At 49.4% G+C, this 288,358-nt stretch overlaps 1 protein-coding gene across 8 annotated transcripts; it reads right to left on the bottom strand.

Annotated features, from left to right (window-relative positions):
• Positions 1–87,952: 87,952 nt before the first annotated feature.
• LOC140411110 (uncharacterized) lies at positions 87,953–242,848 on the bottom strand. Of its 8 annotated transcripts, none has more exons than XM_072500159.1 (5): positions 242,754–242,848; positions 212,061–212,139; positions 207,308–207,774; positions 144,758–144,811; positions 87,953–88,603 (listed from the first exon to the last, which is right to left on the bottom strand). In XM_072500159.1, exons 1-5 carry the CDS (start codon positions 242,820–242,822, stop codon positions 88,562–88,564), a joined length of 711 nt encoding a protein of 236 aa, XP_072356260.1. In that variant the 5' UTR covers positions 242,823–242,848; the 3' UTR covers positions 87,953–88,561. The 8 variants fall into 8 exon arrangements, with proteins under 8 accessions (XP_072356260.1, XP_072356261.1, XP_072356262.1 ...); XM_072500160.1 differs by having other exon boundaries at positions 144,758–144,808; XM_072500156.1 differs by lacking the exon at positions 87,953–88,603 and adding an exon at positions 108,361–108,808.
• Positions 242,849–288,358: the final 45,510 nt, after the last annotated feature.

The following is a 288,358-nucleotide window of genomic DNA, read 5'->3' as shown; positions in this document are numbered from 1 at the left end:
AGCCCACACACCCAAATGGCATATTCAGAAGCCCGAAGACCTGCTCGACAGTTGCTCGACAGGTGGCCTGTGTTATGCCTCTCCTCTGCATTCATGCATGCATGAATCGCCATGTATTTGGGGGATGGGGGGGGAGAGAAGCCATTTTCTCCATGAATCTATCCCTGAAGGAATGCAGAAGAGAGGTACAGCTATGGAATCACCGGAGTATGTACGTTTCATAGCTGCTTCTCAGCAACCATGCACACACCGGAAGGATCTGCTTTCGCTGGTCGTAGACCAGTTGCACTTTGATGAAATGGAAGCCCTTCTTATGAATGAAGGTTGTTCGCTGATCCATGGAAGCCTTGGTGGCCACATGCGGGCAATCCTTCAAAACAGCTTGCAAACCCACAAGCTCTAACGCTTCAAAAGACAAGGACACGCAGATGCCCGGGTATTTTCCTTCCAAGCCACACACCAGCCTGACCTGGAACTACATCATCATTCCTTCACTGTTGCTGAATAAAAAACTGGGAACTTCCTTCTCAGAGTACTATAGGCATAGCCACGCCACAAGGACTGCAGCTCGCCACCACCTTCTCAAGGGCAATTAGGGGTGGCCAATAAATGTTGGCCTTGCCAGCAATGGTCCCATCTCATGAAAGAATTTTTTCTTTAAGAATTGGAAACCAGAACTTATATTTACATAGCACGGCTAATGATAATGATAAACCACTGTTGTGCTTTCTTTCACTCTGTCTTTTCTGTGGCTCAGTTCCAATTATGGCAATCAGTGAGTTTGCCCTCTTTCTGTGATATCTATGCCCGAATGCTTAGAGTCGCCAGGTATCAAATGATACCGCCACAAGTTTCAACCGGCTAGCGATCAAAGAGCCAAACACCAGTTAGTTAGTTCAAGGTCAAGGGTACTTTATTTACACACAATTAGTCATGCAACATACACACTACTAGTTAACTACACCTATCGACTAAGACAACCTGTACTTAACTTCGGGCACCCGACTTAGGTCAGAGTAACAGTGGCCGTTGTTCGATTCTGGATCTATCGAGTCTGTAGAAGTAACTGCTGCTCAGCTGGGCTCATCCGTCTGGTAGCGAGCGTTGAACTCAAACTTGCTTCTGGTGTTGCTGCAATTGCCGATGGCTGTGACCAGGGTACCAAGGCCAAGAGAGAGCGAACATATGGCAAACTCTTCTTCTTATACTCGGGGTGGGGGGGGGGTTCGCGCTCTTTTGGGCGGTCCTTCGATTTGGGCCTTACTAATTGGGTGGTCCCTGATCACTCCGTTCGATTCCCTAACCAATAAGTGGGCGGGGATCTGGATGGCTGGGCGTGTCCCAAGCTGTCACTGACCCCGTTGTTTGCGTTTCCCTTGAACAGGGAGTGGCGCCGAAATGTCTGGGACTGTCCCGGTTGCTTGAGTACCAGTCCTTTGTTTTGGTGAAGATGGGCCATGAAATGTTAATCGGCTCCATTAAAATGCTAATTGGACGGAGTTTCGATACCGTCTGGACTTTTTGCTGACAAATATGCATTTCAGGCTCTGAGCCTGCCTGATTCTTGACTTGTCCATTTTACCCGCCAGACTTTGCGAGTTTCTCTGTACCTAGTTGGAAGTGGCCATCCCAGATGGCTGCACTCCGTCCTATTGATCCTCAATGCGAAGCGTGAAGGATCACAATACTGGGTCTTCTTTGTTCTCTGAAATGCCGGGTACCCTTAACCGAGGACAGGTTCTACTCTACTCTGTCCTATGGGTCAAAATTTCTAGGGGGCTGTTTAATATTCAGTAAAAAGGGGAACCTCTAACTGTCTCTAACTAGACTACACTTATGCTGCTATTTAACAATCAAAGAACTTATCTTACAATACAAAAAAAATCCGATAGCAGCATCACATTTCTTCCTGTCACTAACATTCACATACAGAGAAGTAACTTTATTAACAAAAACAACAACCGCGGAATTTATTAAAGAGAAAGGTTCATAAAGAGTGTGGGGTTTGCTGGAGTCCGAGGAGGGCGGGAGGCTCACCTTCTCCATTTTCGCAATCTAATTGTCTGAATGACATTGTACAATATGGCTATCACTAGTAAGGCTTCCACTGTGTAGGACAGGGAATACCACTTGACGAGGTTCTCACACCATTTGGGGGTATCAGTGGCTGGGTGTGTGGTGTAGTGTCCGGGCTGGGGGTGTTGTGTTGGGTGGTCATGTTAGGGGCCTGTGTGGTGAGGTGGGTAGAGGTGGGTAACGCGCGCAACTGGACTGTTCCAGCAACGATCATGATGCCGATCATCAGAGTCGTCTTCATCTTATTCGGGCTTTCCTTCGCCGTCGAGTATCTTCATATCTTCCTAAGGGAACAAGCGTAGTATATGTTATAATCGTGTTGTTTAACATCTCGTATGTCTGTCTGTTTCTCCTTAACGTCAATTTCCCATTATAATTGTCATCATATGTGGCTCCCTCATTTTCTTTTTTAAACAACCATTTGCGGAGACAAGACATCCAAAAAAAATTCTGTGTCACAGTGCGAGCACTTTCGCAGCCTGTGGTCGATGGGCTGAGTGGGCGGACAATTTCTCCGTTCTCTGCAAACTTGTTTAACCAACCAAGTGTTTCTGACATGTAAATAGTATGTGGGGGAATAGCAACCGAAGGGTTGCCGGAAAGGGCAAAAGCTGTGGCAAAAAGCATTCTTTAAACCACAGGACTAGAAAAGAATAGCAAAAGAGTTTCGAAAACAAGTGTCCGAATGGGGTGGTGCGTATGATCCGCGCAGGGCAAGAATGGGTAGGATCCCCAGATAGGGCGGTGACCAGTGCTGTTGCTCCACTACCTGAGCTTGGCTGACCAAATGTATAGAGGGTCCCCAGGCAGGGCGGGGATCAGTGCCGTTACTCCACTGCCTGAGTGACCGTCCAAGAGCGGTAAGAATTTGTAAATATATGGGCTCCAGACAAACTTGTTTCACTAAATGCCATGTGGCATCGGAAGAGTAATTATGAGTGCATCAAGAAATTCGGTGTGAGACCGAAAGAAGAAATTGTATCAAAAATTTTAGTAGATCGACACACATAGTCGCACAAATAACAAACATTCAACATTTTAAAATAACAAATTAAAGAAAGAAAAGTGGACAGGCTCCATCAGAGTACAGGACACCATAAATCTCAATTGGTTCCTGACTCTCATCCTCGGGACACCTCAAGATTCCATTTAAAAAAGATTTGCAAAGGGGTTACCATGGTGGGAGTCAGACCTGAAGTAGTCACCATCTCTCGGGTGCCAAACTCGTTCATGGAGTTTGCGTGCTAACGCGGCGTGTGCCGATGTGGGGTCCATTTCATCATTCCTCGTCAGGCAACAGGAATTGTCACGCTGCCAGTGCTTCATGGTCCGTAGGGAGGGTGCCAGGGGACCGTCGCTATCGGCGGGTGGCGGGCCAGGTTCCGGTGTGGGCAAATAAATTGTTTCGAAGAGGCTGAGCGAATCATGGTCGGGGTCACTGGGCCTGTAGTGACTGGGGCCTCGTTCGTGGGATCTTTGTCCGGGTCTCTCAGGGGCTTCAGTAGTGCTGTCGCTGGCGCTAGCAGCCGAATCAAGCATCAGGGTGAAATTTGATTCTGGGGGCATGGTCAAGGTCATGTCTGTGGACGTGCTGCTGCTGCTGGGGTAGGGGGAACTCGGATTGTCAGTGGGCGGGTCCTCATTGTCTGCCATCGCCAATGAGAGGTGGTGCGAGTGTCTGCACTGCGTCCCATAAACCTTAAGCTGATTTACATGGAACCATCCTGATTTTCCGTTTGGATACGTGATTTTATAAACTGAGGGGCTTACTTTGTCCGAGATTGAATAGGGTCCTGCAAATTTAGGGGAGAGTAATGAGCTAGGGTTGTACAAGGTGATCATTACCTGCTGTCCAACTGTATACTCTGTCGGGTATACTGCCTTATCAAAGCAGGCCTTACTCTGCTTTCGTTTAGCGCCTAGTCTAACAGCTGCAGCGAGCTGTGCTGCTTTAATATACTCTACCATGTGCTGGGCTGCTTTGTCATGGGTCAGGGCGGTGACTGCGGGGCTGGCCAAATCAAGTCCGAATAAGTATTCGGTACCCTTCATGGATCGTCCGGTCATGAGGGTATGGGGGTATATCTGTTGAGCTCGACACCGTGTTTCTAATAAACATCAGTGTGAATGGGAGCACTGTGTGCCATGTTGTGTCGTGCTGCAGCACCATTTTCCTACGTGTGGCCTTTAGTGTCCGATTCATGCGCTCCACAATGCCGCTGGACTGCGGGTGATAGGCAATGTGGAACTTTTGTTTAATCCCAAATATCATCATCACATTTTTCATGACCCTTCCCTTAAAGTCCGACTCAATACTACGGGGGAGTCCCCATCTCGTAAAAATTTGTTCTGTTAAGATCTTCGCCGTGGACTTGGCTGTGTTCGTAAGTGTGTCTATCACCACTAACACATACTTGTATCCATTTTTGCAGGGGGGGGGACCAATATAATCCAATTGAAAGTCTGTCCACGGGCCATTTACAGGGCGGGAGTGTCGTAGCTGGGCTTTTTTCGCATACCTATCGGGGTTGTTTTGAGCAGAAATTAAACAGTTTTCGACGTAATGGGACACGTCGGTTTTCAAATCAGGCCACCAGCAGAGGGGTCTGAGGTGGGCAAGGGTGGATTCAATCCCTTGGTGTCCATGTCCATCATGGAACTTACAAATTATCTCATTCCTGTCCTGGGTGGGGACTACATAAATTCCATCTTTTAAAACGATTCCCTCATGGACCGTCAAAGAATTCCTAAACTTTTCATCGGGAGCTGGGAAGTTCCCTTTTAAAATGTCTTTTAACGCTTCGTCTTCTTTTTGTGCCTGGGCGAGGTCTTGAATGTTGGTCTGTGAGACCTGAACTGCGTGTACTGGGGTACTTTCGGGGGGGGTTGCCAAAAGTGGCCATGTCGTGAGCCTGCCTTCGCTAGGGCGTCAGCTTTCACATTACCGGGTGGGGAGGAACGATGGTGACTTCTTACTTTGACGATGCCATATTTCCTGCCTTTAGCTGTCTGAAGGATATGTTTGAGCTGTGGGGCTGAGGGGAGAGGTTTTCCGTCGGCAGAAATAAATCCTCTCGATTCCCACAGGGGTAGAAATTCCATTAGGCTGTTGCAGACGTACAAACTGTCCGAATATATGTCTGCAGGGGTCGGGAATGAATCGGGGTGCTGGACAATGTAAGCAATGACCGCTAACTCAGCTGCCTGTGAACCTAAGTGTCCAGGAAACTTTAAAGATATCTCTTGTAAAGCGCGTCTCTGCGCGTCCTCTACATAAATACCACAGCCTGTTATCCTTTTTCCCTCAAGGACTGTGGAGGAGTCATCTATGTAAATTTTCAGTGTGGCTGGGGTCCGATACCTGTCTTTCTTGGTACCGACTTGGGAACAAAGAGGCCTGTGCTGTGCTTTGGGGCTATGATCTCTCACTCATGTGGAGTTCCTGCATAATGCAAATTACCGGCCAGAAATGTGTGCATTTTTGTCCGTTTTACAGTGATGTCGCGTCCCTGTAGGAGTAGGGTCCAGCGCGCTGCTCGAATTTGGCTTACTGTGCCGTCTTTTAGTCTGCCTTCATATAAAAGCTGTGTCGGGGTGTGCTCGGTCAAAATGGTTACTGGGTTGTATCTGGTTATGTATGAGAAGGACGGTACCGCCCAGAAAACTGCTAACAGGTGCCTCTCGCAGGCTGAAAATCCTTGTTCCACCGGATCGAAGACTCGTGAAGCATAGGCTATGGGTCCTAGACGATCGTGTCTTTCCTGCAGGAGTACGGCCGAAAAGGTTCGGTCTGTGGTCGCCACCTATAGCGCGTATGGGGAGTGGGGATCTGGAGCTTGCAAAGCAGGGGCTGTGCTCAGGGCATGTTTCAATGCATCCACGGCATCAATGTGCTGTGGAGGCCAGTTCCATGGGGCCTGTTTCTTTAGTAGCGCGGAAAGTGGGGCTGTTTTTGTGGCGAAATCGTCTATGTGGTTCCGACAATATCCAACCAGTCCTAAAACTGACCGTAGTGCTGTAACGTTTTGGGGCAAGGGCAAATTTACAATGTAATCAATGCGTTTGAGTTCTATTTCACGCTTCCCATGCGTGATGACTGTACCTATATATGTGACTTTTTCCTGAAGGATTTGGGCTTCCTTGGGCTAATTTTACACCCAATCGTTGTAAGGAGTTCTAATAATTCAGAAAGAAGCGAGATGTGCTCTTCCTTGGTGTCAGTCTGTAGGAGCAAGTCGTCCACATACTGAACAAGGAATTCAGGGCGGGAAAATTTAGATAATCCATTTGCCAATTGTCTGTGAAAAATGGAGGGGGAGTTGTGGAAGCCTCGTGGAAGGCCATGTCCACGTGTACTGCTGTCCCTGGAAGGTAAACGCAAATTTATACTGGCATGCTTTGTCCAGTGGTATGGACCAAAAGCTATTACTGATATCTAATACCAAAAAAATCTTTGACTGGAGTCCCTGTCTAAACATGGTCTTGGGACCCGTGGTAATGGTGAGGGCTGCTACGGGAGTCACTTTGTTCAATTTTCTAGTCGATGGTCAGTCACCATGATTCATTGGGTTTTCTTATTGGCCAAATCGGGGCATTATTTGTCGATGCAACGGATCGAATCACGCCTTGATTCAATAAACTTTGAATTACCTTAGCTATCTCTCCCTCGGCTTGCTGGGGGAAGCCGTTCTGTTTCTGGGGCTTGGGATCGGGATCTGTAATGTTTACTACACCTGGGATTTTGCCGCAGTCGTGCTTGTGCTGGGCAAATGCTGTTTTATGTATTTTCAAGACCTCTCTAACCGCTTTGTCTGTGGTAATGGTTTGTGGGTCAAACCAGGACTCTCCTACTGAGCTGATTCTATGGGCACAATCTCCTACTGTGAGCGTGGCAGGGGCTCGTGCTGCTCTAGCCATTTTCCATATGCATCGGTTAACTGGGTCGAATGAAAGGTTGTGTGCGCTCTTGAAATCGATGCCGAGGATGTGTTCTGCTGCCTGGGGCAAGTCTACTAAAACAACCAAATGTTTTGTCCTAATATTACCGAGCTGCACGTCCAGAGGGGCTGTGATTTGTCCCTGCTGGAGGTGACCTGTAAAGCCACTAAGGGTAATGGTATCCGTAGTGGACCATATCTCTTTCTGATACATGGTGGAGGAGCTTAACGTGGTTCGGGACCCTCCTGTGTCCCAAAGGAACTCTACAGGGTGTCCCCGGACTGTGCCTGCACCTACCGGTCTTCTGGACTTATCCCAAAGGGTATCGCAGGCCCAAGTTGGGGAGCCCGAACACCGTCAATCGGTGCCACTCACGACCGAATTATCTGGTCGGGCGCTAACGCTGTGAATGGGTCGGGTATTGTTTCTGGGGGGGGGGGTTTGGGTGCTGATTCCTTTGCTGCTTCGGGGGGGGGGGGTGGCATTGCATTCTCAGGCATAATGTCCTTCGTGTCCGCAATTATAGCATTCCTGTGTCTTGGGGTGTTGCGCTGTACCTCTGCCTTCATTTACCCATGCGGGGTCTTGGTGTGCCCTTACTGGATTCATTGTGTCGCCTACTCTCTCATGCTCCGTCTTTTTCTGTACAGACTGTTCCCAAGCTCTGGACAATCGTTTCAGAACTCACACTTCATTGTGTGCTGGGTCTGAGGGGCCGCAACTGGCGCATGCCTTCTGTCCTGCCTCTATGGCATGGGATACTAACATACGGTTCCATTTGGCCGTATTGTGTGGTGATAAATGTGCGTGTGCTAACTCACCAAATACAACAGTAAAATGGATCCAAAGGCGTTGGATGCTCTCCCTTTTTCTGCCTGCACCGGTTGAGTCCGTCTACCGGATCTCCTCTATTGTAGCCAATGGCATCTAAAATGGCCGTTTTCATTTCGTGGAGGCTACCTCCTCCTACATTTTGTGGCTCAGGAAGGGCTGCACTAACTGAGGGGTCTAAGCACATAACTATGAGTTTACCCTGTTCCGGCTCATCTAAACTGTACATGAGGGTTTGTTGTTTCACTAACTTGAAAAAGTGATGTGGGTCCGATGTGGGGTGGAAAGTATCTATCTTCTCACGGGCATCTCGTAGCTGGGTGATAGATAATGGGGTGGTGTACACATAGGGTTGGCCTTCCGTGGTAACCCTGCGCTGTGTGGTAATGGGGTTCATTGGGATGGGTGCTGCCTGTGCAGTCGGTGGTGCGGGTGCTTTTCTTTTCGGGGCCTGGGGGGCTCTATTTTGATTCTCGGTCTCGCTTACGTACCGTTGGGCCGTTTCACTGAGCTCCTGCCAATCGGGGCCGTCTTCCTGGTCTAGCTGTGGGCCAAAGATGTCTCTAAACCCAATTTGAACTGATAGCAGGGATTGCAACCTTGCAATTTGCTGCCTGCATTGGGCATGGTCCACCGAACTCAGGCTCAGTTCCTTGGTGGAACTGTGGAGTGCTCGGAGGGCTGCCTTTAGATCATCGCACTGTTTCTTTAACTGCTGTACCTGATTCTCTGTCTCTTATCTTACCATTACAGCACGTTGTGTGTCCTGGTAGGCCTTATCGTACTGGATTTGGAAGCTGCTAATGTGGGCGAGACAGGATTGATGTGCCCTCTTGACATCATCCATTTCCTTGTCCTTCGCTGCTACCTGCTCCCGGAGCTGTACATTTAATCTCTCGCTTTCACTTAAATCTCCCTCTCTACTTTTCTTCTTAGACATTGAACATAGAACGATACAGCGCAGTACAGGCCCTTCGGCCCACGATGTTACACCGAAACAGCTGCTTGCGGAGTATCCTCCTGACCTCCTCTGTGCCTCGCAATTGTGCCAGACAGGACACGATTGCCATTGGCTTACAAACCTTAGTCAAACTCTTTTTGTGGATCTTGATCAGGCTGTCCCACCAAGTCTGTCCTATGCTGTCAGAACCTGTCTCTTCATTCGCTCAAAATTCCGACCATAGGGGCCATCCTTTCCCCTTTAGGTATCTCCTAATCTCTTCTTCACATACGGGACACGGTTCTGATCTGTTGGTCGCTGTGACCTCTGGCTCTTGTGGATGCATAAGGCGTTCCATTGCCTTCATGGCCATCCCTACAAATACTTCTGACTCACGGAAATTTGGAACAAGGGGGAATAAAGCGGTGGTGCAAACACGGGTAAAGCTTAAGCTATTTCCAGTTTACGCAACTCCCAAAAGTTTCAGGCAACAAAATCTATCAAGGTTACCATATATCCCTTTGTTAGTACGCATGCAAATTACACACTTCCGAATTCTGGAGGTTTGATCGATACTGGTTTCGCTTGTGGTTTCTTTTACTTTGCTAATTTGGATTCTAATTCAATTGCTTTTGTGGGTTCTCGCGGACTGACGCGGTCACTTCTCGGTCGAGTCCCACCAGAGTCGCCAATAACTGTTGTGCTTTCTTTTACTCTGTCTTTTCTGTGGCTCTGTTCCAATTATGGCAATCAGTGAATTTGTTCTCTTTCTGTGTTATCAATGTCCTAATGCTTAGAGTCGCCAGGTATCAAATGATACCGCCACAAGTTTCAACCGGCTATCGATCAAAGAGCCAAACACCAGTTAGTTAGTTCAAGGTCAAGGGTACTTTATTTACACACTCAATTATTCATGCAACATAAACACCACTAGTTAACTACACCTATCAGCTAAGACAACCTCTACTTAACTTCGGGCACCCGACTTAGGTCAGAAAAACAGTGCCCGCTGTTCAATTCTGGATCTCTCAGGTTCGAAGGAGTAACTGCTGCTCAGCTGGGCTCATCCGTCTGGTAGTGGGCGTTGAACTTGGACTCGATTCTGGTGTTGCTGCAATTGGCGATGGCCGTGACCGGGGTACCAGGGCCAAGAGAGAGCGAACATATGGCGAACTCTTCTTCTTATACTCAGGGGGTTTCCGTGCTCTTTTGGGCGGTCCTTCGATTTGGGCCTTACTAATTGGGTGATCCCTGATCACTCCGTTCGATTCCTTAGCCAATAAGTGGGCAGGGATCTGGATGGCTGGGCGTGTCCCAAGTGGCCACTGACCCCGTTGTTTGCGTTTCCCTTGAACAGGGAGTGGCGCCGAAATGTCTGGGACTGTCCCGGTTGCTTGAGTACCAGTCCTTTGTTTTGGTGAAGATGGGCCATCAAATGTTAATCGGCCCCATTAAAATACTAATTGGACGGAGTTTCGATACCATCTGGACTTTTGCTGACAAATATGCATTTCAGGCTCTGAGCCTGCCTGAGTCTTGGCTTGTCCATTTTACCCGCCAGGCTTTTAGAGTTTCTCTGTACTTAGTTGGAAGTGGCCATCCCAGATGGCTACACCACAAGGCACTTTACAGGAGCATCATAAAACAAAGTACGACACTGAGGAGATATTAGGTCAGATTACCAAATGCTTGATCAAAGAGGTAGGATTTAAGTGACGTTTTGATTACCTCAATTTGTGTCACACTGCCTGCCCTGAATGGGTCCTGCCAGTGGTAAAAGGCAGCATCAAGACTGCTGGTCAAATACGGTCCACTCCCATTTTCTGCCCCCACCTCGCCTCCAAGCTCGTTCTTAATAGCCCAGTAAAGTTCCAGCCATTGTTACTTTTTCCCTGAGTGAAGTTGCTGGTTTGATAATGAAGTGGGATGTGGCACAATGATTTGTTTCATTTTTGTCTCAACTTATACAAATCCTTTCATTCGTTGGCAAATTGCCTACGTCTTTACCAGCATTCACTGGCTCCAGTGCCTGGAACTCTTCATGGAAAGAATGCTCCTTTAATCATATTGTTATTGCTTGCCATGCCATAATATTCCCACTCAAATGAGATGTTGATATTTATCAAGATGGTATTCGACTGAGACATTCCATATGCTGGAGTCAGATATAATCTAATGAATGATCAGAGCCATGAATGTCGATGGTTCTGAAATTCCAAGTATGGTCCCGCGTCGTTAATGCCCTGTTTGGGTCTGAGTCATCCAGACTAGTGAAGTCCACAGGCTTTTCACAGTAACTTCATTGAAGCCTACTCGTGACAATAAGCCATTTTCATTTTTTCATTTCTCCCAGCATCAATCCCAATCTACACTGAGCTTTTCCTGAATTAATTCATGGGCTCGGCCATTATTTATTTTCCATTTCGAATTGCCCTCGAGAAGGTGGTGGTGAGCTGCTTTCTTGAACCGTTGCAGTCCACGTGGTGTAGGTGTACCCACTGTGCTGTTAGGGAGGGAGTTCCAGGGTTTTTGATCCAACAACAGACACATATAAACATAGAAAATCGGGGCAGTAGGAGGCCTTCAAGCCTGCTCTGCCATCTATTATAATAATCGCTGATCAACCAACTCAATAGTATATTTTCTACTAAATTTAGAGTACCCAATTCTTTTTTCCAATTAAGGGCAATTTAGCGTGGTCAAATCACTGCACATCTTCAGGTTGTGGGGGTGAGACCCACGCAGACACGGGGAGAATGTGCAAACTCCACATGGACAGTGGACCGGGGCCTGGATCGAACCCGGGTCCTCGGCGCCATGAGGCAGCAGTGCAAAAAAACTCAATAGCCTGATCCCGCTTTCCCCCCATATCCTTTGATTCTCTTTGCCCTAAGTGCTATATCTAACTGCTTTGTGAAAACATACAGAGTGGAATTCTCCATCGGAGGGATCCCTCAAGGACCCCTGTAATAGAAATGATTGACCTCCAAACACCACAACCATTTTCCTTTGTGCCAGGTATGACTCCAACCAGCGGAGAGTTTTCACCCTGATTACCATTGTAGCCATCTGAGATGGCCACCTGCAAAGGGCCATGGGAATTATGGCCAACCCAGGACTCAGGCAGATACAGAGCTTCTGTGTATTTGAAACGCAGGTAGCTAGACCTGATTGAAACCCCCGCTCGTTTGCTTTCTAATGGCCCATTTCCCCAGAACAATAGGACTGCACTCAAGAAACCGATACAGCCACAGACTGATTGGCGCCACTCCCATTACTCAGAAAGCCCAACTGCCAAGGTCAATGGCCGCTAAGGACCTGCCCAGCCACCAAGGCACCCGCCCCTTTGTTGGCCGAAATCGAAGGCAGTGATCGAAACCTTGTCGAATTATTGGGTCCGAGATTAAGGACCGCCCCAAAGAGCACAAAATCCTAGAGGGATAAAAGGGGACACAGCCATGTGTTCAGTCTCTTTTGGACCCGGCTTGTGCCAGCCTCCTTTGAATCCGGCCTGTGCCAGCCCAACTGTAGCATAACGACCAGACAGCCAAGTTCAAGACCAACGATCGCTACCTGACGGATGAGCCCAGCAGAGACAGAGCCACTTCTTCAAACCAGCCACGTGAGATCAAGATAAAGGCCTTATCCACTTGCACAGTGCCGGTCGCCGGAAGTTAAGTATAGGTTATTGTAGTTGATAGGTGTAGTTTAACTTGTAGTATATTGTGCTAGCATGTCGAAGTAATCCTTGTGTGTAAATAAACCATATTTGAACTTGAACTGACTAACGGGTTGTGTGGCCATTTGACCGATTTATGGGAAGCCTTGTGGTTCAGTAAGAGAAATAGAAACACCCACAGTATTGGTGATGCTGTTGGGACATAACATCATAGCATAAAAAGAGCCTCAGTATCATATTGGCTACTCTAAATAGCAACAATATTGGTGACGCTCGTGGGATAGTATTCCCTTAAATTGGTAACACCATTGACTCCAGTTTTAGCTAGGGCTCCTTAATGCCATTCTCGGTCAAATGCTGCATTGATGTCAAGAGCAGTCACTCTCACCTCACCTCTGGCATTCAGCTATTTTGTTTCAATCAAGGCTGGAGCTGAGTGACCCTGGCAGAATCCAAACTGAGCGTCCGTGAGCATGTTATTGCTGAGTAAGTGCCGTTTGATAGCGCTGTTGATGACCCCTTCCATCACTTTGCTGTTGATGGAGAGTAGGCTGATCGTGAGGTAATTGGCTGGGTTGGATTTGTCCTGCTTCTTGTGTACAGAACACCTCGGCAATTTTCCACATTGCCCGGTAGATGCCAGTGTTGTAGCTGCACTGGAATAGTTTGGCTAGGAGCGTGGCAGGTTCTGGAGCATAAGTCTTCAGAACTATTGCCTGGATATTGTCAGGGCCCATAGCCTTCGCAGTATCCAATGCCTTCAGCCATTTCTCGATGTCATGTAGAGTGAATCAAATTGGCTGAAGACTGACATCTGATGATGCTGGAGAGTCCAGAGGAGACCAAAATGGATCACCCACTCGGCACTTGTGGCTGAAGATTATTATGAATGCTTCACCCTTGTCTTTTGCGCTGATGTGCTGGGCTCCTCCATCATTGAGGATGAGGATATTTGTGGAGCCTCCTCGTCCAGTGAGTTGTTTAATTGTCCACCACCTTTCATGACTGGATGTGGCAGGACTGCAAAGCTTAGATCTGATCTGTACAATTTTGTTGCTACTAATGGCCCACAGCGCCCCATGGATGCCTAATCTTGAGTTGCTACATCTGTTCGAAGTCTATCCCATTTAGCATGGTGGTAGGTCACACAACACGATGTGAAGGCGGAACTTTGTCCCCACAAGGACAGTGGGGTGGGGACTCCTACCGATACTGTTATGGACAGGTGCATCTACAGCAGTGAGGATGAGGTCAAGTATGCGTTTCCCTCCTGTTGGTTCCCTCGCCACCTGCTGCAGTTCCAGTCGGGCAGCTATGTCCTTTAGGACCTGGCCAGCTCAGTCTGTAGTGGTAGTACCGAGCCACTCTTGGTGATGGATGTTGACGTCTTCCATCTAGAGTACACTCTGTGTCCTTACCACCCTCAGTGCTTCCTGCAAGTGTTGTTCAACATGGAGGAGTACTTTATTCAGCTGACGGTGGCCGGTACGTGGCGATCAGCAGGAGGTCTGTTTGCCCATGGTTGACCTGAAGTCATGAGACATCATGAGGTGCAGAGTCAATACGACAGTGCCAGCCTCTGCTGCGTCTGTCCTTCTGGCGGAATAATACATGCCCAGGGATGGTGATGGTGGTGACTGGGACATTGGGCGGGATTCTCCGTCCCACCGCACCCGGTTCGGGTGCAGTGCCCCCCCCCCCCCAGGATTCCCCGTCTCACCAGCCGGCCAATGGAGTTTCCCATTGTGGGGCAGCCCCATGCCGTCGGGAAATCCCCCGGGCTGCAGGCGCAACGGAGAATCCCGACAGCGGAGAATCCAGCCCATTATCTGTAAAGTATGTTTTTTTAAGTATGACTGTCGGAAAGTTGTATGATTGGTCTGTGAGACAGCTGTCCCAATTTTAAAACAAGCCCCCACATGTTAGTAAGGAGGACTTTGCAGGGTCGACAGGCCTTGGTTTGCTATTGTCGTTGCCAGAGCCTAGGTCGATACCGGGTACTCCGTCTGGTTTCTTTCCTTTTTTTTGACCTTGTAACGGTTTTATACAACTGAGTGGCTTGCCAGGCGATTTCAGGGGTCAGTTAAAAGTCATCCACATTGTGTCATCCACATTGTAGTGGATCTGGAGTCATTTGTAGGCCAGACCAGGTAAGGACGGCAGATTTCCTTCTCTAAAGTAATGGGGCTTTTCTAGGACAATTGACAATAGTTTCATGGTCATTTTTAGACTTTTAAATCCAGATATTTTTATGGCTTCTATTTCAACCACTGCCGTGGCGGGATTCGAATCCGGGTCCCCAGAGTATTAGCCTGGGTCTCTGGATCACCAGTCCAGTGACAATTCTATTACGCTACTGCCATTCCTATACTACGCCACTGTCTCCCATTGTAAATATCAAAATGTGCGTTCTCCTATCATTGTGGAAGTGGCTACCGTATCAACTTCCAACTTTACCATTTACCAAAAGCATCACAGTGATGGAGGCTAATTTGCCCCTTTTCAAGCTCAATGATGAGCGAACATCTAAATCTGAGGCACTGGACTCTTCCATATTATGCACTCGAGATGTATTACTAACTTTGTTACTGTGTAGACTTGACTTTCTTTTACATCAGTGCCATAAGTAACCATTCCTGTGACAGATGAAAACACAGCCTTTTACACCGGCCAACTTCAGGGGACTAATTACCCCTGGACCAGTAATGCTCTACATGGGCAGTACAGTAGCACAGTTTAGCACCAGGGTCCCAGGTTCGATTCCTGGCTTGGGTCACTGTCTGTGCGGAGTCTGCACGTTCTCCCCGTGTCTGCGTGGATTTCCTCCGGGTGCTCCGGTTTCCTCCCACAAGTCCCGAAAGACGTGCTGTTAGGTGAGTTGGACATTCTCAGTTCTCCCTCCGTGTACCCGCTTTAAGATTACAACTCAATTTTTGGCACCACTGCTGACGACAGCTTCCCATCCTAACAGGTGAACCGCACCATTTTGCACACTCTGAAGCTCTTGTATACCTTTCTCAGTGTTTTCCATTTCCAGCGCTATCTCTGGCACCTTCTTAAAATTTATAACTGCCTCTGCTAATATCTGCCTTATTATTTACCCCGCAGACTAAACAGTCCCCCAACATATCTTTGAGAGTGGCTCCAATGTTGCAATAGTTTCTCCAGCGGCTCTCCCGGTTAACTTAAACTAAAATCACTGCAATATTGCTGATGGTTTTGGGTGGTAGTGTGTTTTCCCCAATTCAACTGTCTCAGTGAATGACTTGGAGTTGGCCACACTTGGGGATGTGAGGCCTAGATTCCACAAACACTCAGAAGGATTTCCTTTCTCTTCCCTTCCTCCTCTATTTAGTTGCCCTGAAGAAAAGTAACATAAACATTCAATGTATTGTGTCCAGTCCTCCACGGTGACATCAAAAGGATCTATCTGTCCGAATTAGGGAATATCTGCAAACACTCTTCCATTTCTCAACTTTAACTAAATTCCAATCTGACTTAACACTCACAATCTTGTGACTGCTTTATTTTCCTTTTATCCCAGTCGCCATTGTAATATTTCCTGTTTCCCAGTTAAGAACTACCTATAGAAGCCAGCATTTGCTAGGGAGATACCTAACAGCACGTCTTTCGGGACTTGTGGGAGGAAACCGGAGCACCTAAAGGAAACCCACACAGAGAGAACATATGGACTCCGCCCAGACAGTGACCAAAGCTGGGAATCGAACCTGGGACCCTGACGCTGTGAAGCCATAATGCTAACCACTATGCTACCGTGTTGCCCACAATAGCATGATGCTACAATCAGGAGCTTGCTCATCAAGCCAGATAGCAGGATGCGCGTTCTGTCACAACTGACCACATGATGCTGTGATACATCTCCTCTGTGAGGCTCAGGAAGCGCAGGCATCCTTGCCAGCGACAACCACATCCTGTGAATGAATAAAAAAATTAAAACTCTCACAACTGACAAAGGGAGGAGACTTTCTTCCCAGCTAAGGAAACCCAAGGGGAAAGCAACCGTGGGCCAGCTAGTCCCTAATGGATGTACAACATTCGGACAGCCAGATCTATCTGAGTTAGCAGAGCCATAAAGGAGGGGGGTGTGAACCGCTAGGCAGCTGATGAGGAATCTCCCTGTTTGCCTCCCCCCTGCCCATGTTGGACAAGCTACTCCTGGGTAAGAATCTGGCAATGGTTCCTTTTTTAATAATATCGCAGTGACTTCCTCCAGCACATCTAGAAAACATTCAAAACTTCCAGTGATTGTTTGAGATAGATTCCTGACAGTTGTTATCAGGAATGAATACTGGAAGGTTGCTCTTTGCTTCGGAAGAGATTCCCATTGTTCGCCTGTGCGTATGCATTCCTAGACAATGAACAATCAAGGTCCATCTAGTTCAACTTCTACCATCTTGGTGATCATTTAAAAAAGTTAATTCATGGACATGGCAGGCTGTGCCATCATTTATTGCCCATCCCTAATTGCCCTTGAGGGGGCAGTTAAGAGTGAAACCACATAAGGACAGCAGATTTCCTTCCCTAAAGGACATTAGTGAACCATGTGGGCTTTTACAACAATAGTTTCATGGTCATTATGAGATTTTTCATTCCAGATTTCGATTGAATGTATTTAAATTCCACCATCTGCTATAGTGGGATTCAAACCTAGGTCCCCAGGGCTAGCCAGGGGTAATACCCCTCAGAGCATTACTGGTCCAATATGACTATGCTACAGCCTCCCCACATAATACTATGATAATGGAATTGTCGACAAATCATTGGAATCAGTCTGTCAAATAGTCTACAACAGAACCAGACATGACACAAGGATATCTCAATTGGGGAGAACTTTGAGTATATAGGCCCAAAATCGCCTTTTTCCTCTCGAGGATGATGTACATGTTGCGAATTACTTATTCTCTATATCAAGACTGTATGTACATTCTTACAGGAACCGACTTTTACATAAATGATTTCTCCATTGCCCCCAACAATCTGAAATAACTTATCCAGTAAAATTAAGGTAGTAAAACCGTCCAGAATGTTTCACGTGGGTTGATAGAAGAGGAAGGGACACTGAGTCGCTATTAGAAGATTTGGGGAAAGTGAACACAAAGAGGTAAGGTTCTTTTTCCCATTCACAGGATGTGAGGTTCGCTGGCAAGGCCAGATTTATTGCCCATCTCTAATTGACCTTTGGACGGTGATGGTGAGCGGCAATATATTTCCAAATCATGCATGGCATGTATCTTGGGAGGGTAACTTGCAGGTGGTGGTGTTCCCTTGCATCTGCTTCTGGGTGTCAGGGGGTCATGGTTTTGAAAGATGCTGTCAAAAGCCTTTGTGAGTTGTTACAGTGCATCTTGGAGGTGATGCACACTGATGCTACTGTGTGCCAGTGGCGAAGGCTGTGAATGTTTAAGGTGATGAATGGGATGTCAATTAAGTGGGCTGCCTTGTCCTAGATGGTGCCGAGCTTCTTGTGTGTTGTTTGAGCTGCACTCATCCAGGTAGCCATCAGTCTACTCTCCATCATCAGGCACTGGCCGGAATTCTCCGTCTGTTGGAATTCTCTTTTCCTGCTGGCAGCGCACCCCCGAATGCGGGTTTCCCGGTGGTGTAAGGTGGCCACAATGGGAATTCCCCTGGAAAAGCAATGGGAAGAGAGAGTTCCGCCACCAGCGAACGGCGTAGAGAAACACATGCTGGGGGAATGAAGAATCCCGCCCATTATTGACAGCGCCATCAAGCAGCATTTATTCAGCAATACCATCCCCCTGCCCTCCCCCCATTACTGCTCATTACTGCCCTGGATTCCACCAGGGCCACTCAGCTCCAAATCTAATTAAAGTCTCAGTCCAAACTTGGAGAAAAGCCCAGGAAAGCACCAATGTCAAAAAAAAAGCAACCTCCGAATGATTTCCGCCCCGCCAGCTGGCGGGAAAGGCCTTTGGTGCCCCGCCAGCTGGCGCGGAGATGACTTTGCTGTGCGACGCATGCGCGGGAGCGTCAGCGGCCGCTCACGGCATCCCAGCGCATGCGCAGTGGAGGGGGTCTCTTCCGCCTCCACCATAGTGGAGACCATGGCGAAGGCGGAAGGAAAAGAGTGCCCCCACGGCACAGGTCCGCCCGCAGATCGGTGGGCCCCGGTCACGGGCCAGGCCACCGTGGGGGGCACCCCCCAGGGCCAGATCGCCCCCCCCCCACCAAGGACCCTGGAGCCGGTAAGATAGGTAAGATAGGTGGTTTAATCCACGCCGGCGGAGAGGGTTGACAGCGGCGGGACTTCGGCCCATCGCAGGCTGGAGAATCGCCGGGGGGGCCCGCCAACTAGCGCGGCCGAATTCCCACCCCCGCCGAATATCCGGTGCCGGAGAATTCGGCAACCGGCGGGGGCGGGATTCACGCCAGCCCCCGGCGATTCTCCCACCCGGCGGGGGGTGGGAGAATCCCTCCCCAGGTCTCCAACATGGGGAATATGAGGGATGTGAGCACGTAGGGTGCTCTAAAGGTCTGGATCAAAGATCTTGATCAGTCTGTTGAGTTGGCGGGTGTGTTCCTTGCTCGGATCTGCGGGTAACTGTCTGCAGTGTTCCTGGTTATTGTACTGTTGGTACACTTCTTTGCAGTAATCTGTTCTGTTCAGTATGATGGTGGCCTCTCCTTTGTCTGCTGGTTTGCTGACAATGTTGCGGTTGGTCTTGAGAGTCCGCTGTTCCGGTTCATTGGTTGATTCATTGGGTTCGCTGGTGGCCTCTTGTGGTCTGTGGAAAAATTCCCGGAGCCTCATTCGCCTGATGAATTCCTGCCGCGAGACTGATGGGGTCCATTTTGGTGGTGGTGCAGAAATTGAGCCCGCTGCTGAGGACTTCGACTTCATCTGGTTGAAGGGTGTAGGCGACAAGTTGACAATAGATTTCCCTGTATTGTTTTTTACTGTGGCACCGGGGGTGGTTTGGTTGCTGCCGGTGGTGATGCCGAGTTTCTCAAGCTTCTTGTTCTTGATGTGCACTTAGGTGGCGTAGTATTGTTGTCTCATCTGTTTGGCGGTGTCCCGCAGCTGGTCTGCTGCGTCCTGAGCGCAAGTGGAGAATATGGACTCTATCTTGGTTTCCAGGTTACGGCTTCTGCTGTAGCGCTGGTGTACGAGGTGGTTGAGGAGTGTGAGAGAGGTGCGACGGCAGAGTCTCTCAGCGTAGTCTGTGTTGTAGGTCGACTTGAGTGGGTTTGTGATCTGTAGCCCTTTCGGGATCTTGTCTGCTTTCTTGCATCTTTGTAGAAACTTAATGTCAGTGTCTATATGCGCAATCTTCCTGGAGTTCCTCTCCACTTTGAGCCGGCAGTTTGCGGTGTCGATGGTAGCCATGATGTGGCGATGCCGGCGTTGGACTGGGGTGAGCACAGTACGAAGTCTTACAACACGAGGTTAAAGTCCAACAGGTTTATTTGGAATCACTAGCTTTTGGAATGAAGCTCATTCATCATAGTGAAGAGGTAGGTTACATAAACACAGCATATATAGACAAAGCCAATTATGCAAGATGATACTTTGAATGTGAGTCTTTACAGGTAATTAAGTCTTTACAGGTCCAGACGGAGCGACTGGAGAGGGTAACCCCAGGTTAAAGAGGTGTGAATTGTCTCAAGCCAGGACAGTTGGTAGGATTTTGCAAGCCCAGACCAGATGGTGTGGGGTGAATGTAATGCGACATGAATCCAAGTTCCCAGTTGAGGCCATACTCCTGCGTGCGGAACTTGGCTATCAGTTTCTGCTCGAATATATTGCGCTATCAAGCATCCTGAAGGACGCCTTGGAGAACGTTTACCCGGAGATCAGAGGCTGAATGCCCTTGACTGCTGAAGTGTTTCCCGATTGGAAGGGAACATTCCCTGCCGGCGGCAGGGACCGAGCCAGTGGCAGGGACCGAGCCAGCGGCAGGGACCGAGCCAGCGGCAGGGACCGAGCCAGCGGCGGGAACCGAGCCAGCGGCAGGGACCGAGCCAGTGGCAGGGATTGAGCCAGCGGCGGGAACCGAGCCAGCGGCAGGGACCGAGCCAGCGGCAGGGACCGAGCCAGTGGCGGGGATCGAGCCAGCGGCAGGGACCGAGCCAGTGGCAGGGACCGAGCCAGAGGTAGGGACCGAGCCAGCGGCAGGGACCGAGCCAGCGGCAGGGACCGAGCCAGCGGCGGGAACCGAGCCAGCGGCGGGAACCGAGCCAGTGGCAGGGATCGAGCCAGCGGCGGGAACCGAGCCAGCGGCAGGGACCGAGCCAGTGGCAGGGATCGAGCCAGCGGCGGGAACCGAGCCAGCGGCAGGGACCGAGCCAGTGGCAGGGATCGAGCCAGCGGCGGGAACCGAGCCAGCGGCAGGGACCGAGCCAGCGGCAGGGACCGAGCCAGTGGCGGGGATCGAGCCAGCGGCAGGGACCGAGCCAGTGGCAGGGACCGAGCCAGCGGCAGGGTCCGAGCCAGTGGCAGGGACCGAGCCAGTGGCAGGAACCGAGCCAGTGGCAGGGACCGAGCCAGCGGCGGGAACCGAGCCAGTGGCAGGGATCGAGCCAGCGGCGGGAACCGAGCCAGCGGCAGGGACCGAGCCAGCGGCAGGGACCGAGCCAGTGGCAGGGATCGAGCCAGCGGCGGGAACCGAGCCAGCGGCAGGGACCGAGCCAGCGGCAGGGACCGAGCCAGTGGCGGGGATCGAGCCAGCGGCAGGGACCGAGCCAGTGGCAGGGACCGAGCCAGAGGTAGGGACCGAGCCAGCGGCAGGGACCGAGCCAGCGGCAGGGACCGAGCCAGCGGCGGGAACCGAGCCAGCGGCGGGAACCGAGCCAGTGGCAGGGATCGAGCCAGCGGCGGGAACCGAGCCAGCGGCAGGGACCGAGCCAGTGGCAGGGATCGAGCCAGCGGCGGGAACCGAGCCAGCGGCAGGGACCGAGCCAGTGGCAGGGATCGAGCCAGCGGCGGGAACCGAGCCAGCGGCAGGGACCGAGCCAGTGGCAGGGATCGAGCCAGTGGCGGGGATCGAGCCAGCGGCAGGGACCGAGCCAGTGGCAGGGACCGAGCCAGAGGTAGGGACCGAGCCAGCGGCAGGGACCGAGCCAGCGGCAGGGACCGAGCCAGCGGCGGGAACCGAGCCAGCGGCGGGAACCGAGCCAGTGGCAGGGATCGAGCCAGCGGCGGGAACCGAGCCAGCGGCAGGGACCGAGCCAGTGGCAGGGATCGAGCCAGCGGCGGGAACCGAGCCAGCGGCAGGGACCGAGCCAGTGGCAGGGATCGAGCCAGCGGCGGGAACCGAGCCAGCGGCAGGGACCGAGCCAGCGGCAGGGACCGAGCCAGTGGCGGGGATCGAGCCAGCGGCAGGGACCGAGCCAGTGGCAGGGACCGAGCCAGCGGCAGGGTCCGAGCCAGTGGCAGGGACCGAGCCAGTGGCAGGAACCGAGCCAGTGGCAGGGACCGAGCCAGCGGCGGGAACCGAGCCAGTGGCAGGGATCGAGCCAGCGGCGGGAACCGAGCCAGCGGCAGGGACCGAGCCAGCGGCAGGGACCGAGCCAGTGGCAGGGATCGAGCCAGCGGCGGGAACCGAGCCAGCGGCAGGGACCGAGCCAGCGGCAGGGACCGAGCCAGTGGCGGGGATCGAGCCAGCGGCAGGGACCGAGCCAGTGGCAGGGACCGAGCCAGCGGCAGGGACCGAGCCAGTGGCAGGGACCGAGCCAGCGGCAGGGACCGAGCCAGCGGCGGGAACCGAGCCAGTGGCAGGGACCGAGCCAGCGGCAGGGACCCAGCCAGTGGCAGGGACCGAGCCAGCGGCAGGGACCCAGCCAGTGGCAGGGACCGAGCCAGCGGCAGGGACCAAGCCAGTGGCGGGGATCGAACCAGCGGCAGTGACCGAGCCAGCGGCAGGGACCCAGCCAGTGGCAGGGACCGAGCCAGCAGCAGGAACCAAGCCAGTGGCAGGGATCGAGCCAGCGGCAGGGATCGAGCCAGCGGCTGGGATCGAGCCAGCGGCAGGGACCGAGCCAGTGGCAGGGACCGAGCCAGAGGTAGGGACCGAGCCAGCGGCAGGGACCGAGCCAGCGGCAGGGACCGAGCCAGCGGCGGGAACCGAGCCAGCGGCGGGAACCGAGCCAGTGGCAGGGATCGAGCCAGCGGCGGGAACCGAGCCAGCGGCGGGAACCGAGCCAGTGGCAGGGATCGAGCCAGCGGCGGGAACCGAGCCAGCGGCAGGGACCGAGCCAGTGGCAGGGATCGAGCCAGCGGCGGGAACCGAGCCAGCGGCAGGGACCGAGCCAGTGGCAGGGATCGAGCCAGCGGCGGGAACCGAGCCAGCGGCAGGGACCGAGCCAGCGGCAGGGACCGAGCCAGTGGCGGGGATCGAGCCAGCGGCAGGGACCGAGCCAGTGGCAGGGACCGAGCCAGCGGCAGGGACCGAGCCAGTGGCAGGGACCGAGCCAGTGGCAGGAACCGAGCCAGTGGCAGGGACCGAGCCAGCGGCGGGAACCGAGCCAGTGGCAGGGATCGAGCCAGCGGCGGGAACCGAGCCAGCGGCAGGGACCGAGCCAGTGGCAGGGATCGAGCCAGCGGCGGGAACCGAGCCAGCGGCAGGGACCGAGCCAGTGGCAGGGATCGAGCCAGCGGCGGGAACCGAGCCAGCGGCAGGGACCGAGCCAGCGGCAGGGACCGAGCCAGTGGCGGGGATCGAGCCAGCGGCAGGGACCGAGCCAATGGCAGGGACCGAGCCAGCGGCAGGGACCAAGCCAGTGGCGGGGATCGAACCAGCGGCAGTGACCGAGCCAGCGGCAGGGACCCAGCCAGTGGCAGGGACCGAGCCAGCAGCAAGAACCAAGCCAGTGGCAGGGATCGAGCCAGCGGCAGGGATCGAGCCAGCGGCTGGGATCGAGCCAGCGGCAGGGACCAAGCCAGTGGCAGGGACCGAGCCAGCGGCAGGGACCGAGCCAGCGGCAGGGATCGAGCCAGCAGCAGGAACCGAGCCAGTGGCAGGGATCGAGCCAGCGGCAGGGACCGAGCCAGCGGCAGGGATCGAGCCAGCGGCAGGAACCGAGCCAGCGGCAGGGATCGAGCCAGCGGCAGGGATCGAGCCAGCGGCAGGGACCCAGCCAGTGGCAGGGACCGAGCCAGCGGCAGGGACCAAGCCAGTGGCGGGGATCGAACCAGCGGCAGGGACCGAGCCAGCGGCGGGGATCGAGCCAGCGGCAGGGACCAAGCCAGTGGCGGGGATCGAGCCAGCAGCAGGAACCAAGCCAGTGGCGGGGATCGAGCCAGCGGCAGGGACCGAGCCAGCAGCAGGGACCAAGCCAGTGGCGGGGATCGAGCCAGCGGCAGGGACCGAGCCAGCAGCAGGGACCAAGCCAGCGGCAGGGATCGAGCCAGCGGCAGGGATCGAGCCAGCGGCTGGGATCGAGCCAGCGGCAGGGATCGAGCCAGCGGCAGGGATCGAGCCAGCGGCTGGGATCGAGCCAGCGGCTGGGATCGAGCCAGCGGCAGGGATCGAGCCAGCGGCGGGGATCGAGCCAGCGGCAGGGACCGAGCCAGCGGCAGTGACCGAGCCAGCGGCAGGGACCGAGCCAGCGGCAGGGACCGAGCCAGCGGCAGGGACCGAGCCAGCGGCAGGGATCGAGCCAGCGGCAGGGACCGAGCCAGCGGCAGGGATCGAGCCAGCGGCAGGGATCGAGCCAGCGGCAGGGATCGAGCCAGCGGCAGGGATCGAGCCAGCGGCAGGGATCGAGCCAGCGGCAGGGATCGAGACAGCGGCAGGGATCGAGCCAGCGGCAGGGACCGAGCCAGCGGCAGGGACCGAGCCAGCGGCAGGGACCGAGCCAGCGGCAGGGACCGAGCCAGAGGTAGGGACCGAGCCAGCGGCGGGGACCGAGCCAGCGGCGGGGATCGAGCCAGCGGCGGGGACCGAGCCAGCGGCAGGGACCGAGCCAGCGGCAGGGACCGAGCCAGCGGCAGGGACCGAGCCAGCGGCAGGGACCGAGCCAGTGGCAGGGATCGAGCCAGCGGCAGAGATCGAGCCAGCGGCGGGGATCGAGCCAGTGGCAGGGACCGAGCCAGCGGCAGGGACCGAGCCAGTGGCAGGGATCGAGCCAGCGGCAGAGATCGAGCCAGCGGCGGGGATCGAGCCAGTGGCGGGGATCGAGCCAGCGGCAGGGATCGAGCCAGCGGCAGGGATCGAGCCAGCGGCAGGGATCGAGCCAGCGGCAGGGACCGAGCCAGTGGCGGGGATCGAGCCAGCGGCAGGGACCGAGCCAGCGGCAGGGACCGAGCCAGCGGCAGGGACCGAGCCAGTGGCTGGATTCGAGCCAGCGGCAGGGATCGAGCCAGCGGCAGGGATCGAGCCAGCGGCGGGAACCGAGCCAGCGGCAGGGACCGAGCCAGCGGCAGGGATCGAGCCAGCGCCGGGAACCGAGCCAGCGGCAGGGATCGAGCCAGTGGCAGGGATCGAGCCAGCGGCAGGGACCGAGCCAGCGGCGGGGATCGAGCCAGCGGCGGGGATCGAGCCAGTGGCAGGGACCGAGCCAGCGGCAGGGATCGAGCCAGCGGCAGAGATCGAGCCAGCGGCAGGGATCGAGCCAGTGGCAGGGACCGAGCCAGCGGCAGGGATCGAGCCAGCGGCAGAGATCGAGCCAGCGGCAGGGATCGAGCCAGCGGCAGAGATCGAGCCAGCGGCAGGGATCGAGCCAGCGGCAGGGACCGAGCCAGTGGCGGGGATCGAGCCAGCGGCAGGGACCGAGCCAGTGGCTGGATTCGAGCCAGCGGCAGGGACCGAGCCAGTGGCAGGGACCGAGCCAGTGGCAGGGACCGAGCCAGTGGCAGGGACCGAGCCAGTGGCAGGGACCGAGCCAGTGGCTGGATTCGAGCCAGCGGCAGGGACCGAGCCAGTGGCAGGGACCGAGCCAGTGGCAGGGACCGAGCCAGCGGCAGGGATCGAGCCAGCGGCTGGATTCGAGCCAGCGGCAGGGACCGAGCCAGCGGCAGGGATCGAGCCAGCGGCAGGGATCGAGCCAGCGGCTGGATTCGAGCCAGCGGCAGGGACCGAGCCAGCGGCAGGGACCGAGCCAGCGGCAGGGACCGAGCCAGCGGCAGGGATCGAGCCAGCGGCAGGGACCGAGCCAGCGGCAGGGACCGAGCCAGCGGCAGGGACCGAGCCAGCGGCAGGGACCAAGCCAGCGGCAGGGATCGAGCCAGCGGCAGGGACCGAGCCAGCGGCAGGGATCGAGCCAGCGGCAGGGACCGAGCCAGCGGCAGGGACCGAGCCAGCGGCAGGGATCGAGCCAGCGGCAGGTATGGAGCCAGCGGCAGTGACCGAGCCAGCAGCAGGGTCCGAGCCAGCGGCAGGAACCGAGCCAGCAGCAGGGTCCGAGCCACCCCCCCCTCCCGGCGGCGACCACGAGGTAGGCGGCGGAACAAAGGAGGACACCCGGCCCAGCCAGAAGCCTCTGTCTCCCTCGATCCTCCTGACCCGGCGTGTGGGTGAGTGAGAGGGCAAAAAAAAGAACTTCCCCAAAAACCTTTTGATGAGGAAACTTGTTATGAGAAGGAGAAACATTTTTCTTTCCCATTTTTTTTAACAAGGAGAAAAAAAAAATTATTTCAATACTTTTTGAAAAAGTGGTTTAAGAGGGGGGAGAAAAAGTGTTAAAGGAGAGAAGGGAAGGGAAAATGAAAAGGGGGTGAAAAGAAAAGGGAAAGGGGGGGAGAAAAAAAAGGGGAAAAAAAATACCAGAAGGCAACCAAAACAGAGGGAGAAAGGGCACTAGAAGCAGAAGGGGCCGTGGGCACGCCCGTTCAGACGAGCTAACCAGCAAACGAAGCGGCAGAACGGAAGGTTCGCCGCAACAAAAAGAACTGGGCAGACGGAGCTTTTCCCCCTTGGTTCAGCGGGGAGCTGGAACTGGAAGGCAGCCTTTGCCGAGGCGCTGAGGGAACATCAGCAGGAAAACAAGGCAGAGGCTAGGGCAGACATAAAGGCCGCAGTGCAGGCAGCAATGGCCAAGGCCCTGGCAGAGGTGCAGCAGGCCCTGGGCAGAGCAGAGGAGAGACTAGATGCCCAAGGGGAGAAACTGGAAGCCCAAGAGGCGACCATTAAGGAGCTGGAAAAAGCCGCGACTGACAAGAGCGACCGGATCACGGCCCTGGAGAAGGAGTTGGCGAGACTGGGCACAATGCAGGGGAGCTTGAAGGGCAGAGTGGACAATCAGGAAAACCGCTCGAGAAGGCAAAATGTCAGGATAGTGGTCCTGCCAGAGGGGATCGAGGGTAGAAACTCCAAGACATACGTGGTGAGATGCTGGGTAACTTAGTGGGAGGTAAACTTTCCCCAACCCACCAGAAATGGACAGAGCACACCGGTCGCTGCGCCCGAAGCCCAAGGCAGGGGAGCATCCGAGGGCAGTCACAGCCAAACTGCACCGGTACCAAGACAGGGAAACAATCCTGCGCTGGGCCAGGTAAAACAGAACCTGCAAATGGGAAGGACACTCCATTAGAATTTACGAGGACATTGGGGCAGACCTAGCCAGGAGACGGGCCGAGTTTAATAGAGCAAAAGCAGCTCTTCACAAGGGCGAAGTGCGTTTTGGTATGCTGTACCCAGCAAAACTCTGGGTCACAGACCAAGAAAGAGAGTATTTCTTTACAGCCCCCGCCAAAGCAAACAAGTTCGTCGAGGAACAGGGGCTGGAAAACCACCAGCGAAGGTAGAAATAATGGGCCCCTGGCAAGGGGCAACAACACGCCGACGGGGGGGGGGGGGGGGGGGAAGGGGGGGTGAGGCAACGCCAGGCTCCCCCCACCCCCGCCACGGCAAGCGCACCCTGAACAAAAAACAAACCACTACCCGAGGGACCGCTTCAGGTGGGAGACCAGGCCCCAGCACGAGAGAACGAGAGTAGCGGAGAAGGGAGAGCAAGCAAGAGGAGTGTAGGATAGGATAGGGGAAGAGCGGGCAGAAAACCGCAGAGGCCGGGCAGGGGAGAAGCGAGACAGTAACTCCCGAGAGAGGGGACACCGTACTAGCGGGAAAGCCGGGAACATGCAACAAAGCAGGGCCGCAGCGCGCCCCTAACAGGGGGGATGGCATCAGGCGGGGAGAAGGGAGGGGGGTACTACTCAGCAGAGACAGGAGAGCAAACGGGGATAGGAACAGGGGAAAGAGGGACAAAAGAGAGGCATACGGGAAAGGGGAGAAAAACGGGGGGGGGGGGGGGGGAGGGAGGGACCGGGGGCCATAGGGAAGGAGGGACAAACAAGGCTAGAAAAGGAATAACAATAGAGCTACAAAGTGCCACATCCAAGGGCTCGGAACAAGGAATCGCTGCAAGCACTCACCCAGTATGGTCTCTGGGTGAAGGGAGACCCCAGAGTGCAGGGGACTACCCGCATGGCGGACGCACAGTGGGCGGCCATGTCGGGTGCCCCCTGGACAAAGGGAAACCCCGGAGCGCAGGGGCCCGACCGCATGGAGAGAGCAGTGACAGCGGCCATCCTGGATGGCCCCCTAACAAGGGGGAACCCCGGAGGGCAGGGGCGCGTCCACCAGGTAAGTATGGTTAATCCCACAGGAGCGGGGGGACAGAAGCTCCCCCACCAGGATAGTCACCTGGAACGTAAGGGGACTCAACGGCCCAGTGAAGAGATCCTCAGCCACCTAAGAAATATGAGAGCCGACATGGTCATCCTCCAAGAGACACACCTGAGAGAGCAGGACCGACTGCGGGTAAGAAAGGGCTGGGTGGGACAAACCTACCATTCCTGCTATGGGATGAGGGCCAGGGGGGTGGCGATACTGATCGGCAAGAGGACGATGTTTAGGGCGACAAAGACGGTTACGGACCCAGGGGAACGGTATGTCATGGTCAATGGGGCCCTGGATGGGGCACCGGTAGTACTAGTTAACGTGTACGCGCCCAACTGGGACGACGCGAGCTTCATCAAGAAGACCATGGCAGAAATCCCAGACATAGCGACGCACTTCTAATCATGGGGGGGACTTCAACTGTGTACAGTACCCAAGGACTGACAGATCAAACCCCAAAATGGGGAAAACCTCAAGCATGGCAAGGGAACTCGGTCACTTTATGGAACAGATGTGAGCAGTGGACCCCTGGAGGTTCACCCACCCAGGGGAGGAGGAGTTTCCCTTCTTCTCCCCAGTGCACAACTTATATACAAGAATTGACTTATTTGTGGTGGTGAAAACGGAGCTTCCAGGGATAGACAAAGTGGAAGATTCTGCAATTGTGATATCAGACCACGCTCCACACTACATGGGCGTGAGGCTGGAGACGGGCAGGGCCCAACGCCCCAGATGGAGGTTGGACATTGGCCTACTAGCTGACAAGGCCTTCAACAAAAAGATATCTCAGGCCATAGCAGAGTACACGGAGAACAACCAAAATGGGGAGGTCTCACCCTTCACATTCTGGGAAGCGCTAAAGGCCATAGTAAGAGGGTAAATTATCACTTTCAAAACGTGAAGAGATAGGGCGGAACGGGCGGCTAGGCAGCAGCTGGTCGACTCCATACTGGAGGTAGACCGTAAATACTCCGAGGCCCCGTCCGTAGAGCTCCTGGCGGAGAGGAAAGAGCTACAAAGGGACTTTGATCTGCTCTCCACCAGGAAAGCAGTGCACCAACTCCGCCAGGCATGTGGGACCCTATACGAACACGGAGACAAAGCCAGCCGCCTGGTGGCACACCAGCTGAGAACGCAGGTAGCCACTAGAGAAATTGCACAAATCAGGGATACCAGAGGCACGTTAGAAACAGAACCAGAAAAGATCAACAAAACTTTCAAGGCCGTCTACCAAGAGCTGTACACCTCAGAGCCCCCAATGGGGGAGTCCGGGATGAAACGGTTCCTTGATGGACTGGACATTCCACTCGTGGGGGAGGGCAGAAAACGGGGCCTGGAAGCACCACTAGCACTGGGAGAGATCATGGACAGCATTAGCTCCATGTAGGTGGGGAAGGCGCCGGGACCGGGCGGGTTCCCGGTGGACTTCTACAAAACATTTGCGACAGCACTGGCCCCGCACCTGCGGGAGGTATTCACAGGCTCGCTAGCGAGGGGCACACTGCCACCCACGCTAGCACAGGCCTCAATCTCGCTGATACCTAAGAAAGTTAAAGATCCAACGGAATGTGGGTCATACAGACCCATCTCACTGCTGAAAGCAGATGCCAAAATACTGGCCAAAATACTAGCCAAAAGTCGAGAAGACTGCATCCCAGAAGCGGTCGCAGAGGACCAGACGAGTTTTGTCAAACTCCGATACAACGCTCCCATGGCGAGCGTACGGACCAACAACACCAACTCCCGATACTTCCAGCTGCACAGGGGCACCAGACAAGGATGCCCACTGTCCCCGCTGCTGTTCGCTCTAGCGATCGAACCACTAGCAATCGCGCTCAGAGCAGCAAAAAGCTGGAGGGGGATCCGAAGGGGACGCAGAGAGCACCGAGTCTCACTCTATGCAGATGACCTGCTCCTCTACATTTCGGATCCACAAAGCAGCATGGACGGAATCATCGCGCTCCTGAAAGAGTTTGGCGCCTTCTCGGGCTGCAAACTCAACATGAGCAAAGGCGAGATCTTCCTGGTACACCCACAAGGAGGGGAGGGCAGCACTAACGGGACTGCCCTTTAAACAAGCCCGACTCAAATTCCGCTACCTGGGGATCCAAATAGCCCATGACTGGAAAGGGATCCACAAATGGAACCTCACCAGTCTGACAGAGGAAGTAAAAAAGGACCTGCAAAGATGGAACACACTCCCACTCTCCCTTGCGGCGAGAGTCCAGACGATCAAAATGAACGTACTGCCCAGGTACCTCTTCCTTCTTAGATCCATCCCGATCTACACCCCAAAGCCTTTTTCAAAGCACGAGACAAACTAATCACGGCGTTCGTATGGGAGGGGGAAGAATGCTAGGACCCCAAAGAAGGTCCGACAAAAACAAAATCCAGGGGGGGCTAGCCCTCCCAAACCTACAATTCTACCACTGGGCGGCGACGGCAGAGCGAATAAGAGGATGGATCAAGGAGCCAGAAGCCGAGTGGGTGCGCGCGGAAGAGACCTCCTGCATGGGGACCTCCCTCCGGGCCCTCGTCACAGCTGCACTCCCATCCCCACCCAAAAAACACTCCAGCAGCCCGGTGGTGATAGCCACCCTCCAGTCCTGGGAAGACAGCAATAGCGGACATTTAAGGATGATTAACAATGTTTCTTCGTTCTCTGGACTGAGTACTTGCACAACCTGGTTGGGGGGTGGTGGGGAGATACGCCTATGCAAGAAGGGAGGGGTGGGGGAACAACAGAATGGGCAGAGGGTAGGGGGAACTGCTCCCAGCAGGGAGTCACCACACTGGTGTTATGGGTCCGGGTTTACAGAACCCCAAAGTGTTTCATGGAGTTCAACCGAGCCACAACTTTTAATAGATTGTGGTGTGGGAAGCACACGGCGTGCTCTCCAGGTGTGATACAGCAGAAATGGACACATGGGGCGAAATTCTCCTACCCGCCTCGCCACATTTCTGCGTCGACCGGCCGGCGGGAGTCTCCGTAACACCGGCCGGTCAATGGGGTTTCCCATTGTGGGGCAGCCCCACGCCGTCGGGAAACCCCCCGGTGCCGGCAGAACGGAGACTCCCGCCGGTGGAGAATGACGCCCGTGGTTTTTAAAACAAAACAATGTTTATTCTATGAACTCAAGTTAACCTTTTTAAAACAAACATTGAATATCTTAACACCCATTACTTCAAAGATAACCCCAAAAGACTACAACACTAAATAATCCTTCAAACTGTTCCTTTCAACATCCAAAATACTTCAAACCTTCAAAAATAGGAGCACATTAGGTTACATTCAATATATTTATAGTCTTTGGATTGCAGAAATCAACAGACCAGCTCTGTGTTACTTCCTGCAGCTCACAGCAAAACACAGAGACACACCCAGCTGCGTTCTCAAACTGAAACTCAAAAAGCACAAGTGAGCCCAGCTCTCCCCACCCTCTGACATCACTTCAGTAATATGATCAGCTCCACTTCTTAAAGGTACATTGCTTAAGCATCCATTTCTTAAAGACACTCTCACATGACACTGGCGAACATGCTAGTGCACGTAAACAAGATGGCGGGGGGACCAGCTTCCAAAAGGGAGGGAACGTGTCACAGAAGGGGAGGACAAAACAACAAATTGGGGGGGAAGGGGGCGGGAAGGGTATGGGGGGGGGCAACAGGGGTATGGGGAAGGGGGGACGGCAAGGGCAGGTGGGCTCAGGGGAGGATCGGGGATTTGGGAGGAGGGAAGGGAGGGGAGGGTAGAATGCTGGTTACAACAGGTCGCACATGGAAGCAACCAGAACAAAAAAGACAATGGCGGCCAAACAAAGCGAAAGCCCCAGCATACAGGGGCACGGCCACGTGGTAAGTGTGGCGGTGGGGGGAAGGGGGGGGGAATACAGAAACTCCCCATCAAAATAGTCACCTGGAACGACAGGGGACTTAACGACTCGGTGAAAAGATCCAGAGTCTTTGTCATCTAAAAAGCCTGAGGGCTGACATAGTCTTCCTCTAAGAGACACACCTGAGGAAGAGGGTCTGACTTGAGGGTAAGAAAGAGCTGGATGGGAACTATCTACCAAGCGTGCTTCAATACGAGGACGATAGGTGTAACCATACTGTTAGTAAAAGGGCCACCTTTACCGCGACAAACATGGTGACGGACCTGGGGGAACGGTATGTAATGGTCAGGAATATCCTCTGAGGGGCGCCAGTGGTGCTTGGGAATATATGTTGCCCCAACTGGGATGATAGAGACTTCATCAAAAAGACCACAGCAGAAATCCCCACCTAGGTCTCCCACCAATTCATCATGGGGGGAGACTTCAACTGTGTACAGGCCTCAAGGATGGGCAAGTCCAGCCCCAAATCAGAGAACAATGGGTGATGACAAGGGAACGGGACACCTTTAAGGAGCAGATTGGAGGGGGGGGGGCATCCGTGGAGGTTCAACCACCCAAGGAGAGGGAGTTCTTCTTCTCCCAAGTCCACAAAATATACTCCCGTATCCACTGCTTTGTAGTAAATCGGTGTTTCCAGGGTGGTAGTGGCGGAATACTACATTGATGTGAGGTTGGAAATGGGCTGGGACTAAACCCCCCCCTCCCCCCCACCCCCACTCCATGGAGGTTGGACACAGCCCCCCTCACCAGCAAGATGTTACATGAGAAACTATCACAAGCCATCGACAGGTAGGTCTCCTGCAACCAGAACGGGGAGGTCTCACCCTCCACATTCTGGGAGGCACTGAAGATGGTGATAAAGGGGGAAATAATAGCACACGGGGCACTCAGGGACAGGAAGGAGAGGGTGGCTAGGACTCCATATTGGAGGTGGATCAGCGACACTCCGTGGCCCCAACTGTGGGACTACTTGCAGAGAGGAAAAAGCGACAACAGGAATTTGACCTGCTCTCCACCAGGAAAACAGTGCACCAACTCTGCCAGGCATGGGCGATCTTTTATAAACACGGAGACAAGGCCAGCTGCCTGCTGGCTCACCAGTTGAGAAAGCTAGCAGCCACGAGGGAGATAGCGCAGGTGAAGGACAGAAACGGTAAGCTCGTCCCAGCACGATGATAATAAAAGCAAATTACTGTGGGTGATGGAATCTGAAACAAAAACAGAACATACTGGGCAATCTGAGCAAGTCTGACAGCATCTTTGCAGCGAGAAGGGAGCTAACTTTTCGAGCCTGGAACACTCTTTGTCAAAACGCCAGATATAATCATTAATCTTTTATCGGGAGCAGTGCACCTCCGAACATTAAAGATGAGGCGGTTTCTCGACGGGCTGGACATACCAGAAGTGCGGGAGGAAAAGAGGCAGGAAGTGGAAGCGCCAGTGGAACTGGGGGAAGTCATGGAGAGCATTAACTCAGTGGAGTCGGGGAAGACAACGGGTCCAGACAGATTTCTGGTAGAGTTCTATGAAACATTTGCGGCAGCACTGGCCCTGCTCCTGTGGGAGATGTTCTCAATGACTCACTATCGAGAGGGACACTGCCGCCCACGTTCAGGCCTCAATGTTGCTGATGCTTGAAAAAGACAAAGAACGGACGGAGTGCAGGTCATACACTCCGAAGCACTGACCTCAAAGTCCTGGCCAAGGCCCTAGCGGCTGGTTTAGCACAGTGGATTAAACAGCTGGCTTGTAATGCAGAACAAGGCCAGCAGCGTGGGTTCAATTCCTGTACCAGCCTCCCTGAACAGGTGCCGGAATGTGGCGACTAGGGGCTTTTCACAGTAACTTCATTGAAGCCTACTTGTGACAATACTCAATTATTATCTTATTCTTATGAAGCAACTGGAGAATTGCGTGCCAGATGTAGTCGCAGAAGATCAGATGGGTTTTGTCAAGGGCAGACAGCTAACGGCGAACATTGTATGCCTCCTGAATGTGATCATGACCCCACCTGAGGAGGAGACACCAGAGGTCATCATCTCCCTAGAAGCAGAGAAGGCCTTCGACAAAGCCGAATGGAGGCGCCTCATGGAGGTACTGGGACAGTTTGGGATTGGGCCAGGATTCAGCTCATGGGTGAAACTACAGAACAGCACTCCCATGGCGAGCACACGGATGAACACCACCAGCTCTCAATAATTTTTGGCTGCGCAGAGGCACGAGACAGGGTTGCCCATTATCTCTGCTGCTATTTGCTCTGGCAGCTGAGCCACTGGCCATTGTTCTCAGGCCAGTGAATGGGTGGAGAGGCATCCACAGGGGCGATAGGGAGCACAGAGTCTCACTCTATGCGCATAACCTGCTCTTCTACATCTCAAACCCCCTGGCCAGCATGGGAGGTGTGACATTATGGGAAATGTTCAGAATACAAAGGGTTAATGTCATATCATAATTAACCACTAGATGGAGCTAGATGCAGAACTATATAAAGCACTGACACACAGGCTTCTGGGAGCAAGCTAGAGAGGAGAACATGGGAGTAGTGAGAGAGATCAGAGTACAGTTATAGATACTAGTGTAGAGACTAGTGTTAGTTGAGTGTAAATTGTAGATTACTAGATTATTGTTTACTATCGGAGTAAGTGGTGGAGCTTTAATAATAATAATCTTTAATGTCACAAGTGTGCTTACATTAACACTGGAATGAAGTTACCACATTCTGGCGCCTGCTCGGGTCACAGAGGGAGAATTCAGAGTGTCCGATTTACCTTTCGGGACTTGTTGGAGGAAACCGGAGCACCCGGAGGAAACCCCCGCAGATACAGGAGAACGTGCAGACTCCGCACAGACAGTGACCCAAGCTGGGAACGAACCCGGGACCCTGGTACTTTGAAGGACAGTGCTAACCACTGTGCGACCGTTCCACCCAGTAAGTAGCGTAATTAAATGTTAGCTTTGGTAATGAATTTAGCCTCTGTGGTCTTTGTGAACACAACCACATCCATCCTGAGAACCAGAATCACAAAGAACAACGCAGGAGGAATAATGGAATTCTTAAGGGAGTTTGGAGCCATCTCAGGTTACAAAGTCAACCTGAGCCAGAGCTAAATCTTCCCCGTGAACCCACGGGGAGGGACGGGAAACAGAGCTGGGAATTTGCCGTTCAAGTTGGTCCAAACCAAATTCCGATACCTGGGGATTCAAATAGTCCATGACTGGACGCGGATTCATAAATGGATGTCCTAGCAGCGAGAGTGCAGATATTTAGGTTGAACGTACTGCCTAGATTCAGCTTCTTGTTCAGATCCCACCCGATCTTCATCCCCAAGTAGGCAAATTAATCATGGTGTTTGTGTGGGGGGGGGGGGGGGAAGAACCCTGGGATCGGCAAGAGCGTCCAAAAGAGATGGAGGAATATGGGAGGTCTGGCCCTTCCAAACCTTCTATTCTACCACTGGACAGCTACCGCAGAAAGAGTACGGGGATGGGTCAAAGAGCCGGGGGAGGAATGGGTAAGAAGAGGGCAGCACGGTAGCATTGTGGTTAGCACAACTGCTTCACAGCTCCAGGGTCCCAGGTTCGATTCCCGGCTTGGGTCACTGTCTGTGCGGAGTATGCACGTTCTGCCCGTGTGTGCGTGGGTTTCCTCCGGGTGCTCCGGTTTCCTCCCACACTCCAAAGATGTGCGGGTTAGGTGGATTGGCTATGCTAAATTGCCCTTAGTGTCCAAAATTGCCCTTAGTGTTGGGTGGGGTTACTGGATTATGGGGATAGGGTGGAGGTGTGGGCTTGGGTAGGGTGCTCTTTCTAAGAGCCGGTGCAGACTCGATGGGCCGAATGGCCTCCGTCTGCACTGTAAATTCTATGAATTCTGTGAAGAGAAAATTCCTCTACGAGGACAACCCTCCCAAGTATTCGAGAAGCCCAGTGGTGGAAGCCATATTGAGAATGTGGAATCAGCTCAGGCACCACTTTGGTCTGGTCGCAATGTCCACCATGGCCCCCACCTGCAAGAACCATAGTTTTACCCCTGCGACAATAGACGTCCTCTTTAAACGTTGCATACAGGACGAAGGAATACTGACGGGGGGAGTGGGCAGGAGAAGGGAACGGGGGAGACACCAACCAGGATATAGGGAAAGCAAGGCAGAGGAGCCAGAGGGGACAAAGGGCAAGGAAGCACATCGGTGTGACCACATCAACAGCACCGGTGGTGCCAAACATGTCCTTGATATGCTTTAATACCAGGAGGCAACATGTATAAAATTAACACAGCACGGTTGTGTTAACCTATCATTGAGGGCTCAAAGTTAGGGGCCCCGTATCTATGCAGATGTTATCCTTGGATACATACTTGTTTCTGTTCTTATTTTGCTTATCGTATACCAATTCTGTAGATACCTCTTTATTATTGTGTGATGTTCTTTGCAATGTTATTATAAATGCAAAACCAATTTTTGAAAAATTTAAAAGGTAGTGCAGTGGGATGAAGGAGGACTTTAAATGAAGACTCAAACTGCTAAAGGTTTGCTACTAATGATTCCGCCCCCTGGAGCAGCAAACCTGATGCACGATCAATTGCACAAAGACTAAAGTTGGGTACAATTGTGGCTTTATTACAGTCAGATGTGTGGCCTCCTGCTGCAACTGGCGAAATGGCAGGACACAGGAGGTCATACATATTTATACAGTTCTCTGTGGGCTGAGCTAGCCGGCAGGAGCTACCGGCGAACCTGTAGTGCAGGTCCTACCTTACATCTCCTATTACCACATTCACCCCCTGTTAAAAATGAGTCTGGCGGGGTGACGTGAAACTATATACAATTAGTGCAATATGTACAGTGGTAGGGAAAGAAAGTCCATGTTGACGGTCTGGAGTCCGTCAAAGGTTCAGCCGGTCCGGTGCTTTGGTGCTTCGTTGGGAGCGGCGTAACGGTGGCGGCGAAGTCGGTGCTGGCGGTGGTGGAGGTGGCACCGATGGCGGTGGTGCTGATACTGGCCAGTCATCAGGGAACTCCAGGAGCTTGCAGAAGTCCCCTTCGTCCTCTTGTGTGGAAAAGGGGAGGGGGGGTGCTCTGGTGGGGTCAATATTGGTGGCGTGGTGGGAGGTGGGGAGGGGCGCATAGGTGGGTGCGTGTGTTGGGGTGGAACCTGACGGTGCCAGGTCCCTGAGTGAGACAGTATCTTGGCGGCCATCGGGGAACTCAGCGTAGGCATATTGAGGGTTGGCATGGAGTAGGTGAACCCTGTCCACCAAGGGGTCCGCCTTGTGGAGTCGGACGTGCCTGCAGAGAAGGACTGGTCCTGGAGCAGCGAGCCAAGTCGGGAGCGACACCCCGGATGTGGACTTCCTGGGGAAGGTAAAATCTCGTTCATGGGGTGTGGTATTAGTGGCGGTGCACAATAGTGACCGGATGGAGTGTAGAGCGTAGAGTGTAGACCTCCTGCCAGTGAGAGGCTGGGAGGTTCCTGGACTGTAGGGCCTCCAAACCATCCCATTCTCCCGTTCTACTTGCCCGTTTCCCCGTGGGTTGTAGCTGGTCGTCCTGCTGGAGGCGATACCCCTGCTGAACAGGAACTGACGCAGCTCATCACTCATGAATGAGGATCCCCTGTCACTGTGGATGTAGGCGGGGAAACCGAACAGAGCGAAGATGGTGCTGAGGGCCTTGATGACGGTGGCAGATGTCATATCGGGGCATGGGACGGCGAAGGGGAATTTGGAGTACTCATCGACCACACTGAGAATGTACGTGTTTCGGTCGGTGGAGGGGAGGGGCCCTTTGAAATCCACACTGAGGCGCTCAAAGGGGCGGGAAGACTTCACCAGTCTGGTCGGTAGAAGTGCGGTTTGCACTCCGCACAGACCTGGCAGTCCCTGGTGACTGTCCTTACTCCCTCGACGGAGTAGGGCAGATTGCGAGCTTTGACCAGATGGTACAATCGAGTGACCCCCGGGTGACAAAGGCTGTCGTGTAGGGCCCGGAGTTGGTCCACTTGTGCGCTGGCACATGTACCTCGGGAGAGGGCGTCTGGGGGCTCGTTGAGTTTACTGGGGCGATACAAGATCTCTTAATTATAGGTGGAGAGCTCGATTCTCCACTGCAAGACTTTATCATTTTTGATCTTGCCCCGCTGTGTGTTATTGAACATGAAGGCTACCGACCGTTGGTCCGTAAGGAGAGTGAATCTCTTACAGATTCACTGGTAATGTTTCCAATTCCGCACAGCTTCAACGAGAGCTTGGGCCTCCTTTTCGACGGATGAGTGTCAAATTTCAGAGGCATGAAGGGTGCGGGAAAAGAATGCCACAGGTCTGCCTGCCTGGTTTAGAGTGGCGGCAAGGGCGACGTCTGAAGCATCGCTTTCTACTTGAAAAGGCAGTGACTCGTCCACTGCGCGTATCCCGGCCTTGGCGATGTCTGCTCTGATGCGGGCGAAAGCATGTTGTGCCTCGGCCACAAGAGGTAATTGGGTGGACTGTATGAGTGGGCGGGCCTTGTCCGCATACTTTGGGACCCACTGAGCGTAGTAGGAAAAGAACCCCAGGCAGCGTTTGAGGGCCTTGGGACAGTGGGGGAGGGGAAGTTCCATGAGGGGGCGAATGCGGTCGGGGTCGGACCCGAGAAGTCCGTTTTGGACTACATAGCCAAGAATGTTGGGGAGAGTTTAAACTAATGTGGCAGGGGGGATGGGAACCGATGCAGGAAGTTGGAAGGTAGTAAAACAGGGACAGAAACAAAAGGCAGTAAGGGGGAAAGTGTAAGGCAGAGAAGCCATAGTCAAAAATCAAAAAGGCCGACAGTACAAGGTACAGTGACTGAGGAGAGTTCAGTGAATAGGACCAGGAATACTAAAAGGAATAAAACGGGAAGTGAAAACATTAATGGTAAGCGACGTGGCAGGTTGTTACAGGAAAATATGGGTTCGACGACAAGGAAAATTAGGAGAAAGGTTAAGAGGAAATATAACTTAGGAGAGGTTACTGATCGAGGTGTTAAGATTCAGAACAGAGGTAAAAACGCCAACATAAGTGTACTTTACCTGAATGCTCGTAGTATTCGTAATAAGGTAAATGAGTTGATGGCGCAAATCATCGTGAATGATTATGATTTAATGGCCATTACTGAAACATGGTTAAAGGATGGTCACGACTGGGAGTTAAATATCCGAGGGTATCAAACTATTCGTAAGGACAGAGTGGATAGTAAGGGAGGTGGTGTAGCTCTGTTATTTAAGAATGACATCCGGACAACAGTAAGGGATGACATCGGTGCTATGGAGGATAAGGTTGAATCCATTTGGGTGGAAATCAGGAATAGTAAGGCGAAAAAGTCACTGATAGGAGTAGTCGAGAGGCCACCAAATAGTAACATTATGGTGGGCCAGGCAATAAACAAAGAAATAACTGATGCATGTAGAAATGGTACAGCAGTTATCATGGGGGATTTTAATCTACATGTCGATTGGTTTAACCAGGTCGGTCAAGGCAGCCTTGAGGAGGAGTTTATAGAATGTATCCAGAATAGTTTCCTAGAACAGTATGTAATGGAACCTACGAGGGAACAAGCAGTCCTAGATCTGGTCCTGTGTAATGAGACAGGATTGATTCAGGATCTCATAGTTAGGGATCCTCTCGGAAGGAGCGATCACAATATGGTGGAATTTAAAAAACAGATGGAGGGTGAGAAGGTAAAATCAAGCACCAGTATTTTGTGCTTAAACAAAGGAGATTACAATGGGATGAGAGAAGAACTAGCTACGGTAGACTGGGAGCAAAGACTTTATGGTGAAACAGTTGGGACCAGTAGAGAACCTTCCAAGTGATTTTTCACAGTGCTCAGCAAAAGTTTATACCAACAAAAAGGAAGGAGGGTAAAAAGAGGGAAAATCGACCGTGGATATCTAAGGAAATAAGGGAGAGTATCAAATTGAAGGAAAAAACATACAAAGTAGGAAAGATCAGTGGGAGACTAGAGGACTGGGAAATCTTTAGGGGGCAACAGAAAGCTACTAAAAAAGCTATAAAGAAGAGTAAGATAGATTATGAGAGTAAACTTGCTCAGAATATAAAAACAGATAGTAAAAGTTTCTACAAATATATAAAACAAAAAAGAGTGGCTAAGGTAAATATTGGTCCTTTAGAGGATGAGAAGGGAGATTTAATAATGGGAGATGAGGAAATGGCTGAGGAACTGAACAGGTTTTTTGGGTCGGTCTTCACAGTGGAAGACACAAATAACATGCCAGTGACTGATGGAAATGAGGCTATGACAGGCGAGGACCTTGAGAGGATTGTTATCACCAAGGAGGTAGTGATGGGCAAGCTAATGGGGCTAAAGGTAGACAAGTCTCCTGGACCTGATGGAATGCATCCCAGAGTGCTAAAAGAGATGGCTAGGGAAATTGCAAATACACTAGTGATAATTTACCAAAATTTACTAGACTCTGGGGTGGTCCCGGCGGATTGGAAATTAGCAAACGTGACACCACTGTTTAAAAAAGGAGGTAGGCAGAAAGCGGGTAATTATAGGCCAGTGAGCTTAACTTCGGTAGTAGGGAAGATGCTGGAATCTATCATCAAAGAAGGAATAGCGAGGCATCTGGATGGAAATTTGGATTTCCAGAAAGCCTTTGACAAGGTGCCACACAAAAGGTTACTGCATAAGATAAAGATGCATGGCATTAAGGGGAAAGTAGTAACATTGATAGAGGATTGGTTAATTAATAGAAAGCAAAGAGTGGGGATTAATGGTGTTTCTCTGGTTGGCAATCAGTAGCTAGTGGTGTCCCTCAGGGATCAGTGTGGGGCCCACAACTGTTCACAATTTACATAGACGATTTGGAGTTGGGGACCAAGGGCAATGTGTCCAAGTTTGCAGACGACACTAAGATAAGTGGTAAAGCAAAAAGTGCAGAGGGTACTGGAAGTCTGCAGAGGGATTTGGATAGGCTAAGTGAATGGGCTAGGGTCTGGCAGATGGAATACAATGTTGACAAATGTGAGATTATCCATTTTGGTAGGAATAACAGCAAAAGGGATTATTATTTAAATGATAAATGATTAAAACATGCTGCTGTGCAGAGAGACCTGGGTGTGCTAGTGCATGAGTCGCAAAAAGTTGGTTTACAGGTGCAACATGTGATTAAGAAGGCAAATGGAAGTTTGTCCTTCATTGCTAGAGGGATGGAGTTTAAGACTAGGGAGGTTCTGCTGCAATTGTATAAGGTGTTAGTGAGGCCACACCTGGAGTATTGTGTTCAGTTTTGGTCTCCTTACTTGAGAAAGGACGTACTGGCACTGGAGGGTGTGCAGAGGAAATTCACTAGGTTAATCCCAGAGCTGAAGGGGTTGGATTATGAGGAGAGGTTGAGTAGACTGGGACTGTACTCGTTGGAATTTAGAAGGATGAGGAGGGATATTATAGAAACATATAAGATTATGACGGGAATAGATAGGATAGATGCGGGCAGGTTGTTTCCACTGGCGGGTGAAAGCAGAACTAGGGGGCATAGCCTCCAAATAAGGGGAAGGAGATTTAGGACTGAGTTTAGGAGGAACTTCTTCACCCAAAGGGTTGTGAATCTATGGAATTCCTTGCCCAGTGAAGCGGTAGAGGCTCCTTCATTAAATGTTTTTAAGATAAAGATAGATAGTTTTTTGAAGAATAAAGGGATTAAGGGTTATGGTGTTTGGGCCGGAAAGTGGAGCTGAGTCCACAAAAGATCAGCCATGATCTCATTGAATGGTGGAGCAGGCTCAAGGGGCCAGATGGCCTACTCCTGCTCCTAGTTCTTATGTTCTTATGTAATGGCTAACCGGGTCGTGCTGAACACACACTTCTCGTTGTTGTAGGTCAGGTTGAGAAGAGTGGCAGTGCGGAGGAATTTATCGAGGTTGGCATCATGGTCCTGCTGGTCATGGCCGCAGATGGTGACATTATCTAAGTACGGAAAGGTGGCCCGCAAACCATACTGGTCGACCATTCGGTCCATCTCTCTTTGGAAGACCGAGATCCCATTTGTGACACCGAAAGGGACCCTAAGGAAGTGGTAGAGGCGACCGTCCGCCTCGAAGGCAGTGTATGGCCGGTCCGACTTCCGGATGGGGAGCTGGTGGTAGGCGGATTTCAGGTCAATTGTTGAGAAGACACGGTACTGCGCTATCTGATTGACCATATCAGATATGCGTGGGCGGGGATACGAGTCGAGCTGAGTGTACCAATTGATGGTCTGGCTGTAGTCCACGACCATCCTGTGTTTCTCCCCAGTTTTAACCACTACCACTTGGGCTCTCCAGGGGTTGTTGCTGGCCTCGATAATACCCTCCTTAAGCAGCCGCTGGACATCGGACCTGATGAAGGTCTTGTCCTGGGTGCTGTACCGTCTGCTCCTAGTGGCAACGGGCTTGCAATCTGCAGTTAGATTGGCAAAAAGGGAGGGGGGATCGACCTTGAGGATCGCGAGGCCGCAAACGGTAAGGGGGGGTAAGGGCCCGCCGAATTTGAGGGTGAGGCTCTGGAGGTTGCACTGGAAGTCCAGGCCCAACAGGAGTGCAGCGTAGAGATTAGGAAGGACATAGAGGCGGAAGTTACTAAATTCTACGCCCTGGACCGTGAAGGTGACTGTACAAAAGCCTCGGATCAGGACGGAGTGGGATCCGGATGCTCGGGAGATCCTTTGATTGGCCGGGTGGACCGTGAGGGAGTAGCGCCTTACCGTATCTGGGTGAATGAAGCTTTTGGTGCTCCCGGAGTCCAGCAGGCACGAGGTCGCGTGGCCGTTGATTTTAACCCTCGTCGACGCGGTGGTCGGGTTGTGCAGGCGAGATTGGTCCAGCGTCATCGAAGCGATGCTTCGGGTGGCGAGCGTGTGCGGTTCCGATGTCGGGATGTCCGGAGACCCTGTGGGGGACAAGATGGTGGCGCCCATGGTGCGCACATTGTAGGGTCGGGACAAGATGGCGGCGCCCATGGGGCGCACATGGCCGAAGGGGGACCAGATGGCGGCGCCCATTGGTCGCACATGGACCCGGGAAGAGAAGATGGCGGCTCCCATTGTGCGTCTGCCGTGGGGGAGGGGGCGATAGCGGGCGCGATCGCAGCGGTAGGAAGGAATAGAAGGGTGGGCAGCGCGGCGGGAGGGGTACGATTGTACTTTACGGGATGCGACCGTCATGGAGAGCGCCAAGGTTTTCACCTCTGCCAGTTCGAGCGTGGCTCCTTCCAGTAATCATTCTCGGGTGCGGTCCAACGCAATCCCCGTCACGAAGGCATCGCGCATGAGGAGATTCACGTGTTCGGCTGCCATAACGGCCTGACAGTCACAGTCCTGGACAAGTGGAATTAAGGCCCGCCAGAAGTCTTTGATGGACCCACCAGGTAGTTGCGAGCGGGTGGCGAGTACATGCCTGGCGAAGAGCGTGTTCGCCTTCTGCGCGTAGTGTTCCTTAAGGAGTTCCATTGCTTTTGTGTAATTCGTGGCATCTTGGATCAACAGGAACACGCTGGAGCTCAGTCTGGAGCACAGTACATTTATCTTCTGAGCCTCCGTTGGCACGGGGTCTGCAGCCTTGATGTAGGCCTCAAAACAGGCTAGCCAGTGAGTAAAGTCTTTTCTGGCGTCGGGCGAGTGCGGATCCAGCTGCAGGCGATCGGGCTTAATTCTGATATCTATTCTGTGGAAAATCTGACTGTAATAAATTGATGCACGATCAATTGCACAAAGACTAAAGTTGGGTACAACTGTGGCTTTATTACAGTCAGATGCCTGGCCTCCTGCTGCAGCTGGCGAAATGGCAGGGCACTGGAGGTCATGCATATTTATACAGTTCTGGGGGGTCGAGGAGGTGGTATGCCGCTGTGGGGAACGGGCCGGGTGTGGGGTGCAGGCGCGTGGCTGGCCGAGGAGGGGTCATGGCTAGTCAGTGGGGGAGGGGGGCGGGTAGCCCCCTGATCCGGCTGATAACCTGGAATGTAAGGGGACTGAATGGGCCGGTTAAGTGGGCCCGTGTGTTCGCGCACCTGAAGGGGCTCAAGGCGGATGTGGTTATGCTCCAGGAGACACACCTGAAGGTGGCAGACCAGGTAAGACTGAGGAAAGGGTGGGTAGGTCAGGTGTTTCACCCGGGGCCTAAATGCCAAAAATCAAGGGGTGGCGACCTTGGTGGGAAAGAAGGTGTCATTCGAGGCGTCGAGCATTGTGGCAGACAATGGCGGTAGGTACATAATGATAAGTGGTAAGTTGCAGGGAGAGAGTGTGGTACTGATCAATGTGTATGCTTCAACTGGGACGATGCAGGTTTTATGCGGCGTATGTTGGGCCGGATCCCAGACTTGGAAGTGGGGGGGCCTGATAGTGGGGGGGAGACTTTAACACGGTGTTGGATCCGGCACTGGATCGCTCCAGGTCTAGGATGGGTGGGAAACCGGCGGCGGCTAGAGTGTTGAGTAGATTTAAAGACCAAATGGGAGGGGTAGACCCTTGGAGATTTGCAAGGCCGGGAGCTAGTGTAGCCATGTAAAATGGCTGCGTTCTGATTAATCTGGCCAAAACCCAGTTTAAAATGGCTAACCCGAAAGACTGCTGGGAAAAGCAGCCAAAAAGACACAAGCAGGCAGCTGCAGACAGGTTTGCAGCTTCAGTTCGGGGAACGTAGCCCAGATCGTACTCAGGGCTATCAACAGCCCATCAACCCAAGTATCCGCAGTTTCATTCAGGACTGTTTACACCTAATCTACTCAGACATCCACAGTTAAATCGGCTATCCCCGGGAACAATTGCAACATATTAGCAATTGAATACCGGGCCAGACCTGTCGGCGCCTGCAGTGGCCGAAACAAAGACAGGTGAGCGACCACCCCCAATCGAGGAATCGCCTCACCATTGGACACATCGACCCCAGAGACTGGGGACAGAATCCAATCACTTGGGACTCAGGGTCAAGGGCCGCCCCGGGAGGCGGGAAGCCCCTGGACCCTATAAAAGTGAAGGTCCAAGTTCAGATCGCTCTCTCTCTCATCTTCGCCTGCTCGAGACCTTCGCAAGACCAGCCACCGGCCACTGTAAGTGTGAATCCAACGATCGCTATCTGGTAGAGACACCTAGCCACCGACCTGTAGCAGCCTTTTGAATCCCGCGGGCCAGATTTGATTGGACAAGCCATTCGTTTCCCTGACCTGGTGGGCTCTTCCTAAGTTAAGTATTGGCCAGTAGTGATAGGTTTATTATATAAATAGTAGTATTAGGGTATTAATATTGCTTGTTGTATATAATAAATGACCGTTGTTTTAATTCTTACTAAGCGGTGTGCTGTGTTATTAATCATAACCTGAACTTGAACCACGTGGTGGTATCATAAAGATACCTGGCGACTCATGAGCAAAGGTGACCTAAACAGAGCAAATAGACTAAAGCTAGAAAGAGCAACACCAGGGAATTTTGATTCTTCTCACATGTCCATAAGGCTTATTCTCGAATCGAATTTTTCATTTTGAGTAGGGCGCTGATAGCGAGAGTAGAGGATACCGAGTATTCGGCAATAGGCATTTCGGACCACGCCCCGCATTGGGTGGATTTGGAGATGGGGGAGGAGAGGGACCAGCGCCCACTGTGGCACTTGGAGGTTGGGCTGTTGGTGGAACAGGAGGTGAGCGAGCGGGTCCGAGGAAGTATAGAGAGGTACTTGGAGACCAACGACAACGGGGAGGTTCGAGTGGGGATGGTATGGGAGGCACTGAAGGCGGTGGTGAGGGGAGAGCTGATCTCCATTAGGGCCCACAAGGAGCGGAGGGAGCGGGGGGAGAGGGAGAGGCTGATGGGGGAGATGGTGAGGGTAGACAGGAGGTATGCAGAAGAGCCTGAGGAAGGATTGTTGAGGAAGAGGAGCAGCCTCCAGGCCGAATTCGACCTGGTGACCACCAGAAAGGCGGAGGTGCAGTGGAGGAAGGCCCAGGGGGCGCTCTACGAGTATGGCGAAAAGGCAAGCCGGATGCTGGCGCATCAGCTTCGGAAGCGGGACGCAGCTAGGGAGATCGGGGGAGTTAAGGACAGGGGAGGGAGCGTGGTGCGGAGGGGGTTGGCATCAATGGGGTCTTCAGGGACTTCTACGAGGAATTGTACCGATCCAAGCCCACACAGGAGGAGGGAGGGATAGGCCGTTTCCTGGACCAATTGAGGTTTCCAAAGGTGGAAGAGGGACTGGTGGCGGGACTGGGAGTCCCGATTGGGCTGGAGGAGCTGATCAAAGGGATAGGAAGCATGCAGGCGGGGAAGTCACCGGGGCCGGATGGTTTCCCGGTCGAGTTCTATAAAAAATATATGGACCTGTTGGGCCCGTTGCTAGTCAGGACCTTTAATGAGGCAAGGGAGGGGGGGCTTTACCCCCGATGATGTCCCGGGCACTGATCCCCTTAATCCTGAAGCGGGACAAGGATCCCCTGCAATGTGGGTCTTACAGGCCGATTTCGTTGCTAAATGTAGATGCCAAGGTGCTGGCGAAGGTCTTAGCCACGAGGATTGAGGATTGTGTGCCGCAGATCATCCTTGAAGACCAGACGGGGTTTGTGAAGGGGAGACAGTTGAACGCGAATGTGCGGAGGCTTTTGAACGTTATCGTGATGCCAGCGAGGGAGGGGGAGGCGAAGATAGTGGTGACGATGGACACTGAGAAAGCCTTTGATAGGGTAGAGTGGAGGTACCTGTGGGAGGTGCTGGAGAAGTTCGGGTTTGGGGAGGGGTTTGTCAGGTGGGTTAGGCTGTTGTATGAGGTCCCCTGTCCCCCCTGCTCTTTGCACTGGCGATTGAACCCCTGGCTATGGCACTGAGAGAGTCGAGGAACTGGAGGGGGTTGGTGCGGGGTGGGGAGGAGCATAGGGTGCCGCTTTATGCGGACGACCTGCTGCTGTATGTGGCAGACCCGGTGGGAGGAATGCCAGAGGTAATGAGGATCCTTAGGTAATTCGGGGACTTTTTGGGGTACAAGCTCAATATGGGGAAGAGCGAGCTGTTCGTAGTTCAGCTAGGCGACCAGGAGAGGGGGATTGGCGAGCTCCCACTAAAAAGGGCGGAGAGGAGCTTCAGATATTTGGGGGTCCATGTGGCCAGGAGCTAGAGGGCCCTGCATAGGCTTAACTTTACAATGCTGGTGGAGCAAATGGAGGAGGAGTTCAAGAGGTGGGACGCGTTGCCGCTGTCCTTGGCGGGTAGGGTGCAGTCAATCAAAATGACGGTGCTCCCAAGGTTTTTGTTCCTGTTCCAGTGCCTCCCTGTGTTTATCCCAAAGGCTTTTTTCAGGCGGGTTAACAGGAGTATAATGGGGTTTGTGTGGGAGCGAGGAACTCCGAGGGTGAGAAGGGTGTTCCTGGAGCGGAATAGAGATAGGGGGGGGCTGGCGCTTCCCAACCTCTATGGGTACTACTGGGCCACCAATGCGATGATGGTGCGCAGGTGGGTGTTGGAGGGGGAGGGGGCTGCATGGAAGAGGCTGGAGACGGCGTCCTGTGGGGGTACGAATCTGGGGGCGCTGGCAACGGCGCCGCTGCCGCTCCCTCCAAGGAGGTATACCACGAGCCCGGTGGTGGTGGCGGCCCTCAAAATTTGGGGGCAGTGGAGGTGGCATAGGGGGGAAGTTGGGGCCTCGGCCTGGACCCTATTACTGGGGAACCATCGGTTCGCCCCAGGAAGAACAGGTTAAGGGTTTTCGGGGTGGCACAGGGCAGAGATACGAAAGTTGGGGGACCTGTTTGTGGACGGGAAGTTGGCGAGCTTGGGTGAGCTGGAGGAGAAGTACGGGCTCCCCCGGGGAACACCTTCAGGTACTTACAGGTAAGGGCGTTTGCCAGACGGCAGGTGGTGGAATTCCCGCGGCTACTGCCACACACAGTACAGGACAGGGTGCTCTCGGGGGGGTGGGGGAGTGGGGAAGATCTCGGAAACTTACCAGGTGATGCAGGAGGAGGAGGAGGCCTCGGTGGTGGAGTTGAAAAGTAAGTGGGAGGGGGAGTTGGGAGAGGAGATCGAAGAGGGGACGTGGGCAGATGCCATAGGGAGGGTGAATTCTTCCTCTTCGTGCGCGAGGCTCAGCCTCATACAGTTTAAGGTGCTGCACAGGGCACACATGACCGGAACAAGGATGAGCCGGTTCTTTGGGGGTGAGGACAGTTGTGTTAGGTGCTCAGGGAGCCCAGCAAATCACACCCATATGTTCTGGGCATGCCCAGCGCTGGAGGAATTTTGGAAGGGCGTAGCGAGGACGGTGTCGAGGGTGGTAGGATCCAGGGTCAAACCGGGCTGGGGGCTCGCAATATTTGGGGTGGCAGAGGAGCCGGGAGTGCAGGAGGAGAAAGAGGCCGGAATTCTGGCCTTTGCGTCCCTGGTAGCTCGGCGAAGGATTCTCCTTCAGTGGAAAGATGCGAGGCCCCCAAGCGTGGAATCCTGGATCAGCGATATGGCGGGGTTCATTAAATTGGAGAGGGTGAAATTCGCCTTGAGAGGGTCGGTACAAGGGTTCTTTAGGCGGTGGCAACCGTTCTTAGACTTTCTGGCAGAACGATAGACATTGGTCAATGGCAGCAGCAGCTCTGGGGGGGTTACTTTATTTTTGTTTATGTTATTTACACTGGAGGGTCTGAGGGGGTGTATACACCTGTTGTGTTAAGTCGTGGTGTTAATGTTAATTTATTATTTATGTACAGGGGGGAGGGGTTTGGGGGGGTTGCTATTTTAGATTGTGTTTTGTACTTAACCCTGTTGGGTTCTTTTTTCTTTCTCATTTTGTTATTGATATTTTATGAAAACCTTTAATAAAAATTATTTTAAAATATATATATATATTTATACAGTTCTCCTTGGGCGGAGCCAGCCGGCAGGATCTACCGGCGAACCTGTAGTGTAGGTCCTACCTTACATCTCCTATTACAGTGGTTCACCACAAAACCTTAGTTGAGGGGTGGGGTGGGTGGGGGTTGGTGCTGGAGCTGTAGCTGTCGTGAGGAACATAAATGGGCACGTGACAGAACTCACCCCAGACCCACCTCACAGCCCTGCAGGATTCTCCAGCCCTACAACTAAAGTTGCAGGTCCCATCACTCTCTCTCTCCTCGGCCCTGGCCTTCTTCCAGCCTCGGCAGATCAATCTGTTCTGGTTCCTCTCCTGCCTTTTTCCAAAATACCAAATCTTCACATATTGTTTTTTTTTAAATTAACTCTCAGTCTCAGTGGTTTCAAGCTGAAATATGTCAACGCTGGATGCCATGTGTTGCTCCGCATTAAAACAAGAAACTCGTACTAACACCAGGCCGGCCTGAACGGGACAAGAACCATTAAGAACGCCAACAGTGTGTGGGCAGCTCTTAAATGTCACAGCAGAGGCAGCGGGACATGTTGCTCTCAGTGACTCGACTGTTTTGAACTTGTGTAGTGGGGCTGGTCGCTGCAATGTTCTGTTGTAATTATTTTCTCTGTTGCTACTCTACGTGCCATGACAAAATGGGGACGCTCACGCAACTAACTGAGGCAGGATGGAGTACGGCCTTTTATTTTTGTTTCTGTTTCACCGCATTGTCAAAAGAAATGTCAAGGGCAGCACAGTAGCACTAGTGGCTAGCACTGTGGCTTCACAGCACCCGGGTCCCAGGTTCGATTCCCCGCTGGGTCACTGTCTGTGCGGAGTCTGCACGTTCTCCCTGTGTCTGCTTGGGTTTCCACCGGGTGCTCCGGTTTCCTCCCACAGTCCAAAGACGTGCAAATTTGGTAGATTGGCCATGATAAATTGCTCTTAGTGACCAAAAAGCTTAGGAGGGTTACAGGGATAGGGTGGAAGTGAGGGCTTAAGTGGGTTGGTGCAGACCCGATGGGCCGAATGGCCTCCTTCTGCACTGTATGTTCTATGTCAGATGAATGAGAATGGATGCCCATTGATCTTCCGCTGAAGCATGATGACTTCTCATTCAAATTAGACGGGCTGAATTTCAAAGTGACAACAGACTAAGCAGGGGCATGTCGTCAACACACTACTGCTTTAAGACAATAAGGACACTGAACTTGAACACGTCACACAGCGATGAAGCCATTTTGTGGTCTCCTTTAAAAATGCAGCAAGAAACTGCTTCGACAGGAATCCCTCAGGCAGGCAGCAGACTCACTCCAAGTCAATTAGACAGCCAAGGTGATAAACCGCCATATCTTTTAATCAGGTGGAGGACCCTGCTCAACTTCTTTCATCATCAAGTTCACCTGAGAGCCACCCTCCTGGAAAGTCAGCTACAAGTGGCTTCACAGCTTTCTGAAATTTCTCTGCTTTACAAGACCTTCGCTTCAACCAAGGCATCAACTCATCTAAGAAAGTACAGGCCAACTACAAAAGAGATTAAGACAATCACAAATTGTAATTGTGTTGTTTTACCCTCATCTGTATCTAATCATTGTATGAGAAATAGCCTGGGTGAGTTGAGTGAGCACGATGTCATAGTGTATGATCATGAAGCGGCACGTTGGTGCAGTGGTTAGCACTGCTGCCTCACGGCACAGAGGACCTGAGTTCGATCCCAGCCCCGGTTCACTGTCCGTGTGGGGTTTGCACATTTTCCTTGTGTCTGCATGGGTCTCACCCCCACAACCCAAAGATGTGCAGGGTAGGTGGATTGGCCATGCTAATTTGCCCCTTACTTGGAAAAGGAAAGAATTGGGTATTCTAAATTTATTTTTAATAAGTGTGATCAGAAATAGCCTTCCTCATTTTTAAATTCACAAAAAGCTTGCTGCTGGAATTGTTGAATTTAGGACAGCACATATCCCTCATGTACAAAATACTGATCATGGGCCATAGAAGGAAACACAAATTCTGCCCATGGCATTTGAAAATGGAAAACATTGCCGGGGTTATTGGGGAACTGAACTAATTGAAGAAGCACTTTCAAAGAACTGAGATGTTCAGAATGGGCCAATTTTCTTGCTTCACGCTGTATCATTTGATGATTAATTTTCTCCTAAATGGATTACTTCAGAAAGGCTCATTTCTGCCAATTGATGCAATGTGTTAAAGGTCTGACGTTGAACATTAAGACATGCATTTCACAGCAGTGTCATCCTCAAGATCTGAAATATGAACTATGCAGCCAACCCGAGGTTTTTCAGATTAGATATCCCCCTCTGTTCGTAATGGCTGTAAAAAACAATAATTTTTAAAAAATCATTTACAGGATGAGGGCATCGTTGGCTACACCAGCATTTATTGCCCATCCCTAGTTGCCCTTGAGAATATGGTGGTGAACTGCCTGCTTGATCCACGACAGTCAATTTGGTGTAGGCACACTCACAGTGCTGTCTGGGAGGAATCTCGACTAGTTTGACCAGGACATTGAAGGAACAATCCTTCCAGCACGCCGCCCCGCTGCTGTGCCAGGTTGTGGACGGCACAGCAGATCACCACAAAGCGGGCGGCCCTCTGAGGGTGTTCTGCAGGGCACCACCAGAGCAGACCAGGCATCGGAACCGCATTTTAAGCAGTCCGATGCACCGCTCAATGACAGTGAAGGTGGCCACATGGACCTCATTATATCGGGTCTCCACCTCAGCCTTCGGCCTCTGTACTGGCATCATCAACCAGGACCTCAGCGGGTACCCCTCAACTCCAAGAGCCAAGCCATCATCCTGGGAAGATCCTCAAAGATGCTGGAGATCTTCGAGTGTCCCAGGATGTAGCTGTCATGCACACTCCCTGGGTAACGTGCACACGTGCATGATCCAGAGGCGGTAGTCACAGTTGAGTTGAACATTCAGGGAGTGGAACCCCTTCCTGTTAATGAAAGGCAATCCCTGATGCAATGGCGCCCATGAGGCACTATGCGTGCCATCTATGGCCCCCTGGACCTGGGGCATCTCAGTGATGGTGGGAAATCCTGCAGCCCGAGAATCTTGGTGGGACTGGTCCAGCTCAATGTGGATGAAGTCTGATGCCCGAGCATACAGGGCATCCGTGACCTCACGGATTCACTTGTGAGCTGTAGTTTGTCATATGCCACTCAAATCCCCTCTTCAGCCCTGGAATGAACCGGTTGCAGAATGGTTCAGGGGTGTGGTGACCTTCACAGCCATCAGGAGCAGGTGAGCCCCTCCTCCACGGGATGCCAGGTCCATGAGGACATGAGACAGGTGCCGCACTGTCTCTTTGTTGAGACGGAGTCTCCTGTGTCAAACGCTGTCATCATCATCTCAAAAGACCAGAGATGTCTGTCACACTTTGGACCGTGACTCGGGTCCCCTCTGGATTCCACCCCGGCCTGATCTCCAGGTTGGGAAGTGGCTCCCTGCACATGGAGTGCTGCCTGCAGCCTGTGTTGATGCTGCTGCTGCCATTTCTGGAGTCTGGCCGTCTGGGCTGCCGCCAGCACTGTGAGAGCAGCCTCTGAGGGAGCGACATTACAGCCATAGTTTGCATATCTGTAGGAATTGGAGAAGGAGATAGACCGACAATCAGTTAGGGAAATCAGTGGGACCCACAAATCCACCAAGCCTCGCCCACCCTTATGTGTCCAGCCTTCCCCCAGAGGGCCATCCACTGAGCCAGTTGTGCTGGAAAACCTCGCTCTGCACAGTCACCCTGGCCACAGCACAAGCCCCGATACCCCAGACCCTGCTGGGAACATTAGGGAGACCAAGCTCAGGTGCCCTCCCCTGATCCACACACTCACCCTTTGGTCACGAGGATATCCCCAGTGCTGAAGTCCAGCTCTTGAACATTTGATTGTTGGCTGCTGTCTCTATGGTGCTGACTCTTCGAGAGTTCAGGAAAACTGTTCAGGATTCAAAGTTTGACTGAAATGCGATGCAATAATCATCCTCTGAGACATGGCAGGTGTATCCACGAGAGCAGCACGGTAGCATGGTGGTCAGCACAATGCTTGGGTCACGGTCTGTGCGGAGTCTGCACATCCTCCCCGTGTGTGCGTGGGTTTCCTCCGGGTGCTCCGGTTTCCTCCCACAGTCCAAAGGTGTGCAGGTTAGGTGGATTGGCCATGATAAATTTCCTTTAGTGTCCAAAATTGCCCTTAGTGTTGGATGGGGTTACTGGGTTATGGGGATAGGGTGGAGGTGTGGGCTTGGGTAGGGTGCTCTTTCCAAGAGCTGGTGCAGACTCGATGGGCCAAATGGCCTCCTTCTGCACTGTAAATTCTATGTAAGCCACTTGAGAATATTTTGTTTGTTAAACAGTCCAGAATACCTTTATACAAAATTATGAAAACAAACTACTTAATGGTCCCTATATCACACTAACATTAACTAACAAGGGAAAGGAACCATGCCATACATACACAAGCACCATGTCACTACAGAATATTAATATAAACACAAAACTGCAACTTTTAATTTATATAAAGAAAACCAAATAAACAGTCAACAGTACAATAAAGTCATCAGCATTCTGCAAAAGCATTTCTTCAACACCTTCAGCAAGTTGCTCATTAGGATCAAGCCATCTCTCTCTCTCTCTCTCCCTTCCTGCAGTAGACTCAACAGTGAAACGTTACACACGGCAATCAGTCATTTGCAGCTACCAGCAGGAACAATCAGCAAGCACAATCTGAGAACTGTGAAGTGCTGTCACAACTAACAGGGCCAATTCCTCATTTGCAATATCCTTCAGCTGTGAAGTTGGAGGCTGCTCACAGTCAAAGGGAGTTAAAGTGACCTTCAGCATAGGACCAAGAGCAGACTCTGTCCTGGAAGTGTTTGGTAGGCAGCAGTCGCCTCTGCCATGGGTCTCCACAATATTTAAAGATGGCTTGAAGGCCTCATAGACAAAAATCCCTTCACCCCCCCCCCCCAAATCCCCTCCACAACGTCCTTAGCCCTGGGGCGACACCATCCAGGAATGCTTCAGACCCCGGACCAAGCCCAACCCCCCCCCTGAGGGGTCCCTAACCCCCGCTGAGCACTGGGGGTACCAGTGCCCTTGAGCTGCATGTTAGAAAATGGAAATGGCTACTCACCTCCTCAGTTCCCTCAACAGCCATTGCACCAACTTCACCTTTTAAAAAGGAGTTTTAAACACGTGATTTCTCGCTGGGAAGCCAAATAATTCCTGGGAGGCCGTTGCATTTGACTTCAAACTTGCAAATCAGATGGAAATTCATGCAAATTGAGGTTAACGATATGCTCGTCATATTTGGGTGCGATCCGGAACTTGCCATCGGGAGCGGGCTGGTTAGATCGCAACCTGATTCGCGACCGGCGTGAATCTCGATTTGGCCTTTCCCGCGTCCAAGAGCAACTTAGTGGTTAAATTGCCCCGATATATGTAGATATGTAGGGCAGGATTCTCCCAGCCTGGGGCTGGGCCGGAGAATCCCCGCAACCGTACCACGCCGCCCCGACGCCGGCAGGCGATTCTCCACGGAGCCATTGACGACGGCGCGTTTGGCACGGCGCCAGTCGCGGGCTGCTGTACGTGGCCGGCCCGCCGATTCTACGGCCCGAATGCGAGCGGCCGCTGTAAAAAGGCAGACTCCCGCCGGCGCCATCCACACCTGGTCGCATCCGGCGGGAACTCTGCGCGCAGGGTCGGGCGGCTCCGACTTTGGGGGGGGCCTCCGATGGGGCCTGGCCCGCGATCGGGGCCCACCGATCAGCGGGCCGGCCTCTCGCTCCCCGGGCCTATTTTCTTCCATGCCGGCCTCTGAACTCCCGCGCCATGTTGCGTCGAGGCCGGTGTGTTGCGGGAGGCCACCGTGCACGCGCATGTTGGGCCCGGTGCCACTGCGCATGCGCGGATCCCGCACGCAGTTCACGCCGGGATGGGAGGCTGGAGCGGTGTGAACCGCTCTAGCGCCGTGCTGGCCCCCTGTAGGGGCCAGAATCAGAACTCCCAGCGGCCCGTTCCAACAGCGTGGACACTCTGCCGCCGAATGGGAGAATCCCGCACGTATTTTTAAAAATCCTCATTAGTCTGCAGTCTATATTAACATTGTTCCCATTGATAGGGAGTCAAAGGTTGCTGCACCTAAATATTTTGAAGCTGCTCGGCGAGATAGAAATTAAGACTAATGTTTACATTCGCTATTGTCCTCAATCCCTCACCAGAGTCACTCAACAGTCTGTGGGGTATGAACTGGAGTGCTAGGAGTGCACCTCAGTCCTGGAAACTTGGCAGGGTAACACAGTGTCCGGTTGTATTCAGGGCTTAAGCAAATGGCATGAAACTAACAATGCGAGAAGAGAGCAAGAGAGCATATATCTTGGCTCGATTTATAGAGGGTTAAAAATTTGCTGCAATTTATTGAAACTTTATACGTCATTCAGGTTTGTGGCTGTGGTTATGGGCACTTAAATGGGCAATTGAGCCATCGACTGTTCTTGCTCATACGGTGGCACAGTTGTTAGCACTGTTGCCTCACAGCGTCAGGGTCCCGGGTTCAATTCCGGCCTCGGGTCACTGTCTGTGTGGAGTTTACATGTTCTCCCAGTGTCTGCGTGGGTTTCCTCCGGGTGTTCTGGTTTCCTCCCACAGTTCAAAGATGTGCAGCTTAGGTGTATTGGCCATGATAAATTGCCCCTTAGTATTCATAAAGGTTAGGTGGAGACAGGGTGGAGACTTGGGCCTAAGCAGGATGGATCAGTGGAAACAGGGGTTGGTTTAGCACAGTGGGCTAAACAGCTGGCTTGTAATGCAGAACAAGGCGCGGGTTCAATTCCCGTACCGGCCTTCCCGAACAGGCGCCGGAATGTGGCAACTAGGGGCTTTTCACAGTAACTTTATTGAAGCCTACTTGTGACAATAAGTGACTATTATTATTATTATTAACTGAATGGGCTAAATGGCCTCCACCTGCACTGTAGGGATTCTATAATCGTAGTAAAGTCACCATAGTCCCAGGTAACCATTGGCTACTTTCCCCTAAGAGGGGGAGAGCTGATTGGTGGTGGTTTAACCTGAGGGTCACCACACCTCAGGTGAGGGGCAAGGTTGAGAAGGCGGGACTACATGAATAACCTTGTGTGGTATTATAGGTATTACGGTACCTGAGAGGCTAAAGTACCATTGGTAGAACCTGCTTGCTATTGGCTAGAGTATACAATAGCTCTGCCCTGATAGGCAGGTATAAGAACCCGTGCCACCCCAGCAGCCTTCATTCTGTACCTGAGCTGCGAGGGGAAACATCTAGCTTATTAAAGCCTTCAGTTGGACTACACTCTCGCTTTAGTGGTCATTGATCGTGTATCAATTTAATAAGCCAGATTTTTAAGAAGAAAGGATGGAGCTCCGAATCAAGCCGGAGTGTCTGCAACTCAGCCCCCACGCGGCGAACTCAGTGGCGTTCTTTAAGCACTGGCTGGCGTGCTTTAAAGGGTATCTCGAGACGGCCGAAACGCACCCACAGGAGAGCAGAAACTGCATGTCCTGCACTCAAGGGTGAGCCCGGAGATCTACACCCTCATCGAGGAAGCGGAAGACTTTGATGCAGCAATCGAGCTGCTAAAAGGACACTATATTCGCCCGGTAAACCAGGTCTATGCCCGGCACCTGCTTGCAACAAGGCGACAAACCCCTGGGGAATCGTTGGAGGAATTCTACTGCGCATTCCTGGTGCTGGGAAGAAGCTGCGGCTGCCCGCAAGTTTTGGCGAGTGAACACACGGAACTCTTAGTCCGGGACGCTTTCGTGGCAGGTATACTTTCGTCACAAATCCGTCAGCACCATTTAGAGAAGGACACCCTGGGTCTCAGGGAGGCACGGGCCCTTGCAGGCTCCCTGGACATGGCCTCCAGGAACGCCCGCGCCTACGTTCCCGACCGCGCGGCAGCCCCCTGGGCAGTGTGGAATCCCGCAGCAGCCGACCCCAAGACTTCCGCCGCTCCGCCACAGGCCTGCGCTGCAAGGCAGCCTGGCAACCCCGAGGGGCCCCGCTGCTACTTTTGCGGGCAGGCCAAGCACCCCCGCCAGCGGTGCCCGGCCCGCGCATCCACCTGCAGGGGATGTGGCAAAAAGGGCCATTTCGTAGGGGTATGTCAGGCCCGAGCGGTGGCCGCGGTCTCCAGCGGCAAATACGGACCACCACCACATACTTCTCCACGGGCCCCGTTAGGGCAGCGGTCGCCGCTACCCCCATATCCCAGGGCCACGTGCGGACCCTGGGTGCCGCCATCTTGTTCCGCGGACGCCACGCTTAAGAGATGGGCGCCGCCATTTTGTGCACCCCCCCGGCCATGTATGATCTATGGGAGACGCCATCTTGGATGAACCCCCAGGACCCCAGCTCGGCCGACCACACACTGCCTGAACAGAATTCCCAACTACTGCGATTGGCCTCGGTGACCCTGGATCAGTCCCAGCCTCGAACACTCTCAACTGCTACGACGACCGTTTTCATCAACGGGCACGAGACGTCCTGCCTAATTGACTCTGGGAGCACAGAGAGCTTCATACACCCCAACACAGTAAGGCGCGTTCCCTCCTCATCCACCCTGTTAATCAAAAAATCTCACTGGCCTCCGGTTCCCACTCAGTGGAGATAAAGGGGTTTTGTGTAGCAAACCTCACTGTCCAGGGAAGGGAGTTCAAAAATTTCCATCTCTACGTCCTTCCCCACATCTGCGTGGCTACACTCCTGGGTTTAGACTTCCAGTGTAACCTTCAAAGTCTGACTTTCCAATTGGGCGGCCCTATACCCCCCCCTTTGCTCTCTGCGGCCTCGCGACCCTTAAGGTCGACCCGCCTTCCCTGTTTGCGAACCTCACCCCGGATTGCAAACTCGTCGCCACCAGGAGCAGACGCTACGGTGCCCAGGACCGGATCTTTATTAGGTCAGAGATCCAAAGGCTACTGAGGGAAGGGGTCATTGAAGCCAGTAACAGCCTCTGGAGAGCTCAAGTAGTGGTGGTAATGACTGGGGAGAAACATAGGATGGTCATTGACTACAGTCAGACCATCAACAGGTTTACGCAGCTGGGCGCGTACCCTCTCCCCCGCATATCCGACCTGGTAAACAGGATCGCGCATTATAAGGTCTTCTCCACGGTGGATCTCAAGTCCGCCTACCATCAGCTCCCCATCCGCACCAGTGACTGCAAATACACTGCCTTCGAGGCAGACGGGCGGCTCTATCTCTTCTTAACGGTTCCCTTTGGTGTCACTAACGGGGTCTCGGTCTTCCAGCACGAGATGGACCGAATGGTTGACCGGTACGGTTTACGGGCAACATTCCCATCCCTCGATAATGTTACCATCTGCGGCCATGATCAGCAGGACCACGACACCAACCTCCGAAAATTTCTCCAGACCGCTAAAATCCTTAACCTAACATTGAGTACTTTAGATGGGTCTGTTTTTGTCCAATGTGCGCAGAAGGGTTTCCTGACACAGTCTGTAGATAGGCCAACGAGAGGTGAGGCCATATTGGATTTGGTTCTGGGTAATGAACCAGGACAGGTGTTAGATTTGGAGGTAGGTGAGCACTTTGGTGATAGTGACCACAATTCGATTACGTTTACTTTAGTGATGGAAAGGGATAGGTACATACTGTAGGGCAAGAGTTATATCTGGGGGAAAGGCAATTATGATGCGATGAGGCAAGACTTAGGATGCATCGGATGGAGAGGAAAACTGCAGGGGATGGGCACAATGGAAATGAGGAGCTTGTTCAAGGAACAGCTACTGCGTGTCCTTGATAAGTATGTACCTGTCAGGCAGGGAGGAAGTGGTCGAGCAAGGGAACCGTGGTTTACTAAAGCAGTCGAAACACTTGTCAAGAGGAAGAAGGAGGCTTTTGTGAAGATGAGACATGAAGGTTCAGTTAGGGCGCTCGAGAGTTACAAGTTAGCTAGGAAGGACCTAAAGAGAGAGCTAAGAAGAGCCAGGAGGGGACATAAGAAGTCTTTGGCAGGTAGGATCAAGGATAACCCTAAAGCTTTCTATAGATATGTCAGGAATAAACGAATGACTAGGGTAAGAGTAGGGCCAGTCAAGGACAATAGTAGGAAGTTGTGCTTGGAGTCCGAGGAGATAGGAGAGGTGCTAAATGATTATTTTTCGTCAGTATTCACACAGGAAAAAGACAATCTTGTTGAGGAGAATACTGAGATTCAGCCTACTAGACTAGAAGGGTTTGAGGTTCAGAAGGAGGAGGTGTTAGCTATTCTGGAAAGTGTGAAAATAGATAGGTCCCCTGGGCCAGATGGGATTTATCCTAGGATTCTCTGGGAAGCTAGGGAGGAGATTGCTGAGCCTTTGGCTTTGATCTTGAAGTCATCTTTGTCTACAGGAATACTGCCAGAAGACTGGAGGATAGCAAATATTGTCCCCTTGTTCAAGAAGGGGAGTAGAGACAACCCCGGTAACTATAGACCAGTGAGCCTTACTTCTGTTGTGGGCAAAATCTTGGAAAGGTTTATAAGAGATAGGATGTATAATCATCTGGAAAGGAATAATTTGATTAGAGATAGTCAACACGGTTTTGTGAAGGGTAGGTCGCGCCTCACAAACCTTATTGAGTTCTTTGAGAATGTGACCAAACAGGTGGATGAGGGTAAAGCAGTTGATGTGGTGTATATGGATTTCAGTAAAGCGTTTCATAAGGTTCCCCACGGTCGGCTACTGCAGAAAATACGGAGGCATGGGATTCAGGGTGATTTAGCAGTTTGGATCAGAAATTGTCTGGCTGGAAGAAGACAAAGGGTTGTGGTTGATGGGAAATGTTCAGACTGGAGTCCAGCTACTAGTGGTGTAACACAAGGATCTGTTTGGGGGCCACTGCTGTTTGCCATTTTTATAAATGACATGGAGGAGGGCGTAGAAGGATGGTTGAGTAAATTTGCAGATGACACTAAAGTCGGTGGAGTTGTGGACAGTGCGGAAGGATGTTACAAGTTACAGAGGGACATAGATAAGCTGCAGCGCTGGGCTGAGAGGTGGCAAATGGAGTTTAATACAGAAAAGTGTGATTCATTTTGGAAGGAATAACAGGAAGACAGAGTACTGGGCTAATGGTAAGATTCTTGGCAGTGTGGATGAGCAGAGAGATCTCGGTGTCCATGTACATAGATCCCTGAAAGTTGCCACCCAGGTTGAGAGGGTTGTTAAGAAGGCGTACGGTGTGTTAGCTTTTATTGGTAGAGGGATTGAGTTTCGGAGCCATGAGGTCATGTTGCAGCTGTACAAAACTCTGCTGCGCCTGCATTTGGAGTATTGCGTGCAATTCTGGTTGCCGCATTATAGGAAGGATGTGGAAGCATTGGAAAGGGTGCAGAGGAGATTTACCAGAATGTTGCCTGGTATCTTAGGAGGAAAGGCTGAGGGACTTGAGGCTGTTTTCATTAGAGAGAAGAAGGTTAAGAGGCGACTTAATTGAGGCATACAAGATGATCAGAGGATTGGATAGGGTGGACAGTGAGAGCCTTTTTCCTCGGATGGTGATGTCTAGCATGAGGGGAAATAGCTTTAAATTGAGGGGAGATAGATATAGGACAGATGTCAGAGGTAGGTTCTTTACTCAGAGAGTAGTAAGGGCGTGGAATACCCTGCCTGCAACAGTAGTGGACTCGCCAACACTAAGGGCATTCAAATGGTCATTGGATAGACATATGGCCGATAAGGGAATAGTGTAGATGGGCTTTAGAGTGGTTTCATTGGTCGGCGCAACATAGAGGGCCGAAGGGCCTATACTGTGCTGTGCTGTTCTATGTTCTCCGTTCTATGTTAACATACAATAAGGATAGATGCGTGTTTAGCACCGACCGTCTAGCTATTCTCGGCTACGTAGTGCGAAATGGAGTTATAGGCCCCGACCCTGAACGAATGCGCCCCCTTATGGAGTTCCCCCTCCCTCACTGCTCTACACCCTGTGGGTCCCCAACTATGCGGACTAGGCCCATCCCCTGATCCTATCCACAGCTTTTCCCCTGTCGATAGAGGCCCGCCAGACCTTCAGCCGCATCAAAGCAGACATTGCAAAGGCCACGATGCACGCCATCAACAAGTCCCTCCCCTTCCAGGTCGAGAGCGATGCCTCCGACGTTGCTCTGGCGGCCACCCTCACCCAAGCGGGCAGACCCGTGGCCTTCTTCTCCCGTACCCTCCATGCTTCCGAAAGCCGCCACTCCTCAGTCGAAAAGGAGGCCCAGGCAATAGTAGAAGCTGTGCGACATTGGAGGCATTACCTGGCCGGCAGGAGATTTACTCTCCTCACTGACCAACGGTCGATTGCGTTCATGTTCGATAATGCACAGCGGGGCAAAATAAAAAACGACAAGGTCTTGCGGTGGAGGATCGAACTCTCCACCTACAACTACGAGATCTTGTATCGTCCCGGGAAGCTAAATGAGCCTCCTGATGCCCTGTCCCATGGCACATGTGCCAACGCACAAGTGGATCGCCTCCGAGTCCTCCACGAGGACTTCTGCCACCCGGGGGTCACTCGCTTTTTTCATTTCGCCAAGACCTGCAACCTGCCCTACTCCATCGAGGAGGTCAGGACTGTCACCAGGGACTGCCAAATCTGCGCGGAGTGCAAACCGCACTTCTACCGGCCAGAGAGAGCGCACCTGATAAAGGCTTCCCATCCCTTTGAATGCCTCAGCATGGACTTCAAAGGCCCCCTCCCCTCCACTGACCGCAACACGTACTTCCTGAACGTGGCTGACGAGTAATCCCGGTTCCCATTCGCCATCCCCTGCCCCGACATGCCCGCAACCACCGTCATCAAGGCCCTCCATAGCATCTTTACACTGTTCGGGTTCCCCGCTTACATACACAGTGATAGGGGGTCCTCCTTTATGAGCGACGAACTACGTCAATTCCTGCTCAGCAAGGGCATCGCCTCGAGCAGGACGACCAGTTACAACCCCCGGGGTAACGGACAGGTAGAGAGGGAGAACGGAACGGTCTGGAAGACCGTCCTACTGGCCCTACGGTCAAGGAACCTCCCAGTCTCCTGCTGGCAAGAAGTCCTCTCGGATGCCCTCCACTCCATCCGGTCACTACTTTGTACAACCACCAATCAGACACCTCACGAACGTCTCCTTGTCTTCCCTAGGAAGTCATCCTCTGGGACCTCGCTCCCGACTTGGCTGGCAGCACCCGGACCCATCCTGCTCCGAAAACACGTGCGGGCGCACAAGTCGGATCCGTTGGTCGAGAGGGTCCATCTGCTCCATGCTAACCCCCAGTATACCTACATGGCGTACCCCGACGGCCAACAATATACGGTCTCCCTACGGGACCTGGCGCCCGCCGGAACTCCACGCACATTCCAGCCACCAGTCCCACCCTCCCCTCCACCGCAGCACCTTACAGGAGGATCGGTCCTTCCACCGCCCCTGCCTAGGCCCCCCCACCCACCGACGCCCCCCGCAGGCGCTCCCTCTCCAGGTCAGCCATTTTCCCCACCAGCGCCGTCTAGGGGTGACTTAGCTGCCATAGAGATCGAAGCCAGCTCCCGGAGTCACAGCCGCCCGAGCCTCCACCGGAGTCACCACCAAGGCTCCGACGATCACAGAGGACGACCAGGGCCCCCGATCGACTGATTGCTTCATTTTAGCTGTAATCTGTAAATATAAAACACCAAATGTACATAGCTACCAGACTTGTAAATAGTTACTAAACACTGTACGGAGGTATTACGGTACCTCCATAACTAATTATACCATGTTGTTATGTTTTGTAGTTTCTGGCCACCACCCCCGCCGGACTTTTTTTTTAATAGGGGGTGAATGTGGTATTATTGGTATTACGGTGCCTGAGAGGCTAAAGTACCATTGGTAGAACCTGTATGCTTGCTATTGACGAGAGTGTATAATAGCTCCGCCCTGATAGGCGGGGTATAAGAACCCGTGCCGCCCCAGCAGCCCTCATTCTGTACCTGAGCTGCTGGGGGAAACATCTAGCTTATTAATAAAGCCTTCAGTTGGACTACACCCTCGCTTTAGTGGTCATTGATCGTGCATCATCCTGATGATAATAGATTTTTATATATACGGGGGGAAATATTGGATTTATCCATATACCTTGCGCCAATTTAATGAACATTTCCCCAAATGTTACTTGTCTGCCCTTCAACCTCCCCTTATCCCCTCACCCCTTCACCCATCCCTCACCTCTTCACCCATCCCTCACCCCTTCACGCATCCCTCACCCCTTCACCCATCCCTCACCCCTTCACCCATCCCTCACCTCTTCACCCATCCCTCACCCCTTCACCCATCCCTCACCCCTTCACCCATCCCTCACCCCTTCACCCATCCCTCACCTCTTCACCCATCCCTCACCCCTTCACGCATCCCTCACCCCTTCACCCATCCCTCACCCCTTCACCCATCCCTCATCCCTTCATCCATCGCTCACCCATTCTTCCTCACCCACTCACCCATCCCTCACCCACTCACCCATCCCTCACCCACTCACCCATCCCCCACCCCATCAACCATCCCTCACCTCTTACCCATCTCTCACCCCTTCACCCATCCCTCACCCATTCACCCATCCCTCACCCCTTCACCCATCCCTCACCCCATCCTCCAACCCTCACCCCTTCACCCATCCCTCACCCCTTCACCCATCCTTCACCCCTTCACCCATCCCTCATCCCTTTATCCATCCCTCACCCATTCGTCCTCACCCACTCACCCATCCCTCACCCCTTCACCCATCCCTCACCTCTTTACCCATCTCTCACCCCTTCACCCATCCCTCACCCCTTCACCCATCCCTCACCCCTTCACCCATCCCTCACCCCTTCACCCATCCCTCACCCCTTCACCCATCCCTCACCCCTTCACCCATCCCTCACCCCTTCAGCTATCCCACACCCATTCTTCCTCACCCACTTGCACATGCCACCCCTCAAACAACCATCACCCACCCCTCACCCTCTCACCCACCCCTCACCCTCTCATCCAGCCCCCACCTTCTCATCCATCCCTCACCCCCTCACTCAGCTCTCACCACTCACCCATTCCTCCCCCTCACACAGCCGTCACCCATCCCCCACCCCCTCACAGTCCCCACCCTTTCACCCATCCCTCACATCCCTTACCCCTCTTGCTTCCCCCACTCAGCCCTCACCGCCTTGCTCCCCCCAACCAGTCCTTACCCTCCCTGAGCTCCCATACATCCCACACACCGTCACTCAGCCCTCACCCATCCCTCACCCCCTCCCCGTCCCTCACCACCCCACTTAGCCCTCACCCTCTCACACCCCCAACCAGCCCTTACCCTCTCTGAGCTCTCATCAATCCCTCACCCTCTCAGCCCTCCCACATCTCACCCTTCCCTCTTCGTTTCACTCAGCCCTCACCCCCTCACTCCCTCCACTCAGTCCCTACCGCCAACATATGGCTCTTGCCCCCGCATTCCCCCTGCCTGGCCCTTACCTCCCGCCCCAGCTCTCGCTCTCTTGCTCAACACTTACACGCCCTAACGTCTGCCTTTGTGGGGTGAACAAGTTCAGGAACAAAGAAATGAGCCAGATCCAAGGTCTGTGAATCCATTCCACTCCCTGCTGTGAGCTCAGGCTGAACCAGGGCCTATTCGAGCCTGAGCAGACACTGTGATCATTCTTCCCATCATAAAAATTTGCCAGTATTCAGCTCCATATCATCACTCAGTTTGACCCTTACACGACCTCCAACCCGTCACCTCCCATCCCTCTGACTCTCAAGCTGAGTCTGGTGTACGGTTACCTGAGATTTCTAGTTTCTCCCGTGCTCTTTTGGAAATCTCTGGCATTAATTTTCAATTCAGGGACCCCGGGGAAGGAAGGGTGGAGTGACACACACATGAGGTGTGCGGATCAGGTATTCAGGAGTTCCACACTGGGAATATCGGATTATCTCAACGTGGTAAAGTAAAGTCGCCATAGTCCCAGGTGACTCTTGGCTCCTTTCCTCTGTGAGGGGGAGAGCTGACTGGTGGTAATTTAACCTGAGGATCACAAACCTAAGGTGAGGGGCCAGGTTGAGAAGACGGGGCCTTCATGAATAACCCCAACTGGTACGGGGATTGAACTCACGCTGGTGGCCTGGCTCTGCATCATGAACCAGCCATTCAACTAACTAAGCTAAACCGGCCCCCATCAACGTGGTAATGCTTAGGTAAATCCCGTGGGCACTAGCTGCTCCTTCACACCTGGCTCTGTAATGTGCCTTTAAGGGATATCAGTATGCCATCACTGGAGGGGAAGTGAGTCATGTGATCCAGTCTCAGTTTCACTTTGGCCTGTGAGCAGAACACAGCACACACTGGGGCTGGGAGGAAGCAGTCAGTACAGGGATTCCCTGTGGTCGTTCCCCTTAGTAACAAGTATACTGCTTTGGATACTGTTGGGGGAGGGGGGGGGACTTACCAGGGGTAATCTATGGGGTACAGGTCTCTGGCACAGAGTCTGTCTCTGTTGCTCAGAAGGGAAGGTGGAGAGGAGTAGCGCATTAGTCATTGGAGACTCCATAGTTAGGGGGATAGATAGGAGATACTGTGGGAACGAGAGAGGTGCCAGGGTCCGTGATCCTCGGATTGTGTTTTCGGGATCATTAAGGGGGAGGGGGAGCAGCCCCATGTTGTGGTCCACATAGGTACCAACGACATAGGTAGGAAAAGGGATAGGGATGTAAGGCAGGAATTCAGGGAGCTAGGGTGGAAACTTAGATCTAGGACAAACAGAGTTATTATCTCTGGGTTGTTACCCGTGCCATGTGCTAGCGAGACGAGGAATAGGGAGAGAGAGGAGTTGAACACGTGGCTACAGGGATGGTGCAGGAGGGAGGGTTTCAGATTTCTGGATAATTGGGGCTCATTTTGGGGTCGGTGGGACCTCTACAAACAGGATGGTCTACACCTGGACCAGAGGGGTACCAATATCCTGGGGGGGAAATTTGCTAATGCTCTTCGGGAGGGTTTAAACTAGTTCAGCAGGGGATTGGGAACCCGAATTGTAGCTCCAGTATACAGGAGGTTGAGAGTAGTGAGGTCATGAGTAAGGTTTCAAAGTTGCAGGAATGTACCGGCAGGCAGGAAGGTGGTTTAAAGTGTGTCTTCTTCAATGCTAGGAGCATCCGGAATAAGGTGGGTGAATTTGCAGCATGGGTTGGTATCTGGGACTTCGATGTTGTGGCCATCTCGGAGACATGGATAGAGCAGGGACAGGAATGGTTGTTGCAGGTGCCGGGGTTTAGATATTTCAGTAAGCTCAGGGAAGGTGGTAAAAGAGGGGGAGGGGTGGCATTGTTAGTCAAGGACAGTATTACGGTGGCAGAAAGGACGTTTGATGAGGACTCGTCTACTGAAGTAGTATGGGCTGAGGTTAGAAGCAGGAAAGGAGAGGTCACCCTGTTAGGGGTTTTCTATAGGCCTCCGAAACGTTCCAGAGATGTAGAGGAAAGGATTGCAAAGATGATTTTGGATAAGAGCGAAAGCAACAGGGGAATTGTCATGGGGGACTTTAACTTTCCAAATATTGACTGGAAACGCTATAGTTCAAGTACGTTAGATGGGTCCGTTTTTGTCCAGTGTGTGCAGGAGGGTTTCCTGACACAGTATGTAGATAGCCAACGCGAGGCGAGGCCATATTGGATTTGGTACTGGGTAATTATCATAGATTATCATAGAATTTACAGTGCAGAAGGAGGCCATTTGGCCCATCGAGTCTGCACCGACTCTTGGAAAGAGCATCCTACCCGAGGTCAACACCTCCACCCTATCCCCATAACCCAGTATCCCCAGCCAACACTAAGGGCAATTTTGGACACTAAGGGCAATTTATCATGGCCAATCCACCTAACCTGCACATCTTTGGACTGTGGGAGGAAACCAGAGCACCCGGAGGAAACCCACGCACACACGGGGAGGATGTGCAGACTCCGCACAGACAGTGAGCCAAGCCGGAATCGAACCTGAGACCCTGGAGCTGTGAAGCAATTGTGCGATCCACACTGCTACCATGCTACCCCAAATGAACCAGGACAGGTGTTAGATTTGGAGGTAGGTGAGCACTTTGGTGATAGTGACCACAATACGATTATGTTTACTTTAGTGATGGAAAGGGATAGGTATATACCACAGGGCAAGAGTTATATCTGGGGGAAAGGCAATTATAATGCGATGAGGCAAGACTTAGGATGCATCGGATGGAGAGGAAAACTGCAGGGGTGGGCACAATGGAAATGAGGAGCTTGTTCAAGGAACAGCTACTGCGTGTCCTTGATAAGTATGTACCTGTCAGGCAGGGAGGAAGTGGTCGAGCGAGGGAACCGTGGTTTACTAAAGCAGTCGAAACACTTGTCAAGAGGAAGAAGGAGGCTTATGTAAAGATGAGACATGAAGGAAGGTTCAGTTATGGCGCTCGAGAGTTACAAGTTAGCTAGGAAGGACCTAAAGAGAGAGCTAAGAAGAGCCAGGAGGGGACATGAGAAGTCATTGGCAGGTAGGATCAAGGATAACCCTAAAGCTTTCTATAGATATGTCAGGAATAAAAGAATGATTAGGGTAAGAGTAAGGCCAGTCAAGGACAGTAGTTGGAATTTGTGTGTGGAGTCCGAGGAGATAGGAGAGGTGCAAAATGAATATTTTTCGTCAGTATTCACACAGGAAAAGGACAATGTTGTCGAGGAGAATACTGAGATTCAGGCTATTAGACTAGAAGGGCTTGAGGTTCAGAAGGAGGAAGTGTTAGCAATTTTTTTTTTTAACAATACAGCGCAGTACAGGCCCTTCGGCCCACAATGTTGCACCAAAACAAAAGCCATCTAACCTACACTATGCCATTATCATCCATATGTTTATCCAATAAACTTTTAAATGCCCTCAATGTTGGCGAGTTCACTACTGTAGCAGGTAGGGCATTCCACGGCCTCACTACTCTTTGCGTAAAGAACCTACCTCTGACCTCTGTCCTATATCTATTACCCCTCAGTTTAAAGTTATGTCCCCTCGTGCCAGCCATTTCCATCCGCGGGAGAAGGCTCTCACTGTCCACCCTATCCAACCCCCTGATCATTTTGTATGCCTCTATTAAGTCTCCTCTTAACCTTCTTCTCTCCAACGAAAACAACCTCAAGTCCATCAGCCTTTCCTCATAAGATTTTCCCTCCATACCAGGCAACATCCTGGTAAACCTCCTCTGCACCCGCTCCAAAGCCTCCACATCCTTCCTGTAATGCGGTGACCAGAACTGTACGCAATACTCCAAATGCGGCCGTACCAGAGTTCTGTACAGCTGCAACATGACCTCCCGACTCCGGAACTCAATCCCTCTACCAATAAAGGCCAATACTCCATAGGCCTTCTTCACAACCCTATCAACCTGGGTGGCAATTTTCAGGGATCTATGTACATGGAAACCTAGATCCCTCTGCTCATCCACACTTTCAAGAACTTTGCCATTAGCCAAATATTCCGCATTCCTGTTATTCCTTCCAAAGTGAATCACCTCACACTTCTCTACATTAAACTCCATTTGCCACCTCTCAGCCCAGCTCTGCAGCTTATCTATATCCCTCTGTAACCTGCTACATCCTTCCACACTATCGACAACACCACCGACTTTAGTATCGTCTGCAAATTTACTCACCCACCCTTCTGCACCTTCCTCTAGGTCATTGATAAAAATGACAAACAGCAACGGCCCCAGAACAGATCCTTGTGGTACTCCACTTGTGACTGTACTCCATTCTGAACATTTCCCATCAACCACCACCCTCTGTCTTCTTTCAGCTAGCCAATTTCTGATCCACATCTCTAAATCACCCTCAATCCCCAGCCTCCGTATTTTCTGCAATAGCCTACCGTGGGAAACCTTATCAAACGCTTTGCTGAAATCCATATACACCACATCAACTGCTCTACCCTCATCTACCTGTTCAGTCACCTTCTCAAAGAACTCAATAAGGTTTGTGAGGCATGACCTACCCTTCACAAAGCCATGCTGACTATCCCTGATCATATTATTCCTATCTAGATGATTATAAATCTTGTCTCTTATAATCCCCTCCAAGACTTTACCCACTACAGACGTGAGGCTAACCGGTCTATAGTTGCCGGGGTTGTCTCTGCTCCCCTTTTTGAACAAAGGGACCACATTTGCTGTCCTCCAGTCCTCTGGCACTATTCCTGTAGCCAATGATGACATAAAAATCAAAGCCAAAGGTCCAGCAATCTCCTCCCTGGCCTCCCAGAGAATCCTAGGATAAATCCCATCAGGCCCCGGGGACTTAACTATTTTCAGCCTGTCCAGAATTGCCAACACCTCTTCCCTACGTACCTCAATGCCATCTATTCTATTAGCCTGGGGCTCAGCATTCTCCTCCACAACATTATCTTTTTCCTGAGTGAATACTGACGAAAAATATTCATTTAGTATCTCGCCTATCTCTTCAGACTCCACACACAATTTCCCATCCCTGTCCTTGACTGGTCCTACTCTTTCCCTAGTCATTCGCTTATTCCTGACATACCTATAGAAAGCTTTTAGGTTTTCCTTGATCCTTCCTGCCAAATACTTCTCATGTCCCCTCCTTGCTCGTCTTAGCTCTCTCTTTAGATCCTTCCTCGCTACCTTGTAACTCTCCATCGCCCCAACCGAAACTTTACACCTCATCTTCACATAGGCCTCCTTCTTCCTCTTAACAAGAGATTCCACTTCCTTGGTAAACCACGGTTCCCTCGCTCGACGCCTTCCTCCCTGCCTGACCGGTACATACTTATCAAGAACACGCAGTAGCCGATCCTTGAACAAGCCCCACTTGTCCAGTGTGCCCAACACTTGCAGCCTACTTCTCCACCTTATCCCCCCCAAGTCACGTCTAATGGCATCATAATTGCCCTTCCCCCAGCTATAACTCTTGCCCTCCGGTGTATACTTATCCCTTTCCATCATTAACGTAAACGTCACTGAATTGTGGTCACTGTCCCCAAAGTGCTCTCCTACCTCCAAATCCAACACCTGGCCTGGTTCATTACCCAAAACCAAATCCAACGTGGCCTCGCCTCTTGTTGGCCTGTCAACATATTGTTTCAGGAAACCCTCCTGCACACCCTGTACAAAAAACGACCCATCTATTGTAATTCTGGAAAGTGTGAAAATAGATAAGTCCCCTGGGCCGGATGGGATTTACCCTAGGATTCTCTGGGAAGCTAGGAAGGAGATTGCTGAGCCTTTGGCTTTGATCTTTAAGTCATCTTTGTCTACAGGAATACTGCCAGAAGACTGGAGGATAGCAAATGTTGTCCCCTTGTTCAAGAAGGGGAGTAGAGACAACCCCGGTAACTATAGACCAGTGAGCCTTACTTCTGTTGTGGGCAAAGTCTTGGAAAGGTTCATAAGAGATAGGATGTATAATCATCTGGAAAGGAATAATTTGATTCAAGATAGTCAACACGGTTTTGTGAAGGGTAGGTCGTGCCTCACAAACCTTACTGAGTTCTTTGAGAAGGTGACCAAACAGGTGGATGAGGGTAAAGCAGTTGATGTGGTGTACATGGATTTCAGTAAAGCGTTTCATAAGGTTCCCCACAGTAGGCTCCTGCAGAAAATACGGAGGCATGGGATTCAGGGTGATTTAGCAGTTTGGATCAGAAATTGGCTAGCTGGAAGAGGACAAAGGGTGGTGGTTAATGGGAAATGTTCAGACTGGAGTCCAGCTACTAGTGGTGTAGCACAAGGATCTGTTTGGGGGCCACTGCTGTTTGCCATTTTTATAAATGACCTGGAGGAGGGCGTAGAAGGATGGGTGAGTAAATTTGCAGATGACACTAAAGTCGGTGGAGTTGTGGACAGTGCGGAAGGATGTTACAAGTTACAGAGGGACATAGATAAGCTGCAGTGCTGCTCTGAGAGGTGGCAAATGGAGTTTAATGCAGAAAACTGTGAGGTGATTCATTTTGGAAGGAATAACAGGAAGACAGAGTATTGGGCTAATGGTAAGATTCTTGGTAGTGTGGATGAGCAGAGAGATCTCGGTGTCCATGTTTATAGATCCCTGAAAGTTGCCACCCAGGTTGAGAGGGTTGTTAAGAAGGCGTACGGTGTGTTAGCTTCGATTGGTAGAGGGATTGAGTTTCGGAGCCATGAGGTCATGTTGCAGCTGTACAAAACTCTGGTGCGGCCGCATTTGGAGTATTGCGTGCAATTCTGGTCACCGCATTATAGGAAGGATGTGGAAGCATTGGAAAGGGTGCAGAGGAGATTTACCAGAATGTTGCCTGGTATGGAGGGAAGATCTTATGAGGGAAGGCTGAGGGACTTGAGGCTGTTTTCATTAGAGAGAAGAAGGTTAAGAGGCGACTTAATTGAGACATACAAGATGATCAGAGGATTAGATAGGGTGAATAATGAGAGCCTTTTTCCTCGGATGGTGATGTCTAGCACGAGGGGACACAGCTTTAAATTGAGGGGAGATAGATATTGGACAGATGTCAGGGGTAGGTTCTTTACTCAGAGAGTAGTAAGGGCGTGGAATGCCCTACCTGCAACAGTAGTGGACTCGCCAACACTAAGGACGTTCAAATGGTCATTGGATAGACATATAGACGATAAGGGAATAGTGTAGATGGGCTTTAGAGTGGTTTCACAGGTCGGCGCAACATTGAGGGTCGAAGGGTCTGTACTGCGCTGTAATGTTCTATGTTCTATGTTCACAGCTCTGCTGCTGATCTCGTCAAGTTTTCTCCCTTTGTATACATGCTCTCATGTGCTTAGTCTTAATAAATGAATCCACAATGTGTTTATCTAATCCCCTTGTGAGTGCCTTTATATCATTCTAAAAGCACAACACTGCTAAGGGGCAATAAATCATGCCTGTGAGCGTCAACAGGGTTAACTTGACATGCGTGCTTCCAAACAACAGGCCATTCAGCTCTGCTATTGCAATGAGGATTGATTTTCTTTGTGCCTTGGGCCTCCAGGTCGAGGTTAGTGCCCCAACACCAGGCCACGGATTGGGGGCCTGAAAGTAGGCCTTAACCAGGCCACCTGACCACATCTGTTCTACTCAAAGATCCGCGCCCATGTGGAAATGCTGCAAATAGCCACAGAGGCTCTCTGATGGAAATACCATGGAGATTGTATTAATGCTGGCAAGAGTACGAGAAATAACTTAAGACCTTGAGCACGGAGGCCTTGGTGCCATTCAGTGGGATGGATACACAACGAGTTCCAGCCCTCCCTCAGACTTGCTGCAGCTGCAGAAGCTTATCTAGTGCACTGTAATGAAAGAGTTAGTCTAGCCTTTAATCATTCATTTCAACATGGCTTCCTTCCAGTCAGCACTGCATGTTTTATTAAATTAAAGTCAGACTGTGAGCTGATGCTACCCAGAGTTCAGACCATTAAAGCTGCACCCAAAGATATGTCATAAAAGTTTTACTGAGTTGGCAGTGAGTGTGAGAAGCTGGCAAAATCTCGATCGGTCTTAAAATGAATTAACAGCGATGGCGATTTTCTTAAAGCTGCGACGGTCTGACTCGCAACTTTGGCTGTCATTCAAAATCATCTCCCCCTGTGCTGGACAGATGTTGCTAGCTATCAGACAAGCTCAGACAAACTTATCAACTTTCCTATTACCGTTTTGAGCGGCGACTTGTTTCTGGGCCGTACTTGTAGCTTTACTGGTTTCAACGTTTCCACCCCTCACCCTCTGTGTAACATTTAAGAGCTGGTTAAAGCCAACCGGTAAAGGAGCCCAGAGGTGAGGGGAAAGCAATCTGTGAGTCAGGCTGATGCGTTAATGTGGCGATGATCTGGTGACATTCACTGAGAGAGTCGAATTTGCTGTGGTATGTTCAGCAAAAGAGGTTCTGAGTCTTATATGGTTTAACATTAACTGTTTAAGGATAACACATGATATTCTACATGGGTATAGCCCAGGCTATGAGCTAAACCCCATGCTTGCTTCTACACAGGTCTCGGTCCAGTCCATAACTAGTCTCAGGTCATGTGTCTCTTTACACCACATTGTGGGTGGTACTGCATCTCAGTCCCACTGTTATAACCTGCCTGCTTACCATTGGCTGGGGACTAATGACAATCCCACAATCCTGTGGGAGTATGAGCTTCCCCAATGAGGGGGGCGGAGAAACGATTAGTAAACTCCAAGTATAAATAAAGCTGGCCAGTTTGGAACCAGCAGGAAGGAGTGTGCAGCAAGGGAAGTTGCTGCTGCTGTTATATATATATATATGTTATTGTAAATAAATGTTATTACTTTGTATCCTTAAAACTCGTGCTGGATTCTTCGTGGCCCTCACAAAACTGGCGACGAGGGTTAAAGTGAATAGCTGTCTACACTGCTGAAGCCACCTCCCTGGATTTTTGTTGGATACAGGTTGGAAGTTGTTTTCTATTATACCTTGCCTCTGTACGGACGTTTGGAATTTTTTGATGCTGCGCTGGAAAGCTGGAACCAGTACGCACAACAGATGCATTACTATTTCCAGGCAAACGATATCACCGAAAACGAGCGCCAGTTGGTCATATTGCTCACCGCCTGCGGCCCGCATACGTTTGGGGTGATTAGGAGCCTTACGTACCCAGCTGCGCCGGACACCAAAACTATACAGTGAATGGTAGAACCCTCAAGAGTATTGAAAGTCAGAGAGATCTAGGTGTACAGGTCCACAGGTCACTGAAAGGGGCAACACAGGTGGAGAAGGTAGTCAAGAAGGCATACGGCATGCTTGCCGGCATTGAGTATAAGAATTGGCAAGTCATGTTGCAGCTGTATAGAACCTTAGTTAGGCCACACTTGGAGTATAGTGTTCAATTCTGGTCGCCACACTACCAGAAGGATGTGGAGGCTTTAGAGAGGGTGCAGAAGAGATTTACCAGAATGTTGCCTGGTATGGAGGGCATAAGCTATGAGGAGCGGTTGAATAAACTCGGTTTGTTCTCACTGGAACGAAGGAGGTTGAGGGGCGACCTGATAGAGGTATACAAAATTATGAGGGGCATAGACAGAGTGGATAGTCAGAGGCTTTTCCCCAGGGTAGAGGGGTCAATTACTAGGGGGCATAGGTTTAAGGTGAGAGGGGCAAGGTTTAGAGTAGATGTACGAGGCAAGTTTTTTACGCAGAGGGTAGTGGGTACCTGGAACTCGCTACCGGAGGAGGTAGTGGAAGCAGGGACGATAGGGACATTTAAGGGGCATCTTGACAAATATATGAATAGGATCGGAATAGAAGGATACGGACCCAGGAAGTGTAGAAGATTGTAGTTTAGTCGGGCAGTATCGTCGGCACTGGCTTGGAGGGCCGAAGGGCCTGTTCCTGTGCTGTACATTTCTTTGTTCTTTGTTCTTTGTTGTTTGATGAACTTGTGAATATAGTGGGGCAACATTTTAACCCAACCCCGTCCACGATAGTCCAGCGTTACCGGTTTAATACCGCTGAGAGGACCCCTGGAGAATCCCTTGCCGATTTTCTATCCAGGCTACGCAGGATTGCGGAGTACTGTGACTATGATGAGACCTTGTCAGAAATGTTACGCGGCCGTTTGGTTTGCGGTATTAACAATGCGGCCACCCAGAGACAGTTGTTAGCTGAGCCAACATTGACTTTTCAACAGGCCATTCAAATAGTATTGGCCCGAGAGAGCGCAGAACAAGGAGTGCAGGAGCTACAGGGAATGGAAGTGCATGCCTTGGGGCGCAACCCCTTCCGTCCAAAAACGTCCCCCCACACTCCTGCGGTACCTTGGGCGAGGCGACGTCCGGACCGACACCAGTGGCCATCGGAAATTCCTCCCCGAAGGGAGCCTTCTCCAGAACCAATGGATGAGGAGCCATGTCCGTGTCAGACTTGTAGGCGCCGACCCCATCGCGGACACCGGTCCTGGGGGCGCCAGAGGCGCCGTTGTTCCGACCGAAACTGGAACCAGCCCAGGGGCTGTACCTTCCATGCGGATGAACCTGCGGCGACTACTCCTGAGGACGTGGAGACGGAGAACGACTGCCTGCAGCTGCATTGTGTGGCAGCGCCCTGTGTGGCCCCCATTAAGGTGACAGTACGGGTCAATGGTCACCCGCTTGAGATGGAGTTGGACACTGGTGCAGCGGTCTCCGTGATCGCCCAGAGGACATTCGACCGCATCAAGCAGGGTATACAGATCCTTACATTAACTGACTCACAGGCCAGGTTGGCCACCTACACGGGGGAACCACTGGACATTGCAGGAACTACAATGACCCCTGTTGTTTATGGACGCTAGGAGGGGCGTTTCCCACTTATCGTGGTGCGCGGCCATGGGCCCAGCCTGTTGGGTCGGGACTGGTTGCGCCATTTGCGGTTGCAATGGCAGCACATCCTCCAAACAGTTTCTGAAGGGTTGACTGAGGTGCTAGGACGATAGCCAGATATATTCCAGCCTGGTTTGGGGAAAATAAAAGGGGCTGTAGGCTGTATCCAAGTCGAACCAGGAGCCACGCCATGCTATTTCCAGGCACGCCCGGTGCCTTACGCCTTGCTCGAGAAGGTAGAAGGGGAGCTCACTCATTTGGAGAGTTTGGGTATTATCCGGCCCGTCCATTTTGCTGACTGGGCAGCACCAATTGTACCTGTAATGAAGCCAGATGCCACAGTTCGCTTGTGTGGCGACTATAAACTTACAGTGAATACGGCTTCCCGACTCAACCGATATCCAATGCCTCGCATAGAGGATCTCTACGCGAAGCTTGCAGGCGGACTCTCCTTCACAAAATTAGATATGAGTCATGCCTACCTACAGTTGGAGCTGGACCTTGTCTCCCGACCATATGTAACGATTAATACACACCGGGGCCTGTATGAATATACACAGTTGCCCTTTGGAGTATCCTCTGCCTGCGCTATTTTTCAACGTGTTATGGAGGGCATTTTGAGAGGTTTACCACGTGTTGCTGTCTACTTAGATGACGTTTTGATTACAGGGACGTCGGAGCAGGAACATTTGGAAAATCTGGAGGCTGTCCTTAGACGCTTTTCGGAGGATGGAGTCCATTTATGTCGCACAAAGTGCGTATTTCAGGCAAAGGAAGTAGTCTACCTAGGTTATCGGGTGGACCGCAAAGGTTTGCACCCCGTCGCAGAGAAGGTGCGTGCGATTCAACATGCCCCCGCCCCGACTGACACTTCGCATCTTTGTTCTTTTCTCGGTCTCGTAAACTATTACGGGAAGTTCCTCCCCAATCTGGCAACTACGCTGGCCCCGTTGCACCTTCTGCTCAAGAAAAATCACACCTGGGTTTGGGGTCAGCCGCAAGAAACCGCTTTCCGGCGGGTAAAGCAACAGTTGTCGTCGTCTGGGTTACTAACGCACTATGATCCTGGAAAGCCTTAGCTCATCACATGTGATGCATCCCCGTATGGTATTGGGGCCGTCCTGTCCCACAAGATGGAGAACGGGGCCGAGCGACCGATAGCTTTCGCCTCCTGCACATTGACTGCAGTGGAGAAAAAGTACGCGCAGATCGAGGAGGAGGGCCTGGCAGTGGTTTTTGCGGTGAAACACTTCCACCAGTACGTGTATGACCGCCATTTCACTATCGTGACTGATCATAAGCCTCTGCTGGGACTTTTCAGAGAGGATAAGCCATTACCGCCCATTGTTTCCGCACGGATCCAGCGCTGGGCTTTGTTGCTTGCTGCATAACGAGTATTCTCTGGAGCACAAACCAGGAACGCAGATAGCAAATGCCGAAACACTGAGCCCATTGCCTTTATCGACCGGCCCCATGTCGACCTCCATGACCGGTGAGGTGGTTGCAACCCTAAATTTTATGGGCACCTTGCCTGTCACGGCATCACAGATCCGTGAGTGGAGCCAGACGGAGCCAGTCCTGTCAAAGGTTCGACACATAGTCCTGTATGGTGGGCAGCATAGACAGCTCCCAGGAGAGTTGCAGGCATTTTCCTCCAAGCTGTCAGAATTCAGCATGGAAGACGGCATCCTCTTGTGGGGGACGCGTGTGATTGCCCCAGAAAAAGGACAGGAGCTGATACTAAGGGACTTGCACGATGGGCATCCAGGTGTGACCAAGATGAAAATGTTGGCCCAGAGTTATGTCTGGTGGCCAGGCCTCGACACCGACATTGAGAAGGTGGCCCAAAACTGCTCCATTTGCCAGGAGCATCAGAAGCTTCCGCCGGCCGCGCCCCTACATCACTGGGAATGGCCAAGGCGGCCTTGGGCGTGCTTGCATGCAGATTTCCCAGGCCCTTTTCAAGGATCCATGTTCCTTCTATTAGTCGACGCCCAATCTAAATGGCCAGAGGTGCATAAGATGCAGGGGACAACGTCCTGCGCAACAATTGAAAAGATGCGTTTGTCTTTTAGTACGCATGGCCTCCCTGAGGTGCTGGTCACGGATAACGGCACTCCATTCACGAGTGAGGAGTTTGCGAGGTTCATGAAGATGAACGGCATACGCCATATCCGCACTGCCCCTTACCACCCGGCTTCAAATGGGTTGGCAGAGCACGCAGTGCAGACATTCAAAAGAGGCCTAAAGAAGCAGTCTTCCGGATCGATGGACACGGGACTGGCTCGCTTTTTGTTTTCGTATAGGACCACCCCCCCATGCGGTGACTGGGGTAGCTCCCGCAGAACTCCTAATGGGCCGGAGACTTCGCACGCGCCTTAGTATGGTTTTCCTGGAAATTGGCGCAAAGGTACGCCGCACACAAGAACGGCAGGGACAGGGATTTTCTCGGCATCGGCCGATTTGGCAGTTTGCGCCCGGTGACCCAGTGTTCGTTCGGAATTTTGCTGGTGGTGCCCAATGGGTTCCTGGCGTAATCTTTCGCCAAACGGGCCCTATATCTTACCAGGTGTAAGCCCAGGGTCGTCTCCAGCGCAAACATGTAGACCACGTTCGGTCCAGAAGACTATCCCCTGCAAAGATTCCCCGCCCCCGGAGCTAATTTCTACAGCCGCAGAGACCAGAGACAAGGGAAGGTAGTCCTCACAATCTTCCACTGGTGCCTCACTCAAAGCCTACGCAGGTCGTTACAGAACCGAATGGAGATAGATACGCTGACATGACGGAGGCAGCAGACTCTGACTCCGAGATGGAGACACAGGACGCATCAGAGGGGGATTCCTCGGGTCCATAGGCCGTGGATGTACAACCGTTATGCCGTTCAACACGGAACCGCCGGTCTCCGCCTCGTTACACGCCGCCTGATCCAGCGCCGCATGCAAATGGTGTCCGGCCTGCGGCAAAACGAGTCCGACGCCCTCCTTCGCCAGGGTGTTCGGTGGATTCCTTAGACTTTGTGGGGGGGGAGGGATGTTATAGCCTGCCTGCTTACCATTGGCTGGGGACTAATGACAATCCCACAATCCTGTGGGAGTATGAGCTTCCCCAATGAGGGGGCGGAGAAACGATTAGTAAACTCCAAGTATAAATAAAGCTGGCCAGTTTGGAACCAGCAGGAAGGAGTGTGCAGCAAGGGAAGTTGCTGCTGCTGTTATATATATATATATATATATATATGTTATTGTAAATAAATGTTATTACTTTTTATCCTTAAAACTCGTGCTGGATTCTTCATGGCCCTCACAAAACCCACATTAACACTTGCTATGCCAGATACCCTTTATACTACGGTGACAACATGCAGCATTACACACATGTTACGGACTGAAGCTCTGTATAATGATGGTAGAGGCACCAATGTTCTTTTCACCATATGACCAAGAGTCTCTCCTACGCTTACCGCCTGCCGTTCATGTGTGGTGGAAGGATTTTGTAGGTTGGTACTCAGCCATTTGGCCACCGTAGAAACAAACCTTTCTTGGTCCCTGGACTCGAACCCAGAGTGGCTGGCTCAGAGGCAAGGACACTACCCACTACAAGGTCTCGGCGATGATGAGTCACACTGGGTTAACCTTTAGAAAGAGCACTGCAGAAAACAAAAGCCTTTTAGCCCATATTTATTTAATTGAGGGAGGCGTCCACAAGCCTCCACTGTGTGAGAGGATCATGGAGTTTAGAAAATAGTGTTTGTAATGGACTTGAGATGGACCAGCGATTAGGCCCGCGGCTCCAGTTTTGAGTCATTTATAAACTCCAGCTCTGGTTTCCCGACCAAATTTGGGGTTCTGAATAAAAGTTGCCACACGACGAATAACTGCTGGATTACTGCGCTTTCCACAGACTCCCCTGCAACCAGACGTTTGCTCGGAAATCCCAAGTGAATAATGATTGATGTGACCAGCCCCTGGCATATCCTCCTCGCTGAGAGAGGCAAAGACAGTAGTTTTGTTGTTGTATTTCCAGTGTAGGAACGGGTTAAGTGATATTAAAAAATAAACACAACGGGGTTGAAGGTTTTTTTTAGTTCCAACAGTTTAATATGTTGACTCACACATTACGATATTGGGGGATGCAGTGGAGACAAATATTGACTGTGGAACATTGAGGGCTTTTGTTTATTCCAGAGACATATTGCAGCTGGCGTGAGGCTGCCCTCGGAAATTTAGGAATTGTTAACACTTTCAAACTGCAAGTGGTGCGCGGTGAGGGGAGCCAGCCATGTACGTCGATGTTAACAGATTTGGTTACTACGCAGCGTGTCGGAGTATAAAACCTGGCTCTCAACCAATCAGTGCAATGAGAACAAAGTTATCCACAGTTGCCATCTGCGGCTCGGCTGGTAGCACCCTTGCCTCTGGGCCAAGGGATTGCAGATTCCGATTGCCATTCCGCAGCCTTGAGTTCATCATCCAGGCGAGCATTCCAACAGCCGATCTGAGGGAGTGCAGCTCAGCCAGAGGTAAAACTGAGGCCCCATCTGCCGTCCCCCAAGAACCCACGGTGCAGTTTTGAAGAGCAGGGGAGTTACATCCAGTGCCCTAAACAATAATTATCCCTCAGCCAGCATGGCGGAGAGAATGATTGCCTGGCGATTTACCGCTTTCCAAAGGAGGCGTCCCTCGTCACAAGCTGCTGGCCTTGCTGGCTCCATTAGAGGGAGCTGTAGGGGCTCTGGACGCCGCAGGTCCCCCACACCACCAACAGTGAACTCTTGGAGTAAAGGCGGTCCCATACAATGGACTGGGTTTTCCGGTCCCTCAGCTGCGTGTTTCTCGGAGGCGTGCATTCTCTGGTGGCGGGATTCTCTACTCGCGCCGCTTGTCAATGGGATTTCCCATTGAAGCCACCCCACACCTCCGGAAAACCCACAGGTGGGAGTGCGCTGCCGGCGGGAAAAGAGAATTCCGGCCGATGCTCAGTGGGATTCTCCAAAGGAGATCCAGTGGAACGAAAAATAAAATAAAATCATAATTCTCAGCCTCTCACTCCTGTAACTGAGTGGAATCAATAATGCAATGAAAAAGTAAATGAAAAAGATTTCTTGTTGCTCCCCCTGTCATTACGAAGCGCACAAGTTCAGATCAGCTTTTCTTTTTTTTAATATAAATTTAGAATACCCAACTTTTTTTTTTCCAATTCAGGGGCAATTTAGCATGGCCAATCCACCTAACCTGCACATCTTTGGGTTGAACAAAGAACAAAGAAAATTACAGCACAGGAACAGGCCCTTCGGCCCTCCCAGCCTGCGCCAATCCAGATCCTTTATCTAAACCTGTCTTCTATTTTCCAAGGATCTACTTCCCTCTGTTCCCGCCCGTTCATATATCTGTCTAGATGCATCTTAAATGATGCTATTGTGCCCGCCTTTACCACCTCCGCTGGCAAAGTGTTCCAGGCACCCACCACCCTCTGCATAAAACACTTTCCACGCACATCTCCCTTAAACTTTCCCTCTCTCACCTTGAAATCATGACCCCTTGCAATTGACACCCCCACTCTCGGAAAAAGCTTGTTGCTATTCACCCTGTCCATACCTCTCATAATTTTGTAGACCTCAATCAGGTCCCCCCTCAACCTCCGTCTTTCCAAAGAAAACAATCCTAATCGACTCAACCTTTCTTCATAGCTAGCACCCTCCATACCAGGCAACATCCTGGTGAACCTCCTCTGCACCCTCTCTAAAGCATCCACATCCTTCTGGTAATGTGGCGACCAGAACTGCACGCAGTATTCCAAATGTGGCCTAACCAAAGTCCTGTACACCTATAACATGTCCTGCCGACTCTTGTACTCAATACCCCGTCCGATGAAGGCTAGCATGCTGTATGCCTTCTTGACCACTCTATCGACCCGCATTGCCACCTTCAGGTTACAATGGACCTGAACTCCCAGATCTCTCTGTCCATCAATTTTCCCCAGGACTGTTCCATTGACCATATAGTCCGCTCTTGAATTAGATCTTCCAAAATGCATCACCTCGCATTTGCCTGGATTGAACTCGATCTGCCATTTCGCTGCCCAACTCTCCAATCTATCTATATTTTGTTGTATTCTCTGACAATCCTCCTCGCTATCTGCAACTCCACCAATCTTCGTATTGGTAATCAGACCACCTATACCTTCGTCCAGATCATTTATGTATATCACAAACACCAGTGGTCCGCGCACGGATCCCTGTGGAACACTACTCGTCACCTTTCTCCATTTTGAGAGACTCCCTTCCACCACTACTCTCTGTCTGCTGTTGCCCAGCCAGTTTTTTATCCATCTAGCTAGTACACCCTGAACCCCATACGACTTCACTTTTTCCATCAACCTGCCATAGGAAACTTTATCAAACGCCTTACAACCTGTATATGACATCGACAACCCTTCCCTCATCAATTAACCTTATCAAACAATTTTATTAGGTTTGTAAGACATGACCTTCCCTGCACAAAACCATGCTGCCTATCACTGATAAGTCTATTTTCTTCCAAATGTGAATAGATCCTATCCCTCAGTATCTTCTCCAACAGTTTGCCTACCACTGACGTCAAGCTCACAGGTCTACAGGGATTATCCCTGCTACCCTTCTCAAAACAAAGGGACAACATTAGCAATTCTCCAGTCCTCCAGGACCTCACCCGTGCTCAAGGATGCTGTAAAGATATCTGTTAAGGCCCCACCTATTTCGTCCCTCGCTTCCCTCAGGAACCTGGGATAGATCCCATCTGAACCTGGGGATTTGCCCACCTTAATGCCTTTTAGAATACCCCCAACTTCCCCCTTCCTTATGCCGACTTGACCTAGAGTATTTAAACATCCATCCCTAGCCTCAACATCCGTCATGTCCCTCTCCTTGGTGAATACCGATGCAAAGTACTCATTAAGAATCTCACCCATTTCCTCTGACTCCTTGCATCAATTCCCTCTTTTGTCTTTGAGTGGGTCAATCCTTTCTCTAGTTACCCTCTTGCTCCTTATATATGAATAAAAGGTTTTGGGATTTTCCTTAACCCTGTTAGCCAAAGATATTTCATGACCCCTTTTAGCCCTCTTTATTGCGCGTTTGAGATTTATCCTACTTTCCCAATATTCCTCCAAAGCTTCATCAGTTTTAAGTCGCCTAGATCTTATTAATGCTTCCTTTTTCATCTTAGCTAATCTCACAATTCCACCCGTCATCCATGGTTCCCTAATCTTGCCATTTCTATCCCTCATTTTCACAGGGACATGTCTGTCCTGCACTCTAATCAACCTTTCCTTAAAAGACTCACACATTTCAAATGTGGATTTCCCTTAAAGAGCTGCTCTCAATCCACATTCCCTAGCTCCTGCCGAATTTTGTTATACTTGGCCTTCCCCAATTTAGCACTCTTCCTTTAGGACCACTCTCGTCTTTGTCCATGAGTATTCTAAAACTTACAGAATTGTGATCGCTATTCCCAAAGTAATCACCGACTGAAACTTCAACCACCTGGCCGGGATCATTCCCCAATACCAGGTCCAGTATGGCCCCTTCCTGAGTTGGACTATTAACATACTGCTCTAAAAAACTCTCCTGGATGCCCCTTACCAATTCTGCTCCATCTACGCCTCCAACACTACATGAGTCCCATTCAATGTTGGGGAAGTTAAAATCTCCCATCACGACCACCCTATTGCTCCTACATTTTTCTATAATCTGTCTACATATTTATACCTCTACTTCACACTCGCTTTTGGGAGGCCTGTAGTAAAGTCCTAACAATGTTACTGCACCCTTCCTATTTCTTAGCCCTACCCATATTGCCTCAGTGCTCGAATCCTCCATCGTGCCCTCCTTAATCACAGCTGTGATATCATCTCTGACCAGTAATCCAACTCCTCCACCCCTTTTACCTCCCTCTCTATCCCTCCTGAAGCATCTATACTCTGGGATATTTAGCTGCCAGTCTTGCCCTTCCCTCAACCAAGTCCCAGTAATACCAATAACATCATATTCCCAGCTACTAATCCAAGCACCAAGTTCATCTGCCTTACCTGCTACACTTCTTGCATTAAAACAAATGCACCTCAGACCAGCTGTCCCTTTGCGTTCATCATCTCTTCCCTGTCTACTCTTCCCCTTAGTCGCATTGAGTTTATTATCTAGTACCTTACTGGCTTTAGTTGCTGCCTCTTTACTGACCTCTAACTTCCTAATCTGGTTCCCACCCCCCTGCCACATTAGTTTAAAACCTCCCCAACAGTGTTAGCAAAAGCACCCCCTAGGACATTGGTTCCAGTCCTGCCCAGGTGTAGACCATCCGATTTGTAATGATTCCACCACCCCCCGAACCAATTCCAATTTCCCAAAAATCTGAACCCCTCCCTCCTGCACCATCTCTCAAGCCACGGATTCATTCTGACTATTTTTGAATTTCTACTCTGACTGTCTCGTGGCACTGGTAGCAATCCTGAGATCCTTTGAGGTCCTACTTTTTAACTTGTCTCCTAACTCCCTGAATTCTGATTGTAGGACCTCATCCCATTTTTTACCTATATCGTTGGTGCCTATATGCACCACGCCAACTGGCTGTTCACCCTCCCCTTCAGTATGTCCTGCAGCCGATCTAAGACATCCCTGACCCATGCACCCGGGAGGCAACAAACCATTCGGGAGTCTCGTTTCCGACCACAGAAACGCCTGTCTACTCCCCTTACGATTGAATCCCCTATGACTATAGCCCTGCCAGTCTTTTTCCCGCCCTTCTGTGCAGTAGAGCCAGCCACAGTGCTATGAGCCTGGCTACTACTGCCTTCCCCTGGTGAGTCATCTCCCCCAACAATATCCAAAACGGTATACCTGTTTTGGAGGGAGATGACCGCAGGGGACACCTGCACTGCCTTCCTGCTCTTTCTCTGCCTTTTGGTCACCCATTCCCTGTCTCCCTCACCAATCCTAATCTGCGGTGTGACCAACTCACTGAACGTGCTATCCACGACCACCTCAGCATTGCGGATGCTCCAAAGTGAGTCCATTCGCAGCTCCAGAGACATCATGCGGTCCAACAGGAGCTGCAGCTGAACACACTTCCCGCACATGAAGGGGTCACTTTACCTTAACTGATTACAAATATAATATCAAATAATGAATAAGTGAAAGGAATAAAGATTTTATTTACCAATCACAATACTTACCAACACACGAAGAGTTAAATTTCTCCCAGCTACTGCTAATTGGAGCACTTTCCTTACCAGCCAATCAGGTCACTGCTTTGCTGTGATGTCACTCTTTAAGGTAACTTTTTAAAGTTTTTAAAGAGGAAAACTTACCTTCCCGACAGACCCCTGGCCACTGCTCCCGCCGAAAATCTGAAGGCCGCTTTTCCCCGCAGCAGCCAATCAGCAGCTCCGTTCTACTGTCCTCTACTGGATGCTTGCCTTGACTTGAACACCTAGGGTGTCTTGCTCAGGTACACTTTCTGGATGCAGTGACCGCAATGCACTGATGCAAATGTTCCCCGCAACAGCCAATCAGCATCTCCACTCTACTGCCCTCTGCTGGTTGTGGGGGTGAAACCCACGCAGACATGGGGAGAATTTGCAAACTCCACACGGACAGTGACCCAGGGCCGGGATTCGAACCCGGGTCCTCAGTGCTGCAGTCCCAGTGCTATCCACTGTGCCACATGCCGCCCTTTTCTACCCTCACTGCTGAAGGTATGAAGGCACAGCTGAGATTTGAACGCAGTACCTCCTGTTTACTAGACAGGCGCTTTAACCGCCTAAGCCACAGCACCAATCTAGCTTTTCTGATATTTAATCACTCCTGATGGCTTATTGATCCTTTGGCTGGGGTGAGTGCATGAAAAACTCGACTCGATGAACCAAGCGTTTCCACTGCCTTCATCACCCAGTAACCCACTGAATACTACAAGCTTGGCTCACTTGATAATTTTATCGTGTTGGCAATTCTGTACATCTCCCCACACATCACTCCTCTTTTCAACTGTACCACCTCAGCGGACACCTGAAACTCGGGACCATAAACCATAGAATCCTGGAACACAAGGAGGCGGCCATTTAGCCCATCGTGACTTTGCTGGTTCCTTGAAATGAGGCGGCCCATGAGTTCCCCAAATGTTAGGTATTCACCAATAACTCCAATAAGGAATTCGGGAGAGCAACTTCTTTATTGAAAGAGTGGTGAGAATGTGAAACTCGTGGAGTGGTTGAGTGTACAAGGCTCACCTGAGCAATTTTCCACATTACCGGGGAGATGCCAGCATTGTAGCTGGCAGGAACAGCTTGGCTAGGGGTGCGGCTAGTCCTGCAGCACAAGTCTTCAGTACTATTGCCAGAATATTGTCAGAGCCCAAAGCCTTTACATTATCCAGTGCCTTCATCCGTTTCTTGATATCATGTGGAGTGAATCGAATTGGCTGAAGATTGGCATCTGTGATGGAGGGGACCTCTGGAGGAGGCCGAGATGGATCATCCATTCGGCACCTCGGGCTGAAGGTGGTTGTAAATGCTTCAACCTTGGCTTTTGCACTGATGTGCTGGCCTCCTCCATCACTGAGGCTGGGGATATTTGTGGAGCCTCCACCTCCTGTCAGTTGTTTAATTGTCCACCACCTTTCATGATTGGACATTGCAGGACTGCAGAGCTTAGGTCCAACGCATTGTTTGTGGGATCGCTTAGCTCTGTGTCTTCTCTCTGGAGAATAGAAATCGGAGGGGTAAACAGACTGCGGGCTTTAAAATGATGAAGAGGTTTAATAGAGTTGATGTAGAAAACATATTTCCACATGTGGGGTAGTCGACAATAAGAATCATGAGTGTGAGATAACTAGCATTGGACCGAATGCGAAAGTCACAGAGTGGTGGGAATGGTTGAGGTGAACAGTATAGATGCACTTACAGACAAGCTAGATAAACGCATGAGGCAGTAAGGAATAGGAGATTATGGGTGGGATTTTCTGACCCGTCCCACAAACCCGCAATGGGTTCCCAGCAGCAAGACCGGAAAATCTCACCGCCGGCCAACGACGAGCGCCGTCCGCCACCAGTAAACACATCACGCGTCCACCAGTGTTGAACAAAAGATCCCTGTTCCCTTTGTTACAGACATCTTTTTTGCCATATCTAAGATATATATTTGAATGTTATTCCAGTTTAGAACATCAACTTTGTTATGTCCTGTGTTGAGGCCACAGTACAGATGTACACAGAACATCTGGTTCTTTGGCTAGTAAGATAGTTTTATTAACAAGGTGAACACGTGGAAAGATAACTAATGAACTATGACACAAACGGTAACAAAATAAATGAATTCAGTGAATTCTCCTGGAGATATTTCTAGTGCGACTGTCCTCTAGTATGACTTCCTACCGACTGGCGGAGATCTTGAATCATTCGTGTGGATCTTTATCGCCACCAGCTGGTTGGAGGTCGCATTGATAACTGTACATTGATAGACAACTATATGTAAATCTATGCACAGGCATATCACCACAATCTTGTCCTGATAAGAACACCTACAAGTCAGCAAAACATCTCAAGCTACTTAACAGCAGCGACTGAACACTGGGTAGAAGTTGGGAAAATACTCGGGTGGAGAGGTGATTAAAAGGACAAAAGAAGGGCAGCACAGTGGTGTAGTGGTTAGCACTGCGGCCTCATGGCGCTGAGGTCCCAGGTTCGTTCCCGGCTTTGGGTTACTGTCTGTGTGGTGTTTGCACATTCTCCCTGTGTTTGCGTGGGTTTCGACCCCACAACCCAAAAACGTGCAGGATAGGTGAATTGGCCACACTAAATTGCCCCTTTAATTGGAAAAAATTAATCGAGTACTCTAAATTTAAAAAAAGGACAAAAGTACTTCTGAGCTCTTTAAACTTGGAGGAAACACTCCCGCATCTCATTCAATAATGGATTTAAGCCTTAATGTCAAGACCTGAGTGTGTATCGAGACTACGCGTCTAATGCAGGCTGCAGGAGAGTTGCGTGGCTGGGAAATGCAGTTATCGTCCAGTGCAGGGCTGCAGGAGCGTTGCATGGCTGGGAAATGCAGTTACCATCCAGTGCAGGGCTGCAGGAGCGTTGTATGGCTGGGAAATGCAGTTATCATCCAGTGCAGGGCTGCAGGAGCGTTGCATGGCTGGGAAATGCAGTTACCGTCCAGTGCAGGGCTGCAGGAGCGTTGCGTGGCTGGGAAATGCAGTTACCGTCCAGTGCAGGGCTGCAGGAGAGTTGCGTGGCTGGGAAATGCAGTTACCGTCCAGTGCAGGGCTGCAGGAGCATTGCATGGTGGTGAAATGCAGTTACCGCCCAGTGCAGGGCTGCAGGAGCGTTGCATGGCTGGGAAATGCAGTTATCTCTCAGCCAGTGTTCATGTCACTGCCAGTTTGTGGTTCTTTGCTGGGTGATACTTGGGTGCCATGTTTGCTTATAAAGCAATGGTGAAAACATTCCAAACGTAACTCAATGTCTGTGAAGCACCATGGGCCTGTTTGAGTGCTTCCTTAAGTGATGTAGAGGACTCCAGCATGCAGAGGTTTGATGGTTCAATGCGATGGCTAAGTGCTAGGGGTGGTGGGAGACAGAAGGTCAGAATTGTGAGAAGAAGATTGCTGTGAGGTGGGACATGGAGCAGGCTGAAGAAACATAGAATTTACAGCGCAGAAGGAGGACATTCAGCCCATCGAGTCTACACCAGCCCTTGGAAAGAGCACCCCACCCAGGCCCACACCTTCACCCTATCCCCGTAACCCAGTAACCCTATGGACATCAAGCGATATTTAGCATGGCCAGTCTACCTAACCTGCACATCTTTGGACTGTGGGAGGAAACCGGAGCACCCGGAGGAAAATGTGCAGTTCCATAATCAGTTTTCTAACACAGTCAAGGGGGGGCACTTTGAGCAGGTTTTTCACTTTGCACCTCTGAGTCAGAATTGCGGGTTCAAGTCCCACTCCAGAGACTTGAGAAGAGAAATCAAAGCCGACTCCCCATGCTGTGCTGAGAGAATACGGCTGTCAGCGGCTCAGTCCTTCAGATGACCGACGACCCATCTGGTCACCCTGGCGGATGCCATCGCCCTATTTCGAAGAAGAATTTCAACACAGTGCTCCGGCCAATATTTATTCATCAACCAACATCACACGCAATAATTTATCACACTGCTGTTAGCGGGACCTTGCTCGGCAGAAATTGGCTGCGGCGTTGCACAGCCAATACGACTTAACAAGTATACAGCTGGGTGTAAGATGTTTCAGGAATCTTTCGATCCCAGTATAGACCCTGTATAACCACAGGTCTTTTTGTTTTTCTCGTAGTCACAGAACCTGCTGCCATTTTCTTCTCAAGTTTTGTCCCGTCTTCTCCACTTTCAAATAATAGCGTGGCTTGGTATCACGGAGCTTGAGTATTGCTGAAAAAAAAAGGAAGTTTATTAGGAGTTCAGAGGACCCAAGGTACAGAAGTGTGCAAAGCCTCATATTCTGGGACCCGGCTGTCACCTAGGAGAAAATCCAATTCCTTTACTCAATGACACTGGCCTTAGGTCAGCATTTATTGCCCATCAACCACATTGTTGCGGATCTGGAACACATGCAGGCCAGACCAGGAATAGCAGATTCCCTCCCCCAAATGGCATTAGGGAACACATTCATTAAACTATTAATTCCAGATTAATTTCCAGACTTTTACATAGAACATAGAAAATACAGCACAGAACAGGCCCTTCGGCCCACGATGTTGTGCCGAATCTTTGTCCTAGATTAATCATAGATTATCATTGAATCTACAGTGCAGAAGGAGGCCATTCGGCCCCCTGAGTCTGCACCAGCTCTTGGAAAGAGCACCCTACCCAAACTCAACACCTCCACCCAACACCAAGGGCAATTTGGACATTAAGGGCAATTTATCATTGGCCAATTCACCTAACCCGCACATCTTTGGACTGTGGGAGGAAACCGGAGCACCCAGAGGAAACCCACGCAGACACGGGGAGGACGTGCAGACTCCGCACAGACAATGACCCAAGCCGAAATCGAACCTGGGACCATGGATCTGTGAAGCAATTGTGCTATCCACAATGCTACCGTGCTGCCCTTAAGAACAAATAAATCTACACTATATCATTTTCCCGTAATCCATGTACCTATCCAACAGCTGCTTGAAGGTCACTAATGTTTCCGACTCAACTACTTCCACAGGCAGTGCATTCCATGCCCCCACTACTCTCTGGGTAAAGAACCTACCTCTGATATCCCTCCTATATCTTCCACCTTTCACCTTAAATTTATGTCCCCTTGTAATGGTGTGTTCCACCTGGGGAAAAAGTCTCTGACTGTCTACTCTATCTATTCCCCTGATCATCTTATAAACCTCTATCAAGTCGCCCCTCATCCTTCTCCGCTCTAATGAGAAAAGGCCTAGCACCCTCAACCTTTCCTCGTAAGACCTACTCTCCATTCCAGGCAACATCCTGGTAAATCTTCTTTGCACCTTTTCCATAGCTTCCACATCCTTCCTAAAATGAGGCGACCAGAACTGTACACAGTACTCCAAATGTGGCCTTACCAAAGTTTTGTACAGCTGCATCATCACCTCACGGCTCTTAAATTCAATCCCTCTGTTAATGAACGCGAGCACACCATAGGCCTTCTTCACAGCTCTATCCACTTGAGTGGCAACTTTCAAAGATGTATGAACATAGACCCCAAGGTCTCTCTGCTCCTCCACAATGCCAAGAACTCTACCGTTAACCCTGTATTCCGTATTCATATTTGTCCTTCCAAAATGGACAACCTCACACTTTTCAGGGTTAAACTCCATCTGCCACTTCTCAACCCAGCTCTGCATCCTATCTATGTCTCTTTGCAGCCGACAACAGCCCTCCTTACTATCCACAACTCCACCAATCTTCGTATCGTCTGCAAATTTACTGACCCACCCTTCAACTCCCTCATCCAAGTCATTAATGAAAATCACAAACAGCAGAGGACCCAGAACTGATCCCTGCGGTACACCACTGGTAACTGGGATCCAGGCTGAATATTTGCCATCCACCACCACTCTGACTTCTATCGGTTAGCCAGTTCGTTATCCAACTGGCCAAATTTCCCACTATCCCATGCCTCCTTACTTTGTGCAGAAGCCTACCATGGGGAACTTTATCAAATGCCTTACTAAAATCCATGTACACTACATCCACTGCTTTACCTTCATCCACATGCTTGGTCACCTCCTCAAAGAATTCAATAAGATTTGTAAGGCAAGACCTACCCCTCAGAAATCCGTGCTGACTATCCCGAATCAAGCAGTGTCTTTCCAGATGCTCAGAAATCCTATCCTTCAGTACGCTTTCCATTACTTTGCCTACCACCGAAGTAAGACTAACTGGCCTGTAATTCCCAGGGTTATCCCTAGTCCCTTTTTTGAACAGGGGCACGACATTCGCCACTCTCCAATCCCCTGGTACCACCCCTGTTGACAGTGAGGACGAAAAGATCATTGCCAACGGCTCTGCAATTTCATCTCTTGCTTCCCATAGAATCCTTGGATATATCCCGTCAGGCCCGGGGGACTTGTCTATCCTCAAGTTTTTCAAAATGCCCAACACATCTTCCTTCCTAACAAGTATTTCCTCGAGCTTACCAATCTGTTTCACACTGTCCTCTCCAACAATATCGCCCCTCTCATTTGTAAATACAGAAGAAAAGTACTCATTCAAGACCTCGCCTATCTCTTCAGACTCAATACACAATCTCCCGCTACTGTCCTTGATCGGACCTACCCTCGCTCTAGTCATTCTCATATTTCTCACATGTGTGTAAAAGGCCTTGGGGTTTTCCTTGATCCTACCCGCCAAAGATTGTTCATGCCCTCTCTTAGCTCTCCTAATCCCTTTCTTCAGTTCCCTCCTGGCTATCTTGTATCCCTCCAATGCCCTGTCTGAACCTAGTTTCCTCAACCTTACATAAGTCACCTTTTTCCTCTTAACAAGACATTCAACCTCTCTTGTCAACCACGGTTCCCTCACTCGACCATCTCTTCCCTACCTGACAGGGACATACATATCAAGGACACGTAGCACCTGTTCCTTGAACAAGTTCCACATTTCACTTGTGTCCTTCCCTGCCAGCCTATGTTCCCAACTTATGCACTTCAATTCTTGTCTGACAACATCGTATTTACCCTTCCCCCAATTGTAAACCTTGCCCTGTTGCACGTACCTATCCCTCTCCATTACTAAAGTGAAAGTCACAGAATTGTGGTCACTATCTCCAAAATGCTCCCCCACTAACAAATCTATCAGTTGCCCTGGTTCATTACCCAGTACTAAATCCAATATTGCCCCTCCTCTGGTTGGACAATCTACATACTGTGTTAGAAAAGCTTCCTGGACACACTGCACAAACACCACCCCATCCAAACTATTTGATCTAAAGAGTTTCCACTCAATATTTGGGAAGTTAAAGTCGCCCATGACTACTACCCTATGACTTCTGCACCTTTCCAAAATCTGTTTCCCAATCTGTTCCTCCACATCTCTGCTACTATTGGGGGGCCTATAGAAAACTCCTAACAAGGTGACTGCTCCTTTCCTATTTCTGACTTCAACCCATACTACCTCAATAGGGTGATACTCCTCGAACTGCCTTTCTGCAGCTGTTATACTATCTCTAATTAATAATGCCACCCCCCCACCTCTTTTACCACCCTCCCTAATCTTATTGAAACATCTATAACCAGGGACCTCCAACAACCATTTCTGCCCCTCTTCTATCCAAGTTTCCGTGATGGCCACCACATCGTAGTCCCAAGTACCGATCCATGCCTTAAGTTCACCCACCTTATTCCTGATGCTTCTTGCGTTGAAGTATACACACTTCAACCCATCTCCGTGCCTGCAAATACTCTCCTTTGTCAGTGTTCCCTTCCCCACTGCCTCATTACACGCTTTGGCGTCCTGAATATCGGCTACCTTAGTTGCTGTACTACAAATCCGGTTCCCATTCCCCTGCCAAATTAGTTTAAACCCTCCCGAAGAGTACTAGCAAACCTCCCTCCCAGGATATTGGTGCCCCTCTGGTTCAGATGCAACCCGTCCTGCTTGTACAGGTCCCACCTTCCCCAGAATGCGCTCCAATTATCCAAATACCTGAAGCCCTCCCTCCTACACCATTCCTGCAGCCACGTGTTCAACTGCACTCTCTCCCTATTCCTAGCCTCGCTATCACGTGGCACCGGCAACAAACCAGAGATGACAACTCTGTCTGTCCTGGCTTTCAACTTCCAGCCTAACTCCCTAAACTTGTTTATTACCTCCACACCCCTTTTCCTACCTATGTCGTTGGTACCAATGTGCACCACGACTTCTGGCTGCTCCCCCTCCCCCTTAAGGATCCTGAAGACACGATCCGAGACATCCCTGGCCCTGGCACCCGGGAGGCAACATACCTTCCGGGAGTCTCGCTCGCGACCACAGAATCTCCTATCTATTCCCCTAACCATTGAATCTCCTACAACTATTGCTTTTCTATTCTCCCCCCTTCCCTTCTGAGCCCCAGAGCCAGACTCAGTGCCAGAGACCTGGCCGCTAGGGCCTTCCCCCGGTAGGTCATTCCCCCCCAACAGCATCCAAAATGGTATACTTGTTTTGAAGGGGAACGGCCACGAGGGATCCCTGCACTGTCTGCCGGTTTGTTTTTTTCCCCCTGACTGTAACCCAGCTATTCTTGTCCTGTACCTTGGGTGTGGTTACCTCCCTGTAACTCTTCTCAATCACCCCCTCTGCCTCCCGGATGATCCGAAGTTCATCCAGCTTCAGCTCCAGTTCCCTAACACGGTCTTTGAGGAGCTGAAGTTGGGTGCACTTCCCGCAGGTATAGTCAGTGGGGACACCGGTGGTATCCCTCACCACCCGCATCCTACAGGAGGAGCATGTAACTGGCCTAGCCTCCATCCCCTCTTACCTTACAGAATATATCTGCTGTGTGGGCTAACTAGATCTCCGCCCTCCGACTCTGCTCCCAGTCAGCTACACTTCCTGTAAACTCCTGGCTCTCTTCGCACTCTTTGCGGAAATGTCGGAAACAAAATGAAAGGAGCACCTTACTCCCTCATCACCTAACTCCCTCGGTCACCAAACTCTCACTATCGCACTCAAAAAGCACCAAATTCAGCACTCCCTCGGTCACCAAACTCTCACTATCGCACTCAAAAAGCACCAAATTCAGCACTCTGTGCAAACAAAGTCTGCACTGCAGGGGATCACTTTTATACTGTGAATCTAGCCTCTGAAAAACTGGCCTAATCCAATTAACTAATTAACAAGCTGCAGCTGCAAGTGCCTAGAAGTAGAAGCGTGTTTAAAGCTTATTGAAAATTCACCTTCTTCTAAACCAAACAGCAACTTTTAAGTTAATTAACTAAATAAAAGAAAGACTAAACTTTAGATAAAAATGAAGCCTTATACTCCCTCGGTCACCAAACTCTCACTATCGCACTCAAAAAGCACCAAATTCAGCACTCAGTGCAAACAAAAAAAAAAAAAAAAAAAATTAATTCCGGATTTTTAATTGAATTCAAATTCCACCACCAGCCCTGGTGGGATTCGAACCCAGGTCCCTAGAGAGTTAGCCCAGATCTCTAGATTCATAATCCAGCAATGATACCACTATGCCACCGCCTGCCCATAGATGGCATGTGACAATGTGGCATTCTTGTCTCTGGATTAGAAGCTTGCGGGTTTGAAGCCTTATACTGGGAGTTTGAGTATTCCACACAGACTGGAGGGTTGCTGTACTGAAGCCATGCTGCATTGTCTGGGAATGTCATATCAGATATGAATTAGACTGTTGTCTGTCCTGTCCATGCGGCGCAATTTGGTTAAGAGCAACTTTGCATGAAAATTGGGGGCGGGATTCTCTGATCCTGAGGCTAAGTGTTGACGCCATCGTAAACACCGCCGCGTTTTAAGATGTCGTCAACAGGCCCCCCAGGATCAGCGATCCTGCACCCTACAGGGTGTCAGCACGGCACTGGAGCGGCTCGCGCAGCTCCAGCTGCCGATACCAGCGTCAAACGGGCGGCACAGGTCTGCGCCTGCACGTTACGACCGGCGCGAACATGCGCGCTACTTGCCTTCTCCGCGCCAGCCTCGACGCAACATGGCGGAGAGCTACAGGGGCCCGGTGCGGAGTAAAAGATGGCCCGCACCAGGAGAAGCCGGCCCGCTGACCGGTCGGCCCCGATCGCAGGCCAGGCCACGGTGGAGGCCCCCCCTGGGGTCGGACCCCCCTCACCCCACCAGGCCACCCCCCCGCCCCCTCCTCCTCCCCGCAGGATGAACGGCGAGGTCCCGCCGGGTAGGACCTCATGTGAACGGCGCCGGAGGGACTATCTCGGCGGCCACTCGGCCCATCCTGCACAGCCCCCGTCCGGCGCCTCGCCAATCCCAATGGCGCCGATTCTCCGGTGTCACCTGCGGACTGGCTTCGCGTGAATCGTGCCCCCCCCCCACCCTCCCCGCCAGTGATTCTCCAACCCAACCCAGTTAGGGAATCCCGCCCAGGATGTGGGATCTTGCTGTGCACAAAATGGCCACCGCTGTTTGCCTACACAATATCAGCTCCTATACTGCAAAGTGAGTCATTCTGTTTGGCGTTCGCTCAGGTACCTTTGACATGTAAGAACCATGTTGTTTGCACTGCATATGTGTGTATGGCATGGTGCGTAGCGTGTGCTCAATTGCCATTGTATCACTTCACATGAGTTGCCCATCTTTCCTTTTTGTTTTTGAAACAAAACCTCTGACGTACTTTAACAGCGAGTTGCTTGACACGGGAGCACCAAGAGTTAAAGTACACGCAGTTCAGGAGGAGGCAAAGCAACCACCTCCAAAGCAATATCCCCTGAAATCAAAGGCGAATGCAGCAAAAATAGCTCCCAGCTCAAATGACAAACATCTTGAATTCAATCAAGATAATCAACCAATAAATAATCATATCCAAGTTTCCCTCAGCAGTGATTCAAACCTCATCACCATAGCAACCCGGCAACGTGGGGGGAAAAAAATAGCCCTTTTTGTTTTCCTGTCAATACGTGCAGAATTATGAAACGGCTAAAATTACTATGACCAGGCCAACTCACATGGATAGGCTCGTTGTGCTGCCGCACGCCAAGAAGGTTATTAGCCCCATTAAAGGGCACAGAACATTAGCTTTTCCTTCTGCCATGTTAAAACATACAATAGTCGATAAATGGACAAGTTTTATAAATTATAAAATAAACAATTACCATGTAAGCGGAATGAAAAATCTGTTTTTTATTTCTTCAGAAGGTCTCTGGCTTTATTATATTGCATTTGGCAAGATATCTGTCAAAAACTCGTTGGGACGATTATACCTAAACGGCCTTGGAAGGAAAGGGGCAGATTTCTGTTCGGTCAATCGCACTTCGCCCCTTCCGACATTCAGTGGTTTCTTAAAGCAGAATTATTTATTATGGGTTCCTCCAGCGGACTAAACCCAACCTCGCTACAGATGTGCACTGTGGGTTCCTGTACCCACCCCCCCCCCACCCCCCCGCCCCTCGCCAATAAAAGAAGCCTTGAGGTTAATTGTGAGCCAGGCTATTCATGTGGGGAAGTTGTCTGGAGATTTGGCCGGAAAATCAAAAGGGCGACTCGGATTCGAACCCCCACCTCTGCAGCAGTTGAGTCTCAAGGGTGAATTGCACGCTTTGCTCAAGGACCGCTGGCACTCCATCTAGTGGCCGAACCAATACTGCAGTAAATCTGACTTTGGCACCAGATTTGACGCGGTCGCAAATAGCACCCAGGGATCATAAACCAGGGGCAGAATTTTACGCTCCACACTGGCGGGTTTTGAGACAAGGTGAGGCGCGTGAAATTGAAGGGAAAGGATTCCTTCTGGGTTCCCGCCTGTCCCAAACACACACCGTGGTTTTTACATTGGGGCAGCAAGGCTTGGACAGGAAGCCTACCCTAGTCCCAATTAAGGCCCTTAAGTGGACAATTGTTAGCCACTTATTGCCGCTTCCCATCTAGCCTCAATGTTTAGGCTGACGGGATGATTGAATTTCTGTGTGGGCCGGATGGGGATTGAGAGGGGGAGGGGGAGTCGATCAGAAGCTCATTTTTGAAGTCGGGCCCTGCCCTTACGGTTGAATGCTCTCCTGACCTACCCCGCTATCCAGCCTCTCCCCAAGACTCCAATCTTCCCACTTGTGTTGCCCAGGTCTTCCATTCCAAATCAGTTTGGAGGACCTAACCGTCGGCCTTTGACATTCAATGGCATTACCATCGCTGAATCCCCCACTATAATAATAATCTTTATTGTCACAAGCAGGCTTACATTAACACTGCAATTAAGTTACTGTGAAAATCACCTTGCTGCCACATTCCGGCGCATGTTCGGGTACACAGAGGGAGAATTCAGAATGTCCAATTCACCTATTAGCACGTCTTTCGGGACTTGTGGGAGGACTTGTGGGAGCACCCGGAGGAAACCCACTCAGATACGGGGAGAACGTACAGACTCTGCACAGACAGTGACCCAAGCCGGGAATCGAACCTGGGACCCTGCCGCTGTGAAGTCATAGTGCTAACCACTGTGCGACCGTGCTGCCCACACTATCAACATCCTCGGGATTACCATTGATCAGACACTTAACTGGACACGCTACATTAATACTGTGGCTACCAGGCAGGTCAAAGGCTAGGAATCCTGCGGTGAGTAACTCATCTCCTGACCCCAAAGCCTGCCCACCATCTACAAGGCACAAGTCAGGAATGCAATGAATACGCTCCACTTGCCTGGATGAATGCAGCTCCAACAACACTCAAGAAGCCCGACACCATACAGGACAAAGCAGCCCGCTTTATTGCTCCCGTTCCACAAATGTTCAAACTCTCCACCACCGACGAACAGTGGCAGTGTGTGTACCATCTACAAGGTGCACTGCAGTAACTCACCATGGTTCCTGTGGCAGCACTTTCTAAAGCCATGACCACTACCATTTAGAAGGACAAGTGCAGCAGATTCCTGGGAATCCCACCACCTGGAGGTTCCCCTCCAAGTCACTCAACACCCTGACTTGGAAATATATCACCGTTCCTTCACTGTCACTTGGTCAAAATCCTAGAATTCCCTTCCTCACAGAAAATAAAAATCACATGTGTGCCCACCTGATTCATTTGACTTTCCTGAGATTCATGGATGAATTCATTTAAAATTTATCTGGCTTTTGGCACTGCTCCCCCCGTGCCCCCCAAAGGTCTTTGACCCCTGGTCGCCCATGCTACTAAACCTTGGAGTTCTCTTTTATCGCATGGTACAGTGCACAGGCAGAGCACCTGTCCGACAAAAGGTCAACATTAAAGGAACAATCAGGCTGAATGCACTGAAATTGTAAACATGTTTTGCTTCAGTGCAACATGAGGAAGTTCAACTCTCAAAAACACTAGCGATGAGGCAAAGAAGTAAAACAATTTTAGTGCAATTTTTACTCTCAGGATTTGCCCGAGAAGGTAGTAAGGGCATTCGAACAGCATGGTAGCACAGTGGTTAGCAGAGCTGCCTCACAGAGCCATGGACCTAGATTCAATTCTGGCCTCAGGGTGACTGTCTGTGTGGAGTTTGCACTTTCTCCCCGTGTCTGCGTGGGTTTTCTCCAGGTGTTCCGGTTTCCTCCCACAGTCCAAAGATGAGCACGTTAGGTGGATTGGCCATGCTAAATTGCCCATTAATGTCCAAAGATGTGAAGGTTAGGTGTGGGCATGAAGATAGGGCAGGGCGTGGGCCTAGGTAGTGGGGCGTTTCAAAGGGCTGGTGCAGACTCGATGGGCCGAATGCACTGCAGGAAGTCTATGGTTCTATTCTATTCTATGGTTAATATTTTGAATCCAAATGACTTCTACGGATCTGGAGAGAGGTGGAAATGTGATGGGTGGTGGTGAGCTTTCTCTTTGTACACTGCTAAACGTCTCCTTCATTCATTCCCAGGATTTGAGCATCACTGGTGAGACTGGCATTTATTGCCCATCCCGAGTTGCCCATGAGAAGGTGGTGATGGGCTGCTTCTTGAGGTGATGGTGCTAGCTCGTACTATTGTGTTTTAAAACTGAGGCTTAGCAGAGTCAACCACATAACATGGGGTGAGGTGATGTGACGCAGTGGGTAGCGTCCCTGCCTCTGATCCAGAAGCTCCGGGTTCGAGTCCCATCCCAGGATTTGATGGCCAAGGAAGAAGCGTTCATAACGCGGTCAAACAGGTTGTGTGTCAACTGGCAAAATCCTACCAAACACACCAATGGCTGGCAGTAAGAGCGGGAGAGAGTCCTGGTCAGCCATGTTCGATGTGGAGTGGCGCCCTTCAAGCTATAAGCCTCTAGCAACAGGCTGGTGAGGTGCTCCAGCAAAATATTTGCTACGGGAATAGATAAAAGCCTGCCTTGTAGGCCACTAGGTGCGGGAAGAGAAAGAACATAAGACATAGGAGCAGAATTAGGCCACTCGGCCCATCGAGTCTGCTCCGCCATTCAATCATGGCTGATATTTTTCTCATCCCCATTCTCCTCCCCATAACATGGGACTAAAGCCAAATGTAGGCCAGGGTTAGCAGTTTCTCTTATCTAATGAACATTTGCGGCAGTCAGGTTTTTACGACAATCTGACTGCTTTTACAACCACTTCCCCTAAAAATAAATCAGCGGTTTGACTCTTTCCATGCAGAGATTCGAACATACCACCACCAACATCATCTGCCGTATAAGCCACTTGCACACATTTGCGTATCGAGGAGAGGGTAAAGAAGTTGGCTTTGATCTCCTCGGGACAGTTAAAAGGAGGTGCTTTCGAGGTTTATAAAATGATGAGGAGTTGGGAGGGTAAGAACTCGGTCCCACTGGCAAATGGGCCAATCACCAAAGACCCACTGGTTTAAAATGGTTGGCTGAAGGGCCAGAGGGGAGACGAGGAGAAATTATTTTGTACAGGCGGTTAAAATCTGGGACGTTCTACTTGAAATGGGGGAGGGGAAATCAGAGTCCATGAGAGCTTTCAAAAGGCAGGAACTGGAACGAATTTGCAGCACTGTGGGGGGGAAAGTGGGGGCGTGGAACTAAGTTGGACAGTTCGGTTCAAAGAGCTGGCCCCAAAAACAATGGGCCGAACAGCCTTCTCTGTGCAGAATGATTCTATGATTCGATCGAACAGTAGCTGCGTTGTACCCTTAGGGTTATCCACGGCTCAGTTGGCAACCCTCTCACCTTTGAACCTCGAGGGTCCAAATACCCACTCCCAAAATTGAATGATGTAGCAGAAATGTGGCCATGTGACCCATCATGACTGCCAATCCTCCCAGGGGAAATAAAACTATCTAATTAGCCTCTTTCCCCACCAAATGCCACCAGTGATTACTTTTTTTGAAAGCTATTATTGAATCTGTTTCCACCAGCTTTTCAGGCAACGTATTCCAGATCATAGCAACTCGCTATATTAAAATGAAGATTTCCTCCATTTGCTCGTTTGCCTCGTCTAGTGGATGGAGTGCTGAACTGCTGTAAAAGCCATCATTCAGATGAAATGTTAAGCCAAGGCCCTAGATACCATTCTATCTATCAATGTGAACGATCCCATGGTTCTATTTCTGAGAAGAGTGATATTCATACCTCAAGCCAGCATCAAGATAACAGATTTGAGTGGTCTGGGGAGCTTTGCAGTGCAATCAGCTGTACCTGTTATACATTACAGCCCTGAATATGGCCAGGATTTTCCAGATCCGTCCGTGGCAGGAATCGGTGATGGCGGGCTTGGAAAACATGCCCAGCAGCCAAATGCCCGTTGACTTTGGATGGGAATTGGAGAATTCTAAAGACTCAAGAACCCCAGAGAGACAAGTGAAATTCTCCCCATCTCTGTCTTAAATGGATTACCTCTTTTTTTTAAAACCGTGTCCCTTAGTCTCTCCCAGAAGGAGAAACATCCTTTCAGTATCCACCTCGTCAAGTCCCTTCAGCGTCCTATATGTTTCAATCAGATCTTTCATGGAAAATTCGAATGGATACAGGCCCAGCCTGTGAAAACCTTTCCTCATAGCTTAATTCCCCCACCTTAGGCATCGGTCGAGTGAAAGGTCTCTGAGCTCCTTGTAATGCATTTTCATCCTTCCTTAAATAAGGAGACCAAAACGGTGAACAGTACAATGTGGACAATGCCCTGTACAGTTGCAGCAACACATCTCCACTTTCATATCCCACTCCCCATGCATTAAAGGATGACAGTCCACATGCCTTCCTAATCATTTGTTGTATCTGTGGACTAACTTTTTATGATTCATGCACCCAGACACCTAGATTCCTCTGTACCTCAGAGTTCTGTCATCTTTCTCCATTTAAACAGTAAACTGCTTTTCTATTCTTGCTGCCAAAATGGCCTCGTTTGTTGACTGTGAAGTGTTGTTGGACGTCCTGAGTTGGTGAACGATGTTCTATAAATACAAGCTCTTTATTTTGGCAACTCCCGTACACTGAATCATTTTCCTGTCTTTTTGGGGGATTTTGTCACTTAGGGATTGGACTGATACCTGCATATACAAAGAACAAAGAACCATGCAGCATAGGAACAGGCCCTTCGGCCCTCCAAGCCTGTACGGGTCATGATACTAACCTTGGCCAAAACCCTCAGCTCTTCCTTGTGCCGTATCCCTCTATACCCATCCTACCAATGTGTTTGTCAAGATGCCTTTTGAACGCCGTTAATGTATCTGCTTCCACAAACTCCCCTGGTAACGCGTTCCAGGCACTCACCACCCTCTGTGTAAAAAAACATGCCTCGCACATCTCCTCTAAACTTTGCCCCACGGACCTTAAACCTGTGTCCTCTGGTGACTGACCCCTCCACATTGGGAAAGAGTGCCTGCCCATCCACTCTATCCATGCCCCTCATAATCTTGTAGACCTCTATCAGGTCACCCCTCAACCTCCGTCTTTCTAATGAAAACAGTCCGAGTCTGTTCAGACTCTACGCATAGCTAACACCCTCCATACCAGGCAACATCCTGGTAAACCTCCTCTGCACCCTCTCCAAAGCCTCCACATCCTTCTGGTAGTGTGGCGACCAGAACTGTGCACAATATTCCAAGTGCAGCCTTACCAAGGTTCGATACAACTGAAGCATGACTTGCCACATCCAATGAAGTCCCACTGACCCATGCATGTTTATTTTCCAACACTGGTCTCAGAGTGTGAATGTTGACATGTCATTCAAGCATATGGGGAGCATTGGGACAGCCAATTGCGTTATACATACCTCCACAAATAGTTTTGATTCAGATGTCAGAAGTATCCAGTGGGTTGGCAACAAAAGCTTGCTGGGTCTGATGTGCCAGTGCCCTCAAAGGTGAATTAGTGCGTCCAGAGAAAGGAGAGAAGATAGCCTTCATGATGGCAGGGGCCTAGCCTTCCTTTTGCAAGATTAGCAGTGAACACATTTGTGTGAAATTCCTCTTCGTTAGTTTAACTAAGCTTTAAACACTTAAAACAAACAGGTTACATTCTTCACTGGCAAAGGAACTTTATGTTTTTGTTCCCAGAGCCATGTGGGAATCGGAGCTGAATCAAGATTCATTTCCAAAGTGAACTGAAAAGAGACGATTCACATGTTGTGAGGAAACAGCAGAATATAGACTCTGCTGGCTCATGACCACAGCTGACCTCTTCAAACAGCTACAGGCTCCTAGCGTTGTGGCCTGCACCAGGAGTCATAGCAACTAGAGTAGGGAGTTTTTTATTATATTTTTATAAATCAAGACATCTGGCTCTCTTAGTCAAGCGGTGGAGCATGCATCCGCTCCTTATGTGGTTGTGAATGTGTGTGTATGTCTGCATTCTTTCGATGCATGTGTGTGTCTGTGCGGGTATGTGTGTGTGTATGTGTCTGTGTGGGTATGCGTGTGAGTGTGTGTGCGTATGTATGTGTGTGCGCGTATGTGTGTCTGTGCGTGTATGTGTGTGTGTCTCTGTGGGTATGTGTGTGTGTCTATGCGGGGTGCGTGTGTGCATGACTGTGCGGGTATGTATGTGTCTCTGAGTGGTATGTGTGTGTGTCTGTGCAGGTCTATGTGTGTGGGTGCGTGCCTGTGCTGGTGCTAGTATGTGTGTGCCTATGTGTCAATATGTGTGTGCGTGTCTGTGCGGGTCTGAGCGTGGGAATGCGTGTGTGTCGGTATGTGTCTGCCAGCATGTGCGTCTGTGCGTGCCGGAATGTGTGTGTGTGTTTGTGCTGGTATGGGTGTGTTTCTGTACCGGTATATGTGTGTGTCTCTGCTGCTATGTGTCTGTCTGTGTGTGTCTTGTGCCCCTATGTATAGTGTATGTGTGTGTCTGTGTGCGTCTATCGGTGCAGGTATGTCTGTCCCTGTGGGTGTGTGCTTGCGTGTGTCTGTACCCTTATGTGTGTATATGTGCGTCCGTGCAGGTATGTGTGGGTGTGTGTCTGTGTGTGTGTTTGTGCCCCAATGTGCATGTGTGTCTGCGTGGATATGTGTGTTTGTGTGGGTCTGTGTGTCTGTGGCCCTATGTGTGTGCCCGTGTGTGTGGGTCTGTGCAGGTATGGGGGTGTGTGTGTGTCTGTGCCCCTATGTGTGTGTGTGCCAGTATGTGTGTGTGTCTGTGCGGGTATGTGTGTGCGTGTGCATGGGTCTGTGCAGGTATGTGGGTGTGTATGTCTGTGCCCCTATGTGCGGAAGTATGTGGATGTGTGTGCTGGTATGTATGTATGTGTGTGTGTGTGTGCCGGTATGTGTGTATGTCTGTGTGGGTATGTGAGTGTGTGTGTGTCTATGCCGGTATATGTGTGTGTGTGCCTGTGTCGGTACGTGTGTGTGTACTGATACATGTTTGTGTGAGTGTGTGTACCGGTATGTGCGTGTGTGTGTCTGTACCGTTATGTGTCTGTGCTGGTATGTTTGTCTGTGCCAGTATGCCCATGTGTGTCAATATATGTGTGTGTGGCTGGGCCAATATGATATTTGTATCTGTGCCAGGATGTGCGTGTGTGCTGCTATGCGTGTCTGTGTCGGTCTGCGTGTGCGTGTGTCTCTGTGCTGGTATGTGTGTGTTTTTGTGCCATGCCATCCTCTAGCACCCACATCCCCTAGCTAACCCATCCTCTACACCCACTCCAACCCATCCCTCACAACCTTCAGACAGAGGATTAAGACAGCTCGGAATGTTGGTGAAAAACTGTTTAATGGTGACCATACACATTCATAGAAGCATAGAATCATAGTATCCCTACGGTGCCCAAGGAGGCCATTCGGCCTATCGAGTCTGCTCTGAGCCTCTGAAACGCACCCTTCCCAGGCCCAAGCTCCGCCCTATTTCTGCAACCTCATCCTAAGGGGCAATCCATGGCCAATCCACCTAAGCTGCACATCTTTGTACTGTGGGACGAAACTGGAGCACCCGGAGAAAACCCACGCAGGTCGGAATCGAACCCGGGTCCCTGGCATTGTGAGGCAGCAGTGCTAAGCACTGTGCCCTGACCCCTACCTGTAAACTAGGTGCTGCACCCATGCCAAATGAACTGGTGTCTAACTTCCTTAGTTTACCGCTGCTTCTAAGTGTGGCCCCAAACAGCACATCAGACGTGGAGGATCTTGCCCTCTGACCTGAGATGCCTTTGGCAGCTGTCCTCTGCAGGGCCTGGACCAGGATGTGCTGACCGAATCCGGCTGTCGTGGGTGACATGGTGCCATCCTGTTTTCCCCGATGCGCATGAGATGCCCCAGTGTCAGATGGGGGAATTCAGAAGTGCTGAGGTGTTCCAGCACCTCCCCTGCAGGAGGCACTGACATGGGCCCCATCACTTCCCCCTTCCTCAGGGTGCTCGATGCTCCCCGGGACGGAGGTGAGGCCAGAGTGAGCTCTGGAGGTACCACCATCACCTGGCACTGCCAGTCCTGGAGGACCACTTTCATCTCAACAAGGGTCTCGATGCCCCCAGCCATCGAGCACAGAGACTGGGGCACATCCCTCAGTGAATGCAACACGTCCTTCTGCACCTCAATCATGCCCTCCAGCACCTTGGTTATATGTCCCTGAGACTGGGTCATGTCTCTGTGACTGGCTCAGGTCAGTCAGCGGCCGGCCAATGCTCTCAATGCCCTCGACCGTGACCCTTTGTGACTGGGCCAAGCTCCGGAGCGCCGCAGCAATGTCCATGTGGGCCCGGTACATGGCTGCCTGTAACTGGGCTCCCCTGCCTCAGCCATCGACTGCACAGTGTGCCCCAAGCCTTGGACGTCTGGACACAGGGCTGTGGCTTTCTCACCGAAGACTCCCTCCGTGGACGCCACCCATCCAGTGTTAGCCTGGGTAGCATGCATTGTCAGCACAATGTCCTGCACCTGAAGGGGGTTGGACTCCTCCAACCTCTCCTGTAGGTGCTGGAAGGTGGCTGACACAGTGACCAGGGCTCTGCATCTGCATCGCCACCTGTGATGGGATCATTCTTTCCAGAAGCACAAAACCTGTCTGGACTATAGCCTATTCATGGGATCGGGCAGCCCTCCGACTGCCCGCTCCCTCAGGACTGCCTATCTCCAATGATGTGCCGCAGTATGTGTGACAGTGTCAAAGAAGCCTCTCACTAAAATGTCTCACCGAGGTGTGTAGATGACAGCAATGCCGAGAGGTTGGTGTCATCCCTTGTCCTCCCGGGTGTTCTGGGGTTGTGGCTGGAGGTGGGGTAGGCCAGTTGGGCTGGGTACATTTCGGGTAGGGGTGGTATGGGGGAGAGGGAATAGGAAGACACACCCAGGAACCCATGAATAGGGGGATTCCCCCCAGGGACCCCATGAATAGGGGGACCGCCCCAGAGACCCCACGAATAGGGGGACCCCCCTCCCAGGGACCCCACGAATAGGGATATCCCCCCTGGGATCCCCTAACTAAGGGATCTCCATAGAGACCCCCTAACTAGGACAGTAGTAGCACAGTGGTTAGCACTGTTGCTTCACAGCTCCAGGGGCCCGTCATCAATTCCCGGCTTGGGTCACTGTCTGTGCGGAGTCTGCACGTTCGGCCCGTGACTGCGTGGGTTTCCTCCGGGTGCTCCGGTTTCCTCCCACAAGTCCCGAAATCTGTGCTGTCAGGTGAATTGGACATTCTGAATTCTCCCTGTGACCCGAACAGGCGCCGGAATGTGGCAACTAGGGTATTTTCACAGTAACTTAATTGCAGTGTTAATGTAAGCCCACCCGTGACAATAAAGATTATTATTATTAAAGGGACCCCGACAAAGACCCCCTAACTATATGGACACCCACAGGGACACCCTGACTAGAGGGATGCCTGCCCTCCCCCCACAGTTTCCCAACCCCCAATAGACCCCGTCCTCATGCACCCCCCCCCCCCCCCCCCGCCCAGGTTCGATTCCTGGCTGGGTCACGGTCTGTGCAGAGTCTGAATGTTCTCATCGTGTCTGCATGGGATTCCTCCGGGTGCTCCGGTTTCCTCCCACAGTCCAAAGATGTTCAGATTAGATGGATTGGCCATGATAAATTGCCCTTAGTGTCCAAAAAAGGTTAGTTGGGGTTACTGGGATAGATTGGAAGTGTTAGCTTAAGTGGGGTGCTCTTTCCAAGGGCTGGTGCAGACTCAATGGGCCGAATGGCCTCCTTGTACACTGTAAATTCTATGTTTCTATGAATTAGAGAGAGAGGAAAAAACAAAAGAGAGTTCCTGATTAGGCACTGGAAATTAGAGGGGCGTTCCCAGGAACTCAACTAAAACCTTGAAAACTGGCTCATAGAACATAGAATTTACAGTGCAGAAGGAAGCCATTCAGCCCATCGAGTCTGTACTGGCCCTTGGAAAGAGCACCCCCCCCCCCCCCAAACACCTCCACCCTATCCCCATAACCCAGAGCACCCGGAGGAAACCCACGCAAACAAGGGGAGAACGTGCAGACTCTGCACAGACAGTGACCCAAGCTGGGAATCGAACCCGGGACTGTGGCACTGTGAAGCAACCGTGCTAACCACTGTGCTACCATGCTGCCCAACACTGAAATACAAGTGCATGTTGGATGTGTTGCGGAAACAAGCGGAAACGCTGTGGACTACCGAACACGAAGTAGAGTTTGGGAGATTGGAGCCAATGGGCTCAATGGATTCTCCGCCGGTGGGAGTCTCCCTTTTGCCGGCGCCCGGGGGTTTCCTGACAGCGTGGGGCTGCCCCACAATGGGAAACCCCATTGATCGGCCAGCGTAACGGAGAATGCTGCCGGTGGGTCGGGGCAGAAATGTGGCGGGGCGGGACGGGAAATCCAGCCCCATGTTAGTGGGCGAACTGGTGCCGGCCGCCCTGTACTTTGCAGACCATTTAAAATGGCCACAGATGCCAGCGACTTGGGGGATAGGGGCAGTGCCCCTAGTCCTTCAGTACTTTGAAGTATATATTAGACATGAGAGTAAACAAATCTTAGATTATACAGATCGTAATCCGTTATAAAGAAGTTTAAAATGTGGAATGCTAGATTCCTCTGTGGGGCTCGATGGGCTGAAGGGCCTTTTCTGCATTGTATTTTTCTGCGATTCTGTGAACAACCGCTTCTTCCCCGCTGTTTCATGAATGGCCCTCTTATGTACTTCTGGAGTTAATTATTGCAACAGTTCAATGTTAAAATTGTACACATTCCCAGAAAGGATATGGATGCTTTGTCACGAGTTTAAGGGCTGACTAGTTACCAATGTAGAGACTGGGATGGGAACCTACACAATGGGGATGGATATGTGTTTGTGATGCATGTCTTGCATACCCCATAATGAAACATCCGTGCCCTGACGTTTCATTCTTTTCGAGAGGGAGGTAAGCAAGGGTCCTTCCTGTTTATTCCTTTATTTCCCCTTTTATTTTGCCGTTATCATTTTTGATCCATGGATGATTAATGCACATGCACCTTTAAGTCTCTTTAAGCACCCCAGGTCACACATTCTCTCCATGCCTGCGTGGGTCTGACCCCCACAACCCAAAGATGCGGAGGATAGGTGGATTGGCCACGCTAAATTGCCCTTAATTGAAAAAACAAATTGGGCACTCCAAATTTAAAAACAAGTATCTTTAAGCAGAAAGAATGAGGAACTCAGAAGTTAGAGGAGAGAACATTCTGCCTGTTTGTGCTACTTTGAACAGGAGCTTCAGACTTTTCAGCAGAGAGATGGGGTGGGATTCGGTTTGATTGATTGGCTAGGGGCCAAAAAAATTAGCTCAAAACGCCGTACTCTGCCCGTGGAATGATTTTCAGCATCCCGAGGAGCTCAGTTTGTCTTCTGGCGTCACAGGAACCAGGACCCCCTCTCTCTCTCCAGAAAGGCTGTGAGTGCTGTATTTCTGAAGCTGCAGAGAACCCGAATGAACGAATGAATCTACTGGGAAACCATTACAGGCTACAAACAAAGACAAGAACCTGCTCTCCCTCTCTCTGGAAAGGCTGTGAGTGCTGCATTTCTGAAACTACAGAGAGTTGACTGAATCTACAGTAAAATCAAAGTTTGAAGAGGACTAAGGTGCTAACACCACCATCTGAAACAAAGACTCTTTTTCATTTACTTATGATTTTTACCCCTTTTCTCCCCTCTGTGTTTGTTTGTCTTGTGTGTGTGTGTGTGTGTGTGTGTGTGATAATAGAGGGTGGGGGCAAGTTAAAGTGGGCAATTAGGTACTGGTTAACCAGGTGTACTTTCTGCATATTTCATTATAGTTCTTCTTATAAATAAACAGTAAGAGTGTTCAAACATACAAACCTGGTGACTGGAATTATTGGGCAGCCAAGGGCCACAGGCATGGGGTAGTTTTCTAAGAATTATTGGTTGATTCACTTGTGTTGTGACTCTGGGACAAGCGGGGCTGGAATTGACCGCGCACTAGCCCAGGGTATCGTAACAATATCTGGATACATTCATAAGGAGGAGACCAGAGGGTGACCATTGTTGCTGGAAGAGTGGAGAAGTCACCCCAGTATGAACTGGTCATTTTGGGTGATATGAAGAGAAAATGAATGGAGGACGCATTAATCTTTGGCCCCATCAATTCTGTTGTCGACCCAATGAAAAGTCACACACACATGCGCGCACACATATATCTATATATATGTATGTACAAAAGTGTTCTTTATTTAATATAACTATTCATACAAGTATAGGAATTTCAATGGCCACTGTCCACTGTACTTCAATGGCTCTAGCACAGGCCTAGGAATGTCATGAAGCCCCAACTAGCAGCAAAGCTTCAGGCTTTTAGTTCGCATCAGTGTATCAAAAATAATCAGCTCGGAAGGATTGCTCCAAAAGGCAAACACAGGCAGGTCAGTTCCTTGCAGCCAGTTCCTTGCGGCCAACCCCAGGCCCGTTGCTCGGTCGCAGCTTTCCTCACGGCCAGCTCTCTGCAGTGAACGGGGCAGCAGCTCCTTTAGTAGGCACATGGTGGTTCTTCAACCGGAGCCATTGGACTCATGGGGGTCAAGGTGCTCAGGGAGCGGAAGGCAAAGCTTGACGGGTCGTACAGGTACCGCGGCGGGGGGCAGCTGCCGTTGATGCTCTGGGGAAAAGACAACATGAAGATACTGGTCAGCGACTGAGCCCAAGGTGCTGTTTGTTTGAAGAGAATAGGAAGATTTCACAGGCCCCAAATCACATCCCAGATCCTCACACACAGTGAATTACAGGTATCTCTGTGCAGTAAACGTAGTAGCCATTTTGCACACATTAATAAACAGAATGAATGGCTGGTTTTGTTGATCGAGGTGGCCAAAAAGGACTTGCATTTAAACAGGGTTTAAATGGCCGTCGGACATGTCAAAGCACTTCACAGTCAATGAAGTACTTTCCGAAGCTTAGTAACTTTGGCAATGTCGGAACTGATTTGTGCACAGCAAGCTCCCACAACCAGAAATGTGATAATGCTCAGATAATGAGGGCTAAATATTGGTCAGGACACCTAGGATAACTTCCCTGCTTTTCTTTGGAATAGTGCCATGGGATCTTTTGCAGGCCCTTGGTTTAACATCTCATGCAAATGATAGCACACCTGTGCCAGTGCAGCACTGCCTCAGTACCGCACTGGAGCACCAGCCTAGATTATTACACTCAAACTCTGGGGAGGGCCTGGAACACAAACCCTGATGAATCAGAGGTGAGCGTGATGCCAAGCTAAGACACAAGGAGCTGGATTCTCCAATTTTCAGGCTATGTCCGGAGGAAGTGTCTAGTTCCACAATAAAAAAAATCGGCGAGGCCCCAGCACCGACCCTTCGACTGGTGAGAGGCTAGCAGCCGCCCCACATAAAACGCACGGCAATTATGAAATAAACGGCCGGAGAATTGCCGGGTCTGTGGCCGTGCATGCGCATGGCAACGACCTGCAGCGGTCGCGCCGTACTACATGGCACTGGTCGCGCGTGGACCTGACCTGCCAGATAATGTCCCCTGGACCACCACGCCACCCCCCCACAAGTCCCCCAGCCCTCGCCGAAGCCCCCCCCTGGCCAGAGGTACGGCTGCCCCCGACTGGGCACAGTCAACAACCATCATGCTGGGTTCCCGAAGACTGAGAGCGCACGTCTCCCCACGCGGTCGCGAACTCGGCCAATCAGGGGCGGAGCATCGGGGGAGGGCCTTCAGATAACACCCTGAGGCTATCCCAACGGTGTGCGGCGTACGCCCCGCTGCCGCCCTTTTGGAGGGAGCGGAACATCCGAAAACAGGCACCACCCCCAATTCGGTCGCAAAAAGGGATTCTCAGCCCGATCGCCGATTATGAAATCGCAATTGAGGAATGGAGAATCCCGCCCAAGATGTCTGAACTAATTGATTTTCTTTAAATAAGGTCGTGGGATCTTTCGGTCAGATGCAGACACAGGGCAGAATCTTCAAGTGTCGGGCTCAGGTAGAAAACCGCCGTGTAGCTCTCCAGCTGCTCAGACCAGATTTGTCTTCAAATCTTGAGCCGCTCTGAGTAGAAGAAAATGGCCTTCGAGCTGGCACCTGGCTTATCAGAAATCAGGGCATCATCTTTAAAGGGCGCCCCGATCAAAAGTGATCAACTCTCCCACACCCACCCTCTCCCCACCAGACAATCAACTGGTCTCATTCTCCCCCCTCAGTGCCCATTCTCACTCGTAAGGTGGATAAAGGAGAACCAGTCGATATGATATACCTGGATTTTTAAAGGCATTTGTTAAGGTGCTACATTAAAGGTTAATACATAAGATGAGAGATCATGGAGTTGTGGATGATATCTTAGTGTACATAAGGGATAGGTTTACAGAGATGAAGCCATTTTCAAGTTGGCAGGCTGTGACGAGTAGAGTGCCGCAGTGATCAGTGCTGGGTTCTCTTCTATTTACAATCTACGTTTATGGTGGAGACAAAGAGATGGAGAGTAATGTACCCAAGTTTGATGATGATACAAAGCTAGATGGGAATGCAAGTGTAAGGAAGGCACAAAGGGTGGAATCTTCCCAACTGGGACTAAATCCCGTGGTAGGGGTGGGGACGGGGAGTGCTTCCCACTGCCGAGTCCGACGGGAAACCACGCCACACCTTCCCGCCCCGACCTCATTAACTCTGAGGGGGTTTAATGCCGTATTCTGTGGTGATCTCATTGGGACATTCAGAATTATGAAGGGGCTTGACAGGGTGGCTACTGAGAGGTAGTTTCCACTGGGTGGGGAATCTAGAAGAGGAGGACAGGGTTTCAGGGGTCGATCAATTCGGACGGGGATGATGAGGAATTTCTTCACTCAAAGGGTTGTGAAACTTTGGAATTCTCTAACCCAAGGGCTTGTGGATGCTCCGTCACTGAATATATTTAAGGCTGAGATAGACAGATTTTTGGTCACTCGGGTATTGAAGGGAAATGGAGATCAAACCAAAGGCCAGCCATGATCGTTTGAATGGTACAGCATACTCGACAGGCCCGTGGTTTCCTCCTGCTCTTGTTTCTTAAGTTTTTATGTTGCAGTCCCTGAATTCCCACCCTCAACTTTTCTTCACCTCACATTCCATTGTTTACTCAACCCCCAATTTTATCTGATAATATCTCTGTCAAGGACCTTGCGATGTCTTTCTTTTCCCTGAATTAAAGCCGGTTGTGATGATATGCATAAGCTATCATGATGTAAATGACCTCCGACCAGCAGGTGGCAGTGTAAATCTACCACGTGACATTGTACCCCGAGGAGTTGGGTGATAGTCGTGTTTGTGGATAGTCATACTTGCAGTAGCTCGAGGATAACTTATCAGTATTAGAAGTTTGTAATATATTTCTCATAGTTGTCTTTACCACACATTTGCTTTATAATAAAATACTTTAACTAGTCAAGAACTAAATGTTCTACTGTGCATCTTTCCTCCTGGCCAAGCACCGGGACGTAACATGGGCCTCCTCAGAAAAGAGCTTACAATTAGTGTTTAGTTTCTATGAAGTTGGGAATCTATTAAAGAGAAACCTCCTGTCACTCAGATGGGCCACAAAATTGGCGACTCAGGAAATGGAAAATTACACAACGGCAAAACGCTGATATTCAGTTCCACAATTTCCAGACTGATTATTTTAAGAATAACATCTGTGATTCACACAGGATCTTTCGCTAAAGCTTTCTTCTGCGCATTTAAACGTCACGCATGAGTCATGAGCATTTTAAAAAGTGTTTACAAATCGTGGGTCTCCCAAGTGTCAATAATGCTATGCTGGGCTGAGCAATCGTAGCCTTAGGATACGGGAACAGGAGAAGGCCATTCAGCCCCTCAAAGTTATTCCAACATTCAGTTAAATCCACCTTGATTCTACAAGGAACCTTGTCTAACAAAAACATGTTAATCTCAGATTTGAAGTGTTCAATTGGCCCCATAGCCTCCACAGATTTTCGCAAGGCTTCCTCTACCCTTCCAGATTTCCTCTACCCTTTGCACGAAGAGACATTTCTGGCATTACCCCTGATTGGTCGAGCTCTAATGTTAAGTTGCTTGCATCCGTGATGTGCACCCCCCCCCCCCCCCCGCAAAGGAAATAGTTTCCCTCTACTTAACCCATAAACGTCTGTAATCATCTCATGCACTTCACAATCAGACCAGCCCTCCCTTGGGATTTGAGGCCTGTTAGGGGAGCCGAGAAAAGCCTCACTCTGCAACTAATCCCACTACACCCGAACCAGAGAGTGCCAGAATTAGGAGGGTGCTTTAATTCCCCAGCCTCACAAAATTCACTTGAGGAGGGAAATGCTTTACTGTTGCTGGGCTGCATGCTGTGGACCTAGGTGGGTTATATTGTCACATGACAAACAGGGACCTCCCCCCCCCCCCCCCTCCCCGGCCAACCTCGATTAAAGTTGGGAGGATAGGGGACCTCCCTCTTGTCACTTGAGCCCCAGCTAATTAAATTTTACCAGCCTAAGTACTAGTGAAGCAGGGGGCAACTCTCTTACTTTTTGTTTTAATTTGGCTTTTCTGCTAATGGTTTACAAATGTTACAAGTCTTGGTCAGCAGCCATCTCAGGCTTATTCACACGGCGATTTGATTACCAGAGTCATTGTGGCACAGGGAAGGGAGGGTGTGGAATTCGATCTTAAAGCTACCATATCACAGCTCACACTAATTTTTTTAAAATCCCTTCAGTGCTGGCAGCAGCTAGGCGTCAACCATGTTATTGGGCAGCACGCCGGTCTCGGTGTCAGAAGGCCACGGGTACAAGCCCCACTCCAGAGAATAGTGTTGAAAGTCCAGGCTGTCGCCCCAAGAGGTCGCTGCACTGCACTGTAAACAAATCCAGAGTTTCCTGGGGTGACAAAAGGGATAGCGACTGAGAGGGAATCATAGGGGCAGACGCTTACCGTGGGGGCGGGGCCGTAAAATGAGGCGTTCAAAGTCCATTGACCTCAGCGGGAACGGAAGATCCCGCCAGCGGGAGCTGCGTAAAATTCCGTCCAAAGAAAACATGCTCATAACGGTCATCAGGTGGGTAATACAATTGAGAAGCAGGCTAAATCTAGAAGGTTCAGAGGGGTATTGAAAAAGCAAATAAGGGATGCAAAGAGGAAGTATGAAAAGATACTGGCAGCTAACCTACAAGTGAATCCAAAATCTATGGGCACTTAAATAGTAAAATGGCTGTACGAGGAGGAGTGGAGCCACTCAGCAACAAAAAAGGGGATTTACACGTTTCATAAAATTTACAGTGCAGAAGGAAGCCATTCGGCTCATTGAGTCGGCACCAGCTCTTGGAAAGAGCACCTCCACCCTATCCCCACAACCCAGCAACCCCAGCCAACACTAAGGGCAATTTTGGATACTAGGGGCAATTTAGCATAGCCAATCCACCTAACCTGCACATGAAGGCAGAGGGAATGAATGAGGTCTTCAATTAATGTTTTGCATCCGTCTTTACCAAGGAAGAGCCCAAATCATGATGAAAGAGGATGTAGTTCAGACACTCGGAAGGGTTTAAAATTGTTAAGAAGGAGAATTGGATAGGTTGTCTGTACTTAAATATTGATAAGGCACTCGATAAGAATCATCCAAGGATATGAGGGAAGTGAGAGTGGAAACTGCAACGGCACAGACCATAATTTTCAAATGCTCCTTCTACTCAGAGGTGGTGCCAGAGGACTGGAGAATTGGAAATATTACACACTGTTCAAAAAAGGGTTTGAGGATAAACCCAGCAACTACGGGATAGTCACTTTAATTACGGTGGTAGGGAAGCTTTTAGAAACGGTAATTCAGGACAAGATTAATGGTCACTTGGGGAAATCTCGGTCAATTAAGGAAAGGCAACATGGATTTTGTTAAGGGAAAATCTTGTTTAACTAACTTGATTGAGTTTTTTGATGAGGTGAACAGAGAAGGTTGATAAGGGTAATGCTGTTGATGTGGCATACACAGACTTCTGAAAGGCATTTGATAAAATGCCGCACAACAGGCTTGTGAGCAGTGTCAGAGCTTGTGGGACAAATAGGGACTGCAGCAACATACATGCAAAATTGGCTAAGTGGAAGGAAACACAGAGAACTGTTTTTTGGGCTGGCAGAAGGTTTACAGGGCAGTTCCCCAAGCAGTGTCAGGACACCTGCTCTTCCTGATATAAATTCATGACCTAGACAATGATGAACAGGACCCAATTTCAAAATTTGCAGGCAACAGGAAACATAGAAATATTGGGAACTGTGAGGTAGATGGTGTCGACCTTTGAAAGAGGCTGGTGGAATGGACAGAGAAGTGACGGATGAAACTGAATGCAGAGAAGTGTGAAGTGATTCATTTTGGTAGGGAGTGCACAGAGGGACAACATAAGATAAAGGTTTACAATACTAAAAGGGTTGCTGGAGCACAGGGACCTGGATATAGAAGGCAATTAGATGTAGATCATTCGGCCCAATGAAGCTGCTCCACCATTCATTGAGATTATGGCTGAGCTGATATGATAGCCTTCAACTCTATATTTCCAAGTTATCCCCATAAACTTTGATTCCCTTGCTGATTAACAATCCGTCTATCTCAGCCTTGAACATACTTAACGACCCAGTCTCTAAAGTGCTTGGCAGTAAGGAACTCCACTGATTCATGAAGAAATTCCTCCTTATCTCTGTCTTAAATGGATGGCCTCTTACTCGGAGATGATGCCCTCTGGTCCTAGACTCTCTCACAAGGGGAAACAACCTCTCAGCATCTACCCTTCAAGGCCTCTGAGAATCCTATACGTCTCAATGAGGTGACCTCATTCTTCTAAACTCCAATGAATACAGGCCCAACCTACTCAACCTCTCCTCATAAGGAAATCCCTTCATAACCGGGATCAATAAGTGAATCTTCTCTGCACTGCCTCCAATGTGAGTATTTCCTTAGATATTTCCTTAGATAAGGGACCGAAGCTGTATTCCAGGTGTGGTCGAACTAAGGCCTAGTATAGTTTTAGCAAGACTTCCCTATTTTTTTAGACTTCCCTAATTCCTTTGAATTAAAGGCCAACATTCCCTTTGCTTTCCCTGTTATATATGTGTACTTTATCATGCAGCCGGAGATTAGGATCTGAAATGCACTGCCTGAGAGTGCAGTGGAGGCTGATTCAATTGAGGCATCCCGGAGGAAATTGGATCATTACCTGAAAAGGATGAATGTCCAGGGAGTAACACTGAGTGAACCTCTCCTGTAGAAGGCCAGCAAATACACCATGGGCTTCCTTCTGTGCTGTAAAATCTAAAAATGTAAATGTCGCCACAGTCCCAAAGGACCATAGGCTGCTTTCTTCTTTCAGGGCTGGGTGGTGGTGATTTAACCCGAGGGTCACCACACCTCAAGCAAGGAGCAAGGTTGAGAAGGTGGGGCCTTCTTGAATAGCCTCAGCCGGTACGGGAATTGAACCCGCGCTGCTGGTCTCGCTCTGCATCACGAACCAGCCATTTGAGCTAAACCGACCCACTCATCTGTGCGGCAATGATTCTATGATTTTACGAAGAGCAACCCTGTTAATCCCACTCCCCCTCCTGTTCTCATAGCCCTGCATTCTCTCTCTTCAGATAACCTTCCAATGCATTTTGAAGCCACGATTGAATCTGCTGCCACCACAGTCTCAGGCAGTGAACCTCTTGTTTTTTTCTTGACATTAAACTCAAAACCTGGTGCAGTTAAAATGGTAAAATCTCATTGGGATGTCTTCTCAAGGGAAGTGACTTTCCTTCCCGTCTCGGGAGGCACGGTGGCACAGTGGTTAGCACTGCTGATTCACATCGCCAGAGTCCCGGGTTCAATTCCAACCTTGGGTGACGATCTTTGTGGAGTTTGCACGTTCGCCCCGTGTCTGCGTGGGTTTCCTCCAGGTGAGAACGTAGAACATACAGTGCAGAAGGAGGCCATTCTGCCCATCGACTCTGCACCAACCCACTTAAGCCCTCACTTCCACCCGATCCCAATAACCCATTCCTAACCTTTTTGGTCACTAAGGGCAATTTCCTCCCACAGTCCAAAGATGTGCAGGTTAGGTGGGGTTATGGGGATAGGGCCTAGCTCGGGTGATCTTTCAATGGGTCGGTGCAGACTCGATGGGCCAAATGGCCACCTTCTGCACCATAGGGACTCTATTATTCTAATGACGCTCATTCTCACCATAAAGGTAATGTCCAACCTTTACCCTAATAGTTCAGTCTGTGTTTAGTTGAGATAAGAGGCAGAAAGAGAGGCCATGACGGCCATGATGAGAGAGCCAGAGAGAGGATTATGGTGGACAGGAAGACAGAGGCATGAGAGAGAGAGAGAGAGAGAGAGAGAGAGAGATTGATGTATAGAACATAGAAAAATACAGCACAGAACAGGCCCTTTGGCCAACATGTTGTGCCGAACCTTTGTCCTCGATTAATCATAGATTATCATAGAATTTACAGTGCAGAAGGAGGCCATTCAGCCCATTGAGTCTGCACCGACTCTTGGAAAGAGTACCCTACCCATAGTCAACACCTCCACCCAATACTAAGGGCAATTTTAGACACTCAAAGGGCAATTTATCATGGCCAATCCACCTAACCTGCACATCTTTGGACTGTGGGAGGAAACCGGAGCACCCGGAGGAAACCCACGCAGACACGGGGAGGATGTGCAGACTCCACACAGACAGTGACCCAAGCCGGAATCGAACCTGGGACCCTGGAGCTGTGAAGCAATTGTGCTATCCACAATGCTACCGTGCTGCCCTTAAGAACAAATAAATCGATACTATATCATTTTACTGTAATCCATGTACCTATCCAATAGCTGCTTGAAGGTCCCTAATGTTTCCGACTCAACTACTTCCACAGGCAGTGCATTCCATGCCCCCACTACTCTCTGGGTAAAGAGAGAGAGTATAAGTATAAGACAGTGAAAGAGAGACGGGCGGAGAGGAAGAGGAAAGGGATAGTCAAGGAGAGAGGAAGAAATACAAGATATACAGGCTGATGAAATGATAAAGAAAAAAACAGAAACAGAGAGAGTTCAAAATTCAAACAGAAGGATTATCAAAAGTTTCGATCTACTTGAGAATTCACCAGCTACAAAGGAACTTTGAGAAGCACCAAGAAAGTACTGATTGGAATGAAAGATGATATCAAGTAGAGTTCAGCCATGCAAAGCTGAAAAATCAAGCTCCATCTGACCAGTTATTGAATGTTTGTTCAAAGCTGCAATGCGTGCCTGGTGAATTTGAGGTCATTAACCCACAGAGGTTCCCTTTGTAAATTCATTGTACTTTCCACACAGCTCTCCTAATTGGACAGGCAGAGGGAAAGAATGATCACATCAGAGATCCAACCCATCAGGAGAAAAATAAATCATGGTCATCAAAGAAAGAAAAATGGGGAGATAAGAGATAGGCTGTGTCTGCCAGCCGGAAAACTTTACAGAGCGTGAGTGAGAGAGCGAGAAAGGGCATGAGTGAGTGAGAGAGATGGAGCAAGGAAAAGAGAGGACATGAGAGGGAAAGAGGCAGAGCATGTGAACATGAGACAGAATGAGTGAGCAGAAGAGAGAGGGAGCAAGCGCGAGAGGGAGCAAGCGCGAGCACCCGAGAACGAGCGTGAGAGAGTTTGGGTGAGTGCGAGACAGCGAGCACGAGAGAGCGAGTGTGAGGAGCGAGTGGGAGAGAGTGCATGAAAGAGATTGAGAGCGAGCGTGAGAGAGAACGAGTGACAGCACGAGAGAGGGAGAGAGCGAGCACGAGAGAGAGTGAGTGTGAGAGTGCATGAGGGAGAGTGAGTGCGGGAGAGAGAGAGCGTGCTAGAGAGAGAGAGCGCACAAGAGATAGAACGTGAGAGAATGAGCGAGCAAGAGAGTGCGAGACTGAGCAAGTGAACGAGTACGAGAGAGCGAGCCTGAGAGAGCGAGTGAGAGAGTGAGAGAGCGAGAAACAACAAGACTGACAGCGAGAACGAGAGAGGCGGGAGGGCTAGACAGAGGGCGAGCGGGCGATACAGAGGGCATGGGAGTGGGCGAAAGTGCACAAGGGACTGGAGGAAAGTGGAGACCGAGGTGGGCTATGGGAAAGAGTAAAAGGGGGAGAAAGGGAGAAACAGAAACAGGAGGAAGAGACCATTGAAAGGGAAATTCTGGTGGGATGTAAAGAAAGCAGACAGACAGGGAAGCTGAGAAGAGAGAAAGAAAGACAAGGAAATGAGCGAGGGGAGGGGGGGGGGGGAAGAGACATCAAAATGGGAGTAAGCAGAGAGGCAGAAAGAAGGAGACAAACGAGAGAGAGATTTCGGGAAGAGAGAAAAAGGGGAAAAAAAGAGAAACAAAATCAGGCTAGGGCCTGAGAGAGAAACTGAGGGACAAATAAGCTGTGGAGAGGAGAAGATAGTGAGCAATAGAAGTGGTGTAAGATACTTCAGTCAATCTCCATCAGTTAGGTGGCCTGCAGTTGGAAGATCCTGCCATCGTCAATGGGATTTTCCATTGACTCAATCTCACGCCGCAGGGAAATTCGCGGCAGGGGTGTGCAGTCGGCGAAACAGGAAGATCCCCCCCGACGTGGACAGCCAGAAAATCTCGCCTCTTCAAATCTCCCCCATCGCCTCCCCACCCTCTAAACTTTGCAATCTCGCCCTACCCTCCGCGACACCGGTGATCCTCCCAATTCTGGTCGCTTAAGTGCCTCCTCAATTATAATCGCTCCATCATTGGTGACCGTGCCTTCAGCTGCCGGCGCCCCCAAACTGTGGCATTCCCTTCCAAAACATCACCTCTCCTTCCTCCTTTAAGATCTTCCTTCAACCTTGCTTCTTTAACCAAATTCCTGGTCATCCACTCTAGTATCCATGTGGTATTGTTTAGGGCTGGTTTAGCTCACTCGGCTAGACAGCTGATCATTGATGCAGAGTGGAGGCAACAGCGCGGGTTCAATTCCCGTACCAGCTGAGGATATCGATGCAGGCCCTGCCTACTCAACCTTGCCCCTTGCCTGAGGTGTGGTGATCCTCAGGTTAAACTACCACCAGTCAGCTCTCCTCCCTCAAAGGGGAAAGCAGCCTATGGTCATCTGGGACTACGGCGACTTTACTTACTTACTATGTGGCCCTGTGCCCAGGTTTTGTTGCATCATGCTCCAATGGAGCACCTTGGGCCATTTTACTGGGAGGAAGTCACATGAATTTACATTGTTGTTGTTGATGCTGAGTAGCAGTTCCTCTCCCTGACCCATACTTTCCTCGTCACGGTTTCCTGTCAGAGATTGAGGGCCTAAGACACAAGAGAACTGCATAGCAAACGGGCAGACATCGAGAAGGAAGTAATAGTGGAACATGCTGCAGTCTATATGGACCAATTAGGACTAATGGTTTGCTCCTTGCTGTTGCCCACTGATCCCAGGCACTGACCCAGACAAGATTTACACAGTGCAGAATAATGACAGGTGAAATTCAATATAGATTACGTGCTCATTGGAAGAAATAATGGCAGACAATGTCAGAGCTCTTTATCTTGCATACACACCGAGCAATTCTCCACCGCAGCTCCACAAAGAGTCAGTTCTGCTTTTACTCTGCAATAGTACCAAACTAACTAGAGAAGAGGCTAAAGAAAGCATAGAAATACAAAGAATAGGAACAAGAGTAGGCCATTCAGCCCTTCGAGCCCGCTCCTCCGTTCAATGAGATCCTGGCTGATCTTCTTCTTCAACACGGTCAGCATGGTAGCATAAGTGGCTAGCACTGTGGCTTCACAACACCAGGGTCCCAGGTTCGATTCCCCGCTGGGTCACTGTCTGTGCGGAGTCTGCACATTCTCCCCGTGTCGGCGTGGGTTTCCCCCTGGTGCTCCGGTTTCCTCCCACAGTACGAAGACGTGCAGGTTTGGTGGATTGGCCATGGTAAATTGCCCTGAGTGACCAAAAAGGTTAGGAGAGGTTATTGGGTTACGGGGATAGGGTGGAAGTGAGGACTTAAGTGGGTCGGTGTAGACGCGATGGGCCGAATGGCCTCCTTCTGCACTGTATGTTCTATGTTCTAACACCATTTTCCTGCACTGTCCCTCGATGTTTTTAATATGGAGAAATTTATCGATCTTAGACCGCAGGGCAAGAGTTATAGCTGGGGGAAGGGCAATTATGATGCCATTAGACATGACTTGGGGGGGATAGGGTGGAGAAGTAGGCTGCAAGTGTTGGGCACACTGGATAAGTGGAGCTTGTTCAAGGATCAGCTACTGCGTGTTCTTGATAAGTTTGTACCGGTCAGGCAGGGAGGAAGGCGTAGAGCGAGGGAGCCGTGATTTACCAAAGAAGTGGAATCTCTTGTTAAGAGGAAGAAGGAGGCCTATGTGAAGATGAGGTGTGAAGTTTCAGTTGGGGCGATGGATAGTTACAAGGTAGCGAGGAAGGATCTAAAGAGAGAGCTAAGACGAGCAAGGAGGGGACATGAGAAGTATTTGGCAGGTAGGATCAAGGAAAACCCAAAAGCTTTCTATAGGTATGTCAGGAATAAGCGAATGCCTAGGGAAAGAGTAGGACCAGTCAAGGACATGGATGGGAAGTTGTGTGTGGAGTCTGAAGAGATAGGCGAGATACTAAATGAATATTTTTCGTCAGTATTCACTCAGGAAAAAGATAATGTTGTGGAGGAGAATGCTGAGACCCAGGCTATTAGAATAGATGGCATTGAGGAACGTAGGGAGGAGGTGTTGGCAGTTCTGGACAGGCTGAAAATAGATAAGTCCCCAGGGCCTGATGGGATTTATCCTAGGATTCTCTGGGAGGCCAGGGAAGAGATTGCTGGACCTTTGGCTTTGATTTTTATGTCATCATTGGCTACAGGAATAGTGCCAGAGGACTGGAGGATAGCAAATGTGGTCAAAAAGGGGAGCAGAGACAACCCCGGCAACTATAGACCGATGAGCCTCACGTCTGTAGTGGGTAAAGTCTTGGAGGGGATTATAAGAGACAAGATTTATAATCAGTGACTGAAGGTAGACGAGGGTAGAGCAGTTGATGTGGTGTATATGGATTTCAGTAAAGCGTTTGATAATGTTCCCCACGGTAGGCTATTGCAGAAAATACGGAGGCTGGGGATTGAGGGTGATTTAGAGATGTGGATCAGAAATTGGCTAGCTGAAAGAAGACAGAGGGTGGTGGTTGATGGGAAATGTTCAGAATGGAGTTCAGTTACAAGTGGCATACCACAAGGATCTGTTCTGGGGCCGTTGCTGTTTGTCATTTTTATCAATGACCTTGAGGAAGGCGAAGAAGGGTGGGTGAGTAAATTTGCAGACGACACTAAAGTCGGTGGTGTTGTCGACAGTGTGGAAGGATGTAGCAGGTTACAGAGGGATATAGATAAGCTGCAGAGCTGGGCTGAGAGGTGGCAAATGGAGTTATATGTAGAGAAGTGTGAGGTGATTCACTTTGGAAGGAATAACAGGAATGCGGAATATTTGGCTAATGGTAAAGTTCTTGGAAGTGTGGATGAACAGAGGGATCTAGGTGTCCATGTACATAGATCCCTGAAAGTTGCCACCCAGGTTGATAGGGTTGTGAAGAAGGCCTATGGAGTGTTGGCATTTATTGGTAGAGGGATTGAGTTCCGGAGTCAGGAGGTCATGTTGCAGCTGTACAAAACTCTGGTTCGGCCGCATTTGGAGTATTGCGTACAGTTCTGGTCATCGCATTATAGGAAGGACGTGGAGGCTTTGGAGCGGGTGCAGAGGAGATTTACCAGGATGTTGCCTGGTATGGAGGGAAAATCTTATGAGGAACGGCTGATGGACTTGAGGTTGTTTTCGTTGGAGAGAAGAAGGTTAAGAGGAGACTTAATAGAGGCATACAAAATGATCAGGGGGTTAGATAGGGTGGACAGTGAGAGCCTTCTCCCGCGGATGGAAATGGCTGGCATGAGGGGACATAGCTTTAAACTGAGGGGTAATAGATATAGGACAGAGGTCAGAGGTAGGTTCTTTATGCAAATAGTAGTGAGGCCGTGGAATGCCCTACCTCCAACAGTAGTGAATTCTCCAACATTGAGGGCATTTAAAAGTTTATTGGATAAACATATGGATGATAATGGCATAGTGTAGGTTAGATGGCTTTTGTTTCGGTGCAACATCGTGGACCGAAGGGCCTGTACTGCGCTATATCGTTCTATGTTCTATGTTCTAGACCTCAACATACTCAAGGACCGAGTCTCCACAGCCAAAAGGTGACAGAATCCCAAAGATTCACCACCCTCTGAACTAAGAACGTCCTCATCTCTGTCCTAAATGGCCTGGTTCTAGTCACCCTTCCAGGGAAACAATCCATTCTGCATCTGCCCTGTCGAGCCCTGTAGGAATTTTGAATGAGATCACCTCTCATTCTTCTAAACTTCAGAGATTAAAGGCCCAGTCTCTTTAATCTTTCAACATCTGACATTCCCTTCACCCCAGGAATTAGTTTGATGAACCTTCAATGCACTCTCTCGATGGTCAGTACATCTTCTCTTGGTAAAGGAGAACAAAACTGCACACAATACTCCAGGGTGCAGTCTCATCAAGGCTCTAAGTAATTGTAGTAAGATATCCTCACTCCTTTACTCAAATCGTCTTGTGATAAATGTCAACATACTGTTTGTCCTCTTAATCTCTTGCTATACCTGCATGTTAGCTTTCAGTGACTCATGAACAAGGATACCCAAGTCCATTTGAAGTTCAATACTTGCAGCCTCTCACCATTTTAGAAATACTCTGCATTTCTGTTTCTCCTACCAAAGTGGGGCTTGGAGCCTGGAACGAACGTCCTGAGAGGGTGGTGGAGTCAGGTTCAATCGAGGCGCTCAAAAGATATTCAAAAGGGATTTGGATTGCTTTCTGAAAAGAAAGAATGTTCAACATCATGGGGATAGGGAAAGGGAGTGGGGCTAGTTCGCACCTTCTTTCAGAGAGCCAGTGCAGTCTCGATGAGCCAAATGTCCTCCTTCTGCACTGTAAAAGATTCTGTGAACTTCACATTTCTCCACGATGTATGCCATCTACCAAATATTTGCCCACATAAAGCATCTTTGCATCCTCTACACAACTTACATTCACCGGTTGTCTGCAAATCTGGAAATATTATATTTAATCCCAACATCCAAATTATTCATATAAATTGTGAACACCTCGGCCCACACACTGACCCTTGTGGTAACCCACAAGTCATAGCCTGTCAATCTGAAAATGACCCATTTATACCTACTCATTTCTGTCAGTTAACCAGTTTTCAATCCATGCCAGTATTTACCCCCCACCCCCCTCAACATGTGCTCTAATTCTTGTGTGAGACCTTATCAAAAGCTTTCTGAAAATCTATATTTACCACATCCACCGGTTCCCCTTTATCTACCATGCTAGTTACATCCGACAAGTTTATTAAATACGATTGTTTCCACGAATCCACGTTGATTCTGCCCAATCCTACCATTATTTTCAAAGTGTCCTTTTGCTATAGACTCTAATATTTCCCCTACCACTGATGTCAGAAAATGACACTGCAGAAGAGAAAAGGTTAATCTAGGGCACTAATTCAAGTTAAACCATCACATACAGGACAAGGAGCTCTCTATGGACGGGTAGAATGTAAGTCAAGAACTCATGGCAGGAAGCATTTCTTCAGACCAAATGATCCAATCTAGTTGTGAGAGAACTGTTGGGGATGAGTGACCATAATATGATGGAATTCTTTATCAAGGCGGAGAGTGAGGTAGTTGATTCTGAGACCAGGGTCCTGAACCTCAATAAAGGTAACCGTGGTGGTATGAGACATGAGTTGGCTACGATGGACGTGGAAACATTATTGAAAGGACAGTGGACAGGCAATGGCAGGCATTCAAGGAACGAATAGGTGAACTCCAAAAGTTGTTTATTCCTATTTGGCGCAAGAGTAGAAAGGTAACTGTGGCCAAACCATGGCTTACAAGGGAGATTAGAGAGAGTATTAGATTCAAAGAAGAGGCATACAAATTAGCTAGAAAAAGTAATAGGCTGAGGATTGTAACAGTTTAAAATTCAGCAAAGCTAGGCCAAGGGATTGATTAAGAAGGGGAAAATACAATATGAAAGTAAGCTAGCAGGGAATATAAAAACTGACTATAAAAGTTTCGATAGATATGTAAAGAGAAAAAAAGAGTGACAAAAACGAATGTAGGCCTCTTATAGTCAGAAATGGGGAACAAGGAAATGGCTGAGGAACTAAATTTGTCCTTTGCTTCCAACTTCACAAAAGAAGACATGAATAATGTACCAGAAGTTCTGAGAAACACATGTTGTAGTGAGGAGCTGAAGATAATCAGTATTAATAAATAAATGGGTTTGGGGAAATTAATGGGATTGAAGACATATAAATCTCCAGGGCCTTATAATCTTAATTCAAGAGTACTTAAGGAAGTGGCCCTAGAAATACTAGATTGGCCTTGGAGACCTTGGCGAGCACCATTCAGTGCTGGGCTCCACAAATGGGGAGCAGACGGAATAGTACTCATGGGAGTCTCCCAGGGGAGCAGAGACCCCAGGTGCTTGCCTTCTGCGCGGGTGGCACCCTGACACTGCCAGCCTGGTCCCTGGCAGTGCCAGGCAGGCAGTGCCTGGGTACCAAAACTGGCATTTTTCCCACAATGGGGATTAAGCCCAGGGGTGACCTGTGTGGATGTGGTGGGGTGTAGGGGGTAGCAAAAAATTTTTTTTAAAAATAGTAATCCATTGATGGTAATTTTCTAAAGCTCTTTGCACTCTGAAATGGTTCCTACAGATTGGAGGGGAGCTAATATGACCCCGTTATTCAAAAAGGAGGTAGTTAGAAAACAGGGAACTACAAAAACAATGCAGTCGAACCTTTTTCACCCAGGTGAAAAAAAAGAATTGGGCTCTCTAAATTTATTTTTTTATAAATTTAGCGTACCCAATTTTTTTTTTTCCAGTTAAGGGGCAGTTTAGTGTGGCCAATCCACCTAACCTGCACATCTTTGGGTTGTGGGGTGAAACCCACAGAGACACGGGGAAAATGTGCAAACTCGACACAGAGAGTGACCCGGGGCCGGGATCGAGCCCGGGTCCTCAGTGCCGTAGGCAGCAGTGCACCACTGCACCATCATGCCACCTCCATGTTCTCCAAATTTATTTTAAAAAGCAGCAAATGACAGACAGAGTAAGTGATCCCACAACCAATGGATCAGATTGAAACTCAGCAGACCTGCCACATTCAAGTTGTGAATCATGGTGGACAATAAACAACTCACTGGAGGAGGAGGCTCCACAAGTGTCCCCATCCTCAATGATGGAGGAGCCCAACACATCTGGCAGCACGGTAGCATAGTGGTTAGCACAATTGCTTCACAGCTCCAGGGTCCCAGGTTCGATTCCCGGCTTGGGTCACTGTCTGTCTGGAGTCTGCACGTTCTCCCCGTGTGTGCGTGGGTTTTCTCCGGGTGCTCCGGTTTCCTCCCACAGTCCAAAGATGTGCAGGTTAGGTGGATTGGCCATGATAAATTGCCCTTAGTGTCCAAAATTGCCCTTAGTGTTGGGTGGGGTTACTGGGTTATGGGGATAGGGTGGAGGTGTTGACCTTGGGTAGGGTGCTCTTTCCAAGAGCCGGTGCAGACTCAATGGGCCGAATGGCCTCCTTCTGCACTGTAAATTCTATGAAATCCATGCAAAAGACAAGGCTGAAGCATTTGTAATAACCTTCAACCACAAGTGCATGATCCATCTCGGTCTCCTCCAGAGGTCCCCAGCATCACAGATGTCAGTCTTCAGCAAATTCGATTCACCCAGCATGATATCAAGAAACAGCTGAAGGCACTGGATACTGCAAAGGTTTTGATTTGATTTAATTTGATTTATTGTCACGTGTACCAAGGTACAGTGAAAAGTATTGTTCTGCACACAGTCCAGACAGATTGTTCCATACATGGAAAAAAACATAGGACATACATAAATACACAATGTAAATACACAGACACAGGCATCGGGTGAAGCATACGGAGTGTAGGACTACTCAGTAGAGAGGATGTGTGAAGAGATCAGTTCAGTCCATAAGAGGGTCGTTCAGGAGTCTGGTAACAGCGGGGAAGAAGCTGTTTTTGAATCTGTTAGTGCGTGTTCAGACGTTTGTATCTCCTGCCCGATGGAAGAAGTTGGAAGGGAGAACAACCCAGGTGGGAGGGGTCTTTGATTATGCTGCCCGCTTTCCCAAGGCAGAGGGCGGTGTAGACAGAGTCAATGGATGGGAGGCGGGTTTGTGTGATGGACTGGGCTGTGTTCACGACTCTCTGAAGTTTCTTGCGGTCCTGGGCCGAGCAGTTGCCATACCAGCTGTGATGCAGCCAGATAGGATGCTTTCTATGGAACATCTGTAAAAAATTGGTAAGAGGCAGAGTCAATGTGGACATGCCGAATTTTAGATTCCTGAGGAGGTTTAGGCGCTGCTGTGCATTCTTGGTCATAGTGTCGATGTGGGTGGACCAGGACAGATTGTTGGTGATGTGCACATCTAGGAATTTGAAGCTGTCAACCATCTCCACATCAGCACCATTGATGCAAATGGGAGGTGTACGATACTTTACTTCCTGAATTCAATGACCAGCTCCTTAGTTTTGCTGACAATCTCTCCTTCAATAGTTTGTTGTTGTTGCACCACACCACTAGGTTCTCTATCTCCCTTCTGTACTCGGACTCATCATTGTTTGAGATGCGACCCACTATGGTCGTGTCATCAATCAACATGTAGATGGAGTTGGAGCCAAATTTTGCCACACAGTTGTGTGTATATAGGGAGTATAGTAGGGGGCTAAGTACGCAGCCTTGTGGGGCCCCGGTACGGACCACCTTGGAGGAGTTGTTTATCCTTACTGATTGTGGTATATGGGTCAGGAAGTTGAGGATCCAGTTGCAGAGGGAGGAGCCAAGTTCCAGGAGCATGGAGTTGATGTGTCTCATGACCAACCTCTCGAAGCACTTCATAATGATAGATACCAAGGCCACCAGACGACAGTCATTGAGGCATGTTGCTGGTTCTTCTTTGGCACCGGTATGATGGTGGTCTTCTTGAAGCAGATGGGAACCTCGGAACGGAATAGAGAGGTTGAAGATGTTTGGGAACACACCAGCCAGTTGGTGAGTTGGATCTGAGTGCACGACCAGGTTAGGACAACAGTTAGGACCCGTTGTTTTCTGGAGGGTTCACTTCTAAGAAGGCCAATCTGACTTCGGAAGCTGTGACGGTAGGTATGGGTGTGTCCGAAGCTGCTGGGACAGTTGACAATGATTTGATGGTTTCCTGCTCAAAACAAGCATAGAATGCATTGATTTCATCAGGGAGGGGTGTGCTGCTGCCAAAGATTCTACTCAGCTTTGCTTTGTAGCCCGTTATGTTGTTAAAGCCTTGTCATAACCGACAGAGTCTGTGATTCTAGATTAGTCTGGTATTGTCTCTTGGAGTCCCTGGTGGCTTTGCGGAGGTCCTACCTGGATTTCTTGCATAGGTCAGGGTCGCCTGTCTTGAATGACTCAGACCTGGCCTGCAGTAGGGAGTAAATCTCCCAATTAAACCATAGTTTCGGTATTCCAACAATTGTACTCAAGATGTGCGCTCCAGAACTTGCTGCACCCCTAGCCAAGCTGTTCCAGCACAGCTACAACACTGGCATCTACCCGGCAATGTGGAAAATTGCCCAGGTACGTCTTCGACACAAAAAGCAGGACAAATCTAACCCGGCCAATTACCACCCTATCAGTCTACTCTCCATCATCAGCAAAGTGATGGAAGGAGTCATCAACAGTGCTATCAAGCAGCATTTACTCAGCAATAACCTGCACACAGACACTCAGTTTGGGTTCTGTCAGGGTCACTCAGCTCCTGACCTCATTACAGCCTTGGTTCAAACATGGACAAAAGAGCTGAATGCCAGAGCTGAGGTGAGAGTGACTGCCCTGGACATCAAGGCAGCATTTGACCGAGTATGACATCAAGGAGCCCTAGCTAAACTGGAGTGAATGACAATCAGGGGAAACACTCTGTTCATTGGAGACATGCCTGGCACAAAGGAAGATGGTTGTGGTTGTTGGAGGTCAGTCATTTCAGTCCTGAGGTGTCACTTCAAGAGTTCCTCAGGGTAGTGCCCGCGGCCCAACCATCTTCAGCTGCTTTATCAATGACCTCCCTTCCATCATGAAGTCAGATGTGGGGATGTTTGTGGGTGACTGCACAGCACCATTCACGACTCCTTAGAAACTGAAGCAGTCCACGTGCAAATGCAGCAAGACCTGGACGAGACATATTAATACTGTGGCTCCAAGAGCAGGTCAGAGGCTAGGAATCCTGTGGTGCTTAACTCACCACCTGACTCCCCAAAACCAGTCCACAATCTTCAAGGCACAAGTTAGGAGTATCCCCCACTTGCCTGGATGAGTGCAGCTCCAACGAAACTCAAGAAGCTTGACACCCTCCAGGACAAAGAAACCTGCTGGATTGGCAGCACTTCCACCAGCATTCACTCCGTCCACCACCACTGAATAGTAGCAGCAGTGTATACTGTCTACAGGACGTACTGCAGGAACTCACCAACGCTCCTGAAGCAGCACCTTCTAAACCCATGACCACTACCATCTAGAAGGACAAGGGCAGCACATACATGGGAACCCCACCACCTGGAGATTCCCCTCCAAGTTGTCATGATATGCAGACATGCAGATAATGATATACAGACAGGCAGCTAATGAACACAGAGAACAAGACATGACCAATGAGCAGGCAGGACACTCAGGGGTGGTATCTCACTATAAAAGGCATGAGGCACTCACACTCCACCTCTTTCCACTGATGAACATCTGCAGAGTGAGTCAGGGTGTATGTACAGTATCACACCTCCAGCACGTGGCTAAGAGCTAGTCTGGTTCAGTCAGACAGAGTAACCACACTTAGGTTAGCAGTGAGTCAAACTCATAGAGAACTGTGCTAAATCAGATTGAACTAACTTCAAGGTCTGGAGTATCTTTTGGTTAAAGCTGCATCCAGTTGCAGCTTGTGTTATCCCAGAGTACATAACACGACACAAGTCACTCACCACCCTGACTTGAAAATAAATCGCCGTTCCTTCACTGATGCTGGGTCAAAATCCTGGAACTCCCTCCCGAGGGGCTTTTCACAGTAACTTCATAGCAGTGTTAATGTAAGCCTACTTGTGACAATAAAGATTATTATTATTAATTAATAGCCCAGTGAGTGTACTGACACCACATGGACTGCAGAGGTTCAAGAAGGCAGCTCACAACCACCTTCTGAAGGGCAATTAGGAACGGGCAACAAATGTTGGCCTAGCTAGCAAATTAATTATTTTTAAAGCCATTTGTTTCTTGCCCCCATGTGTAGAACCTTAAATTTCTTATTGAATGTTATCTACCAGTTTCACCCATCCCTCTTTGCTTGATCACTGATGGGGGCGCGGGTATTGCTGGCAAGATCAGCAGTTATTGTCCATCTCTAACTGCCCTGAAGAAGGTGGTGATAATGAATGGGATCATTTTTTTTCTTGCCTGCCAAATTAATTTGATTGTTCCCCCAGTGGTTTTTCATCTGTGGAGGTGACCAACTTGCCCTGGACGTCTCGGCCTAGGTTGCTGGTATAAATGAGAAATATCAGCACCGATTGCTGGTGTCCACCATTCGCGACATAGAAAATACAAGCAAGAGGACGCCATTCGGCCCCTCAGCCTGCTCCGCCATTCATTATGATCATGGCTGATCGTCAAGTTCAATGCCCTGATCCCGCCTTATGCCCCCCATATCCCTTGATCAATTTTGCCCCAAGAGATCTATCTAATTCCTTCTTGAAACTGCACAACCTCGCTCCCTTTACATCTTCACTTCACCCGTTTGGTTTCACCACCAGTCTCCACTACTCGAAGAAAACATCGCAAATTTATCAGAGGTTACTCGGTCTAAATGTCACCAGGCTATCAAAAATCTACTTGGGAATCCAGTCATGCAGATCAAAAAAGTCCGGGGAGTAAACTGGGCCCTTTCTGAATCCATGTGGATGGCTATTTACTGTAACACTGTTAGATAGGAAGTCCTCAGGTATACTCGTAATAATGAACTCTATTATTTTGTATGGTGCTGAGGTCTGCAGCTGCATGGGCATGTTTCTTTCCAAATCATTTCTCTGAATCTAAGCCCTGGTTTATCTTCTGGTAGTGACCCCTCAATATTCATCAAATTTCAAAAAAAAAAATATTCATCAAATTACTCACGGTAATGATCCGAACTTAACAAATCCCATCCTAATGTTTTTGTTCATCGAAAAGGATTTGTTCATTTTAAGTCGCTTCAGCTTGACGAGCACCTCATCGACAGGGGTGTTGTCAAAGCTACTTAGATAATCGTATTTAATGACAGGGAAGCTACTAAGTGAATACTCGAAGGAAATAATCAAGGAGTACAGTGGGACAGCAGTTAGCACTGTGGCATCACAGCGCTAGGGACCCGGGTTCAAATCCGGCCTTGAGTGACTGTGTGTGTGGAGTTTGTACGGTCTCCCTGTGTCTGTGTGGGTTTCCTCCGGGTGCTCCGGTTTCCTCCCACAAGTCCAAAGGTGTGCGGGTTAGGTGGATTGGCCATGCTAAATTGCCCTTAAGTATCCAAAACGTTTAGGTGGGGTTACTGGGTTACGGGGATAGGGTGGAGGTGTGGGGCTGAGGTGGGTGCACTTTCCATGGGCCGGTGCAGACTCGATCGGCCAAATGGCCTCCTTCTGCACTGAAAATTCTATGTTCCATGTTTCTTTCTGCTTCCTGGGCCCCAAGCTCTGTAATTCCCATCAAAAACTCTCATCTCTTCTCTTTTAGGATGCTCCTTAACACCAACCAGTTTGACCAAGCTTTTTGTCATCTGGCCTATAGAATATTGCTTTTGCGGCTCAATGTCCAAATTTGTTTGATGAATGCCTTGGGATGCTTTAACCATAAGACCACATAGGAGCAGAATTAGGCCACTCGGCCCATCGAGTCTGCTCCGCCATTCAATCATGGCTGATATTTTCTCATCCCCATTCTCCTGCCTTCTCTCCATAACCCCTGAGCCCCTTATTAATCAAGAACCTGTCTAATCTCTGTCTTAAAGACACTCAGTGATTTGGCCTCCACAGCCTTCTGCAACAAAGAGTTCCACAGATTCACCACCCTCTGGCTGAAGAAATTCCTCCTCATCTATGTTTTAAAGGATCGTCTCTTTAGTCTGAGATTGTGTTCTCTGGTTCTAGTTTTTCCGACAAGTGGAAACATCCTCTTCACGTCCACTCTATCCAAGGTCTCGCAGTATCTTATAATTTTCAATAAGATCCCCCCTTATTCTTCTAAACTCCAATGAGTACACACCCAAAGTCCTCAACCGTTCCTCATACGAGAAGTTCTTCATTCCAGGGATCATTCTTGTGAACCTCCTCTTGACCCTTTCCAAGGCCAGCACATCCTTCCTTAGATAGGGGGCCCAAAACTGCTCACAATACTCTAAATGGGGTCTGACCAGATCCTTATACAGCCTCAGAAGTACATTCCTGGTCTTGTATTCTAGCCCTTGTGACACGAATGCTAACATTGCATTTGCCTTTCTAAGTGCCAACTGAACCTGCACGTTAACCTTAAGGGAATCGTGAACAAGGATTCCCAAGTCCCTTTGTGCTTCTGATTTCCTAAGCATTTCCCCATTTAGAAAATAGTCTGTGCCTAAATTCCTCCTTCCAAAGTGCATAATCTCACACTTTTCCACATTGTATTCCATCTGCCACTTCATTGCCCACTCTCCTAGCTTGTCCAAGTCCTTCTGCAGCCCGCCTGCTTCCTCAATACTACCTGCCCCTCTACAGATCTTTGTATCATCTGCAAATTTAGCAACAGTGCCTTCCTCCAGATCATTAATGGATATTGTGAAAAGTTGGGGTCCCAGCACTGACCCTTGAGGTGCACCGCTAGTCACCGGCTGCCATTCTGAAAAAGACCCTTTATCCCCATTCTCTGCCTTCTGCCAGTCAGCCAATCCTCTATCCATGCCAGGATTTTGCCGTGCATAGAGCCAGAGAAAAGTTATGGTGCAGAAAGAGGCCGTTCAGCTCATCATGTTTGCATCGACAAAGAGAGAGAGATAAAAGAAACTAGCCACTCATTTTAATTCCACCTCCCAGCACCTGCAGGTTACATCACTTCAGGTGCAGATCCAGGTTCCTTTTAAATGAGCTGAGCGTTTCAGCCTCAGCCACCAACCCAGGCAGTGAATCCCAGACCCCCACCAGCCTCTGGGTGGAAAGGTTTTACCTCATGTCCCCTCTAATACTCAAATCACCCTAAATCTGTGACCCCTGGTAATTGACCCCTCAGCTATGGAAAACAAGCCTTTCCTGTCTACCCACAACTAGGCCCCTCATTATTTTGTACACCTCAATTAAGTCACCCCTCAGGCCCAGGGAGTTAACAGGGCCCATTCTGGATTCACATCAATGGCTCTGTACCATGAGACTGTTAAGATTGGAGAGTCAGGGGCAGCACGTGGCGCAGTGGTTAGCACTGGGACTGCAGCACTGAGGAACCGGGTTCGAATCCCAGCCCTGGGTCACTGTCGGTGTGGACTTTGCACATTCTCCCCATGACTGCGTAGGTTTCACCCCCCACAACCCAAAGATGTGCAGGATAGGTGGATTGGCCATGCTAAATTGCCCCTTAATTGGAAAAAAAAATAATTGGGTACTCTAATTTAAAAAAAAAGATTGGAGAGTCGACTATCTTACCAACACATACTGAGGCAGGAAGAGAGAGAGTGGGAAAAGAGGTTTGGGAATGTTCTTGTCGAAGCCTTGTGGCATTTAACCTTTAAGCGGAGTCATTTGTCATCAACTGCAGAACCATTTTAAATGTATTTATTGCCACACCTATAACAATTAGGATGTCACCAGCCAAGCATACAGGACAGAAAGCACATAAGCACCAATTTGAAAAGAGGAATAATTTGTTCAACACGAGGAAATTAAAAAAAAAAAGAAAAACAGGATACAGAGAGGGATGGCTGTGAAAAAAAAAGATTATATTCTCAAGGGATTGACACACGCTAAGGCAACACTCGCAAGTCGTTAGGTCACTGCATCAGATGAAGTACTCTTTGGATTTAACACCTCCCACTCCAGCAGTATCCTGGTGCTGTTCTGAAAATACCCCAGCCCTATTATCCACTGCTTGTAACAATTCCTGCAGGAAGTTTCTCGGCCTTTGTTGTGAATTAATTTGACCAGAAGTTAATGGCTTGCAGCTGTTGCGTCTGGAATTTATAATGTCTCGTTAAAGGGAAAAGCATGCTTCAATAAATGGCTCCTCTTCTTAAATAAAATTCATTTTCAGGATGTGGGAGGTGTCTGCGAGGTTCATCCCTAATTACCCTCGAGAAGGTTTCGTGGAGCCGTCTTTTTAAACCTCTGCAGTCCATTTGGTGGGGGTACAGTGTGAATAGGAAGGGAGTTCCAGGATTTTGACCCAGCAACATTGGAGGAATGGTGTCCAGTTCAGAGTCAGGAGGGGGTGCATGCTTTGGAGGGGAACTTGCAAGTTGTGGTGTTCGCATGGGTCTGCCATCCTTGTCCTTCCAGGTGGTAGAGGTCGCAGGTTTGGAAAGTGCTGTCAAAGGAGCCTAGGTGAGTTGCTGTAGTGAATCTTGTAGATGGTACACACTGCTGTCACCATGCATCGGTGGTGCAGGGTTTGAATGTTTTAGGTGACGGATGGTCTGCTGATCAGTTGGACTACTTTGTAAAATGATTGGCCTTCATAACCATCTTGCTTTGTGTCGGCTAAGAGTCCAGTCACTCGAGAAATGTTCCCTAGATCCTCATTGACTGATTTTTCACTTGGGTCTCCTTGGCTGAACCCTTGGTCAAATGCAGCCTTGACATCAAGGGCAGTCACTCTGACCCGACCTCCCCCTCAGTTTTATAAAGGCTGTGCCCTGATAGGCATGTATCCTTTAGTCATTTCCTGGTTATCATATTGAGCTGCTGGTTTGAGGTTGCAGAAACCAATTTTCTTCCCTCCATAGGATGCTGGGAATGTATGGGACTGACTAAAACCATTGCATCCCATCGATCCAGCAACTAAGTGAACCCCTGCTTGTCGACAACTGTGTTCTAACAGGACACACTCCTGAAGGCATGTTGTTTTGTGAAAGCCTTAAGAGCATGGCCTTAACAATAAGTCTGAAAAAAAAAAAACAGATCTCGTACAGATTTGCTTCTGGTCACAAGTTTAGCACAGTGGGCTAAACAGCTGGCTTGTAATGCAGAACAAGGCCAGCAACTCGGGTTCAATTCCCGTACCGGCCTCCCCGAACAGGCGCCGGAATGTGGCGACTAGGGGCTTTTCACAGTAACTTCATTGAAGCCTACTTGTGACAATAAGCGATTATTATTATTATTATAAGTTCCAAGACTCCATAGACACAATCGCCAATATGCCTCTCAACTTAGTTTAGCAGTTTAGCTATCTTGGGGGCACTCTCTCCAACACCACCACTCTGGATGATGAAATCACTCATCGCCTGGCAACAAGCAGCTTAGAATTCGGCAGATGGGCCACGTGGTTCGCATGAATGATTCTCACATACCGAAGTTGAGCATAGGCACTCTCGCGACAGGACGTCCCAAACTCAAAGACAAATAGCAAGCCAATCTCAGCGCCTGCAATTTGGACACCTCTACATGGGTAAAATGGAAATGGCTCTGTCCTCGAGCAATCTCAACATTTGAGAACACAAGTCAGGTCCCTACAGGACAAGCAAATGCACCACAAATCCAATGCCTTCACCCAGCCCTCCAACAATGGCTTTGCATGGAATACTTGGGATCGGATCGGAAAATTAAGATTTTGTTTAACATCTCAAGGCTTCCTTGCTGGAAAACTCATACCTCTGCCCAGTCCCCAGGAATACAAACTCTTGTACATTACTCTATTGCACAGTCTTCAATCATTTACACTTTGTTAAATATTTTTATGCTTCTCCCCCCCCGCCCCTTGAATTTTGCAACATTCCCCACTTAATCGGCCATCTATTGCATATCGCTAACACCCCTCTGTACACAGTTAAATACATTTTCTATCAAGACGCCCCCTCATTTGACACATCCATACTGAGGTACCCTCAATAACGAAGCTTAGAGATTAAACTGTAAAGAAGGCTTTATTAGACTATGAACTATGTTAGAGCTGAGACAAGTGCTGACTGCTACACCGCCCATGAGACAGCCCTTTATATATGGCTCACAGATGGGCGGAACCAGAGGCGGAGTCTCCAGGGTTCCAAGCCCGGTCCTAAAGGGGACATCACTTACATGATGATAAGGCAGTAACCGTTCATCACACATACTCAACTAGCGAGTCAGCAAAAGCTGATGAATAATTTCAAAAGAGCTTACGCAGGCCACCTCGTGTCAGCCTCTGCTCCCATGAGTTATCCTCATAGCTTCTACATGATCCAGGCTCTGCCCAGGTCAAGAACTCATCCAGTCCACACAGACAGTGTGAGGACCCATCGAGTCACATTACCCTCTGGGGAGAGGAACCATGGAGACCCCAGTTTATTCCTGACTTTGCATAGTTCAAAAGCAGATCCCCAATCCACCCCAGTCCATCAAACTGGGATAATCTGTGAAGAGACACACAATCCAGCCCTTTCATTATTTTATAAATTGTGACGCTGCTCCAAACTAAAGAGACCCAGGTACACAGATAAGATTAAAGAACTGAGATCCTCTAAACAAGGAATCATTCACATACATAGAACATAGAAAATACAGCACAGAACAGGTCCTTCGGCCCATGATGTTGTTCGGAACTTTTGTCCTAGATTAAGGACAAATTAATCTACACCCCATCATTCTACCGTAATCCATGTACCTATCCAATAGCCGCTTGAAAGTCCCTAATGTTTCCGACTCAACTACTTCCACAGGCAGTGCATTCCATGCCCCCACTACTCTCTGGGTAAAGAACCTACCTCCGACATCCCCCCCTATATCTTCCACCATTCACCTTAAATTTATGCCCCCTTGTAATGGTTTGTTCCACCTGGGGAAAAAGTCTCTGACTGTCTCCTCTATCTATTCCCCTGATAGGGAAGTGCCGCTGAAACTATACAAGGCCCTGGTGAGACCACACCTGGAGCACTGGGCACAGTTTTCATCCACTTATTTGAGGCAAGACGTAGTAACATTGGAGGCAGTTCAGAAGGTTGATGCCAGAGCGGAGAGGTTTGTCGTACAAAGAGAGAGTGAGCAGTTTAGGCTTATACGCTATCGGGTTCAGAAGAATGAAGGGAGATCAAATTGACGTATATAAGATGATACTGACAGACGTAGAGCGGTCGCGTCCTCTTGTGGGCCAATCTAGAACGAGAGGTCATAGTTTTAGGAGAGATGAGGAGAAATTACTTCTCTCAAAAGGTTATGAATCTGTGGAATTCGCTACCCGAGAATGCGATAGATGCTGCAACAGTGAATACATTTAAGGAGGGGTTAGACAGATTTTTAACTAGTAATGGGTTGGAGGATTATGGAGAACGGGCAGGACGGTGGAGTTGAGGCCGAGATGAGATCGAATGGTGGGCAGGTTTGAGGGGCTGAATTGCCTTTTGCTCTTAGTTCTTATGTACCATTCACACACAGGTGTGAATGGTCACAAGGGGAGGCGGTGGCATTGTGGTACTATCAGCGGACTAGTAAACCAGAGACCCAGGGTTATGCTTTGTGGACCCAGGTCGGGTCCCACCATGGCAGATGGTGAAATTTGAAATCAATAAAAACCTGGAATTAACGAAGACGAAGGATGACCATGAAACCATTGTTAATTGTGGTCAAAACCCATCTGGTTCATGGAAGCAAATCTGCCATCCATACCTGGTCTGGTCTACATATGACATGTTAACTAACCCTCAAGGGCAATTAGGGATGGGAAATAAATGCTGGCCCAGCCAGCAATGTCTGCATCCAGCATGAACTAATAAAAAAGTTACCAGATGATGGCTGTGAATATACCGCAGTGAGGTGCAGCACCTTCAGGGAAAGGAGACAGGGAGTTTCACACAATTTTCTTTTCACTCGCTCATGGGATGGGAATGTCTCTGGCGTGGCCAGCAGTTATTGCCCATTCCTAATTGCCCTTGTGAAGGTGATGGTGATGATTCTTCCTTGAACTGCTGCAGCACCTGCTGTTAGGGAGTGTGTTCCAGGATTTTGACTCCGCAATAGTGAAGGAACGGCGATATATTTCCAAGGCAGGATTGTGGGTGGCTTGTCGGGAACTTGCTGATGGTGACGTTCCCAGGAATCTTGTCCTTGTCCAAAGTGGTAGACGCCACAGGTTTGCAAGATGCTGTCAAAGCGGCTTTGGTGAGAGCGGACCGGGGGGGAGGGGGGGCTTGCCCTACCGAATTTCAATAATTATTACTGGGCGGCTAACACAGCCATGATAAGGAAATGGGTGGTGGGGGCGGGGTCGGTTTGGGAGCGGATGGAGGCAGCTTCATGTAGGGGCACCAGTCTGGGGGTGCTGATAACGGCACCTCTACCGTTCCTGCCGGCACGGTACTCCACCAGCCCCCTGGTGGTGGTGGCCTTGAGGATCTGGGGTCAGTGGAGGAGGTACGTTGGAGCAGTGGGAGCATCGGTTTGGTCCCCCAATATGTGACAATCACCGGTTTGCTCCGGGGAGCTTGGATGGGGGGTTTTGAGGATGGCGAAGGGCGGGAATCGAGAGGATGGGGGACCTGTTCTTAGAGGAGAGCTTCCCTAGCTTGAGGGCGCTGGAGGAGAAGTTAGGATTGGCAAGAGGGAACAAATTCAGATATTTACAGGTGCGGGACGTCCTGCGCAGGCAGGCATCATCCTTCCCACTCCTGCAACTAAGGGGGATCCAGGATAGAGTAGTGTCTCGGACGTCTACAAAGAACTCATGGGGGTGGAGGAGATGCAAACAGAGGAGCTGGGTGGTGGGATGGAGGATAGCTAATGGGCGGACGCGTTCAGCAGAGTCAATGTGACTGCAACATGCGCCAGGCTCAGCTTGATCCAATTCTAGGTGGTCCACCGGGCCCACATGACAATGGCCTGGATGAGTAGATTCTTTGGGGTAGAGGACAGCTGTGCAAAATGTGCGGGAGGACCAGCGAACCATGTTCACATGTTCTGCTTAGGGGATATTGGCAGGGGTTTGCGGACGTCATGTCCAGAGTTTTGAAAACAAGGGTGGCAATGAGTCCAGAGGTGGTGATTTTTGGGATGTCGGAAGACCCGGGAATCCAGGAGGAGAAAGAGGCAGATGTTCAGGCCTTTGCTTCCCTGGTAGCCCGGAGACGGATACTGCTAGCTTGGAGGGACTCAAAGCCCCCGATGTCGGAGACCTGTGTAGCCATCTGGGATGGCCACGTCCCGATTACAAAATGGACACTTGCAAAGGCTGCAGGGAAAATTGGACAATACTAAGAAACGAGCAGGTGCAAGCTCTGTCTGTTGATTAGAACCTTAAGCCCTCAGACAGGACAGAAACTGCTAAGCAACCTACATACTAACAAGCCATCTCCGGGGACAAAAGGGAAACATTTAGATACACAGTGTTAAGGCAGACACCCCGGTGCCAGAAGAGACTCAAACAAAGCAGACCAACGGTCACCTCGGACACGCCTAGCAATCAGGGAACCACCCCCCTATTGGAGGAAGATCGATACGAATGATTGGGAAAGACCCAATTAATTGAGGCCAAGTTCAAGGCCCGCCCAAAAGTGCAGTCAGTGCCACCAGCAACAACGTCCGGACTGGCCAGCAGTGCTGGAAGAAACTGCAAGTCCTCCTCAGGGCGGCCACGGTGAATAGGCAGCAGTGTGTCCCGGGCACCAACCCGCATCCGACACGCCCGTAACCCTACACCCCCCAACCCTGTCTCACATGCCGGCACCCATACCGGCCGCCACGGCTGGGTGCCCTGGCCACTGAGGCCACCAGCTACCCACCCCCCTGGGCCGGCACGTCACGGCTTCTGGCCCTGGCGCCCGCCCCTGATTCCAGAGGTACCGTGCCTGCATGGGTTTCCTCTGGGTGCTCCGGTTTCCTCCCACAAGTCCCGAAAGAAGTGCTTGTTAGGTGAATTTGACATTCTGAATTCTCCCTCTGTGTACCCGAATAGGCTCCGGAATGTGGCGACTCGGGGATTTTCACTGTAACTTTGTTTTTCATATGTGTAGTGATCTGCCTGGACTGTACGCAGAACAATATTTTTCACTGTACCTCAGTACATGTGACAGTAAATCTAAATCTATATTAACGATTCAAAGATTGGCTGACTGGTGGACAGTGTAGAGGATAGCTATAATCTGCAAAGCGATATTGATAGATTGGTGGAGTGGGCAATAAAGTGGCAGATGTAATTTAATGCAGAGAAGTGTGAGGTCATGCATTTAGGGAGGTCAAATAGTTATAAGGAGTACACAATAAATGGGAATATACCAAGAGGGATAGATGAAGTGAAAGAGCTTGGCACATAAGTACACAGGTTCCTAAATGCAGCAGTTCAAGTAGACAAGGTTGTTAGAAAGCATATGGAATGCTCTCCTTCATTGGCAGACGTATAGAATATAAAAGTAAGGTTATAATGTTCGAATTGTATAAAACACTGGTGAGGCCACAACTGGGGTATTGTGTGCAGCTCTTGTCGCCACATTACAGGAAGGACATTATTGCTCTGGAGAGAGAGTAGAGGAGGTTCACAAGAATGTTGCCAGGGCTAGAAAAGTGTAGCTGTGAGGAGAGTTTGGATAGGTTGGGGTTATTTTCCTTGAAACAAAGAAAGATGGCTTAATTTGGGTGTACAAAATTATGAGGGGAAGAGATAAGGCGGACGGGCTAAAATTGTTTTCCCTGGTGGAGAATTCTAGACGCAGAGAACATAAGAGTCAAGATAAGAGGCAGAAGGTGTAGATGGGACATGAGGAAGAATTTTTTTTACGCAGAGGGTAGTGGGAGTCTGGAATTCGTTGCTCGAGTTGGGGGTGGAGGCAGAGACAAAGCACCTGGATCTGCACCTTAAGTGTTCAAAGCTACAGGGCTACAGACCGGGTGCAAGAAGGTGGGGTTAGAAAGGGCACCTGGGTGTCCTCGGACTGGCATGGACAAGATGGGCCGAATGGCCTCCTCCTGTACTGTAACTTTTCTATGATTCTATCTCGTGATGCATCAGCTGAAATATCTGCTGGTTTTCAAGATTTCTGTATCAGCTCCTGGATAAGTTTCCCTCATTTACCTGCCTGTGAATTCCATCGAACAGCCATTTCCAACAGTCTCTTCGGGAAATCACTTTTCCAAAGTACGTGGTCTGCGATTACCCAGGTCCCATGTGGGAATTCTGCCGTCTTCCCTCCGCAGTTTGTATTTCAGAATTTGTTCAATATTTGAGACACAAGCACTCGCTCTAATGTTAACCACCACCAGTACAATGGCTCCAAGTCCAGGTCTGTCAGCGTTAAGCTCCAGGTCGATTATCCCTGTCGCTTCAAACATATTTCAGAGTCTGTCACGTTACTCTTTAGAAAGATTTCACACTTCCATGTGACCCACTGACAAATCTTCATGATCAATGCTCGCACACAATGGACCTTTCTCCCATATATTTCCAAAGCAAATGTAACAACAAAAGGGGAAGGCATCATAATCTGCACCTTCCACAAACAGTACTGAGCAAGCAAACCTTGAAACTTCCTTCATTCATTTTGAGTTACCAGGCCTCTCATTACACACTCCATTGGCTCAGCTTTTACTTTACACAGGGGGCCGCTTCAGCTCAGTTGGCTAGACAGCTGGTTTGTTTATTCTAAATTCATTTACGGGATGTGGGCGTCACTGGTTAGGCCAGCATTTATTGCCCAGCCCTAATTGCCCTTCAGAAGGGGGTGGTGAGTTGCCTTCTTTAACCGCTGCAGTCCCTGAGGTGTGATGCAGAGCGAGGCCAGTAGCACGGGTTCAGTTCCCCGTACCGGCTGAGGTTATTCATGAAGGCCCCGCCTTCTCAACCTTGCCCCTCGCCCGAGGTATGGTGATCCTCAGGTTAAATTGCCACCAGTCAGCTCTCACCTTCAAAGGGGGAAAGCAGCCTATTGGTTATCTGGGACTAAGGCGACTTCACCTTTCTGGCCAGCTTTTGTTTTGTTGAATCTTTGCGCCTGACTATCCAAAACACTGGGGACGGGATTCGCTGGTCCGCTAGCTGCGTTTACAAAGAACAAAGAACAGTACAGCACAGGAACAGGCCCTTCGGCCCTCCAAGCCCGCGCCAACCATGGTACCGGCCTAACCTAAAACCTCATGCACTTACGGAGTCCTATCCTTCCATTCCCACGCTATTGATATATTTGTCTCGATGTCCCTTAAATGGCACTATCGTAGCTGCTCCCACCACCTCCCCAGGCAGCGCGTTCCATATATGTGTAAAAAGCTTGCCTCGCACATCTGTTCTAAACTTTTCCCCATGCACTTTAAACCTATGTTCCCCAGTACTTGACTCTCCTACCCCAGGAAAGAGCATCTGATTATCCACGCCACTCAATCTTGTAGACCTCTATCAGGTCGCCTCTCAACCTCCGTCGTTCCAGTGAGAACAGACCGAGTTTATCTAACCTCTCCTCATAGCTAATGCCCTCCATACCAGGCAACCTCCTCGTAAACCGCTTCTGTACCCTCTCCAAAGCATACACATCTTTCTGGTAGTGTGGTGACTAGAATTGTACACAATATTCCAAATGAGACCTAACTAAGGTCCTGTACACCTGCAACATGATTTGCCAATTTTTATATTTAATGCCCCGACCAATGAAGGCCAGCACACCTGGGCGGTGTGCCCTCGCTGGCAGCGGGATCCTCCGTTTCCGCTACCTGCCAATGGGAGTTCCCATTGTGGTCACCCTACACCGCCGAGAAACCCGCGGGCAGAGAATACCCAGGGAGTTTCCAACCCACTTCACCGTCAGGAAACTATCTGAAGGGCACTGCCCCACTTTCACTTGGTCTTGCATTGCGTCTCATGCTCTGCGCTTTGTCAGAGGTCAGTTCTTGGTCCCTCAGTCGCTCAATGCCACAGAGTGTTATCTGGTACTCCAGGCATCATTCTGCCTTCATTACTGATTTACGAATAGTACAGGTCTTACTGCAGTCACGTGGCTTCGTTTTTGTTTCCCACACTTGCTGCCTTTCACTTTAAATGCATAAAACAAATAGGCCCGCTCCAGCCCGAGACCTCCAACCCAACCCCCTCTCCCTGAACCTCAAAACTCTCAGCATTTCTCTTCAGAATGAGGCCACAAGCCCTACAATGTCCTCATTCAAAACAGAAAATACTCAGCAAATAAGGCAGCACCTGTGGTGAGTGAGAAAACAGGTGCTCAAATCTGTACCAAGTTAGAAATCCGTTTTTATTTGGTTTCTCGCCCCAAAGGAGGGAAGGAGGTGATGCACTAATTATAATAATAATAATCTTTATTGTCACAAGTAGTCTTATATTAACACTGCAATGAAGGTACTGTGAAAATCCCCCAGTCGTCACATTCCGGCACCTGTTCGGGTCACAGAGGGAGAATTCCGAATGTCCCATTCACCTAACAAGCACATCTTTCGGGAATTGTGGGAGGAAACCGGAGCACCCGGAGGAAACCCACGCAGACACGGGGAGAATGTGCAGACTCTGCACAGACAATGACCCAAGCCGGGAATCGAACCCAGGTCCCTGGTGCTGTGAAGCAACAGTGCTAACCACTGTGCCGCCCTAGATGTTGCAACTGTGTGTGTGACAGGTTGGAAAAACTAGTCGCTTCTTTCCTTTGCACCAAAGTTTTAGGGGCTGGTTTAGCACAGTGGGCTAAACAGCTGGCTTGTAACGCAGAACAAGCGTATGTTCAATTCCCGTACTGGCCTCCCCGAACAGGCGCCGGAATGTGGCAACTAGGGGCTTTTCACAGTAACTTCATTGAAGCCTACATGTGACAATAAGTGATTATTATTATAAGTTTGTAAAATGGGCTCCTCCATTAATTGAAGATGGCAGCAACTGTATTGACTTGTAGTCAGGTGTCCTAGCCTACTTGATAGCAGATTAGCTTGATCAACAGATGAATGCTCTGTGAAATTCCACAAATGCTTAACCCTCTCCACTGTCATACATGGACACCCCTCTCGAGCATGTGGCTGCTTTATGTGCTCCCTTTACTGGCATGCCCTGCCGTTTGTGAATTTACATTACAAATGAGCGCTGTTAAATTGAGATGGAAAAATTAAAGAAAATCGTAAGAACATAAGAAATAGGAGGGCGACATGGTGGAGCAGTGATTAGCACTGCCGCCGAGGACCCGAGTTCGATCCCAGCACCAGGTTCTCCCCGTGTCTGTGGGCCTCACCCCCACAACCCAAAAAGATGTGTAAAGTAGGTGGGTTGGCCACGCTTAAATTGTCCCTTAATTGGAAAAGAAAAGAATTGGTACTCTAAATTTAACAAAATACTTTGCACTGGCAAAAAAAAAAAAAATCGATCAATCTCAGTTTTAAGATTAACAATTGATCTGGTATCAAGTACCATTTGCGCGAAGAGAATTCCAAATGTCTCCTAACCTTCGTGCGTCAAAGGGTTTCCAAGGTCTGGCACTAATTTTTAAGGTTACCCTGCCCAGTCCAAGAGTCCTGGAGTCAATAACCAGCAAAAGTATTTTCTCTCCACCTGGCCTATTGGTTCTCCTCGATATCGTGGCAACTTTGGTTCAATCACCGTTAACCTACTAAATTCGCTGGAATGCATTCGGAGTTTGGGCAATAATTCCTCGTAACTTAACCCTTAAGAGTCCCAGGTTTCATTCAAGCGAAACCGATGGGCAGTACGGTAGCATTGTGGATAGCACAATTGCTTCACAGCTCCAGGGTCCCTGGTTCGATTCCGGCTTGGGTCACTGTCTATGCGGAGTCTGCACATCCTCCCCATGTCTGCGTGGGTTTCCTCCGGGTGCTCCGGTTTCCTCCCACAGTCCAAAGATGTGCAGGTTTGGTGGATTGGCCATGATAAATTGCCCTTAGTGTCCAAATTTGCCCTTAGTGTTGGGTGAGGTTACTGGGTTATGGGGATAGGGTGGAGGTGTTGACTTTGGGTAGGGTGCTCTTTCCAAGAGCCGGTGCAGACTCGATGGGCCGAATGGCCTCCTTCTGCACTGTAAATTCTATGATAATCTAATGATAATCTAAACTCCCACTCCAGCTCACCAACTATGACCCCATTCCCAAAACCTCAATTTCTTGGTTCTGGGTGGGTTATGGGCAAAAATATTTTTAAAAGGCTCAAGGACTAAAATAACCTGGGGAGTCACACTGAAAGCTTCAAAGAGGGTCTCCCAAAATGCGCCCAAAGTTAAAATCAGACCTGGTGTGTGGCACAAAAGGTGTGGAGCGGGTAGGAGCGGCTGTAGATTCAATCACGGCTTGATATACTCACTCGAATTTTAATAATTCTTGTTTTAGCTCCACAGCTTTTCTTCAGTAACATCTTCTAAGGAAAATAAAATTAGACATTAAAAATGGAGTTTAAAAAACCCTACCTAGATTATTTTCAGAGATATAAAACATAGGTCAGCAGAATGGCATTGTGCCAATATGCATGCTGTAGACTGCTACATGGGGTACAATAAGACCAAAAAGCAGTAAATGGAATTAAGGAACAAATGCACCTTTCAAAATGGCATGATGTTGCACAATGTGTCTTACAGCCAATAAAGTATATTTGAAGGTGTAGTCACTGCTGTCTTGTAGGAAACACGGAAGCCCCACTTGCAACCGTTTTCCCGTTTGATTAGCAGAGTGACAATGCCCAGATAATCTGTCTCAGCCATGTTTGTGGAGGGATAAAAATTGACCAGGGCCCCAGGGAGACACAGTGGCAAGGGGAATGTTTCCAACTGGGAAGGCAAACGGGCCTCAGTTTAATACAGAATATTAGAAAGGTTACAGCACAGAAGGAGGCCATTCGGTCCATCTTGTCCATGCCAGCCAGAAGGACACCCAGTGCCCTTTCTAATCCCACGTTCCTGCACCCAATCCATAGCTATGCAGCTTAGAGCACTTAAGCTGCAGATCCAGGTACATTTTTTTTTTTTAATTTAGAGTACCCAATTCTTTTTTTTCCCAATTAAGGGGCAATTTATCGTAGCCAATCCACCTAGCCTGCACATCTTTGGGGTGTGAGGCTGAGACCCACGTAGACACGGGGAGAGTGTGCAAACTCCACACGGACAGTTACCTGGGGCCGGGATTGAACCCGGGTCCTCAGCGCGTGCGGCAGCTGCGCTAAACACTGCACCACCGTGTCGCCCTCAGGACCGGGTACTTTTTAAAAAGTTAGGTTCGCTGCTTCTGCCACCAACTCGGGCAGCGAATTCCAGACACCCACTACCCTCTGCGTAAAAACTTTCTTCCTCATGTCCCCTCTACACCTTCTGCCTCTTACCTTGAATCTATGTGCCCTGTTTCTAGAATTCCGCTCATAATTTTGCACACCTCAATTAAGTCACTCCTCGGCTTTCTTTGAACACGCTAAGAGAGGCCGGCCCACCGATCAGTGGGCCCTGATCGCGGGCCAGACCACATCGGAGGCCCCCCGGGGACGGAGCTCCCCTCCCCCCCCACCCACAAGCTGCTCCCCGACCCCTCGCGCAGAGCTCCCGTCGGCAGCGACCGGGGGTGAACGGCGCCGGCGGGACTCTGCCGTTTCCATGTGGCCATCCCAGCCGGAGAATCGGCGGCCCGGCCATGGACATCGGCCCGCGACCGGCGCCGCGCCAAACGCGCCGGCGCAAATGCCGCCGATTCTCTGCACCTGAGAATCGTGCACCGGCATTGGGGCGGCGTGGCGCGGTTGCGGCGATTCTCCGGCCCGCCGCGAGGCTCGGAGAATTGCGCCCACGGTGTGCAGTTTTTGGTCAATTTACTTAAGGAGGGACAAAAGCAGAAGCATTGGATGCAGTTCAGAGTAATTTGCGCAACTTTAGACGCGGATACGCGCCCCTCGAGTCTGCAAATACGCACGGTGGCAGCCTGCAGCAGCCGCACCGTGCGTATTTGGCGGAGTCGGACCGCGGAGGCAGACATAAAAATTAGCCCCCCCCCCACCCCCTGATCGGCCGCGCGCCCGAGCGTCCAACCGCGTGGATTTAACCCCCAGCCGCCTATAAGCCCCCCCCCCCCCCTTCCCGGTGTCTAATCCCCCCACCAGGGTGGCCGCGGACTGAGTCCACAGCCGCCACGCCAGCATCCCGACCGGCAATTCCAGGTTAGTTCCACGCCGTCGGGAACTCGGCCGGTTGAGAGCGGAGGATTGTTGAGCTGGCCTCTGTAAATGGGCCCCCAGCCGCGCTGCGTACTCAGAGATCACGCTGATTCTCGGGTCCCGGAGAATCGCCGGACCGACGCCGGGCCTGATTTCGGCGTGAAATTGGATTCTCCGCTGCGGAGAATCCAGCCCCATATGTTTGAAGTGCAGAAGGAGGCCGCTTGACCCATAAAGCCTGTTCGCTCTCTTTGGAAGAGCTGGCCGGTTATTCCCCTCTTCTTTCCCTCATAGCCCTGCATTTTTTTTCCCCTCTTCAAACCATTACCCTGTTCCCTTTTGGAAATTTTCCTCACCTCCTCGCTGGTTCTTTTGACCTGCCATCTGTGGAAGGAAGGGGTTTCTTCGTGAAAAGCCCAAGTTCAATGGGATCAATGAGTGGGCCTCAGCTCAAAAAACATATCAATGCCAAATATTCCTTTAAAAAGAACATCCTGAAGAAAATGCTCTCTTATTTCACTCATGCAACACACCGTTGGGAGCTTCAAGGAAACTGGGGTGTTTGCAGGTGAGGGGTCCTTACATAGTCGGTATTTAAAGCCTGATCAACTATTAAAGGAGTAGAGAGCAGAGACGTTGACCTAAAATCTCAAGCTATCCGCAGTAGATGTTTTCTTCCCCCTCTCTTATTCTGTGAATAATTGCCTCAGTACCTTCAGGGATTCTGCTTCCGAGTACATTGGTTAGGACCCTCGGCTTGAATTAGCCGTCTCCCAGTTACCACGGTGACCGCATACCACAAGAGCGATCAACCCAGAAGCAGAAGATGGTTGATGAACGGGTTAAAAGGGTGAGTTGTTTTTGTTTTTTTTAAATCCTTGAGCAAAATATAAGTGTTGCTGTTGAGACTGAAGACGGGGCCCGGCAGGCAGCGTGTCCCATTTCAACACAATAGAGTCTCGAGTAGTCTAGGCCTGGCTCTTTGTGCGAAGGGAGAAAAAAAACACCAACACAGTGATGTCTGGGCTAGTGTTGTATGTTTTCACCTTTACAGAAGTATATTCTCCATCAATTAAAATGATATTATATGTCTGGAGGAGCGTGGAGAGAGAGGTCATCCTTTTCAACTGCTTGTTCTACAGATCACTTAGGCTGCTGGCATCACAAAGGCTGGAAACAATAATGAAAGCTGCCACAGTCAGGCACACAATACACAGCTCCAATAATTCCTGATGTTGCTCCTCGGTGACCTGCCACCCAATCACACTGAAATCTAAGAAAGAAAGAAAGTTGCTCCCCGCACCCCCCCCCACCCCCCCCCCCAAGATCTATCCTCAATGCCTTCCCATTCCCCCATTCCCCACCTGCATGCTGTCCCCTACACATCATCCACAAGCCTGTCAGCTAAGGCAAGGACACTAAAGCTTCCAGAGACTACTGCTCCAAAATTCCTCTCAACATCCACACTGCCTCACCAGAACGCTTGGGTGAGCCACAATCCCAACACTGGGAGGCTGAGGCCATCGACTTCAATCCCTGCCATTGATTCCAGCCCTTTCTTCAGACCGTCACAATGAAGCGGACCATTCACTATCCTGACACCGGTCCACCGGAGCTTTAAATGCCACGACCGGTTAAAGGTCACTTGCTTCCCCCTCTGCAACACTGACTGTCCTCTGCCCCTTCCGCCCACCTGCACACCCCCACCAAAACGCCCACATGGTGTCATTGCCACCCACTGACTCAGTAAGCATTATGGTCTTTTTAACGCTCTCCTTTTCTCCCAAACTCCAATGTATGCAACCCGTCCCCCACTAAGGCCCCATTTGCCTATTGCCCTCACCGACCCCCTACCCCCCCTACCCCCCCCCCACCCCCCCCCCCAAGGGTTACCAATCCCCCAGGTTTGGCCAGGAGTCTCCGGGAATTGGAGTTCAATCTTCAGGACACTGGTATGTGCAACCCTCAAGAAAAATCATCAGCGCATCACAAAAAGACTGGGTTTTTCGTAGATCATTAAAAAAAAACATTTCTCTGTACCAGTCTATAAAAATATGGAAAATGGAGATCAAAAAAGCTGTTTGACTGACAGTCAAATATTGTCCATCGGGGAATAAGCCTTCTGCTTTCCGATTGGTGGAGTAAGGCAGTGCATCATAAGGATGGTTGTGTTGGTCAATTAGTGTCCTAGGCCCAGCTGCTTTATCAATGACCTACCTTTCCATCATAAGATGTGGGGATCTTGGGGCAGCACTGTGGCGCAGTGGGTTAGCCCTGTTGCCTCATGGCGCTGAGGTCCCAGGTTCGATCCCGGCTCTGGGTCACTGTCTGTGTGGAGTTTGCACATTCTCCCCGTGTTTGCATGGGTTTCTCCCCCACAACCCAAAGATGTGCAAGTAGGTGGATTGAACACGCTAAATTGCCCCTTAATTGGAAAAAATGAATTGGGCACTCTAAATTTTTTTTAAAAAAAGATGTGGGGATGTTTGCGGATGACTGCACAATGTTCAGCACCATTCGCGACTCCTCAGATAATGAAGCAGTCCAGATGCAAATGCAGCAAGACCTGGACAACATCCAGGCTTGGGCTGACAAGTGGTAGCTAACATTGCACCACACAAGTAACATGCAATGACCATCTCCAACAAGAGAAGATCTAACTACTGTGCCTTGGCATTCAATGGTATTACCATCGCCGAATCCCCCAGGGGTTACCATGGTTCAGAAACTGAACTGCACTAGCCATATAAATACTGTGGCTACAAGAGCAGATCAGAGACTAGGAATTGTGCAGCAAATAACTCACTGCCTGACTCCCCAAAGTCTGTCCACCATCGACAAGGCACGAATAAGGAATGTGATGGAATACTCTCCACTTGCCTGGATGAGTGCAGCTCTAACAACACTCAAGAAGCTCGATACCATCCGGGACAAAGTAGTCCTCTTGATTGGCAGCTCTTCCACAAATGATCAATCCCTCCACCACCAACTAACAGTGACACCGTGTATACCATCTACAAGATGCACGGCAGTAACTCACCAAGGCACCATAGGCAGCACCTTCCAAATCCACGACCGCTACCATCTCGAAGGACAAGAGCAGCAGATACCTGGGAACCCCACCACCTGGAGGTTCCCCTCCAAGTCACCCACCATCATGACTTGGAAATATATTGCCGTTCCTTCACTGTCACTGGAGCAAAATCCTGGAACTCCCTCCCTAACAGCACTGTGGGTGTACCTACACCAGATAGACTGCAGTGGTCCAAGAAGGCAGCTCACCACCCCCTTCTCAAGGTCAAGAAGGGATGTGCAATAAACGTTGGCCTGGTCAGCGAAGCCCACACCCTATAAATGAATATTTAAAACAAATTAAGGCTGGAGCTTCGACATAAGTCGTGGTGAAATCTCCAGGAATATATATATTTTTTAAAATAAATTTAAGAGTACCAATTATTTTTTTTCCAATTAAGGGGCAATTTAACGAGGCCAATCCATCTAACCTGCACATCTTTGGGTTGTGGGGGTGAGGCTCACGTAGGCACGGGGGGGAATGTGCAAAATCCAGCGGACAGTGACCCGGGGTCGGGATCGAACCTGCGTCCTCAGCACCGTAGGCAGCAGTGCTAAGCACTGCACCACCGCACAGCCTCTGAGGCGCCAGTGCTAACCACTGCACCACCATGCTGCTCCTGAGGCAGCAGTGCTAACCACTGTGCCACCGTACCGCCTTGGAAATTGGGAGATATTTGGAAGAGAACAGGACAGGAAAATCCGTATTTGCCTTGTATATCGTACAGTTGACCCTTATACTTAACCCAGACTGCACGGAGGCTCAGCACAGTGCAAACAAGAGGCTCATAATACACATTTCCGCTTCTTCTCACTCACCCAGGAGTAAAACACTGTAATCAAATGCCCGAGAAGAAAACCGCCTGAACGTTTGGCCTTGCGTTTCTGAGTGACACTGACTGATAGATTGTTTGTCCTACTCTTTCACAAGCCAAAAGATTGGGGGAAGAAAGAAGCGACATCTGGCTGCATGGGTTTCAATCCCACTGCTTAATTACAACCACTAGCCCAGCCAGGGGCCTATTAATTCATAACAAAGGTCCCAGAAAAAACAATAACATGTTTCCCTGATTGAAAAACAAATGAGAAAGAATTGGGAGGAAAACAAGGCATGGGGTTGAGGGCCCGTCAACTCAATTTAAAGCCAACCCAGACTGACAGGGCTGCAGGTCTGCACGTCTTGAACTAGTTAACGGCAGCGTGCCTACAACCAGGGAGAACAATGGGGCATGGGGGGACATCTGATGCAGCAGATGACAGGAGCACAAGGCGAGGGAGGAAGGGTGCTGGGACGGAGGCAGGGAGAGGGGTGGCAGCACAATCGGAGTGGGTGGTGTGGCTAGGGAGGGGGTGCGGGGGAGAGATACAAAGAACAAAGAAAAGTACAGCACAGGAACAGGCCCTTCGGCCCTCCAAGCCCGTGCCGACCATGCTACCCGACTAAACTACAATCTTCTACACTTCCTGGGTCCGTATCCCTCTATTCCCATCCTATTCATGTATTTGTCAAGATGCCCCTTAAATGTCACTATCGTCCCTGCTTCCACCACCTCCTCCGGTAGCGAGTTCCAGGCACCCACTACCCTCTATGTAAAAAACTTGCCTCGTACATCTACTCTAAACCTTGCCCCTCTCACCTTAAATCTATGCCCCCTAGTAATTGACCCCTCTACCCTGGGGAAAAGCCTCTGACTATGCACTCTGTCTATGCCCCTCATAATTTTGTATACCTCTATCAGGTCACCCTCAACCTCCGTCGTTCCAGTGAGAACAAACCGAGTCTATTCAACCGCTCCTCATAGCTAATGCCCAGGCAACATTCCGGTAAATCTCTTCTGCACCCTCTCTAAAGCCTCCACATCCTTCTGGTAGTGTGGCGACCAGAATTGAACACTATACTCCAAGTGTGGCCTAACTAAGGTTCTATACAGCTGCAACATGACTTGCCAATTCTTATACCCTATGTCCCGGCCAATGAAGGCAAGCATGCCGTATGCCTTCTTGACTACCTTCTCCACCTGTGTTGCCCCTTTCAGTGACCTGTGAACCTGTACACCCAGATCTCTCTGACTTTCAATACTCTTGAGGGTTCTACCATTCACTGTATATTCCCTACCTGCATTAGACCTTCCAAAATGCATTACCTCACATTTGTCCGGATTAAACTCCATCTGCCATCTCTCCGCCCAAGTCTCCAAACAATCTAAATCCTGCTGTATCCTCTACAGTCCTCATCGTTATCCCCAATTCCACCAACCTTTGTGTCGTCTGCAAACTTACTAACCAGACCAGTTACATTCTTCGCCAAATCATTTCTATATACTACAAACAGCAAAGGTCCCAGCACTGATTCCTGCGGAACACCACTGGTCACAGCCCTCCAATTAGAAAAGCATCCTTCCATTGCTACTCTCTGCCTTCTATGACCTAGCCAGTTCTGTATCCACCTTGCCAGCTCACCCCTGATCCCATGTGACTTCACCTTTTGTACTAGTCTACCATGAGGGACCTTGTCAAAGGCCTTACTGAAGTCCATATAGACAAGATCCACTGCCCTACCTACATCAATCATCTTTGTGACCTCCTCGAAAAACTCTATCAAGTTAGTGAGACACGACCTGCCCTTCACAAAACCATGCTGCCTCTCACTAATACGTCCATTTGCTTCCAAATGGGAGTAGATCCTGTCTCGAAGAATTCTCTCCAGTAATTTCCCGACCACTGAAGTAAGGCTCACCGGCCTGTAGTTCCCTGGATTATCCTTGCTACCCTTCTTAAACAGAGGAACAACATTGGCTATTCTCCAGTCCTCCGGGACATCACCTGAAGAGAGTGAGGATCCAAAGATTTCTGTCAAGGCCTCAGCAATTTCCTCTCCAGCCTCCTTCAGTATTCTGGGGTAGATCCCATTAGGCCCTGGGGACTTATCTACCTTAATATTTTTTAAGACGCCCAACACCTCGTCTTTTTTGATCTCAATGTGACCCAGGCTATCTACACACCCTTCTCCAGACTCAACATCTAACAATTCCTTCTCTTTGGTGAATACTGATGCAAAGTATTCATTTAGTGCCTCGCCCATTTCCTCTGGCTCCACACATAGATTCCCTTGCCTATCCTTCAGTGGGCCAACCCTTTCCCTGGCTACCCTCTTGCTTTTTATGTACGTGTAAAAAGCCTTGGGATTCTCCTTAACCCTATTTGCGAATGACTTTTCATGATCCCTTCTAGCCCTCCTGACTCCTTGCTTAAGTTCCTTCCTACTTTCCTTATATTCCACACAGGCTTCGTCTGTTCCCAGCCTTTTAGCCCTGACAAATGCCTCCTTTTTCTTTTTGACGAGGCCTACAATATCTCTCGTTATCAAACGTTCCCGAAAATTGCCGTATTTATCCTTCTTCCTCACAGGAACATGCCGGTCCTGAATTCCTTTCAACGGACACTTGAAAGCCTCCCAAATGTCAGATGTTGATTTGCCCTCAAACATCCGCCCCCAATCTAGGTTCTTCAGTTCCCACCTAATATTGTTATAATTAGCCTTCCCCCAATTTAGCACATTCACCCTAGGACCACTCTTATCCTTGTCCACCAGCACTTTAGAAATTACTGCATTATGGTCACTGTTCCCAAAATGCTCCCCTACTGAAACTTCTACCACCTGGCTGGGCTCATTCACCAATACCAGGTCCAGTACCGCCCCTTCCCTAGTTGGACTGTCTACATATTGTTTTAAGAAGCCCTCCTGGATGCTCCTTACAAACTCTGCCCCGTCTAAGCCCCTAGCACTCAGTGAGTCCCAGTCAATATTGGGGAAGTTGAAGTCTCCCATCACCACAACCCTGTTGTTTTTACTCTTTTCCAAAATCTGTCTACCTATCCCGCTGGCTGTTGGGAGGCCTGTAGTAAACCCCCAACATTGTGACTGCACCCTTCTTATTCTTGATCTCTACCCATATAGCCTCACTGCCATCTGAGGTGTCCTCCTGTAGTACAGCTGTGATATCCTCCCTAACCAGTAGCGCATCTCCTCCACCCCTTTTACACCCCTCTCTATCCCGCCTGAAACATCTAAATCCTGGAACGTTTAGCTGCCAATCCTGCCCTTCCCTCAACCAGGTCTCTGTAACGGCAACAACATCATAGTTCCAAGTACTAATCCAAGCTCGAAGTTCATCTGCCTTACCAGTAATACTTCTTGCATTAAAACATATGCACTTCAGGCCACCAGACCCGCTGTGTTCAGCAACTTCTCCCTGTGTGCTCTGCCTCAGAGCCACACTGTCCCTATTCCCTAGTTCTCCCTCAATAACGAGAGATACCTTCTGACCTATTGCTCCCGTGCCCACCCCCCTGCCATACTAGTTAAACCCTCCCGTGTGACACTAGCAAACCTCGCGGCCAGGATATTTATGCCTCTCCAGTTTAGATGCAACCCGTCCTTCTTATATAGGTCACACCTGCCCCGGAAGAGCTCCCAGTGGTCCAGATAACAGAAACTCTCCCTCCTACACCAGCTGTTTAGCCACATGTTTAGCTGCTCTATCTTCCTATTTCTAGCCTCACTGGCACGTGGCACAGGGAGTAATCCCGAGATTACAACCCTAGAGGTCCTGTCTTTTAACTTTCTGCCTAGTTTTCTGAACTCCTGCTGCAGGACATGCCCCTTCCTGCCTATGTCATTAGTACCAATATGTACAACGACCTCTGCCTGTTTGCCCTCCCCCTTCAGGATGCCCTCTACCCGTTCGGAGACATCCTGGACCCTGGCAACAGGGAGGCAACATACCATCCTGGAGTCTCTTTCACGTCCACAGAAGCGCCTATCTGTGCCCCTGACTATAGAGTCCACTATTACTATTGCTCTTCTGCGCTTTGACCCTCCCGTCCGAATAAAGTTCAACTACACAGAAGTAGCAGTGGTTAGTTGTGTGAGGGGGTGGGAAGAGAGAGAGCGGAGGAGGGGGGCTTATTCCGGGGCATTGAACAATAGGAATCATGTCTTTGCCGCCCAATCTTCAGCCAAGACATCTGCTCTCAAGTTATTTGTCCTCTCTCTCTCTCTCTCTCACACACAATCTCAGACTTTACCCCCTTTCTAATCAGCAGTGTTCTGAAGGGCCTCGCACTTCAGCAGTAATCCTTCTGAGCTGGGGCTGAATATAATAGCCACTCTGTGACTAGACAGCCTGCACAGAATGCAGCCAAAGCCATGTAAAGAAGCAGGAGTGACTGTGTTAATCTGTATAATCTACACGTTACAACTCTTAATTCTGTCTCTCAGCCTCCTATTTCAAACAAACTCAAGACAAAAGGTGCAGCAAACACTTAAGACATATACACACTTTACAATTCCCCATAGTGGAACCGAGTGTCTGTAGAAGGATCAAGAGACTGTAAGTTAGGTCTCGCGAAATGTGTTAAACTGAGTCTGCACATTTGTCTTCTATTAAATCTTTACCTCTCTCCCCCCCCACTATCACCCTACACCCCCCCCCCCCCCCCCCGTACCCCCGTACCAACATCACTCTACCCCTGTCTCAAAATGCACTGACTCCTTGTTAAGTTTCTGTTTCAAAGGCAGTGGGATTTAGGCTCGATCCAGGAGGGGCAATTACTTTACATGTATGCCTCAACACTGATGCCAGAAGTTCTTTTTCCTGCACTGATGCAAGAAACTATCAGGAAATTATTCCCCATTATAAGCCAGGGACATTGTGACTAAGTTTAGCAGGTACTCCCGTTAACTCCGCACAGATCCCAATTGCATCACTGAAATGATTCTGCTCCACTTTGCTCATTGCCTGGTTACAAAACAGGGAGTTGCGCCCCCCCCCCCCTTCCAAACTTTTCTGCTTTTGTTAACTCTGTGGTATTCAACTGCGGCAGAATTCTCTGTGCTTCTCTCCCAAAGACACCTGGATGAGGGAAGAGAAAGGCTTCAAGAGTTCGGATTAGCCAGTATTCCCAGAGTATGGGGAACATTGGAACGCAGTCCAGAATTGTGGTCAACCCAGTTTAGTGGCATCCAGCAACCCCTGGGCTTGGGTCGCAGGCGAGAGCAGAGCCGCGCAACAAACAAGTGCCATCAACTCGCATTTGTACATTGCCCCTTTCATGATCTAATGACATCTCAAGGTGCTTTACAGCTCATGAAGTACCTTTTTGAAGTCTAGTCATGGTTTCAATAGGAAGTGCAGTGGGCAATTGGTGCACAGCAAACTCTCACAAAGAACAATGTGATAAATAATCGAATAATTTCATTTACTGATGTTGGTTGAAGGATAGATATTGGTCAGAGACTCCTCTGTGCAGAGGCTTGCATGCAGGCAACAGGGTGCAACTTCCATTGAACTCCTCTGCTCGTCATAGTCATAGGGCGTGATCGATCAGCCTCGTCACGTCCAGCTCAGGACACGACGAGACCAGTAAAGCTCCCGAGGCCTTTAGATTTCGCGAGGTGCGACGATCTGGATCCCGCCCAGAAGTCAGGATCCAGGTTTCCATATTCAAGTGAGTAGTTAGTTTCACGTGAATATGTCTACGCCTGATCTACCCAGCGTCCAGAATCGAACGGCTTTGCCTCGGAAACCCGATCACTGTCAGCACCAGGAAATACCCGGCTAAACACGGAATCCGGTTTCATTGTCCTTAAATCCCACCCATTGATGTCTAAGACCCTTTGCCCATCGTGTTTACCTTGGTCAAAAACAATCATCTAACTATTCTAATCCCATTTTCCAGCAGTTGGCCCATTGCCTGGTGTGCCTTGGCATCGCAAGTGCACATCTAAACACGATTTAAATGTGATGAGGGTCTCCGCCCCCACCACCCTTTTCAGGGAGTGAGTTCCAAACTCTCACCACTCTTGGGGTGAATAAAACTTTCCTCACATTGCCTCTAAACCTCCTGCCCCTAACTTTATTAAGAGTCAGTCTATGCTCCTGGGGAATGACCCATCCACCAAGGGGAAAAGCTTCATCCTGTCTACTCTATCTATGCCCCTCATAATTTTATACACCTCGGTCATGTTCCCCCCCCCCCCTCAGTTTCCTCTACTCCAAGGAAAACAGCCCCAGTCTAACCAATCTCTCTTCACAGCGCCACAAGATCCTTTACATCACCAGATAGAGCAAATTAGGCTTCGGCCGAAAGATGCATACTTAGAACTATTTAGGGTAGGGGACCAGAGGGGAAAAATGACGTAAGCATGCAAGTCAAAACTATTTGAGTGGACTACAATGGCAGAAGGTTAATGAAAAGGCAACCATGTATTTTTATGTTCAATATTGCAAATACTAAGGAGAGATCGAACAACCACTGTCTTTGAGGAGGTTAAGGCCCTTGATCCGAAGTTTGGCGCAGCTGGTCCATCATGATGGAAGGAGTGTGGTCGCTCTGCATGCTTATTCATCAATCCCTCGAACAGGCACAACTATTCCATTAACACTGCATACTCTCACCGTCTCCAAGGCTCGAAAAGAAGCAGTCACTCCAGGAAGCGTGGAAAACGTGCAGGCCAGCAGGTGAGAGTGAAACAACGCGGCCCCAAACCCGCTCTGCCTAGCTTACTCCCAGCTAATGTCCAATCTCTAGAAAACAAGCTGGACAAACTTAAAGCCAGACTCACTTTTCAAAGAGAACTAAGGGACTGCTGTGTGCTCTGTTTCACGGAGACATGGCTCACTCCTGCGTCACTGGACTGTGCCCTACAACCAGAGGGCTTCTCAATCCACCGAATGGACCGTACGGCGGCCTCAGGCAAGGCAAGGGAAGGTGGGGTCTGCCTCCTAATCAACACCTCCCGGTGCCTAGACGTCGCAACACTGGTGAGTTTGTGCTACCCGGAGCTAGAATACCTGACGCTAAAATGCCGCACCTACTACTTTCTGCGGGAGTTCAGCTCCGTTATCCTGACGGCAGTTTACATCCCACCCCATGCGAACGTGAAAAATCACACTGGATAAAATATTCACCACCACAAACAGCCTTGAAATGAAACATCCCGAGGCCTTGTTCATTGTCGCTGGGGACTTCAATCAGGCCAAGCTCAAGAGCGTACTACCAAGTTACCGCCAACACGTCACCTGTTCCACCAGAGGCCCAAACATCCTGGCCCACTGCTACACAAATATCAAACAAGCCTACCGCTCTATCGCCCGCCCACACTTTGGCAAATCTGACCACAAGGCTGTACTCCTGCTCCCGGCTTATAAGCAAAAACAAGCGGGAGAATCCGTCAAAGAAAGTCGTGCATTGTTGGTCTGAGGAATTGGATGATCTCCTACGGGACTGCTTAGAGTCAGTGGGCTGGTCAGTATTTAAAAACTCTGCGACCAGCCTGAACGAGTACGCCACTACAGTAACTGACTTCATTAGTAAGTGTGTAGAAGACTGTGTGCCATAGAAGCAAATTTGCGTGTTTCACAACCGGGAACCCTGGATGAACAGGGATATCCACTGCTTGCTGAAGTCTAGTCTGAGGCGTTCAAGTCAGGCGACCCTGACCTTTACAAGAAAGCCAGATATGATCTCAAGAAATCCATCAAAGATGCCAAAAGACAGTAGCGGACCAAGCTCGAGTCCCAGGCTAGCCACACAGATCCCCGCCATCTATGGCAAGGTCTGTAAGACGTAACGGGCTACAAGGTGAAGGTATGTAAAATCGTCGGCTCCAACGCAACCCACGCAACCCTCCCTGATGAGCTCAACGCATTCTATGCACGCTTTGAACAAGAGGTCAGCGAGAGCAGGCCCTCCACCCCAGAAGCCGCGGATGAACTTGTATCTGAGATCACCACTGCAGACGTCAGAGCAACCTTCTCAAAGGTCAACCCTCGGAAAGCCACTGGCCCGGATGGGGTCCCCGGACGAGCACTCAGGTTTTGTGCGGATCAGCTGGCGGGGGTATTCACAGACATCCTCAACCTCTCTTTCCAACAATCTGAGGTCCCTATCTGCTTCAAGAAGACGACCATCATCCCTGTACCAAAAAAAGGTCAAGCAGTGTGCCTTAATGACTATCGTCCAGTGGCTCTGACATCCATCATCATGAAGTGCTTCGAAAGGTTAGTCATGGCACGAATCAACTCCAGCCTCCCGGATTGCCTTGATCAACTACAGTTTGCCTACCGCTGCAACAGGTCCACAGCAGACGCCATCTCCATGGCCCTGCACTCTACCCTGGAACACCTAGATAACAAAGACACCTATGTCAGACTCCTATTTATCAACTACAGCTCAGCCTTCAATACCATCATTCCTACGAAACTCATCTCCAAACTCAGTGGCCTTGGCCTTGGCTCCTCCCTCTGCGAGTGGATCCTGAACTTTCTAACCCACAGGCCACAATCAGTAAGGATAGGCAAAAACACCTCCTCCACGATCATCCTCAACACCGGTCCCCACAAGGCTGTGTCCTCAGCCCCCTATTATACTCCTTGTGACCAAATTCCCCTCCAACTCGATTTTCAAATTTACTGATGACACCACCGTAGTGGGTCAGATCCAAACAATGACGAGACAGAGTACAGGAATGAGATAGAGAATCTGGTGAACTGGTGCGACGACAATAATCTCTCCCTCAATGTCAACAAAATTAAGGAGATTGTCAACGACTTCAGGAAGCGTAGTGGAGAACATGCCCCTGTCTACATCAATGGGAACGAAGTAGAAAGGGTCGAGAGCGTCACGTTTTTAGGTGTCCAGATCACCAACAACCTGTCCTGGTCCCCCCATGCCGACACGATAGTTAAGAAAGCCCACAAACGACTACTTTCTCAGAAGACTAAGGACATTTGGCATGTCAGCTACGACCCTCACCAACTTCTAAAGATGCACCATAGAAAGCATTCATGGAGCCTGCTCTGCCCAAGACCGCAGGAAACTACAAAAGGTCGTGAATGTAGCCCAGTCCATCACGCAAACCAGCCTCACATCCATCGACTCTGTCTACAATTCCCGCTGCCTCGGAAAGGCAGCCAGAATAATCAACGACCCCGGACATACTCGCTTCCACCTTCTTCCACCAGGAAAAATATACCAAAGTTTGAGGTTGCGTACCAACCGACTCAAGAACAGATTCTTCCCTGCTGCCATGAGACTTTTGAATGGACCTACCTCGTATTAAGTTGATCTTTTCTCTACACCCTAGCTATGACTGTAACATTACATTCTGCAGACACTCCTTCCTTCCCTATGTACGGTATGCATTGTTTGTTCAGAATGCAAGAAACAATACTTTTCACTGTATACTAATACATGGGACAATAATAAATCAAATCAAATTTAATCAAATCAAATCAAATCAAAAGGCCTTTGTTGCCATGGGATTAGATGCTCAATCCCTGCAAATGTGGATTTGCTGTCAAGTACGTGACCAATCCCCACAAACAGGGATGCTATTCTGGAATTAGGGCACAAGGAGTTAGCATCTTCAAATCCCGCTTTACAAGGTTTCTAATATGTATGGGCTGGAGTTTCTTTGACAGAACCTTCCAAACCGTCAGCACCAAGAACAACGGCAAGAGGTGCAGAGAAACACAATCATTTTCAAGATCCCCCCCCCCACTCCCCCACCACGCCACACAACATCTCGATTTTGGCACATATCACTATGCCTTCAGTGTCACTGTGATCATTGTGGGTACACCTACACAAGGGCAATTAGGCACAGGACGTCAAGGTTGGTCCCGTCAGAAATGGGCCACAGGCTGAGGCTGAGAATTTTAAAAGAAATGGGGGTGACACCATCCCCAGTAGCTGGAGAATAGGATAATCGTGTGCATGGCCAAGGTTCACGCTCTACTCGTGGGATAGGCAGTTCCAACCCCCTCCCCCCAAAAAATAAAAACAGCAACGCAACAGGCTGGCAAAACGCGGACTCACCCAAACATACCAGGGCCCAGACACTTGAGAACTGAGCCCTTAATCTGCAGACTGGATGATGATGAAAACAGCATCTGTTTGAAACAATCATTAAGTATCCACAGGAGTGTCTGGCCTCGATCACACCACAACAATAGAGCTGTTGTATCAGGGCCACAGCAACACGCTTGTAGTGGGTTTTTTTTTAAGCCGGTGACAGTGCACAATGGGTTCTTGAGACAGGGGCGCATTTTCAACATCACTTTAACCTCGCCTGAACTGTCCTAAAGGGATGTCATTTTGTGAAAAGCGCCATAACGTTCATACACTCTCATCAGTCACGACGCCAAACGGAACCTTTGGCAAAGAAGGACATGCATTTATATAGAGTCTTTCACTACTTCAAGACAAAGCAAATGCTTTGCAGCCAATGAACCACTTTTGAAGTTTAGCCACTGTTGTAATGTAGGAAATATGGCAGCCAATTTGTACAAAGTGAACTCTCACCAACAACAATATTGCCAAATAAGCTTTGTTTTTAAATGAAGTGACTTCGATTAAGGGATAAATATTGACCCGGTCATCAGAGAGCACTCCCTTGCTCTTATTTCGAAACACAGATCCATTTTACTTCCCCTTGGTTCAATGTCTCATCTGAATGGTGGCCCCTCTTAGAGCAGCTGTCCCTCTGGTCTGACCCCTCCGAGAGCAGCATTCCTTCCGGGGTTAGCTCCGATGGCGCCCCCCACCCCCCCCCCCCCCCACTCCGCCCCCAATACCTCAGCCTGTGAAGATGGGGGAGATTCTCCGAGCCCCGCGCCGGGCCGGAGAATCGGCGCAACCGCGCCACGATGCCCCGATGCCGGCGCGCAATTCTCCGAGTGCGGAGAATCTGCGCCGGCGCGTTTGGCGCGGGACCGGCCGCTGGAATCGGTGGGGCCGCCGATTCTCCAGCCCGGATGGGCCGAGCAGCCGCGCGGATACGACAGAGTCCCGCCGGCGCCGTTCACCCCTGATCGCTGCCAGCGGGAACTCTGTGAACGGTCGGGGGCATGGCCTGTGGAGGGGGGGGGGGGGAGAAGGGGGGAAGGGGCTCTGTCCCCGGGGGGTGGGGGGGGGGCTCCGATGGTGTCTGGCCCACGATCTGGGCCCACCAATCGGTGGGCCGGCCTCTCCCCCCCCCCCTCCCGGGCCTACTTTCCGGCGCGGCCAGGCCCCCTGAACACCAACACCATGTTGGTCGGGGCCGGTGCGCTAAAGAAGTCCCCCGCGCATGCGCAGGTTGGCGCGGCGCCCTTTGACGCTGGGAAGGGAGGCTGGAGTGGCGTGAACCGCTCCCGTGCCGTGCTGGCCAGAATCGGTCATCCCCGTGCCCATTTGCGCCGTCGTGAAATGCGACGGCGTTCACGACGGCACGAACACTTGGGCTCCATATTGGAGAATCACTCCCGATAGCTTCCATATATGGCAGGGGACCAGCACTCTAATTTGGGCCCAAACGGATCCAAAATTTCTTTAATTGACTGCTGGCCTCTTTACTGCGGGCAGCTGATCAGGATCCTGTGGCCAAACAGTCACCTAAGATGGCGTCCTGAAAAGGATGTTGGGAGAATTAGGCAAGTTTAAGGACGGGCAAGCCGCAGTTTAAATAAACATTGATGAGCAAGCTGCAGCCTAAACATTGCAATACACAGAAAAAAGGCCATCTCTAGGCCATCCCATGAACAATAGAATTATCCAGTCAATCACTCTTGTTTACCAGACACAGCAGCACCATTATTCCTTATTTGGAAAGCCTACATGCCCCCAACACCTGGAGGCAAGGCCGTTGAGGGCTCACCCTGAAATCGATGTGGCAGCCCCTGAATGGACCTAACCGATCAGGGTGATCAAATCCTGACTCACTGCAACATTGTGTGAGTCTGAATAAAAACTATTGATTTAAAACTAAGTAGACTCGCAGTCACCTGTCCACTGCAAAAAGACACACTGTGGCAGCAACATTCAATCTCTCCAGTGATAGGAACGTGTCGGGGAGCTTTCCGTAACCAACAGACCCCAAACCCACCATCACAGAGTCGGGAAAATTCGGCCCGTCTTTCTCTATCAATCCTAGTGTTCTCCAAACTTGTTTTCCGGGGACTCATTTTTACCAACCAACCAACCTTCGGGACCCAACACGGCCGATCTTCTAACCCAACCCGGCCGACCTTCGCGACCCATGCCGGCCGACATTCGCGGCCCACGCCAGCCGACATTCGCGGCCCACGCCAGCCGACCTTCGCGGCCCACGCCAGCCGACCTTCGCGGCCCACGCCAGCCGACCTTCGCGGCCCACGCCAGCCGACCTTCGCGGCCCACGCCAGCCGACCTTCGCGGCCCACGCCAGCCGACCTTCGCGGCCCACGCCGGCCGACCTTCGCGACCCACGCCGGCCGACCTTCGCGACCCACGCCGGCCAACCTTCGTGACCCACTATTTTCTCTTACTTGTAATGTTTAGGTGAAATGTGGTGAACCTCCAATTTCTAGAGGATGAAAACATTTTCAATTTCTGCATTTTTTTCCTGTAAAATTTTATCAAATATAAACTCCCCCGAACTTGTAAAAAAAGGGCTGCGACTGTATAAAAAAATGCGGTCGCACTGCGCATGCGTGCCCGCTCATCGGTGTGCATGCGCAAACACTTGCGCACCGATGAGTGGGCACGCATGCGCAATGCGGCCGCATTTAAAAAATATGTTCGTAGCCATTTTGAAGGCCGCTTGCAGCCGACGTTATTAAAAGCCGGCTGCTGCTCGCAGATTTGCGTGATCAGGAGCGGCGCGACGGACGGCTCTGCGACCCTCCCGACACCCGCCCGCGACCCACCCGACCTTGACACTGCCTGATCTACCGTGTTACACATCTTCAGGAAAATGTAATCCAATTGCTGCTTCACCTTAAACTGCGGGGAATGCAATCCCAGTTTGTGTTACCCCTCCTCATAATTTAACCTTTGGAATCTAGGCATTAGTCTCCTCAAGACCAATTTATTCTTCTAAAGGGGCAGTGCCGGGAACTACTGGCAGCACTCCAGGTGTGGCCAACCAGGGCTTTGTACAGCTGAAGCATGACCACAACTGGCAGTAAAGAACTAACTCGAATTTTTATTTTTAAAAGAGGATGCACTGACCTCACCCGAACCCCAGTTTGGATTCTAGCCCATCTCACCAATGACTGCACAAGAAAGAGTGCTGTGAGTGAAGTGGAATATGTAAATTCAGATCAAATCCCTCCACAACTGATTCTTTATTGTCGCTTAATAACCAGGGAAAAACTGGCCTTAGCAACTCACTTGGGTAACTTGAGCTGCCATGGTGCTAATCCCCCAACCCCCCCCCCCCCCCCCCCCCCCCCACCACCACCCCTCCACCCCCCTCACTCAATGGCAAACTCATTCACAAGACAGATCCAACAGCCCAACGGACATTTTGATGGCTCACTCACACAGCTTGGCAGCTCAGACGTTAAGCAGGGAACCAGCGCGTGGAAAGCCAGTGACTCAACAATAAATGAAGACTTGAGAACCGCAAGCCAGTCTGTTGCTCGGAAGAACGCCAGATTAGACACCGACATTCATTTGTCCTCTTGCCAAATTGCTCTGCTCTCCTGATGGCTTTGGCCCCTTGTCGGGGCTTAGTTCCACAGATGTCAAGCATCGCTCGCTTGTTGTAGGTCAATCACCTCAGTCCCAGGACATCACCGCAGCAGTTCCTCGGGGTGGTATCCTTGGCCTCAACCGCCATCAGCTGCTTCATCAATGACTTTCCCTTGAATGGAAGGTCACAAGTGAGGATGTTTTCCAATGATTGCATGATGTTCGGTACCATCCGCGACTCCTCAGATACTGAAGCAGTCTGTGTCCATAGGCAGCAAGACCTGGACAATATTCAGGCTTGGGCGGATAAGTGTAAAGTAACATTCTCGCCACATAAGTACCAGGTTAGGACCATATCCAACAAGAGAGAATCCAACCATCTCCCCTTGACATTCAGTAGCATCATCATCATGAATCCTCCGCTATCAGCATCGGGGGGGGGGGGGGGGGTTAACATTAACCAGAAATTGAACTGGGCTAGCCATATCAATACTGTGGCTACCAGAGCAGGTCAGAGGCTGGGAATCCTACAGCAGATGGCTCGCCCCCCCCGACTCCCCAAAACCTGTCCATCGCCTACAAGATTCAAGTCAGGAGTACAATTTGCATTTGCCTGGATGAGTGCAGCTCCAACAACAACCAAGACACTCAAAGCCATTCAGAATAAAGCAGTTCACTTGACTGGCACCCAATCAAGAGCTTAAACATTCACTCCCTCTTCATATAAATGATTTAGATATGAAGTAGGAGGTTGATCAGTAAGTTCGCGGATGATATGAAAATTGGTGAGATAGTAAATTGAGAGGAGGATAGCCTTAGATTACAGGAGGATATAGACGGGCTGGTCAGTGACAAGTGGAATTCAATCTGGATAAGTGTGAGGTGATACACTTGAGCAGGACAACTAAGGCAAGGGAATGCACGATAAACGGCAAGACCTTGGGAATCACCGAGGATCAGAGGGACATTGGTGTGCATGTACACCGGTCCATTAAGGTAGAAGGGAATGTGGATACAGTGGTTCAGAAGGCATATGATATAGTTACCTTTATTAGCCAAGGCAAAGAGTTGAAGAGCAGGGCGGTTATGCTGGAACTGTGCAAAACGTTGGTTTAGCCACAGCGAGAGTATTGTGTGCAGTTCTGGAATCCACATTATAGGAGGGATGTGATAGCACTGGAAAGGGTGCAGAGGAGATTTACCAGGATGTTGCCTGGAGAGTTTTAGTTAAGAGGAGAAAAGGTAGGGGTTGTTTTCCTTGGAGCAGAGGAGAATGAGGGGAAGACATGATTGAGATGTATAAAATTATGAGGGGTATAGATAGCAGAGACAGGAAGAAACCTTTCCCCTGAGTGGAGTGATCAATGACCAGGGGTAATAGATTTACAGTAAGGGGCAGGAGGTTTAGAATGGATGTGAGGAAAAACCTTTTCACCCAGAGGATAGTGGGAATCTGGAACTCGCGGTCTGAAAGGATGGTGGAGGCAGAGACCATTGTGCATTTAAGAAGTTTTTAGACATGCACTTGCAATGCCAAGGCATACAAGTGCTGGAAGATGGGAATAGAATAGTTGCGTTTGTTTTTGACGGGCACAGACATGATGGGCAGAAGGGACTTTCCTGTGCTGTCGACCTCTATGGCCATGCACAGTGCCAGCAGTGCACCTTAACTGCAGGCAACACTGCAGCAACTCACCAAGGTCCTTCACGAGCATCTCCCAGATCCCACAACCTCTAACACCTAGAAGGACAAGGGCAGATGCATGGGGACACCACTACCTGCATGTTGCCCTCACAGCCACACACCATCCTGACTTGCACGATCACTGATCCTTCATCAAGTGGGTCAAAATTCTGCAACTCCCCAGCCAGCAGCATTATGGTTGCACCACAGTGGTTCCATAAGATGGCCTACCACCATTTTCTCAAGGGAAATTAGGGTTAGGCAAGAAATGTTAGCTTGCCAACAACATCCACATTTCAAATAATAATATAAAGTGCTTGTAATGCTATAATGCTTGTAATAATAATAATAATAATAATAATAATAATAATAATCTTTACTATTGTCACAAGTTTAGTCACAAGTTAGGGGCTGGTTTAGCACAATAGGGGCTGGTTTAGCACAGTTGGCTAAACAGCTGGCTTGTAATGCAGAACAATGCCAGCAGCGCGGATTCAATTCCCATTCTGGCCTACCCGAACAGGCACCGGAATGTGGCGACTAGGGGCTTTTCACAGTAACTTCATTGAAGCCGACTTGTGACAATAAGTGATTATTATTATTATTATTATTATTAAGGAGGCTTACATTAACATTGCAATGAAGTTACTGTGAAAATCCCCTAGTCGCCACATTCCGCCGCCTGTTCGGCTACAGAGATGTAGAATTCAGAATGTCCAAATTACCTAATATCACGTCTTCCGGGACTTGTGGGAGGAAACCGGAGCATCTGGAGGAAACCCACGCAGACACAGGGAAAACGTGCAGACTCCGCACAGACAGTGACCCAAGCCGGGAATCGAACCTGGGACCCTGGCGCTGTGAAGCAACAGTGCTAGCCACTGTGCTACCATATCGTGCCATAGCGCACAAGCGTCAAACCTTACTTTCACGTTTTTGCATTTAGCATGCAGCCTCTTTATACCCGAGGTCGTAGCTGTTCAGAGGACGAGCTTGAGAGGAAGGACAGGGGAGCTTAGCTTTATAAGCTAAGCTATTCATGAATAATTTGCTCAGTGGTGTAATTGCCAATACACTGCGCGTGCTGAGGAAACAGACAGCCGCTAATTTCAGGAACTGCACCCCTTTCCAAAATTGTATCGCCTTTCCATTCAGCCCGATTGCAATTTACCATCGTGCAAATGGAGATCCAATACCAACATGAGAATTGTCCCTTCAAATAAACTTCACAACCTGTGGAATAAAAGTAAAAGTCATAACTTATGACTCTGCTTGTGGGTACACAATATATGTCTACTGCAGAGGCCTATGCACACAAATATACACAGGCGCACACACATAGGATGAGATTTTCCCAGCCCTTCCTGTGAGTGGGATCTTCCAGTTCCGCCGAAGGCAACAGCTCCTTCACCAGGAACACACTGTGGCGGGGGCGGGACAGGGAAAAGAGGCTTAGAATCCCAGCCATAGATACAAAGTAATGTGTGCTTTTGACGGCAAGAGATCAGAAAGCAAGGAACCCGCACAAAAACCTGGCTGCAGAATCTCTTGTGCGCTTTACCCTTTGTTTCTCTTCCTCTATTTGTCTTGCTCTTCAATGACCTGTCTTGTTCCAATCACACCAACCTCACCCTGTCTGTTCCTTGCCTCATCTTCCCCGGCCCCAGCTGCCCGCCCCATCCCCCACCCCCTCAGCACCTGGGCACTTGTGCCCAGTCACACCAGCCTCCCCTTCCAGCAGGGTCTCCCCCGCCTCATTAGAAACCAGCTTATAAAATGTCAGCCGCCAGCTTTGGGTATGACAGATTCATCCGACGGAGTATGAATCTGTCAGTCTCTTTTAAATCCTGCTTTCTTCTGCGTGCCAAGATGGTGAGCAGATATCAAAGAAAGAGAAAAAAATGTAAGCCCTTCTCAGCAAGGGGAATGCATGATTCCTGGTGAAGATGCAATCAGTCTTGGCTTCAACCCACGAGGTCTCCTATACAAGTCATTCTTTGAAAAATATATTTTGGCCCTGGGATTGAGGTTGTGGGTGGTGGGTTTTTTATTGGGGTGGGGGGGGGGGGGGGGGTCATTAGACTTCTTGACCGCAAGAAAATACCTCTTATGAAACCAGAGAAGAGAATGCTGACAATTCCATGACAGGTCGGTTAACATATCAGGTAGGCCCCCTTAGTAATAGCAGGGAGATAAAGTTTTTCACTCTAAAACATTAATAGCCAAATACGCTATGTGGCCTCTTTTAAGGGACAATCCATTACGGGCCATGTGACCTGCTCGGAGCCTATGGCGACATAGCGTGCAAACCTTAGCCTATCAATTGACTAGGTGCGGACCTCGTGGTTGGGGTATCATCAGAGTAAGCTTGGGAGTGGAGGGAACTCGACGGGCGTTGGAGTTCTACTGTTCTGTATATAAAGTTCTTCGGCGAAATAAATTACATTGTGATTTAATACTGCCTTATTGCTTTGCCTCACACAACACCCAGCTTATCATGATTCGGTTTGTAGTTGGGAAACATAGAATGCCAACAGTGCAGAAGGTCATTCGACCCATCGAGTCTGCACCGACCCTTTGAATGAGCACTGTACACATATCCACTCCCCTGTTCACCCAGTTCAATCCCCATAACCTAACCTGCACATCCCTGGACACGAAGAGGTAATTTATCATGGCCAATCCACCTAATCTGCACATTTTTGAACTGTGGGAGGAAATCAGAGCACCCGGAGGAAACCCACACAGACACGGGGGCAACATACAAACTCCAGTCAGTGACCCAAGACTGGAATTGAACCTGGTTCCTGGCACTGAGAGGCAGCAGTGTTGACCACTGTGCCACCTAGTCCGACGACCTGACCTCCCAGCCAACAAGAAGTCAGAAACTTGTATATCAGATTATGCACAGAAATACACAGCAGTCACCAGATGAAAACAGGCCTTTCAGCATGTTACCGTGTTATCCTTCCACAGCACCAAGTAGGTCAAAATATATTTACTGACATTCCCATTTTGTTCCTTCATCCACCATTGTTCCTGCTTTACACACTAACCCAGAAATAAATGTCACATATACTCAACTGTGTGTGAAGCCATTACTCAAGCCCTTTGTTTTAAACCCCTTAGCACTTTATCTTGTATTTGTACCCCCACAATATTTTTGATCTTTCAACTACGAGAGCTACAAGCTGGGCGACAGTAGCACAGTGGTTAGCACTGTTGCTTCACAGCTCCAGGGTCCCAGGTTCAATTCAATGCGGTGCAGACTTGATGGGCCGAATGGCCTCCTTCTGCACTGTAAATTCTATGTCTATGTCTACGAGAGATGGACTACTTCTGTCTACTCTGCTCACCCTTTCATAATTATAAACATTTCTATCATACTGTTCCTAAATCTGCACTACATAAGGAAGGCGTTGGCATAGGGACATTTTCACTGAACTATTAACCAGGTCTGGGGTCCCGGGTTCGAATCTGGCCATGGTATTCAGTTTAAAAAAAAAATCTGGAATTAAAATTCTTAATAATGATCATGAACCCACTGTCACTTAATAAAAAACATCTGGTTCACTAATACTCTTTAGGGAAGAAAATCTGCCATCCTTCCCAGGGCTGCCCTACAAAGGTGACTCCAGATCCACAACAATGTGGTTGACTCTGTAATATCATCTGAAATGGCCAAGCAACCGACCCAGTTGTATCAAACAAAACAGGAATGAAATCACCTGGCATCGACCCAGGCACCGGAAATGACAAAGATCCTTGATAATCAATAGATTACATGGCTGAATCTCCAACTATCAACATCCTGGGAGGTTTCCATTGACCAGAAACTGAACTGGACTAGCCATATAAATACTGTGGCAACAAGAGCAGAGCAGAGGCTAAAGGTGTGTAACTCACCTCCTGACTCCCCAAATCTAGAAGGTACAAGCCAGGGGCGTCAGGGAGTACTCTCCCCTTGCCTGGATGAGTGCAGCTCCAACAACACTCGAGTCGCTCGACACCATCCAGGACAAAGCAGCCTGCTTGATTGGCACCCTATCCACAAACATTCAATCCCTCCATCACTGCTGAACAGTGGCATTTTTATTCCAGGGATATGGACCAAGTGCTGGAAAATGGGATTAGAATAGTTAGGTGGTTATTTTGGACCGGTGCAGACACGATGGGCTGATGAGTCTTTTCAGTGCTGTATAACTCTATGATTCACTACTTTTCTTTTAAGTGGCTTCTAATCCTAAATTATGTCCCTTTGTATCGAAGGATGGACTTGAATGCAGAACAGAATTCGTGACACAATGGGGAATAATTTCCTTTGTATCGTATTTGATAATTGCAAATACATTTTAAAGCTGCCTGTGCAGCTATGCCACAAATAGCACAGGAAATCTTTCTTGAACCAAGGTCACGTTTATGTGCTCACGTCCTAACCCACGAGAGAGCAGAGAAATGGGGATTTGCTTCCAGGGTCTAAGTCCCATTCCAGGCTGAGACTCCAGGGAAGGAATGGCACACCGTTTTTTTTAAATTTAGAGTACCCAATTATTTTTTTCCAATTAGGGGGCAATTTAGCGTGGCCAATCCACCTACCCTGCACATCTTTGAGTTGTGGGGGCGAAACCCACGCAAACACGGGGAGAACGTGCAAACTCCACAGAGCCGGGATCGAACCTGGGAGTGTACAAGAGACCAGAAATGGAACAGTGCTTAGATTTCAGAGGGTTTTCGTGTTGGAGGGAATTACAGGACAGGGAGAGGTGAGACCATGGGCAGGGGGGGTGGTGGGGGGAAGAATTAAAAGTCAAGACTAAGAACTGGAACGTGCTCCCTGGAATATCTATGGTGGCGCTATTTGTGTAAACCATGTTGGCTGGGGCGTTTGTTGGTTATATTATTGTGGTTTATGTTGAAAATTGTTAAAATTATAAATGCCTCAATAAAATATTTTCTAAAAAGAAAACGGAATATCAATGGTGCGGAAGGAGACCATTCGGTCCTTCGGGTCTGCAACGGCCCTCCGAAAACCTATGTCCACTCCCCCGACCTATTCCCGTAATCCCTGATCATGGGCAATCCACCTAGCCTGCACATCTTTGGACTGCGGGAGGAACCCGGAGGAAACCCATGCAGACATGGGGAGAACGTGCAAGCTCCACAGAGATGTCACCCAAGGCCGGAATCGAACCCGGGTCCCCAGCATTGTGAGGCAGCAGTGCTAAACACTGTGCCCACCATGCCATCTGCCCGAATACGGAGGCCGATCCCATTCTGACATTCAAAGGAGAATTGAATAATTATCTGAAGAGAAATAATGTTGCACGGTTAGGGGAAAGGGGAGTAGGACTTAAAAAGGAGCCAGCATCGATATAACTGGCCAAATGGCCTCTTTCTGTGTTGTAACCGTTCTACAATTCTGTAGTTTGGTTCAGTTCTCTCCTACACAACGCCCTTTTGTTCTTCACTCATGAGTCACAATAAAACAACTGAATGGCGACATAAAGAATCAAAATTACTTTTTAAACAATTATTTGATGGGATGAGTGTGTCGCTAGCAAGGCCGGCATGTGTTGCCCATCTCTCATTGCCTGCCCTTGAACTAAGTGGCTTGCTCGGCCAATTCAAAACACAGTTCAGACTGAGTCACACTGCTGCGGGCCACATATAGGCCAGCGGATTTCCTTCACTGAGCGACACTGATCAAAATGACTGGGACCTCGCTTGCTGCTCACTCCTTCTTCCTGGTTCCACACGGAATATATAAGTTCTACCAACGCCCTGGTGGGTTTTGACCCCATGTCCCCAAAGTATTAGCCTGGACCTCTGGGATTTGCAGTCCAGTGATAATGCCACTACACCATTGTCATAATTGCAGAGAGCACCTACAACGTGCATTCATACAGCACCTTGAATGCTACAAAAGGTCCCAAACCACTCCAAAGAAGAATGTGACATGAGCTGCATAAGAAGATAATTAGGACAGGTGACCAAAAAGCTTGGTCAAGGGGGAGGTTTTGAGGAGAGTTTTAAATTAGGCTATGAGAAAAAAAAATGCACTGGTTAGTCAAGAATTTGGTGAGCTTCGGACCGAGATGGGTTAAGGGATGGCCACCAAAGGAGGGCCGAAGGAAGTGGGGGAAGGCACAAGAGTCCACAGAGATAGCAATAAACATGGGGTGTGACTTTAATCAGGGCCTTGTTAAACAGCCTTGACTGAACAGAACGATAACGCAGTAGATTAATAAAAAGGTAACAGGGGCATCATAGCTCTTTAAAATGGCACCTGGGAACTCTGGATGCCTGAAGATGTTGAAAACTGCCATGCTTATAGTTCTCCCTGCTGCTGAAACAGTTTCCCTGGTACATCTGTAAGGTTACTGTTATAACCTGCCTGCTTACCATTGGCTGGAGACTAATGACAATCCCACAATCCTGTGGGAGTATGAGCTTCCCTAATGAGGGGGGCGGAGAAATCATTAGCAGACTCCCTGTATAAATAAAGCTGGCTGGTTTGGAACCAGGAAGAAGGAGTGAGCAGCAAGCGAGGTTGCTGCTGGTGTATATATATATATATATATATATATATATATGTTATTGTAAATAAATGTTATTTCTTTGTATCCTTGAAACTTGTGCTGAATTCTTCGTGGCCCTCACAAAACTGGCGATGAGGGTTAAAGTGAATAGCTGTCCACAATGCTGAAGCCACCTCCCTGGATTTTTGTTGGATACAGGTTGGAAGTTGTTTTCTATTACACATGCCTCTGTACGGACGTTTGGATGTTTTTGATGCTGCGCTGGAAAGCTGGAACCAATATGCACAAGGGATGCGTTATTATTTCCGGACAAACATTATCACCGAAAATGAGCGCCAGGTGGTCATATTGCTCACCGCCTGCAGCCCGCATACGTTTGGGGTGATTAGGAGCCTTACGTACCCAGCTGCGCCGGACACCAAAACGTTTGATGAACTTGTGAATTTAGTGGGTCGGCATTTTAACCCAACCCCGTCCATGACAGTCCAACGTTACCGGTTTAATACCGCTGAGAGGACCCCAGGAGAATCCCTTGCCGACCCCATCGCGGACGCTGGTCCTGGGAGCACCAGAGGCGCCGTCGTTCCGATAGAAACTGGGACTAGCCCAGGGGCCATACCTTCCATGTGAATGAACCTGCGGTGACTATTCCCGAGGACGTGGAGACGGAGGACGACTGCCTGCAAGTTGCCATTGTGTGGCAGCTCCCCGTGTGGCCCCCATGAAGGTGACAGTACGGGTCAATGGTCACCCGCTTGAGATGGAGTTGGACACTGGCGCAGCGGTCTCCGTGATCGCCCAGAGGACAATCGACCGCATCAAGCAGGGTTAACAGACCCTTACATTAACTGACACACAGGCCAGGTTGGCCACCTACATGGGGGAACCATTGGACATTGCAGGAACTACGATGACCCCTGTTGTTTATGGACGCCTTGAGGGGCGTTTCCCACTTATCGTGGTGCGCGGCCATGACCCAGCCTGTTGGGTCGGGACTGGTTGTGCCATTTGCGCTTAGAGCTGCAGCACATCCTCCAAACAGTTTCTGGAGAGTTGACTGAGGTGCTAGGACGATACCCAGATGTATTCCAGCCCGGTTTGGGGAAAATAAAAGGGGCCGTAGCCCGTATCCAAGTCGAACCAGGAGCCATGCCGCGTTATTTCCGGGAGCGCCCGGTGCCTTATGCTTTGCTCGAGAAGGTAGAAGGGGAGCTCGCTCGTTTGGAAACTTTGGGTATTATTATGCCCGTCCGTTTCGCTGACTGGGCAGCACCAATTGTACCTGTAATGAAGCCAGATGCCACAGTTCGCTTATGCGGCGACTATAAACTTAGTGAATACGGCTTCCCGACTCAACCGATATCCAATGCCTTGCATAGAGGATCTCTACGCGAAGCTTGCAGGCGGACTCTCATTCACAAAATTAGATACGAGTCACGCCTAACTACAGTTGGAGATGGACCCTGCCTCCCGACCATATGTAACGATTAATACATCGGGGCCTGTATGAATATACACATTTGCCCTTTGGAGTATCCTCTGCCTGCGCTATTTTGCAATGCGTTATGGAGGGCATTTTGAGAGGTTTACCACGTGTCGCTGTCTACTTAGATGACGTTTTGATCACAGGGACGTCGGAGCAGGAACATTTGGAAAGTCTGGATACTGTCCTTGGACGCTTTTCGGAGGCTGGAGTCCGTTAACGTCGCACAAAGTGCGTCTTTCAGGTGAAGGAAGTAGTCTACCTGGGTTATCGGGTGGACCGCGAAGGTTTGCACCCCGTCGCAGAGAAGGTGCGCGCGATTCAACAGGCCCCCGCCCCGACTGACACTTCGCATCTTCGTTCTTTTCTCGGCCTAATAAACTATTATGGGAAGTTCCTCCCCAACCTGGCAACTTGGCCCCGTTGCATCTTCTGCGAAAGAAAAATCACACCGGGGTTTGGGGTCAGCCGCAAGAAACCGCTTTCCGGCAGGTAAAACAACAATTGTCGTTGTCTGGGTTACTAACCCAATATGATCCTGGAAAGCCTTTGCTCATCACATGTGATGCATCCCCGTATGGTATTGGGGCCGTCCTGTCCCACAAGATGGAGAACGGGGCCGAGCGGCCGATAGCTTTCGCCTCCCGCACATTGATGCAGCGGAAACAAAGTACGCGCAGATCAAGAAAGAGGGCTTGGCAGTGGTCTTTGCGGTGAAACGTTTCCACCAGTACATGTATGGCTGCCACTTCACTATCATGACTGATCAGAAGCCTTTGCTGGGACTTTTCAGAGAGGATATGCCAATACCGCCCATTGCTTCCGCACGGATCCAACACTGGGCTTTGTTGCTCGCTGCATATGAGTACTCTCTGGAGCACAAACCAGGACCGCAGATAGTGAATGCTGACGCACTGATCCGATTGCCTTTATCGACCGGCCCTATGTCGACCCCACGACCGGTGAGGTGGTTGCAGCCCTAAATTTTATGGACACCTTGCCTGTCACGGCATCACGGATCCGTGAGTGGACCCAGACGGAGCCAGTCCTGTCAAAGGTTCGACACATAGTCCTGTATGGTGGGCAGCATAGACAGCTCCCAGGTGAGTTGCGGGCATTTTCCTCCAAGCTGTCAGAATTCAGCGTGGAAGACGGCATCCTCTTGTGGGGGACGCGTGTGATTTGTCCCAGAAAAAGGTCAGGAGCTGATACGGAGAGACTTGCCCAATGGGCATCCAGGTGTGACCAAAATGAAAATGTTGGCCCGGAGTTATGTTTGGTGGCCAGTCCTCGACGCCAACATTGAGAAGGTGGCCCAAAACTGCTCCATTTGTCAGGAGCATCAGAAGCTTCCGCCGGCCACACCCCTACATCACTGGGAATGGCCAGGGCGGCCTTGGGCGCGCTTGAATGCGGATTTTGCCGGCCCTTTTCAAGGATCCATGTTCCTTTTATTAATCAACGCCCAGTCTAAATGGCTAGAGGTGCATAAGATGCTAGGCACAACATCCTGCGCAACAATTGAGAAGATGCGTTTGTCTTTTAGTACACATGGCCTCCCCGAGGTGCTGGTCACGGATAACGGCACTCCATTCACCAGTGAGGAGTTTGCGAGGTTCATGAAGATGAACGGCATACGTCATATCCGCACTGCCCCTTACCACCCGGCTTCAAATGGGTTGGCGGAGCGCGCAGTGCAGACATTCAAACGAGGCCTAAAGAAGCAGTCTTCCGGATCAATGGACACGAGACTGGCTCGCTTTTTGTTTTCGTATAGGACCACCCCCCCCCATGCGGTGACTGGGGTAGCTCCCGCAGAACTCCTAATGGGCTGGAGACTTCGCACCCGCCTTAGTATGGTTTTCCTGGACATTGGCGTAAAAGTACGCAGCACACAAGAACGGCAGGGACAGGGATTTTCTCGGCATCGGCCGATTCGTCAGTTTGCGCCCGGTGACCGTGTTCGTTCGAAATTTTGCTGGAGGTGCCCAGTGGGTCCCTGGTGTAATCTTTTGCCAAACGGGCCCTATATCTTGCCAGGTGCAAGCCCAGGGTCGTCTTCTGCGCAAACATGTAGACCACGTTTGGTCCAGAAGACAATCCCTTCCAAAGATTCCCCGCCCCCGGAGTTCATTTCTACAGCCGCAGAGACCAGAGACAAGGGAAGGTAGTCCTCACAATCTTCCTCTGGTGCCTCACTCAAAGCCTGCGCAGGTCATTACAGAACCGTGTGGAGACAGAGACGCTGACATGACGGAGGCAGCAGACTCTGACTCCGAGATGGAGACACAGGACGCATCAGAAGGGGAATCCTCGGGTCCACGGGCCGTGGATGTACAACCGTTACGCCATTCATCACGGAAGCGCCGGTCTCCGTCTCGTTACATGCCGCCCGATCCAGCGCCTCGTGCAAATGGTGTCCGGCCTGCGGCAAAACGAGTCCGACGCCCTCCTTCGCCAGGGTCTTCGGTGGATTCCTTGGACTTTGGGGTGGGGGCGGAGGGATGTTATAACCTGTCTGCTTACCATTGGCTGAGGACTGATGGCAATCCCACAATCCTGTGGGAGTATGAGTTTCCCCCAATGAGGGGGGCGGAGAAATCATTAGCAGACTCCCTGTATAAATAAAGCTGGCCAGTTTGGAACCTGCAGGAAGGAGTAAGCAGCAAGCGAGGCTGCTGTTATTGTAAATAAATGTTATTTCTTTGTATCCTTGAAACTTGTGCTGGATTCTTCGTGGCCCTCAAAAGTTACCATTTGGTATCTTCATTTAAATAAAAAAGGAAATTAAATGAAATTTCACCCACTGTCTGTCACTGGGATTTTGACCGGAGCAAAGGTATGCTGAAGGCGCACACGGATACAGTTGTATACAAACACATACAGGCACGCAGCAAGAAAAAAGGGCTAAAAAAAAAAAAGCCTATCAAAAGATATCCATCTTTAACTCATGTGAATTCTAAAAATTCAGTCACCCAGCGAAAATGAATTGCATACGTTTCCTGTGGTCTTTTGGGCATTGCTTATTGCAACATTGCCACGGAATGGCTTCTGATCGGAATTTACACTTATAGACATTCTTAGAAAGTGGGATGGGCCTTTGGGGTGGAAGGCTGACCTTTGGCCTACCCCCACCCCTCCACAGCTGAGCCTGCAGGGCAGAATCATTTCGGGGCAATTATTTGCAATCCTCCATCCTAGACAACAACAACTGATATTTATACCTGGAGGCAGTGGAAGGAAGTCAAGACAGGAGCCGTGCGTGGCCAGCAGACACAAAGACATTCTGCAGCAGGGGACACACACAAGGTTGACAAAGAATCCAACTGCTGTAAGGAAGGTAGGAAGCAAGAGATGAAAGGCAGACAATTAACGAGAGGAGTTGAGAGGGCTCGGGAAAGGAAAGAGCGCCGGGAAGGTCGCAAGGGCGGAACTCTGTTCACATGGAAGCTGTTGACTGTGGAGAATCAGCCAAGTCCTTGAGTGAAAGGGACTGGCATACTGCTGAGACAAACTGTGTCACTGAAACTGGGCCGATACAGCCGGAGTGAGCTGCCCAGAAATTCTATCTTGTCGTCTTTGTTGTATCTACTATTCCAAGTGTAATTTCTAGTTTGTACCAACCATAATTCGTCTGTTTATTCACATTTAGTTTACGTCGATTCTGATTCATGGAAAATAAAGTTGCAAAAAGTAAAATCCTGTCCGTAATCCTGTCATAATATCCACTCATGATGACCAGGATGACCAGTAAGCACACAACACAGTGCAGCCAATCACCAGACAGGACAACACCACTATAAAGCCAGAGGACACTAGGTTTCCCGCTCTCTCGGGTCCCAGCCACTGAGACAGTCAGAGTCCACGAGCTAGCACAGTGCAAACACCATGCGGTAGCTAATAAGTCTGGTCAGGCCACTACAAGGTCTCCAGTCAGTTCAGTATAGTGTCGACCCACAGCTGAATATATATATATCAGTTCTATCGTTGAATAAAACAGTGTTGCATCTTCTCCAGTGTTAAACGTCTGTTTCTCACTTCCCTGCATCAAGTGCAGTCCACATCGAACCTACCTGCATAACACATCAAATCCCTTCATAGAATTTACAGTGCAGAAGGAGGCCATTCAGCCCATCGAGTCTGCACCGGCCCTTGGAAAGAGCACCCTACCCAAGCCCACACCTCCACCCTATCCCCGTAACCCAGTAACCCCACCCAACCGTTTTGAACACTAAGGGCAATTTATCATGGCCAATCAACCTAACCTGCACATCTTTGGACTTTGGGAGGAAACCGGAGCACCCGGAGGAAACCCACGCACACACGGGGAGAACGTGCAGACTCCGCACAGTCAGTGACCCAAGCCGGAATCGAACCTGGGACTCTGGAGCTGTGAAGCAACTGTGCTAACCACTATGCCACCGTGCTGCCCCTAAATGTGAAGATCGGTCGGTAAATTTGGATATTTTGTTTTCGGGTTTCCCCCATGGGGGTTCGTGACGCCAGGGAGTGGCGACAGAGTTAGAGAATAAAGTTTGGAGCAGGAGCCCAAAACCGTGGCTTCAGCTTTCCCAATATTTTATTGGAGTAAACGTCTGTCCGTTCGGTCATGGATCTCGGATAAGCAGTCTGACAACTTAGCAATCGCAGAGGGCCGGAGAGAGGTGCTGGTGTGGGTGTGGAGGCAGCGTCGGTGTGAAAACTAACACTGTGCTTTTGGATGGTTGACACCAATGGGCAGCATGTAGATGATGAATAGGACAGGCCCACAGCTCAATCCTTGGGCGAGGGGTGGGCAGAGCACCCTAGGTAATGGTGTGGGAGCAGGAAGAGAAGCCATCGCAAGTGATTCTCCCACTCTGCCTCGGAATAGTTGCTGCTCAGTTCTCCAGCTGGTTAAACATTAGCTTCCCATTTTCCCTCACTTTTCTCTGCTCATGAAGGTAGTGATTGTTGCTCTGGTACAGTTGCATGGGAGCACTGACTGTCTTCCAATCCCTCATCCAATTGGCCATTCAAGCCAACTGTGACTTGCTGCTAACGTTGTGCAGCATCCACCCCCCACCCCCCCTTCCCTTTCCCCCCCCAATGCCCACCAATCACAATCTCCAAGCCAATAGGCTGCAGCATTAAGTCCCACTCCAGCTGGGAGAGCACTGATGATCTTCTTTCCACCAGTGCTCCAGGATTTTTATTTGGCGCCCACCTGAGGGACTAGGTGGGGATTTGATGTACCATCTCGTTAGCAGGTTGGCACCTCCGACATTGCAGGACTCCCACAGTGCTGCAGCGGAGTCACATGTACGGAATTCTCAGTCATCCTGATTCGGGAGGGGAGGGGGAGGTGGGCCAGAGAAGGTGGGGGGGGGGGGGGGGGGGGGGGAAGTGTGGCCTCACATCTCCTGCTGCCACTCATTGAACTGAACCCCCCTTATTCCTTGTCTTTCTTATCTGATGAGGAATACTGCTCTTCCCCTTACAAACACCGCCCTCTTTAGACACTAAGGGGCAATTTATCACGGCCACTCCACCTAATCTTCACAACCGGTGCACCCGGAGGAAACCCACGCAAACACGGGGAGAAAGTGCAAACTCCGCACAGACAATGCCCCAAGGCTGGAATTAAACTGGGGTCCCTGGCGCTGTGAGGCAGCAGTGCTAACCATTGTGTCACCCATTGTTTGCTTTGTGAAGCAATTTCCTTCCACCTTAGGCTGAATTGTTCATATGTAGCAATTCCTTCGTTCGTGTTTTTTAATATTTGGACGCGTCAACCTGGAGTAGGTGATGCTTGCCCCTCCAGAGGTGGCACAGTGGTTAGCACTGCTGCCTCACCACGCCAGGGACCACAGGATAATCTGCCGGGTGCAAGTGGCCGACCTAATTTCCTCCAATGCACCAGTGACAATAATTTCATTGGATGAAAAGCACTTTGGGACATTCTGAGCATGAAAGGCCATAAATAAAAGCAAGTACCCCTTTAGGTAAATAAATATTACTTGTTCATGTCTCCATTTGGCTGAGACATTTCTAGCACGACACTTTTCAATTTAAAATTGGCTTTTAATCTTTTTTTATTCATTCTAGGGACATTGGTGTCGCTGGCTGGGCCAGCATTTCTTCCCCAACCCTATTCGCTCTGGCTTGTCCAGCTACTTAAGAACATATTGCTGTGGGTCTGGAGTCACAGGTAGGCCACACCAGGTAAGGATGACCAATTTCCTGCCCTAAAACACATTACTGAACCAGATGGGTTTTTATGACAATCGACAATTCTTTCAATCATCATTAGGCCTTTTGAGGGCGATTCGCCGAGCCCCGCGCCGGGCCGGAGAATCGCCGCAACCGCGCCACGACACTCCGACGCCGGCGCGCGATTCTCCGTGGTGCGGAGAAACGGCACCATTTGCGCCGGCGCAGTTGGCGCGGCGCTGGCCCGCGGGCCGCTGGAATTGGCCGGGTCGCCGATTTTCCAGCCCGGATGGGCCGAGCGGCCGCGCAGAGACAACAGAGTCCCACCGGCGCCGTTCACCCCTGGTCGCTGCCGGCGGGAACTCTGTGCGAACGGTCAGGGTGCGTCCTGTGGAGGGGGGGGGGGGAAAGAAAGGGGCTCCTTCACCGGGGGGGGGCCTCTGATGGGGTCTGGCCCGCGATCGGGGCCCACCGATTGGCAGGCCGGCCTCTCCCTCCCGGGCCTACTTTCCGGCGTGGCCGGCCCCTGAACACCGACGCCATGTTGAGTCGGGGCCGGCGCACAGAAGAAGACCCCGCGCATGCGCGGGTTTGCGCGGGCGTGAACAGCTCCAGGGCCGTGCTGGCCCCCTGTGGGGGACAGAATCGGTCGTAACCGGGCTCCGGTTTTCGCCGTCTTAAAACGCGTTGGCGTTCACAGCAGCACGAACACTTGGCCTCCATTTGGGAGAATCGTCCCTTTTAACTCCAGATTTTTTGTTTTTCAAATTTCACCATCTGCTGTGGAGGGATTCGACCCTGGGCCCCAGAACATTACTCTGGGTCTCTGGATAATTAGCGGAGGGTCCTTCCTGTTTATTCCCTTATGCCTCCTTTCTTTTATTTTGCTGTTAGCATTTTTGATCCATGGGTGATGAGCTTTGACAAAGAGGCATCTGGACTCGAAACGTTCTCTTCTTACAGATGCTGCCAGAGCTGCTGGGATTTTCCAATAATTTCTCTTGGCACCTGAAATAAATACTCTTTTCCTTATTTTTTTTTACCCCTTTCTTCCCCTCTGTGTTTGTGTATATATGGGCAAGTTAAAGCAAGAATTAGGAATTAGTTAACCAGTTGTATTTACTGCATGTTGCATTACAGTTCTTTTTAATAATGAGGTCATTAGTGTTCAAATTTACAAACCTGGTGACTGTAATTATTGGGCAGCTAAGGGCCAAAGACTTTGGGCATTTTTATAAGAATTATTGGTTAATTCACTTGTGTTGCGACTCAAGGTCAAGTGGGGCTAGAATTGACCGCACACTAGCCTAGGGTGTCGTAAGAACAGTACCACTATACCCCCCACCTGCCTGTTTAATTAAATGTGGGATCTTCAAACAGAATCAGTCCTTTATCAAACACCACTGCTCAATTTACACTGTCAGCAGCTCGGATACCAAATCAAGAAAAAGGACAGCTTCAAGTGAGCAAAGAGCGAGCAGATTCAGAATGCCAACCAGCAGCAGTATTGAAGAGACTCAAACACACAGTGTAGGTGCAGGAAGCCCTCCAGCAGCTAGGCTTGACATTCCCAAAAATACCTTACTGTATTAATTTTCTCATATAGGATAGAAGATCATCTCCAAGGATTAGCAGGCAAAGAGAAATCATGGGGTTTATTGTCCGAGGTGTTGCTAATCCATAAATCTGGAATTCATGTACCAAGCTGAGAACGTCATCGAATTTCAGCTTCAGAGAAAGGAGCAGTCCTAATTGCCAACTTGGACTCAGTCAACTCTCTCATGATAGGCACCTTATACTCTGGCTATGATTATGCTCCCAAATTCATGGTCCCGCCTCCCTCCCCCATTAACATTGCGAGCACAGACCAGGTGGCAGAGATTGATAAACCAAGTTAATAAAATCTAACCATTTGCTGTTAATGCTAGAAAACACAAATAACCGAGATTTACGTAAACACTTTTGGTTTCAATAAAATGCTCCTTGGAACTTCAGAGGCATAGAACTAAAACTGATATCAAACCAAAGGGTATTTTGGTATGGATGTCCGTTACGGCCAGTTGGGAAGAAGCGACTCCCCTACTGAACCACTCCATGTCCGGCCATCATCAGGGTTTTGTTGGCGAGGATGTGTTTTGCCAATGCTGCAGGAATCCCACTGTGATCACTTTTAAATGATCCCTATATCTATTTTAAATTAAAATCCTCATAACAGTGACAAAAAGTATTGGTGACGGAGGTGGGTTTCCAAGAACTGGAGAGGGGGCAGCTGAAGATACAGCCACCAGGAGTTGGGAAAAAGAGCGCAGGTGCAGGTAGCATGCATTTCAGGAAGAGGGGTGAGGGTAAAGTATGGATGGAGGGGGTTACAGAGTGGGACAAATCCATAAAGGCATTTAAACACAAGAAATAAAGATAATTATAAACTTGTGGGAGAAGAGGGCCAGGAGCCAATTTATGCCTGCAACCACAGGGATGATGAATGAACGAGAATTGGTGCTGATGTCAGGTAATAGATTGGAGAGCCAGCGGCCGCAGCACACTCACCTCGGAGTCACCAGATTCTGGGTTCAAGTTCCACTCCGGTTTGGGCACAGAAATCAGGGCTGACACCCTTGCGCAGCCCTAATGGAGTGCCACACTGTCAGAGGCAGCGTCTTTCAAATGAGGTGTTACAGAATACTGAGGGGCCTACACAGAGTGAACGTGGAGAGGATGTTTCCACTAGTAAGAGAAACTGATACCCGGGGACATAGCCTCAGAATGAAGGGGCGATCCTTTAAAGTGGAGACGACGAGGAATTTGTTCAGCCAGAGGGTGGTGAATCTGTGGAACTCAATGCCGCAGAAGGCTGTGGAGGCCAAGCCATTGAGTGTCTTTAAGACAAAGATAGATAGGTTCTTGATTGATAAGGGAATCAGGGTTATGGGGAGAATAATAATCTTTATTAGTGTCACAAGTAGGCTTACATTAACACTGCAATGAAGTTACTGTGAAAATCCCCAGTCGCCACACTCTGGCGCCTGTTCGGGTACACAGAGGGAGAATTCAGAATGTCCAATTCACTCTCCCCGTATATGAGTGAGGTCGCCCCCACAACCCAAAGATGTGCAGTGTGGGTAGATTGGCCACGCTAAATTGCCCCTTGATTTAAAAAAATGAATTGTGTACTCTAAATTGAAAAGAAAAGAATGTCCAATTTACCAAACAAGCATGTCTTTCGGGGCTTGTGGGAGGAAACAGGAGCACCTGGAGGAAACCCACTCAGATACGGGGAGAAGGTGCTGACTCTGCAAAGACAGCGACCTAAGCCGGGAATCCAACCCGGGTCCCTGGCGCTGTGAAGCAACAGTGCTAAGCAGGAGAGTGGGGATGAGAAACACATGAGCCATGATTGAATGGCGGAGCAGACACGAGGGGCTGAGTGGCCTAATTCTGCTCCTATGTCTTGTGTTCTCATGTTAAGCTGAGGCCTGGCCCCGTCTGGCTACTCTGCAAATGTAAAAGATCCCTTGGCACCATTTCAAAGAGGTGCAGGGGAGTTCCCCAGTGTCCGAGCTAAAATTCACCCCTCAACTGACATCAGATAAATAGGTTGTCTAGTCATTGTCATCCTGTTGCTTGTGGGACCTTGCGGAGTGCAAATTTGGCAGCCCTGTTTCCTGCACGACAACAATGACTGCATTTGAAAAGTACTTTCGATGTAAAGTGCTTCGAAATGTCCACTGGCTGCAAAAAATGCAAGTCTTCCTTAATAGAATACGGGCAGCAGAGTTTGGGATGAGGTGTAGTTTACAGTGCTTTCAAAATGGGAGGCCAGCCAGGAAAGCGTCAGAATGGTGTTCTGGCAATGGATCACAGCCCCAAATTATGTACAGACATGTTGAGCTTTGTGTTTCTTAAAAAAAGAACACATACAAGCCAAAATTGGCTGAGACTGCAAAGTGACCATTTTCTGGAATCCCTGGGCGGGATTCTCTGATCCTGAGGCTAAGTGTTGACGCTGTCGTAAACACCGTCACGTTTCTCGCCGGCGTTAACATGCCCTCAAGAGCAACGATTCTGACCCCGACACAGGGCCAGCACGGCACTGGAGCGACCCACGCTGCTCCAGCTGCTGATATCGGCATCAGATGGGCGCCGCTGGTCTGTGCATGCGCAGTGTGACCGGCGCGATTGCACGGTGGCTCCCTTCTCCACGCCGGCCCCCACATGGCGTAGGGCCACAGGGGCCGGCGCGAAACAAAAGAGGCCGGCCCACCAATCGGTAGGCCCCAATCGCGGGCCAGGCCACAGCAGAGGCTCCCCCCCCCCTCCACTACCCCACCAGGCTGCCCCCAGATGGATGCCTGCCGAGGACCCGCCGGGTAAGAGCACACGCGGACAGCGCCGGCAGGACTCAGATTTTTTTGTACGGCCGCTCGGCCCATCCCGGGCGGAGAATTGGCAGGGGGCCCCGTAGAGCGGCATCGGGGCAGCGGCGTGCGATTCGCGCCCAGCCCGGCGATTCTCCGGCCCGCCCTGGCCTGAGAATCCCGCCCCATATGTGGATTATACTCAGGAGAGAGAGAGAGAGAGTGAGAGTGAGAGTGTGAGAGTGAGTGAGCGTGTGAGAGAGAGAGAGAGAGAGTGCGCAAGAGAGTGAATAGAATGCTGCACCCTATTTCAGAAAGAGACATTTCAAAGGAAGAGGCAAATGCAGAAACTGAAGTGTCATCTCCTATGAAGATAATGGAAGCTGATTACCATCACAGCCAAAACGACTGCCACCTTCTAAATTACACCCCAGATCTGCTCGGAATATGCAGGGCACTGAGATTTTTTTTAAAAAAGCTTAAGTTCAGTGTGTACTAGTGCTGGGATGTGAGAGTGTGTGACACAGAAACAAAAAAGGCAGCAGTTAAGTAAGTCACCCCTGCAAAGGCAGCTGCAGGAAAGAGATTATTCTCTCTTTGCTGTTGGAGGAAAACTCAGCAAAAGTCACAAGCTAAAAAGGAAATTGGGGCAGCTTACCAGCTACCCTGCAAAAGTCGTGTGTGCTCGTTTGGGTGTTCTAGCTCCACCTTACTGGGTGCGTGCTATGAGGATCATAGCTGAAGCATATCGGCTGGGGGCTCCTGCTGCTTGCAGGTAAAGTCTCTCTTTCTGGGAGTGCTGGAAGCAAGTCAAGTCAGCAAAGCCACAGCTGAAGAGGAAGGAGGCCAACCTCTCTCTCAGCTAAACTGCAGAACCAAGAATCTCCAAACCAACTGCTGAAGTCAGCAGTACCGGAATCGGAATCACTTACTTAATGGCCACAATGTTGCCCCATCTACTCCACACGGACGTCAAAGACAACATGTATTTTTGAACTCACTTCTCATTTCTAATCCTGGTTTGTGTGTTGCGTTTTATTATTTTCTCCATGCATTTTAGTAACTAATAAACTCATTCTTTCTTTAACTCGAGAAAGCTTGGAATGGGGAACGGTATCCACAAGGGAAAGGGATCCTTTTTAAATTAGCCTTGTTGTAACCAATCGAGGGGCCTGAATAAGACAGGGAGCTAGTTCAGCCCTCCCCACCCAGGAGCACTTGGGGGTATCTAATTCAGAATGCGCTCCATCCTGCAGAGGGGACAGAGGGTAATAAATTTGGTGACTTTGCCCAAGGACTGTTTGTTTCTGGTGGGAGAAAGGACATGGGTGAGAACTCCAGCAGCTGTGGGTGGAGGTGGGGAGGAGGGGGTGAATGTTACAAAGGTGGATGTTCTTTCTGATCATGACTGACCTGGAGGGAAATGGAATCAGTGGCAAGTGTAAGGGAGTTTCTGGCATTAACCAAATAAGTCATTTAGCAGGGAAGTGATCGATTTTAAACCGGGATATATGGTTATCATAAATCTGTTTGATTATTCATAAAATCGAAGTTTGAAAGAGAGTGAGAAAATAACTTTCATTTATATTACCCTCTGTGGCCTCAGGATATCCCGATGAAGTGTGGTGAATTGGTTAAATGTTGCGGCTGTTAAATTGAGGGATTCCGGTCGTGCTGACTTCATCAGTTGGTTTGGAGAGTCTTGGTGCTGCACTTTAGCAGAAAGGAGTTAACCTGCTTTATTTTCAAATGTGCCAGGGAGAAGAGTGTGCGGGTGGACGGGAGAGAGAGCGCGCGTCTCTCGGACATGAAAGAGGGAGCACACATCTCTCGGGTGCAAAAGAGAGCGCGCGGGAGAGTGCGACTTTACCATGCAAGCAGCAGGGGTATCTAGCCAATGTTCTTCAGCAAGGAAATGCAACAGCCAGCTCCCACAAACAGCAACAATACAATAACCAGATAATCCTGTTTTGTGGTGTTGGTCAAGGGATAATTATTAACCAAGACATCAAGGAGAGCCCGTCTGATCACTTTGAAACCATCACCATGGAATATTTTCCCAAGTGGGAAGCTGCGGTCTCAGTTCAAGCTCTCAGTTGGAAAGAGGGCACCTTTGACAGTGTAGCTCTCTGTCAGTATGGTCCTGGAACAAAAACCTAGACTTTTTGTGCTTATGTGTCTGGAGTGTGACTTCTCCACCTCAGAGACAGCATTACCAACTGAGCCACGATGACACTGTGGTTCACAAACTAAATTAGTACGGCTTTGAATAGGTTAACACACAAAAGTCTCCACTCATTTAGAAATTCCATCTGGCAGACTTCTTGAATTGCACAGTCTGCATGTAACTGTTGTGTAAATGATAAACCATCAGGCTGTTTGGAGTCTGTTTATAAATGCTTATCCCAGACTGATATGAAGCAATGATAGTTTCTGAAGTAAGCAACTGTCTATGAAATGCTTAGCTTGCACCATTCCTTGCTGTTTGAGAGAAAATAAAAGCTGGGGGTGGGGGGGGGGGGGGGGGTGGGGAGAGAGAAGGGGAGTAAAAGGAACGATGTAGGCAGTTTGGAAAACTTCGGACTCCTCCAAGTAATAAGCCAATAGCCAGAATCTATCAGCCCATAATTAAACAGTGACAGACCATAAAGTGCAACATGGCTGGTCCCCATTGTACTCGCTCTGCCTAATATCCAACTGCTTTTTGAACACACACATTTATTTAATTCAAATTCCTCATCATCAGGTAAAATATACCAAATATTATCACCCTTTCACGAAGCATCGTTTCCAAAACATTTTTACAATTACTCCAATAAATCTAAACCTGCAGGGTGGCACAGTGGTTAACACTGCATCATGGCACGGAGGACCCGAGTTCGATCCCAGCCCAGGGTCACCGTCTGTGTGGAGTTTTCATCTTCTCCCTGTGCCTGCGTGGGTCTCACCCCCGCAACCCAAAAAGATGTGCAGGATAGGTGGATTGGCCATGCTACATTGCCCCTTAATTGGAAAAATAATTGGGTACACCAAATTTTGAAATAAATTTTAAAAATCTAACCTGCTTCCTCCTCCCCTACTGAGGGAGAAACATATCTGCAGATCGCTTTATCTGCAGCATCTAATACCTTGGTCAGGGCCTTGCTTTAGCCTCCATTCTAACTTAGGCTTCACTAAACTTGCATTTGAGCTCAGGCTTGCTGCTTCTCTGTACACGTCTGCCCTTTTAGAAGTGCGGTGACCAGATGTGCATACAGCACAAAGCCTCAGGTAACCTTGGTAGTCTGGTGAATGTATAGTGCTAATTATTCACCAGTGCATTTGTATCTAGTGCTAATAATTCACCAGTGCATTTGTATCATGTTCTGCTTTTGTGTTATGTTGTTAACCCTGTGGGCTCACCTATGGGCCATTGTGTGGCTTCACCCACAGGGGGATATGTTGGGGCATGTACAGGCTCCGCCCATGGCTCCTCCCCTTAAGAGGAAGCATAAAGAGCAGCTGACCTGCAGGCAGTTCCCAGTATTGTACCAGTCGCAGGCAGGCACTGTTCTCAGCTGATTAAAACCACGGTTTACTTCTCCCCGTGTCTTTGAGTGAATTGATAGTTGCATCAGGTAGATCAATAGTCTCCTCTTGTAGAGTATTCATTCTTTTTCCACACACTCATTCTTTTTCCGACCGGGCCTACTCCAAGACCCGATCCCCGGAGCGCCCAAGGAGGGAACAGACCGCGGGACCCAGCCCAACCTGCCTCAGGAAGCCCCTGCCCAGACCCCCGAAATGGGGGAGACCCCGTGCGAGGACCCGAACACGCCGCAAGGTATTCCCGTACCCACAGAACACTGGGACCCGACCGGATTGTAAAACATGCCCCCCCCAGCAACCCCTCTACCTCAGCCGGCGCCCTGGACCCCGCCAGACGTAACCACCTACTTTCCACAAGGTCTGACTTCTCCCATCGGATCCCAGGACCATGCAGCCACAGCCGCCGACCGAGGAAGTGAGGGAAACGCGGCGGTCTGCAGGTGAGACTGAAGCAACGTTCTGCAGGTGAGACAAGCGATCGAAAACAAGCTGGATGAACTTAACGCCAGACTTACCTCTCAGAGGGAAGTAAGAGTCTGCTGTGTGCTCTGTTTCACAGAGACATGGCTCACCCCCGCCTCACCGGACTGTACCATACAACCTGAAGGCTTCTCAATTCACCGGGCGGACCGCACCACGTCATCAGGCAAAGCAAAGGGTGAAGGGGTGTGCCTCCTCATCAACTCCCCCTGGTGCTTGGATGCGGTGATCCTGGCAACCTACTGCTCCCCAGACCTGGAATAACTGACCGTGTCGTACCGCCCATACTATCTTCCACGCGAGTTCATTTCAGCCATTATCAGAACAGTCTACATCCCAACCCAGGCAGAAGTGAAGGCGGCGCTGGACGAACTGTACACAGTTGTAAACAACTATGAAACAGAACACCCGGAGGCCTTGTTCATTGTGGCCGGGGACGTCAACAAGTCCAACCTCAAGAGTGTACTGCCAAAATTCAGCCAGCACATCTCCTGTCCCACCAGGGGCGACAACACTCTTGACCACTGCTACTCAAAAAAAAGGCGCCTACCGTTCCATCCCCCGACCGTACTTTGGGAAATCAGACCATAAGACGGTGCTCCTTCTCCCGGCATACAAGCAGAAACTCAAGCGGGAGAATCCAGCTAAGAAGGTTGTGCAGTGCTGGTCCGAGAAAACAGAAGAGCTCCTACGTGACTGCTTAGAGACAGTGGACTGGTCCATATTTAAGAACTCAGTGACCAACTTAAATGAGTATGCCACCACAGTTGCAGACTTCCATCAGCAAATGTGTGGATGACTGCATGCCAAAGAAAGCAGTACATACGTTCCCCAACCAGAAACCATGGCTCAATCGCGAGATTGACTCCCTACTGAAGGACAGGTCTGAGGCATTCAAATCAGATGACTCTGTCCGATACAAGAAATCCAGGTACGACCTCCGCAAAGCCATCCGAGATGCCAAGAGAGAATATCAAACCAAGCTAGAGTCACAGACAGACTCTCGGCGGTTGTGGCAAGGACTAAACAATATAACGGGCTACAAAACAAAGCTGAGCAGCATCTCCGGCAGCAGCGCACCCCTCCCCGATGAACTCAATGCATTCAATGCTCCGTTCGAGCAGGAAATCAACAATCCGCTGTTGAGTGCCCCAGCAGCCCATAAATCACCCACACCCACCTTCACAGCTTCTGAAGTCAGATGGGCCTTCCTGAAAGTGAACCCTCGGAAGGAGAAACTAAAGAGCTGGTCATTGACTTCAGGAAGCAAAGTACTGTACACACCCCTGCCAGCATCAACGGGGCCCGAGGTGGCAGTTTCAAATTCCTAGGGGTGCACATTACCAAAAATCTGTCCTGGTCCACCCACGTCGACGCTACCACCAAGAAAGCACTTATACTTCCTCAGGAAACTAAGGAAATTCAGCATGTCCACATTAACTCTTACCAACTTTTACAGATGCACCATAGAAAGCATCCTATCTGGCTGCATCACAGCCTGGTATGGCAACTGCTCAGCCCAGGAAGAAACTTCAGAGAGTCGTGAACACAGCCCAGCCCATCACACGAACCTGCCTCCCATTCATTGACTCCATCTACACCTCCCGCTGCCTGGGGAAAGCGGGCAGCCTAATCAAAGACCCCTCCCACCCAGCTTACTCACTCTTCCAACTTCTTCCATCGGGCAGGAGATACAGAAGTCTGAGAACACGCACGAACAGACTCAAAAACAGCTTCTTCCCCGCTGTTACCAGACTCCTAAATGACCCTCTTTTGGGCTGACCTCATTAACACGACACCCCTGTATGCTTCATTCAATGCCAGTGCTTATGTAGTTACATTGTGTACCTTGTGTTGCCCTATTATGTATTTTCTTTTCTTTTATTTTATTTTCATGTACTTAATGATCTGTTGAGCTGCCCGCAGAAAAATAATTTTCGCTGTATCTCGGTACAAGTGACAATAAACAAAATCTAAATCCAATCTAATCCACATTGTCATGGTATAAAAAGCAACAGGTGCCTGATTATTCAGGTTGCTTCCAGGAGTTTCCATTTGCTGCATTGCTGTCTCATTGGCTTTCACCTAACTTGCAGTACTATCGAATATTGTTAAATTTGATTTCTCACTGGTCTTCCCAAGCTGGTCAAAATCCTTCTGTAGGCCACATGCGCATGTCCCAAGCGGCACTCCTTATTTTAGTGCCGTCTACAAACCTAAAAACGTTACGTTTGGTTTCAAACAGGAGAGGTCCAATCAGCGAGCCATCTGGTACGTTAGTCAACACCTTCCCGTCCAGTCGGACATTAAATCCTCAAAAGCTTACAGAGTTCAAATCTGGCCTGGACCACACGGATAAAAATAGTTTCTTATTTAGTCTGACTTTCTGGATTTCCAACATTTTAAAGTTTTATTACTGTTTTTTTCCCCTCCCCACGCATCCTTTAATGAGAGGAATTCCATCCATCGTCTCCCCCACTCTGGCCTCTTAGCCATTCCCCACTTCCTTTGTTTCAAACAAAAGCTCAAGTTTCGTGTCTGGAGTCGCCCTTCTCTCTCCGCAGAGGCTGTCAGACCTGCTGAGTGTCGTGTTAGGTACACTGGTCTAACACTGATGCAGCTTAAGGTCAGAAAGATATTCCAGACCTTGAAGTTAGTTCAATCAGGTTTATTGAACTAATAGCACAGTCAGCACAGTTCTCTGAGAGTTCGACTCTCTGCTAACTTAAGTGTGGTTACTCTGTCTGACTGAACCAGACTAGATTTTAGCCACGTGCTGGAGGTGTGAGATTGTAACAACACCCTTGACTGACTCTCTAGATGCTCAGCAGTGGAAAGAGGCGGAGTGCGAGTGCCTCGTGTCTTTTATAGTCAGATCCCACCCCTAAGTGTCCTGCCTGCTTATTGGTCATGTCCTGTTCTGTGTGTCCATTAGCTGCTTGTCTGTATATCATTGTGTGTGTGTGTCTGCATATCATGACACAGATTGTCCAGCATTTTCTGTTTTTCTTTCAGATTCTAGCATGCACAGTTATTTGCTTTTCTCCTTTGTCTTGGTATTGGCGGCTGTGCCTTCAATCACTTAGCCCTGGAATCGCCTAAACTTCACCCAACTCCCTACCTCTCTCCTCCTTTAGAATCTATCCCTCAAATAATTCCTTCTTTGGCTCAATGACAGTTTTTGACTGGACACCTGGGAAGCGCCTCGGGGGTTTTCACAAGTTGAAAGCATTTTGCATATGCAAATTGTTGCTCAATGTGCAAATGTTCTGCGCAATGCAATGTCCTTCTGAAGTGAGGAAACAGCCAGCAATTACAGATGTTGCCTTTCAGTACATGTTATATCTGGAGAGAGCATTAAACGAGCTGTGAAACGCACCAGAGTGAAGCTGTGGTAGTTACCAGCTTCTCACTGATGGTGGGAGCAATTTAACATGGTGAAGTCAAGTGGTACTGAAGGGAGAGATTTCTCCCAGGTAATAAACTTTTAAAAGGCAGTTTTATAGTTTAATTGCACAGGGAGCAGATCTTGACCCCACACCCCAAGAGAAGATTGACTCGGGCAACACGGTAGTGCAGTGGTTAGCATTGCAGTCTCACGGCACCGAGTACCCAGGGTTCGATCCCGGTTCTGGGTCACTGTCTGTGTGGAGATTGCATATTCTCCCTGTGTTTGCGTGGGTTTCATAGAATCATGGAATTAGTGCAGAAGGAGACTATTCGGCCTGTCGAGTCTGCACCGGCTCTTGGAAAGAGCACCCCACTTAAGCCCACACATCCCAGTAACCCCACCTAACCCAAGGGCAATTTAGCATGGCCAATCCACCTAACCTGCACATCTTTGGACTGTGGGAGGAAACCGGAGCACCCGGAGGAAATCCACGCAGACACGGGGAGAATGTGCAGACTCCGCAAGGACAGTGTCCCACTCCGGGAATCGAACCAGGGACCCTGGAGCCGTGAAGCAACTGTGCTGACCACTGTGCTGCCCTTTACCCCCACAACACAAAGATGTGCAGGATAGGTGGATTGGCCACGCTAAATTGCCTCTTAATTGGAAAAAATGAATTGGGTACTCTAAATTTCTTTTTAAAAAAAGAGAAGATTGACTCAAGTCCAGTTTTCCCTGTAACGTATTACAAAACAAATGTGCGGTAATGATAAAAGTCTGTGGCAGGGGTTAAAATAAATGGCTTCGGCCGCCTTAATGTTGGAAGTGGACGAAATCGTGGCTCACCCAGTTGCCATCAAACAGTCGCCATCACTCATTTTACTCCCCGCCCAGGCACATCCCTTTTCAGCTAGCCCCTCAATCCGTGACTGAATTTGCATTCATTAACTGAAAAATTACTTTGTCACCCCTTTCCTTGACCTCAGGTTCAACCACCCCCCACCCCCCTCCCCTCCCCAGGGTGCATGGTGCCATATACTTCATCTCCCAGCAGCCACCTGCCTGCGGCCATCTTGAGAGGCCAGCCCTTCCAGCTACTCGCAGTTTTACACTGGCCCGATTTGCGAGGCTGTTAAAAGGTTTACAGTCAGATTTTTCACTCAATTATTTTACCACAAATCAGGAGGGGAATAGCTCAGATTTGAGGAGCCAACCCTCAGTCTGGCTGGGTGGATGATGAGCCCTGTTCGGGTAACCTAAGCCCCCTCAACTACTGCGCCGATTGACACATTAAAGCATTTTTTAAAAATTACTAAAATAGGCACAACTCATGTGGGAGATGTTTACCCAACCCTCCCCAATTTAAACATTGTAAAAGGCTGTCCACTAAAACCCAGGGTAAAGGGCAGTCTGACCCCTGAAAGGACTCGATTGTGTTTTAAACACAAATGAGGCAGCTTCTCAGAATGACTTAGCTCTCAGCCAAGGCAGTGAAGGCGAACGCGTGACCTGTGTATTTACCAAATATAACCACATTATGGCATTGAACTAGCTCCATCCCAGACCTCGGGTAAGTGAGGTCACATTACACATGCCTGCTGAATGGTAAACAAAGATGAACATATCGAGAAACTTCCTCCCATTTTCCATGAGCTGTGAGGCATTAGAGACCATAAGACCACAAGACAACTTGTGTTGCCCTACTACGTATTTTTCTAAATTTCCTTTTATGTACTTCATTATCTGTTGAGCTGCTTGCAGTAAAATGTCCAACGTCCCTCAAGCCTATACAGCAAACGTGGGCAGAATTAGACAAATGCTCTGATATCCAGGGCCTGAAACGGGATGAAAAACGAAAGGGATCCAGGACACCGGGCCTTTATCTGTTTTGTATTGGATGTCACTAACCATTAACTTCATGTCACAGATACTGAGCTGACAAGTGTGATTCTCCTGTCACCTCATCAGACACAAGAGTGCAACTGGGGGAAAAAACCTGCCCCTTCCATTACCCCCCCGTTTCCCCCAGCACACCTCAGCCGAACTCCACCCCCACCCGACCCCCTCACCCATCCAGAACCATCAACGTCCAAGCATCGGGTTACGCTGTGGGCAAGTGGGAGGGTGGCCAATTTTAACCCACGACCATGCCAATTAGAGCAAACCACAGTAAATCAGCAAATCTAACCGTTGTCTAAATGTAAGTGTCAGTGTCGTCGCAGGTCCCAGAGGACCATAGGCTGCTCTCCCCTTTGAGAGAGAGCCGACTGGTGACGACTTATCCCCGGAGGGTTGCCCCACCTCAAGCAATTGGGCAAGGCTGTGAAGGTGGGGCTTTCTTGTACAACCTCAGCCGGTACGGGAATTGAACCCACGATGTTGGGGTCGCCCCGCATCACGAACCAGCCAACTGAGCAAACCGACCCCTTTAACCACTTCCTCCTACCTTCTCAGATTTCTCAAATTCAGTTTCATAGCCTGCTATGGTGCAGTCCGATTTCCTGACTCCTGGGGTCTGCTAAACCAATATCATAACCAGCACATTTTGTTTTAAAAACATAAATCACCCATTTTATTGCAGCTCAAGTCGTAAAATTAAATGAAGCTTCACGTGTTTAAATCAGTCTCCCTCATCCGGATCATTAAACCCCCTCCTAAACTTCACCCTCAGCTTCGCAGTTCTGACCCAAGTTCTATTCCTTTGTTGTTGAAAATAAAGGGAAGGTCAACAGCACATTGGGGAACCTTTTGGTGATCAAGTGTTTGTTGATCGACCATTTTTGTTCAATGGTAGATTGGCCACCTAGCATGCTGAAGTTTGTGGAAGATCAGCTAGCCCAGCCTTCAATTTAGATCTGTCCAATTCATACTTTCTATCCTCCTGCATCTTCCCAATCCCAGCCAGTCAAAGGGTCATGGCTGGAAGAGAAGGGAAGGAGATCCATAACCCCAGTTATCATATCCACACCCAACCTTTGAAGATTTACATGTCTAACACACCTGAGGATATCCATTACACGCATGGGGCCACAAAATTAAAATCCCACAGGATTTGCATACAAACATACAAATTAGGAGTATGTTATTAGGGCCACTCGGCCCCTCCGCCGTCCAATAAGATACTGACTGATCTACTTTTAAGCTCAATTCATCATTCCTGCCTATCCATGATAACCATTCACTCCCTTGCCTATCAAGAATCTATCAACCTCTGCCTTAAAAATATTCAAATACTTTGCCTCAATCACCTTTTGATAAGAGAATTTCAACTCTCAGAAACCTTTCCTTATCTCTCTCTTAAATGAACGATTCCTTATTTTTAAACAGTGACCCCCCTAGTTCTACATTCTCTCACAAGAGGAAATGTCCTCTCCACACCAACCCACTCAATGCTCCTCAGGATCGTATATGTTTCAATCAAATCGCCTCTTGCTCGACTCCCGAGGATACAAGCCTAGGCTATCCAATCTTTCCTCTTAGACAATCCGCCTTTCCAAGTATTAATATCGTAAACATTCTCTGAACTGCTTCCAATGCATTCACATCTTTCCTAAAGTGACCAATACAATGCACATTACTCCAGATGTGGTCACATCAATGCCCTGTATAACTGAAGCCCAACTTCCCTACTCCTGTATTCAATTCCCCTCACCATAACTTATTACATTCTATTAGCTTTGCTATTTAGTAGCTGCATCTGCAGGATAACCTTTTGCGATTCATGCACTAAGACACCCAGATTCCCCCACATCTCAAAGCTCTGCAATATCGCACCATTTAGATAACATGCTTCATTTTTATCCATTCTTCCAAAATTGACCACATATTTTCCCACATTATACTCCATTTTCCAGAATTTTGAGCACTCATCTGTATATTTTTGTGGCTTCCTTCTCACTGTGGGACATACCCACCACATTCTGCCAACCAGAAAATGACCCATTTATGCCTACTCTCTATTTTCTCTTTAATTAACTACTTTCTATTGAAATTGTAGTCATCATCAGGGCAACTCTTGTACTCTCTGCCGAAAGACTTGGCTGTGTCGCCAGAGGACATGCAAATCATGAAGCCTGGCAAACGTCATCTTCACTTCAAGGGACTGACAATGACAGTTGTGATGTAGAGAAACGTACAGAGCAAGTTCACAGCAGCGAGATAATGACCATGGTTGTGGGTGAAATGTTGGCCCCTTTTCTCCTGGTAGTTTGAGAATGCAGCCCTTCCTCAGTGGCACACAAGTCCTGAAGTGGGGTTTGAACTCTCAACCTTCTGTCGTGTAGGCGAGCGTGCCACTGCTTAGCACGGCTGAGGTTCTGCCCCTTTGATTTGCGTGGGCACTCCTGGCTTGAACCGGATGCTGCGATGGAAAGAAGGGCCTCTGTTTTGGCTAGGAATTCTCCACAAACACCGCTAGACTGTTATAATGGAGAGGTGTCACATATAGCTTTGTTCATCAGCTAACACAGATTGTCATCCTTGATCTCCTTAAGATTCATAGACATTTGCAGCACAGGAGGCGGCCATTCGGCCTGTTGTGTCCACACCGGTCAACAAAGATCTGACTACATTAATCCCAGCACATGACCCTAGCCCTGGAGGTCGCAGCAGCGCAAAAGAATATCTAAACACTTTTTAAATGTTCTGAGAGTTTCTGACTGAACCCAGACTCCACCGCCTTCTCGGTAAAAACGTTTCTCCTCAACTCTCCCCTTAACCTTCTACCTCCTACCTTAAATCAATGACCCCTGATTATTGTCTCCTCTACTAAATGGAAAAAAAGGGCTTTCCTATCCACCCCATCTATACCCCTCACAATCATATACACCTCGATCAGAACCGCCCTCAATCTTCATTGCTCCAAGGAAAACATCTCCAGCCAATCAATCTTTCCTCATAGCTCAGACCTCCCAGGCCAGGTAGCATCCTGGTGAATCGCCTCTGCACCCTCTCTCCAGTGCAATCACATCCTTCCTATAATGTGATGACCAGAACTGCATACAGCACTCCGGTTGTGGCCTAACCAGCGTTTTATACAGTTCCAGCATGATCTCCCTGCTCTTGTATTCTATACCTCGTCTAATAAAGGCAAGTATCCCATATGCCTCTTAAATCACCTTACCTACCTGCCCTGCCAATAATATATTGATCATGAGGCCCATTATCTCAGCAAGTGTTCCATAGCAAATGAACTGTAACCAGTCAAAATGTTTAGTGGCTGTAAATTATTATTCATGATGTATAGTATAATGATGAGTCAGTTATTGATGCAGCGTTTAGAGTGGTAAGTCATGTGAACTGGGCGAGACAGGACAGCATTGAAAATAGGGAGAATGGGCACAAGACTGAACTGAGGGATATCAGAGGTAGGTTCTTTACCCAGAGAGTAGTGGGGGCATGGAATGCACTGCCTGTGGAAGTAGTTGAGTCGGAAACATTAGGGACCTTCAAGCAGCTATTGGATAGGTACATGGATTACGGTTAAAATGATATAGTGTAGATTTATTTGTTCTTAAGGGCGGCACGGTAGCATTGTGGATAGCACAATGCTTCACAGCTCCAGGGTCCCAGGTTCGATTCCAGCCTTGAGTGACTGTCTGTGTGGAGTCTGCACGTCCTCCCCGTGTCTGCGTGGGTTTCCTCCGGGTGCTCCGGTTTCCTCCCACAGTCCAAAGATGTGCAGGTTAGGTGAATTGGCCAATGATAAATTGCCCTTAATGTCCAAAATTGCCCTTGGTGTTGGGTGGAGGTGTTGAGTTTGGGTAGGGTGCTCTTTCCAGGAGCCGGTGCAGACTCAAAGGGCCGAATGGCCTCCTTCTGCACTGTAAATTCAATGATAATCTATGATTAATCTAGGACAAAGGTTCGGCACAACATCGTGGGCCGAAGGGCCTGTTCTGTGCTGTATTTTCTATGTTCTATGTTTATATGTTTGGGTATGTGAACAGTGTCACGATCGGGAGATGTTAGAAAGGTGGGTTCAGAAAGGGGGGGCCAAAAGTGAAGCAGACAGTCTGATGGTAAGCAGAATGGAAAACTATCAGCAGCAGGGGCAAAGGGGTCCGCCTATACCTAGCTGAGTCACAGGCTCCCATTCAAACCTAACCTCATTCAGGAATGCATAACACGATTCAGCACGATTCCTCAGGACATTCCTGTAGGATTAATAGAGTCGGAGGACCTGATGGAAATCCAAGTTGCATATGAATGACCTAGCTCCCGCCTTTTGCCTAGACGGTAATGGGCTATCAGCCAAAGAATGAAAATAGATTTGGGTTTGACCACCTCAAGGAGGAAGCTTTGTGTGAACGGCTGGGCGGAGGTTAGAGAGCGAGGGGGAAGAGAGAGCGAAGGGCGGCACAGTGGCACAGTGGTTGGCACTGCTGCCTATGGCGCCGAGGACCTGGGTTCGATCCCTGTATTGGGTCACCGATCTTGTGGAGTTTTCACATTCTCCCCGTGTCTGCGTGGGTCTTACCTCCACAACCCAAAGATGTGCAGGTTAGGTGGATTGGCCTCGTTAAATTGCCCCTTAAATGAAAAAAAAATAATTGGGTCCTCTAAGTTTATTTATTTTAAAAAGAGAGCAAGAGCGAATTCTTTTTGGGAACAAAGGCAGGCAGTGAAGCAGGTGGGCAGCCAGTGGAAGAGGTCAGGACAAAGAGCCACAGAAGGAGGTGATGACCAAGCAGTCGTAAAACAGTTACAGAGAAGCATGTGGGGGGCGGACAGGAAACCTGCAAGCTTAAAGTTCCATGGAACAGATCATGGGAAAAGCCACACACAGAGAAAGCTTTGACAAAAGGATTATGAAAGAAATGTCCCTCGCAGAGGAAGATTGCTTCCCTAATCAAAGTGCTGCCTTTGCCTGGATGAGTAAGTGGAACATGAGCTGAGTTTAAACCCAAGTTTTGTTTGATGGGAATTTGGGTTAAAGTTGAACTGTATATAATCTGTTAGTGTTAGAACTGTGAAGTCTGAAAATTAAATAGTGTTTTCTTTTCCTTTGTTTTAATAAAGTTTATTTTGAAAAATAACAAAGCCCAATTTCTTATATTATCCCGGAATGAATCTATCTTTTCTGCATCGTCTTGAAACTTACGTGTCTGGTTCAGTGCATTAACTTTTCATAGAATCATAGAATTTACAGTGCAGCAGGAGGCCATTCGGCCCATCGACTCTGCACTGGCCCTTGGAAAGAGTACCCCACGCATGTCCATGTCTCCACCCTATCCCCATAACCCAGTAACCCCAGCTAACCACTTGGACACGAAAGGGGCAATTTAGCATGACCAATCCACCGAACCTGCACATCTTTGGACTGAGAAGGAAACCGGAGCAGCCGGAGGAAACCCACGCACACACGGGGAGAAAGTGTAAACTCCGCACAGTCACCCATGGCCGGAATTGAAGCCGAGACCCTGGAGCTGTGAGACGGCAGTGCTAACCTCACCTGTGCCACCCTGCCGCCCTTAGGCTTCCGTAACAAATTGGGGACTCGTAGCCGAGACTGATCGAACTGAAAGATAGTGAGTGTGTGGACTGATTGCATTCTTTCCGGATTTGAAATATTGAACAGGAGCCTGTGACTCAGCTTGATAAGGGCCTATCCCTTTGCCTCTGCTGTGGGCAGTTTTCCATCTGCTTACCTTTAGACTGTCTGCTTAATTTACAAAGAATCAAAGTTAAACTGAAAACAGACAGAAACAGAGGCCCAGGTAGCGGAAATACTCTCTTACCCCCAAAACATAACAGGCGAATTTCTCTGCCTTGCGACGTTGCAAACAAGACCGCGATCAGGCATCCAGCCAAAATTGAGGTCCGCACCTGGCGCAGGTTCATGCTCCGGTCTCTCGCTAATGTCGATAACACGATAATGGCCCCATGCCAATGGCAGCATGCAAAGCCGGCATTTGCATGCATTTTAGTGTGATTAGTGGCTTGGACACTTCATGCTCTGTCCCTCTCAGGCAGAGATCTCATGGGTGTGAATTACTCCGTATTTACAAACGGGGACTGGGCGCATGGTTGCGGAGGAGGAACGAAAGGCTAAAAAAGCACTGAAAAACCATAAACTGTCAGGCTTACTGGGGCATGGCTGCCCAGGCCGTGGGCAGTAGTGAGTAGTGACTTGGTGCCAAGTCCATGCAATTGGAGTGTGCCCCTCAGGATCGGGGTGGCCTGGCTCAGACCGCCATTGCTGCAATCTACCTTTTAAACGCGCCCCTTTGGTTCCACTTGCAGACTCTTGGCTGCTCACATTGCTGAGTGCTGCCTGTGTCCTTTAAATGCCCAGGTGGCCTCTGGTTATCTGGGAGCCATCCAGGCCCCTCCCTGTGGACACACTCATACGCAGCTGTATCATCAAGGACCAAGCTCAATCAGGAGCCCACCAGGCGCTGCCACTCCTCAGAAGTGCAGAATAATAATAATAATAATAAGGCTGGATTCTCCATTTTTGGGACTATGTCCCCACGCCGGCATGAAAACGGTGGGGTTTCACGCCAGAAAAACTGGCATGAAAGGACCACTAATTCCTAGCCTTGCAGGGGGCTAGCAGGGACCCAGAGTAGTTATTGCTGCAGATAAGGGCACCGGCACTTCCGGGTTGGAGCCCATACATGCACATGGCGGCGGCCTCCAGTGGCCGCACCGTGCTCCATGGCGGACTCTGACCGCGGAGCTGGACGCCCCCCTGATCGGCCGCGCACCCGACCCTCCACGCACGCACAAGCATTTACTGGCCGCCTATAATGTTCCCCCGCCCTGCGATCGCCCGCCCCCAACCAGTCTGCAGCCACCACGCGGGTATCCTGACCAGCTGGAGCACATTAGATCCACGTTGTCAGGGTTTGGACAGTTGAGGGCGGAGCGAGTCTCTGGAAATAGCCCCAGGTAGGCCCCAAGCAGCGCAGTGTACTCCCTGGGTAGGCCGCTTTTCTGAGCCCGCAGAATCGGGGGACCGGCGCCGGTCCCAATTTCTTGCGGGAAAATGGATTCTCCACACCCACGCCGGCCGCGATTTCAGCGTCAGGGTGCGGAGAATCCAGCTCATAATCTTTATTGTCACAAGGAGGCTTACATTAACACTGCAATGAAGTTACTGTGAAAAGCCCCTAGACGCCACATTCCGGCGTCTGTTCAGGTACACTGAAGGAGAATTCAGAATGTTCAAATTACCTGACAGCACATCTTTGGACTGTGGGAGGAAACCGGAGCACCCTGAGCAAACCCACGCAGTGCTAACCACTGTGCTACCATGCCTCATTGCAGAGGAAGCAAAGGATCAGCGGAGCTCACCCTAGCTGGAGGGCACCTGCACCACAGCATTTGAAACCCTCCCTGGTTCTCTGGCCCTCGCAGGGCCGAGGACTCCCCAGTGATCCCCTCCCCTCCGGATCACCAGCTGCCTCCTCCTGGTGAGACTGGCAGCACTGACTGCCTCTGCCATCACCCCCCAGGCAGTGTTTAGGAGGGCACGTTTGGGTCCACTGAGGAAGGGGGTGTCCTTCCACTCCTGGCTGCAATGTGTGGGTGGTAAGTGAAGTGCTTAAAAACAGCTTCAGCTGCCAGGCTCTTTGGTGCCAACTCCGGCCCCAGTGGTTAGAATGCCCGCTGGACCGGGCAACGCTCGGAATTCACGCGAGCAGAATGCTGGCCATGTCCTGAATTGCTCCACAAATAGCACCCCCAACGCGTATGCGAACCGCACGCAATGTAGCCCCGGCATCAACAAGTCTCCCACACAGAGAATTTCGCCCAGCATTTCCCATTTCCACAGGGACAGGGCTAGGTTCAGGTTGGGGTTCATGCACACGCATTTTAGGGAGGCAGTTGGTGACGTCAATCATCAGCTGCCTCCACAAAGCGGGATTTTGGTAGGCCAGACGTGTGAATCCCGATCAAATCTGCAAACGGACAGGAAAGAACTGGTCTGAATTTGGTGGGTTCATTAGAATAGCCAGGGTACTCCTTTGGAAAGAAAAAAAAAAGCAGAAAACACTGGACAATCTCAGCAGGTCTGACAGCATCTGTGAAAAGAGAATGGAGCCAACTTTTCCAGTCGAGACGACTGTCAGCTTTGAATTTAAACAAAACAGGCTGGAGTTAAAAAGTGTGCTGGGTTATCATTGTAGGATTTGTGCTGTAATGATTGATTTTATAAATTAACAAGTGAGCAGTTTGTTTGATCGTTCCAAGTGGTTAAATATCTGTTTTCGTAAGAAAATAGTTGAAGAAATTTCGATGGATTCAATGGTTTTTATCATCAGCCAGCAGGTGATTCTTCGAGACAGGATTTACTGCCATTCGGAAGCAAGTGGACATGTTAGCGCGAGGCAGCATGGTTTAGAGAAGGGGAGGCTGTGTCTCACTAACTTGATCGAGTTATTCGAGGAAGTGACAAAGATGATTGTAGAAGGGGCAGTGGATGTTGTCTACATGGACTTCAGCAAGGCCTTTGACAAGGTCCCTCATGGCCGACTGGTACAGAAGATGAAGTCACACAGGATCAGAGGTGAGCTGGCAAGATGGATACAGAACTGACTCAGTCATAGAAGACAGGGGGTAGCAGTGGAAGGGTGATTTTCTGAATGGAGGGCTGTGACTAGTGGTGTTCCGCAGGGATCAGTGCTGGGACATTTGCTGTTTGTAGTATATATAAATGATTTAGATAAAAAAGTAACTGTTTAGTAAGTTTGCGGACGACACAAAGGTTGGTGGAATTGCGTATAAGGATTGTCAGAGAATACAGATCGGTTGGCGACTTGGGCAGAGAGATGGGAGATGAAGTTTAATTCAGACAAATGTGAGGTAATGCATTTTGGAAGGTCTAATACAGATCGGAAATATACAGTAAATGCCAGAATCCTTAAGAGTATTGACAGACGGCAGCACGGTGGCGCAATGGTTAGCATTGCTGCCTCACGGCGCCGAAGTCCCAGGTTCGATCCCAGCTCTGGGTCACTGTCCGTGTGGAGTTTCCAAATTTTTCCCGTGTTTGCGTGGGCTTCGCCCCCACAACCCAAAGATGTGCAGGGTAGGTGGATTAGCCACGCTAAATTGCCCCTTAATGGAAAAAATGAATTGGTACTCTAAATTTTTTTTTTTTTTTTTAAAAGAGTATTGACAGGCAGAGGGATCTGGGTGTACAGCTGCACAGGTCATTGAAAGTAACAAAGGCGCACGGCATGCTTGCCTGCATCGGCCGGGGCATTGAGTATAAGAATTGGCAAGTCATGCTGCAGCTGTATAGAACCTTAGTTAGGCCACACTTCGAATATAGTGGTCAATTCTGGTCGCCGCACTACCAGAAGAATGTGGAGGCTTTGGAGAGGGTGCAGAGGAGGTTTACCAGGATGTTGCCTGGTATGGAGGGTATTAGCTATGAGGAGAGGTTGGAGAAACTAGTTTTGTTCTCACTGGAATGATGGAGGTTGAGGGGTGATCTGATAGATGTCGACAAAATTATGAGGGGCATAGACAGAGTGGATAGTCAGAAACTTTTTCCCCAGGGCGGAAGAGTCAGTTCGTAAGTGACAGCTAGTAGGGTGCGAGGGATAAAGTTTAGAGGGGATGTGTGAGGGAAGTTTTTAAAACACACAGGGTAGTGGATGCCTGGAAGTCGCTGCAGGGAAGGTAATGGAAGCAGGGACGTTTAAGGGGCTTCTGGACAAATACATGAATAGGATGAGAATAGAGGGATACGGACCCAGGAAGTGTAGAAGGCTTTACGTTAGACGGGCAACATGGTCGTCCTAGGCTTCAAGGGCCGAAGGGCCCATTCCTCTGCTGGACTTGTCTTGTTCTTGGTTTTTAATATAAATTTAGAGTGCCCAATTATTTTTTCCAATTAGGGGCCAATCCACCTACCCGGCACATCTTTTGTGTTGTGATCCACGCAGATGCGGGGAGAATATGCAAACTCCACATGGTCAGTGACCTGGGGCCGGGATCGAACCCGGGTCCTCAGCATTGTGAGGCAGCAGTGCTAACCATTGTTCTTTATTACAGTATTTGTTTTAAAATAGTGATGTAATTAAGAGACAACTTTATTTTACATCCACATGTTTCTTTTATATAAATTTACAGTACCCATTTTTTTTCACAATTAAGGGGCAACTTAGTGTGACCAATCCACCTAACCTGCACATCTTTGGGTTGTGGGGGTGAAACTCACACAGACACTGGGAGAATGTCCAAACTCCACACGGACAGTGACCCAGGTCCAGGATTCGAACCTGGGTCCTCAGCGCCGTAGGCAGCAATGCTAACCACTGTGCCACGTGCCACCCCTTCCACATGGTGTTTAAAGTTTGTCCATGGTGGATACTAGGTGAGCTGTCATGGAGGGGGCAAGGAAAAAGGGCGGTGAATGGGGAGGTGGGGGGGGTATGGGCTGGTATGAGTTTACACGAAGCTGACAAACAGCCTATAAATGTGTCAAAGGCTTATGGGGGCAAAGGGATAGGAGGCAACATGAGGGATGGGTAGGGGGCAGGAGGTGGCTTGAGTTGGCTTGGATGGGGCATGGAGACGGTGTGGCAGAAGGGGTGGGTGAGGGGGGAAACGATGGCTGTTTTCTAAATTTTATAATTTTAATAAATTTAGAGTACCAAATTCATTTTTTTTTCAATTAAGGGGCAATTTAGCGTGGCCAATCCACCCACCCTGCACATCTTTGGGTTGTGGGGGCGAAACCCACGCAAACACGGGGAGAAGGTGCAAACTCCACACGGACAGTGACCCATAGTCACGACCGAACCTGGGACCTCGGCGCCGTGAGGCAGCAGTGCTGACCACTGCACCACCGCGCTGCCCTAGTTTTAATCTTTTTTTATTAAATTCATCAAAGTACCGGCGCACAGAGGCCGGCCTTCGAGCCAGTCCGCCTACACGGCCCAGCAGTCTCTACACTCATTCCAGGGGCGGCGGGCCCAGTTTCTCGTCCAGCCACCACCCCACCCGGAGAATGAAAATCAGAATTGCGGGCGGCCATTTTTTAAAAAGTCAGGGAGGGGCTTGTAAAGCAGAACAAGGCCAGCAGCGCAGGTTCAATTCCCGTACCGGCCTCCCCGAATAGGTGCCGGAATGTGGCAACTCGGGACTTTTCACAGTAACTTCATTGAAGCCTACTTGTGACAATAAGCGATTATTATTAACCGAGGCAGCGATTCTCCCATTTATGCCCCTATTTATAAAGCTTAAATATTATGAATATCCTCCCACTTTTAAAACCCTAGTGCTTCCCTTTAAGTCACAGTCTCTTTACCGGTCTTCACTTACATTTGGCACATTTTAAAAATAAGAATCGATCGTGCATTTTATCGTCGGCAGTAGGATAAGCTGCCGGCGGTCACGTGTTTGCTGGAGCCTCGAGAAGGAAAGAATTTGGGCAGATAATTCTCAACAGTCCTAACCAAACTGTTCGCAGGAGTCTAATAGACCTTTCTGGCAGACAGTTCACAGGCTTTTCTGAAGTGAATGTGTGCCGATATGCAGTAAGGGTCTCTATCCTTAAATGGCCTCTTTCGGACCTTCACTTCCTCTGTCCCTCCTGGGTCTTATTAAAGGAAACCTGAGTTAGTCATTGAAGAGTCTCCAAACACCACCCTACCCCCCGTCTTCCCTCCCAATTCCCCACATTATCCAGGTTTGCAGGGAGGGTCAGGAATCCGCTCAGGAATCCAACCCTTCACAGATTTGAATTTAAAAAGCATCTTGTTACAGTCAGCCTGCTTATCATAAATCACTGTCGCTATGGTTTCCAGTGTTAAGAGCAAACAGACTCTGGCATTATTGGCACGATTTCACCATCTACGCCATTACCTCCTCTACCATCAGGTCTACCTACCCTCACAACCTGCAGTGCAGAAGGAGGCCATTTTGGCCCATCGAGCCTGCATCAACCCTCCGAAAGAAACCCCCCTACCCAAGCCTACATATCCCCACAACCCCACCTAACTTTTTGGACACCGAGGGGCAATTTAGCACAGCCAAACCACCTCGACTTTGGACTGTGGGAAGAAACCGGAGCACCCGGAGGAAACCCACGCAGACACGGGGAAATAGTGCAAACTCCACGCAGTCACCCATGGTCGGAATTGAACCCGGGTCGTTGGTGCTGTGAGGCAGCAGTGCTAACCACTGTGCCGCCCAAGAAACATTACTGAAGCAGCACTGTAGGAGTGTTGCCTCTCGAAGGCCCTGTCTGTATTCTCAGCTAGGAAACCGCCCCCTCAGGTATCCTGGTCAATATTTATCCCTCAACATGATTTAAAACAAGATGATCTGGTCATTACCACTTTGCTTTTTGCGGGAGCTTGCCGTGCGCAAACTGGCCAGCACATTTCCTGCCTGACAATTTCAAAGAACAGAAAATGTTTCTCGCCCCACAGAAGCTGCCAGACCTGCTGAATTTTTCAGCATTTTCCATTTTGGCTTCAAAAGTACTTAATTGGCTGAAAAGCGCTTTGGGGATCTAGGTTATGGAAGATAGCCGGAATTCTCCGGACATTGGGAATCTCTGTTCCGGCCGGCAATGCACCCCCACCCGCAGGTTTCCCGGTGGCATGGGGTGGTTCAATGGGAAATCCCATTTACAGGTTCGGGAAGAGAGAATCCCGCTGCCAGTCGACGGCGCGTGGTCAAGAAACACGCGGCTCCGGGTCCAGAGAATCCAGCCCGCCAAATAAATTCCACTGGGGATGGTAGCATAATGGTAATGCTGCTGGCTCAGTGATAGAGGCCTGGCTGAATGTGCCAGGAGTGCAAACTCAAATCCCACCATGACAGCTGTAGGAATTTAAATATAATTCAATAATAAATCTGGAATAAACGCTCCTCCCATTAATTCTGGTCATGAAAATTTATCGGATGATGCCTTCCGGGACAGGAAATCTGCCATCCCTACCCGATCTCCAGATCCACAGCAAATTGGTCAGCTTCCCTCTGAAATGGCAACTCAGTTTTATCAAGCTGCTACAGCAAGCAGCAACATGGGTGTATCGACACCGGTTGGTCTGCAGGCTCACCACTACTTTCTCAAGGGCAATTAGGGCTGGGCAATAAATGTCTTTTTGTCTGCAATGCTCATGTCATGGACAATTTTTTTTTCTTTTTAAAATGCCTTTTACCGGCCTTTGAAATCTGTATTAAATACAGTCTGTTAATCCTCCGGACTGTTGGTCAATGCAGAACTCTACTAAGCAGAATCTTCTTAACCCCAGTAGCTTTTTCCTCAGTTCTATCACCTCCTGAAGAGTGGCGCTCTGGTGTTGTTACACGTGGGGCCTATTTGTAGTACCCATCCTCAGAGCATTGGGCCACATGTAACAGGAGCTCTATTACACCGCGTTCAGGGACCTCGCGGTGATTATTTATTCAACCATGGAAGTAGCACCCACAGGAGTTAGATTCACGGCCAACTTTTCACCAACCTGTTGCATTTTCTCCAAGTCCAGGCTGGGCCGGCTGAAGTCTTGGCCCTGCCTGTGCCTCTTGCACGGGGTCGCCTGGTCAACCGAGGTGCCGACACTAGCCAGTATGATCTGTCCCGAGGGCCTTCGGACCAAAGGGTGGAGTCTCTTGGGAGGGGAGGCACTAAAGGGCACAGGGCTCCCGCAGTCGTACTTCTGTTCGGCCTGCTGTACAGGCTTGAAGGACATGCCACACAAGTCTTTGACTTCTTCGTCGCTTGAGGACGTACTGTCGCTGTTGCAACTGAGCCGGTTCACCTGAGACCACTTGCGCTTCTCCCCTCCAAATTCTCTGTTGATGCGCTCGAGCTCCTCCTCAGAGCTATCGCAGTCCAGCGGGTCAAATATTGTCCGTACTTTGCAGAGGTGCTCCTGATTGTGCAGATGGCTGGGAGATGAAGGCGATAGGCAGCAATTCCTTTGACTTTCTGTGAAGAGTTTAGAAAAACAAGATGCCATTTTAGGAAGTACCCTTCTCAATTAACAAAGAAGCCATTGAATGAGACAGCACTGAAGGAGGTTATTCAGCCCCTCATTCCTGTGCCAGCTAAAGTAAGATTTGGATTCGGAGCGAGGTTGCTGCGCAACGCATACAGTTAACGTTCCCCAGCACACACCATCACAGATTGAGAAAGATTTTGGCCAGACAATTCTCAAGAGTCCTACCAAACATTTGCAGGTATCTAATGAGATGTTTCTGTCTAGTATGGTTCTTGCCTCTGCTGAGTAAAAGCTGAGCTGAAAATTCATTCATTAAAAATCCAAACACATCACATTGGCTCCAACGTTAACTCATTCTGTTCACCGCTTTTGTGGTTATGTTACTGCACTAGCAATCCAAATTAATGATCCAGGGACATGATTCAAATCCCACCATGGCAGCTGAAGAATTTAAATTCAGTAAGTTAAATAAATCAGGGATACAAAGCTGGTGCCAGTCAGTCATAACTGACTGTATAATCATAGTGATCACGAAGCTGTTGTAAAAATGCATCAGATTCACTTAGCAAAGGAAATCTGCCATCCTTACCCTGTCTGGCCTACCGACTCTAGAGCCGTAGAACTCTGGTTGACTCTTAACTGCCCTCTCAAATGGCCTAGCTAGACACTCGATGTTACGGTGGCGTGGCTCACTACCACCCCTGCTCAGGGATAGGCAATGAATGCTGGACTTGACAGTGACATCCCACAATCAAATTTATTTTTTTATTTGTTCAAGAGACAATCACATTGCTGCGGATCTGGAGTCACCTGTAGGCCAGATGAGGCAAGGGCGACAGATTTCCTTCTCTAAAGGCCATTAGTGAACCGGAAGGGTTTTATACAACAATCAACAATGGTTCCATGGTCATCATTATTCCAGATTTTATTTTTATTGAATTTAAATTTTACCAACTGCCATGGCGGGATTTGAACCTGGTCTTTACCCTGAGTCTCTGGATTCCTAACCCAACGACAATACCAGTATGCCACTGCCTCCCTCATCTCACTCTTTACCCAGCACTCTTGCATCTTTAAAAAGCTGAGTTTGGCGATTTTCCTCATCATCTCTCCTCCTCCTTCCAAATTTGGCAACAACCCTTCACAAGAAGCTTGGCGCCATCATCAATGTTATTCAAGTGCTCTCCAGCTCAGACATGTTGCAGTATTAGCAGTTGTACACATGCATTACACCTAGTGAAAAGGTCACAAGTTGCTCATATTTAGGACAACAAGATGCTCCTGCTCATCAGAAGATCGACAACTTGCCTTTACATAGAGCCTTTAATATAGGAAACTCTACAGGAGTGTTAGCAAACAAAACTTCACGCTGAGTCACATAAGGAGAGATAGATATCAAGGCATGTGACCAAAAGCTGGGCCAAAGATGTGGGTTTTCAAGAAGCGTCTTAAAGGAGGGGAGAGCAGCAGAGAGGTTTTTAAAGGAGAGAATTGTACATCTTCGGGCCTAGGCAGCAGACAGCCAGCAACAGTGGAGCGAAGGTAAAGAGGAGATTCATTAGAGGCCCAAAATTGTACAGGACGCTGCAAGACAGCTTGAACCATTTGCATAAATAGCACAACAGGAGTGCAAGAAGAGACCTGCTTCATGAGTAGGAACCCAAATAATTTTAGGTTTGGGCCTGAACTGGAATGGGAAATCAGGAAGAGGAAAAGGTGGTGGCCATTCAGCCCCTCAAGTCTGTTCTTACATTCAATTAGATCACGGCGGATCCATCTCTTAACTCCCTTTACCCACTTTTTGGGTTCTGCAACTGTGAACACCCTTGCCTAACAAAAAGAAAACACTCATTTTTGACATTCCCAATTAAACTCCTAGCCTCAATAGCTTTATTGGAGAAGGGTCTTCCAGATTTCCACTATCTTTTGGTGACTTTGAGCTTCCTTCTTTACCCCTGGATGGCCCAGCTCCGAGTCGAAGGTTCTGTCCCCTGATTCCAGACTTTCCCACCAGAGGAAAAACCGACCGGAATTCGCCGTCGGTTGGGATTCTGGGATCCTGCCGGCAGCGCACCCCCACCCCTAGGTTTCCCGGTGACGTGGGGCGGTTTCAATGGGAAACTGCATCGATAAGCGGCGTGAGTGGAGAATCCCACCGCCAGCAAACGGCACAGCTCCGAGAAACACTCGGTCGGGGGTACCGGAGAATCCCACCCAGTTCCTCTCCGTCGAGCCAATAAAGCTCATCGACCATCTGGAACATGTCAATTAGATCACCCCTTAATCTTCTACACTTAAAAAAGCCGAGCAAGAGAGCAAATATTAAATTATAATTCTTGACTAGTTAATGCTTGAGTGGTCCTGGTTGGCTGAGAAGGAATCTGGCCTGAAATGAAGAAAGGAACCAACTGAGCGAACACAAAGGGTTTGGTCTAAATGCAGCTCGACATAGTGAATTGTTGGAGCTCAAATCTTCTAGCAATTGTTCAAAATGCTTGGTCCTCTGCGTCTTCAGGAGGGGGCTGCAGAAACTGATGCCCTAGGTAGGAATTTCCAGAAAACATGTCCTAAAGGCCCATGTGGCTGTAGAACCATGTTTCCCAGGCTGACTCGCTCAAACTCAAATGTCTTGGAGCCAGAGGAAGGAAGGACTCCTGGAGGAAGGACTCCGAGAGTGCACGTTACAGGGGGTGATTATCCAGAGCTGGTGTTATAGAGAAGCAGTGAAGCGGAAGAGGGGAAGCATCCCAAGGAAAAAAAGAGAAAGGGGGAGAAAAAGTACTGGAGGTTTAAGTGAGTGAATTTCAGAGTTTACAATCTAGTCGGCCAAAGGCATGACCACTAATGGCACAGTGAAGAAAATCAAGGATGCGCAAGAGGCCTGAATTGGAGGGCCACAAGAGATATCGGAGGGTTGTAGGGCCATATCCAATTATTCCACCCATCCTCCCCACCTCTAATATTTAAATGCCTTCCCTCGCAAGCCTGAGAAATAACCAAGGGACTGAGGGGTGGTGCAATTTGAAACCAGCTATTGGCAGTTGCTAAGTGGAAAGAGGCATGTTGCTAAATTATAAACAACAATTGTAACCTGGGTGAGTGGTGCCAAATAAATAGCCGATGTGAACACGGAGGTATTGATATACCAAGCGGGTAGGGCACGAAATATTCATCAACTTAAAAAGACCGAAACGTATTCAACTGAAATGTAACCTAATCCTCGAAACTGTAAATGGGATCTCAACGTTCCCCAGGTTACTAAAGTTCCAATTCCCTAGTTACGGTAACCCACGACAGTCTCAGTGCCAGGTGGGGTGTAATTATCTTGCGGTTTACCTGCACACCAAGCCAGGGGGTGGGGGCAACTTTTAAAACTCATTCATAAATTTTAAAAAGAGGGGGCGGACAGGGAGGAATAAAAAATAACGTTCACATTTGATGACTGATGTGTTGGGTATGTCGGGTCTGCGAGGACTGCGTTTACTGCAGCAGTGAGAGAGACAGGCTTCCAACACTTGAAGAAATGCAACTCGATTTTATTGAGCTCTTAACTATTATACATACTTTAACTGTGGGTTGACATTATGCTGACTTGACTGGAGACCTGAGGCTAACCTGACCAGACTATCTTACTACCACATGGTGTATGTTCTAGTTGCTGCTCACGGGCTCTGACTGTCTCAGAGGCTGGATCCCAAGAGAGCGGGAAAACTAGTACCCACTGGCTTTATAGTGGTCGTGTCTGTCTGGTGATTGACTGCTGTGCTGCTGTGTTCTGTGTGTTCACTGGTCATCCTGTGTGTCAATCACTGCCTGTCTGTGCACCATCATATACCTGTGTGTGTATATAATGACAATGACCAAAGAGTCCAAATGGAACGTCGGGGGGGGGGGGGGGGGGGGTGCGCGGACACTGATGTGCAAGGTCAACTAGTAGGACACTGACGGTCTTCCCTCACACATAGTTGCCACTTGACAAGTTATAGGGTGACAAACCCATGCCGATAAGAGGAAATGGTGAAATGTGGGAATAGGAGCTCCTGCAAGTGGGAAGTTCCTGAAAACAGCGATTTGCCCCAATTAGGGAGGGTGGGTCTGGGGTCAAAGGGCAGCCCAGGTGAAAGGGGTCACTAAAAGAGAAAGCAAACTTTCCACCAAATCCATTTTTAAATATGGTTTTAGGTCATTTCCCTGACAGTTTTAGCCTGCCCATAGTTTAAATTTTACTGAGCATGGTTAACAATGCAGGACTGACCAGACCTTCAATACCTACCTTGGTCAATCAGCGCCAATTCCTGATTCTCTCCTTCAGAGTTGTCACTGTCATCCGCCTCTCTCGGCGAGTAGGATATCTACGGAAAGAAATCGGGAAGATGAGGCACGTTACTAAAAGGGTTAAAGTGGAGCAGGTGACGCGATCGGCGAGCAGCTCCGACCACACCACCATGTTGGATGAGTGGAGCGGCAGGGATGGCACCATCTAGGGAAGAAGGAGGGAGTGTGCAGGTTTCCAGTTCTGGTTTGGACGCATGTCTGGAGGTTTCATTGTCCAAACCTCTACCTGCCATCAAATACCTCCGCCATCAATTGCTTAAGATGTTCATCCTCATCGTTTATCAGCTTCCCCATTAATTCAATGGCAAACTATCCCTTCTTGACCTTATTGAGTGAGCGATGCAAGTCTAAGGTCAGGAATGATCTATTATATTCCCAAAAAATATATATGTAGGTGCATCATAATGTGTGCGATTCATCTAAGCTGACACCATGACACCCACTACCACACACAAAAGGGACACACCAACACAGACACCAGGCCATTCGGCCCCTCGAGCCCGCTCCGCCATTCAATCGGACCATAGCTGATCTGACATTCTTCACGTCCACTTTCCTGCCCTTTCCCCGCAATCCTTGATTCCCTGACTGATCAAGATTCTATCTATCTCAGCCGTAAATATACACATGGGGCGGAATTCTCTGATCCTGGGGCGGAATTCTCTGATCCTGAGGCTAAGTGTTGACACCGTCGTAAATGCCGTTGCGTTTCCCGACGACGTCAACATGGCCTCAGGAGCAGCAATTCTGACCCCTACAGGGGGCCAGCAAGGCACTGGAGCGACCCACGCCACTCCAGCTGCCTATCGCAGCGTCAGATGAGCGCTGCTGGTCTGCGCATGCGCAGTGGGACCGGCGCGATTTCAGCGCATGCACGGTGTCTCCCTTCTCCGCACCGGCCCCGACGCAACATGGCGTAGGGCTACAGGGGCTGGCGCGGAACAAGGGAGGCCCCCAGCCCGAGAGGCCAGCCCGCCGATTGGTGGGCCCCGATCGCAGGCCAAGCCACAGCCAAGGCCCCCCCCACCCCCGGGGCTGGACCCCCCCGGGATGGAACCCCCAGGGCCTTCCACGCAGAGGTCTGGCCGAGTAAGACCAGGTTAGAACATCGCCGGCGGGACTCAGGCTTTTTTGTACTGCCGCTCGGCCCATCCCAGGCAGAGAATCGCCGGGGAGGGGGGGGCGTAGAACGGCCCCTGACCGGCGCTGCGCCGACCGCACCAGCGCCAATGGCGTTGATTCTCCGCTCTCAGGGGAATCCCGGCGTCGGGGCAGCGTGGCGCGATTCCCGCCGGACACAACAATTCTCCGGCCCGGCCCCAGGCTGAGAGACTCCCGCCCATGCACTCTGCCTCCACAGCTCTCTATGTCCAGAAGTTCCAAAGACTCAACCATTGGAGAGAAGAAATTCCTCCTCATCTCAGTCATAAATTGGCAGCCCTTTATTCCCAGGCGATGCCCTGTGCTCCTAGACTTTCCCATTCGGGGAAGCATCCTCTCAGCATTTACCCTGTCAGCCCTTTAAGAATCCTATGGGCCACACTATCCCAGAAAAGCAGCTCGCTGCGGTGCAGCGTGGCTGATAACAGCCAGGAGGCCCCACACCCGGGATCTACCCGGCTCGCAGCGCCTCGTGAGATCCAACGCGATCTCGCGAGACGTTGCAATGTAAATTCTGCCCATTATGGGCAAGGTCAGTTTTTGTCAAATCTACATATTACAGCAAGACAGTTAGCCTCACTCTAACGTGCGGGTTCCCGAGGTACCGGAGTCTTTGGGGTTCATCCCCTTCACCTCGGTGATCTCGGGCGAATGCCGTTCATGGAACTGCTCTCGTGGTGGAGTCACCCAGGAGATTGGAGGCTCCCAGCTGCATGCCCTTCAGAAAGGGTGGTGTCCTGACAGTGCCAGCCTGGCACAGGGAGCTCGGGAATTGCTTCAGTGGCCTCGGAGATCAGGACGCCGTTTAAAAATGATCTCTCGCTATACTACAGCGTGTGGAACTCCCCAGTGTACAAAACGGGGCTAGATGTGGCCTCAGCCACGGGTTTCCCATTGAGGCATCTGGCAGGTTGCATTGTGTAGCCATGTGTTTTTCGACATTGCGAGCGCCGAGAAACATGCAGCTAAACCCACTCACTGTGGGACTGTGTTCCCATTTGTTGAATCGAATATATATTTCAATGCAATCACCTCTCATTGTTCTAAATTCCAATGCATAGAGTCTAAACCTGTTTAGCCTTTGCTCATAATACAATCTCTCCATACCAAGGATCAGCCCTGTGACCATTCTCTGATCCACCTCCAATGAGGCCATTTCTTTCCTTAAATGAAGCTCACACTCCTCCAGACGTGGTCTCACCAGTACCTTGTACAGTTTCAGCAAGATTTCCCGACTTATACTCCGACCCGCTTGAAATAAGGTCCAACATTCCATTGACCTTCCTGTTTACCGGCTACGCCTGTGTGCGAGCTTTCTGTGTTTTGGACACAAGTACCCCCAAGTCCCTTTGTGTTGCAGCTTCCTGCAGTTTTCTCCGCTTAAATAATACTCTGTTCTTTCGTTCTCCTTTCCAAAATGATCAACTTCACATTTTCCCACATTATGTTCTATTTGTCAACTTTTTGTCCACTTACTTAACCCATCAATATCTCTTTGCAAACTGTTTGTATCCCTCTCACAACTTGCCTCCCCGCCTATTCCGCCTGGTCAATCTGGACTAAAACATTTCCTCTTGGTCATTTAACTCTGTACTTTTTTCCCCCACCCCGTCGGGACAGGGGCCTCACTGGCAAGGCCAGCACTTACTGCCTACACCAAGTTGCCATTGAGAAGGTTGCAGTAAGTCACCTTCATCAACCACTGCAGATCTTACATTGACGATATACCCATTCACTTGGCTCTTTCAGAACTTTGACCCAGGAAGGATACTACCTGCCCGAGTCAGGACACTTGACTGACTTGGAGGAGAACCCGGAGATGGGTGCTCTTCCCATCGGTCTGCTGCCCCCATCCTTTTGGGAGGTTACAGTGCTGGGAAGTGCTGGAGAGCATGACACAGAACCTGCCGATGTAGCAACAGCCTCCACCTTCCAACAATCCACTGTGTGAAGTAGCTTTAAACATTTTAACAACACGAATGCTTTGTATTCATGGAGATCAGCCAACAGGTTATTTCAAACACTTGAGTAAAGAAGGTCGGCCTCATGCCCAGTTTAAATTTACCTCCACTACTTGTAATGCAGCTTATAAGTATTAACCTGGATATACTTCATCTATATATAAATACCATTTAGCATAATATAATGAGGTCCTATATTAAACATATAATTCCTCGACCTTGAGCCATACATGCAAACACGTTTATCATATCCATCTCGATACATTGCACTTCTCAAAGCACTGCACACACAGAGTAGCTTTGAATACACCGACCCACTGTTGTGTACAGAAATGAAACTATTTTGCATATCCCACAAAGAACAGTGACATAACAAACATACGAATTAGGAGCCCCTTGAGCCTGTTCCACCATTCACTACGATCATGGCTGATCAGATTGTATCCTCAACCCACATTCCTGCCTACCCCCCCCCCCTCCCCCGATCACCCCCTTGCTACCTAGCTCTGCCTTAACAAGGCAGCACGTGGCACAGTGGTTAGCACTGCTGCCTGCGGCACTGAGGACCCGGGTTCAAATCCCGGCCCCGAGTCACTGTCCTTGTGGAGTTTGCACATTCTCCTCGTGTCTGCGTAGGTTTCACCCCCACAACCCAAAGATATGCAGAGTAGATGGATTGGCCACGCTAAATTGCCCCTTAATTGGAAAAAATAATTGAGTACTCTAAATTTTTTTTAAAAAGCTCTTCCGTAACAATACACAAAGACATCTTCTTCCACTACCTTTTGAGTGAGAGAGAGTTCCAGTGACTCAAAAGAAAATTCTCCTTCTTAAACGAGCAGTCCCTTATTTATTTTTTTAAAATGGTGACCCCGAGTCCTAGATTCTCCAACAAGAATTAAAATGATGTTGGTTAAAGGATGAATTTTGACCAGAGGTTTATCCTCCTCAGTGGCCCTGGAGTCTCCAAAAATGTATATATTAATCATAGGGAAGACCGTGCAAAGTGGGAATGCTGCTGGGTGAAGAATCCAGGGGCCCAGCCTAAATGCTCTGGGGATCAAACCACGGTAGTTGGTGGAATTTAAATTAAATTAATAAAATATGGAACTGAAAAGCTAGTCTCAGTCACGGTGACCATCCAAGAAACTCACGATTGCCATAAAAGTCTGTCTGATTCACGAATTCCCTTCAGGGAAGGAAATCCGCTGTCCTTACTCGGCTTGGCCTACATGCGACTCCAGATCCACAGCAATGTGGTTGCCTCTTGGCTACCCTCTGAATCGACCTGGCAAGCAACACCAATTCAAGGGCAATCTGGGATGGGCAGCAAATGCCCAGATCCCCTGAAGGAACAAATTGAAAAACATACCTAACCACGACCCAAAGATCTGCGGGTTGAGAACCAGACGATTCAGGTCACTTGAAGACGCATGGCAGAAAGTCACAACCCTGAGTAGACGACAGCCTCGAATTGAAGGACAGCCGGCAACAACCGTAAAAAACCTGGGAGAAAAAAATCATGGGCGAGATTATCTGATCCTGAGGCTAAGTGTTGACTGCGTCGTAAACGCCTTCGCTTTTCTCGACAGTGTCAACATGGCCTCAGGAGCAGCGATTCTGACCCCTACAGGAGGCCAGCACGGCACTGGAGCGACCCACGGTGCCCCAGCTGCTGATCCCGGCGTTAGATGGGCGCCGCAGGTCTGCGCATGCGCAGTGGGACCACCGGCACCAATGCGTGCATGCACAGTGGCTCTCTTCGCCACACCAGCCCCGACGCAACATGGCGTAGGGCTACAGGGGCCGACGTGGAACAAAAGAGGCCGGCCGCCAATCGGTAGGCCCCGATCGCGGGCCAGGCCACAGCTGAGGCCCCACCTGGAGTCAGACTACTCTCCACCCACCAGGCCACCTCCTGATGCATCCACGCCGAGGTCCCGTCGGATAAGAGCAGATGTGAACGGCGCCGGCGGGATTTTGTTTTTTTGCGTGGCCGCTCAGCCCAGCCCGGGCTGAGAATCGCCGACAGGCGTCGAGCATTTTGCACCCGTTGCTGCAATTCTCCAGCCCGGCCTGATCTGAGAATCCCGCCCCCACATATCTACTTTTAAAAAAATTTTTATAAATGCATTTTGCCCACTTATTTATTGCTTATAGAAATATTGGAAGTGGAAAAAGTAAATGGTTGCTTGAGGGGTTAGGATAAATGGATGTGGGAGATTGTGTGGTAAAACCTTCGGAATGCATCTAATCAGATTTGGTAGATTGATCCAAAAACGTCATTCTCCCAGACTGGCTCCAGAGTTTCTGCCAGAGGAGAGTACCTTTGACTAGCTATGTGTGGGATACAGCGCAAGTGTTGAACAGGCTAATCTATACAAAGTCAATGGTAGCAGAGACTCACTGTGGATCACTGCTGAGCAGAGAAAGTTAATGAAAAACTAGCACCTTACAGCCAATTAAGTAACTTTGGATTCTAATCACTGTTGCAATTTTGGTTAAGACGTTGGCCAATTTGCACATCTGTTTTTTTTCTATTCACTCACAGGATGTGGTTGTCAATGCAAAGAGTGGATCTGGAGTCACATATAGGCCAGACCAGATAAGGACAGCATATTTCCTTCCCGAAAGGACATTAGTGAATCAGACAGTTTTTATGACAATCAACAAGGTTTCACAGTCATTAGACTTTTAATTCCAGATGTTTATTGAATTCCAATTTCACCATCTGCCGTGGTGGGATTTGAACCAGCACCACTGCCTCTGATGGCACAACGATGTTGGCTAAGGGATAAATATTGGGTAGCACAATGGTAAGCACCGTGGCGTCACAGCGCCAGGGTCACAGTCTGTGCGGGGTCTGCAAGTTCTCCCCGTGTCTACGTGGATTTCCTCCGGGTGCTCCGGTTTCCTCCCACGAGTTCCGAAAGAAGTGCCCGTTATTGGACATTCTGAATTCTCCCTGTGTACCCGAACAGGCGCCGGAATGTGGCAACTAGGGGATTTTCACAGGAACTTCATTGCAGTGTTAATGTAAGCCTACTTGTGACAATAAAGATTTTAAAAACAAAATATTGGTCAAGACACCAGGGAAAATAGTGCCACACAATCTTTTATATCCACCCCACAGGGTGCACTGGGCCTCGGTTTATCATCTCATCTGAAAGACGAGGACTCCGACTGTAGCGAACTCCCTCCACACTGCACTGGAGCAGCGAATCAGTCTAGAATGTTGTGCTCCAGTTCTGGAGCAGGACTTAAAACCTCAGCCTTCTGAATTAAGGGAATATTTAACAGATGCGTTCAAAATGTAAGGGTTTTGATAAAGTAAACAGGGAGAATCTCGGTTTCCACTGCAAAGAGGGTTGATAACGAAAGGTTTACAGATAGGTTGCAAAAACAAAAAGCAGATGGCGAGGTGGAGAAATTTCTTGAAAAAGAAACAAGTAAAGTGTGATGATCTGGAACACGCTGCCTGAAAGGATATGGAGGCAGATTCAATATTAACTTTTAAAAGGGAATTGGACATAAATACTGTGGCTACAAGAGCAGGTGGAAGGCTTGGAATTCTACAGCGAGTAACCCACCTCCTGACTCCCCAATGTCTGTCCACCATCTAGGTCAGGAGTGTAATGGAATACTCTCTACTTTCCAGGGTGAGTGCAGCTCCAACACCACTCAAGAAGCTCGACACCATCCAGGACAAAGCAGCCCGTTTGATTGCTCCCCCTTCCACAAAACACAATTCACTCCCTCCACCACCGACACACAATGGCAGCCGTGTGGACCATCTACACGATGCACTGCTGGAACTCACCAAGGTTCCTCAGGCAGCATCTTCCAAACCCACGACCACTGCCACCTGGAAGGATAAGGGTAGAAAATATATGGGAACGCCACCACATGGAAGCTCCCCACCACAAGCCACTCCACTCACCACCCTAACTTGGAAATATATCGCTGTTCCTTCACTGTCGCTGGGTCAAAATCCTGGACCTCCCTCTCTAAACAGTGATGCGACCATCAATTCACGCGAGACAGTGAGTGGAAGTGAACTGTGGCTTTAAATCGACTAGAACAGTGCCTGCCTGCGACTTCTCTGCTAGTGAGAGCTGCCTACAGGGCAGCTGCTCTTTATACCACCCTCAAGGGGGAGGAGCCAGGGGCAGAGCCCACAAGGGCACCAACATGATACATTCCGTGTCGTACAATAGTCCATAGATGGAGCCCACATGGGCAACAGCATGATATAATGTGATACACAATGTGATAGTGGTGAATGGTTGGTACAATACGTTCACCACATTCACCCCCTCTTAAAAAAATTGAACGCCGGCAGGGGTGAAGGGTTCACAGGTTCAGTCTGTCCGGCGCCCTGATCATGCGCTGTGATCGCCGGAGCTCTGGTACCGCAGCGGGCCCGGGTGTCAAACTCGTTGGTGCGGGCATGGGTGGTGAACTCGTCGGTGCGGGCACAGACGTGGACTCTGGGAGCGAGTCTTCAGGAGCGGGTGCCAGGTCCCGGAGGGAAACCGTATCCTGTCGGCTGTCGGGGTGTTCTATGTATGCGTACTGGGGGTTTGCGTGAAGGAGCTGGACCCTCTCGACCAGTGGGTCGGACTTATGGCTCCTAACGTGTTTGCGGAGTAGGAAGGGCCCCGGTTTCTTCAACCAGGACGGAAGAGAGACCACAGAGGTAGATTTCCTAGGGGAAAAAAAGAGAGGCGGTCATGAGGGGTCTCGTTCGTGGCTGTGCAAAGGAGGGACCTAATGGAGTGGAGCACGTCGGGGAGGACCTCCTACCAGTGGGAAACTGGGAGATCTCTAGACACACGGCCAGGAGGACGGCCTTCCAAACCATCGCGTTCTCCCTCTCCACCTGCCCGTTTCCCGGGGGGTAATAACTGGTAGTCCTGCTCGAGGCGATGCCCTTACCGAGCAGATACTGATGCAGCTCGTCGCTCATAAACGAGGAGCCCCGGTCACTGTGCACGTAAGTGGGGAAACCGAACAGGGTGACGATGCTGCGCAGGGCCTTAATGACAGTGGCAGCGGTCATGTCGGGGCAGGGGATTGCAAAGGGGAAGCGGGGGAACTCGTCAACGACGTTGAGGAAATATGTGTTGCGGTTGGTAGAGGGGAGGGGCCCTTTGAAATCAATACTGAGGCGCTCAAAGGGCCGGGATGCCTTCACCAGGTGGGCCTTATCCGGTCGATAGAAATGCGACTTGCACTCCGCGCAGATACACTCCGCGCAGATTTGGTAGTACCTGGTCATGGCTCTGACCTCCTCAGTGGAGTAGGGCAGGTTGCGGGCCTTGATGTAGTGGAGAAGCCGGGTGACCCCCGGTTGGCAGAGGTCATCGTGGATGACCCAAAGTCAGTCATCTAGTGCGCTGGTGCACGTGCCGTGGGGCAGGACATCTGGGGGCTCGTTGAGCTTCCCAGGACGATACACTATATCGTAATTATAGGTGGAGTGTTCGATTCTCCACCTCAAGATCTTATCGTTCTTAATCTTGACCCTCTGTGTATTATCGAACATGAAAGCTGCCGACCTTTGGTCGGTGACGAGGGTGAACCTCCTACCAGCGAGGTAGTGCCTCCAATGCCGCACAGCTTCCACGATGGCTTGGGCTTCTTTTTCGACTGAGGAGTGTTGAATTTCTGAGGCGTTGCGGGTATGGGAAAAAAATGCCACTGGCTTGCCCGCCTGATTGAGGGTGGCGGTGAGGGCGACCTCTGACGCGTCGCTCTCCACCTGGAATGGGACGGACTCATCCACCGCGCACATCGCGGCTTTGGCAATATCTGCCTTGATGCGGCTGAAGGCCTGGCAGGCCTCAGCCGCCAGTGGGAAGATGGTAGCTTTGATTAGTGGGCGGGCTTTGTCCGCGTAGTTGGGGACTCACTAGGCGTAGCCCGAGGCACCGTTTCAGGGCCTTGGCGCAATGGTGAAGAGGAAGTTGCAGGAGGGGGCGCATACGGTCGGGGTTGGGCCCTAGAACTCCATTTTCCACGAGGTAGCCGAGGATGGCTAGCCTAGTTGTGCGGAAAACGCATTTCTCCTTGTTATAAGTGAGGTTGAGGGCTTGGGCGGTTTGGAGAAATTTCTGGAGGTTGACGTCGTGGTCCTGCTGGTCATGGCCGCAGATGGTGTTGTTGTCCAAGTACGGAAATGTGGCCCGCAGCCCGTACTGGTCCACCATTCGGTCCATTGTTCTTTGGAAGACCGAGACCCCATTTGTGACGCGAAGGGGACCCGGAGGAAGTGGAAAAGGCGGCCGTCTGCCTCAAAGGCCATGTAGTGGCGGTCTGATTAACCATGTCCCCTATCCGTGGGAGAGGGTATGCATCGAGGTGCATGTACCGGTTTATGGTTTGGTTGCAGTCTACAACCATTACGGTTCTTTTCCCCGGTCCTGACGACCACCATCTGGGCTCTCCAGGGGCTATTGCTGGCCTCGATGATCTCTTCCCTCAAGAGTCGCTGGACCTCGGACCTGATAAAAGTCCTGTCCTGGATGCTGTACCGCCTGCTTCTGGTGGCGACTGGTTTGCAGTCGGCGGTGAGATTTGCGAAGAGCGGGGGAGGGTCGACCTTCAGGGTCGCGAAGCTGCATACGGTGAGTGGGGGTAGGGGCCCACCGAATTAGGCTCCTGAGGTTGCACTGGAAGTCCAGTCCCAACAGGAGAGGAGCGCAGCGATCGAGGAATACATATAGTTTGAAGTTGGCGTACTCGGCGCCCTGTTTCGCGAGGTTCGCGACAGTGTACCCTCGGATCTAAACGGAGTGTGACCCAGAAGCGAGGGAGATTGTTTGAAGTGCGGGGAGGATTTGGAGTGAGCAGCGCCTTACCGTGTCGGGTATGAATGAAGCTCTCCATGCTCCTGGAGTCAAACAGGCAAGGCGGTTCGTTTCCATTGACCAGGACGGTCATCATGGAGTTCCGAAGGTGCTTTGGTCGTGACTGGTCGAGGGTGATCTCGCCGAGTTGAGGAGAGCCGGCGTGGTCGGAGGTGGTGGGGTGGTCCCATGATGGCTGCCCCCGTCGGTCGCACATGTCGAGCGGCGTTGCAGATGGTGGCCAAGATGCCGGCCCCCGTCGGTCGCACATGTCGGGTAGTGAGGAAGATGGCGTCCAAGATAGCAGCCCCCATGAGTCGCACGTGGCGGGCCGAGTTGAAGATGGCTGCCCCCACGGACAACACGAGGCAGATGACATGTCCGGAGGGGGTGGAGCCGGCAGGGGTCTGCGGGCCTGTGAGTCCGAGAGTCGGGCCTGTGATTTGGAGGATTTGGGCCTGGCCAGGCAAACTTTGGTGAAGTGTCCCTATTTGCCGCAGTCGCTGCAGTTCGTGCTCCAGGCCAGGCATCGCTGCCTGGGGTGCTGGAGCTGACCGCAGGAATAGCAGTGCAGCCCCCCGTTATGGGTGGGCAGCCACGCAGCACAGGCCCGGGGTACTCTCTGGTTGTGGGGTTGCGTGATCAGACGGGAACGCGTTGAGGCTTTGGAACGCTACTTCTAGGAAGGTGGCTCATTTTACCGTCTCTTCTAGGTCGAGGGCGTCTTTCTCAAGCAGGCGCTGTCTTGACGTAGTTGGACCTGACTCCAGCCACGTAGGCATCCCGGACGGCGAGGTCCATATGTTGAGAGGCCGTGATGGCCTGATAGTTGCAGCTTCGCGCGAGGACTTTAAGGTTGCGTAGGTACTCCTCCAGCGATTCCCCGGGGCGTTGGCGGCGAGGAGATGCCGCCCGTACACTCCGTTCACCGGTCTTACGTATAGGCGCTTCAGCAACACGAGGGCGTCCGCATATGTGGAGACGTCCTCGAGTTGTACAAAGATTCGATGGCTCACCCGGGCGTGTAGGAGGCTCAGCTTCTGAACGTCAGTGATGGAGGGCGAGGAGGAGGCGGCGAGGGAGGCCTCGAAACATCGGAGCCAGTGTGAAAAAATCCCTTTGGTGTCCGTGGCCTGTGGGTCGAGTTACAGTCGGTCAGGTTTGAGGGCTGATTCCATTGTGGTGTTGTAGTTGATTAAATTGATGCGACCATCGATTCACATGAGACAGTGAGTGGAAGTGAACTGTGGCTTTAATCGACTAGAACAGTACTTTCCTGCGACTTCTCTGCTAGTGAGAGCTGCCTGCAGGGCAGCTGGTCTTTATACCTCCCCTCAAGGGGGCAGAGCCCACAAGGGCACCAACATAATACATTGTGTAGTACAGTACAATGGTCCATGGGTGGAGCCCACATGGGCAACAGCATGATACAATGTGAGACACAATGCGATACAGTGGTGAATGGTTGGTACAATACGTTCACCACAAACAGCACTGTGGGGCAGCATGGTAGCATAGTGGTTAGCACAATTGCTTCACAGCTCCAGGGTCCCAGGTTCGATTCCCGAATTGGGTCACTGTCTGCGCATTCTTCCCGTGTCTGCGTGGGTTTCCTCCGGGTGCTCCGGAGTTTCCTCCCACAGTCCAAAGATGTGCTGGTTAGGTGGATTGGCCATGATAAATTGCCCTTTGTGTCCAAAATTGCCCTTCGTGTTGGGTGGGGTTATGGGGATGGGGTGGAGGTGTGGAGATGGGGTGGAGGTGTGGGGATGGGCTGGAGGTGTGGGCTTGGGTGGGGTGCTCTTTCCAAGAGCCGGTGCAGACTCGATGGGCCGAGTGGCCTCCTTCTGCACTGTAAATTCTATGATTCTACACCTCGGACTGCAGCGGTTCAAGAAGGCAACTCACCACCACCTTCTCAGGGGCAATTGGGGATGGGCTATAAATGCTGGCAGAGCCAGTGACGCCCACTCCCCTGGAATGAACAAAACCAAAGTGGATAAGTACTAAATGAGGAAAGGAGAGGGATTAATAGAATGGCTAAAGTACTAACATAGGCACAATGGACTCCATCTGTGCTTTTATGGAATTCTACAAATTTCCACTGGATCATAGGTTTCCTCCTCTCATCAGCTAATTACAATCAGCCGGCTTCAATGAGCAACAGCAAGATTCAAATCCACCAACCTCAGCACTCTTCCCCAGAGACACCCACCATAGCCTGTCATGTCACGAGGAGGTAGAAAAGGGGGAAACTGGGTGGCACGGTGGCTATCACTGCTGCCTCACGGCACAGAGGACCCGGGTTCAATCCCAGCCCCGGGCCACTGTCCGTGTGGCGTTTTCACATTCTCCCCGTGTCTGAGTGAGTCTCACCCCTACAACCCAAAAAAGATGTGCAGTGTAGGTGAATTGGCCATGCTAAATTGCCCGTAATTGGGGGGGGGGGGGGGGGGGGGGGGGGGGGGGGGGGGGGGGGGGGGGGGGGAAAGGATTGGGTACTCTACATTTTAAAAAAAGAAAAGGGAGAAACTATTCTTTCAGGCGAGGAAGCCCAGAAGATGGGCCCTTAAAATTAGAGCCAACTGTTCAGGAGTGAAATCAGGAAATACATTTTCACACAAACGGTGGTGAAAATTTGGAACACTCCCGCAAAGCTGTAATGTTGGGGCAACAGTTAACATTTCCGGGACTGAAGGGGATAGCCCATTGCTGTTGCAATGTCCACCTCTTCATAGCACAGAAACATTGAAAACAGGAGTAGGCTCTTCGACGTTGCTCTGCCATTCAACATGATCATGGCTGATCCTCTATCTCAACACATACACCCAACGCTCTCCCAACGCATCCCTCGACACCTTGAGAGTTTAGAAATCTATTTATTTCCTTCTTAAATATATTCAGCAATTTGGCCTCCACAGCCATCTGTGGGAGAGAATTCCACAGGTTCACCACAATCAAGATGTTTCTCCTCGTCTCAGTTCAAACTGGTCCACCCCGTATCCTGAAACTGTGACCCCTTGTTCTAGAACCCACCCCAGTAATGTGTTAGTACTTTAAAAAGAGCCACACCCAGCCAGAGTAAACAATATCCCTGTATCCAATCTGCCCAGCCCCATAAGAATTGCATATGTTTCCATTAGATCCCCTCTCATTCTTCTAAATTCCAGTAAGTACAGGCCCAGTTGACCCAATCTCTCCTCATGACAATGCTGCCATCCCAGGAATTAGTCTTCACTGCACTCCCTCTATGACAAGTATATTCTTTCTTAGATGAGATGACCAAAACTGCACAGAATTCTCCAGGTGTGGACTCACCAAGGTTCTGGGCAGCTCAGGTAAGACATCCTTACTCCTATACTCAAGTCTTCTCGCAATGAAGACCAACATACCATTTGCCATCCTAACTGTTTGCTGCACCTACAAGCATTGCTTTCAGTGATTTTCCTATTTCAACCCCATTTTCCCACCCTCAACTACTTGACTGTCCAAAAGTCTATCCATCTCAGTCTTAAATATATTCAACAACTGAACATTTAACGGTCCTCTAGGTGAAGAAATTGCTCATCTCAGTCCTAAATGTCCAACTTCTGATGCCACGATTATGCCCCCCCCCCCCCCCAGTTGTTGACTCTCAGGAATTTTGCAAATTTCACACATCTCAACAGGATCACCCAGCATTTTTCAAAATTCCAGGAGGCAGCGCAGTGGTTAGCACTGCTGTCTCACGGCGCCGGGGTCCCAGGTTCGATCCCAGCCCTGGGTCACTGTTCATGTGCAGTTTGCACATTCTCCCCGTATTTGCATGGGTTTCACCCCCACAATCCAAAGATGTGCAGGGTAGGTGGATTTGCCACGCTAAATTGCCCCTTAATTGGAAAAAATGAATTGGGTACTCTAAAAAAAATTTTTAATCTTTCAAAATTCCAAAGAATATGGGTCCAATCCAGTCCATCATAGGACAACTCTGACATCCATGGAATAAGTGTATTGAACCTTGACTACATATGAAGGATGTCCTTCTTAAGTTTCAGGGACCATGTACTCGATGCAGTAGTTGTGGAGCTTATACTCCAATGCCTTTGCAACGTTGCCATCCTAATTGCTTGCAGTGTCTGCATGTTAACTTACTAAGATTTTTGTACAAGGACACATAAATCTTTCTAAATATCAACATCGAATAGTCTCCAACTTTGTAAAAGAAAAAATACTTTCAGTTGCCAGCAATGGCCCACTTGGTATCATGCTTGCCTCGGAGTCAGAGGTTGGTTGCACTCCAGGATTTGAGCATCAAAGTTAGACTGACACCCCATTGCAGTACAGAGGGAATGTTGCACTCCAAGGGCGCCATCTTTTTGATTATATATTAAATTGAGGCCCTCTCAAATGATTACAAAAGAAACAACAACCAATATTTATCCCTCAGTCAACATTGGGAAAAAATAGATACCTGGTCACGATCACATTAGGGTTTGTGGGAGTTTGCTGCGCACAAATTTTCTGTCACATAATGGTGACACAGTGGTTAGCACTGCTGCCTCACAACGCCAATGACCCAGGTTCAATTCCAGCCTTAGGTGACTGTGTGGAGTTTTCATGTTCTCCTCACGTCTGCGTGGTTTTTTTTCTTGGTGCTCTGGTTTCCTCCTACAGTCCAAAGTGGATTGGCTATGCTAAATTGCCCCTTAGTGGTCCAAAAAAGTGGGGTCACTGGATTATGGGGATAGGGTGGGGGCTTGAGCCTAGATAGGGTCCTCTTTCAGAGGGCCAGTGCAAACTTGAGGGACCGAATGTCTCTTTCTCTACTGTATGGATTCTATGATTTCCTCCATTACAACAAAGGCTACACTGTGGGATGTCTTGTGGTAATACAAAAGCAATTTTTTTTTGCTTCCCACCCCACAAATCATCATCATCAGCAAACTTGGATAAGTTACACTACAGGTTCTCACAATTCTCCATATAAAAGAAATTCCTCCACAATTCTTAATCTGACAGTGCAGAAGACAGAAAAGGAAGACACAGAAATAAGAGACACCGTCACTTATAACCCCAAGGTTCCCCTTTGTTTGGGGCCTGATTGGCTGGTGCATTTTAATTCATGCTCGGAGTGCGGCTGCAAGGCCAGCATTTAACACTCACCCCGAGAACAACGTGACTTGCTCAGCAACTATAGAGAGCAGTTATGAATCACACTGGTATGAAACTGGACCCACACATGAACCATATCGGGTAAGGAAGGCAAGTTTCCCGTCTCAAAAAAATACATTAGTGTATAAATTTACTTTTAATGCAACAATCTGACAGCTTCATGCTCACTTTTAATAATCCCAGCCTTTTGCTTTTTTAAAAAAAAATTCCCAGATCTTTAAATTCTCAAATGGCCTTGGTGGAGTTGAACTCGTACTCACTGGAGTCTCGAGTTTTAAATTACTAATCCAGTAACACGACCACATTGAAACGCTCCTCCTTTGGAACTAATGAGGAAAGGTCATTAGGATTAGTGGGGAGTTCACAAAACAATTCCGGAAACAGTCTGTTTCCTAAACAGGTCCGATTTAAATCTGCTGTGCGGGAGGGAGAAAGCCGCTCTTCAGGGCTCCTGTCAATCGGCCGCATCTTGCTCTGCAGCGGTGCGGATGACACAAAAGCCCCTTTATTCTCCTCAAATCGCAGGTCAGGTGAAGTCCGACCAACTCCCGTCACGAACGGGAGGCGAGTGGCCTAGTCGCATCGTCTTCTTTATGTCCAACTTTAATCCTGCATTTTGTTTGGCGCTGGAACGGCGGCGAGACAATAGGCAGTCATGGAGGCGGTCATGTCCCAGAATGCACATGGGGCGTGCACGCCCTCTATTCGAGCTGGAGACTGGACATTTAATAGGGGGCCTCCACTGCCGCGGGGAACGCTGGGACGTTCCACCTCCATGAACAGGTCTCGGTTTCGCCTCATTTACAAACGGAAGACAACGCACATAAATCCCGTAACCCACTTGCAAACACACTGACAAATATTCACACACACTAAAAATAAATAAACAGAAACAGACAAAAAAAAAGGAGGGACCGAGAAGATTCAGTTTTTAAAAACCGCAGAAGAATGCATCCAACTATCAATCATGGAAATCTGAAATATAAACAAGAATTTCGGGAAGCACTTAGTGGAGGATTAAGGGGCATCTGTGGCGAGATCAGTGTTAAAACTTTTCGGTCGCGATTGGAAACCCATTCTGGCAAAAGGTCATTGGAAAAAGTTATCTTGCTACTGAGCTTTTATGCATTGGGAATAAAACGTCACCGAATGCCAGTCAGGAGGTGAAAGAGCACGGCAGTTTTCTCTAGTTAATCCAGCAGTACTCTTACGATATATCATCATAAAGTCATACATCACAGAACAGGGCTATTTGGCACATATAACACCATTCACCCCCCCCCCCCCCCCCCCTTCCCCCCCTCAACACACACGCCCCCGGGGCAATATTTAAATTTCAAGTGTGCATCCAAATGTATCACTATTACTGCTACCCTGACCAAAACCAGCTCAAATGAGGTGCTAACCCTTGACTAACCTGAACCAGCGGGTCACAGAATCAAATTATTGAACTGCAGGATGACATAGATTGGGACCGGAGTATTGACGGGCATATAAGATTTAGGAAGGACAGGAAAGGTGGAAGGTGGCTCTGAATTAATGATGGCATGAGCACAATAGAGAGGGATGACTTAAATTCAGGAAGCCAGGCTATAGAAGCAGTTTGGATAGAGATGAGAAATAATAAAGGCAATAAATCACTTGTCGGTGAGAGGTACGGACCCCCTATGAGTAACTGTGCAGTAGGCAGAGTATAAAGGGAGAGGATGGTCAGAAAGGGGAGGCATTAATCATGGGGGATTTTAATCTACATATAGACAGGAAAAAGCAAATGTAGCCTTGAGAAGTTCATAGCATGTTTTCAGGATAGTTTCAGCATGTTCAGTAGCCAACCAGAGAGCAGGCTATACTAAGCTGGATATTGTGCATCGAGATAGGATTAATTGATGATCAGGAGGTCTTGTGGCACAGTGGTCGCACCCTACTGCTGGACCAGAAACTTCGGGATAGAGTCCAACGCCAGGACTTGTTGGCCATGGAAGGAGCATTCAACATGGTTCATTGGGCTGATAATCAACTCAAAAGTCCTTCCAACACTTTACTTCCCCCAATATTCTCCAAAGGGTTAAAAAAAAAAAGTATAGGCATGTATATGCTAACAACAATTGATGACCACAGAGTTAAGGCACTCTTCGGTAGCAGCGATTGTAATATGATTGAATTTTACATTCAGTTTGAGGAAGAGACGAGTCGGTCCAAGACTAGTATTTTAAACTTAAATAAGGATGATTAAGAAGTCATGAAAGCAGAGCTGGCTGAAGTGAACTGGCAAATTAGGTTAAGGGTCAATAGAGATACAGTGGCAGAAATTTAAACGGTTATTTTAGATGCAGAGAATAGATAAAATCCAACAAGAAAGAAAAAAACCAAGGGGAGGACCCACCATCGGTAGTTAACAAAAAGGTTATATCAAACCTAAAGAAGAAACATAATTGGGCAAAGATGGGTGGCAGGTCAGAAGATGGACAGAATATACAAAACAAAGAATGACTAAAAGATTGAGTAGGAGGGAAAAATTAGAGTACGAGAGAAATCTAATTGGAAACATAAAAATAGAAAGTAAGAGTCTCTATATAGACATTTTTAAAATAAAAAAAAGAGTTAACAAAGTGACCATTTGTCCTACAGAAAGCAAGTCTGGAGAATTAATAAAGGGAAAATAAGGAGATAGCAGATACATTGCATCAATCTTCACTATAGAGGATACAAGTAACATCACATCCCTGAAATAAGTGGGAATCAGGAAATGGAAAGAAGGGAGAAACTCACGGAAAATTACACTCACTAGGGAAGTGGTACTGAGCAAATGGTTGGTGCTGAGGGCTAACAGGTCCCCAGTACTGATGGGCCTAATCATCGGATCTTAAAAGCAGCTAGTGAGATAGCTGATGCATTGGTTTTAATTTTCCAAAATTCTTTAGATTCAGGGAAGGTTGCATTAGATCAGAAAATAGCAAATGTAACTCCTTCATTCAAAAAGGTACCACATCAAAGGAAAATAAAACCTCATGGTGTGCAGAGTAACATATTGACATGGATAGAAGATTGGTTAGCTAACAGGAAACAGAGTAGGGATAAATGGTTCATTTTCCAGTTGGTAAGATGGGATGAGTGATGTGCCACAGGGATCAATGCTGGGACCTCAACTCATTACAATTTATATAAATGATTTGGATGAAGGAACCAAAGGTATGGTTGTTAAATTTGCTGATGACACAAGGATAGGTAGGAAAGTGAGTTGTGAAGAGGTGATAGGAAGGCTACAAAGGGATATAGACAGGTTAAGCGAGTGGGCAAAGATCTGGCAAATGGAGTATAAAGAAACACAAACTAAATAGTGAGAGATTGCAGAGCTCTTGAGATGCAGAGTGATCTGGGTGTCTGAGTGCATGAATCACTAAAGGTTAGTATACAGTTACAGCAAGTAATTGGGAAAGCTAGTAGAATGTTACCGTGTATTGGGAGGGGAATTCAACACAACAATAGGGAGATTTTGATTCAGTTAAACAGGGCATTGATAAGACCACATATGACGTACCAAGTACTGGTCTCCTTACTAAAAGAAAGATGCAAATGCATTGGAAGCAGAGAAGGTTCACTCGACTAATATCTGAAATGGGCCGGTTGTTTTAGGAGGAAAAAGTGGACAGGCTAAAATTGTATCCGCTGGAGTTCAATGACTTGATTGAAACAGAAATCCCGAGGGATCTCGACAGAGTGGATGTGGAGAGGATGTTTTACTTTGTAGGAGAATTTAGAACTAGAGGTCGCTATTTGATACTAAGGAGTCTCCCAATCAAAGTAGAGATAACGAGAAATCTTTTCTCTCAAAGGGTTGAGTACCTTCGAATAGGACTTCCGGTTGCGGCTATGGGGAGCGAAGTCGCACGTTCGGCAGCTCCTGTTAAAAACAGACTTTTGGGCTCTTTAGAGAGGCCCCAATGGCAATTGTTCGACGGCTCCCAGTGTGGGAAGGTGACAGCAAGGTTCCACCGGCACTGTATGGATTGGACCAGGAGTGGAGCGGTTAATAAAGTGATTCTAGTGCAGCGGAAAGTGCGAGGGAGGAGAAGCATGATGGCGGCGGGTGGAGACCAAGCAGCGTGGGCGCAGTGGTCGCAGGAGCAGGAGTTCCTCAAACGCTGCTTTGCGGAGCTGAAAGCAGAAATGCCAGCGCGATTGTGGGTCACGTTCCAAGATCGGCACCACTATTCTGAGACGCCGGATGAGGCATGGAACTTTATCCAGTCTGAAAAGTTGGACTCAAACTGAGGGTTTGTCGTGGGGGGTGTTTACTGCGTTTGGAGAATGTTCGTTTTGTTTTGGTGCTCGGTGGGGATGGGTGAATGGATTGATGTGGGGGCTGTGGGAGAGTGTGGGCATCGGTGTGGAGGGGCAGGGCCCCGCTGAGGAAGGGGGGGGGGGTGGAGGCCCGGGGATGGGGAGTTGGGTAAGGCCGCAAAAAAGGAGCTGCGCCAGAGGGGGCGGGGCCAGCTCAGACAGAAAGCGCGGGCTTTTTCCCGTGTTAGGGAAGGATGGGGGCGGGGCCGGAGTGGATGCGCACACTGATTGCCGAGGGATGGGGGGATTCTCACACTGGGGGGGTCGATGGAATGGTCGGAGGCCGGGGTCAGCAGACTTACGGGAGTGTCATGGGAGGAGCAAAATGGCTAGACGAGGGTCTAGTGGAGGTGAGGGGAGGAACTGGGTTGCTGCATTGGCCAAAGGGGAGCTGGAAGTAGGAGAGGTAGTCGGGGCGGGGGTCCGCCGCCTGGGGGACTGGAGGGTGCAGGAGGCGCGGGCACGTGGCTGGCCTAGAAAAAGAGATGGCTAGTCTGCGGGGGAGGGGGGGGACGGCGAGTAGCCCCCTGATCTGGCTGATAACTTGGAATGTGAGGGGCCTGAACGGGCCGGTCAAGAGGGCCCGGGTGTTCGCGCACTTAAAGGGACGTGGTTATGCTCCAGGAGACGCAACTGAATGTGGCAGATCAGGTTAGGCTGAGAAAGGGATGGGTAGGGCAGGTCTTTCATTAAGGGCTGGTGCAAAGATCAGACGGGTTGCAATACTGGTGGGGAAGCGGGTGTCGTTTGAGGCACTGAATATTGTAGCGGATAATGGAGATCGATATGTGATGGTGAGCGGTAGGTTGCAGGGGGTGCGGGTGGTACTGGTGAACGTATATGCCCCGAATTGAGAAGGTGCCGGATTTATGAAATGCATGATGGGTCAGATTCCGGATCTGGAGGTAGGAAGCTTGATAATGGGGGGGGATTTCAACACTGTGCTGGATCCAACACTGGACCGTTCTAGGTCCAGGACGGGTAAGAGGCTGGCTGCGGCCAAGGTGCTCAGGGGGTTTATGGACCAGATGGGGGGAGTGGACCATGGAGGTTTGCCAGGCCGCTGGCCAGGGTATTTACTTTTTTTTCCCACGTCCATAGAGCCTACTCCCGGATAGATTTTTTCATCTTGAAAAATCCCGAAAGGTGGAGGGAACGGAATATTCGGCCATATCCATCTCGGACCACACCCCGCATTGGGTGGAACTGGAGTTGGGGGAGGAGAGGGACCAGCGCCCGCAGTGGCGCCTCGATGTGGGACTGTTGGCGGATGAGGGGGTGTGCAGGCGGGTACGGGGGTGTATTGAAAGATACTTGGGAGGCCAACGACAACGGGGAGGTGCAGGTGGGGATACTCTGGGAGGCGTTGAAGGCGGTGGTCAGGGGACAGCTAATCTCCATTAGGGCCCACAGGGGGAGGAGGGAAAGGAGGGAGAGGGAGAGATTGGTGGGGGATATTTTAAGGGTGGACAGGAGTTATGCAGAGGCCCCCGAGGAGGGGCTACTTAGGGAGTGACGGAACCTCCAGGCGGAATTCGACCTGATGACCACGGGGAAAGCAAAGACACAGTGGAGGAAAGCGCAAGGGGCAGCGTATGAGTATGGGGAGAAGGCGAGTCGGATGCTGGCACATCAGCTTCGTAAGAGGGAGGCAGCGAGGGAGATTGATGGAGTTAACGATAGAGAGGGGAATACGGTGCGGAGTGCGATGAGTATAAACAAGGTATTTAGGGACTTTTATGGGGATCTGTACAGGTCTGAGCCCCCAGTGGGGGAGGAGGGGATGCGACGATTCCTAGATCAGCTGAGGTTCCCGAGGGTGGAGGAGGAGCAGGTGGCTGGTTTGGGGGCGCCGATTGGGCTGGAGGAGCTGGTTAAAGGATTGGGGAGCATGCAGGCGGGGAAGGCCCCGGGGCCGGATGGGTTCCCGGTTGAATTCTACCGGAAATACGTGGACCTGCTGGGCCCGTGCTAGTGAGGACTTTTAATAAGGCGAGGGAGGAGGGGACCTTGCCCCCGACAATGTCCAGGGCGCTGATTTCTTTGATCTTGAAGCGGGACAAGGATCCATTGCAATGTGGGTCGTATAGACCGATCTCGCTCCTCAATGTTGACGCTAAGTTGCTCACGAAGGTGCTGGCTATGAGAATTGAGGACTGTGATTCATGAGGATCAGACGGGATTTGTGAAGGGTAGGCAGCTAAATACTAATGTGCGGAGGCTCCTCAATGTGATTATGATGCCCTCGTTGGAGGGGGGAAGCGGAGGTAGTGGCAGCTATGGACACGGAGAAGGCCGTTGATCGGGTGGAGTGGGCGTATCTTTGGGAGGTGTTGCGGAGGTTTGGGTTCGGGGAGGGGTTCATCAGTTGGGTCAGGCTGCTATATCGAGCCCCTGTGGCGAGTGTGGCTACGAACCGGCGGAGGGAGGAGTGCTTTCGGCTGTACCGGGGAACGAGGCAGGGGTGTCCCTTATCCCCCTTGTTGTTTGCACTGGCAATTGAGCCACTGGCCATGGCACTGAGGGAGTCCAGGAAATGGAGGGGATTGGTTGGTTCGGGGGGGGGGGCACCGGGTGTCATTGTATGCCGATGACCTGTTGTTGTATGTTGCGGATCCAGTGGAGGGGATGGCGGAGGTCATGCGGATCCTTAGGGAGTTTGGGGACCTTTCGGGCTATAAACTCAACGTAGGGAAGAGTGAGCTCTTTGTGGTGCATTCAGGGGACCAGGGAAGGGGGATAGACGAGCTACCGCTGAAGAGGGCGGAAAGGAGCTTTCGGTACCTGGGGATCCAGGTGGCTAGGAGTTGGGGGGACCTGCATAAGCTCAATTTGATGCGGTTGGTGGAGCAGATGGAGGAGAATTTTAAAAGATGGAATATGCTGCCATTCTCACTAACAGGTAGGGTGCAGTCGATCAAAATGACAGTCCTTCCGAGGTTTCTCTTTGTATTCCAGTGCCTTCCAATTTTGATCCACAAGGCCTTTTTCAAACAGGTAAGCAGGAGCATCATGGGATTTGTGTGGGCGAATAAGACCCCGAGGAGTTTGGGCTACCCCCGAGAAACGTTTTCAGGTACATGCAAGTGAGGGCGTTTGTGAGGCGGCAGGTGAGGGAATTCCCGCTGCTTCCGGCACGTGGGATCCAGGACAGGGTGATTTCAGGTGTATGGGTTGGAGAAGGCAAGGTTTCGGCGATTTACCAGGAGCTGAAGGAAGAGGAGGAGGCCTCGGTGGAGGAGTTAAAGGGCAAGTGGGGGGGGGAGGCTTGGGGAGGAGATAGATGAGGGTCTGTGGGCTGATGCCCTGAGTAGGGTTAACTCTTCCTCCTCTTGCGCCAGGCTCAGCCTAATACAGTTTAAAGTTACTCACAGAGCGCATATGACAGGGGCAAGTTTGAGTAGGTTCTTTGGGGTGGAGGACAGATGTGGAGGTGTTTGGGGAGCCCAGCAAATCACGTCCATCTGTTCTGGTCGTGCCCGGCGCTAGATGGGTTCTGGAGGGGTTTCGCGAGAACGATGTCCAAGGTGGTGAACGCCCGGGTCAAGCCGAGCTGGGGATTAGCATTATTTGGGGTGTCGGACGAGCCGGGAGTGCAGGAGGCGAAAGAGGCCAGTATTCTGGCCTTTGCGTCCCTGGTAGCCCGGCGGAGAATTTTGTTACTGTGGAAAGATGCGAAGCCCCCCAGTGTGGAAGCTTGGATCAATGACATGGCAGGGTTCATCAAGCTGGAGAGGATAAAATTTGTCTTGCGAGGGTTTTCCAGGTGGTGGCAACCGTTCCTAGACTATCTCACGGAGCGTTAGGAGGAGGTCAACAGCAGCAGCAGCCCAGGGGCAGGAGGGGAGGGGGAGGGGGGGGGGGGGTGTTCTTTTAGGGTGGCGTTTGGGTTAAGGTGGGGGTTTTTCCCTATTTTTGTTTTCTACTGTTATGTGGTATTTGGGGGAAATCCAATGTATAGTTTCTGCTTGTTGTGTTTCTTTTCCTGTTTGGAGGGGGGGGGATGTTTGTTGAAATTTGAATAAATATATTTTCCCAAAAAAAGTGTATCTTTGAATCATAGAGCCGTCGAATTTACAGTGCATAAGGAAGCCATTTGGCCCATTGAGTCTGCACAGGCCCCTGGAAAGAGCACCCTACTTAAGCCCACACCTCCACCCTATCCCCGTAATCCCACCTAACCTTTTGGATACTAAAAGGGCAATTTAGCATGGCCAATCCACCTAACGTGTACATCTTTGGACTGTGAGAGGGAACAGGAGCACCCGGAGGAAACCCACGCAGACACGGAGAGAAAGTGCAATCTCCACACAGACAGTCACCCAAGTTGGAATTGAACCCGGGACCCTGTAGCTGTGGGGCAGCAGTGCTAACCACTGTGCCACCATGCCTTTGGAACTCTCTTCTCCAAAAGGCAGTGGAAGCAGAGTCTTTGAATATTTCTATAGGCAGAGCTAGGTAGCTTCTTGTTTAACAAGGGGATGACAGGTTATCGGGGGTAGGCAGGAACGTGGGGTTGCGATTACAGCCATGATCTTATTGAATTGTACAGAGCAGACTCGAGGAACTGGGTGGCCTACGCCTGTTCCTAGTTTGTACGTTCACATGTAATAAAAATGACCTCTCACTGTCCTCACACATATCTGCTTTCAGGCTTTTAAGAATCATAAGGGAATGTGAATATATGATAGCGATGGCCTGTGGCTTTAGTGTATAGTTACCCAGTTGGTACCATGATGTTCACAGCATGTTAACAAGACCATCCTTACACTGACACACTATCCTGATTGCAGTTGATCCAACACAGTCAACCTTGATCATCCTGCCTTCCTCCAATCCCAGCCCGTGCAAATATTGCACTTCACTCTCCCTCAGGCAATCCCAATCCTGGTTACTGTAAAAGAGGCACGATTGAGAAATCAATTAAGGTGCATTTCTGCGTAAATAGGGGAGCTGTTCTCAGCAAATGGGTTTGGAGGAATGGCAAGACAAGGCCTCTGCCTTGGCCCAGACATGTGCCAGGAAGAACTCTAACAAGCGATAGCTGAGTGTAATATCAGATCTGTATTCACAGTATGTGGCACACAACATCAACAACTTGCATTTACATAGTTCTCTTAACATCAAGGAACATTCCAAGATGACCATATTGGAGCAAAAGCAAAATTAGACAAAGAGCCACTTAAGGAAATATTAGATAATGGTGATTTTACAAAACATCTTGAAGAGGAGAAACACGAGTCAAAGAGACAGAAATAGCCCTTAAAGGACATGTAAGAGCAGCAAACTTCAAAGGGGATTCTTTCTTTCATTCCACTACATCCTCCAATTTCAAAGTTATTGATTCCCCTCAATTCTCTTGAATCAGGCCTAATCCTGCGTGTTAACAGAAAATAGTCTGTTCCCTAGCATCTGTCCTTGCCAATCTAGCTGCTTCACGCACTGGGTTAACTTGGCATCTGACCTTCCCTCCCTCAATGAAGAAACCAGTCAGCTTAGTTGAGACTGGAAACTTAACTTCAGAAGATTTTTTGTTTTAAAAAAACGTACTTTCTCATTATATCTCTCTGCACAACAAAATTGCTTTCTAGGCTAAGCAGCTATTGTCCCCGGCTACACTGCCATCTGCAGCAGGGCTGATCAATCACTTGCAGGTCAGTGAAAAGTACCAACCATTGTGAAATACATTACCTGGTCATTTATTTAATTGTTCTTTGTGGGAGCCTGTTGTTGTACACACGCTGCCTGCCCATGTTTCCAACATTACAACAGTCACTAGACTTCAAAAAGCTACTTTGTTGGCTGTAAAGCACTTTGGGACATGCAGAGGTCACAATAAGGTGCTATTGTTTTGAACAAAATAGATTGAATATCCACATCCATTTACAGACGCAGGGAGGCATCACACATAACATAAGGAATGGGCATTTGGAGGATGGCATGGTGGCACAGTGGTTAGCACTGCTGCCTCACAGCATTGAGGGCCTGGGTTCGATCCCGGCCCTGGGTCACTGTCCGTGTGGAATTTGCACATTCTCCCAGTGTCTGCGTGGGTTTCACCCCCACAGCCCAAAAGATGCGCAGGGTAGGTGGATTGGCCCTTAATTGGAAAATAATAATTGGGTATTTAATTTTTTTTTTTAAAGAAATGGACATTTGGAATGTCAGGCACAACCTATATTTATAAAGCTCCTTTAATATATCAGAACATCCTCAGGATTACAATCGAACAAAGTTTGACGCTGTGCCACATATTAGAGTTGATCAAAAGCTTAATTTAAACAAAAATACTTTGAGGAGCATCTTGAAGTGAGGGAAGAGAGACAGGAATTTAGGTTGCAGGACCTGGGAAGTTGAAGGCACAGGCAACAAATGTGGAGCAATTTGAAAGAAAAAAGAATTGGTGCAGGAGGTGTAGAGACTGGGTCTTCGGGTATGTTCAAGGCCAAGACAGACAGATTTTTAATCAGTAAGGGAATGAAGAGTTATGGGACCGAGGCAGGAAAGCATGGCAGACCCAATGGGCCAGATGGCCTACTCCAGCTCCCACATCTTATGGAAACCTGGGTGGGTTGTGGAGCTGGAGGAGGTCACAGAGGTAGGGAGGGGTGAGGCAACTACAGAGGGGTTTAAAAAGAAGGACGGGAATTTGAAAATTGTCTTTAGTCTGTGGGATCCCCCCCCCCCCAATCCCCAGAGAACAGTGCAGGCAGGGTCATTAAATATTTTTAAGGTAAAGTTAGATAGATTATTCATTGATTTGGTAGGAGTCAATGCTCATCAGGGGGGAAAAGGGTGGTTCGCAGGACAGTAGAGTTGAGGGCGCAATCAGATCAACCGTGATCTTATCAAATGGGGGAGTAAGATCTCAGGGAGCCAAATGAGTATTCCTAATTCATCTGGTCGTACATATGAGGTGTTGCTTAATGGGAACTGATACAGATCAATGAAATAACGGGTAATGAGTGAATTGGAGGATATGGACAAAGGCACCAGGGAGCTGGTAACGCTCAATGATTTGTGACCCAGTCTGTGTCTTCAGAATCGAGGGGTAAAATCTGCATGGAAGAAGGGGAATTTGAAATTTCCAAGGCTGGACACAATCTCCAATTGTGCCCCTGTCACTTAAATCTGATGAGGCTGAACAGAATTCCTTCATCCGACAAATATGCTGGTGGGCCCCACTGGTCAGAACAAGGCGTTATTAGTTGCTGCTGCACCAATGTAGAACGCAGGCAATCATCTAAGTAAACTGTAAAATCATATCTAGTTCAACCAGAAGCAATCACATAACGGCACACTGCCTTGACTAAAGCAACATTACCCTCCAAAAGGCTCAGTCCATCAACTAACCTCCACAGACTTTAGCAACTTTGCTGAGGGTTGATGATGATTCCGTGTGATATTATTTTCTACGGTTAATAGTAATTGCAGAGTTAGAGAGATCCAAGATGCACAGCAACAATTTGTCATGGCTCCTTCGGCAGCATCTTCCAAACCATTGACTTCTGGCACTCAAGAAGGATGAGGGTGGCAAGCCACTTCATATTTAGAAATATAGGGCGTGATTTAACTCAAAACAGAGTCCATTCTCGGCTGGATTAGAGTGGTGTTCCCGGCGTTCTTAGTGCCAAGAATGACCCCACTATCCAATGGCACTCTTTCTTTCAGGCCTCAGTGGGGAGCAACTCACTGAGGCGGCTGTCAGTCGCATTTCCTGCACCGAAGAGCTCTGCTCATCAGCGTAGGAAGAGATAGGGGCACTATTTTTAAATGGTGCCCCGATCTCTTGACCCCTCTGACACGATGCCCGGACCCCCCCCCCCCCCAACTTACCTGTTGAGGGGTCCTCGAGCCCATACCACCTCATACAGGTAGGGCACCCTTGGGCCCAATACCTGGCATAGGCAAAGTGCCACCTCGACACCGCCAGCCTGGCACTGCCAGCTGGGCAACCAGGCAATGCCAGGCTGGCACCCAGGTAGCATTGCCAGGGTGCCCAGGTGGCATTGTCAGAGTGCCATCCTGCCCAGATACCAACCACCCAGGGGCCTCCAATCACCTGGAGACCTCCCCCCCCCCCCCTCCCCTCAAGTGCCATTCCACCTGGTCCCCGTTTGTGGCGCCTGGCTGGGGTCTGCTCGGCAAGGCCGGCAGTTCACGGGAGCAGTTTGATCTGGGGCCAACAGAGTTGAGCGAACTTTAATCTCACTTAACTCTGCAATTGTGGGCAGGATCCAGGTCACAGCATCTTGTGAGGTCTTGCGAGGTGTAACGACTATCAGGAATCCCAGAAGGGGCCTCTCGCGGGATCTACCGGCCATGTCTCGTTCCGATTCTATCAGGACATGGCCGGTAAATCGCGACCATAATTGCTGCGTTAAAATTCTTCTTGTGGTAGCACTGTGGGTCTACTGACATCACACTGACTGCAACAGCAAGGCAGCAGCTCAATACCACCTTCTGGAGGGCAATTAGGCACGGGCAATAAATAAATACTGGTTATGCCACAATGCCCACATTGGGGCAGAAGAGACAGGTGGCGAATGGGTAAACAGGACAACCCACCCAGCCACTCTGTAGCACAGCAAGTGGGCACACGTTACATCTGGGCCGACTAACCAGCCAATCCCTCTGCCTCAATGCATTCAGCAGCTTCCAAAGAGGTCAACAACTTCCCTGCATGTAAAGCAGCATGTACCTTCTTTATTTTGGAGATTGGTAGTATATTCACAAGCACAATTCCTTGCACAGTCCATTTGCAATTAGACACACACACAGTCATGGCAGAAAATGGTAGTAAACGCTGGGAGGTTGAGGACATTGACAAGTGGTGAAATTACACTTTGAATGATTGTAATCATCTTTATTGTCACAAGTAGGCTTACATTGACACTGCAATGAAGTTACTGTGAAAATCCCCCAGTCGCCACATTCCGGCCCTGTTCGGGTACAGAGGGAGAACTCAGAACGTCCAATTCGCCAAACAAGCACATCTTTGGGGACTTGTGGGAGGAAACCGGAGCACCCGGAAGAAACCCACACAGACACTTTGAGAATGTGCAGACTCCACACAGACAGTGACCCAAGTGCTAACCACAGCTACCGTGCCACCATTAGAAGGGCATTGCCCATTTTACCCCACATAACTAGCCCACTCGGAAAGCATACCATGGTCAGATTACCAAGTCTGGTTGAACCTAATACAGGAGATTTTGGCATGGCCCTCCTGCCTCCAATCACCTTCTCCCCCCGCCCCAAGTCCCATTATCCGATATGTCCAACCTCTGGGAATGCTAACTTCCCAAAATAACTAGAAAGCAAAAAGAGTCTTTTCATGAGCTGATTGGCAGTGAGGAATCATCCAATGAGACAACCCTTTCTCATCTCCAATTTTTTTTTAAAGCAAATGAAATTATTCAAAAAATGATTTTTTTTTTTAAACCACAAGTTTTGTTTAATGCTCCTGTGAATTATCCCCCGGGTTAATCTTTATTTTCCAGAAACTCCAGGGCAATCCCGGAGGGTTGGCAATTCCTCACGTTTTGAATGGACAAAATGCACAGGTTTGTGTCCATTTAACTTTATCCCACTAAAACTGACTGTCAGATGGCTTGCAGTCCATGAGCGAAGGTAGTGCAATGATCGTCCTTCAGCCCCCACCTCATCTAACCCCGTCAACAAATCAATCTAATTCTTGCCCTCTCGTGTGTTCAATGTGTCAATGCTATTCGCCTCAATACATCTTGTGGTAGCAAGTTAACTGTCTAAATCAACCTGCCAATGCCAGAAAGTCCTCATGATTGACATTATCTAAGGGTTATCGGACTGATCAGTTTGGGCCACAGTTTCGACAAACACACTCCATGCCCTACAGCTGATCTCCACTCTCTGCTATCCAGTGCCATGACAGACCTCACCCAGCATGAGGAGGAATAGCAGCAGCACAGGCCAACTCAAGTGCCAGTCCTTTCCCTCCTTTTAGCAGAGGCAGTGGCATAGTGATTTTGTCACTTGACGAGTAATCCAGAAACCCAGGGTAATACTCTGGGAACCCACGTTCAAATCCCACCATGGCAGATGGTGAAGTTTGAACCCAATAAAAGTCTGGATTGAAAGTCTAATGATGACCATAAAGCCATTGGCATGAAAACCCGTCGGGTTCACTAATGTCCTTTGGGGACGGAAATCTGCCACCCCTTACCCAGTCTGGCCTACATGTGACTCCTGTCCCACACAAATGTGGTTGACTCTTAAATGCCCTCTGACATGGCCTAGCAAAGCACACTCAGTTCAAGGGCAATTAGGAATGGGCAGCAAATGCTGGTCAAGCCAGCGACAGCCCACATCCCAGGAATGAATTTTTAAAAATCATCACTTTGTGCCTCCTGGCAGAAATGGAAAACTACTTTTGAAGGGGAAGGGAGGGGCGGAAGAGACAGGTGGCGAGTGGGTAAACAGGACAACCTACCCAGCCACTCTGTAGCACAGCAAGTGGGTACACGTTACATCTGGGCCGACTAGGGCCGACTAACCAGCCAATCCCTCTGCCTCAATGCATTCAGCAGCTTCCAAAGAGGTCAACAACTTCCCTGCATGTAAAGCAGCATGTACCTCTCCAGTGACCCTCAGCTCACTCCTCCAAGAGTCCCTTGTTACCCACTAGAATGGACCACTGGCACCGAGAAATCTTTAGCTGAGAGCTGGAAATGAGGCATGTGCGAGGGGCACAGAAAGGGAAATGAGATGAAACACTCCTTGTCCACAAAATAGTAAGCAATTTGGCATTTTATCAAATTGTGGGAACATATGCACAGACACACAGCTGAAATGTGTAATATCTATCGATAATATCGATAGATAAGATATTCTCAATGCTAATTTATCAAATTAAGCTCGGGGGTCAATTTTTAAGAAATGGGTTTGATATTTTTTAAAGTGTCACATTTCTTAAAAAAAAACCTCTGGTTTAATTGATAATTAACTAGTACTAAACATATGGCGATCCACCAAGATAATCGAATCATTAACTAACTCTTAATAATGAGTAGGCTCAGAGAGAGACCATAAAACTGCCTTCTTTCCTCGCCTGGCACATGGCCCATTCACAAACTGACAAGGTTATTAACAAAACAATGAAAGTTGCAAAACAAAAACCCGGCTCACCTTAACTTGAAAAGGCTGGATCTCATTCAGCGTCTGGGCTTTGAGTTTTTGGGTTAGGACCTTCAGCATGGTGCAGCTCAAACAAGCAGAAACCCCTACCCCCCCCCCCCCCCCCCCCTCCTCCTCCCAAAAAAAACCACACACACACACACTCTCCAATTGTTTACAAAATTCGAAACGTTAAATAAAAACAAGGGTTGGAAGAAAGTGTGTGTGTGATATCAGGCAGTTGAGGCAAGGACAGGGGGGCGTCGCCCACCCCCTCCACACACACACACACAAACAGATGCCAATAACTGCTCGCAAACTTGTTGATTCTGCAGACGCTGCCCCAAAGTCAAAGCAGTCTCCAGCCTTCTTCCTGACCCGTCTGCTTTTGAGACCCTCCTGGGGTATTAACGATGCAATGGGAGGAGAGTTGTGTGTTGGGGACAGGGGGCTGGATGGGATAAGAACGATCCGCAGCTTAACGATAACCGAAATCCTCTGCTTATAGATCCCAGGACGTGCATACAGACATATGTGCCTGCATGCATGCATACATACATATACACACACACTCTCTCTCTCTCTCTCACTCACTCACTCCTCGCACAGGCTGCTGGAGCTTTTCGTGATGTTTCAATGGGGGAGGGTCGATGAGGATGCCAGTCTACGCAGAAAGCGTGGATGTTTGGAAGTTACCACCTCTCCTTAGCCAGCGACCTGAAACCTGACGAATAAAACAGCCCCCCTAATCCTTCCCTCCTCTCTCAAGTGACCGACCCAAAGAGAAAATATATCATTTGTGCGGAAAGAGGGAGGAGGGGGAAAAGGCTCTGGTCAGCCCTCAGGAGGCGGAGTCAATCCTGAAAGAAGCTCTCTATTTCCTTGTACTATTCACACCCCCTGTTGGTAATTGTGACACATTGGCTGTCTGGGGCTGTGCACAAGTTAAAGGCTTGTGTTTGAGGTCCCGATCGGCAGCATTCCCAGTTTGCATGAATGATGCCTGTAACTAGCAATTCTTGTGAAAGGTATGCTGCCGGATAGGGGTCTTTATTTAAGTATATTTCTCTGTATGTATACACAGATTTGTTAAATGGTATATTGCTTTAAAAGTTTTGGAAGGGCCACGAAGAATCCAGCACGAGTTTTAAGGATACAAAGTAATAACATTTATTTACAATAACATATATATATATATATATATTATAACAGCAGCAGCAACTTTCCTTGCTGCACACTCCTTCCTGCTAGTTCCTAAACTGGCCAGCTTTATTTATACTAGGAGTTTACTAATGGTTTCTCCTCATTGGGGAAGCTCATACTCCCACAGGATTGTGGGATTGTCATTAGTCCCCAGCCAATGGTAAGCAGGCAGGTTATAACAAAAAGGAAGAAGAATGGGGTTGAGAAGCAGAGGGATTAATCATTCAAAGAGCGAGCACAGGCAAAATGGGCCGAGTGAAACAGAAAATAGAAGCAGGAGGAGACCATTCGGCCCTTTGAGCCTGCTCCGCCATTCATTATGATCATCCAACTCAAAACCCTGATCCCGCCTTCTTATATGTTTCAATAAAATCACCACTCAGTCTTCCATACTCCAATGGGTATAGGCCCAACTTGCTCAACCTTACCTCATTGGAGAACCCCTTCATCCCAGGAATCAGTGGGTGTGCGTACACCACATGGACTGCAGCGGTTCAAGAAGGCAGCTCATCACCACCTTGTCAAGGGGAATTTTAGTTATTTATTTTTTTATTTGTCCATGGGCAGGCTGGGCCAGCATTTCCCTAATTGCCCTTTAGGGGACGGTCGCATGTAGGCCAGACCAGTTAAGGACGGCAGATGTCCTTCCCTTAAGGACAGTAGTGAATCAGATGAGTTTCTTACGACAATCGATTCACAGTCATCATTAGATTTTCAACTCCAGGTTTTTTTTATTGAATTCAAATTTCACCATCTGCAGTGGCGAGATATGAACTTGGGCATTACTCTGGGTCGCTGGTTTACTAGTTTAGTGACAATACCACTACACCACTGCCTCCCCGTAATTTGGGATGGGCAATACAAGCTGGCCTAATCAGCGAAGCCCACATCCATGAATGAATTTTTAAAAAGTCATGAAAATTCTCTGAACAACTTCTAATGCAATAATACCCTTTCTGAAGTAAAGAACACAAAATTGGACACATACTATAGGTGCAGTCTCAGGCACTGTACAGCTACAGCAACACAGCTACTTTTATATTCCATTCCCCTTGCAATAAACACCAACATTCTAATTGCCTTCTTAATCGCTGCTGTCCTTGCAAACTAACGTTTTGTAATTTGTGGTGGCTGGCACACCTAAAACCTGAGTCCAAAGATGTGCAGGTTAGGTGGATTAGCCATGCTAAATTGCCTCTTAGTGCCTAAAGATGTGTAGGTTACAGGATTCCATAGAATTCCTATATCTTATGATGATCTTTATTATTGTCACAAGAAGGCTCACATTAACACTGCAATGAAGTTACTGTGCAAAGCCCCTATAGTGCAGAAGGAGGCAATTCAGCCCATGAAGTCTGCACTGACCCTCTGAAAGAACACCCCACCTAGGCTCACTCACCTTCTATCCCCATAACCTCCACCTAAGCTGCACATTTTTGGACACTAAGGGAAATTTAGCATGGCCAATCCACCTAACCTGCACATCTTTGGTCTGTGGAAGGAAACCCGAACACCCAGAGGAAACCCACGCAGACACAGGGAGAACGTGCAAACTGCACACAGACAACCAAGGGCAGAATTGAACCCGGGTCCCTAGCGCTATGATGCAGCAGTGCTAACCACTGTACTGCTGTGCCATTATAGGGATTCACGGGGGGGTGGGCCTAGGTAAAGTGCTCTTTCAGAGGGTCGGCGCACACGCGATGGGCCAAATAGCCTCCTTCTGCTGTGTTGTGGTTCTATGATTCTATGATAAATATTCTATTTATAACTGGTACATTTCTAACAGATTCCTATTTACCAATATTATATTACATTATGTTGAGACTCAATAGATTTTCCTTCCTTCATATTTTTGACATAGGAAATTATTTGACTGCCAGTGGTCTTAACCGATGTACTTAAGTATTGAGTTTCACGCTTGTACACATAAATGGGTCTGAATTGCAAAATTGGGCACTCTGTAATTATCTTAATTTAAAAAACACAAGTGCGCAGACTGCAATTAATTGAAACCTTACTGCAGATGAACCAGTAACCACATGTATGTCAACCAGTCATATCCATGTGCAATGGGAAGGGACCCACCATCAAATCTTTCATGTGATGAGCCAAGACATGCAGTGCAGGTCTGCATCCAGACTTGAGGAATAGACTCAGAGTAGAAGAGAAGGCAGAGTAAGTCAGTGTAATAAGATGGCACAAAGTTTGAATTTTAAAGAGCTGAAGATTATCAAGCCTGTTACGACACCATGAGCTAGTACACAGCCAATTCCTGCCCCACTTGACCCAAAGTCACAACACAAGTAAACTAATCAATAATTCTTAGACAAATACCCAAACATTTTGGCCCTTGGCTGTCCAATAATTACAGTCACCAGGTTTGTAAATGTAAACACAATTACGTTTTATTAATGACAGGAACTGTAGTGAAATATGCAGCAAATACAACTGGTTAACTATCACCTAATTCCTAACTCTCTGCTTTAATTCCCCCCCCCCCCACACTCTCTTCACACACGCAGGACAGACAAACGCAGAGGGGAAGGAGGGGGTAAAAAAAACACAAGTAAAAGGAAAAAAGAGTCTTTGTTTCAGATGGTGGTTTGCAGCATCTTCCTCCTCATCAAACACTTTCAGTTCGAGATTTTAGTGTAGATTCATTCTGGTCTCTGTAGTTTCAGAAATACAGCACTCACAGCCCTTCTGGAGAAAACACGGAGGAGAGAGTGAGAGAGACCTTGGCCATGTCCTCCAGGACTCAAACTGAGCTCTTTGAGTCTTTGAAAATCATTCCACTCAGGCAGGATCCAATCACTACCTGTTCCGGGTAGATTACGGCCTTCTGACCAATTCATTGGCCACCAGCCAATCAATCCAACCTCTCTCTCTCTGGTGAAAAGTCTGAAGCTCCTGTTCAAACTAGCAGAGTCTTACTGAGTGTTCTCTCCTGTAATTTCTCATTCTCTCTGCTGCTTGACTTAAAGACACATGTTCATTAGTCATCCATGGATCACACGATAACAGCAAAATTAAAGAAAGGGAATAAACAGGAAGGCCACTTACGAGCCAAAAGGTTTTTAGCCTATCACACAGATGGGTAATTACATACCCAACCAGCCTGCCCTTGCAAAACTCAAAACGTAGGGCGGGATTCTCTGGGGCGGGTCGGAGAATCCGCGGGGGGGGCACGAATCCCGATCGTCAGGCTCCCTCATTCTGGGGGGTGCCTATGTTCCTCCACGCCGGGTCCCTGTAGGGCTCCGCCATGTTGCCCAAAAGCTGGAGACGACCGTGGCGTGCATCCTCGGACCTGCGCCGGCAGTGATGAGCCGGATTTTGGCACCGGAGCAGTGCACAGCCCTCCGGCGCCATGCTAGCTCCCAAGGAAGTGGAGAATGACTGGGCCTGGAGGCCCGTTGATGCCAGCGTCGCTCGCACCAGTTTTGACGCCGGCGTCAACATTTGGCCGGGATTTCAGAGAATCCCAGCTCCAGTGTCCATCATTAGATATGATTCCACTATTGGACAACACTTGCAAAACAATCCTGATTGCGCTAATAATTATACCGATAACCAATTGAAGATTAGTCTTTAGGTAGTTCAGAACTTGATATTGCTGACAAAGGACACATATCATATATTTTTGTCTTGTGCTATTCGGACATTTTCAAGAATACTAGATGTAAAATAAATAATAATGAGAAGAGAGTGCTGATTGGTTAGCAAGTGGACACGAATTGATAGAGGTAATGGTAAGGAGAATGCACCCGCTAACTAGGTAAAAGGTAAAGTCACCATAATCCCAGATGACCATAGGCTGCTCAGGCGAGGGGCAAGGTTGAGAAGGCGGGACCTTCATGAATAACCATTAACTAATGACTAACAGTTAACTGCAAAGCTTTGCTTAAATCAGGCAGGTTGACTCTGATTGGTCACTGCGTTGCCCTGAGGAATGAACCAGAGAATGGTTGTTGCCTATTTTGTCTAGTTGAAACAGGCAGAATGTGTGTTATTTCTGTCTGCAAAGAACTGGGCCCTGTGTATTAATATACATAGCTTCTAGCATGCATAAGTGAGCAATACTGTGAGCCTGACTGATAATCTTAAATTGGTTGCCAGCGTAATTCTTAGCACATTCAGGATTATTTAGTAAGGGTTGTCAAATCGCAGAATCACATCTAATGTTGGACATGTGTTTTGACTTTTGCAAGCAAGGGCAGTTTAAGTACAGTCAGTACTTTGCCTGTTGTGAGCAGCTGAAGGGACATGCTGTTTAATACGATGTGCCAGGCTCTGGGACCTATGGCCTACGTACCTAGCAACGCAACGGTACTGAAATTCATATATCACATTTCCTCACTTGAGTCCCTTCATATTTGAACACGACAGGTATAATGCCATTGACACCTGAAGACTTACCCACGTAGAGTTATTTTACAGTCTTGGTGACTGAAGCAAGCTCATCCCCTTATTTTGGATCAATAAGGGGATCAGGGGTTATGGGGAGAAGGCAGGAGAATGGGGATGAGAAAATATCAGCTATGATTGAATGGCGGAGCAGGCTAGATGGGCCGAGTGGCCTAATTCTGCTCCTATGTCTTATGGTCTTATCCGGAATGAATGCTGTAGAAAGGGTCTAAAGGGGTCATCACACAGTGTGGATTCCTTTTTTTTTAATTTAAAGTGCCCAATTCTTTTATTTTCCCACTTAGCGTGGCCAATCCTCCTGCATGGGTTGTGTGTGTGTGTGTGTGTGGGGGGGCGGGTGGGGGGGGGGGGGGGGGGTGAGACCCACGCGGACACGGGAAGAATGTGCAAACTCCACATGCACAGTGCCCGGGGTCGGGATCGAACCCGGGTCCTCGGTGCCATGAGGCCAACCCTCACAGTGTGGATTCCTGATTCAGGAGTTTGTTATAGTGCTCTGTCCAACAAGAGAGATTTTCGGACCTGTTTGTTCGGAACTGACTGCCAACTGCTCAGGGGGTGGCTATCATACCATTGGCCTTTGGGGTCATGGACAGATCAGAGCTTCATGCAGAACCTTCAGGCTGTGCTTACCACAGCTTTCTGAAGATCTGTGGCTCCCCCACTATTCGTTCTTCATCTCTCTCGCTGTCCTGCACCATGTGTTTTGCTTGTTGGTATCTGGCTTTTCTTGCTGGGGATTTTTCTAGTCAGGTATTTACGATCTGTGAGCATTGTGCACAACATTTAGTAGCATGGCTATATTTTGATTGGAACCATCGTGATGCTCCAAATCTTAGGTGTCGTGCAATGAGTGACATCCCTAGACCTCTTCCAAGAATCTATGTTATCTACTGGGATGCCAGCAAGCTCGGAGGCCAATATTTGTTCCAGTTCCTCTGTCTCTTTGCTGATTCATTTAGGATAGTTGCATCTTTGTGAGTTGACTCTCTGTCACAATATCATCAGGAGCGATTGAATAAACTCGGTTTGTTCTCACTGGAACGAAGGAGGTTGAGGGGCGACCTGATAGAGGTATACAAAATTATGAGGGGCATAGACAGAGTGGATAGTCAGAGGCTTTTCCCCAGGGTAGAGGGGTCAATTACTAGGGGGCATAGGTTTAAGGTGAGAGGGGCAAAGTTTAGAGTAGATGTACGAGGCAAGTTTTTTACGCAGAGGGTAGTGGGTGCCTGGAACTCACTACCGGAGGAGGTAGTGGAGGCAGGGACGATAGGGACATTTAAGGGGCATCTTGACAAATATATGAATAGGATGGGAATAGAAGGATACGGACCCAGGAAGTGTAGAAGATTGTAGTTTAGTCGGGCAGTATGGTCGGCACGGGCTTGGAGGGCCGAAGGGTCTGTTCCTGTGCTGTACATTTCTTTGTTCTTTGTTCTTTGGAGTAGCAGATGAAGTAGACCGTTTGACTCATTGAGCCTGCCCTGCCATGTAATAAGATCATGGCTGATCTGATAGTGGCCTGAACTCCACTTACCTGCCTCGTTCCCATAACTCTTGACTCCCTTGTCAATTTAAAAATCAAACTCAGCGTTGAATTTACTGAATGACCCACTGCTCTCCGAGAAAGAGAATTGCAAAGACTAACCCTGAGAAATTCCTCCTAATTTCCATCTTAATTGGCTGATCTCTTGTTTTGAAAAGTGCCAGGCTTCCTCATGAGGAGAAACACCCTCTCTAGAACCTGCACTGACAAGCCTCCTCAGAATCTTATATGTTTCCATAAGATCACTGTAGCCATGTAAAATGGCTGCGTTCCGATTAATCTGGCCAAAACCCAGTTTACAATGGCTAACCCGAAAGACTGCTGGGAAAAGCAGCTAAGAAGACACAAGCAGGCAGCTGCAGACAGTATTGCATATTCGGCTCTGGGAAGTTAGCCCAGATCGATACTCAGGGCTATCAACAGCCCATCAACCCAGGTATTTGCAGTTGCATTCAGGACTGTTTGCAGCCCATCTATTCAGACATCCACCGTTAAATCGGCTATCCCCGGGAACAATTGCAACCTATTAGCAATTAAATACCGGGCCAGACCTGTCGGCGCCTTCAGTGGCCGAAACAAAGACAGGTGAGCGACCACCCCGATCGAGGAATCGCCTCACCATTGGACACATCGACCCCAGAGATTGGGGACAGATCCAATCACTTGGGACTCAGGGTCAAGGGCCGCCCCGGGAGGCGGGAAGCCCCTGGGCCCTATTAAAGTGAGGGTCCAAGTTCAGATCTCGCTCTCTCTCCTCTTCGCCTGCTCGAGACCTTCGCAAGAACAGCAACCGGCAACAGTAAGTTTGAATCCAGCGATCGCTATCCGGTAGAGACACCTAGCCACCGACCAGTCGCAGCCTTTTGAATCCCGCAGGCCAGATCTGATTGGACAAGCCATTCGTTTCCCTGACTTGGTGGGCTCTTCCTAAGTTAAGTATTGGCTAGTAGTGATAGGTTTATTATATAGAAAGTAGTATTAGGGTATTAATATTGCTTGTTGTATATAATAAATGACCGTTGTTTTAATCCTTACTAAGCGGTGTGCTGTATTATTAATCATAACCTGAACTTGAACCACGTGGCGGTATCATAAAGATACCTGGCGACTCATGAGCAAAGGTGACGTAATCAGAGCAAATAGACTAAGGTTAAACAGAATCTTACATGTTTCCATAAGATCACCTCTCATTCTTCGAAACTCCAGTGAATATAGGTCCAACCTGCTCATTCTTTCCTCATATCAACCGCCCCTCCCTCCCCAAACATTCCAGGAATCAGCCGAGTGAACCATCTCTTCATTGCTTCTAATGCAGATATATCTAAGCTTAAGAAAGGAGACCAAATCTGTCCACAGTACTGTAACGTGTTAGGTATCGTCTTCAAGGATACGATGCTCCTGACAAGCCATCAAAGTCTTTTGGGGTTATCTTTGAAGTAATGGGTGTTAAGATATTCAATGTTTGTTTTAAAAGGTTAACTTGAGTTCATAGAATAAACATTGTTTTGTTTCAAAAACCATTTGTCCATAATTGCTGTATCACACCTGGAGAGTACGCCGTGTGCTTCCCACACCACAATCTATTAAAAGTTGTGGGTCGGTTGAACTCCATGAAACACTTTGGGATTCTGTAAACCCGGACCCATAACAATTGGAGGCTCGAGGGGGATAAAAGTCTATTGGATTGGCTTAGTGAACTTAAAGACAGTGAGGGATGAGCATATTGTGGCTGCTTTTCAGGTGTGGTATTTTAGTTTAAGTGGGGAGTGTGTTGTGGACAATGGCTCTTTCAGAGGCTCAGAAGTTTTTGGAGGTGGAGACGGTCACATACAGTACCTTACGGACAGAGACTAAAAGCAGACTGTTAGATTTGGCAAAAACATTGCAGTTAACATTACCTGACAAAATGCGAATAGATGAGGTAATTATGGCGGTGGTTAAGCATTTAAAGTTGCCTGAGATACAGTTTGATTTATTGGAAATGGCAAAAATTCAGTAGCAAATTAAACAAATGGAACATGAGAAAGAATTAAAGCAGCTTGAATACGAAAGAGGTAGAGAGGAAAAAGAGAGAGCGAGAGAGAGAGGAAAAAGAAAAGGAGAGAGAAGAAATACAACATAGAACAGTACAGCACAGAACAGGCCCTTCGGCCCTCGATGTTGTGCCGAGCATTGTCCGAAACCAAGATCAAGCTATCCCACTCCCTGTCATTCTGGTGTGCTCCATGTGCCTATCCAATAACCGTTTGAAAGTTCCTAAAATTTCCGACTCCACTATCACAGCAGGCAGTCCATTCCACACCCAAACCACTCTCTGAGTAAAGAACCTACCTCGGACATCCCTCCTATATCTCCCACCCTGAATCTTATGTTATGCCCCCTTGTAACAGCTACATCCACCCGAGGAAATAGTCTCTGAACGTCCACTCTGAGAAAAGAAAGAATAGCCCTAGCAGAACAAAAAGAAAGAGAAAGGGAGATACAGATCAGGGAAAAAGATAAAGAGAGAGAGTTTGAACTTCAGAAAATGGCCATAAAACATGGCAGTCAGTTAAAATTGGCAGATGTAAAGGGAAACGAAAGGGAAATGTAAAGGGATGATAGTGATGAGGATAGTGAGAAAGGGCATCAAAGTCAAAGGCTTGGTGGGGATCTATTTAAATATGTCCAAGCATTGCCAAGGTTTGACGAGAAGGAGGTAGAAGCCTTTTTCATTTCATTTGAGAAGGTAGCTAAACAAATGAAATGGCCACAGGACATGTGGGTATTACTCATTCAAACAAAGCTGGTAGGTAGAGCTCATGAAGTCTTTGCATCACTACCGGAAGAGGTATCTGAAAAGTATGAGGAGGTGAAAAAATCCATCTTAGGTGCATATGAGCTAGTGCCAGAAGCTTACAGACAAAGGTTTAGAAATTTAAGGAAATTATTTGGTCAAACATACATGGAGTTTGAAAGACTCAAACAGAGTAATTTTGATAGGTGGATAAGGGCTTTGAAAATAGATCAAACGTATGAAGCTCTCAGAGAAATTATAATTTTGGAGGAGTTTAAAAGTTCAATTCCTGATGTAGTGAGAACTCATGTGGAAGAGCAGAGGGTTAAAACTGTGAGGTTAGCAGCAGAAATAGCAGATGATTATGAATGTTCATAAATCAAAGCTTGGTTTCTGGCATCAGTTTCAGCCTGTGAGGGATAGAAACTGGGGACATGAGAAATACTCGTGGTAAAGGTAAAGGTGATCTGATGGGAGATAATAAGGAGAGTGTACCTCAGATTAAAAAAGAGATCCAGGAGGGTGGAAAAGAAATGAAAAGTTTCAAACATTTTCACTGTAATAAACTAGGCCATGTAAAGTCACAGTGTTGGTGGTTGAAGAAAAGGACTGGGAAGGCTGATGTGGTAAAACAGGATAAGACAGTGGGGTTTGTTAAAATGGTAAAGGAAAGCCCAAGTGAAGCGAAGGAGGTGCAAAAGATTGTACAGCCTGATCAAGAGGTGATTGATAAGAAGGTGCCAGATGTCTTTAAAGAATTTACTTGTGTGGGTAAAGTTTACTCATGTGTATCAGGAGGAGCAGGTAAAGAAGTCATAATTTTAAGAGATACAGGAGCTAGTCAATCTTTAATGGGAAGAGATGAGGAATTATGTAGTTTGGGAAGAATGTTGCCAGAAAAGGTGGTAATATGTGGAATTCAGGGTGAGAGGAGTAGCGTTCCATTATATAAGGTAACTTTGGAAAGTTCAGTGAAGAGTGGTGAAGTGATAGTAGGAGTAATAGAGAAACTATCTTGTTCAGGAATACAGTTTATCTTGGGTAATGATATAGCTGGATCGCAGGTGGGAGTGATGCCTACTGTGGTTGATAAGCCAGTGGAAAATCAGACAACTGAAGTGTTGAAGGACGAATATCCTGGGATTTTTCCAGATTGTGCAGTAACAAGGTCGCAAAGTCACAGATTAAGACAAGAGGAGAAATCAAAGAGTGAAGATGAACTTGAAGTACAATTATCAGAAACGATTTTTGATCAGATGGTTGAAAAAAACAAGAACAGGTGGAGGATGAGGCGGATATTTTTAGTTCAGGAAAATTGGCGGAGTTACAACCGAAAGATGTAGAAATAAAACGGATATATCAGAAAGCATATATGGAAGAGGAATCTCAGAGTATACCAGAGTGTTATTACCGTAAAAGTGATGTCTTGATGAGAAAATGGAGACCTGTACATATGCAGGCGGGTGAAAAGTGGGCAGAGGTTCATCAACTAGTATTGCCGGTAGGGTATAGAAAGGAGGTGTTGCGAGTGGCACATGAGGTACCAGTGGGAGGTCATTTGGGGATAAGGAAAACTCAAGCTAAAATACAAAACCATTTTTATTGGCCTGGACTACATAAAGATGTAGTTACATTTTGTCAATCATGTCACACATGTCAAGTGATAGGGAAACCACAAGCAGTGATAAAACCAGTGCCCTTAATACCCATTCCAGCATTTGAGGAACCTTTTACAAGGGTCCTAATTGATTGCGTAGGACCGCTTCCTAAAATGAAAAGTGGGAATCAATATCTTTTGACTATAATGGATGTGTCTACTAGGTTTCCAGAGGCCATTCCAGTACGTAATATTACAGCTAAAAAGATTGTGGAGAAGTTACTTAAATTCTTTACTAGATATGGACTACCCACAGAATTACAATCGGATCAAGGATCAAATTTGCCCTCAAGGTTATTCAAAGAAGTAATGGCTAGCTTAGGAATAAAACAATTTAAATCAACTGCGTGCCATCCAGAATCACAGGGAGCGTTAGAAAGGTGGCATCAGACATTAAAGACAATGTTGAGGGCTTATTGTCAAGATTATCCAGAGGATTGGGATAAAGGAATTCCATTCATACTGTTTGCAATTAGGGATGCACCTAATGAGTCAACCAAATTTAGTCCTTTTGAATTAATTTTTGGTCATGAGGTAAGAGGACCACTTAAATTGATGAAAGAAAAATTGGTGGGTGAGAAATCGGAAGTTACACTATTGGATTATGTGTCAAATTTTAGGGAACGATTAAATAGAGCAGATGAATTGGCTAGACACCATTTGAAAGTTGCACAAAATGTGAAGAAACGGGTAGCGGACAAGAACTCCAAAGTTTGTAGTTTTGCCAGTGGAGATAAAGTTTTAGTGCTGTTACCAGTGGTAGGTGAACCTTTAAAAGCTAGGTTTTGTGGACCGTATCAGATTGAAAGGAAATTAAATGAGGTGAATTATGTGATAAAAACACCAGATAGAAGGAAAACTCACCGAGTGTGTCCTGTGAATATGCTTAAAAGGTCCTTTGAAAGGGAAGGAGAGAAAAAAGAGGAGGTTTTAATGATTCTAACTCAAAGTGACAAACCAAATTCAGATGACTGTGAATTTGACATACCTCAAATTAAATTGGAAAACGAGGATGTTCTTAAAAATTGGGATGAATTGTTGCGTTATCTTCCAGATGAAAAACGAACTGACCTGAAAGAGTTATTGGTATCACATGGGAAAGTTTGTAGAGATAAATTGGGAAGTACTAAAATGGCTATACATGATGTAGATGTGGGAAATGCTGTTCCGGTCAAACGACATCCATATAGACTAAACCCTTTAAAATTGGCACAGGTTAACAAAGAGATTGAGAGTATGCTTAAAAATGGCATAATTGAAGTGGGTTGCAGCCAACGGAGCTCACCCATACGATAGTACCTAAACCAGATGGCACCCAACAGTTGTGTGGACAAAAAGGTGAATGCAGTTCCAAGAACGGACTCTTATCCGATCCCACGTTTGGAGGATTGCATTGAGAAAGTGGGACAATCCGCTTTTATTTCCAAATTGGATTTACTTAAAGGTTACTGGCAGGAACCTTTATCCGAAAGGGCGAAGGCGATTTCAGCTTTTGTGACTCCAGATGGTATATACCAATTAAAAGTTATGCCATTTGGCATGAAAAACGCCCCAGCCACATTTCAACGGTTAACTAATCCAGTTGTTTCAAGATTGCCCAATTGTGCGGTATGCATCGACGATCTGGCAGTTTTCAGCCAGACATGGAAAGAACATTTAAAATATCTTATGGAGTTATTCGATCGACTTCAGGAGGCGGGTTTGGTGATAAACCTAGCCAAAAGTGAATTTGGAAAAGCTCGAGTCACTTTCCTTGGCCATACAATCGGACAGGGTCGATTGGTCCCACGGGATGTGAAAATGAAAGTTATTGGGGAGTTTCTGACACCCTCGACACTACGGGAAATAATGCAATTTCTTCGTATGAGTGGACTTTTCCGGAAATTTGTACCAAATTTTAGCAGTGTTGCTGCTCCACTGACAGACTTGCTGAAGAAACGTATAAAAAATCTTCAATGGACAGCGGAGTTTCAACAGGCATTTGACTGCCTGAAAGCTGTGGTAACCGATGCTCCTGTATTGGAGAATTGCAAGGGACTCTGTGATCAGATTGAACTGAAGTGTCTAACTTTAAAGAGAAATGCCGAGGCGCAGAGGAATGGATGGATCGTGCAGAGACATTCTTGTTCAAAGGGACTGTCAATCGAGAAGGATTTCGGTTGGAGGAAGAAGAATGGGGGGAAAAAAATGGACTATATTATTATACCTGTTTGTGTGTGTTGTTTCTTTTGAACCGGTAAAGTATTTTTATGGTGTGCATTTCTTAATTGATGGTGCAAAGGTGAAAAATGAAACCATTCTTGAAGTTGATGGTTTATTTTTTGGGGGGGGGGGGGTCATGTGAGAGTACCTTTAAGAAATGGATGTTTAAGCAATGTACCTTTAAGAAATGGAGCTGATCATATTACTGAAGTGATGTCAGAGGGTGGGGGGATACTGAGCTCACTTCTGCTTTTTGGTTTCAGTTTGAGAAAGCAGCTGGGAGTGTCTATGTGTTTCGCTGAGAGCTGCAGGAAGAAACACAGAGCTGGTCTGTTGATTTCTGCAATCCAAAGTCTATAAATATATTGAATGTAACCTCATGTCTGTTTTTGAAGGTTTTAAGTCTTTTGAATGTTTAAAGGAACAGTTTGAAGGATTATTTAGTGTTGTAGACTTTTGGGGTTATCTTTGAAGTAATGGGTGTTAAGATATTCAATGTTTGTTTTTAAAAGGTTAACTTGAGTTCATAGAATAAACATTGTTTTGTTTTAAAAACCATTTGTCCATAATTGCTGTATCACACCTGGAGAGTACGCCGTGTGCTTCCCACACCACAATCTATTAAAAGTTGTGGCTCGGTTGAACTCCATGAAACACTTTGGGGTTCTGTAAACCCGTTCCCATAACATGTGGTACGCCTTTTGCAGAGATGGTTCTGGAATTCCTCCTCCTCCTCGTCTGTGTGTGCACTGTTGTTGCTACATTGGTGCTAACGAGTGTGGCATACTGGTTTCTGGAAAGACTTATTCAAAGTACCACGAGTCAGTCATTCATGCCCTTGTGGTGTGAGTTGACCTTACGGGTCACGTGGCAATGCCCAGAGCTGACCGTTGAGGCTGCTCCTTCAACATGCCAATCCAGTAGGTTGTGTAGCTTGTACCCACCTTCTCAAGATGCAATTCCTCGGCAAACCTTGTTAACATTGTACCTGTTCATTGATCTGGCTTTGAGGGTTGTTCTCCTCTTTGATTTTGTATTAGTGTCTAGAAGTGTTCTGACATTTCATTAGCTTGAATTTTCTTCCAGCCAGTAGAGAGAGAGAGGTGGGCAGAGCCGGTGACGGGAGGGCAGGAGGTGGGCAGAGCCGGTGAAGGGAGGGCAGGAGGTGGGCAGAGCCGGTGAAGGGAGGGCAGGAGGTGGGCAGAGCCGGTGAAGGGAGGGCAGGAGGTGGGCAGAGCCGGTGAAGGGAGGGCAGGAGGTGGGCAGAGCCGGTGACGGGAGGGCAGGAGGTGGGCAGAGCCGGTGACGGGAGGGCAGGAGGTGGGCAGAGCCGGTGAAGGGAGGGCAGGAGGTGGGCAGAGCCGGTGAAGGGAGGGCAGGAGGTGGGCAGAGCCGGTGAAGGGAGGGCAGGCTGCGTGTAGGGTTGCTCTTTCTCATCTCCCCTTTACTGGGGAGAATAGCTATTTTCATAGACTCTCATAGACGCTCTGCACCTAAAACCAGCTGCACTGTCACCTTAGCTCCAACTCCATATAAACCTATAAAATTCAAACAGGACTAGACAGGGTAGATGCAAGAAGGATGTTCCTGATGGTCGGGGTGCCCATAACCAGGGGGGTCACAGTCTGAGGATATGGGGTAGGCCTATTAGGACAGAGATGAGGAGAAATGTCCTCACCCAGAGAGTGGCGAGTTGTAGATTCGCTACCACAGGAAGTAATTGAGGCCAAAACATCATGGATGCCATCTAACCAAATTTGTTCTAATTGCGGTAGCGAACAGGATTGTCGGCTGTTTCTCTACGGTCATCCGGCGAGGCTGTTGGCGGTATCTAACGTTAATTAGGACGCTTAATGAGACCCCACGGGCTTCTTGCCACAAATGACTGTCCCGCCGGCTGATTCGCCGGGGCTCCTCCTGACACCACCCCGCTAACGAGGGGGAGCAGCACTTAAACTGATCCCGCAGAGCAAACCCCATACAGGACGCAGCCATGTCACCGCGCAGACCTACTCCATGATTCGGGGACTGGCCAGGCTCACGGACGCAGTGGAGTACAGGAGGAATATCCTGAGGCGGGTCGGAGGGTCAGCCACAGGGCAGCCAGTAGTCACCACCATCAGCTCGCGGACCACCATGCAGTGCCGCAAGAAACTCAATGACCCCCATCAGGCCGCACGGGTGAGTTGGCATCAGCCTCCAGGCACCAGTCCTGCCTGCTATCCCAGACGCCCCCCCTCCCCAACGACCCTGAACCTGGCACTGCCCCTCCCCCTCAGCACAATACCACGCCCGTGCCCCACCACAACTTGGCACCCACCAGCACACCTCACCAATGCCCGGCAGTGGTGCCCATGCCTGTCCCCTGCCATGGCCATGCCCCCATCCACGATGCATGAAGCGTTAGTCTGTCCTCCATCTGTATCCCCGCAGGAGAAGTTGACCCGCAACAGACGGGAAAGGGGTCAGATGGGCGGTAGGGTGCCGGACCTCAGGGTCCTCAACTCCTACGAGGAATGGGCCCTGGAGGTTGCGGGGGTGGCCGGGGACAGATAAATGTCCGACGTCGTGCTTGGCCTATGCTGCAGAGGTGAGTATCCACCGGCCCCCAGTCAGGTGACCTGTCACAGGTGAGTTGTTCAGGCCAGACTGATGATCCTTCCGTCTCACTGACCACAAGTCCATTCTCCCGCAGGATCTCCAGCTGGTGGTACCGGCCCATCCCGGTGCCCCTCTCCCCGCCTCCCAAGAGAACACCTCGGAGGAGATCTGAAGAGGCCACCGTCGATGCATCACAGCTGTCATCCCCACCCTCCACCAGCGCAGAGACACACACCTCGGAGGGTGAAAGTAGTGGTCAGGATTCAGGGCCACAATCTGGTGAGCACCGCACAGTTGCTGATGCACATCTGGTGGAGGCAGGAACCCCCAGCAGATGAGGTCTGCTGGATCCCAGGACCTAGCTGGATCCCAGCCTGATGCTGAGCCTCTGGAACACAGTTACCCAGGGCTGATGCAGTTGATAGGGTGCGGCCGTGAGAGTCAGAGGGGGATATCAGCCACGCGTAACCATTGGGAGGCGCCCCAAAGGCTAAGGGTGCAGGAGATGTCGCCGGCAATGCGTAGCACCGAGGCTAACACTGCTAGGGTGGCGACCGCAGTGGAGACGCTGGTGCACGATGCCAGCACCATGGGTGGCGGTGTCCATGCGGCAACTCAGTCAGTGACGGCCATGGCTGAGGGCCTCAACATCGTGCAGCTGGACCTTTCGAGGTGCTGTGGAGACTGTCCCATCCTCAGGCGGGAATTGCCGATGCGCTCCGGTGCATGTCCCAGACACTGTGGGACGTGACCTAGTCTGAAGTGGACCTTCCAGGGGCGCGGCAGAGCATGTCCCAGCCTCAGGTGAGAATTTATGAGGCACTCCAGGGCATGTCCATGTCACTGAGAACTGTCATGATATGCAAACATGCAACCAATGGATAATCAGAATAGGACACAACCAATGGGTAATCAGGACACCCAGAGGTGGCATCACCACAAGGGGGCATGGCACGAACACTATAAAAGGGATGAGGCACTCACACCCTGTCTCTTCCACAGACAGAAACCTAGAGAGTAAGACAGGGCTGATCAGCAGCAGCATCACACCCTAGCACGTGGCTTAGAGCAAGCTGATATAGTTAGACTGAGTTACTAGAGCTAGATTAGCAGAGTGTCGAACTCATTCAATTATGATAATAGCTCAATAAACACGTTGAATTCATTTCATAGTCTGGAGCATCCTTTTCTAAAGCCTACATCCAGTAGCAGTTTATGTTACACAAAGTAACATAGCACAACATGGTATAGGAGTGACTGTTCTCTCTACCTAGTTCAACTCAGCAAGGTCAACGACAACCAGCTTCTGAATCCAGGCACGATGGACAAGATTCAGGCTCCTTATCAACTCAGGACCACCGGCAATCTTAGTGCTAACTTGCATTCGTTCAAGCAAAAGTTCCAGCTATACTTGGAAGCATCCGACCTAGATAGCGCGACCGATGCTCACCAGATAGCTCTTCTACTCACCACTGCGGGTAACCATGCGATAGAGATCTTCAACTCCTTTCAATTTTCCGAAGGGCAGGACAAAACGAATACCAAATCATCCTGGACAAATTCGACAGCCACTGCGACGTGGACACCAACTAAATGTTCGAGCGCTACATCTTCAACCAAAGGATGCAAGGTAAAGATAAATCCTTCAATAGTTATCTGACTAATCTTAGACTGCTGGCGCAATCCTGCAACTTCGGTGACATGACTGGCTCCATGCTCAGAGACCAAATCGTTTTTGGAGTCCACTCTGATCCTCTGCGAGAGCAATTGTTGAAAATCAAGCATGTGACCGTAAAAGTCGCTATTGAACCGTGTACTGTGTATGAGCATTCCAAAATTCGCTACTCACAATACAAAACGGCTGAGAGTGAAAAACAAGCCTCCCACGAGGTGGAGTGTGTTCAGGCCATCTCCCGGATGCAGCGCCTCAATATCTCCGATGGCAACCATTTCGCGCTCTCGTCTCGTGGCAACTACGCCACACCCCAAAAGGGGCATCACGGTAGCACAGTGGACAGCACTTTTGCTTCACAGCACCAGGGACTCGAGTTCGATTCCCGGCTTGGGTCACTCTCTGTGCGGAGTCTGCACATTCTCCTCGTGTCTGCGTGGGTTTCCTCTGGGTGCTCCGGTTTCCTCCTATTAGTCCTGAAAGACGGGCTGTTAGGTGAATTGGACATTCTGAATTCTCCCTCTGTGACCCGAACAGGCGCCGGAATGTGGCGACTAGGGGATTTTCACAGTAACTTCATTGCAGTGTTAATGTAAGCCTACATTATTATTTATTATGTGCAGGGTAGGTGGATTGGCCACACTAAATTGCCCCTTAATTGGAAAAAAAAATGAAGATAGATCAGAGAGATAGGGTGAGGGAGTGGGCCGAGGTAGGGGGCTTTTTCAGAGGGCCGGAGCAGACTCAATGGGCTGAACAGTGGGATTCTATGATTCGATGGAAGTTGGGACTGTTCTCTTTGTAGACGAGAAGGCTAAGAGGAGATTTGACAGAGGTGTTTGACAGAGTGGATAGGGAGAGACTGTTCCCGCTCACAAAAGGATCAAGGACGAGAGAGCACGGATTGAAATCCAGAAGAAGCAAAGGCGATGTGAGAAGAAACCTTTTCACACAGCGAGTGGTCGGCGTCTGGAATTCACGGCCTATAAGTGTGGCTCAATCGAGGCTTTTAAGAGGGAATCAGACCATTAACTGAAAAGGAAGGATGTAAGGTCATGGGGAGAGGCACTCTTAAATTCTTCTGTCGGAGAGCCAGCGTAGAGGGGCAGGGTTGAATGGCCTCCATCTGTGCTGTAACCATTCTGTGACAAGTTTCTTACAATTGTAAGATCCTCCAGCACAACGGGAGGCCATTCGCCCTGTCACATCTGTGCTGGCTTTTTGAAAAAGCCATGCAATTAATCCTCTTCCTTCAGTGCCGTCCCCTTTAATGAGACTAAAGTTTCACCACAGCGAATGCCAAAGCGAGTCATGATTGTGCCCTTTGTGATCCTGGTTTGGTAAATCGCCAGAATACTTCGAGATCCTCGGAGCAACGGCAAAAGGAAAGATGTGCCCGAGCGACTGAGTTGTTCAATTGAAGCCGGGGGAAATGAGGTCAGATTTCCCGAGCGGTTTTCCGGATCACCCTCTCTCTCTCCAGCAGAAACCCCAAAGAGGTTCTCCAGAGTTTCAGCTGGAGGCCAGAGGGGTCTTCTTCACGATGGTCCAGTCGTTTCACGATCATTATTTCTGAGACTGGGGAACCTTCTGAAAACTGTGCAGAGATGCGAGATTGCTTACAATCCAAAATGGATCGACCCAGAGTTCACATTCACCTCAGTGCCAGAAAGCCTAGGCCTGCGCACGAGGAATTGATAGCCAAGTGGGTGAGGTGCTGAAGGACCGCTCACACATATAGAACTTCATCGCAAGGAAAAAAAGAGGGAAGAGTGGGAATTCCATTGAAAGAAGTGGGTTCGCATTGTCAGCAACAAAACCTCCTGACAGGAACAGCCTGTGACTGCACCCTCCTCTGGCCATGCAAGTGCATTACACCACAGTGCTTCCAGAAAGGTCAGCTGCAGCACCACCTCTTGGTCTTATCAGCTCACTACATCACACCATGACCCGAGGCCTTAACTGCATCCAAACATCGGGTGCTGGCCTCCTATATCAGCCAGGGCCCTCCTCACCTGTACCCCATCACTGTCACAGACCTTACAAGATGTGTTTTCACGGCATCCGAGCCCTTACAACAACGAATGGCCTTTGTTTTGTGTCTTTAACGTAACAGGACATCCGAAGGTGCTTCACAGAACATAGAAATGAAATGAAATGAAAATCGCTTATTGTCACAAGTAGCCTTCAAATGAAGTTACTGTGAAAATCCCCTAGTTGCCACATTCCGGCACTTGTTCAGGGAGGCTGGAACATAGAACATAGAACATTACAGCGCAGTACAGGCCCTTCGGCCCTCGATGTTGCGCCGACCTGTGAAACCACTCTAAAGCCCATCTACACTATTCCCTTATCGTCGATATGTCTATCCAATGACCATTTGAAAGATCTTAGTGTTGGCGAGTCCAGTACTGTTGCAGGCAGGGCATTCCATGCCCTTACTACTCTGAGTAAAGAACCTACCTCTGACATCTGTCTTATACCTGTCTCCCCTCAATTTATGGGCAGCACGGTAGCATAGTGGATAGCACAATTGCTTCACAGCTCCAGGGTCCCAGGTTCGATTCCGGCTTGGGTCACTGCCTGTGTGGAGTCAGCACATCCTCCCCGTGTGTGCGTGGGTTTCCTCCGGTGCTCCGGTTTCCTCCCACAGTCCAAAGATGTGCAGGTTAGATGGATTGGCCATGATAAATTGCCCTTCGTGTCCGAAATTGCCCTTAGTGTTGGGTGGGGCTACTGGGTTAAGGGGATAGGGTGGAGGTGTTGGCCTTGGAGGGTGCTCTTTCCAAGAGCCGGTGCAGACTCGATGGGCCGAATGGCCTCCTTCTGCACTGTAAATTCTATTCTATTCTATTCTATTAAAGCTATGTCCCCTCATGCTAGACATCACCATCCGAGGAAAAAGGCTCTCACTGTCCACCCTATCCAATCCTCTGATCATCTTGTATGCCTCAATTAAGTCACCTCTTAACCTTCTTCTCTCTAATGAAAACAGCCTCAAGTCCCTCAGCCTGTCCTCATAAGATCTTCCCTCCATATCAGGCAACATTCTGGTAAATCTCCTCTGCACCCTTTCCAATGCTTCCACATTCTTCCTATAATGCGGCGACCAGAATTGCACGCAATACTCCAAATGCGGCCGCACCAGAGTTTTGTACAGCTGCAACATGACCTCATGGCTCCGAAACTCAATCCCTCTACCAATAAAAGCTAACACACCGTACGCCTTTTTAACAATCATCTCAACCTGGGTGGCAACTTTCAGGGATCTATGTACATGGACACCGAGATCTCTCTGCTCATCCACACTGCCAAGAATCTTATCATTAGCCCAGTACTCTGTCTTCCTGTTATTCCTTCCAAAATGAATCACCTCACACTTTTCTGCATTAAACTCCATTTGCCACCTCTCAGCCCAGTGCTGCAGCTTATCTATGTCCCTCTGTAGCTTGTAACATCCTTCCACACTGTCCACAACTCCACCGACTTTAGTGTCATCTGCAAATTTAATCACCCATCCTTCTACGCCCTCCTCCAGGTAATTTATAAAAATGACAAACAGCAATGGCCCCAAAATACATCCTTGTGGTACACCACTAGTAACTGGACTCCAGTCTGAACATTTACCATCAACCACCACCCTTTGTCTTCTTCCAGCTAGCCAATTTCTGATCCAGACTGCTAAATCACCCTGAACCCCATGCCTCCGTATTTTCTGTAGTAGCCTACCATGGGGAACCTTATCAAGCGTTTTACTGAAATCCATATACACCACATCAATTGCTTTATCCTCATGCACCTGTTTGGTCACCTTCTCAAAGAACTCAATAAGGTTTGTGAGACATGACCTACCCTTCACAAAACCATGTTGACTATCTCTAATCAAATTATTCCTTTCCAGATGATTATACATCCTATCTCTTATAAACCTTTCCAAGATTTTGCCCACAACAGAAGTAAGGCTCACTGGTCTATAGTTACCTGGGTGGTCTCTACTCCCCTTCTTGAACAAGGGGACAACATTTGCTATCCTCCAGTCTTCTGGCACTATTCCTGTAGACAAAGATGACTTAAAGATCAAAGACCAAAGGCTCGGCAATCTCCTCCCTAGCTTCCCAGAGAATCCTAGGATAACTCCCATCCGGCCCAGGGGACTTATCTATTTTCACACTTTCCAGAATTGCTAACACCTCCTCCTTATGAACCTCAAGCCCTTCTAGGCCCTTCTAGTCTAGTAGCCTGAATCTCAGCATTCTCCTCAACATCATTGTCTTTTTCCTGTGTGAATACAGACAAAAAATATTCATTTAGCACCTCTGGTAGAGGGATTTCCTTCACTAAATGTTTTTAAGATAAAGATAGATAGTTTGTTGAAGAATAAAGGGATTAAGGGTTGTGGTGTTCGGGCCCGAAAGTGGAGCTCAGTCCACAAAAGATCAGCCATGATTTCATTGAATGGTGCAGCAGGCTCGAGGGGCCAGGTGGCCTACTCCTGTTCCTAGTTCTTATGTTCTCTCCTATCTCCTCGGACTCCAAGCACAACTTCCCACTACTGTCCTTGACTGGCCCTACTCTTACCCTAGTCATTTGTTTATTCTTGACATATCTATGGAAAGCTTTAGGGTTATCCTTGATCCCACCTGCCAAAAACTTCTCATGTCCCCTCCTGGCTCTTCTTAGCTCTCTCTTTAGGTCCTTGCTAGCTAACTTGTAGCTCTTGAGTGCCCTAATTGAACCTACATGTCTCATCTTTACATAAGCCTCCTTCTTCCTCTTGACAAGTGTTTCGACTGCTTTAGTAAACCACGGTTCCCATGCTCGACCACTTCCTCCCTGCCTGACAGGTACATACTTATCAAGGACACGCAGTAGCTGTTCCTTGAACAAGCTCCACATTTCCATTGTGCCCATCCCCTGCAGTTTTCCTCTCCATCCGATGCATCCTAAGTCTTGCCTCATCGCATCATAATTGCCTTTCCCCCAGATATAACTCTTGCCCTACAGTATGTACCTATCCCTTTCCATCACTAAAGTAAACGTAATCGAATTGTGGTCACTATCACCAAAGTGCTCACCTACCTCCAAATCTAACACCTGTCCTGGTTCATTACCCAGAACCAAATCCAATGTGGCCTCGCCTCTCGTTGGCCTATCTACATACTGTGTCAGGTAACCCTCCTGAACACATTGGACAAAAATGGACCCATCTAAAGTACTCGAACCATGTCCACATGTTCTGGGCGTGTCCAAAACTCCGGGGATATTGGCAGGGGTTTGCGGACGTCATGTCCAGAGTTTTGAAAACCAGGGTGGCAATGAGTCCAGAGGTGGCGATTTTTGGGGTGTCGGAAGATCCATGAATCCAGGAGGAGAAAGAGGCAGATGTTCTGGCCTTTGCCTCCCTGGTAGCCCAGAGATGGATATTATTAGCTTGGAGGGACTCAAAGCCCCCGAAATCGGAGACATGGTTAACTGACATGGCTAGCTTTCTCGGCCGAGAGAAGATTAAGTTCGCCTTCAGAGGGTCAGTGTTAGGATTCGCCCGGAGGTGGCAACCATTCATTGACTTATTCGCGGAGAATTAATTGTCAGCGGGGGGAGGGGGCGGTGGCTGGAGGGGGGGCCAGGATAGCGTAGAATAGGGGTTTAAATAGGCAGGTCTTGGATGGTCGGGTGTCGGTGTTTGCACTATGTTTATTGTTCTTTGTTTTTATACTGTTGTTGTTTGTAATGCCAAAAATACCTCATTAAAATTGTTTTAAAAAAAAAAGGATACGGGTAACAAAGTTCTGAGTGAGGGTTTCAGCAGCGGATCAGTTCAAGCCGAAGTGGAGGTGAGTGTCCTTATCACCAAGTCACACCGTCTTCTTTTCTCCTGATTCCTCTACCCCATCCTGTTTCAACTCTTTTGTCTACCCCCTGCTCAAATTACTCCCCAAGATATCCTCCTCCTTGTCCTCCATCAGCCTCCATACTGAGAGACTCCCATCCGCTGGGAGGTCAGCGGACATCTCGGTCTCTCCTCTTCCTTCTCCTCTGAATTCACCGCCACTCTATCTCCTTGGCCTTGCAATCTCACAAGGCCTCTCCACTCCCATGCAGCCAGGTCATGTCGACATCATCAGGGCATGACATGCAGACAATAAAATGGATGCCGTGGACACCCTTATTGCCTGCTCAGTGGAATCAGTTAAAATCTCAACCAGTGGAGATGGGATTTAGAATGGGTGAGTGATGCACAGTTAATAACCACAGAAACGAGATTGGAGACAATTGAAGGCTTTAATACGCTAGATGATTCCCCCAGCAGTGTAGGTACAGAAGGAAGCTGCTGGGGCAGCACGGGCTCTTATACCCCACCTTGCAAGGCGGAGCTAACATGCAAGCTTATCCAATGGAACAAGTACATTCTCCACCAATGGTATTCCGGCATTACTAGGTACCATAATCCTCCTAACACAGGCTACCACTGTGAGTAACCTGCAGGATTTTAATTGCTTCTCCATCCAATTTCTGTCAGGCCAGTGAGAGAAAAATTGTCCTCCCCATGGATGAGCCATAATTTCCTCCCGTTAAGCAGAGAAAAGTCCAGAGCCACTGTCTTTGGCCTGATCACAAACTTTATACTCATACAATGAATTGTACCCCACTGCCAGTCAACGTGTAAAACTGAACAAGACTGCTCTCAATTTTAGTCTCTTATTTGACCTGGAGCTGAGATTCCAGCCCAAGATCTCTTCCACTGCAAAGACTGCCAACGCCCATCTTCACAACAACTTTTCTTTTGTCTCTTTGCCTTTGGTATTTCTGGACTTGACGACTGCAATTGTCTCGGAGCTAGGTTTCATCCTTCGTAATCTGCAGCTGCATCAAAGCTCTGTTGCCAATTAACGCGCATGAATACACAAATCCCACTAACCCACACTGGCTTCTAATATCCCACTGCTGCTCTTAAAATTCCATCACTCTCTTTAAATCCCAACAAGGCCTTCTCCCTTTCTCTAGCACTGAAACCCTGTTCCACCCCTCAGAACTTCCACCCCCTCCCAGCACTTCACCTCATGATTGGTTGCTTATCCTTAAGCCGCAGGCCCAAGACATTGGAATTTTCCTCATAATCCCCACCATCTTTCCTTTAAAACACCCTCCATTTAAAAAAAAATGGCGGATGGAATTTAATAAAGAGCAGTGGCATTTATTGAGGTATTTTGGCAGAAGGAATAGGGAGAGGCAGTATACATTCAATAGCACAATTCTAAATGTGTGCAAGGACATGGGGGCCAGGGAAGTACACCGTTGAAGGTGGAAGGACATATTGAAAAGAATATTAGAGAAGAACAAAGACCATTCCAGCACAGGAACAGGCCTTTCGGCCCTCCAAGCCTGTACCGGTCATGATACCACCCTTGGCCAAAACCCTCAGCACTTCCTAGTGCTATATCCCTCTATACCCATCCTTACAATGTATTGGTCGAGATCCGTTTTGAACGTCGTTAATGTATCTGCTCCCACAACCTCCCCTGGCAACACGTTCCAGGCACTCACCACCCTCTGTGTAAAAGACCTGCCTCGCACATCTCCTCTAAACCTTGCAACAATTAAGATTATTCATTTATTTATTTACTTTAAACTATTTAAATTACATTGGCTCTGGCCCAAAGTCATCTGGTGAGAGGGTAAGTCTTTGTGGCGCCTTCACCGCCCTTCCAGACCATATTCCTGTGACTGTCACATGGGGCCGGTGGTCTGGAAGTGGGTCCTGGGGTTTGTCAGCATCTTTCAGTGTGCTAACAGCAATCTCAGGGTCTGCATTCCATTTGTTGAGGTAGTTAAAGACCTGTGGCCTGGTGAGGGACAATGAATTGAGGCCTCTGTGACATCAGAAAGTACCAGATAGTGCCTGAACCAGGGATGATCAGGGGTGCTCTGTTCTGGTAAGGAATACACCTTCTGCCCAATGATCATGGATCCAAACTCTCTGACCGGACGTTAAGAGAGCTTGGTTCTGACTCTATGTTTGGAAATGTATCCCTATTGTTGTTTCTCATGGAGGCTCTTCTTATTTCTCACCGTCTTTTGGTCAGTACAGGGAACAGTTTGGGGGCTCCTTGGCTGTAGAGGAACTCGCATCCTCAGCCCACGGACAACTCAGCTGGAGAGAATCCATTAGCTAGAGGCATGGCTCGATAAAGCAACACAATTGAATGCCGGTTGGGATTTTTAGACACCAAAGTCTTGCTGGTCCAAATGCTGGTTTGGCCTCCATGTTAGCTTGAGGGTAAAGAGGGGAACCGGTGATATGGGTGATCCTGTTACCAGCAATGAATTTCCGGAAGTGGTCATCAGCAAATGGTGGAGATGATTTTATCGCAAAGGAAGCCATCGGTATGGAAGGCGGTGTACAGCCACCTGATCACCGACTCGGTGCTGTAGAGTCTGACTACTTCCAGCCATCTGGAGCAGTGATAGGCAAACTATGCTAGTGAGTGGCCCTCTGTCATCTCAGTGAGCCGCAGTATTGAAATTGGGCATGTTCGTTAACCATGACCCCATGAATAAGATTGAATACGTTTAATGCACACTGAATATTTCATAACGGGTTATAGAAAATGCTTTAGTATCCATTTATTAACAGAATTATCAACTTCAAATGGTAAAAACATAAGTAATATTCATGTTTTGATTGGACATAGAGGGAGCACGCAGCTCTCACAGTCAATGATTGTGTTTAATCAGCACGTACCTCACTTCACTTGTCCTTGCTTTACCTGTGTGTCACTTCATTCACACTGAAAATAATCTACATGGACAGAAACCATCCGGCAACCCCGCGCACGGGCAACGGTCAACAATCAACAAAACGGCTCATGGGCAGCACTCTGAATCCTGTGGCGACATATGGCCCCCAGATTGCCCACCACTGATCTGGTGATAGTCTCTGGCGACGACACATGTCTTGCCTTAATGATCAAAAGTGTCAATCCCCAATTTCTGCCAAAGTAGGTGTGGAAAACCCGATGGCACCATGGGAACCATGGCTGGCTTGCTGTTAATGCAGCAGGTGTGACAGAAGAGAAAGAAATCGTGGTTGGCCTATGCGATGCCTGGCCACCATGCAGATTGTAAAGTCGGAACTCTGCACTTTGCAATCCCCAGGTGACCTCCGTGGAGCCTGCAGAGGATCTCTTTTCACCTGGACTGAGGAGTGACCCGGTGACTATCACGTGGTCCACTGGTTGTGTTGCTCATGGTGTTTGCAGATGAGCTAGTCTGCTGGGTTAGATTTAGGCCATCCTTGTGGGTAAAACTCTTGTATTCTAACATATTCCACTGCCTTTTTTTGCGTGCTCGCCAGACATCCGGGAGCTTTGTGGCGGAGATGGGCAGTAGGTTCCTTACAGGGGTATGGTGAAAAGGCAGGGGATTGGCACTAAGTCGTGGGGCAGCACGGTAGCATTGTGGATAGCACAATTGCTTCACAGCTCCAGGGTCCCAGGTTCGATTCCAGCTTGGGTCACTGTCTGTGCGGAGTCTGCATATCCTCCCCGTGTGTGCGTGGGTTTCCTCCGGGTGCTCCGGTTTCCTCCCACAGTCCAAAGATGTGCAGGTTAGGTGGATTGGCTATGCTAAATTGTCCTTAGTGTCCAAAATTGCCCTTAGTGTTGGGTGGGGTTACTGGGTTATGGGGATAGGGTGGAGGTGTTGACCTTGGGTAGGATGCTCTTTCCAAGAGCCGGTGCAGACTCGATGGGCCGAATGGCCTCCTTCTGCACTGTAAATTCTATGATAATGATGTTCGGTTGGAGAGACGGTGTAGGCATAATGGGCCAAATGGCCTCCTTCTGCACCATAACAATTCTGTGATTCCACTTCTGCGAGACGTGCAAAATCCAAGGCAATAGTTTGGAACACTGACTCTCTGGAGAGAGCATCGCCCATGGATTGATACTTCCCTGAGACATAGACGGCCACATATTGATGACCCATCAGGTCAAGGAGAAGCCTTTGAATGCGTTGAAACATTTTAGCAATCTCTGTGGAATTCAAGAGGGTTTTTAAAATTATTTTCAGTGGATGTTAAGGCCAGCATTTGTTGGCCATCCCCAATTGCCCCTTGAGCTGAGTGGCTTCGATTGGCCATTTCAGAGGGGCAGTTAAGAATCAACCACATTCCTGAGGGTCAGGAGTCACATGTAGGCCAGACCAGATAAGATACCCGCCCCTAAGGGACATTAGTTTTTATGCCAATCAATGATAGTTCCCTGCTCACCATCACGGAGACTCTTCCAACTCCAGATTTATTCATCAAGTTCAAATTTTACTAGTAGCCATGGTGGGATTCGAACCGATGCCCCAGACCATTAGTCTAGATCTCCTGGATTTCCAGTTCCAGTGATATTATCACTACCCCACTACCCACTCCCGCATAATGAGCGGTTTGTGGTCCATCTCAGGTATTCCGAGAACCTCTCAATGGCCCATGCGACAGCCAGTACTTCCTTCTCGATGGTGGTGTAGCGTCGTTCAGTTCCTGTTAACGCTTTTGATGCAAAGTATACTGGCTTCCTGTCACCATTCCTCTGGGGTAGGCACGGTGGCACAGTGGTTAGCTTTGATGGCTCACAGCTCCAGGGACCCGGGTTCAATTCTAGCCTCGAGTCTGTGTGGAGTTTGCACGTTCTCCCTGTGTCTGTGTGGGTTTCCTCCGGTTTCCTCCCACAGTCCAAAGATGTGCAGGTTAGGTGGATTGGCCATGCTAAATTGCCTCTTAGTGTCAAAAGGGTTAGGTGGGGTTACTGGGTTACGGGGATAGGGTGAAGGTGTGGGCTTAAGTAGGGTGCTCTTTCCAAGGACCGGTGCAGAGTCGATGGGCCGAATGGCCTCCATCCGCATTGTAAATTCTATGAAAGATGGGACTAAATGGATTGCTCTGTGAACAGAGCCAGTGAAGGAAGCGCCAGCAACCACTAGGTTGGGCAATGTTGGATCTTAATATGCCAGCACATCTCAAGAGACTAGGCTGCTGAGTAGGAAAGATGGCTAACATTGTGACGTGAGGCCTGGTGGTAAACAAGGCCAACAGATTTATCCACGTGAAAAATTGCAGCTCTCTGCAAAATGTATTTTGTGGGAACAGACGGAACGACCAAACCAAGAGGGCATTTTGCGAATAGCACTTTGTTTTGGAACAGCGAGAGCAAGGCACATCCTCCAGAGCGAGCCTGACTAAGCGCTCCCTATGGGATAGTATTTTGAGTTCAAGTTGTGAGTCTTGAAACTTATGTAGCTGTTTAAACAAGCGTAGTGACTTAAATAATAAAAAGCTGTATTAAAATGTAAAGCTTGTTTTGAGGAATGGTTTATCTGTTTTGTCGGTTGCCTCCAACAGAGGGCAGCAACAAGCCCGTCTTTAATAGATTGAAAGGTATTCCTTGGCAGGAAGGATCAAGGAAAACCCAAAAGCTTTCTATAGGTATGTCAGGAATAAGCGAATGACTAGGGAAAGAGTAGGACCAGTCAAGGACAGGGATGGGAAATTGTGTGTGGAGTCTGAAGAGATAGGCGAGATACTAAATGAATATTTTTCGTCAGTATTCACTCAGGAAAAAGATAATGTTGTGGAGGAGAATGCTGAGCCCCAGGCTAATAGAATAGATGGCATTGAGGTACGTAGGGAAGAGGTGTTGGCAATTCTGGACAGGCTGAAAATAGATAAGTCCCCGGGACCTGATGGGATTTATCCTAGGATTCTCTGGGAGGCCAGGGAAGAGATTGCTGGACCTTTGGCTTTGATTTTTATGTCATCATTGGCTACAGGAATAGTGCCAGAGGACTGGAGGACAGCAAATGTGGTCCCTTTGTTCAAAAAGGGGAGCAGAGACAACCCCGGCAACTATAGACTGGTGAGCCTCACGTCTGTAGTGGGTAAAGTCTTGGAGGGGATTATAAGAGACAAGATTTATAATCATCTAGATAGGAATAATATGATCAGGGATAGTCAGCATGGCTTTGTGAAGGGTAGGTCATGCCTCACAAACCTTATTGAGTTCTTTGAGAAGGTGGCTGAACAGGTAGATGAGGGTAGAGCAGTTGATGTGGTGTATATGGATTTCAGCAAAGCGTTTGATAAGGTTCCCCACGGGTAGGCTATTGCAGAAAATACGGAGGCTGGGGATTGAGGGTGATTTAGAGATGTAGATCAGAAATTGGCTAGCTGAAAGAAGACAGAGGGTGGTGGTTGATGGGAAATGTTCAGAATGGAGTACAGTCACAAGTGGAGTACCACAAGGATCTGTTCTGGGGCCGTTGCTGTTTGTCATTTTTATCAATGACCTAGAGGAAGGCGCAGAAGGGTGGGTGAGTAAATTTGCAGACGATACTAAAGTCGGTGGTGTTGTCGATAGTGTGGAAGGATGTAGCAGGTTACAGAGGGATATAGATAAGCTGCAGAGCTGGGCTGAGAGGTGGCAAATGGAGTTTAATGTAGAGAAGTGTGAGGTGATTCACTTTGGAAGGAATAACAGGAATGCGGAATATTTGGCTAATGGTAAAGTTCTTGAAAGTGTGGATGAGCAGAGGGATCTAGGTGTCCATGTACATAGATCCCTGAAAGTTGCCACCCAGGTTGATAGGGTTGTGAAGAAGGCCTATGGAGTGTTGGCCTTTATTGGTAGAGGGATTGAGTTCCGGAGTCGGGAGGTCATGTTGCAGCTGTACAGAACTCTGGTACGGCCACATTTGGAGTATTGCGTACAGTTCTGGTCACCGCATTATAGGAAGGACGTGGAGGCTTTGGAGCGGGTGCAGAGGAGATTTACCAGGATGTTGCCTGGTATGGAGGGAAAATCTTATGAGGAAAGGCTGATGGACTTGAGGTTGTTTTCGTTGGAGAGAAGAAGGTTAAGAGGAGACTTAATAGAGGCATACAAAATGATCAGGGGGTTGGATAGGGTGGACAGGGAGAGCCTTCTCCCGCGGATGGAAATGGCTGGCACGAGGGGACATAACTTTAAACTGAGGGGTAATAGATATAGGACAGAGGTCAGAGGTAAGTTCTTTACGCAAAGAGTAGTGAGGCCGTGGAATGCCCTACCTGCTACAGTAGTGAACTCGCCAACATTGAGGGCATTTAAAAGTTTATTGGATAAACATATGGATGATAATGGCATAGTGTAGGTTAGATGGCTTTTGTTTCGGTGCAACATCGTGGGCCGAAGGGCCTGTACTGCGCTGTATTGTTCGATGTTCTATGTTCTATGTTACCCATGAGATATTGTTGGGAGATCCCTTAGGGGTTCTGTGATGGTGGCTGAGACTGGGATTAACTTTTTTTTTTTTAAATAATTTTTATTGAGGTTTTCACAGAATATCAATAACAAAATGAGAAAGACCATAAGACATAGGAGTGGGAGTAAGGCCATTTGGCCCATCGAGTCCACTCCACCATTCAATCATGGCTGATTTCAACTCCATTCACCCACTCTCTCTCCATTGCCCTTAATTCCTGGAGAAACCAAGAATTTATCAACTTCTCTCTTAAAGACACTCAACGTACCGGCCTCCACCACCCTCTGTGGCATCTGTGGCAATGAATTCCACAGACCCACCACTCTCTGGCTGAAGAAAGTTCTCCTAATTTCTGTTCTAAAGTGACTCCCTTTTATTCTAAGGCTGTGCCCCGGGTCCTAGTCTCCCCTGCTAATGGAAACAACTTCCCGCTGTCCACCCTATCTAAGCCATTCATTATCTTGTAAGTTTCTATTAGATCTCCCCTCAACCTCCTAAACTCCAATGAATATAATCCCAGGATCCTCAGAAGTTCATCGTATGTTAGGCCTACCATTCCTGGGATCATCAGTGTGAATCTCCGCTGGACCCGCTCCAGTGCCAGTATGTCCTTCCTGAGGTGTGGGGCCCAAAATTGCTCACAGTATTCTAAATGGGGCCTAACTAGTGCTTTATAAATCTTCAGAAATACATCCCTGCTTTTATATTCCAAGCCTCTTGAGAGAAATGACAACATTGCATTTACTTTCTTAATTACGGACTCAACCTGCAAGTTTACCTTTAGAGAATCATGGACTAGGACTCCCAAGTCCCTTTGCACTTCAGCATTATGAATTTTGTCACCATTTAGAAAATAGTCCACGCCTCTATTCTTTTTTCCAAAGTGCAAGACCTCGCACTTGCCCACGTTGAATTTCATCAGCTATTTCTTGGACCACTCTCCTAAACTGTCTAAATCTTTCTGAAGCCTCCCCACCTCCCCAATACTACCTGCCCCTCCACCTATCTTTGTATCATCGGCAAACTTAGCCAGAATGCCCCGCAGTCCCGTCATCTAGATTGTTAATATATAAAGAGAACAGCTGTGGCCCCAACACGGAACCCTGCGGGACACCACTCGTCACCGGTTGCCATTCCGAAAAAGAACCTTTTATCCCAACTCTCTGCCTTCTGCCTGACAGCCAATTGTCAATCCATGTTAGTACCTTGCCTCGAATACCATGGGCCCTTATTTTACTCAGCAGTCTCCCGTGAGGCACCTTATCAAAGGCCTTTTGGAAGTCAAGATAGATAACATCCATTGGCTCTCCTTGGTCTAACCTATGTTATCTCTTCAAAGAACTCTAACAGGTTTGTCAGGCACGACCTCCCCTTACTACATCCATGCTGACTTGTTCTAATCCGACCCTGCACTTCCAATAATTTAGAAATCTCATCCTTAACGATGGATTCTAGAATCTTGCCAACAACCGAGGTTAGGCTAATTGGCCTATAATTTCCCATCTTTTTCCTTGTTCCCTTCTTGAACAGGGGGGTTACAACAGCGATTTTCCAATCCTCTGGGACTTTCCCTGACTCCAGTGACTTTTGAAAGATCATAACTAACGCCTCCACTATTTCTTCAACCATCTCCTTTAGAACTCTAGGATGTAGCCCATCTGGGCCCGGAGATTTATCCATTTTTAGACCTCTTAGTTTCTCTAGCACTTTCTCCTTTGTGATGGCTACCATATTCAACTCTGCCCCCTGACTCTCCTGAATTGTTGGGATATTACTCATGTCTTCTACTGTGAAGACTGACGCAAAGTATTTATTTAGTTCCTCGGCTATTTCCTTGTCTCCCATCACTAGATTACCAGCATCATTTTGGAGCGGCCCAATGTCTACTTTTGCCTCCCGTTTGTTTTTAATGTATTTAAAGAAACTTTTACTATCATTCCTGATGTTACTGGCTAGCCTACCTTCATATTTGATCCTCTCTTTCCTTATTTCTCTCTTTGTTATCCTCGGTTTGTTTTTGTAGCCTTCCCAATCTTCTGACTTCCCACTACTCTTTGCCACATTATAGGCTTTCTCTTTTGCTTTGACGCATTCCCTGACTTCCTTTGTCAGCCATGGCTGCCTAATCCCCCCTCTGATAACCTTTCTTTTCTTTGGGATTGTAATAATCCACAGGAGGCAGGGGTTCCGTCAACACACCAGTATTTATTTGCAGTAACTTATATACAAGAGCAGCTCCAAACAGTACTGCTAGCATTCCAGTCAACTTAACACTCCTTACAAATTCCTCCTCCTCGGGGAGAGGTGTTGCGGCGGTCTCGTCGAACGTGTCCATCTCCGACTCTGACGACTGGATGACGGGGTCTGGAGAAATTGCTCGGGGCTGGGGTGTGGGTATCTTTCCCATCTGAGCTATCCCAGCTTGAGGCGGTCCTGCTTCGACTGCCTCCAGGTGTGGTTCAGCTGCCCTTATTTGGTCTAGGTGTTTCTTCAGCACCTTACCTCCTATCGAAACTTCGTATGATATGGGCCCTGTTTGGGACTCTACCGTGCCTTTGACCCACGTTGGTCCATTCCCATAATTCTTGACCCAAACCGGTGCCCCACCTGGAAATGTCTCTGCTGCCGACTATTATCATGCCCCCTGCGTTGGACCTCCTGTTGTTTCTCCACTTTCCCCGTTAAATTTGGGAAAAGGAGACTCAGCCTCGTTCGCAGCCGCCTTCCCATTAAGCGTCCAGCTGGCGGCATGCCAGTTGTGGAATGCGGTGTGGTCCTGTAATCAAACAGCCAGCGGGAGAGCTTTGTGTCCATTGACGCAGCCGGCTGCTTCTGGAGTCCTGCTTTTAGTGTCCGGACCGCTCTCTCTGCCAGGCCGTTGGACGCTGGATGGTAAGGGGCCATTTTGATGTGGCGGACTCCGTTTCCCTTTAGGAATTTTCCAAATTCCCCACTTGTGAATGCCGTTCCGTTGTCCGACACCAATACCTCCGGAATTCCATGTGTTGCAAACAAGGCCCTGAGCTTTTCAATTGTTGATGCTGTGCTTGCCGCGTTTACCCGGTGGACGTCCAACCATTTGGAGTGGGCGTCCACTATCACCAAAAACATTGAGCCCATGAAAGGGCCGGCGTGGTCAATATGCAGGCGGGTCCACGGTCTGCCAGGCCATTCCCACGGGTGCAATCGCACAGCTGGTGGCACTCTTTGCCACTGTTGGCACTCCTGGCACCGACGTACCAAGGCTGCTATGTCTCTGTCCAATCCTGGCCACCAAACGTAGCTTCGAGCTAGCATCTTCATTTTAGACACCCCTGGGTGTCCGTGATGTAACTCGGTTAAGATTGCCCGACGGCCCTGAGCTGGGACTATTACCCGGGCTCCCCATAATAAGATACCGTCTTCTACGGTTATTTGGTCCCTTCTGCTCCAGTATGGGTACATCTGGGGCTCCACTGGTCTCTCCAGTTCCCCTGTTAGCAGTAAATGCTTCATCTTGGCTAAAACTGGGTCTTTTTGCCTCCACAACCGAATATGTTGTGCGTCCACTGGTAGGGTGTCCAAAGAATTTAGAGTCATTACTGTCTCCTCTACTTTCGGTATGAGCGGCGGGGTGTCTGGGAGGGGAAGTCTGCTCAAGGCACCTGCATTTGCTACTCGCGTTCCCGGTCTGTGCTTCAGAACGTATCTATACGCCGCCAGTAGCAACGCCCAGCGTTGGATTCTAGCTGATGCAATCGGGGGTATTGACTTGTCTTCTTTTAATAACGGCTTATGGTCCGTCACTATGGTGAATTTCCACCCGTACAGATACTGGTGAAATTTTTTTACTGCAAATATCACCACCAGTCCTTCCTTCTTGATTTGGGCGTACTTTCTCTCAGCCATCGCCAAGGTCCTGGAAGCATAGGCTATTGGCCGTTCTTCCCCATTCCTTCCTCTATGGGCTAAGACGGCTCCTACCCTGTAAGGTGATGCGTCACACGTGACCACCAACTCCTTCCATGGGTCATAATGCTCTAGGACATTTTCGGAAGATAGCTGTTCTTTAATGTCCCTAAATGCTTGGTTTTGGCAGGGGGGCCATTTCCAATCTTGTCCCTTTTTTAGTAGCTGGTGAAGGGATTCTAGGATGGACGCCCTATTTTCAATAAATTTGCCATAATATGTTACCAATCCTAGAAATGATCGTAGCTCCTGGACCGTGGTGGGAGCTGGGGCTTCTTTTATTGCCCTTACTCGGTCTTCCAATGGGTGTAAGCCTGACTAGTCTACTTTATAGCCCAGGTACGTCACTTGTGGGGCCAGAAAAACACATTTTTCTCTTTTCAGCCGTACGCCTGCCTTTGCGAAACGCCTGAACACTTCCTCCAGGTTCCTTAAGTGTTCCCTGTTTGTCCTACCCGTGATTAAGACATCGTCCAAATAAATCGCCACCTGCGGTAGTCCCTGCAGAATATTTTCCATCGTACGCTGGAATATAGCGCAGGCTGATGACATTCCGAAGGGTAGCCTAGTATAACGAAAAAGTCCCTTCAGGGTGTTGACCGTAGCGAACATCTGGGAGTCCTTGTCCAGTTTTAACTGCAGGTAGACGTGGCTCATGTCCAGTTTCATGAACAAAAGCCCACCTGCCAATTTGGCATATAGGTCGTCTATTTTCATGATCGGGTATTTGTCCAGCAGTGCGTATTTGTTTACCGTCTGTTTGAAATTTCCACAGAGACGTATCGAGCCGTCTGGCTTCAAAATTGGTACCACCGGCGCTGCCCATTCAGAGAACTGCACTGGTCTGATAATGCCGTCGCGCCGTAACCTTTCTACTTCGACATCTACTTTCTTCCTTAATGCAAAAGGTACTGGCCTGGCCTTACAAAATTTCAGAAGGGCTTCTGGGTCCACGTGCAAAGTTGCTTTGGTGCCTAAAATCTCCTCCAAACCTTCTTGGAAGACTTCTGGGTATTTTTGGAGTACTCCACTCAACTGCCCGCTTCCACTCTGGAAAACTTTCATCCAATCTAAGTTTAGGTCTTTCAGCCAGTTCTGTCCTATTAGGTTCAGTCCGGAGCCCTCTACTATCGTCAATGGTAATCTGAGCAATTGTTTGTCATATTCCACGGGTACCTGAGTCGTGCCTAGAACTTCCAGGGGTTCCCCAGTGTAGGTTTTAAGTTTCGTCGATGTTTTTGTTAGGGTTAGTGGCTGGAGTCCATCTTTGATTTTTTTAAATGCTACCACTCCCATGACTGATACAGCCACACCCGTGTCTATTTCCATTATTGTCGGCCAACCGTTCACCCGTGGGGTAATCTTAATAGGTTCTGCTTTCTTCGTCGCAATATTATATAACTGTTCCCCTTCGGAGGAGGATGGGGCATCTAGGTTGTGTACTTCCCTGCATCCCCACCTGCTATTCCTCTTTTGCCACCTCCTTCTAGGGTTTCTGTCGCTGTTACCCCACTCTGTCTGGTGCCAGAAACGGTCCTTCCCATTGGGGGAGCCTCAGCAGGTAGTTCCTTCTGTCTCCAGTTAGTCCTAGCAGACGTGGGGGCAGTTCTGGGGTTTTCCTTTGGCCCTCTGTTCCTCAGGCTTTTACTGAGGGCGGCTATCTGGTAGCTGGACCCATTGTGGTAGTCCCTCGCCCAGGTATCTACCTCCATTGGAGTGCCCTGTAGTTCCTGCGCCCCACTTGCTGCCTTTTCTAGGGACAGTGCGAGCTGTAACGCCCGCCTGCAGTCTAGCTGCGTTTCCGCCAACAGGCGCTTCTGTATTTGGAGGTCATTTATGCCGCACACTAACCGGTCCCAAAGCATTTCATTTAGCGTCGGGCCGAACTCACATTTTTCCGCCAGCCTTCTCAGGCGGGTCAATAAATTTGTGACTGACTCTCTGTCTTCCCGCTTCGTTGTGTAGAATCTGTACCTACGCAAAATGAGGGGTATTTTGGGGTCATTGGCTCTTACAACAATTTCGTTAATTCTTGGAAAGGTATCGTGTCCGGCGTATCGGGATACGTTAGACTACGTATAATGGTGAAGGCTGAGGGTCCGCACGCCGACAGCAGTATAACCCGTATCCTTCCGTCCTCCGTTATCTCATTGGCCTAGAAAAAGTAACACATTGTCTCCACATACTGGGGCCAGTCCTCAATAGTCGGGTCGAATGCATCTAACTTCCCAAAAAGCGGCATTTTTGAAAAACCAAGGCTTACCCTCCGAGTGCGGCAGCTGGTCTCCGCAAGGTTCCTTGTTTACCTCGTCGCCACTGTAATAATCCACAGTAGGCAGGGGTCCCATCACCACACCAGTATTTATTTGCAATAACTTATATACAAGAGCAGCTCCAAACAGTGCTGCTAGCATTCCAGTCAACTTAAGACTCCTCATAAAACCTACACAGGTGCTTATATGGACCCCCTCAGAGCTATCATTGAGGGAGCTCATACTCCAATTGGCCAACCAATAATGCCAATTGGAGGTCATTACAGGGATGAACCTCTGTACTGTGTCCTCAATTACTCCCAGAAACTCCTGCCATTGCTGTTCTACTGTCTTTCCCACTAGGCTCTGCTCCCAGTCGATTTTCGTCAGTTCCTCCCTCATGCCCCTGTAGTTACCTTTATTTAACTGTAACACCTTTGCATCTGATTCTACCTTCTTTCTTTCAAATTGCAGACTGAATTCTACCATATTATGATCACTGCCTCCTTAGTGTTCCCTTACTTTAAGATCTTTTATCAAGTCTGGCTCATTACATAACACTAAGTCCAGAATGCCCTGTTCCCTTGTGGGCTCCATCACAAGCTGTTGCAAAAAGCCCTCTTGTAAATATTCAATGAATTCCCTTTCCTTGGGTCCACTGGCAGCATTATTTACCCAGTCCACCTGCATATTAAAGTCCCCCATGATCACTGTGACCTTGCCTTTCTGACATGCACTTTCTATTTCGTGGTGCATTTTGTGCCCCTGGTCCTGACACATAACTCCCTGTTATGGCCTGTACATAACTCCCATTATGTTTTTTTTGCCTTTGTGGTTCCTCAACTCTACTGGAACCCAACAGGGTTAAATACAAAACACAGTCAAAAAAACAACCCTCCATATCCCCCTCCCCCCTGTACAAAAATAATCAATATCAATTTACTTACATAAAAAGCAAGAGGGTAGCCAGGGAAAGGGTTGGCCCACTGAAGGATAGGCAAGGGAATCTTTGTGTGGAGCCAGAGGAAATGGGCGAGGTACTAAATGAATACTTTGCATCAGTATTCACCAAAGAGAAGGAATTGGTAGATGTTGAGTCTGGAGAAGGGGGTGTAGATAGCCTGGGTCACATTGTGATCCAAAAAGACGAGGTGTTGGGTGTCTTAAAAAATATTAAGGTAGATAAGTCCCCAGGGCCGGATGGGATCTACCCCAGAATACTGAAGGAGGCTGGAGAGGAAATTGCTGAGGCCTTGACAGAAATCTTTGGATCCTCGCTGTCTTCAGGGGATGTCCCGGAGGACTGGAGAATAGCCAATGTTGTTCCTCTGTTTAAGAAGGGTGGCAGGGATAATCCCGGGAACTACAGGCCGGTGAGCCTTACTTCAGTGGTAGGGAAATTACTGGAGAGAATTCTTCGAGACAGGATCTACTCCCATTTGGAAGCAAATGGACGTATTAGTGAGAGGCAGCACGGTTTTGTGAAGGGGAGGTCGTGTCTCACTAACTTGATAGAGTTTTTCGAGGAGGTCACTAAGATGATTGATGCAGGTAGGGCAGTAGATGTTGTCTATATGGACTTCAGTAAGGCCTTTGACAAGGTCCCTCATGGTAGACTAGTACAAAAGGTGAAGTCACACGGGATCAGGGGTGAACTGGCAAGGTGGATACAGAACTGGCTAGGCCATAGAAGGCAGAGGGTAGCAATGGAGGGATGCTTTTCTAATTGGAGGGCTGTGACCAGTGGTGTTCCACAGGGATCAGTGCTGGGACCTTTGCTCTTTGTAGTATATATAAATGATTTGGAGGAAAATGTAACTGGTCTGATTAGTAAGTTTGCAGACGACACAAAGGTTGGTGGAATTGCGGATAGCGATGAGGACTGTCTGAGGATACAGCAGGATTTAGATTGTCTGGAGACTTGGGCGGAGAGATGGCAGATGGAGTTTAACCTGGACAAATGTGAGGTAATGCATTTTGGAAGGGCTAATGCAGGAAGGGAATATACAGTGAATGGTAGAACCCTCAAGAGTATTGAAAGTCAAAGAGATCTAGGAGTACAGGTCCACAGATCACTGAAAGGGGCTACACAGGTGGAGAAGGTAGTCAAGAAGGCATACGGCATGCTTGCCTTCATTGGCCGGGGCATTGAGTATAAGAATTGGCAAGTCATGTTGCAGCTGTATAGAACCTTAGTTAGGCCACACTTGGAGTATAGTGTTCAATTCTGGTCGCCACACTACCAGAAGGATGTGGAGGCTTTAGAGAGGGTGCAGAAGAGATTTACCAGAATGTTGCCTGGTATGGAGGGCATAAGCTATGAGGAGCGATTGAATAAACTCGGTTTGTTCTCACTGGAACGAAGGAGGTTGAGGGGCGACCTGATAGAGGTATACAAAATTATGAGGGGCATAGACAGAGTGGATAGTCAGAGGCTTTTCCCCAGGGTAGAGGGGTCAATTACTAGGGGGCATAGGTTTAAGGTGAGAGGGGCAAAGTTTAGAGTAGATGTACGAGGCAAGTTTTTTACGCAGAGGGTAGTGGGTGCCTGGAACTCACTACCGGAGGAGGTAGTGGAGGCAGGGACGATAGGGACATTTAAGGGGCATCTTGACAAATATATGAATAGGATGGGAATAGAAGGATACGGACCCAGGAAGTGTAGAAGATTGTAGTTTAGTCGGGCAGTATGGTCGGCACGGGCTTGGAGGGCCGAAGGGCCTGTTCCTGTGCTGTACATTTCTTTGTTCTTTGTTCTTTGTTCAATTAACAGCCCAACTTAGCCAACATAGCAAATATATACACCCCCTCAGATCCCCCAGTATAATTAAACATAACTAAAGCAACCCCCCCCCCCCCCACCCCGAGTTGCTGCTGACCGATGTCTACCGTTCTGCCAGGAAGTCTAAGAACGGTTGCCACCGCCTGAAGAACCCTTGTACCGACCCTCTCAAGGCGAATTTCACCCTCTCCAATTTAATGAACCCTGCCATATCGATGATCCAGGATTCCACGCTTGGGGGCCTCGCGTCCTTCCATTGAAGAAGAATCCTTCGCCGGGCTACCAGGGTCGCAAAGGCCAGAATACCGGCCTCTTTCGCCTCCTGCATTCCCGGCTCCTCTGCCACCCCAAATATTGCGAGCCCCCAGCCCGGCCTGACCCTGGAACCTACCACCCTCGACACCGTCCTCGCTACGCCCTTCCAATATTCCTCCAGCGCTGGGCATGCCCAGAACATATGGGTGTGGTTTGCTGGGCTCCCTAAGCACCTAACACACCTGTCCTCACCCCCAAAAAACCAGCTTATCCTTGTCCCGGTCATGTGTGCCCTGTGCAGCACCTTAAACTGTATGAGGCTGAGCCTCGCGCACGAAGATGAAGAGTTCACCCTCCCTAGGGCATCTGCCCACGTCCCCTCTTCGATCTCCTCTCCCAACTCCTCCTGCCACTTACCTTTCACCTCCACCACCGAGGCCTCCTCCTCCTCCTGCATCACCTGGTAAGTTTCCGAGATCTTCCCCACTCCCACCCACCCCCCCGAGAGTACCCTGTCCTGTACTGTGTGTGGCAGCAGCCGCGGGAATTCCACCACCTGCTGCCTGGCAAACGCCCTTAACTGGAAGTACCTGAAGGTGTTCCCGGGGGAGCCCACACTTCTCCTCCAACTCACCCAGTCTCGCGAACGTCCCGCCCACAAACAGGTCTCCCAACCTTCGTATCCCTGCCCTGTGCCACCCTGAAAACCCTCCGTCTGTTCTCCCTGGGACGAACAGATGGTTCCCCCATATTGGGGTCCACACCGAGGCCCCCACTTCCCCCCTGTGCCGCCTCCACTGCCCCCAGACTTTGGAGGCAGCCGCCACCACCGGGCTCGTGGTATACCTTCTTGGAGAGAGCGGCAGCGGCGCCGTTGCCAGCGCCCCCAGACTCGTACCCACACAGGACACCGTCTCCAGCCTCTTCCATGCAGCCCCCTCCCACTCCATCATCGACTTGCGCACCATCGTCGCATTGGCGGCCCAGTAGTACCCACAGAGGTTGGGCAGCGTCAGCCCCCCCCTATCTCTACTCTGCTCCAGGAACGCCCTTCTCACCCTCGGAGTCCCTCGCGCCCACTCAAACCCCATTATGCTCCTGTTGACCCGCCTAAAAAAGTCCTTCGGGATAAACACGGGGAGGCACTGGAACAGAAACAAAAACCTTGGGAGCACCGTCATTTTGACTGACTGCACCCTACCCGCCAGGGACAGCGGCAACGCGTCCCACCTCTTGAACTCCTCCACCATTTGCTCCACCAGCCTTGTGAAATTAAGTCTATGCAGGACCTCCCAGCTCCTGGCCACCTGGATCCCCAAATACCTGAAGCTCCTCTCCGCCCTTTTTAGTGGGAGCTTGCCAATCCCCCTCTCCTGGTCCCCTGGGTGAACCATGAACAGCTCGCTCTTCCCCATGTTGAGCTTGTACCCCGAGAAATCCCCGAATTCCCTGAGGATCCTCATTACCTCCGACATTCCCCCCACCGAATCCGCCACATATAGCAGCAAGTCGTCCGCATAGAGCGACACCCTATGCTCCTCCCCACCCCGCACCAACCCCCTCCAGTTCCTCGACTCCCTCAGTGCCATAGCCAGGGGTCCAATCGCCAGTGCGAAGAACAGGGGGGACAGAGGACACCCCTGCCTCATCCCTCGGTGCAACCAAAAGTACTCAGATCTCCTCCTGTTCGTGGCCACACTCGCCATCGGGACCTCATACAACATCCTGACCCACCTGACAAACCCCTCCCCAAACCCAAACCTCTTCAGCACCTCCCACAGGTACCCCCACTCTACCCTATCAAAGGCTTTCTCAGCGTCCATCGCCACCACTATCTCCGCCTCCCCCTCCCTCGCCGGCATCATGATAACGTTCAGAAGCCTCCGCACATTCGCGTTCAACTGCCTCCCCTTCACGAACCCCGTCTGGTCTTCGTGGATGATCTGTGACACACAATCCTCAATCCTCGTGGCTAAGACCTTCGCCAGCACCTTGGCATCTACATTTAGCAACAAAATCGGCCTGTAAGACCCACATTGCAGGGGATCCTTGTCCCGCTTCAGAATCAAGGAGATCAGTGCCCGGGACATCGTCGGGGGCAAAGCCCCCCCTCCCTTGCCTCATTAAAGGTCCTAACTAGTAACGGGCCCAACAGGTCCATATATTTTTAATAAAATTCGACCGGGAAACCGTCCGGCCCCGGTGCCTTCCCCGCCTGCATGCTTCCTATCCCTTTGGTCAGCTCCTCCAGCCCAATTGGGGCCCCCAATCCCGCCAACAGTCCCTCTTCCACCTTTGGAAACCTCAATTGGTCCAGGAAGCGGCCCATCCCTCCCTCCTCCCATGGGGGCCTCGGATCGGTACAATTCCTCGTAAAAGTCCCATTGATGCCAACCCCACTCCGCACCACACTCCCTCTCCCGTCCTTAACTCCCCCGATCTCCCTAGCTGTGTCCCGCTTCCGAAGCTGATGCGCCAGCATCCGACTTGCCTTCTCCCCATATTCATAAATCGCCCCTTGGGCCTTCCTCCACAGCACCTCCACCTTCCTGGTGGTCACCAGGTCGAATTCGGCCTGGAGGCTGTGCCTCTCCCTCAACAGTCCCTCCTCAGGCACCTCTGCATACCTCCTGTCTACCCTCACCATCTCCCCCACCTGCCTCTCCCTCTCCCTCTGCTCACTTCTCTCCTTGTGGGCCCTAATGGAAATCAGCTCTCCCCTAACCACCGCCTTCAGCGCCTCCCATACCATCCCCACTCAGACCTCCCCGTTGTCGTTGGTCTCCAAGTACCTCTCTATACTTCCTCGGACCCGCTCGCTCACCTCCTCGTCCGCCAACATCCCCACCTCCAAGCGCCACAGCGGGCACTGGTCCCTTTCCTCCCCCATCTCCAAATCCACCCAATGGGGGGCGTGGTCCGAAATGGCTATCGCTGAATACTCAGTATCCTCTACTCTCGCTATCAGCGCCCTACTCAAAATGAAAAAGTCGATTCGAGAATAAGCCTTATGGACATGTGAGAAGAATGAGAATTCCCTAGCTCCCGGCCTTGCAAATCTCCAAGGGTCCACCCCTCCCATCTGGTCCATAAACCCCCTCAGCACCTATCGGTCCTAGACCTGGAGCGATCCAGTGTCGGATCCGACACCGTGTTAAAGTCTACCCCCATTATCAGGCCGCCCACTTGCATATTTGGGATCCGACCCAACATGCGCCGCATAAAACCCGCATCGTCCCAGTTCGGGGCATACACATTGACCAGTACCACCATCTCTCCCTGCAGCTTACCACTAACCATTATGTACCTACCGCCATTGTCTGCCACAATGCCCGACGCCTCGAACAACGCCTTCTTTCCCACCAAGATCGCCACCCCTCGGTTTTTGGCATCCAGCCCCGAATGAAACACCTGACCTACCCATCCTTTGCTCAATCATACCTGATCTGCCACCTTCAGGTGTGTCTCCTGGAGCATGACCACATCCGCCTTCAGCCCCTTCAGGTGCGCGAACACGCGGGTCCGTTTGACCTGCCAGTTCAGTACCCTTACATTCCAGGTTATCAGCCTGATCAGGGGGCTACCTGCCCCCCCCTCCCCCGCCGACTAGCCATAACCCCTCCTCGGCCAGCCACGCGCCCGCACCCAACCAGAAAGAAAAAAAAAAAAAGAGCAAAGGACCCCCCTCAAAAAGTAACATATCAACCGCAATCCCCAAACTCCCATTCCGACCCTCAATCTGTGACCAACTTCTCGGCCTCCTCCGGAGACTCAAAATAATGGTGCCGGTCCTTGTAGGTGACCCACAGTCGCGCCAGCTGCAACATGCCAAACTTCACCCCCTTCCTGTGCAGCACCGCCTTCGCTCGATTGTACCTGGCCCTCCTCTTCACCACCTCCGCACTCCAGTCCTGGTATATTCGAACCTCCGCATTCTCCCACCTGCTGCTCCACTCCTTCTTGGCCCACCTGAGCACACACTCCCGATCAGCGAACCGATGAAACCGCACCAGCACCGCCCGCGGAGCCTCGTTAGCCTTGGGCCTCCTCGCCAGCACTCTATGGGCCCCTTCCAGCTCCAGGGGCCCCTGGAAGGACTCCGCTCCCAGCGAGTTCAACATGGTGACCACATGGGCCCCCACGTCCGGCCCCTCCAGGAGGCCCAGAATCCGCAAGTTCTTCCGCCTCGACCGATTCTCCACCTCCTCGAATCGCTCCTGCCATTTCTTGTGGAGCGCCTCATGCGCCTCCACCTTTACCGCCAGGCCTAAGATCTCATCCTCATTGTCAGAGATCTTTGCCTAGCTTCGCAGATCGCCACCCCCTGTGCCGTCTGTGTCTCCAGAAGCTTATCGATAGAAGCCTTCATCGACTCAAGCAGGTCCGCTTTAATCTCCCTGAAGCAGCGCTGGATAACCTCCTGTTGCTCCTGCACCCACTGCATCCACGCTGCCTGGTCCCCGCCGGCCGCCATTTTGTTCTTCTTCCCTCGCAACTTCTTCGGGTCCACTACCACTTTTTTAGTCGCCCCGCTCCTGGTAAAATCCATATACTGTCGGGGAACTATTGTACTCTCCTTCCCACAGCGGGAAACGTCGAAACAATGCTGTTGGGGGCCTTGAAAAGAGCCCAAAAGTCCGTTTGTTGCGGGAGCTGCCGAACGTGCGACTTAGCTCCGCATAGCCGCAACCGGAAGTCAGACTGGGATAAACTTGCCCACCTGGTTTACCTGTAAAGGATTAAGGGCTGTAATGTGTGGAATAGATAAAAGAAATTAATTTTAAAATGATTTTTCAGTAAAACCTACAGCAAGATATATTTGCAGCACGGTAGCACAGTGGTTAGCACTGTTGCTTCACAGCTCCAGGGTCCCAGGTTCGATTCCCGGCTTGGGTCACTGTCTATGCGGAGTCTGAATATCCTCCCCGTGTCTGCGTGGGTTTCCTCCCGGCGCTCCGGTATCCTCCCACAAGTCCCGAAATTGGTGTCCTGAAGTCGGTGA

The sequence above is a fragment of the Scyliorhinus torazame genome, chromosome 4 (assembly GCF_047496885.1).
Source record: "Scyliorhinus torazame isolate Kashiwa2021f chromosome 4, sScyTor2.1, whole genome shotgun sequence".
Taxonomy (NCBI): Eukaryota; Metazoa; Chordata; class Chondrichthyes; order Carcharhiniformes; family Scyliorhinidae; genus Scyliorhinus; species Scyliorhinus torazame.
The sequence above is the reverse complement of the archived record's forward strand: the minus strand, read 5'-3'. Positions and strand labels throughout refer to the sequence as shown.

Excerpts from the sequence above, each read along its gene's own strand:
- LOC140411110 (XM_072500154.1), bottom strand. The coding sequence starts at position 242,822 with ATGCTGAAGGTCCTAACCCAAAAACTCAAAGCCCAGACGCTGAATGAG. Across the intron at positions 144,812-207,307 it reads ACTTGGAGAAAATGCAACAG|AAGATGTTACTGAAGAAAAG; the intron begins GTTGGTGAAAAG and ends TATTTTCCTTAG. Across the intron at positions 120,106-144,757 it reads CAAGAATTATTAAAATTCGA|GGCAATTTACCATGGCCAAT; the intron begins GTGAGTATATCA and ends TTGGTCACTCAG.